The sequence below is a fragment of the Gopherus evgoodei genome, chromosome 17 (assembly GCF_007399415.2).
Source record: "Gopherus evgoodei ecotype Sinaloan lineage chromosome 17, rGopEvg1_v1.p, whole genome shotgun sequence".
Classification (NCBI taxonomy): domain Eukaryota; kingdom Metazoa; phylum Chordata; order Testudines; family Testudinidae; genus Gopherus; species Gopherus evgoodei.
In genome coordinates, this window is record NC_044338.1 from 19,011,340 (window position 1) to 19,289,548 (window position 278,209).

Sequence of the window (278,209 nt, forward strand, 5' to 3'; positions counted from 1 at the left end):
GATGCTTTTGCTAAGTCACAATCTGGCTCCCCCCCAGGCAGCCTGCAATCCCAATCCTCCAGTTTCACAGCATCGACTTCAGTGGAGTTGCTCCCCATTCACATGGGTGTACAGTGAAAGCAGGATGCAGCCCTAGGCGGAGAGTCCCCCTCTGGCACCTTCAAACATGGGGCAGAGACCTAAAGTAGCAGACACACCCACTGAATAATACATGGGAGGTTGCTCAGACAGTGATTTATTAACTACATTTTTAAACAGGCAAGTACCCAACGTTTCCAAGCCCTGCACTGAGTTAAATCCGGTGTTGCCTGCAAACTAGAATACAAATGAGTATGAAAACACAGGGAGAAGATGGGATAAATAGATTCAAGTGGGCTGAAAAGTTACTGAATGCGGAGAACCAGAGGCTAACATTAGAGAAACATACAGAGATCCCATCCCATTGTTATTTGTACTGCAGCAGTAGCAACTAGAAGCCCAGCCATAGACCAGCACCCCATTGTGCAAGGTGCTGTACAAATACAGAGCAAAAAGATGATCCCTGGCCCATGGAATTTACAATCTAAGCCTGTAATTTACAAAAGGTTTGCGCATCGCCTGATGAATCCCAATGCTGACCACAGGAGAAAATAAAAATACACCTAAGAAACTTTTAATACTGGCCAGCCAAGTTATCAATGCACCTCAACTCAAAGAAAAAACAATATCACTGGTTAAAACAAGATTATATTAAGGCTAAGAGCCTAATGCTCTTTTCACTTACAATGAAGGGACTCACACACTGTTCCAGGGAAGTCCAAGGAGTTACACTGGGGCAAGTCAGATCTGGATCTCCCTCAGTAAAAAGGGGAGTTGGGGTCTATATTTCAATAATCTGTCACAGTTGACATAGATGGCCAGGTCCTCAGCTGGTTTAAAGCCTCTTTTACATCTGCTGACATTCCAGCCACTAATTAACTAGAATAGAAAGTGTCATTTCTATCTTCCCATCCACATCCCAGAAAATAACCCTCCACCACAAGTCCCCTACTCATCCCCTCAGTCTCACACACAACTTAAGGGACCCTAAATAACTCTGGATACAATTGACCAGAAGCAACTGACCAAGATAAATATAAACACATCTTTCCATAGATGGAAATCTGCTGCACCTTGTCTCAGAGCCCAGAACACCTGGTGTGGGATCCTTCCTTTCAGTGCACCCCCACAGCCAGCCCTAATTTTGAGTGCTTGGAACAAACACCACTGTGCTCCAGGAACAAACAGAAAAACTCTATGTGCTTCTTGGTGCACTCATGGTCTCTGGGACTGCATCTCCTGTCACTCGCCCGTGAAAGTCAGCAGCAGCTGATATAAGAGAGAAAAGAATCAGGCATGAGATAAACCGGACACCTGAAAATAAACTTTACTTCCAGGAATAATCCTTACCTAGCTGAATAAAACTTTTGGGCCAAACCCTGAGCCATTCACACAATTCTCCAAGGAAAGTTTTGCCTGAGTAACGATTTAGCCCATTTACGTCAAAGGACATACTAGTGCTGACATGGGTTACTCATGCGAATAAAGGCTGTGGAATTGGGAAGCCGGTTTTCTTCTTGACCAATCTCCTACCCTACCTGTGCTCTGTTAATCAGTAAATGAGATGTCCCTCATTTTGGAACCCTCTCCCCCACACTGGTCGTTACCTCAAAATCAAAGTACGGTCAATGATTTACCTCAGAGACTGAATTACAGAACTAGTGTAAATGTCTGGGGATTCTCTGTAAGGTAAAGTCTTTAAACCATGATTTGAGGATTCAATACCTCAGACATAGGTTAGGAGTCTGTTAGAGGAGTGGCTGGGTGAAGTTCTGTGGCCTGCAACGTGCAGGAGGTCAGACTAGATGATCATGATGGTCCCTTCTGACCTTAAAGTCTATGAGTACAGGCCAAATTCTGCTCTTAGCTACACTGTTGTAAACATGGATTTACTTCACAGGAGTCACTTCAGATTTTCATCGAAGTAAAGGGAGAACAAACTGTAGCCTAATGCTGTATAGGCTCAGGAAACAAATTCCTCATGTGGCTTAATTCATTGCTGGATCCTGTTTTATACTGCTGATGGGCTAATAACCATCTATAGCATACGTTGCCCATGTCTGTAACATGTTCTAAGCATGTTACAGACATGGGCAACGTATGCTATAGATGGTTATTAGCCCATCAGCAGAAGGTTTTGTAAATGGTTTCATAGATGGTAAAAACCAATTAACCATTTATTAGATGATATATATATATATTATATATTAGATGGTTTTATAGATGGTATATATAACAACCAATTAACCATTTATTAAACCATCTAGCAATTTATTAATCCTTTATTATAAAAAAGTGGGACACATCAAGGTTTATCAAAAGCTTTCAAATTCGTGGACATTGTAGAAGCGCTGGGTATTAACACGTAATGCCCCTGCGCTATTATTTTCTGTCTCATTTCAGGCCTTTTTCCTACATTGCACCAGTCAGTGGAGCATCAGCTAACTGAAAGGCAGTGTGATTAGTGATCAGAATAGAGTATTGAGCATCAGGACTCCGCCATTCTATTCCTGGCTACTCAGCTGCAGGAACTTAGGTAACTCAATTTTTGTGTGTCTTGGGTTCCTCTTTAAAGAAAGGGAAAACTACCTTGAGATGTGTGGATGAGAGCAGCAACTGAAATGCAAAGTATTATCTCACTAACTCACTCTCTCTCTCTCGCTCTCTCTCACACAGACACACACAGAGCTCTATTCTATCTACCCACACTGTTGTCTCTCTCTCTTCCCATTGCTCCAGTTCCCTCCCATTGATCTTCATTCTTGGAACAAAGAAAAACAGGCAGGAATTCAGGAATTGAGTCCGATGTCACATACAGCCCATAAAAATTCCACTGAAGTCAACCGAGTTCTGCTGTTGCAAATCGGTGTGGGAGCACCCGTGTGGGTGGGTGAAGGGAGTTTGCTTTACCTTACATCCTCCTGCAGATTGAGTCTCCTGCCTGCCACAGTCCAGCCTGCCAAACTCAATTTGCACAAATCCACACCAGTTTGTTACTTTAGCACTGTCACTGGGTTATACTGGATATGTAACTTACTCTGCTGTTCATGGCATGGCTGATGCTGGCCTTACAAGCTTTATTTTTAGTTTTTTAATTCAGAAATCTAAGTTGCCCAGATGTAACAAACACAAGCTGGATCCAGGATTAGGACAGAGTTGACTTCCTCTCCAGACTAAGCCATGTGGCATTTTATTAACAGATCAGCCTTTGCAAAGGAAGCCTGAGCTGGGATCCAGTTTCAGGAGACCAGAATAGATGCCTTTACCAGATGAATTTGTAGGGGCCCTAAATTCTGACTTCTGATCACTATAACTATGGACTTCAGTGGAGTTCCTCCTGATTTACACCAGGGTGAGACAAACACATGGCCCCACTAATGGCTCCAAGAACCATCAGGTTTCCTTACTAAACCAGGGCCCCAGTTTAACTCTCAGCATGAGTCAATGGGACTATTCACATGCTTGATGTCAGGCATGTCATTAGGTGCCTTGCTTACCTGAGGGCCTAGGCTCTTCACTACAAATAAGCCCATAGCACTTGTCATGGACAGAGCAGGGGAAGTGCAGTCCTATGGTCAGAGCATTACCCAAGTATGTAGGAGATGTGGGGTCAGTTCTCTGCTACCGCTTCCTGCATGACCCATGGCAAGTCACCCAGTATCTCTGTGGCCAGCCTGTACAATGGGGATAATAGAGTTACCTTTGTCACAGGGGAGTTCTGGGATTGAAGACATTGATGTGCTTTTATATCTGCCAAGGAAGCACTATATACCATTTTACCGCTAGAAAACTAAGGCACAGAGAGACATGACTGACCCAAGGTCACACAGCTGAGCTGGGACTAGAATGGTCTCCTGCTCCTTAGTAGGGACTGATTATGCTGGGGCCAGCTCCCACACTGCCTCCCTTCATGCTAAGCCCTGAGGGACAGAGATGGGAGGGGGGAGAACATGAAACGGTGACCACATCCCTCCACTGACCAAAGAGCCCGGCTGGAGGAGAGCACCAAAGCAGTGCATTCACGTGCCTGAAGTTAGGCATGTCCCTAAGTGCCCTGCTTGAATGAGGGCCTAGGTCTAGTCTAGAGACAGCAAACCCTCGGCCCAGTGAGGGATTCCATCCCCTCCTCGCAGGGCCAGCTCCAGTAATGGCCGAGTAATGCCCCTGCTCAGAGCTGTGGGGGTAGGGGAAGAGACAGAGCAACCTAGGCTAGGCCAGGCTCAGTGCCAGGGCCGGCTCCAGGGTTTTTGCCGCCCCAAGCAGCAAAATAAAATAAAATAAAATAAAATAAAATAAAATAAAATAAAAATAAAAAACCGCGGTTGCAATCTGTTGCAGCCGTACCGCTGCCGCTTCAGTCTTTGGCGGCAATTCGGCGGCTGGTCCTGGGCCCCAAGAGGGAGTGAGGGACCTGCCGCCAAATTGCTGTCAAAGACCGGGACATGCGGCCCCTTCCCCTTGGCCACCCCAAGCACCTGCTTGCTGGGCTGGTGCCTGGAGCCGGCCCTGCTCAGCACCAGCTGCAGAATCGTGCTCCGGAATCTCAGTTTTCATTATAATACATCTCTAGCCTTTAGGGGCGGGAAGAAACCCTTGAAAAGGTTGGCCCTGAATGCAAGCAGTGCAGGGACGTCTCCCTGAGTCTGCAGAGCGCTTATGTGACGGCCACCAGCTTGGCCACACCAGCGACAGGGCTGGCTCCAGCATTTTTGCCGCCCCAAGCGGCGGCGGGAAAAAAAAAGTGTGATCGGCGGCAGCACTACCGCTGCCACTTCATTCTTCCCTCCGACAGGGACCGAGGGGCCAACCGCTGAATTGCCGCCGAAGAGCCAGAGGTGTCACCCCTTTCCGTTGGCCGCCCCAAGCACCTGCTTGCTGTGCTGGTGCCTGGAGCCAGCTCTGCCTGCAGATCTAGTGGGTTTAAAGAGTCCCACCTCTTCTAGGGAGAAGGTACAGAGGACACGCACCATATTGACCCGCAGGATTACTCCTAGATCAATAGCTCTGAGACGCATGAGCTGCACCCATTCATAGTGATGGGCCATTCACTCTGAAACCTAATAACACACTGAACGACCGAAACATCCAGCTGACAGGCATCTGGATACTGGATCTTGAAATACAGGGTTAGATTAGTATTTGCTGAGGTCAATGGGACTTACTAGCGATGTGAATGGAACCAGCAACAGATCTTGAGTAAGGAAGCACCCGTTCTGAAAGGGAAGGCTCGTTAGAAAGAGCAGCAGGAAGAGGAAAGAGGCTTGTAACCCAGGCCCTGACGTTCACAGGGGGCTGCAGAGATGAGTGTTGTTATTGCAGGGCCTGGGTGGGGGGGTGTGATGCTAGACAGAGCATCAGACATGTCAAAGCTCGTATAAACCAAACGAAAATGCCTCTGTCTAATGTTAAACTCCCACTTTATTAGCATAATCCTGTCCAAAGCTGACATTAACCAGGGCCACCATTAACCAGCTGATCGTTAGGAAAGGGATTTTATAGCAAGCCGAGAGGTGGTGAGAGAAACGCTCACCGAGCTCCACACCAGCAATATTCTCCCCAGCACTCCCAGCTCCCTTCAGCGGAGAAAGAGCAGCGGCTGCGTGGTCACATAATCGTTAACCTGGCCCTGGTACTCTGCCGCTGGAGGTCTCTGCCACTGGTTAAGCAATACGGACGCTAGGCCCAATTCTGAGCACCCTTGCACTGATGTCAATCGGGATTAGCTTCATGGCAGTCAATCGGGTGTAAGAGAGGAGAGTCAGGCCCACTGAGCCCAGAGGAGTTATCTTTAGTTTGCACCAGCACAAGCGAGGAGGTCCGTGCCCGCTGACCAGTGGAGTTACTCTTGCAAATCAGGAGTAGAGAGGGAGAGGAGGTTTTAAGCCGCTGCTCTGAGTAAATGTCGTCATTTTTCATAGCACAAAAATCTCCCAGTGAAGCCAGGTTCCCGTGCCCGGTGTGGGACGCCAGCCAGTCCCTGCAGAGAGCGAGTGGCCAAGATCCAAAAGAGAGGGAAAAAATAAAACAAACAGTCCCTGGTATGTACAGAGGGGGAGCCTTCTTTGCAGTCTGATCCTCAGACACTCCCACTGCAGTTTCTGGAATCTCAAAGAATGCAGGATCAGGCCCCTGGCAAGCAATTAGACAGTCTGTTTGGAGCACATGCAACTGGCAGTGCTCAGGGGGGTGAGGTAGCCATGCATTGCTTCCCATTCCCCCCACTGCAGCAGGGATGTCATTGCTGAAAGGATCAGCAGTGAAAGGGTTAAGGCAGTTCACACCTCTCCAAGCTAACCTTTCCGGTTGTCTGGCCCCACTGCATTAGAGGGGTTGTGAAGAGGTGTCTTTTGAAGTCCTTGGAGGATGCCACAGAGACAAAGGCTCCCTCTGCCTGAGCAGGGACTTGAACCCTGGACCCTCAAATTAAAAGGCTGATACTGAGTTAGCCGGGCTCACCCTGTGACTTGGTTGCTGTGGAGCAGCAAAGCCTTCATCAAGCCCCACCCCCATGGAATGCCCCTTTTGCAGGAGGCCTCCCCAACCAGCTTTCTGTGTCCCCCAAGTCTCTGGTACAGGGGGCACGTCTTTGGCAGAAGGGCACAGCCAGGGCTGCAGCCTGTACCTCGGAGGCAGCACGACCAGCTTTCTCGTACCAGCGGCTGCTGTGCCCGGCTCTGCCTGCGCTGACTTCCGCGCAGGAGAGTATAGAACAAGCACAGTGCCCTCGCTCAGAGCTGCAGCAGGGGCGTGGGAAGTGGCAGAGTGAGCTTGGTGAGGCTGCTCTCTCAGCACCTGTATCATTACTGGGAGGCGCGAGCTGGCCATCCAGTTACCGAGGAGGGGAGGAGATTCCAGTGGTGCCGGACAGCATCACATGACCTAAGACACTGGAGCCTTAAAAAAACAAATGCAGGCCAACACTAGGTCCCTGAAATCGTGCATTGAGGTCATTGCACGTGCTCAGCCACTTTTGCCTGGCGAGAAAGCAGATGCTGCACAGCCCCACTTCTCTTTTCAGCCCTAGAGAAGTGAGCTGCAAGAGGAAGACTGGTCTGACTGATAAGATGCTGGTCTGGGAACACTGGAGATCTGGGTTCAGTTCCCACTTCTGCCACACACTCACTGTGTGACCTTGTGCTGGGGGCTAGCTTGTGACAACCTCAGGCTCACTGATCTCATGATCCATCTGGCCAGTCTCTCCCTGCTTTATTTCCTCTCTGTAAAACAGGAGAATAGTCCCTTGCTCTGATTGATTGTAAGCCCTTCAGGGCAGGGACTGTCTCTTACTAGTTGTATGTACAGCACCTAACACACATGGGCCCCTTGCTCTGTGGGGGACCCCCAGGTGCTAATGTAATACAGAAATAAAACATAACTAAGATGTACTGATCATTTCACCTGAGGCAACAGCTGCGTAAAATACTGGTTTAGCACCAGAAAAGTCACCAGCCATGCAAAAGACTGTGCTGCGCATTCAGCCTCTTTCTTTGCAACTGCTTGCGTCCCTTGGGCAATATTTTAGGGTGCTTGCCCTCAAAACCTGGAAGGGAAACTATTGTAATGATCAGTGAAGCCAGCACAGAGCTATGTGACTTTTATAATTAGCATTACAGTCTTTCCTCTCGCCGAAGCTGTTAAGGGGCAATGACCCTCCTTCACTCAGCCACACTCCTTAACTTGACCCTTCATTTTACACCCAGGCAACAGCACTGAAGGGAGTGGCATGATTTGGCTCAATCAGTAGACAGATGAGGGGCCCTGATACTCACCAAGGGCAAGGGACAGAGAAGTGAAGGAAGGGAGAATCTGAGAACCAAAGTAAATAGAACTGGGCTGTAGCCCACGAAAGCTTATGCTCAAATAAATTGGTTAGTCTCTAAGGTGCCACAAGTACTCCTGTTCTTTTTACGGATACAGACTAACACGGCTGCTACTCTGAAACCTAGAAAGGGTGTGTGTGTGTGAGAGTGTGTGATGATCTATAACGGAGTTAATCTCCCAGAGAGACAGTGCCAGGAAATGAAAAGTGAGGTGCCATGCTCAAGAAGCCACGCACATGATAAATGTTGTAGCCTAAAATACACGATGAGTCAAAACAAGCCAGCGTGTTCTGCTTTTCCAACGCCGCTGCTTAAGCACACAGGGGATTAATGGGGAACCTGCTCTGAATTCCTGATGAGCTTGGTGGGTGGCAGGGAACGCCGCTCCGGACTCAGTTAAAAACGCAGTAGGGGAGCATACCAAAAGCCAGGAGTGTTGCTTCGCACTTCAGAAAGAACTGGTTTCCGGGCCTGGGAACAGCTGATCCATAGGCCAGTCGTTGGGCTAGAGAAGGGAGTAGCTTCCCTCGCTGCCCATGCAGTTCTGAGAAGAACGGTTCCAGGAGCAGAGACAGGCCAACAAACCCTGCCCATTGTATTGTGAGCGTAACTCAATGCTGCCAATCCCTAGCAACAGAGACCCTCATTCAGCAGGACAGATGTAGCAGGGAGAGCAGCAAAATAGGCCTCCACCACCCGTGCCCCTGGAACTGATCCCGTTCAGTCCCTGGGACCTTGCTGAATCTCCAGCCTGTCTGCTGACTTTTTCCACCCCAGCAGTGGCTCTGTGATCTGGAGACCTGTCAACAAAGGAAGGGACCACAACCCACCAGCCATTCCCAACCCGGCTGGTGTTCAGTGCATGAACCCAGATGTTGTGCCAGGTCCGATTGTAGCTGCCTGGAAGTCAATGGAGCAATGTCTGTTTACACCAGCTGAGCCTCTGGCCTTAAAGGCAGCCCTCCTATTACCGTGCTCTGAGCCAGCCAGTGCTCTGGCCTGACTATCCGAATCCAACCTCCCTGCTTTGTCAGCACAGAGCATCGGTGTATTTCCATTGCTAGCCTGCCCCATGTATAAATCTAGCTGACTCCTGTCCTCATACACACTGTTCAGCATTTCCCCTACAATCGGAAATCCTGTGACACATACCGGTCTGATATACGGTACCACTGGTTTCCATGGAGTGACTCCTGCTGGGAACAGCATGGCCTAGTGGGACTGGCATGCACGAAATCCCTGGGCTATTCCCAGCCTACAGGGTGACCTTCCCCCTCTTCATGCCTTGGTTTCCCTCCTCTGTAAAACAGGGCAGATGCTATCGCCCTTGTTTGTCAAGTGCTTTGAGCGCCAGCGGTGGAATACACTACGTGGGAGCTAGGCATTATGGGGTAAGTGATATAAAAATCGCAGGCCTTTGTACACGCAGCAAGCTGCCGTGGGCAGTGAGCAATCACAAAACAGGGTTATGTTTATGGACATAATACTTTAAACTAAGCCTTCACCATCTGTTCCCAGAGCCCCTAATTATGGCTGCAAAGAACACGCAGCAAAGCGCAAGCTATCAGCAATGAGACAAAAGGGATTGGAGCACTTGGGCCCAAATCCCTTCTCGCTTCCTGCAGTTTTACACCATGGTAATCCACTGACTTCAAAGGGGGTTACTCCCGATTTACACCAACGTGCGTGACAGCAGGATTAGGCACCTGCTGCCTTTTATTCTCGGTCTAATCCAGCCTCCTGAGAGGATGATAATATACTTCAGATGCATATTGGGAAGTCCAACCCACATGAGAATGAGACCTCTGCTTTTTTTCAGAGGGAAATGGTTTGACCTGAATCCTTCACTCTGCGGATTACACACACAATGGGCCAAATACTCCACTGGTGTAAATCAGCATAGCTCCATTGAGGCCAACGGAGCTATTTATGCCAGCAGGGGATCTGGCCCTGTAACCACACTCCCACCTTTGGTGTGACATCTCCAGCGGTTCTGGGTTAATCTGCCTAAGCAATTCATGAAAATGATTAACTTGCTTTTTATAGAGGGGTTTGGCGTGATGTTTGGAGCCACTATTTCTCAGAACGGGTGAGAGCTTGGGTGGTAAATATTTACCAAAGGAAACACCTCTTCACTTCCATCCTCTCCCTAGTGATATTGCATCACAAGGAATCCTGCGCTAGAAACTACCATCGTTAGCAGCTCTAATCTGAAATCTCCACTTTCACCAATTATGCTTTGCATTTCTGTATCATCCCCCCACCTCAAAGTGCTTCATAAACGCTCATAAATTAAGAACAGGAGTACTCCTTTCTGTGGATACAGACTAACGCAGCTGCTACTCTGAAACCTAATAAATTAAGCTTCACCATATCCCCCCCTTGGCCCAGTTTTCCCCAGCCTCATTTTACAGATGGGGAAATTGAGGCACAGAACGGCTAAGGCTCACATTTTCCTAAGTGGCTTCTAATTATGGATGTCCCGGACATTCAGGACCTGATTTTCAGAAGTATGGCGCACCCACAACAGATGTCAGGGGGAGCTGTAGGTGCTCAGCATCTCTTAATAGTTAGGGTATCTCAAACCGGGACACCCCAAATTAGGGGTGTCAATCTACCGCCTTTGACCAGAACTAAATTCACCTTAAAAAAAAGCACAGTAGAGCCACTGCTATCTGCCCTCGTCTTTGAATGCTAGCTGGTAATGCAAAACTCTGTACAGAGGCCAGAAGAAATGGCCAGGGTCTGTCTCAGAGCAATGGCTAGAAACAAATGCCCAAGTAAGAAAAACAAATGCCTCGGGAGAAGGATGGTTTGATCCAGGATTTGGCTCTGACCCAAGAGCTGGATTTAAGGAGAGACTAAAATACCCACTTGTAAAGCACCTGGGACCAGATCCTCAGCATCACTCTCCCGACACCACCTTTCCCCCCACAGAACCATGGGAGCCACGGGAACAATGCCGATTTACACCAGCGGAGGAACTAATGCAATACAGAAGGATAAAGACGTGGGAAGGCGTTGCAGGACCAGGCTGAACGTGCGCATTGCGACATGTGGTGGCTCTACACGAGGCTGTTCTCGGTGAGTGGAGCTGCCAAAAGAATCCAGCGCACTGTCTCTAGAAGCTCAGACAGAGCGACTCGCGAACGAAGAATGTGCTGGTTGTCCAGTCTGAGCGTGGTAAGGCGACAATATAATCCACAGGGTAAATTGGTGGCATAACAAGAGAGCTTTTGTGAAATAAAGAAGAGAGAAAGGTCAGGGGAAAAAGCCGCCCCGCAGAGGATGTTTCCACTGGTGAGAACAGCTCATCGCGGTATATTTTTCCTATGGCTCAGAGAGGCCATCACTGCCAAGACTGTCACCACCCTCCTTGTCTATATTTAGTTTGTTTTCATTTCTCCCTTTTCCATTTGGCAGCTGATATGGCAAAAGGGAATTTTAGGCAGCCCAGGCACAACTGGCAAAGCTCCTGCCCGCTGGCTGGGAGCAGGAGGGGGTCAGCAGGACTGGTTTAACTCCAAGCCCCATCCCAGAACTTGCTGTGGGATTCACCCCTGCCATAGGAAGTGTCCACTACCTTACGGCATGAGTTCTGCCCCTCAGTTACATGGGACCAGACCATTGTGAGGCTGGAGAGGAAAGATGCATTAGTGATTGGAGCACTTGCTGGAGACGAGGGTCCAATTCCCCACAACCACAGACTTCTTCTGTGGCCTTGGTCAAGTCACTTAGTCACTGTGAGGATTGGGGGCTAAGTCTCTCTGTACCTCAGCTCCCCAGCTGAGAAATGTCAATAGCAGCCCTTCCCTAGTTTAAAGGGTGGCTGTGAGGATAAATACAGTAAAGAATATGAGGAGCTCAGATACCACGGTACTGGGGGCCACGTAGGTACCTAAGACAGGATAGACGCAGTGGATCATCTAGACTAGTATCCTATCACTGACAATGACCAGTAGCAGCTACAAGAAACCCTGCAGCAGGCAGTTATTGGGTAACCTGCCCCTCCAGGGCAAGTTTCTTCCTGACCTCCATTAGTTAGTTCACTGAAGCATGAGGGTTTAGATCCCTTCCAAAACTCCAGGAATTTTTTCCAAATGTTACTAATCTTACTCTGGATATGTTGCTTTGGCAGCGGTATGTGCTGAAGTGGAAAAAGGAACTCCTATTCCGGAATAAAGGCACCCACACAGGGAGTTATACTGCTGTAGCTGCAGCAGGGCATGATTATACTAGTTAATTTCCCTATGTAGGCAAGACCTAAGAGGAAAAACAAATATAACTGGACTCCATTTCAGTGTCCCCTTCCCCTTGGGCACTGACTCTGTGCTCAGGGTCTCTGAAATGTGCCAATGCTGTATAATGCAACATGTTTTTCCTGCAGCCATAATGTCTTGAGATTTGACCTCACCACAGCCAAAGCAGGATCCAATCTGCTCAGGGTTGGGATGGGAGATTGTCAACAAACTCCCTTATTTGCCACAGCCCTGCACTGTGTGTGGTCATGCACACCCATGCAACATAGGTTTAAAACGCTACCAGATCAGATCAAGTCTGCAGTCATGCTGTGTTGGTGTAAATGATTGTACAAGGTACAGGAAAGTAAAAAATCTGACTGTCTGACATTGAGTCACTGCTGATTTACACCACTGAGGACAAGGCAGTGAACATGAGACACAGCCTTAGAAAACCTTGGTTCTGTTCTTCATACTGGCTTGCGGAGCGACCTCGGGTACACCATGGCTCCTGTTCTGTGCCTCAGTTTCCCCATCTTACAAGTGGGATGATAATACTTCCCCCCCGGTGACAAAGCATTTTGAGATTTATGGATGCAACGTGCTAGAGGAGAGCTGGAGGATAACATGAAATGAAGAGCCCTGAGTCTGCAGTGAAGAATGGAGCAAATCAAAGCCCTCCTTCTACCTGCCCCAGCTCTTTTATGAACGACCCCGTGTCCCAGCCAGCCAATCCCGGATCCTGTTGCAGGTACTTGGCTTATGCCCTCCAAGTGGAGCTGGTTCATTGGCTGGCTGATATGACCGGGCAGCTCAGAGGCTGGCTGAGAACCAGCATGCCCTCTGCCTGGGAACCCCAATGGATTCTTTGTGCCAGGAGTCCAACTGGGCTGGGAGAATGAAATCTGTCTCCATTTTTTCTAACTGATTTGGAGACTTGGTTGCTATGACATTTGGTGGAGATGGGGGTCCCATATCATTCTGGGGGCTTTGAAAATCTCAGCCGGAGGGAAGAAGCATTAGAAGCCTCTGGAAATTACCCCAGTAGGTTTTTCCATGCTTTTAACCCGACCTTCATACAGTTGTCAGAATCACGGCCGAAGGGCGCTGGGCTCCCCACCTGCTCAGGAACAGAAGGCTTCAGCCAGACCTGTTTACCAAACACCTCTCCCTAGTACAGCTGCAGGTCACAGAACACTCCTCGTTTCCGCCCAAGGTCAAACCCTTGGTCACGCTGCCTCCGAGTCCAAGGTTTATGCCACTTTCCAGTGCAGCCTCTCTCCCGTTACCACGGACTTCAGCCACACAGCCATTGATTTACAGAGCTGGCGGCTGGTAAAGCAACAAGAGGAAGAAAATGCAGAGAGAGGGAATGAACTCTGTGCGGTGAGGCTGGAAGATCACAACTAGCAAGGATCTGAAGGGAAAGCACTGTCCCTGGAAAGTCGCTCGGTCTCTCTGTGCCTCAGCACGCCCCGCCCCCCTCAGCTGTAAAACAGAGAAGTACCTCCTGCGCCTCTGGCCTGGGCAGTGTCTCTTAGTACATATTTGCACAGCACCTAGCACAAGAGGGGGCTTGATCTCGAAGGAGGCGTCTGGATGTCCCAGTCCTATAGGGAATATATGATGATAAATCAATGTGGCCTGGTCTGCCCTAGAACTACTACTAGTTCCTGCCAATGGGTGCAAGGGAAGACAAGGATAAGCTGCCTCCAGAACCATTTCACTAACCCCTGGTTACATACCAGCCAGATCCTGCCTGAGTGGCTGCGTTTATGGGGCTGAATTAATCTGTCACTTACATCCCTGCAACCTCACTGACGCATGGCTCCAATAACCCAGAGGATGGAGCCACATAGACAGACGATAGGATACACAGGCTTAGCCCAACATGCCAGACCGTATTTCTGTGTGTGAAAAAAAAAAAAAGAAGAGGCGTTTTAATTGAGATCATTATGTGAATTTGGGAGATTTCCCAGTAAATACAGAGCACAGGCGCGGGCCAGATTTTGTTGAGCTGACGAGGGCAGGCAAACATATGCATCGTGACTTAGTAGTCTGAAACACATCATGAAGAGAGAACGCTGCAAAGGCACACTCCAGCCTTCGCTAGAAGCGACTGTGCTGAAAAGGCACCAGCTGTTTACATATGTCACAGGCTTGCCTGAGAGATCGTCGCTAGACTGTTGTCAGCAGTCACCTGGGCTTGTAAAAGGTCTCTCTTCACTGCAGAGTGAACTCTATTGACTGACACTGGGTTTGCTTCGCCAGGGTGTGCAAAGCCCAACCTCAGCGACAGTGGTGGGAGAACTCATCGGTCCCTATGGGCACATGGGAGGGAGGAATTATGGGAAGGCCCTGGAGGACTCTTGGCACTGGTGTGGTTTAGCCAGCGTCCTCACTGCAAAGTGGGCGGGTTACCAGCCTGAGTGAGAGTGGAACCCAGGGTTTAAACCAGCCCCCCAGCCATACCAACTAGCCTGGGTTGGTAGAGCGGGCTGGTGGGGAGGTTAGCAGCATCCCCAGTGTCAGAGCTCAGATTCATTCTGCAATGAAGACAGACATTGGGGCCACGACCGGACAGGTGTGGGTGAGCAGTGCTTGCCCAAGCCAGCGACAGGTATGGGAGCTCCCCTCTGCTTGCAGAGGAGAGGGACCTGGGCTATCTCCTGCTCTTGCCTATTCTGTGGTCAGAGCAAGGAGACGGCGCCTTCTAGCATGGCCCGGGGAGAGTCAATGCCGAGATTCTAGGCCACTCCTGAACACGACAGCAAAGCGCAGCGGTGAGTGTGGTCCTGCAGAAAGGGCTGACTAGTAACCTCGGAGCTGATCCTCCTCCCTTTCCCCCTGTCCTACACCATTATAACTCCATGGGCTTCAGTGGCATTACTCTTGCTTTCCATCGTCAGAACCAAGCCCTTAAGGTTGGCCTCTGTGCCACCCTCTTCTGGCTGGTCCAGGCCCACCCCCACTGAATTCACTGGAGCATGAACAGGGCCTGGGCGCGCAGAGCTTCCAGACCCCAGAGACATGCGGACATCTCGAAGACACCTGCCTGGGGGGGCCCCAAGGGTAGGACAGGAAGGAGGAATCTTACCGTATGCATTGGGTCAGCCATGCAAGCCCCACATGGGGTGGGGTGGGGGGGACCGAGCCCCAAGACCTTGCCTACACTTGGCGAGCCATTGAACACAGCTCCCCAATGGGCGCCTGCCTCCCCCGCTCCATTCTCCTCACCCCCCAGGAGGGGCCTTCGCCCCCTGGAATTCATTACACATAATAGTCAGTGTTGTCAGCTGCCTGGTCTCTGTACAAACCGAGCTGGCAAAGTGCTCCCACGCCCCAGCCCTGCCTTGAGAGCCATTCAATTGATCGGCAGCAGCCTGACTCCCGCGGCAATTTCATGTGAAATTTCAAAAGAAAAAAAGTGAAGCTGTTCTCCGTGTAATTGCAGGTAATAGCAACCCTGAATTAACTGCCCGGCAGGAGCCCTCTATTGAGAGCAGCTTTCTGAGCTGTCATGCAGCCGAGCCCCCCTCCCCAGACTGCTGCTTCTAAAGGCAGGTTTGAATGGCAGCCTCCTCCTTCGTGCCTCCCCTCCAATGCAGGGAGCAGTGGCACAAGAGCAGCTGCCGGGGTGTTTCATGATGTCGGGAGGCCAAGGGCAAGCAGCCTCCCACCTCCTTCGCCCACTGTCACGCGGATCCCATTTGCTCTCTGATTCCGGCTGCTGGCGAGGTGCCAGTGAGTCCGGGAGGATGATGCCTCTTGCTGACGCATTTCTACCCCCACCAGGGACGGCCTGAAACTGCGCAGGTGAACTTGTGTCCGTGTCCAGTTTGGCTCCTGGGTCTTGGTTTGGGGACCTGGGATGGGTTTGTTCTACTCACCGTGTAGAATTAGCTCAGTCCAGGTCGATGCCCATTTCAGCAGTTACACCTCGGTTTCTCCTCTGCAGCCCCTCTCTTGCTCTCAGGAGCCATTGCTGTCTCCTTCATGACTCAGCCCTCCGGCCAGGTCACTATCGGGGTTCCACTCCTGCAGTGGCTGGCAGGGGAGCCCAGGCCCACCCACTACTCCAGGTGCTGGTTCAGGGACTCTCTACACAGGATCCTTGCACCTTGCTGCCTTTCCCTGAGCCGCTTCTATATCTCCCAGCCTGCCCGACTCCTCGCTCCCTCCTCCCAGGCAATACATTTAGGTAACTTGGCTCTCTGCTTGCCCCCTCTGCTTCCAATTTCCTGTCTTTTGTAGAAGCCCCACCTGTCCCTCAAAGGTGAGCTTCTCTCCAATTAGCTGTCTCCAGCCTAAAACTCCCCCTGTTTGCAGCCAAATGAGTTGATTGGGCCCACCAGGCCCAATCTGGCGCTTGCCGGGCCCGGGTGGGGAGCACTCCCCATCACAGGGTCATCCTTCTTCATGACACAGGATGATGCTGTGTTCTGGGGGCACCCTTTGGATCTGGGGGCCTGGATTGGTGGACCCACCTTCAATCGCCCTCTCTGTGCTACCTCACTTTAGCGGAACCCTTTAGAGAGACAGGATCAGATGGTCAGCTGGTGTCAATCCGCGGCAGTCCATTGACTTAACTGGCGCTTCGCCTCTTTACTCCAGCTGGGAGTCCGGCCTTTGTTTCTTTGTTCGTTTCTGCAGAGACCGATGACAGATTTCCATATGGGGAAAGTGGAGACTCTTAACATGAAGGGGGGATGCCTGAATGCAGGGTGGCATTTTGTCCCCCTCTAGTGGCTAGGCCGCCTACAAAAGTTTACGAGTCTGCTGCTGCCTCTGAGCTAATGGAGCTGGCATTTCAGCTGAAGCTACAGTCTCCTGTTTCTAGAGCCAGGGCTCCTGGGAAATGGCACCATTGTGTTTGCAGAACAGCTATTAGTTCCAGCGAGGAAATTTTAATTTTTTTAAATATGCATTTGTAGTCAGAAAGGGGCATAATGCCCCTCGCCTGCACCAACCACAAATGGGAGAAAATGCACTAAAATCTCACTGATTTGTTCAAAAAATCCATGAAGCAAAGATCAAGGGCTCAGTGCTTGCTGTGGCACTGGGCTCCCATTCTAGTGGTCTGGCTCTCTGAGACTGCCATTCACACTTGCCAGGGTTTCCCTGCTATCCCTGCGCATTTTCACTGGGTACAAAGCAAATCCATCGGTTTCTTTACACAGTTCCACCCGCAGTTCTGCTGTCCTCACTCAAACGTTTGCTTTGCCCACAAAAAGCTGGCTTGGCTAAAGCCTAGCTCATCCCATTCGTCAGCCAGGATATTTCGTAAGTCATTGTTGATTCGACACATCTAGGTATCTGTACTGCCCTCATCACTGTAAGAGCTCAGTGGCTATTCTTGGGAAAGTTTCTCAATCATAATTTGACCAGCACAGCTAGCCAATTGCCTGATCTGTCACCGGGGGATTCCAAAGGCAAAAAGAAGCCGATGGGACCCCTTTTTCCTTTGCTTTATCCCACACGCCATGGGGCAAACCTCCCTCTTGCTGGCCCAGACCTTGCAGAATAGCCTGGAGAAGATACTCAGCCTCATCACAATGCTTTGAGAGGCATCTCCACCTCACCTGGAGCCTCCTGAAGGCACCTCCAGCCCCCAGTCTCTGGGAAACAGAACGACCGCTTCTTAAAAGTACCATTGCATATAGATACCTGCCCCTGGAAATTTCCACTACATGCATCCGACCAAGTGGGTATTCACCCACGAAATCCAATATGTCTGTTAGTCTATAAGGTGCCACAGGACTCTTTGCTGCTTTTACAGATCCAGACTAACACGGCTACTCCTGTGATACTTAAAAGTAACACTGAAGGCAATGAGCCACACTCCTCTCTGGTATACAGGGTCTGAACCCAGGTGTGTGGCCCTATCTGTTTATTAGGTGTTGAAGGCTATTTTACCTGGATCTGTTGTAAATTTGGCTTTGCTCCCCAGTCTCAGAGTCATGATGTCTTGGCCATTCCTAGTTTGCTGACTCAGCTGGATGCATCCCTCCCGTATGCGATGCTCTCGGGTGAGGAAGCAGCTCAGAACCAGAAGGCTGATTCCTCCAGGCACACACAGCTTTCTGTTTTAAAAATGCCTGGCACTTTGCCTGTGACCGGGAGCCCTCCCGGCCCTTTGGGGGAAGGAACACCACCTGCCTTCCCAGCGGCCCAAGGGGCCCACACCAACCATGCAATTTCTATTTCAAGCCACGTGACTGGGTGCTGAACCCACTTGAGCTCCCCTAAGCTGCTTTCCAAGTGAAACATGTACTTCACTGAATGAATTGACAGAGGATGGCTTAGAAAGGAAGTGCTATTTCGAATGAGAAAAAGGCCATTTGTTGCCAGCGAGATTATCTTTGGTTCATTTATTTAATACTCTTCTTCCCCTGGGGAATGAGATCTAATTTCTGGCATGACCCCCACACCTTTTGGTGTGGGTGACCTCGCCTAAGGGATCCGTCACAAGCTGGTCTGTCTCTCAGAAAGTGCCCAGTAAGTGGCATGTGGCTGTGGGTGAATGAACAGCAATGCATTGGCAGTACCATTCGGGGACAGTGGTAAGGACCACAGCCGTTTAGTCCCTTCTCAGATTTTGCTATCGCTGATGGGATGGCTTGTTTTAACGTGACCTCCTCGTTACCTTGGAAGCCAAGGCCATAAGATTAGATGGCATTATTTCTTTCCCCCTGTCTTCGTCTACTGAAAAATTGCTTTATTCTCCAGTCACCCAGTGACACTCGCCAATTCTGCATTCTGTCTCAGGACTCCTGGGTTCTAATCCTCGATTGGCCACTGACTGCTCAGTGATCTTGGAGAAATCACTGAACCTCTATCGAAAGAGTCGAATACTAATCCCTTGCAAGAAAATGCTTTGCTTTTATAGCGTACCTATTGGACTATTCCCAAATAACTTGGTGCACTAGGGTAGATCAGCTTCCTAGGAAGCATCCAGTACCAGAGACATGCTATAGGGCTCGATGGAATCAGCATGTGCTCTGGAGAGGTAATGTCGGCCAGTGGCTAGGATACTAGCTAGAAGACTTCAGTTCTACTCCTGATTCTGTCATTGTTCCGCTGTGCGACTTTGGGAAGTCATTTCCCCTCAATGTGTCCATGCTTTCCCCTTCGGCTCTTTGTCTGTTTAGATTGTAAACTCTTCAAGACAGGGCCTCTCTCTCTGATGGATATTGCAGTTCTATGTGTACGTACAGCCCCTAGCGCAGCTGCGGCCTCTTAGTGCTACTGTAATTCACACGATAAATCTATTCCTCTCCGATTGCTAAACGCCGAGGCCAATGGTTTCTGCGAAACATATTCTAGTGAATCTATTCTGAATGCATCTTAGCTTCACTTTGTAAGTTACATAAGGGGGTGTTAGACAAATTACCCAGATAATAGAAACGATGATGATAGTCATTATACATAAACAATCACAAGGGAAAGTCAGCAAGAGCCCTGGGCAGAGAGTAGACAGCTCCTGCTAGATCCTTATAGCAGCCTGAGCTACTTGGGCATTCATATATTCAAGTACACCACAGCCCCAGGACTAATAACATGTCACAAACTTTCCGATCACAGCCTCGCTTTCATAGAGAGCTACAATCTGAACAGACAAAATGGCAGCAGCCAGAGAACAGGAGGCCTGGCTGTTTTCCTCTGCCAAAATTCACACCTCTCGCAGGGGTGACACCACCTGGTATTTAATGCGCTAGTGTTGCACGAAGATAGAGACACCCAGCAGCACAAGGACAGAGATGCCCACGAGCACTTGAAAGCATGGCCAAGACTCCAGTATAACTGGGTTTGACCACCTGGCTGTGTGATTGTAAAGGACATGCTATGATGCTGTCGTCTGTAAGGGGTTTCCTTGCCTGTCTGCTGCGGGGATGGAGCAGTGAGTTCACTCAAGATGGCTGTCAAGCAAAGAGTCTCACACACTGTGCTCTCACTATCTGATGGAGATGCAGATTTGGTTGGTTTTTGTTGTTGTTTTCCTCTTTTCTAAGATGGAAATTGCAGGCCTGGCTCCTTGTGCATGGTAAACAAAGTGAACCTTTCAATAAAGTCCCATCGCTGTTAATCTGGTCCTTTGCTCAGTCTCACTGTGAACGCACAGAGCCTGGACTCCCTGAGCTAAAACGGCCAACTCAGCGCCAACGTTAATCAACTTCTGGAGCTCAACCACCACTCAAGGGAGACAACGCACCCCAGCGAGTGGGTGTGGGTGACACACACTCATTGCGCCATGCCTCAGGACAGGGAGGTGGGTTACCTGCGCCGCATCCTGCCAGCAGAGAGAGAGGGGAAATGGCCAGGCCATGCCCCAACCACTCCCGGGCTCCTTCTCCCTGGGGGATGCTATGTGCCCCTACAAGAGCTAGGAGAAACTCCAGTTATGTCTGGGCATTGCGTGGAGCTTCTAAGACGAGGCTTCTTCCATGCCTGGGAAGGAAGCAGACAGCCTGGCCTTACGTTCAGCACAGAAAAGTTCAACTGTCTGAAATGGGCCATCTTGATGATCACTCCTGCTGATGATAGCTTATCTTAATTAATTAGCCTCTTAGAGTTGGTAGGGAAACTTCCATTTTTTCATGTTCTCTCTATGTATAAATATCTTCTTGCTGTATGTTCCATTCTATGCATCTGATGAACTGGGCTGTAGCCCACGAAAGCTTATGCTCAAATAAATCTGTTAGTCTCTAAGGTGCCACAAGTACTCCTGTTCCATCAAATTACAGGACATCAGTCTATTGGAGAATTAGTATTGCAGAGAAGCATGTTCCCCCATCAAATTACAGGACATCAGTCTATTGGAGAATTAGTATTGCAGAGAAGCATGTTCCCCAATCTGCTAGAATGTGCGTTCAACCCGAGGCACTTGTCTTTAATTCCCTTTTATAAGATCAGCCTCCCCCGCCCCCCTCACCCGTCATCCTAGGAATTACACATATGATGGTGAGAAAAAAATCGCCTGGTGGGCTCTGCCCTACTGTGCTAGCAGTGGAGTGAAAGGCCTTCTGCATTGGGAAGGATACCTGCTAACGAATAGCAAGTGCTCAAACAGCTGATCAGGTTTATTGTGGGGGGCTGGGGGTGTATTATTTTTAAATCACATTCTCTTGTTCACTGTTTTTATTCATTTGAGCAGCTTCTTTGAAGTGAACATTTGGGATCCAGAGTCAAAGTGACTAACGGCCTGCAGCAGGATCTACAGGTGTATGGGCACCGAAGGACCAGGCTAATCTGGCTAATTTCAACATGTGCAGTTCATTTTGTGCATGTATTTAGACACTTCTAAGCAGAGTAATGTGGGGGCGGGGGCGGTGAGAACAAAACTGGCAAGCAGGAAACTGGGGTTTTAAACCTGGTTCTGCAGCTGACTAACTCTCCCCCTTTGGGCAAGATGTGTCATTTCTCAGTGCCTCAGTTTCCCCTGGAAATAATTCTGACCTACACGTTGCAATTTATGGAGGGATGGGGCTAAGCGTTGGTATAGAAGGAGTCAGCAGATGGCCACATCAGCCTTTGACGATATGCTTGTATTGTTAGTTGTGTAATGTTGATCTTGGTGGGGGAAGCTGTTGCAAATAGCAGAAAACTTTGCTGCCTGTCTTCATTTTTCATAGGTTCCCAAGCCAGACAGGAACATCTGGTCTGAACTCCTGGCTAACACAGGCTGTCAGCCTTCCCCAAAATAATTCCTAGAGCAGATCTCTTAAAAAATCAGCCAGTCCTGATTTTAAAAGTTCCCTCCCCAGAGAGGGCAGGCCCGCTACCTGGGAACCAGCCAGGGATGGTTGAACTGAGAGCTATGAACGGGGATTGCCTGGGTGCCATTTGTGAGACTCTCTGGGCCAGGGCTGCTGTATATAAATGTAAATAAAGCAAATCGCTGATCTCGTCCGACTCTGCGTCTCAACTGGCTCAATCGAGTGTGTGTCATTGGAATTCTGAGCACCGAATTCCACCGTCAGTTGCGTGGAGGGGCCCAGCTGTAACGATGATGCAGTGTAATGACCTGGCTGCCCCTCTGCTAAGTGGTTACAGATCTGGGAGCTCTGCACGTTGAGGAGGTCAGTCAGCGATTTGCTTTATTTACATGTAGGAGAACGTGGCTTCAATGTTCCCAGGGGGAGCTCCTTACACAGCGAGCGTTTTCCAGAACCAGCGCTGCAGCCAGAACTCCCACCAGAACTCGAACGAGTTCAGGGCCTCCTCAGGGAAAAGGCTCATGGGAAAGAAAAAAATCCAGGGGAGCTTTCCCCAGCTTGCATCTCGTCTTCCATATACAACTTCCAGGCCACTTGCCTTCCTGGGCTAGGCAGGAAGTTTTCAGGTTAAGGCAACCAACCAACCAAGAAAGCACAAGTCTCTGTGACGCAGGGAGCTGAGTGCCCATAGCCCTGCAGCCAGACTTGTGATCTTTAAAAGGGAAATCAGAATCACATGCCCCATCCAGGAAGGACTTCAGAGGCACGCCCAGCACAGGGACCTCTGTTAGAGGAGACGAGGAGGCCAATAACTAATCCCACTGGCCTGTGATGGGATGTTAGATGGGATGGGATCTGAGTTACTACAGAGAATTCTTTCCTGGGTGTCTGGCTGGTGAGTCTCGCCCACCTGCTCAGGGTTTAACTGATCGCCATATTTGGGGTCAGGAAGGAATTTTCCTCCAGGGCAGATTGGCAGAAGCCCTGGGGGTTTTAGAGCTCAGACACAGGTCTTGGTTTGTTACAGGAATGGGGGGGGGGAGGGTGAGATTCTGTGGCCTGCATTGTGCAGGAGGTCAGACTAGAAGATCATAATGGTCCCTTCAGACCTTAAAGTCTACGAGTCTGTGATAAAACCCCCTTGCTTGGGGTGTAGGATGGTTTTCCCAGCCTGGGCAGCATGGCAAAGCTGGCTTAGCGCTGATATCTGCCAGCAGAATGGCACAGCTGCAGCTCACAGGGCCAGCCAGGAGGTAGTCATGGTGCAGGCATCAGGAGCTCGACTCTCTTAGCTCCAGGAGCTTTAGGAGTCAAAATGCCCTGGATCTCAATGCCTAGGCTCTGCCTGGGCGCGGTCTCCCCTCCTCCCCAGACTGGCTGCCGCAGGTGTGGTGAATGGCTCGTAGCCGTGCGTAACAATGGAGTCCTCCCCGCGTGAGGGACCGTGCTGACCTGCATCAGAGCCAGGCGGGGAGGCAGCAGCCCCAGGAGAGAGCTGCTCATTAAGGTTTATTTTGAACAGCTTTGCCGTCTATTTTTAGCCATGCTCTCAGCAAGTGAAAACGAGCGACTATAAACGGGAGAGCATTAGCCAGAAAGCAGCTCAGTCTCGGAGCCTGGTGATGAAGGCAGAAAGGATCCATCTCAGGGGGAGATCTGAAGAGGGTTTTATGAGGGCCGGGGGGGAAAGACACAGATGGGACATTTCAATCCTGTTCACCCTGCCGAACAACACTCAGGCCCCACATGTCAGACACTGCCCCTGGATCAAACAAGCACTGAAGGCGATTCGGGGCCTTATGGCTAAGATGGCACCTGGATGGCAGTCAGCGGTCGCCCTTCCCACGGGGACACTCCTTGCTGGGGGCGGGGAAGAGTGGCGTTGGGAGATCAGCGTTTCCTCGGGCTGGAGGAGGAAATGCAGCCAGTGTCCCAGGAAAGCTGAACACTGGGGAGGGAGGAAGGGAGCGGGGGCGGGAAATGCTGCTTTTGGGGATTGCATCCAAACGCATTGCACGTCGGAGCTGTACTGCATGGCAGTGCGGTCTAGTGGACGGAGCACTGGGCTGGGAGTTGGGAGACCCGCGCAGAGGAGGGGGAGAAAGCCAAAGGGGAGCTCCTCCCCTCCTCGGCCCCCACCCACCTCCCAGATCAGGTAGGATCCAAAGTTCCCCGCTGCTTTATTCCCAGCACTGTCACCGAAGAGATGGCTTCCCCTCAAACCCACGTCATAACAAACACCGAGCAGAGCGACAGCAGCCTGTGTGCGTGGGCGGCTGCTACTGAAACAAACAATGCAATTACCTCACGGTGCCGGAACGCTGCACACCAGCGGGGGATATGGCTGGAGGAGAGCGGAGTGGGGGCCCCGGTGCTCCCAGAAGCCAGCATACTCAGGAGGGTCCTTAACGATCGCTCTGGGTTGCCCTGGACTTGACACGGCCTTCATCACCGTTTGCACCATGTTCTCTGCTTCATAAACCTTCTGGCCATTCCGCGGCCCTAGGCGGGAGCCTGGATCCATTTCCTACCAGCGAACGACGGTCCACCGTGGGATAAAAGGCTATCACCATGAGCACACTCACTGGTCCCCTTTGCTGGCATGGGAAGGGTTGGCTGTGAGCAAGGCATTCCTCTCTTGCAGATCACAGGGCATGGCTGGTTCATGAAAGTTACTTGAGAATACAACAGGGTATGAATTTGAGGCCGATTGACTCTTCCTGAATCATTCCGTGTGTGGCTGTTCTGATTTGAATGAGATCTTTATTCCAAACTAACTCGGTCCAAAGGAATAAGCTAATTTGGAATAAGGCACTCGGATTCCAGAATCAGACGGTCCAGACTTGGCATCCGTCAGGATTAGCTATTCCAGAATAACTCCTCCCATGTAGACAAGCCTAAAGCATCAGCATTGAGATTTCAGCCCCAGGGGCACTTGCATTGATGCAAACTCCTAGTGTAGACAACTGTCACCTGTCCTGGCCTAGTTTTTCCAGCTGTGAACCCACATCTGCCTGACAGTGCTGTGGGGGGTTTCCCATGCTGAGCAGCACTGTCTGCATCGTTCCCTCAACGCATGGTCTGTTGTATCAACCTATTGTCTCTTTAGACTACAAGCTCTCCAGGGCAAGTACTGTCTCTGGGCTTGTCTGCATCAGAAAGTTGCAGCGCTGGTGAGGGAGTTACAGCGCTGCAACTTAGGAGGTGTACACATCTGCAGGGCATCACCAGCGCTGCAACTCCCTGTTTGCAGCGCTGGTCGTACTCCCGTTTTGTCTCGGGTGTAGAGGATCCAGCGCTGGTGATCCAGCGCTGGTAATCACGTGTAGACACTTACCAGCACTTTTCTTGACCTCCGTGGAATAAGCAGGTATCCCAGCATACCTGAGGAAGCCTCTCTGGTAATCAAGCAGGTCTCCTTCCCCGCGGTTTGCTCCGGTGTTCTCCGAATCCCCCCCCCCCAGCGGGTCTCCTTCCCCGCGGTTTGCAGGGGGGTTCGGGGAACGCGAGAGCAAACCGCAGGGAAGCAGGTCTCCTTCCCCGGTTTGCTCTCGCGTTCCCCGAACCCCCGTGCAAGCAGGTCTCCTTCCCTGGTTTGCTCTCGCGTTCCCCGAACCCCCGTGCAAGCAGGTCTCCTTCCCCGGTTTGCTCTCGCGTTCCCCGAACCCCCCTGCAAACCGCGGGGAAGGAGACCTGCTTGCTCAGGGGTTCGGGGAACGCGAGAGCAAACCGGGGAAGGAGACCTGCTTCCCCGCGGTTTGCTCTCGCGTTCCCCGAACCCCCATGCAAGCAGGTCTCCTTCCCCAGTTTGCTCTCGCATTCCCCGAACCCCCGTGCAAGCAGGTCTCCTTCCCCGGTTTGCTCTCGTGTTCCCCGAACCCCCGAGCAAGCAGGTCTCCTTCCCCGCGGTTTGCAGGGGGGTTCGGGGAATGCGAGAGCAAACCGCGGGGAAGGAGACCTGCTTGCTTGGGGGTTCGGGGAACGCGAGAGCAAACTGCGGGGAAGCAGGTCTCCTTCCCCGGTTTGCTCTTGCGTTCTCCGAACCCCCCTTGAAGCCGCCCAACAGCGCTGCAGTGTGGCCACATCTAACACCACTTGCAGCGCTGGTTGCTGTAAGTGTGGCCACTCTGCAGCGCTGGCCCTATACAGCTGTACTAATACAGCTGTAACAACCAGCGCTGCAAAATTGTAGATGTAGACATTAAGTCTCTTTTCTTGTACAGCTCCCAGCCCCAGGGAGCCCCGATGGCTACTGCCAAGAACCAGTGCTTGAAACTTCAGTGAAGACAAAGCCTAATTCACCTCCGCACCCATCTCCTCACCCCACCCTTTCCTTAGAGAGCTCACTGCAGTTTTCTCACTGCCGCTTCAAGTTAAAACCCAGCTCTCACCCCCGCCCCTGTGCTCCACAGCCATTAACACAGCCACCCCTCCTGCTTCCCAAACCAATACCAGCTCACAAGCATCGGCCTTTAAGTGGGAAGCTTCTTGGGACAGGGCCTGGTAATTGTGCCATTCCCAGGCTAGCACCTGCAAATTAAGGGTGCAACAACATATCCATGACCGGCTCTGCATGGGGTCAGAATTGGAGCCGCGGCACATCCAAACTACTAGCATAAGGCACTAACGCTCCAGCTATAAGGATTAAATCTTCAAATTAAATTGCCAACTCATATATTGCTTAGTTGATTCCACATGGTTTTGATGGAGAACCATAAATCAACTCAGGCTTGTGAGCCTTCCAGTGAACTTCGGCTGCCCTCGGAGTTCTGGACCGTACCTGAAAGGATGAGGGTCTGGGTTTGGTTTCACGGCAAATATTTTGCATGGCTCCCGCAGGGCCCCTAGCAGCTCGCCTGAGAAAACCTAGCATGTCTCTTGGGTCTTCGCTGTAAGCTCCAGGCATTTTCATTGATTGCTGAAACCTCCCCGTAGGAAACTACAGTTGAGTGACTTGACTTGCTCTGTGCTTGTGGGTAGGATTGGAAACTGCTGAATCCTGACACACAATGCTGGGGTCTAACCACTAGACAATGCTGCTTCTCTGCTCCTTAACGTCACCATCTTAACGTGCATAGGAGGGGAGAATATATTCTTGAATGCAGGATGTGGTTTAATAGTTGTTATTAGAACAGGGTTATTTTGTACTAGGGGGGAAAAATTGCTCTCTACTCTAGGTCTTTAAAAATGAAATGTCAGGCAGGCTCAGCCCTGTCCCTTTGTGCCCGTCTGTTCACTGGGACCAGGAGAACGTAACCCCTTTGTAGCTGGTCCCAAGCACAGCTTCGGTACAGGGGAGGCTTGCTAGTTTTCGTGGTCTGCCCCGTGGGACGACTCAACGCAGGGGAAAAATATTGCCCTTGGATTTCAACTCCACATGGTACAATGCCGCAACAGGAGGATATCAGGATACAGTTAGAGCTGGGAGAAAAATTTTGGCCTAATCAAAATTTTCCAACAAAAATTTTTGTCAGCATCAAAACAGTCTGCAAACACAAGCTGGGAATGGAGATTCCTAACTTTGCTAGACACTAAGAATCACAGTCTAAAGGCACTGGATTTATGGCTTATTACAACCCTCTGTAGCCCACTAACCCCTGTTTTTGTCCTAAGAGTGCAAGGGTGCTAACAAACCACTTCAGTTTGAATGGACTCTCACCTGTGTTAACTACTTATGCTAAACAATCTAGTCCACCTTGTATTCAGCTGTGACACGCTGAGGGCTGGTCTCCACTGAAAATCTGGGGAAGGTCGACGCTGTAAACACTGCATCAGCCCGGCAGCACTCACCGGGGCTGCTGCGCTGCTGTATGGCTTTAAGGAGGCCGCTCTAAGCTGACGGGAGAGAGCTTCTCCCGTTGGCTTAGTTAATGCGATGTAGTTATACCAAAGTCATTCTGTAGTGTAGACCATGGCGCACATTGGCTAAGCTATGTCTCTCAGGGGAGTGAAAAAGCCACTGCCTGAGAGACCTGAGCTATCCTGAACTAACCCTGAATTCTTCCTCTGACCTAGCTACCTGTTGGGCAGGGGGATTACCAGCTACACCAACGGGAGAACCCCTCCCGTCAGCATTGGTAGTGTCTACACAGCAGTGCAGCTGTAGCGGTTTAAGGGAGAGGCAGTGGATGCGGTATATCTAGACTTTAGTAAGGCATTTGATATGGTCTCGCATGATATTCTTATCAATAAACTAGGCAAATACAACTTAGATGGGGCTACTATAGGGTGGGTGCATAACTGGCTGGATAACCGTACTCAGAGAGTAGTTATTAATGGTTCCCAATCCTGCTGGAAAGGTATAATGAGTGGGGTTCTGCAAGGGTCTGTTTTGGAACCAGCTCTGTTCGATATCTTCATCAACGATTTAGATGTTGGCATAGAAAGTACGCTTATTAAGTTTGCAGATGATACCAAACTGGGAGGGACTGCAACTGCTTTGGAGGACAGGGTTATCATTCAAAATGATCTGGACAAATTGGAGAAATGGTCTGAGGTAAACAGGATGAAGTTTAATAAAGACAAATGCAAAGTGCTCCACTTAGGAAGGAACAATCAGTTTCACACATACAGAATGGGAAGAGACTGTCTAGGAAGGAGTATGGCAGAAAGGGATCTAGAGGTTATAGTGGACCACAAGCTAAACGTGGGTCAACAGTGTGAAGCTGTTGCAAAAAAAGCAAACGTGATTCTGGGATACATTAACAGGTGTGTTGTGAGCAAGACACGAGAAGTAATTCTTCCGCTCTACTCTGCACTGGTTAGGCCTCAACTGGAATATTGTGTCCAGTTCTGGGCACCGCATTTCAAGAAAGAAATTGGAGAGGGTCCAGAGAAGAGCAACAAGAATGATTAAAGGTCTAGAGAACATGACCTATGAAGGAAGGCTGAAAGAATTGAGTTTGTTTAGTTTGGAAAAGAGAAGACTGAGAGGGGACACGATCGCAGTTTTCAGGTATCTAAAAGGGTGTCATCAGGAGGAGGGAGAAAACTTGTTCACCTTAGCCTCGAAGGATAGAACAAGAAGCAATGGGCTTAAACTGCAGGAAGGGAGGTTTAGGTTGGACATTAGGAAAAAGTTCCTAACTGTCAGGGTAGTTAAACACTGGAATAAATTGCCTAGGAAGGTTGTGGAATCTCCATCTCTGGAGATATTTAAGAGTAGGTTACAGAAATGTCTATCAGAGATGGTCTAGACAGTATTTGGTCCTGCCATGAGGGCAGGGGACTGGACTCGATGACCTCTCGAGGTCCCTTCCAGTCCTATAGTCTATGAATCTATGCCCCAAGTACCTCTGTGGAGCTTGAAAGCTTCTCTTTGACCAGCAGAAGGTGGCCCAGTAAAAGAAGCTCCCCACCCTCCTTTAATAATAATGATAGCCTGATGGAATGTGGCAACATGAGGATGTTCTCCTGGCCAAAAAGGAACTGGAGAGGACTCAGGATGACAGGACACAGGGGGATCCTGGGTGTAATAGCGACAAACCCACCAGAGTTTGGGGGGAGGGGGCGGTTTGGCAGTGAAGTGGCAGCACGATGATATCTCATGGCACTGGCGAGGGAATGCGCCTGATGGCACGCTGGCAGCTCACTGTTAGACAGCCAGAAGTAGGTAGGAGCCAGATCTTTTGAGGCCAGAGTTTGGCACGAGGCAGAGCCGAAGTGCACAGTATCTATGAAACTTCAATTCCTAGGATGGGATATTAGCTGTGCGACATACTGTGGAATTAGCTATAAAAGCCACCCTGCCCCTAATGAGTCTAAAGATGCTATACAGCCCCTTTGTCGATCCTATTCATACACCTCAGCCGCTAAACAAACTGCTTGGGGGGTGGGAGAGAGGGAGATGGGCCTTCTGCAGCAAAATCCAGATTTTAGGTTGCAATAGGTGGCGTAGGCAGGTTAATAACCAGCCTCCAAGGAACAGTAATGATACCCCAGTGGGTGAGAACATAAGAACATCAGAATGGCTGTACTGGGTCAGAGCAAAGGTCCATCCAGCTCAGCATCCTGTCTGCCGACAGTGGCCAAGGCCAGGTGCCCCAGAGGGAGTGAACCTAACAGATAATGATCAAGTGATCTCTCTCCTGCTGTCCATCTCCACCCTCTGACAAGCAGAGGCTAGGGACACCATTCCTTACCCATCCTGGCTAATAGCCATTAATGGACTTAATGGAGAAGGGCGGTATGGCCAAACTACGTAGAAGCTGTGACTATGTATGGAGGCATAACTATAATGTGGAGATGCAGAGCAGCTTTCATCCCATGTGAGCCCGATGCATTTTACAAACGGTCTGTGTAAAACTCACTATACCCACAAGAGACATCTGACCATCTCTTCCAGGGGAGATGGGACACAGCAGGCGTTTAACAGCACCATAGTTAACCACAGGCAAGCAAGCGTGCAGCATGCAGGTGGAATGTAAGCTAGGGTGATCAGATAGTAAGTGTGAAAAAAAGGGATGGGGGTGGGGGGAAATAGGCCCCGTTATAAGACAAAACCCCAAATATCAGGACTGTCCCTTTAAAATCAGGACATCTGGTCACCCTAGTGGAGTGCAAGCCTCCAGATTAGATGCTATGTTCCCACGCTTGGAGAGAGTCCCAGGGATCACCACTTTGGTTTTATGCCTCGTCTGAAAGATGGAACATCAAAATGGAGCCGCCACATGATCCGGGTAGAGCACCCCTTGCTGGAGTGTTTGGGCACCATGTGCTTTAAGCTGCCCGAGTCTGAGCAGAGTTCAGGTGCTGCCTCTGTTTGAACGCAGAGGGTGTCTCTGTGCAAACTCTTGGGGTGCACATGCTCTGTCTAGCATCCCTTTCTGGGAGTGGACACCCCACAGTCCAAGTGCCTAGGCACTAGGACTAGTGCCAGCTCCCCGGCTGCGTAAGCACTCCCTTTCCAGAGCGCCAACCCTGGGGAGCCTCACCCCTGTACCTGAAGCACGTAAGACAGAGGCTTTACTTTAGCCAGCACACAAGATATACACCTCCAGACCAACAATCACCACTTCCACACAATTCCCTCCCCATTCTCAAGTGTTCTCAGGCCAGAGTCTTTTAAGGAGTTCAGGGTCCCTCCTCCCGCAGTTCATGGCTTCTCTGAATCATGGAATCTCACTCTTTTCTCCTACCAATTTCTTTGACCTTGGTCAGCCTCTGCAGTCCAAGATGTCCCCCCTCTCTCTCCAAAATCCTGGGAGCCCTCTCCTCACCCTGACTCTGGTGCCCTTGACCCCAGCCCCCTGCACAGAAGTTAGAGAAAACTGACCCTCCTTATTTCAGGGTGCTCCCATATGAATGGGAGCCATTCAGGTTAATGACTCTCCATTGTCTCCGCTCTGGGAGAGATGAGAGTGGAGCCCACATACCTCAGCGAATTCCCTTACATGGCAATTTCATAAAGATCAGCCAGAATTCTGAAGTTGCACATAGATTCCCCGAAGCGTCACATCGGCACTGGCTGAGCCCAGACCCGGAGGCCACCTACTGACTCACCACCACCGCTTCTGGCGGCACCCTGGGCTTTCCTTGGCGCTCTCCCACCCAATATTTGCTACGGTAGAACCTCAGAGTTACAAACACCAGAGTTATGAACTGACCTGTCAACCGCACACATCATTTGAAACCGAAAGCAATCTGACAGCAGCAGAGATTCACACACGCACAAAATCAACTCCAGAACAGTACAGCATTGTGTTAAACGTAGACTACTACAAATACATAAAGGGAAAGTAGCATTTTTCTTCTGCCTAGTAAAATTTCAAAGCTGTATGACATCAATGCTCCTTTTGAACTTTTGAAAGAACAGCCGTAATGTTTTGTTTGGAGTTACGACCATTTCAGAGTTCTGAACAACCTCCATTCCTGCACTCCCAAGCCTGCATCGCTTGAGACCAGGTCACAGGCAGGGCTGCCTGCTCGGAGCAAGAAGGATCTCTGAACCCAAAGCTTGGTAAGCAGCAGGGACACATGGGCACAGTTGTGGTACAGTAAAACTGGCCATTCCCAGCAGACTCATCCTGTCCCCAAGCTGCGCAGGACAGAAATACTCTCCTGACACCTCCTCTGGGCCTGAATTATATCCTAAACTGATTAGAATTGCACCTGGCTGCCAAACTCTCTAAACCAGTTTCAGGTAGGGCTGGGACAGCCTGTTATACAAGACATAGGCATTGTTCCCCCCCCCCCCTCGACAGGTTGGCATCACAAAGCAGGCGCCAGGCTGCAGAGCGGAGATAACAGAGACCATTAATTCCGTCAGGGCTGGGAGGACAGCTCATTAGTGGCCGGAGAGGAGACTAATGGTTTCCTTTGTTCCTGCCATTTCCTTCCCTGAGTGGTGATCTTTCTGGAAGAAAGCCCCTGGCTTGGGGAACGCCACCCCCTTTGAGGGAGCATCTAGGCTGCCACGTGTACCATTAAATTGCTGCCTTCCGCCAGGACACCTTCCCCCCCAGAGCTGTTCTCCCAGCCTGTGGGCTTCCTGTGAAGAGTCCAGGGCCCTGTCTGTGCAAAGCCCCATCTCCTCTAGCCAGAAGGAACATCTCAGTAACTCGGCTCAGGAAAGCTCCCTGCAGCGGGTTCCCAGCTTTGTGACTCATCCCACACAGGATTTCAGGACAGATTGAGCATTGCTTCCCCAGGCACTACACTGAAACCGTCTCTGATTTGCAGAGCACGCGGCTGCCTCTCCATGAGCTGCTGCTTCACTCGGATGCCAGCTCAGCTGGGGATAAGGCTGGCAGGCCAGCACAACGTGCATCATCACCTGGGGCTAAAACCCTGGGCCGGGACTGCACACAGCCAGCGGGAGGCAGCTGGCTCACGGAGGCCCCATGGACGCTGGGTTTTATCTAGAGGGAAGCTGGGGAGAACGCCAGGCAAAACGCTTACCTAGAGTTGGGAGTTGGAGTGTGGCATTTGTAAAGCCAATTAGGCGCCTGAGACGGTTCCCACATTGTCTGACAAAGTCCCTCAGTCCCCCATGTGAAGGAGCCCCCTGAAGGGGATGTGAGAATATCCTGACTGAAGGGCTGGTTGGGTGGTGAAGACAGTAACCTGTGGCTCAGGGGTCTGGCTTTGAGGCCTCAACATTCCTGGGCACGTTCCTCAGGGCCAGACTTTCAAACATACTTAGGTGCCGCCTGCTTTTGAAAAATCCTATCTGCATCTCTAGGCGAGCTGAAAATCTGACCCGTGATTGCTCTTGGCCTCAGGCCCCCTGTCTGCAAAATGGGCAGAATGAGCCTTCCTGTGTCTGGCTTATCTTTTTATGGGCACGGACGGTCCCTTCCTATGTTTGTGAAGCACTTCGCCCTGCGGGGCTCCTACCTGCCACGATCATCTCCGGCATTGACAGCAGCACGGGGAGCGATCTGTGTTGGTGCGGCAGAACCGCTATTGTGCACTGCGGCTGGGCCGTGACTGGAGAATGCCGTAGTGCTATTTATATGGGTTATTCGGGCTCCAAGGATCATTCGCTCCTGGGCCTTGCTACCTTCCCTGGCGAGTGGCTTGGCCAGTTGAATGGACATCTGCAGCTCACTGCACAGAGCATGTTTCCCACATGAGCCCAGTGCACAACCAGTCCCCGTGCAACACAGTTTGAGAAACACTTCGACTTATTGCTTACCTGTGGAGGGCTGATCCAGTTGCCGTCCCGTGGAGCTGGACTCCTCTCCTGCTGTGGTGGGCTGTGCATTTAAGAGCCCCAGCTGTGGCGTGCAGCAGGCCAGAGGTGGGGGAGGCGCTGTCAGAGTGAGCTCGGGTCAAGCTCTGGGAAAGGTCAGTTTGTTCGGACGTCAGCGCGTGCTGCTCCTTCTCCCATGTTATCTGGGCTCGCCACCGGGCGGGTTTGTCCAGAGCGTCCCCTGAAAGGCTGCAAAGGAGTCCGAGGCAGGCTAAGGGCAAGAAGGGAAAGCGCGGGGGAGCCGTGCCTGGAGGCTGTTAATCAGGCTGCAATGCAACCTGGGCTCGATCCTCAGCTGGTATAAAGCACCATCCACTGAGGCCAATGCAATCGCCCCAATTACCCTTCCAGCTGCAGCCGTGCCCTGGTGTGGGGGATGCCAGGCTGCAGGATGCTTTTATTAACTGCCCAGTGTGCCCAGGGTGGCCCCATTTTAACCCTTTCTGTGCGTCAGGGCAACACCCAGAGGCCCGTTATCCTACTCCTTGCCATGAGGACTTTCCAGACCAAGGGGAGGGGGAGGGGGAAGGGAAACAGAGGCCCACTGAGGGAAAGGCCCAGATCCACACAGGCAATTAGGCACCAAAGCCCCAGATTTAGCACCAAGGATTCAAGTTTAGGTGCCCAGGTTTGGCGCCGGTGTGATCTCCAGGCCCTCTGCCTCTCTCCGATGGCCCCGTGGCTAAATACTTGCAGTGGTTGGGCCAGAGAGAGGGTGAGACTGACGCTGCGGTCCAGGGGGAGACCCTGGCTAAAGTCCCTGGTTTGTTATTTCACAACAGTGGCACAGCTTCAACAGAGAGACTGGGGCAACCTCCCCTTGCCCCCCCGGATACCCCATAGGGCACTAGTTAGAGCACTCGCCAGAGGGGTGGCAGATCTGTCGTCCCTCCTCTGGCAGGCAGGGGGGAATCGCAGCTGAGTTTCCCATGTCCCCGGCGAGTATGTTTACCACTGGGCTAAAGCTTATAAGGCAGGTGCCTACTCCTGCCGCTTGATGTGGGGTGAGGCAGCTGCCTGGTTCGTTCCCACAGACATCTAAGCCACGGGGCTGGTTCCCATTTGTGGCTTGCTAGCAGAGACAGGAGCCTCCCTGCAGCCTGGACGCAGGCACCTGTCTGTGAGGCAGGGCTTGGCATGCACCGCTCCCGTTGGTGGGCTTTGGGGGCTCCTGCCTAGCACCGCTGTCTCCCCACTCAGGAGCGAGCCCGGGCACCTAACTCGGCTTTACAGATCGCAGCGTCACACAGCTGCGACTGGAAGCCACAGAGGCTGATTTCTAGGGGAGAGCGCGAGCCACTGCACCACGCTGATTCTCCCACTCTGAAAATCAAGCTGTGTCCCTGCTGCCTCATAACAGACAGCTTCTGCAGGCAACATTTAGCCCGTCCATTTTGCTGAGGCTGCAACAGGCACAGTGTTATTATTATTTCTTTGTATTGTGGTCGCACTTAGAAGTTCTGACCAAGATCAGGCTGGGCAAGGCCCAGGCACATAGCAAGAGACTTTCCCTGCCCTGAAGAGCTTCTAATCCAAATAGACAAGACAGCCAGCAGCTGGGAAGCGAAACAGGGCCATGGAGAGGGAGTGACTTGACCAAGGTCACTGAGCAGGTCAGTGGCAGAGCTGGGAATACAGGTCTCCCTACTTGCCACCTACTGCCCTAGCCCCGAGGGACTTTCAGCTCTCTGGGGCAGGGACTGTTACGCTGTGTCGGTGCAGAGCCTGGCCGGTGGGCTCCTGATGCTGGAGAGCTTGTTTCAGCGCCACCATCATACAAATCTATAGCAATCCAATGGGAGGGGCCGAGACCCCCAGCCAAGAGCGGGCGGCCTGTGTGGGGGGATGGGTTTGAGCATTGCATGTATCAGCCCAAGGGAGAAGGGCGGGAGCCGGACAGGCAGCTCTGCAGACCCAGATCTCGCTGCTGCCCCAGGGCTGGTGCCAGGCCTTGCAGGGGAGCGTGTGGCACAAGACTCGCTGGCAGGCTGGGGCTGACGCATCGTCGCCTTGGCCATGCCCGCCCTCCATTCGCTCACACCCCTTTGCAGCCAGGGCACCATGAGTAGGGGAGCAGCGCAGAGCGGGAGAGGTCTGTGGGCAGAGTTTATCTTCCCTCCATGCCCAGGGAGGGCTTCCATTCGCCCCTGAGCCCAACTTTACCGGCCCTGCTGAGCATTCCACGGGGGCTCAAGGCCTCGGGGGGTGTGGGGGGACTGTGGGGCCTGGAGCTTGTGTGTGATGGCCTCACTAGAGAGGCTGGCTGGGCGCAGAGAAAGTTGCCCCCACCTGGGGCGGTCCCAGGGCCTGCGTTTTCCAGGGCTGTCTCTGGCAAGGGCAGCAAACCGCAGGAGCAGCAGGCGTCATTCTCTTGTGACGGGGACATGATGAGAGCTGAGAATGGGTGCTGTCCCCTCCGTGGAAAGGGAGGAGGAAACGGCTGTAGAAAGGCAGCTAGAGAGAACAAGAGGGGGCGGCTTTCGAACTGAGGCGGTCTCAGAGCATTATCAGCACCACTCCCGTGGGCACGGCAGAAGCCAGCCTAACAACCCTCCATGTTCATAACGCGCTCGGAGCCGGCGCTGCAGTTAGCAAGGAGCCAGGGCTCGTCCCCACCCTGTAGGAACAGCTTTCAAAGGAGCATTTTCTTCCACCGCAAAGAGTCCTGCAGAAACAAGGAAGGGTCCCCACGAGTGGGAGTGAGGGGCTGACGCATGGCGAGGGATGGAGGAGAGAAGTGATCACCTTTGTCCGCCAGGCTGTCTCTCTCCCTCTCCGCACCCAGCCCTAGATCCCCGGAAATGCCAGCATTAGATGGAAGGCAGCGGCACCCACAGCCTGGACACAGCTTTGGCAAATACAAAACTTCCATGGTCAACATGATGATGATTATTATTAGCCTATTGCACACACAGACATTTCAGCCAACAGGGCCGGCTCCTGGGGTTTTGCCGCCTCAAGCAGCCAAAAAAAAAAGAAGCCACGATCATGATCTGTGGCAGTGAGGGACCCTCTGCCGAATTGCTGCCAAATACCTGAAAGTGCCGCCCCACCCCGCAGTTGCCACCCCAAGCACCTGCTTGATAAGCTGGTGGCTGGAGCCAGCCCTGCCAGCCAAGATCAGGGCCTTGCTGTGCATCCCACTGCTGAGGGGCCATTATACATCTTCCCTGTGGGCCCACTTCTCCCAGCAGAGGAGCACCCTCTCCGCACACGTGAGCAGCAGTAACTGAGTGTGTTACACAACACTGCCAGAGGGGGAATTGAACCTGGAGATCTTAAAGCATGAGCCTCTGCTACTGCCTGAGCTAACAGAGCCACCACCGTTCCTGTAGCAGGTTCATCAGCCTCTCTGCAGGTGGCCCCAGCCCCACAAAAGGGGACCAGAACACCACGCTGAGTAGGTGTGGATTACACATGCTTTTAAAATCCACGTGGCCGCTTGTGAGACAGCTTCAATCCTTCCCTGCATCATCACACGAGCTAGCTCTGCTCTAGCACTTTTCCTCAGTAGATCTCGAGGCACTTTGCACCGGCAACCAGCAGCCTTGTCCCCTTAGCACAGGTGGGGACACTGAGGCATAGAGCAGGGATGTGACTTGTCCAAGGTCACTGACAGAGCCAGGACGAGAACCCAGGTCTCCTGGGACCCAGGCTGGGCCTGCGGTGGTGTCTCCTCTCACAGCGGTGCCAGGTATTGTAATATCAAGCCAGCGCACAGAAGCCCCCCCAGCAAGAGCGTGTACATCACTAAGAAGTATGCCAGAGCTCTCTGAGCCTCCCGCAGGAGCCTGGCGACCAGCCCGGGGCCGCCTTTGTTTCGGATCATTGCCAAGCAGGGACACGAGGAAGCAGATGCCTGTGGGTGCCCCGGTCAGCGCTGGCCATATGACGGGAGGCGGCCTGGCTGACTCGGGGAGCTCTGGCTGTGGCAGGCAGGATGGAGGGAGAGTCGAGCGTTGCTCTGGCGCTGGTCCCCAGGCTCTTCTGTTAGCTCCCTGCTAATTTAGAAAGAAAGACGCATGAGTAGGGTTCCCGGGCTGCAGCTTTGCTGCACGGCTTCCCGCTCAGCCCTTGCAGGCAGGCGTAAGATTCGTGCAGGGTGCTAGCCTGCAACTGGAGAAACCGGGGGGGTAGGGAGGCTCTGCTCTGCCACAGACTTCCTGCATGACCTAGGGCAAGTCACTTAGCTGGACAGAGACCCTCAGCTGGGGAAAATGGCTATGGCTCCATTCAAGTCAACAGAGCCTTTTGATCGCCCCGCCCTCGCGTGGATAAGCCACCTCCCTCCTTAGGGCAGGGTCATAGGCACCCGCTAACAATCCAAGGTCCTGCAGCATGTCTGCTGAGCTAGAACCCAGATCTCCTGCAGCCCAGCCCTGGGCTTTAACCACTAGACAATACTTCCTCCGGCAGTCACTCCCCTCCTCCTCCCTTGCTGTTAGCCAGGTGAGGCCTCCAGCCCTTTTGTCTCTCTGCGGCCTTTGGTGGTTTCCTTTCATCCATCGTCCTCTCCTAACAGGCTGTGTACACACTGTGGTGCCCAGACAGGCAGGCACATCAAGCCGTGCAGCTTTTGTGCCATCCTTCCTCACTCCCTTTGTACAATGCGTCAGCTCCTGGGAGGGGCCCCATCACTCAGGCCCATTCTCTGCACCGCTCCCGGGCTAGGAGAGCTTATCTCTGCGGCCTGCACATGGACACGGGCATCTGTCTGTGCCTAGGACAGAAGAAATCTGCTGCACCACTACAAAGGGAGACCGTGGGCATCAATCTCGCCGCCCCTGTTCTACTAACAGCACCTGCCTGAAAGCCACCCTTGAATTTATAACAAGAAAGGTGGGGGCCAGGTCCCCGCACAGCTCTGCCGACTTCACTGGGATGGCGCCAGTTAACGCCCTGTGTTATTAGTGGGGATTGCGAGATCAGCTGTATCCCGAGTTCCTAGACTGAGGCTGTGTGAGCAACGTACATAGGGTGACCAGAGGTCCCGATTTGATAGGGACAGTCCCGATATTTGGGCTTTTTTTTTTTAAATATAGGCTCCTATTACCCTCCACGCCCGTCCCGATTTTTCACATTTGCTGTCTGGTCACTCTAAATGTACGTAGCTTGGGCTTCACTCCCTGGATTTGTATGTCAGGCCCCTGTCTTAGCAGGGCCGACTAGGGGCTGACCCAGGGACCTCCAAGGTGAAAAGCAGGTGCGGTTACAGCTTGAGTTAAAGCTCCGTGGCTGGGTGAGGCGTTAACAGCTCATGTGCTCCGTGGATCGGCACAGTGGGGCCCGATAGCACTTTCTCCGTGGGTTACGCAGGCACTGCACACAGACTGCGCAGCCCCGACTGTGCCCAAAGCCCTGTCACAGCATGACGGGCTCAGCTCCGCACCCTCAGCTGCACTTTTGCGGGACATCTTGTACTTTGATTGGCCCAAAGTCCTGGAACCAACTCAATGTGACCGGAGCCCCCCAGCAGAAGCGCTGAGGTTTGGGGGAGTACAGTTACATGTCTAGAGAGAGAATTAGTTTCCATTTTCAAGCAACTCAAGTTGCAGGTCAGAGTAGGAGAAAAACACCCGGGGACAGAGGGGCTGCGGTGTTATTGAACCACACATCCATGCGCTGGAGCGGTGGCCAGGAGCAGTGGAAGGTGCGTGGTTCCTGTGACATTCCCAGCTGCTTTTTGCCCCATCCAATGGAAGCGGAGATTTCACAGGGGCATTGTGGAAAGGCAGTAGTGCAGGGCGTAACAGCTTCCATTATAACACCCTGATTTACCCCACTTCTAGCTTTGGCTGGGAATGGCCCATTTACTTGATGGGCCAGATTCCCAAGAGAGCGTCAGGCACTGGGCTCTGGAGGGAAATCCAGTCCTGGCTGTGCGGCTGACCGAGTGCTTGACCCTACAGCAAAGGGGAATTAGGAAATCTGCCATGGGGCTAGTGCTTTGCTGTCCTCCTGCTGGCCAGCCTGGAAGGCTGGTCCTGCCAGGTGCTGAGGGGGTGTCCCCCACTGATCAGGGAGTGCCTGGCCCCTTCTCAGGTGGCCCACGGAAAGGACAGGTGAGGAAGCTTCCCCCCTCACTGGCCTCATTTGGCACATCCAGCCAAGCTCCTTACTGGCATGAAAGAACCCCCTTCCCCGCCCCCAATGAGCTAGGCATTATTGGCCCCATTGGAGAAACTGAGGAACAGAGAGGGTTAAATGACTTGTTCAAGACGACTGAGCGCCAGGGCTTCTAGGCCCTTGCTCGACCTGCAAGGCAATGCCCCTTTCTCAGCTCCAGCAACAGGTTCCACCGCTCCCCTCCGGAGACCAGAGCACAGGCTAATCTGTAGCCGTAATGCCCTGCTCCTGGCCATTGGCGCTGACATGTTCACTAGTGTCTCCTCACCCAGCTATCCACAACGGACCCAGACAGCACCATTAACACAGCAGTGAAATCCTGGCCCCTGGATTCCACCTGAGTTCCCTTACGGTGCAGCATCCATTGCGTTTGCTTACTCCTTCTTCCACAGGCCTCCAGGCGCCCTTCCTGGTGGGGGGAAAAGCTACCCAGGGGTCGGCATCAAGCCCACCGTTGTACATACCAGTTTCCCTGCGGGGTGCACAGAGAGCAGCTTCTGGTGCAGTGTGCCCACCTGGCACTGAGTGAGCGTCCCAATGACCCCAGTAAAGCGCTGACTTACCGTGGACTTGGCCAGAGCTCCGGCCAGCCACGTCCAAGAGGTGGGTGGCTTGAAGCGGGGTGATGAGCTGTCCTCAGCGGTCCCCCAGCCAGCTGGATTTCCCCACGGTTCCTTTCCTCTTAGCCAGGTTGTCACCGTCGCTCTGACAACGATTCCTCTCTACGCTGGAGGACAATGGTCGGTCCAAGGATTTGTCTGGTGGGCTGATCAACCACGGAGGTAACCAGGGCACTTTAAAGGCGGCGCACTCTGGCAGAGTGAAAAGAGGCTGTGATTTACTGGGGCCGTCTGAATGCCCCTTATCTGCTCTGACATTCCCCACTCCCCTTTTACGACCTCAGAGAGGCCGGAGCCTTTGCTGCTCGGATACTGCTCCTATTGCTTTGACATGGCTCCATCTCTTCCCCTCCCCAGCACCCCCCATGCTTCGGTGTGATCTATGGCTGGTGTGCTGGTAGATTGTACAGCCCACGCTCTGCTAAAATGAGTGATTTCCATCTAGCTGCCAAGCCGCCTTCTACCCCGCAGGCCACAGAGAAATTGCAAAGCTCCCACATCCAGGAACCCATCCACGGTGCCCTACGAGGTCCCAGGGCGTGTGTATTAGGGAGATGCAAGTCCAACGAGAGCAGCAGCTTGGAACGGTCTCTTTGCCACCTCAAAGGAGTCCGGCTGCGACTGGTGCCATTTCTAAACCTGGTCAGCCAAGAGTGAATGGCCAATCAGACATCCGATGGGGACAGCTGGGGAGGGATCCAGACTGGGGTTGGGGCAAAGTCTTTGCAAGTCACTTGTGTTTAGGATTTGAGGCTGCAGCTGGCTAGCATGTCCCACCCACACTCAGCAGGTGTAGCACTGTAGGGATGCGGGTTGCACGAGTTGCGGGGTAGCCCTATTCATCATTGTAGGATGCATCTACCCCTCTGCTGTGCTGGGAAGACCCTTGCAGATACAGTGGAGTTATACCCTATGCTGCCAGCAGGGTGCGATATGTCCCTAGCTTTTCAGTCCCATGGGACTGCTGGGCAAAGCCTTCTCCATGTGGCTGGACCATGACCATCCAGCACTCAGCAGCTCCTAGCCGCCAACGCCCAGGTTCTGAGTGCCACAAAATGCTCATCACTGGGATTTGGCTGGTTTCTATCTCTTTGTTTTCCCCTCTTCCCTGCATTATAGGCCCGGCGTCATTGCAGCTGTCAGCAGAGCGGTGTTATCGGATGGTCCTCTCTACAGCTGGCTGCACTCGGCAGCTCTGGGTTTCTGGCCCCTGTAGCCTTGATGTGTTCATTTCAAAGCCCCTAGTGAGTCATTGAGATGTATCGCCTCGCAGCTATTTCCAGGTCTGGACCGGCATACGGGCTCCTCCAGAGACCACCTTCCGCCCCACCCCGGCCAGCCCACACATGGGCCCCACCACTGAAAAGAGTTAACGGCAGCAATCTGAGGGCCTGCCGCCTGGGAGCGTGTGCTGATTACTGTGTGCCTGACTCACTCCTTGCACAGATACTGCCAGCGTCCGCGCTGAAGGAGGAGCCCGCTCTGCTAAGCTGCTTGCTCTCCCACCCGAGCAGGGAGCTTGTTACAGCGTGGCAGGGGATGGACCGGCCCCCGCAACAGAAAGGCAGAGTCGTCGCAGCAAAGCACGTTCCAGAACACGGGGTTAGTCAGAGCAGATCAGAACAGTGACCCACGTAGAGCCTGGGACCCCCCGCTGCGCCAGAACCCCCACCACACTGGGGTACCTGCTGCCCCAGACCCCCCCCGATGTGCTGTCTGCAGCCACTCTGGACCAAACCATGAATTCCCCGACCTGGTTCGCCTACCATGCCAGCTCAGGCTGCAGGCCTCTCATTTCTAGCATCCCATCTCCAGCAGCAGCTTCAGAGCAGGCCAGTGCCTCCTCCCACAACACACCTGCTGTTTCACAGCCGGGAACCCTCCTCGACCCACCCCTCGAACCTGGCTGATCAATTTCGCCTTGATGACAAGTCCTAGCTGGCTCTTATAGGCTTCCTGGCATGGCGTCCGTTACTGCACCTGCTGCCTGGTCTCCAGTGCTGTGCACAGCACATTGCACCTGGTGCCAATTACCGTACTGATCGGAAAAGAATAAACCCCCTTGCCTGAAAACAAGGGGCTTTGGCTAGTCTCTGCATGTGGGGGTAGGGCAGGAGCTAATCACCTCCCTTTTCAGTTGGGGGCGGAAATGTTGCTTGGCTCTTCCCAGCAGTCCCTGCCTCATTGGCCAGATCCCCTTCTCTTTCACAGATTATAAGGGTTGGAAGAGATGTCAGGAGATCATCTAGTCCAACCTCCTGCTCAAAGCAGGGCCAACCCCACTTCCCTAAATGGCCCCCTTAAAGATTGAACTCACAACCCTGGGTTGAGCTGGCCAGTGCTCAAACCATTGAGTTATCCCTCCCCATCTGCTGCCTGACACCTGGGCAATGTCCCGCCCTTTTCCACACCTGCTGCCACCAATTGGGTCAAATGATCAGCAAAGGACCCACCTCTCCACCTGCTGAAGCCCAATCACAGGCCGGCACACCCCAGATGACATGGGCATCAGTCCTCCAGTATAAATGATAGATGTAGGCCAAGGTGGATTGGAAGCTCTTTAGGGGCTGTCTCTTTGTGCTGCATTTGTACAGCACCTGGCACCAGGGGCCCCTCACCCGTGACCGGGATGCTAGGCACCACTGCAATACAAGTAATGATAATAAACGGTTGCGTACAGAGGCAGTGTGTTCTAATGGACCCCAGCGAGCTAAGCTCCCGTCTCAGCTCCGATCACTGGCAACACAGCTGGGCTTTATCTGACCCTCCCAGGCAGCATATGGCAGAGCCAGAGTACGCGTCTGGGTGGTTAACCCCACTCTCGCTTGCCAGGCTGTGGAGTCCTGCTGTTTCCCCGCCAGGGGGAACCAGACTGCAGTGAAACCTGAGGGCAAGGTGGGGCCGTGCTGTGGGAGTGCTGGCTACACTAGAGTGCAGACGGGAAACATCAGGGAAAGGATGGGAGAGCAGATCTGCCTGAAGCCCTTTGTGCCGTTCAGTGAATGGGTGACAGAGATGCCCCCTGGCGGGGAAGAGATGCTGGGATGCTGGTGGAGAATTGGCTTGGGATTTACAGCTGCCCATCACCATGGCATCTGGGCATCGGCAGCCTTTGATCTGTGTATCGTGCCCTAAGGCTCTTGGCTTTGGGTCTAAAAAACCCTCTTCATGCCCTTCTGTCCACACAGCCTTCCCTCTAATAGGACCAAGAAAACTCTGCAGGGCCAGGGCCCTCAGCTAGCCGAGGGCCTGGAACCACAGGGCCCTGTGGCTTTTAACCACTTGCTCTTCATGTTCCTGGGGGTCTGTTTGGTTTGTGCATTTACTGATCACGATAAATGGGGGGTGGGGGAGTTCTCTGCAGACTGACCCAGAGCTCTAGGGGTACAGCGAAGCCAACTGGTCGTTATCTGTTGTAGTGCACCAGAAACTGTACAACTTCACCATCTAGTGGCCAACTTCATCAGAAGCCTGGAAAGGATAAAGGATGTGTTTGTACCAGGGAATCTCTGCCTGCTGGGCCACGAGTCACCCCAAGAGGGAAAGCTCAGCACAGAGGTACAGCCACCCACCTTCCCTCAGCCTCAGGAAGCAGGTGAATGCCCCCGTGCACCCGAATAAAAACAATCGTCATTAGACAAACTAAGAAGTCTAGGCAGAGCTGGTAATGAAGCCTCTTGCTAAAGTCACCTGCCATGTCTAGTATAAAACTCTGTTTTTAGTGGCTTATAACTTTGACAAACTTTAACCATTTGGGCTGGGATTTTCCACGCCAGGCGTTGGAAAGATTCAGCAAAAACAGTTCAGCCCTTTCCAAGGATGTTGTTCTCCCTTGGTGAAAAAGTCTTGAAACTGTTTCAGTGAGAAGCTCTAAAATTTGGCGGAGGGGCGGGGGGGGGTAGGGGGAGGGTCAGCCTGGGGCCAGGAATGTGCCTTGTGGGGAAAAAAATAGCACATGACCATGCAATGAAAGGCTGTATCAGAATGAATCTGCACAAGGGGGCTGGATTAAGGTTCCGTGGGCACTTTCTATTTACTAGAAAAAGGAGAGGAAAAGGTGTGAGAAAATGGAATAAATCTACTGTCCACAACTTTATATTGTTTTCCAACGGGCAAAATTTGGGGAAGAGTAAGAATGCGTGAGAAAGTGTGGAAAAACCCCTCCTTTTCCCAATTTTATTTTCTGTTTACAAGAAAAGAGGTGACTGTAGGTTATCTCCCGCCATGTTAGTCTTCCACAAATTTTGCCAGCTGCAAAACTGCAGGAAAGTGGGAGAAAAAAGAAACAAGATTAGAAAAATATCAGGGTTGTAAAAAATATGCTTTTGGTTTTACATTTTGGAAAAAAAATATTAAAACATGATTCAGAAATGAAATTTTTCTACGAAAAATTCATTTTTTGATTAAACCCAGTTTTCTGATTAAGATTTTCCCCGTGAATCTCTTCAGCCAGCTCTGCTGTTTATAATTACCCCCTGAAATAACTTCCGGACGAGTCACATTAGGTGCAGCTTTTCTGCCTCAAAGGGACGGATTGTTTTCACCATGAGTCAGATGCCAAACTTGTAACCTCCCCCTGCAAGGCGAAACACCCACCATGATGCTAAAACCCTACATCAGAAATGCTGCTGCTCCTTGCACAGACCAGCATCATCCGGAACCCTACACCGGGACTCACGATACTTCTCCCTCGGAGCCAGGGGCACTTGTCTCAGGCTTCACAACAGTTCCCATCCTTGTATGAGTCAGCATGTGTAATGACACCCCTAGGCAGGGTATCAGTGGGGCTTGAACCCAGGAGATCTGGAATATGAGCCTCTACTGCCCTAAGGCAGGGACAGGCGCACAAACTGCTATGTACAGGCTAGCCACTGAAGGGGGACAAAGAGCTGGGCTGAATTTGCATGAGTTATGCATGTGCCGGCTGGCTCGACACCTGTAGAATCGGGGTAACGATACTGCCCCGTCACAGATCAGGTCGCGGGGGTTGAGTCAAACAAAATTGTTCAGCGCTGGTCCCGCACAGCTCTCCTCCCCTGGCTAGCCCTGTACCGTATTAGTCTGGGTTACAGCTCAAGGCAGATGTTCTCAGGCTCGCAGGACAGTTCAGCAGCCCCCATCCGTCCAGCTCTGTACCCACTCTTGCGACTGGTGGCGAATGCTCCCTGCTGAGCACACAGGGGTGGGAGCTGGCCTGGGCTCAGATGGCCCTGAGGCTGATTGCACTCAGCCATCAACGACTCACAGCGAAACTTGTCTTGGGGACAGTCGGTTTTAATTGTTCGTTTGAAGAAGCAGACGGCGAATGGCCCTGCCGCACGGGCCTGGCCTCTGCCTCCCTGGGAACGCTGGCTGGGATTTCCAAAAGCACAGAGGGGAATGAGGGGCTCGAGACCCAGTAAAATTCCAGGGTGCAGGGTGGCCAACTTCCTGAGGTTCTTTTGAACCACCTCCCCCACCCCCCAAACCCTTTTAAAGTGGGGGTTAAGGTACCTTGCTTAGGATCCTACAAACTGCAGGCAGAATCCATTCCCACAGCACGTGGAATTCCAGTCCGGCTTCTCTGTTATTCCCAGAGGCCTCCTCCTCCTCCTTTAAGGCTAACACTTGGGGGAGTTAATGTGCCTCACCTGGTGGGAGAGATGCTGGGATGCTGGTGGAGAATTGGCTTGGATTTACAGCTGCCTATCACCATGGCGTCTGGGCCCCCGTTATCTCCCGGTCTGGATTTCCATGCCTGGCTGGAGTGGACTCTACAAGGAGATCCTTATTGTCTGGGTTGAGCCTGTCTGATCACACCGGACCATACGCAATCCAGGCGGGCTAGCGCTCTCCCATGAGAAATGGTGCACCAAAATTGGTGGCACGGACATGGACCCCAGCGGACATCGGGGCAGCCAGGGAAGGTGGCCAGCTGGATTCAGACATGGGCAGCAAGCAAGGGATTAGGAGTGGCCTTCCAGTCCGGAGAATGAGCCCTCTGCAGCCAGAGACCCACAGGGGGCCACTGCCCCCTGGGTTCAAGTACCACAGACTTGGAAATAACACTGGCCCCAGGCTACTGGGTTCTTGACACAGCGCCCGAGCCCAAGAGACTGACACCAACGTCAAATCTCCCCCAGGAGGTCAGGGGTGATCGGTGGATCAGCAGTAGGAGGAGGACCTGGTTCTGAGTCTGCAGCTTGGGACTGGAGTATTTGGGTTTGGGGCTTGGGACTCAGCTCGGCTAACGAATGCCGCAGAGAGAGGAAGGGAGGGAGCAGAAACAGCCTGGCAGGAGCAGGGGGAAGGGCTCTCAGCGGATACTGGCACCATTACAGCAGAGAAGCAGGGGAGTTCCACCAGGATCACTGTCCCTGGGTCCCCGCCTCTCCCGGTGCCGTTCACGGCGCACACAGGCTGTGCCGGAGAGTCGGCCGAGGAGCTCCCGCATGATGGGATGGGGTTGTAGCAGGGGGTGGCTGTCTCGTGGGAGGGGCTCAGTTCTTGAAAGCAGGCTGGTCGTAGATATGGTGGGTGTTGTATCTCTTCACTGTCACTGGGTCCTGCTTGCCCATTATCTCCGCGCTCTCGGAAATGTCCAAACTGCCGAAGGAAGGGGGACAGCAGATCAGGGCTCCACCGGGGGGCTCCAAAGGGGTGCTCCAGAGAGTGGGGAGGGGGGCGAACCTAACCCACTGGGTCAGATACAGTCAGATCTCTGCCCACTGCTGCTGCGAGTGATTCCGTTACAAGTCAGTTTCTCTCCCCCCGACCCTTCCAATTATCCCCAGTTACCCCCTGGGCTGGGCTTCTTCGCTGAGCCCAAGAACTGGGACTCAGGGTATCTCCGCACAGGCCCAGAAGTGAGTAAACACAGCACATGGGACGACCTTCCCAGGCCGCATGGCAGGTTCTCCCCTTACAGTGAATTCAGTCCAGGTTTGAATCTCCATGAGAGCTTTAACATCCCAGCCAAGACCCGGCACCTCTCCCGGGCCCCTGCAGCCTGCACTATTCTGGGGCAGGAGAGGAATTAATAAGGTGTGGCTCCAGAGCCAGGTGTGCTGAAATCAGAGCCACGCTGGCTGCGCTAACCACGGCAGACACATCTCCCATGAGGGTGGGTCTAGCCTGCAGTCCCAGGGGGTGATTTACTCGAGCCAACTTTAATGGAGTTAGCTCTGGTCCTGGAGAAACAGTGCCCCAGCAGCACCAGGTTCAGCGCAGGGTGTGCGAACCGGATGGGAACCCTGGATAATTCCTGGCAGGACTAGCCTGCGTCGAGGCCCGTGCTGCCCTGGCCTCGCTGCTCCGATATCCAAGCAGGCTCAGGTAGGAGAGCTCAAACTGCAAACATACCCTGTGACGAGAGAACCTAAGAGCCCAAGACACAAGGCACTGCCCGGCAGATGCCTGATGAACCGAGGCCAGAGAAGTACCTCCTTTGAAAAGGCCTGGAAAGTGAAACCTGTCCCTGGCCAAGCTCATTCTGCAGAAGCTCACCTGTTCAGGTACCCTCCTCCTTTGGTTCAGCTGCCCAATGCCCAGCACAGGGACCAGTCATGCTGGGACAATGTTTGTAGTGGGGGCGCTGAAGGCGGAAACCAGGCACTTAGGTTATTGCTACTTCAAGCTCGTGACCTTCCCCTGCTACGGGAGTGTAGGGCTGGAGGGGGCTAGGAGAAGGATCTGAGAAATGGGAATGGAGGCCTCCCGCGGTTCTGATCAGCACCGAGGCCCTGCCCACCTGCCCCCTGGATGTGGCACTCACCATCCATAGACCAGCGTGGCAATGAAGCAGGCCAGCAAGATAGCCAGGAGGACGGAGAGGATGGTGGTGATGACGATCATACCCGCGCTACGCCTTCCGGGCCAAGTGTCAATGCTGGCGGGGTCCTTCACTGGAAAAGAGAGTGGGGAAAGGGGAAACAGTCACTGGCAGAGACCCCCCTGGGCAGGAGGGGAGAGAACTCAGAGCACATGAATAACTCTCCTAATGCCCTGGGTGTCATGGGACCAGTCATGTGCTTAAAGTTAAGAAGCAGACAGGGTGGCCTAGTGGATAAAGCACAGGACTGGGACTCAGGAGAGTTCTAGTCCCAGCTCCGTCCCTGACCTGCTGAGTGACCTTAGGCAAGTCATTTCACTGCCCTGGGCCTCAGTTTCCCCACCTGTAGAATAAGGAGAATGACACTAGCCTCCTTTGTGCAGGGCTTTGAGATCTGCTGGGGAAAAGCACTAGACATTATAAGTCACCGGACCAGGGCCATAGAGATGAACGCAGACATGTCCCTTTCTAGCCATTTAGACTCTTCTGCGGCTCTGCTCCCAGCGGCGTCTGAGCCCTGACACTCACAACAACCCTGTGTGGCAGGGCACGGTGATTATCCCCAGAGTTCAGGTGAGGATTGGGGCTCACAGAGACTGAGTGAGTTGCCCACACATGGAGCCTGCGGCAGAGCTAGGAACTGAGCCCAGCTGTTCCAAGTCACCATTCTTCCCCCCCTCCAGACCCTCCTCTTTTTATGTGGCCGTCCCCCTCCACCCGCTTCCCACAAAACCTCTCTGGCATGGCCGATTGCCCAGGCCAAACGCGCCTCCCACCGGAACCTGCTAATGCTTCACCCTCTCCTTTCACTGCCGGCCTGGGGCAGTCAGAACCCTGGTGCCACCTGCATCTCCTGGGGACCTGAGCTGTACGGGCAGTTACCTGTTTTCAGCGTGATGGGGGCTGACCACTTTGTCTCAGCCTTGGGGCCAGTTGCAGGACTCATCGCAAGGAACTTCACTCTGGGAAGAGAGAAAAGGGAAGAGGACATGGAAATGTACAGGATGGGGGCTCACGGTCACAAGGGGGCGCGGGAAGCAGCTGGGGAGAGGGAAGGGGTGAGCCTGTGACAGGCTCTGTTCCCAGCAACGCCAACTCCAAGCCTGCAGAAATATCAAGAGATGGGGAGGAGTGAGAAATGAGCTTAAGAGGCCTGATTCTTAGCTGGCACAAACTGGCATCGCTCTCTCGAGGTCACTGGGGTTACCCCAGTTTGCACCAGCTCCAGATCTGCCCTTGCACCCCAGGAGGATCACCCATCCCTGTGGGCAATGAGGAGAGGTAGACAGAGGAATGCCCTGGGAACACGACGGGCCTAAAAGGCACCACTGATGCCCTCCAAATAGCTCTGAAGTGACAGATCGGCTCTGGGCTGGTGCTGTGCAGAGGGGGATCCCCCTCTCCTTGCTGGAAGGGAGGTTCTATGGGATTTCACTCCAATACAGACAGCACAGACCCACAGAAATCACAGACCTTGGGAGTCATCTAGTCCAGTCCCCTGCACTCAAGGCAGGACTAAATATTATCTAGACCATCCCTTACAGGTGTTTGTCCAACCTGCTCTTAAAAATCTCCAATGATGGAAATTCCACAACCTTCCTGGGCAATTTATTCCAGTGTTTGACCACCCTGACAGGAAGTTTTTCCTAATGTCCAACCTAAACCACTCTGGCTGCAACTTAAGCCTATTGCTTCTTGTCCTGTCCTCAGAGGGTAAGACGAACAGTTTTTCTCCCTCCTCCTTGTAACAACCTTTTACGTACTTGAAAACTGTTATCATGTCCCCTCTCAGTCTTCTCTTCTCCAGACTAAACAAACCGAGTTTTTTAAATTTTCCCTCATAGCTCATGTTTGAATCATTTTTGTTGCTCTTCTCTGGACTCTCTCCAATTTGTCCACATCTTTCCTGAAATGTGGCACCCAGAACTGGACACAATACTCCAGTTGAGGCCGTATCAGCGCAGAGCAGAGCGGAAGAATTACTTCCGTGTCTTGCTTACAACACTCCTGCTAATACAGCCCAGTATGATGTTTGCTTTTTTTGCAACAGTGTTACACTGTTGACTCATATTTAGCTTGTGGTCCACTATGACCCCTAGATCCCCTTCTGCCATACTCCTTCCTAGGCAGCCGTTTCCCATTTTGTATGTGTGCAACTGATTGTTCCTGCCTAAAATGCAGTACTTTGCATTTGTCCTTATTGAATTTCATCCTATTTACTTCAGAGCATTTCTCCAGTTTGTCCAGAGCATTTTGAATTTTAATCCTATCCTCCAAAGCACTTGCAAATCCTCCCAGCTTGTTATCATCTGCAAACTTTATAAGTGTAGCTCTCTGCCATTATCTAAATCATTGATGAAGATATTGAAAGAACCGGACCCAGAACTGATCCCTGCGGGACCCCACTCGTTATGCCCTTCTGGCATGACTGTGAACCACTGATAACTACTCTCTGGGAGCAGTTTTCCAACCATTTCTGCACCCGTCTTATAGTAGCTCCATCTAGGTTGTATTTCCCTAGTTTGTTTATGAGACGATCATGCGAGATAGCATCAAAAGCTTTACTAAAGTCAAGATATACCACATCTACCGCTTCCCCCTCTTCCAGAAGGCTTGTTACCCTGTCAATGTGGAGTCATGTGTCAAATGTGGGGCTGGAAGGGGCTGCAAGGGGTCACATCCAGGCCACTCCCTGGCTCTGAGGCAGGACAAAGTGTACCTAGATCTCTTGTGCTGCCCCGGGATTAGCACATGAACACGACAGCCCAGCCACTGCAGCTCACCTGTAGGGCCCTGGGCCAGGCAGGGGGCCGTTGCAATCTGGTCTTGATCTGTCCAAAACGCACCCGGTTTCGTTCCCGACGCGCAGCACCGTGATCTGGCCCGAGCTCTTTTCACATGGGTAGTTTAAGGAGGAGGTGCCCATGGTCATGTAATTGGGGGTCTCTGGGAACTGCCAGAAGGGAGGGAGGCTTTGCAAGGAGGTGGGGTTGGTGAAATTGGATATCGCTGCAGGAACAATGGTGAAAAGCAAGTGAAACGCTTTACTCCTGATTTACAACAGTGCGAGAAAAGACTTCAATGGAGTCACTCCGGAGCGACACCCACATAAGCTAGGGGAGAATGAAGTCTTCGGACACCAATGGACCCTCTCCAGTTACGGAACAATACGGATCAAACTGGGCTCCAAAGTGTTGGAGGAGTGGCAGTAGAGAGGAGCCCCTGTTCCCTGCCTGGCCCAGATTCATGAGCACCCTGTAGACCACTCAACATCTAGCCAGGTGGCAAGGACTTTCAGCCACTTCTCACCGGGGCGGGACTTGTCCCAGTGGGTTTAAGGCAAAAGCCTTGGTCTTCTAACCCCCTGAGCCATCCAGCCCTGAGAACAGCACACTCATTGCATGGAAAGGACATTTCCTTTTTTACACAACATAATTTATCTGTGGAACTCATTGCCACAGGAAATTATTGAGGCAGAGAGCCCAGTAAGGCCGGGGCAAAAATTGGCACCTGTAGGGACTCTAATGAGGGTGACACATGGAGAGAAAGCACCTGCTCTCCTAGCTTGATGCCCTTGCACAATGAAGTGCCTGCTCTGAAGCTACTGGCTCTGGCAGGGAACGGCTCGAATGCACAGATCTGCCCCAGAACCCTGGTGTTGTTGCTAAGAGCAGTCAGAGGCCACAGGGAAGCTCTCCTTCCATCAGCCAGAGTCTTGTCTGCGCCTCCAGCCACCTCACCTCCTCACCTCACTATTTGCCCTTCGGGAGTGGCTGATTCTTCCATGCAGTGCTCACAGGGAACACGCCACAGGCAGCTCTACGGGCCTGTGCCCCACCCGTCTGGCTCTGTCTGGACCTGCTGCATCTCTGCAGGCCAGCACATGCCTTCCCCTGCAGCCCGCGCGGTCCTTTCTGCAGGGACATCCCCAGTCTCCAATCAGAGGGAGCTGGCAGCAGGAGTACGGGCAGGATCTCTAGCCAACGAGGGCTCTGCGGGGCAGGGTGGAGAGGCCCGTTTCACCTGTCTGCCCATCGCCAGCCAGTCAGGACTCCCTGGCAGGGCCAGGCTTCCCAGTGCCTGCGCTGAGCTGTGGAGTGAGGGCCTGATACCCAGCGTACACTCAGTACAAAGCCCCTGGGCTATGTCAGTAGCCCCTGCAATCGCAGATCCTTCTGCTGAGCAAAGCGCGTCCCATGCGCAGGAATGACACCTACCGCTACTGAGGGAAACCACCAACCAGATCTCATCGGTGTCGCTAACAGTGTTGTTGAAGACACAGTGGGGCTGCTCTAGGACAAAGGTGGAAGAAGTGATGTTCCCTTCCGGCGCCAGGGCAGTGATTTCAGGCTCATATGGAATGGTGGCGACTGCAGAAAGCCAAGGAGACAGACCATGAGTCGGAGCAGGCTCGTAGCCAGCCACTTACCTTCTACTCTCTGAGCTGGCAGGTCACCGTAGGGGCAGAAATGCAGCTGCAGAAACGCAGGAGCAAACCTCAAGATGTCTCTGAAACTCAGGCTGCTGCTGAACTGGGCTGGAGAGCTGATGACAGCAAGGGGGAGAGAGCATGGCCTAGTGAACAGAGCTCTGGAACTGAGGGGAGTTGGATTCTCTTCCCAGCTCTGACCTGCTGGGTGACCTTGGGCATGTCACTTCCCCTCTCTGTGCCTCACTTTCCCCATCTGCCAACTGGGGCTGAGGACACTGAACTCCTCTGTAAAGCGCTTTGAGGGCTAGGGATGCAAAGTGCTGGATGAGGGGAAGGTGTAATTATGACTTTCCCTCGGTGGCTGCAATATGTGCTCCAGGATCTAAAAATCTGGTTAAAAAAAAAAAAAAAGCAAACAAAGTCTCCAGGCCCTCCAGTTGCACAGAAAACTTTCCAGCTGTGACCTAGACATGCAGTGATGCATTGCTGTCTGCTCAAGGCCTGGGCTTAGGGCAGGGGTCCCCAACGCTGTGCCCTAAATGCCCCCACATCCTAGCTGGCGGTCGAGCATCTGCCGAAATGCTGCCGAATTTCGACGGCATTTCGGTGGTGTCGCCTTTTGATGACGTCACTTGTCAGCGGCAAGTGACGTCATTGAGAGGCGTCGCCACTGAAATGCTGCTGAAATTTGGCTGCATTTCGGCGGATGCTCCACCGCCGCCACGGTCCTTCATCTGGTGCACACCAGACGAAAAGGTTGGGGACCACTGGCTAAGGGTGACCAGATGTCCCGATTGTATAGGGACAGTCCTGATTTTGAGGTCTTTTTCTTATATAGGCTCCTATTACCCCCACCCCGTCCAATTTTTCACATTTGATGTCCGATCACCCTACCTGGGCCACACACGCACAAACTGCACCTAGAGTGGTTTCTAAATCAGTTGAATTACAACACTGACACGCTTCTTAACCTGGATGAAGAGTGACTATTATTGATATAGCTTCACGTGGAAACCAGACAGCTTAGAAACCAATTTAGTGGAATTGGTACAACTTGTGTTGCCCAGCCCTGAGTTTGCCATCAGCCTGAAACAGTGGCTTTGAGAGAGATGCAGACTGTCTCTATTAATTCCAATGGACTGTTCACTCTGAAGCCTAATGAAACTCAAGCATCCTACTGGGAGTGGGGGTCTCAGCTGGCACCATTAGTAGGTGGAACTTGGCTTGTGGTTGGAGCTTGGGACAGTACCACCCAATTTTACCGATATTTCCCCCCCTGCTAGTTTGACTGACTGCAGCAGCAGAACAAAATGGAGACGGGTTACGAAGGTAGAAATCCCGCTCTCCAGCTGGATGGAATCAGCAGTAACTGCAATGAAGCTGGTGGCATTCAGCTGATGCAAGGGAAAAGACTATCAAGCTCAATTAGATTGTAAACTCTGGTGCAGGGACCACCTTTTCGTTTGGTGTTTATACAGCACCTGGCACCTCGCTACTGATGCTGGGGGACTGGGAGGCATGATGCCAGAGCTCAGGAGGGGCACATATACTTCAGGGCTGGGACCATGCTAGGGAACCCAGACAGCAAGTGTGAAAAATCAGGACAAGGGGTGGGGGGTAATAGGAGCCTATATAAGACAAAGCCCCAAATATCAGGACTGTCCCTATAAAATTGGGACATCTGGTCACTCTAGGCCATGCACACACCCAGAGAGGCAGCTAGATCGAGCCACATGATCTCGGGCGAGTCCCTTTCCCTCTTGGCATCAGATTCCTCATCCGGAGCATGGGGATAGAACCAGCCACCTCCGGGCATATGAGGAGGGCTAATCACAGAGTTATGGCCATGACCAGTGCGTGAGTCAAGACCTTATCGTTAATGAACAGGAGGAACGTGCTGAAGGTGACCTGACAGCAAGTGTGAAAAATCGGGACAGGGTGGGGTTAATAGCTGCCTATCTAAGACAAAGCCCCGAATATCGGGACCATCCCTATAAAACTGGGATATCTGGTCACCCTAGACCTGCTCTCCCGGCAGAAACCCCCATCCCACCTCTCCAGCCAGGGGGCGATTTGCTTCCAATATGGCAGAACTTTGAGCCTTACATGGATCCCTATAGAAGCACCTGTGGGTGCCTGACGCACTCTGAACTTGACTGTGTTCATACTAGCACCATATTCTGCAAACAGCGCCCCCCCCCCCGGATTGCCCCATGCTGCAATTTCCCAGCGTGGGTCCAATGACAGATGCCTGCGTCTGCCTGAGCCTGGCTGGCCGGGGCTCGGCTCGGGCCTTGTTCTGCGGTTTCAGCTGCTAACAGCGTGGCTGTGTGGATTAAACCTGCGGCTGTGCGCCAGGCACGGCTCGGAGGATTTAGCTCAGTAAACAGGCCCCAAGCCGAGCCGTCGCCTTGCTGCTTCTGAGCGCCTGGCTCCCATCCCCGATTGGTTACTTGCCCGCCTGCAACAGTGCTGCCTCGAGGAGAGGGCTGGTCGCCAACAGGGGTGGCAGGCCGGTTCAGCGTGAATGGATCCCTGCCCGGCAGTTCCAAGGCATTCCCAGCTCCATCCTTCAGAATCGCCCCTGCGTCGCCCTCCCCACCAGACTGCAGCACCAGGCTGCATCCCCAAGACTCACCTTGGCCTCTCATGGGGCAGGTGGTGGTGGCCAGCAGGAGTAGTGCCAGCAGGACGGGCATTCCGGTGGCAGCTGGTGGAGCGGGGCTCTTGGCGACTCGGCAGCTGGTGCGGTAGTGCCGAGAGGATCGCTGGCTGCACGGTCTCTGTGTCCCGGCCCCTGTGGGCCCCGCCTGTACCCTCCCTTCTCCTGGACACATGCATTCCTTTCTTCTCCTCCAAGAGCTGACTGACAGCAAACAGGTCAGGCCAGTTTCTTAGGGAGCATTTGCTGTGCATGAGTGCGCACCAGGCTTGGCAGCGCCAGGGACAGGGGCATCGCTGGAGAGAGCTGTCCTGTATTGCCCTCCCTGGGCCAGCCCCCTGGGGGCACTGATCTAACATTGCATACAGAGATGGGAGCCTGGCTCGCCCTTTAACACCAGGCCAGTGTCATGGCCCCCTGCCCTGGCATCCCCAGGGAGTACTCAAGATGGCCCTGGTTTGCTCCAGCATATCTCTCTCCTCTCTCCCTTCCTACCAGTTATGTAGCACCAGACTTCTCTCTGCCCTTCCAAACAATCTCCCCCCACACCTCTCTGCAGCTCCTGCCTCTCCAGCTCATCAGCACTCCACCCGAATCAAGCCTCAGCTGCAAACACAGATGGCCAGATTCTGATCTCTGTGACACTGGCACATACATGAAGTAATTTCTTTCCCCTCAGTGCAGTTACTCCGGATTTAAACTGGTGTAACTCAGGGCTCGTCTACACTGCAGCTGCGCTGCTGTAGCACTTTCATGTAAACACTACCTTCCCTTGGTGTAGGTAATCCCCTTCCCCGAGAAGCGGTAGCTAGGTCGATGGAAGAATTCTTCCATCGACCTAGTGCTGTCTACACCAGGGGTTAGGTTGGCTTAACTCCAGCGCTGAGGGCTGTGGGTTTTTCACATTCCTGAGCGACATAGCTGGGTCAACCAGGCCTGCAAGCAGCAGCGCACAGAACCAGATTCTGATCTCCCTTACCCTGGGTAAATCCACTGCAGACGGCGCAGAACTGGGTAAGCGAGATCAGATTCCATCCTGATATGTCTGCCTTGTCTGTACCTCTTAATTTCTCTGCTCTTATTATATTGAATGCAGAGCAGAATTGAGGGGAGACCATTTGCATGATAGACGGGAAGTCAGATTGCATTGTATTCCCCACCAGGCATGGCGGACAGGGAATCAGCAGGAGCAGGAAGCAGGACTGGTGCGGAGGAAGGCAGCTCAGGAGGGTAACTCGGGATTGACCACAATCAAATCAAGAGGAGTGGCTGACAAAAGAAACAGTGATTGATTGGAAGAGAAAAGCTAGTGAGTGAGTTACAGCTACCTGATGTGGGATCAGTCACTCCATAAGAACGGCCCTACTGGGTCAGACCAAAGGTCCACCCCTCCCAGTATCCCGTCCTCCAACAGTGGCCCCTGCAGTCCAGTCCCTGGCCTCCACAGTCTTTCCCTGGTGGCAGGTTGCCCCGTAGTTGAAGGGTTTCTTGCACAACCCTCTGAAGCAGGTGCTGCTGGTGACTGTCTGAGGCAGGATGCGGGAAGAAGCTGGCTGTTAGCTTCAAACTGACCCCCTCCAGCAAGCTCCCCCCCAGCCACACCCCTTGGCTCCTCCTCCAGCCTTTGTCCCTTTCCTGGGCCAGGGGGGCACCTGATCTCTTTGTTCTCCAACGCCTTCAGCTCACACCTTGCAGGAGAGGGGCCCAGGCTATCAGTTGCCAGGAGACAGGGTGTCAGCCATTCTCTGTGCAGACAGCATCACACTGGCCCACTGCTCTGCAACAACCACACACCCTTATCCCAGCCCCTAGATACTTAAGAAAGGCACAGGGGAAACTGAGGCACCCGCAGTATTCAGAGAAAACATTAAGAACATTCCCACTTCGTCACAGGCTGCACCCAGTGCTTGCGTGACCCACGGCTGAGCGCTGGGGTCCCGCTCTGTGCCTGGGCTGCAGGGGATACGAGCAGCCCCTGCCTTTAGCTCTGGATGGCCCTGAAGAAGAGCTCTGGGTAAACTCCACAGCTTGTTTCTCTCACCAGCAGAAGCTGAGCCAGTAAAAGGCATTAGCACTGAATGCAATGAGACAAGGTGGGTGTGGTAGTTTCCCCCGTGCATTCCCCTGCTCGGGTCACTGAGCGTGTGAGCAAACCTGACAGGCGTCTCCCTTGCCAGCCCATGGGGAATATGCACAGTGCCGGAGAGGGGAGGGACACTGCACCTGTCTGCAGTGGGCTGGGCTGCTCCAACTGCACCTGACTCAGCTGCTGTCATACCATGGGGAGGTAGAGCTACCTAGGGATGGCATGTGGCAGCACTGGCACCCTGCTCCCCCGCCCCGGGAGCGGAGCCCTGTGGCTGCTCCGATCTCTGCTTTGCTCCGGGCTAGCTCCAGCTCTGGAGCGGGGGGGAGCGGTGCCTCCCCCTGGGCTTACAGGACTGGAGCAGGTCTCCAGCCCTGGGAAGGATCAGGTTTGTATCGGTCACCGTCGATTTTGCCGCAGGCGCACACACAAACCGAGGAGAAGAGATTTCTGGTGCTGCTAATCGGAACGTGCCCCCAGGCAGAGCGAGACACCTGCTCCTGGAGTCTTCTTGGGTTGACTTTGTAGCTTTCCACATGTGGTGCTGACCAATTGTGTTTTAAGGATTTTAAATGCTTTAGCATCTCAGCGGCTGCTGCTGTTAAATCATTATTGTCTGAAACACACCATCCCCCGCTCCCGCCTGATCCTTGTCCCCTAATTTCCTGCAACTGGGAAAATTTGAAATCGATCAAAGTTGAAAAAAATGCTTGAAGATAAACATTGAGCTTATCTGCCTACCCATGTGGCTAGTGGCACAGTGCCCCTGGTTGCTTAGAGTAACTGGTCACCGACTAACAGTCAAACGAGCAGAGAGCAGCTAGAGATATACTCATTGGGGGGGTGCGTAGGACAGCTGGATTTATTAGAGGATTGCTGGTTAGGGCTACAGGCCAGGTGTGTGTGTGTGTGTATGTGTGCGTGTGTAAGAAGCTGAATAATTTCTCCATGCCGGGATAAGCCCCACTCATGACATGATTGCACCCCAGGCCCATGGAGCCTCTGCTCACAGGACAGGCAGCTCCCGTCCCCCTCTCTGCAGCTCAGGAAGAAAACAGAAGCTACTGCTCGCACCAGGCCGGGGTCATTGACCTGGTTTTACTGATGGGAAAAGAGAGAGGCAGGAACTTGCCACTGTCCCAGAGGGAGCCATGACCCCATCTCCTGATCTCCAGTCCCCATGCTCTACCCACTGCACACCACTGCCACCCGTGCTACTTGCACCATGCCCTGACCGCCCCATGGGCTGCCCGAGGCGGCAGCCAGCAGGATTGTTCTGTTCTGAGATATCCTCTCCCACCCCAATGTTCTGTACTGAGTGTTGCACAGAACAATGCTGAGCTGTCGCTCCCCCCACCACCCGCTCCCCACTCTCCTGCTGCTCTCTGGGGCACACCTGGATTTTTACAATTCCTTCCCTTCTCTAGTCTGCAGCAGCCAACCCCACCTGTCCCTCAAAATGTCAGAGCTGGTCTCCTCCTCCATCCTCCTCTTTCACACACTCTTCCTTCCGCTCCACTCCCATCGCATCTCCCCTCTCCCCGCCCCAGGCCTTCCTGCCCCTCCCCAGCAGAAATGGCAGCAGGGAGAGGAGGGAGGTGTTTGTGCCAGGACCTGATCAGCAGAGTCAAGAGGCGCAGAATCTCAGGGACATTGTCCAAGAGGAAAGCAGAGGTGAAGGCTTTGCTAGAAAGGCCATGCAGCCATACCATGCCCTCTGCCCTGAGGGGAAAAGGCCATTGAATAACACTGAGTTCCTGTGGATGAGACACGATGTGTTATTGCTCTTGCCCAGAGGTAGATTGGCCCAGCCAGTTGGGGTACCCCCACGCCCCGAATCGCTCAGCACTCCTGCTGGGGAGTGAGGGCTTGTCTCACTCTCCCCACCCTCCCGGGAGTGAGGAAAGTCCCCATGCTCCAATCTCCAGCAGGAGCACTGGGTGGGGAGGTGGGGCAGGAGGGACTGCAGGCGGAAGGTTTTGGGGTAGCCCCACTCTGCCCCAGGGCCCCACAAACCCCTCATCCACCTCTGCTCTTGCCACACCACTAATACCACCCGGCTCTGTCCAGCAGCAGATCTGAAAGCGCTTACTGTTATCGTGGTTGTACAGAGGGGGAACCAAGATAAAGTGATTTGCCGAGGCCTATGCTCGAGCCACTAGGCCACACCGATGGTCCTTGAGCGTGTAAGATTTTGAGGAATCCACATGGGCACGGTTGGGTTCCAGATCAGCGTGTTACTAACTAGGTACTAGCTACAAATGTACAAAGCCTAGAGACACCTCCCTACTGTTGCTGTGTTAGGGCTGGTGGCTTCCCCGCAGCAGACACTAGAAAAGGCACACTGCCCCGTTCCTGTCCACGACAACACTCCCCTCCTTACAGAACGGGGCCAGGACTTCATGAGACATGCTGGCAGCAGGATGGCTGGCCTGGGCACCTCTGAGGCTGGGGGAGAACAGGCTCTGCCCTGGGCCGCACTAAACAGCACTGTGCAGGCTGATTCCAATGCACGCCGCACCGTCCCTTCGGATGAAAGGCACCGCATAAGTGCAAGAGCATGAAATGGCATCATTGGCTGCGCACATGGTAATGGTACGTTTACTTGCAGTTACGCTGCTCAGCCACAAGATGGCACGGTGTGCTGCCTGGCATTCCTGATGGGGTATGGCGGGGCTGGTAACGCCCAGCCAGGCTGGGACGCGAGCTGCGTGGACCCTCTGGGCCTGTGGTGTCTCATCGGCTGTTCTGTAGAACAGCTCCCTCCTATGGCCCAAGGGCTGAGAGTCCCTGGACTGGGACCGCTGCGGAGGGCGCAAAGGATGACAACGAGGCAGTGGGTCAAAAATGCAAACTACGGTTTACTTGGCTGGGCACTGATGAGTTGGAAAGAGAAACCCCCCTTCCCCCAGCAGGATATACAATAACCACAGGAGCTGAACCTCTCACGTCGGCCGGCCGGCCAGCCGGTCCCTGAGGCTGGCTTCCAATGGGGGAGGGGAGAGAGATTGGGCCCTGGTCCTTTATACAAGTTCTGAGGGTTGGAGGGGAAAGCATCTAAAGCTGCACCGCTGCCGGGCTGCTCCATCTCCTGGAGGGACCGCTCCCTCCTGCGGCCTGCTGAGCTGGGGGCCTGCTCCAGAGCCCAGTGACTTCCATGGGCGTTGGGGTGAGTCCCTGCTCCTCCCATGGGGCCTGGCTGGGGTCCTGCGGGGCTGAAATCTTAGACTCCTGGGATAGATCTGGGAAGAGCAGGGGCGAGAGGGGGTTGGCTTGACCTCTTTCCTCAGCACTTGCTGGTCCGAGGGGGCCAGGGGCTGGCTCTGTTGCAGGGCTGCAGACTTTGGAAAGGACTCCTGTCAGAGATCAGGCACCTCCCCGAAGCCACACTGACGTGAGCAGGGGTTGTGCACAGATCCCTGGGCTCTGGCCTCCCAGCGCATGAAAGCACAGGTGCGCCAGGGCTCATGGTGGCCCAGCAAGGGCAGGGCTGTCATTCTAGCCTGAAGGCTTCTGCGTCAATTGCAGGTGGTGGGGAGGGCGCGGTGCTGAGGGGTCATTGTGTGTTCAGGTGCCAATCAGCCGACTCCACCTCTGGCTGGAATTTGCGTCTGTGACAGGATCGCGATTCTAGATCCAGGCTCAAGCTTCCCCGGCGCTCAGGAGGAGCGTGGCACGGGGCCCGGCCCTGCCCCCATGTGAACCTGGAGTAGCAGCTGCAGGGCAGGCGGGCCGGGAACAACTCCATCATGTTCCCGCTGATAGGACAGAATGGGATCAGAGCAGGGGGGCTATTAGCCAGGGAGGGGATAGTCAAGGGCTTTTTAATCCCTCCAGCTCTGTAAATGGAGCTCGGCTCTCATCACAGGATTGCCCTACCACTAGCTCCTCCAGTTATTTTGGCTTCATAAATAGGTCCAGGAGGTGAATAAAACCTGCGAGAAACAAATGACTGAGGTGCCCTGAGCGTCACCCATGCCCAGCCCCATGCACCAGGCAGCTGCCTCTTGGAGTTAATAGAAATGACCCTTTGATTGGCAGATGCAGAGGGCGTAGCCTGTGCTCCCCTTCTTCCCCAGCTGTTGCTCTGTGTCCTGTAAAGTCAGCCACAGGGAAGTGGGAGGAAGAAGGGCAGGTCAGGCCAGGCTAGATACCCCACACGGGGAGCATGGAGCCTCCCCTTTCCCAGGGCTGGGGACAGGGCTGGCTTTAGGTCGATTCGCCCGGTTCTTGGGAATCGGGCCCCACGCCTAAGAGGGCCCCGCGCTTTAGGTGCCTTCTAAATTTTTTTACTTACCCCGGCTGCGGTCTGCTCCGGGGTCTTCCATGGCCCCGCTCCCCTGACCAAAGTGCCGGCGGGAGCGCGGCTGCCCCACAGCCTAGCACTCTCAGCTGGAGCTCTGGCCGGAGCGCGACAAGCCCCGTGACCCCGGCTGGAGCTCTGGGCCCTTTAAATAGCCCCCAGAGCCCTGAGATAGTGGGGGGCTTGGGGGCTATTTAAAGGGCCAGGGCTCCAGCTGCCTCTGCTGCACCCCCTGTCCTGCCCACATCAGCCCCGCCCCCCGCTGCCTGCAGCCAGCTCTGCACCCCCTGCCCACGGCCAGCCCCTACCAAACCCCCTGCCCTGTCTCCAGCCAACCCCTGCCACACACCCCTGCCTGCACCAGCTCTGCATTGCCCACCCTGCCCTGTCTCCAGCCAACCCCTGCTGCACCCCCCTGTGGCCCTGCCTGAAGCCAGCCCACCCCACACTCCCCTGTCTCCAGCCAGCCCCGCACCCCTTGCCTGCCTGCAGCCAGACCCTACCTCCAGTCAGCCCCTGTCCTGCCTTGAACCAGCCCCATGTCCACTGCTGCCCTGCTGTTCCCAGGCCAGTAACCTGCACACCTGCTTCAATGAGGGGGGCAGGAAGCAGCGGGGACCCACACATGTGCACACCCCCAGGGAGTGGCAGGGACCCACACCTGTGAAACGGCAGTCATTAATAACCAATCAACAGCATATATGATGCAATGTACATAATACACAATTTTATTATTTATATAGTTATGGGAAGTAAACAATACATGGAAGAAGAGGAAGGCTTTTTTTTTTACACTTTTTTCTTTTTAAGTCATCCCTGCCAGGGTCCCGCTGAAAGTGTTCAAATTGGGCCCCGCACTTCCTAAAGCCGGCCCTGGCTGGGGATCCTAGAGCACCAGGGTGAGTGTGGGAGGCTGGGGCCTGGGGTGTGTGACAAGGATGCTGGGGTTTGGAGCACGTAGGGTACATGGGGCAGCAGGGCATTCGATGGGGATGTTGGGGTTTGGGGAGCGTAGGGGACACTGGGGCTGGGGTATATAGGGGATGCTGGGCAGCAGGGCATGCAATGGGGATGCTGGGGGTTGGGGTGCTGGGCAGCAGGGCATGCAATGGGGACGCTGGGGGTTGGGGTGCATATGGGACACTGGGGCTGGCGTATATAGGGGACGCTGGGCAGCAAAGTGCGTGATGGGGAGGCATGAGGTGCGTAGGGGACACTGGGGCTGAGGTATATAGGGGACGCTGGGCAGCAGGGTGTGTGATGGGGGACGCTGGAGGTTGGGGAGCATAGGGGACACTAGGGCTGGGGTATATAGGGGCCCCCGGACCGCAGGGTGTGTGACGGAGATGCTGGAGGTTGGGGAGTGCAGGGGACACTGGGGCTGGGGTATATAGGGGATGCTGGGCAGCATGGTGAGTGATGGGGAGGCATGGGCCCCAGGGTGTATAGGGGACATTGGGGCTGGGGTTTAAAGGGATTGCCAGCAGCAGGGTGGGTGATGGGGAGGGCATGGGGTGCGTACGGGACACTGAGGCTGGGGCATCTAGGGGATGCTGGGCAGCAGGGTGCATGATGGCAGATGCTGGAGGTTGGGGAGTGTAGGGGACACTGGGGCTGGGGTATATAGGGGATGCTGGGCAGCGGGGTGAGTGATGGGGAGGCATGGGGCCCGGGGTGCATAGGGGACACTGGGGCTGAGGTTTAAAGGGATTGCCAGCAGCAGGGTGAGTGATGGGGAGGGCACAGGGTGCGTACGGGACACTGGGGCCGGGGTATATAGAGGATACCGGCAGCAGGGTGCATGATGGGGAGGGCACGGGGTGTGTAGGGGACACTGGGGCTGAGGTATAGGGGATGCCGGCAGCAGGGTGCGTGAAGGGGAGGCATGGGGTGCGTACATGGGATGCCAGGCTTCAAGGGGTGCCTGCATGCTTACTGCTGAGCCCAGGACGATGGCCTGCGGGAAGCTCTGGGCTCCTATGGGGAAGCGGCTGGTGAGTGAGGCCGGGGCACGTCGCTGGGGGGCTGGGGTGAAGCCTGCGATGGGGGGATGTGGTGGGTGTCGTACTCCCTCTCTCTGAAGGACCCGGCGCGTGGATCCTCCAGGACTGCAGGCTCCTCTCGCCGCCAAAGCTTAAAGCTGTAAACAACCCACAGACACGCAGCTGGTGAGCAGCATGGCCCACGTGGCGCCAAAGCCGGCAGCTCGGTGGGCACAGCACCCAACCCTTCTCCCGCAGCGCCAGGCCGCCTGGCTGCTTGGGGGCCGGGGGGTGGCTGTGTCTACTCTAGCCCAGTGCTGGGGAGGTGGGGGCATGGCCAGGGCACGCTAGCTTCACCCTGGCTGCTGTTCTCTGACCCCAGGGTGCTGAGCAGAGAGGGTCGGTGCTGCGTGAGTACCAGGTGGGAACGGCACATCCAGAGCCTTCCCACTGGCCTGGGCTCACAGCTTCCCATCCCCCCAGGTCTAGCCCATCTCTGCTTCAAGGCTCAGCCGAGCTGCGCCTCCCTCTGGGCATCGGCACTCACCACTCGTAGGCGACTGTGCAGAGGAACAAGATCACCAGGACACTGATGAAGCTGGAGAGGATGGAGGTGATGACGACCATTGTGCCGCTGCGCCTGCCGGGCCAGGTGTCGATGGAGCGCGCCTTGCGACCTGGGGCACACGGCAGGGAAGCTTTCACCGCAGGCATGGACGGGGTCAGGGACGGGATGGGAGGTGCTGGGAATGGTAGTGGGGACTGAAGGGATCCAGCAGGGAAGGGAGGAGAGGAAATAGGGGGAGGATGGCGGAAGCTGCGATCGTTTAGGGCCAGCTCCCTTAGTGCTGCTCAGACAGTCACTTCCCTCTCCTGGGTTTGTATGGGTGACCCGATGCCCCGGTAGCTTAGTGTCCGATCCCCAATGGAGAGCTGTAACGTAGCCTGGTCACTCAAGGCTTCTGACCGAGTGTCAGGCTGTAGGGCCTATAGGGAGATGCAAAACTGACTCACCCTGGCAGTTAGACCAGGTGAGCCCAATTAACAACTCAGGAAGTTAAAAGACTGAGTATTTCTGAGCAGGGAGGGACAGGGGGCCTGCAAGGAGACACCCTGAAAACTGCCAGCTCTGGCTAGTATGTACCATCCCGTCTAACAAACCCCAGAAAGCGTGCAGAGGCTGAGTCAGGAACCCAAGCCCTTATGTGCTGCCTTGAGAGTGGGGGTGGGATCAGCCCCCTTTACAAGGCTTAAAGGAGACAAGAATCCTCCCCCAAGACGCTTACAATGAAAGACGCCCCTTCCCTGTTCTTCCAGGGTTACCTTGCTTCAGCATAATTTGTTGGGACCATCTTGTCTCTGCCTTGGACCCATTGGTATCCAGGATGAGAAATTTCACTCTGAAAGAGTGGGCAACAAAAGGAGAGAGAAAGTCAATGAAATCTGGCAGGGCTCCAGCCGCAAATGACAAAGCCACTTAGACCTATGATGCTTGGAGAGCAAAACTGACCCAACTTATCACCAACAGATCGTGGGTCTGTCTGTCCATAGGTTGTCTCTAGACAGCTGGCCATCACCTTTACCCCGACTCCTAGTTTTTCAAGGCCGGAAGGGCCCATTCTGATCACGTAGCTGGACCTCCTGCAGAACCTTCCCCACTCATTCCTGGGTCGAGCCCCTAATTCCCACTTGTGCCATGGCGCACTTGTCAGAAAGCCATCCGCTCTGGCCTTAGAGACTTCAGAGATGGAGACTGCCCCGGGTCCCACGGTCGGTTGGTCCAGTGGTTAATTACCTTCACTATTAAATACTTATGCCTTATTCCTAGTCTGACTTCATTGAGTCTCAGCTCCCAGACAGTGGATCTTATTTGATCTTTCTCCGCTAGATTAAAGACCCCCCAAAGCAGATGTCTAGTATTATCAGCCTTTGGTATCTCAGGACCTAGGTACGACAGCGATCGGCAGGTGCACTGTATACTAAGAGGGACACTCAGACTGTTGTGGTTAAGGATACAATTTAGTCACGGAGGTCACAGATTCTGTGACTTTACCGGACCTTCCTGACTTTGACTTCAGCTGTCAGCAGTGGGGACGGAGGGCTGGAGCTGTATGCCCCTCCCCCCTGGGAGTGGGACTTGGGCTATCAGTCCCCCCACCACCCGCGATGGGGCTTGGGCTCTTAGCTCCCCCCTCCAGGGTCCAGCTGTCATTCCCTCTCCCCCCTAGCTCTCTCTTTCCCGTCTTATGGCCAGGGCCGGCTCCAGGCACCAGCCGACCAAGCACGTGCCTGGGGCGGCACCTTGGGGTGGGACAGCATGGCACTCAGCTTTCTTTTTTCTTTTTCTTTTTTTTTTGCTTCATCGGGGCAGTGCTGGAGGGATTTCTTTTTGTTTCGGTGGCGCGGTGCTCGGGGGGCAGGGCTTTGGGTGGTGCAGTGCTTGGGGGGCGCGGCTTGGCACGGCACTCAGAGAGGGATGGGGGTTTGGCGTGGTGCTTGGGGGAATGGGGACTTGGCGCAGTGCTGGGGGGGCGGGGGCTTCAAGTGGCACGGCCCTGGAGGGGGCGGGGGCATGCGCGGCGCTTGAGGGGCAGGGCTTCAGGCAGCATGGTGCTCGGGAGGGTGGGGGTTTTGGCGGTGCAGCACTGGGGGGGTTCAGCAGTGCGGCACTCATGGGGCGGGTACAGCAGGGCGGTGTTCTTCTTTTTTGCTTGGGGTGGCAAAATAGTTAGAGCCGGCCCTGCTTATGGCTCCAATTAATTTTTGTTTATTGCCCATGACATTCACGAAAAATAACAGTGACAAAATCTTAACCTTATAAACAGTGTATGGACTCAAAGTCCCCCTTAAGTGGGAGGGATTGGTTAAAGAATACAGCTCCTGACTAGAGACACAAACACGTTGCAACACAGCTCAAATTCCAGCATGGTTACCCTTGTTTACCAAGGACCACACCCTGCCTGCAAGTGCATGGAGCACAGGGAGACATCTAGTGGCTGAATGTTATTCTGCAAGTAACCTATCCTCACACAGCATGAGGAACTATTTCTGAAGTAGAAGAGAGGTTTGTTCTCTGTCTTTCTGTGTCTGTAGAAACCTCCAAAATGCAAAGCCCTCTGGTGCCAGCAAATTTCCTGGGTGAGATCCTGCCCTGAGATACACCTGCACAGCCCCACTGAAGTCAACAGGCTGGAAGGATGGCTACTAAAGGCAGAATCCAACCCAATTCTCCTTTCAGGTAGCCAGCACAGGGGTCTTCTCTGGTTGCTTTCCTGGTGATGCCCCTTTCCCCAGCACTATGTGGGATTAGATATCTGCAAACCACTCCGCCTGCCATGCTCAGGAGTTAGCTGGTGTCTAGCTGGAGAGTAACGCTTCAGAAATAAGGGGAGAAAGCGAGAACGGAAGACCAGTGAGAAGAGAGAAGGAATGCCTTTTTCCTGAGCGGCAGGTGAGGAAGAGCATCAGGACTGTGAGGATGGCAGAAATGAACATGCTGGGGCACGTCTCGTTAAAGAGCCCGGTAATTAAAAAAAGGCAACTGAGTGGCTGGAGTGGAAGGAGGTGGCAGAGCCAGGCCTGTGATCTAAGAACTAGGATTGAACTTCCTTGCACCCCAGCCAGCCCAGCTGCAGAGAGTGGGTTAAAAAGAACCAGGAGCCTCCTTAGCAAATGCATGTGCTGGAATCGGTGTGCAAGTGAATTTTAGACTGGGAAAGAGCAAGCTTTGATGGTGTGAAGCTTGCTGGGGTGCTGCACTGATTGGAGGAGACAGAAAGCCAGAGAGGGTGGGAATGGGACGGGGGAGTTAACATTAAAGAGACTGAATTTATCAGGAATCTCTTTGGGGCAGGGACCATCTGTCTATCCTGTATCTGTACAGCACCTTGCACAGTGGGGCCCTGGTTCAGGACAGTGGTTCCTAGGTGCTACTGCAAATACAGGTGATAATAAACCTCTAATCTCTAACTATATGGGACTGTCTCCTCCTGCTGCCATCAGCGTGAGCCTGCTGCCTGCCCAGGCGTTACTCCTGATTTCCGCTGTGTGAGGGAGAAGGCAGCCAGGCCCCTGTCTGCTGGGCTGCCTGGGCTCAGACCGTCATACCTGTAAGGACCAGGATGAGGCAGGGGTCCGTTGCAGTACTCCAGGCTGCCGTCATCTTTGCAGGCGGTGTCACTGCCAACCCGGAGCACGCTAGCGGCCCTGTTTTCAGCACATGGGTAGGAGGCTAGGGAAGTCTTCAGCGTCATGTAATGGAGAGCGGTCAACAGCTTCTGGTAGGGAGGGATTTGGATCTTTGAGGTTGGATTTTTGAAATGGGATGTGACTGTGGATGAAAGAGAAGAGAGTGTTACCAGATTAGGGCTGGGCTGGTGGTCAAGGTACTTGACTTGGGAGATGGTCGTTCCATTCCCAGCTCTGCCACTGACTCCCAGGCTGACCCTGGGCAAATCACTTAATCCCACAGTGCCTTAGTTTCCCCATATGTAAATCCTTCGTCATGTCACAGATGTGCTGGGAAGCTAAATCCATTGGTGCTGAGTGGCACAGATGCTGTGGAGATAGGGAGCCTAGAAAAGCCCCTAAATACACTGAAAAAACCTGCACCCCAAACCCCAGAAGTATAGAAAGGCAGAGGTTCGGAATGGGGGTTGTTTTGGGGCAGACCCCTGACAGCTAAGGTCATTGCTTGAGCAAACTCAGCATCCCCCTGTGGCTATGAATAAGGATGAAGCTTGGTTTATCTGCACTGAAAGCACAAGCTGCTGCTCCTTGGGCCAGCATAGGATCTACATTAGCGAGAGCAGCGTTAGGGCGTGTGACCTGAACAGGGGTCTGGCTTCACTGCAGAGTTAACTGCGAGGCTAACCTGGGTGCTCAGATCCAGGGGCTGATCACCGGAGTTAACTCTGCAGCGAAGACCTTCCCTAGATCTGACTGTCTGCTCGGTGGGTGGGGACCGTCTTCAGCCCAGCTGCTGCATTACTGGCTGTCTTGCCAATGACTCCAATGGCCAGCGCCTCAGGGCCTAAGTGTACGTGTCGCAGTGTGAATGGACGCACGAGGGATGGCCCACAGGCTGGTATTCTCCTGCTGCGAGCGCCTGCCCCGGCAATAGTTCCGCCCCGTGCACACCAGGAACCAAAATTGCGAGAGTGGCCTGGGGATGGCATATTGCCAGGTCATGTGCAGTGAAACCCTTGTGCCCAAAGCCTGCGGGTCCCAGCGAGAGTGCTGCCACGCCGGGACAGAGAGAGGTGCGTCACATCGGGCACGGAGAACAGGCTAACGCTGCAACCAGCGCTGATTTGCCGCAGAGACACATGCTGCTGGGCTGAAATGCACAGGACGTTTGCGATTTCCCAGTGCTGGGGAATGGGCAAGACACGGCATCTACACTGCAGAGCCGTCTTCTGTCAGCCTAGCTGCGTCTACACTGCATTGGCACAGGGACAGTGGTTTTTCCACAGAGCCAGCACAGCTAGGCCGGGATCCGTTTTAAGGGCAGACCAGGCTTTATTCTACAAACACAGAGCACCCTCGTGGAAATGGGGCAATGGGTGATGAACGTGAGATCACTGCCAGCCAGGCTGGCTGGGTTAGGCATCCAGAGGATTCTTGCTCCCCTAGGAATGCTGGTAGGTGGTTAGCTTCTCGATCTGCAGCAGGATTTTTTCAAAGGGCTGGGTAAAGCGATCTAGTCGTAAAGAGCTGTTGTCCCCATGCTCAGATATGAGCAATCCAAAGTCACGCTCCAGGGCATAAGGTGAGGGCTGCAGGAGCATTTCCCCTCCATTCCCAGCCTTGCGCAGTTGGCTAGGTGCATAATGGAGCAGGTGTTCTCCTGAAGCCGCAGCTAGAGGCAAGATACTAAACCTGAAGGACCGGCGGCCTGATCCGGTGTGACAAACCCCACGTTCCTAGGACTCTCTAGAGCCCAGCCTAAAATTTCATGCAAACACGGATTTCTCTGAACTTATTTAAATTAGGGGCCAGGGTGTCCTTTGGCTCCCTCTACCGCTTGGCTGGGCACAGTGCAGCTCATTTGGATGGCAGCTTTCCACCCTACCTGACTCTAGCCTGGACAGAGGATCTTATTAACTTCCTGCTAGCTCAGGCCTCAACGAATTGAGGCAGCCAAGTTCAGAGGTTGCTTCTGAAAATGCGAGCCTCCGGGACTAGCCCAAGGCCGCAGAGTAAGTCAGTTGCAGAGCCAGGACTAAAACACAGGCCTCCTAGTGCCGGGCTCTGACCCCGTTGCCTTTACTAGGGCAGGGAGTCACCCAGTGTAGCTGCACATTGGCGACGCTTAGAGAGGAGACACAGCCCTACAATCTCCCAAGTGAGCCGGAGGAAGGACAAGCCAGAAGGGGAATAGAGGTAGTTGTGAACTTCCTCCTCAGACAGTGCCATATCAGGGCTAGCAAAGGCTGTTGTAGGCAGAGAGAAAGGTGCCTGGCGGGGTCTGGAGCCACACCTACCGTTAGTGAAGGCGACGACCAGCCAGATGTCATCGGTGCTGTTCACGTACTGATCGAAGATGCAGATGGGCTGGTCCAGCGTGAAGGTGGTAGCGGTGAGCTTCCCTTCCAGCGACTTGGCAGTGATCTGGGGCGTGTAGGGGACCGTCTCTGGAGGAACAAACACACAGAGTGAGGCCACGAGGCGGATACGGGGCCCAGCAGAGAGAGGGGCGGGGAACCCACCGTTTCTCATTTCCCGCTGAACGCAGGTGTTCCCCAGCATTGTCACCAGGCTGACGGGCCCACGGCAGTGGTGACCATGGCGTGAGCATTGCTGGACTAGCCGTTGAGCCTCCACACCCTGGGGGCCAGATTCTGAGCTCAGCTGCATCAGTGTAAATCTGGAGTAACCCCCCTCAAATGAGTGTGAGGCAGCCGGTGAGCTGTGACAGCTGCTTACCCTGCTGCCCAGGATGGGCTCGGGGTTCTATTGGGCTCCCTTTGGTCCCTCCTCTCGCACGCCGTCTGCCCCGCTTTGGAGCGGTGTAACAGAGCCAAATCTGGCCCTCCGTCTCCCAGCAGAGACCACCCGCCAGGGCACTCGTTATAGTTCCAGTCGTCGTGCCCATTTCACACAGGCGACCAACGAGGCTGTTGGCTCTTATCAGCTCAGTTCACTGCTGACCTGGAGCGGACCTGAATCCGTGTCCGAGATGAGAAAGGCTCAGTCGCACCCACCAGTACCCTCACGTGTCCCTCAGCACGAGTCACAAAGGGACTGGACGTGGGTCTGGATCACAAGCAGATCCAGCGTTATCATACTTAGTGCTGAGGAATCTAAGACAAAGCTGTCACGGAGTGTGGGGGAGTCCGGCCCTGCACCCTTCTTCCTGGGACCCACAGTGACTCTCAGCCAGCCAGTAAAACAAAAGGTTTATTGGACAACAGGAACACCGGTTACAGCAGAGCTTGCAGGCACAGTCAGGACCCCTCCACCGAGTCCTTCTGGGCTTTCAGAGTGCTTGGATCCTAGCTAGGATACCCTGAATTCCGCCCACACAGCCCCAAGCCCAAACTCAAACTGCTTCCCTCCTGCCACTCCCTTCCTTTGTCCCCTTCCCGGGCAAAGGTGGTGACCTTTCCCCTCCCTTACCTAGCTCAGGTTACAGGCCCTGGCATCGTCCATCCCCTAAAGTCCTCCCCTGCTCTCCCACTCCCCACACAGCCAGTCCCTACTGCATCACATCTCTCCCCCCTTCGAGACTGAACTGAGCAGGGTCACTCTGCCCAGTGACCTGGGGAAGTTCAGGGTCCCCTCTCCGGGACAACGCATCCGCTGTCAGGTTGGCACTTCCCTTCACATGGACCACGTCCATGTCATAGTCCTGCAGGAGCAGGCTCCACCTCAGGAGCTTGGCGTTGGCTCCTTTCATCTGGTGCAGCCAGGTCAGGGGAGAGTGGTCGGTGTACACGGTGAAGTGTCGCCCAAAGAGATATGGCTCTAGCTTCTTAAGGGCCCACACCATGGCCAGGCATTCCTTCTCGATGGCCGCGTAGCTTTGTTCCCGGGGTAGCAGCTTCTTACTCAGGTACACGATGGGGTGTCTCTCCCCCTTTTCATCCTCCTGCATTAACACTGCCCCCAGTCCCGTGTCTGAGGCATCAGTGAACACCATAAAGGGTTTGTCAAAATCTGGGTTTGCCAGAACTGGGCCACTAACCAGAGCCTCCTTCAGCGCCCGGAAAGCCTCCTGGCACTGCTCAGTCCAAATCACCTTGTCTGGCTTCCCCTTTTTGCACAGTTCAGTGATGGGGCCGGCTATGGCACTAAAGTGGGGCACGAACCTTCGATAGTACCCCGCCATCCCAATAAAGGCCTGGACCTGCTTTTTGGTTTGGGGAGCAGGCCAGTCTCTGATCACCTCCACCTTGGCTGGTTCCGGCTTCAGGCAGCCGCTCCCCACCCGATGGCCCAGGTAAGATACTTCAGCCATCCCCACCTTGCACTTCTCAGCCTTTACTGTTAACCCAGCCTTTCGGAGTCGGTCTAGGACTTGTTTAACCTGGGATATGTGGTCCTCCCAGGTCTGGCTGAAGACGCAGATGTCGTCAATATACGCCACGGCAAAACTCTCCATCCCCCTCAGTAGCTGATCCACCAGGCGCTGGAAGGTGGCCGGCGCTCCCTTGAGGCCGAAGGGCAGGGTCAGAAACTCATAGAGCCCCAGAGGGGTGATAAAGGCCGATTTCAGCCTGGCATCTGCGTCCAGCGGCACTTGCCAGTAGCCTTTGGTAAGATCCATAGTGGTGAGGTACCGAGCACCTCCCAGCTTGTCTAGGAGCTCGTCAGGCCTGGGCATAGGGTAGGCATCAGATACGGTGATGGCATTGAGCTTTCGATAGTCCACACAGAACCGGATTGACCCGTCCTTTTTGGGGACTAGCACCACTGGCGAGGCCCAAGGGCTGGAAGACGGCTGGATCACCCCCAAAGCCAGCATGTCCCTGACCTCTCTTTCAAGATCCTGGGCAGTTTTCCCAGTGACCCGAAAAGGGGAGCATCTTATAGGGGGATGTGACCCGGTCTCCACCCGGTGGACAGTCAAATTAGTGCGTCCAGGCTGGTTGGAAAACAGCTGTCGGTACAGATGCAGCACCCCCCTGATCTCAGCGTGCTGGCCCGGGGTCAGTTGATCAGAGAGGGGAATTGCCTCCAGGGGGGAACCAGCCTTTGTCCCAGGGAATAGATCTACTAAGGGGTCATCTCCCTGCCCCTCCCAATGTCCACACACGGCCAACACCACATTCCCCCTGTCATAGTATGGTTTCATCATGTTCACATGGTACACCCGACGGTGATGTGCCCGGTTTGACAGCTCCACCACATAGTTTACCTCATTCAGTTGCTTGATAACCTTGAAGGGCCCTTCCCAGGCAGCCTGGAGTTTGTTTCTCCTCACGGGGATAAGAACCATCACCTGATCCCCGGTGGCGAAGGCACGGGCTCGTGCTGTGCGGTCATACCAGACCTTCTGCCTCCTCTGGGCTCGGGCCAGATTCTCCCTGGCCAGGCCCATGAGCTCGGCCAGTCTTTCCCGGAAGGTCAGGACATACTCCACCACTGACTCTCCCTCGGGAGCGGCCTTCCCCTCCCATTCGTCCCTCATCAGGTCTAGGGGCCCCCTCACCTGCCTTCCATACAACAGTTCGAAAGGTGAAAACCCGGTAGATTCCTGGGGCACCTCCCTGTACGCAAACAGCAGGTGAGGTAAGTACTTGTCCCAATCTTGCGGATGCTGGTTCATAAATGTTTTTAGCATCCTCTTCAGCGTCCCGTTGAACCTTTCTACCAGCCCGTTGGACTGAGGGTGATACGCTGAGGCCCAGTTGTGCTGGACCCCACATTTCTGCCATAAGGACCGGAGCAGGGCCGACATGAAGTTGGACCCCTGGTCCGTTAAGACCTCCTTGGGGAACCCCACCCGGCTGAAAATTGTCAGCAGCGCATCTGCCACTGTGTCTGCTTCGATAGAGGACAAGGCCACCGCCTCGGGGTAGCGAGTGGCAAAATCCACCACCACCAGGATGTATTTCTTCCCTGACCGGGTCGTCTTGCTGAGGGGTCCCACTATGTCCATGGCCACCTTCTGGAAAGGTTCTTCTATGATGGGTAAAGGCCTCAATGCCGCTTTCCCCTTGTCCCGGGCCTTCCCCACCCTCTGGCAGGGGTCACAGGATTGGCAGTACTGTCGGACATGGGTAAAGACCCCAGGCCAGTAAAAGTTCTGTAGCAGCCTCTGCCTGGTGCGCCGGATTCCCTGGTGCCCTGCGAGAGGGATGTCATGAGCCAGGTACAACAGCTTGTGACGAAACTTCTGGGGAACCACCAGCTGCCTCCTGATCCCCCATGACTCTACTTCCCCTGGGGGAGCCCATTCTCGGTACAGGAACCCCTTCTCCCACAGGAACCTCTCCTTGCAACCTCTCCTCATGGTCTGTACCGCACTAAGGTCAGCCCGGTCCCGGTGCTTCCGCAAGGAGGGATCTTTCTGTAACTCGGCCTGGAACTCAGCAGCTGGGACAGGAATGGGGACTGGCTCTCTCTTGCTGGCTGGGTCTGAGGCCGCAGCCTCTCTGCACCGTGCCCCTGGGCGTTCCCCGTTCCCTGAGTTAGGGTCCTGCACCTCAGGTCGAGTACCTTCCCCGTTGTCGGGGAGCAGTGCCATTTGCCGACTCTGACTACGAGTCACGACCAGGGCACTCTGGGTGTTACTAGGCCAGTCCTCAAGGTCCCCTCCCATTAACACGTCAGTGGGCAAATATTGGTGTACCCCCACATCCTTGGGGCCCTCCTTGGCCCCCCATTTCAGGTGTACCCTTGCCACGGGTACCTTGAATGGGGTCCCGCCCACGCCCATCAGGGTCAGGTAGGTGTCGGGCACCATCCGATCTGAGGCCACCACCTCGGGCCGGGCCAGCGTCACCTCTGCGCCTGTGTCCCAGTACCCAGTGACCTTCCTCCCATCCACTTCCAGGGAAACAATGCACTCTTTCCGGAGGGGCAGCCCTGCGCCCACCCGGTAAACCAAAAACCCGGAGCCTGGAGCATCCACAGGTGGTATGTTGCCAACCCCCCTTTCCTGGGAATGTAGCCCCTCCTCCAATTGGGTTTTTACCCAGTCCACCCTCTGTGGGTTGGGTCTGCTTGGTCTGTCCCTGAGCTTGGGGCACTGGGCCCGTATGTGACCTCGTTGGCCACAGCGATAGCAGCCCATATCTCGTGGGTCCCCTTGAGTGGGTCGGAGGGACCTGCCGCTGGATGTTCCCCTTTTGGGGGGGTTCTCCATAGGCCCCCTTTGGGAGGTCCCAGGATGACTCTCTCTCTGCGTTGAGGCAGGCCTGCTCCTTCGAGACTCCTCCCTGCCATCCCCTGCCCGACTGTCCACAAATTGGTCAGCCAGCTGGCCTGCGTGCTGTGGGTTCTCCGGCTTCTGGTCCATCAACCACAGCCTCAGGTCGGACGGGCACTGCTCGTACAGGTGCTCCAGTATGAATAGGTCAAGCAGGTCTTCTTTAGTTTGGGCCCCAGCTGTCCACTTGCGGGCATACCCCTGCGCCCGGTTGACCAGTTGTAGGTATGTGACCTCATGGGTTTTACGCTGGCTCCGGAACTTTTTCCGGTACATCTCAGGAGTCAGCCCAAACTCGCGGAGCAGGGCCTGTTTGAACAGTTCGTAGTCCCCTGCCTCCGCCCCTTTCAGTCGGCTGTACACCTCCACGGCTGTGGAGTCCAGTAAGGGGGTGAGAACTGCGATCCTGTCTGCAGGGTCAACCCTGTGCAGCTCGCAGGCATTCTCAAAGGCCGTCAGGAAGGTATCTATGTCCTCCCCCTCCTTACGCCGGGGCAGCAAGTGCTTATCAAAGCTCTTTGTAGGCTTGGGCCCCCCCTCACTCACCGCAGCCGGGGCCTCACTGCTCCTCAGCCGGGCCAGGTCCAGCTCATGTTTACGCTGTTTCTCCTTCTCCTCCCGCTCATGTTTACGCTGGTTCTCCTCATGTTTACGCTGGTTCTCCTCATGTTCACGCTGTTTCGCCTTCTCCTCCAGCTCTTTCCTCTTTAACTCGAGCTCCTCCCGTCTCAGCTCCCTTTCATATTCCAGCCGCCTCCACTCCACGGATGCCGAGCGTTGCCGGGAGGATCCCCTGCTGGGGGGTGAGCTTCGCCGGGCGGATCCTCTGCTGGCCGGGGGTATCACGGTGCCCTCAGTATACACTGGGCTCCTCCCCGCCCTTCCCCTACGCCTAGGAAGGGGGGGTCTCGGGAAGCCCTCGTCCGCCAGCTGACCGCTCCCAGCGGGGACAGACACTGGTGCCTGAGCTGCATCTGCTCGGCTGCTTCCCTCAGAGACAGGGCTCCGTTCATTCATGCGGTCTCCCTGCTCCAGCTGGGCAATCAGCTGGTCCTTGCTGAGCCTCCCCGGGTGCAACCCCCTCTGCTTGCACAGCTCCACCAGGTCACACTTGCGCCGCTTGGCATACATCTTCCTGCTGGCCACTCACAGGCCAGGGTGCTCGCCGCTCCCCACGGTTTCCAGGGGGACCCCTAGTGCACCAGCCCTTCGTGAGGTCACCACCTCTCTGCCAGGGTCGAGCTGCAGACTCCTCCGCCCCTGGGACCGCTCGCTGCAATCCCCCGGGGGACCCTGTTACTGCAAAGTCCTTCTCACTGGGCACACACTCCCAGGGGTTAATCACCCCTTCGTTTTACTGCTCCCCAGTCACTTACTGCAGGAAGCGCCGTCCACGGGGTGCAGTACGTCCCGCCGCTGCCACCAGTTGTCACGGAGTGTGGGGGAGTCCGGCCCTGCACCCTTCTTCCTGGGACCCACAGTGACTCTCAGCCAGCCAGTAAAACAAAAGGTTTATTGGACAACAGGAACACCGGTTACAGCAGAGCTTGCAGGCACAGTCAGGACCCCTCCACCGAGTCCTTCTGGGCTTTCAGAGTGCTTGGATCCTAGCTAGGATACCCTGAATTCCGCCCACACAGCCCCAAGCCCAAACTCAAACTGCTTCCCTCCTGCCACTCCCTTCCTTTGTCCCCTTCCCGGGCAAAGGTGGTGACCTTTCCCCTCCCTTACCTAGCTCAGGTTACAGGCCCTGGCATCGTCCATCCCCTAAAGTCCTCCCCTGCTCTCCCACTCCCCACACAGCCAGTCCCTACTGCATCACAAAAGCACAAAGCTTCTGGGCCCAAGCCCGGGCCTCTGATCGCGAGCTGGATTCCCTGAATGGACCCTACTGGCATTTGGGGCCTGCTCCTCAGCTGGCGTCATTTGGCTACCGGGGTAAATGGGCACTGCTCCTTTGACTTCCCTGGAGTGATCCAGATTTACACCAGCTGAGGATCTGGCCCAATGTGATCGATGCCCCCCTCAGCACTGGAAAGAGGTTCCCACAGACCAGCTAAACTCAGTCCCTTAGAGCAGTGGGAATCCGGAGTCAAGCCAGATTCACACTGGTTTAGCTGAACTAAGTCCCCCCCCCCATATGAAATTAGAGCAGCCTGTGTCGGGGAGAACTGGGGGGCCCGATGAGAGAAGGGAGCTGAAGGGACAGGGTGGGTCCCTGCGGCTGCCATCCTGCAAGGCACAGGGAAGTCCCCGTTCTCATGGGCACGGCAGCTGGTGATGTCGTGTGGCATCAGTACTGATGCAGCACCCTGCCTGCCCCTGGGGGGCAGTGTCGCCCCGACCTGGTGTGATGTTGTGACTCGAACCCAGCCACGTCGTGACGCAGCAACACAATAGCACCAGCGGGTCACTGTGCCCTGCTGGGCAAACACAAACCCGCGCCAGGAGTGCTGTCCCTGCTGATATGCTCAGCACATTGCGGTCTGCGGGCCCAGGACGTCTGTGCTGGCCTGGCCGCCTGGACCCAGCTCCCCTGGTGATTCTGTCAGTGTGGTAGCACCTGGGAGCCCCGCTGCCCCACGGAGCTCACCTGTTCTGGCACAACGTGGGCAGCTCCAGCTTCTGGGATCACGTGCCCCCCTCAGGCATGGAGAGGCCTGAGAGGGCAATTCAGCCTCCGCAGCCCAGCCAGCCCCGTGGCCTCTCTGCTGCAGCTGACCACAAAGGACTATTTGGTGACAGGGGCAGCGGGGAACTGGACTGAGTCCGCAGGCTGGCACCAAATCGCCGCTCGAGGCAGCAGCTGTCAGTCGTTCCCACAATGGGCTGGCTCAGAAGCCACGTGCCTGAGGCGCAAGGCTCTGTATCCCCTTCGCCATCCAAGCAAGAGACCCACCTCCTGCTCAGGCTACGCTGAGGGACCATGCCTGGGACAAGGCCCCTGTTCCCCCTCGCCAAGGGAAAGCCCTGGTGGGAGCCAGCCCAGCTCCATCCTGAAGCCGGGGCTGCCTTCCCCAGCAGGTAACTGCCCCAGACTGCAGATAATGAACTCGCCAAGTGTCTGATTGCTCCAAACGCCTTGGAGGTCAAGGGGCCCCCCCAGTGAGCTTTGGCTCAGGCCCCAAACTGCTTCCCAACAGCAGTCTGAGCTCCCAATACACGCAGGGGGGTTAGATTCCCCCCGGCAAAGACCTTCTGGGGAAGAGAAGTCCCCCAGATTCTCTCCCTCTGCTAAGTATTTAGGGGAAGAGACGCTTCGACTCCACAGCTTTCCCCTCCTCACCCATTCACCCCACGGCTTCTCCCTTCCTCTCCCCACCCCATAGCATCCCTCCCCATCCACCCACCCCATAGCGTCCCTCCCCACCCTTCCCCCCCATCAGATCCCCCTCTCAGCCTGTTCACCCCACAGCTTCTCCCTTCCTCTCCTGACCCCAGAGTGTCCTTCCTCACCCATCCATTCCCAAACCTCCCCGTCTCTGCCCATTCACTTCATAGTATCCCTCCCCAACCTCCCCATAGCTTCCCTCTCCCTCCACCCACCCCATCGCTCTCCCTTCCCTCCCCATCCACGTGCACCTCCCCAGAGGGCAGCACCACCAGCCCACTCTCCCCTGTTATAGTCAAAAGATTCACCTAGGACCCTGCCCGCGCAGAGCCCAGTCAGCACCACCAGCAGCAGCAGCGGTAGCTCCATCGCAGCCGAGGACAGCCTGGCTTCTCTGTCTGTGGGTTGGCCTGACTTGGAGCACGCAGCTGGGACAGCAAGGTCTCCTGTGCCTCGCTCTCTGTCCTGGGAACTAGTGTGAAGAGGATGGCAGAGGGGAAAGATCTCCCCCCCCCCACCTCGTTCAGATATGTCCCTCCCCCAGGGTCTCTGCTGTGCCCTCCAGTTCCCAGCCACCTGCATTCCTTGGAGGCCTAGATAGCAAACAAGCCGGGCTGGTTCTTCAGCAAAGCGCCAGGGCCCCAAAGGCTGGCAATGAAAATGCAGTCGCTGAGCTGGGAGCGAGGACAATTCCCTCTGGCTGGGGCAGAGAGAGCCGAAGGCTAGCGGCTGTTCCCCTCTGGAGGCTGAGCTGGGTTAGCCCAGGGCCTGCAACCTTCAGTTCAAGCCCAGTTCGGCTTGCAAGAGTGGAATGAACGTCCCCACGGCCGGAGTCCTTGCGTGTTGCCTTGCTCCACCCAGCCCCCAGTGGCTGAGCCTGACTCCTAGGCTCCTGTGTTGCTCCCCAGGGGCCTGGATCTGAACCCCACTCACCTGGGAAGGCAAGAGGCCGAGCTCCGGGCAAGGATCCCTAGGTGAGGTTCACTGGCCTTTGTTCTGCAGGAGCATCACAATGGCCCCTTCTGGTCTTAAAAGCCCTGAAGTTGAGGGAGGTTTGGCAGAGTTTTCATAGCCTCCCATCCGCTCACACCCATTAAATTACCCTTAGTGGTAGTAGGGTATTGCTGATGGAGACACAGGGAGGTGTAGGACCAGCATGGTCAGAAGGGTTCAGCACCAACCCCAGGCCAGATTTTCAGTCCATCAGCTGCTGAGATCTTTCCGACATCTGTCCCCTCGTTAGGTGCCTGCAGAGGAGCGGGGCTCTTTGAACCCCTAGCCCACTGCGGGGGCGTGAACATCAGCGCCCAGGTGCCTTTTCCTCCATCACCCAGCAGGGTGGTGGTGGAGCTAGACATTGAGTGTGCATCTCTCGAGTCCCAGTCCAAAGCCTGGGCTGCCAAGCCACCTGTCCTGAACCCACTCCAGCCTTATTCGATTTGGGTTAATCTCTAGAGTGGACTGACACAAACCCACACATCCTTCCATGTGGGGTCCAGTTCAACTACAGCTCTGAGCGTTACGCCTCAGGCCTCTGATTATAAACAGAATCAGGCTGATTAGTGGATGGAGAGCGCTCTTCATTCGTGCATTTCACAGATGGGTCAATAGCATTATGCCCATTTTATAGATGGGGAAACTGAGGTGCAGCGCCCTCCAGAGCTGATGTTCCCAAAGTGGGCTCTAATTCTGAGTGGCTCAGTATTTGAGCCTCGTGGCTTTGAATTGGCATCTCTGCAAGCCTGGCCTGCTATGTGTCCAACACTGGGACCTCAAATTGGAGGCACCTACATTTAAAGGCCACTTTTGAAAACTTTGGCCCCTGTGACTTACCCAAGGTCACATAGTGAGCAAGTAGCAGAGCTTCCTGATGCCTAGATGGTGCCTTTATCCACTGCACCGTGCTGCCTTATGGGCTTCAGAGCTGTACTGTGCACACGTCGGCGACAGGCTAATTCCTATCTCGTCCCACTCCCTTCTGGGCCTGCGGGGCTGGAAACACACCTGCCCCCTCAGCTTCCACACAGCATTCCTGCCATTCCAGAGAGCGCAGAAAAAACTCTTACAGAACGTGGTGTTCTTGCAAAGTGAGAGGGTCCTGCCCCCAGTTCCGGCACTGAGGTTATTACAGAGACAGGTGGATCTGTTTCAAGGGTAATTAGGAGAGAGGAGTGTACAAATCACCAGGAAAAGGAAGCTCTCTGGGCCGGACTGCATTTTCAGCGGCCAGAGAGTAAATCGGGGCTGGGGGCGGGGTTTCCAATGACAGCAAAATGTTACCTAAAGAGAATCCAGACAGGCTGAAATCCTGCCCCACAGAGATCTTTGGGACTTTTGCCCCTGTCTTCAATGGGGCCAGGATTTCACCCTAAAGGTATAAATTGGGGCCACTCATTTAATCCCAGATATTTGGAGTGGGTTTTTTGGGAAGCATTTTTGTCAGAGAGAGATTGATGGGGCCAAATGAACCAGTATCTGCTCCACTCTTTAGAAGGTCCCGTCCTTGCACTGTTCATTCGGTAACTACAGTGGCTAGAACCCAGGCCTTGCCCCTTGTGTGCAGAACCTGGTCAGATGCACGGAACAGATGCACACTGTCCATGCAATCAGACATGAATGCACTCAATATAGACAGCAGGTTTCCAGACAGCAAAGCCACATATCTTGACACGTCTCTATTTCCATTGAAGTGTCATTTCAACGAGCTAAACCACTTTGTCCTTAATTCCAATAAGCAACTTTAAGATCTCTGGCGGGTTTCCATTTTTTGCCCCCTAAATTCACCTTTCTTGCCATGAGATTTGCCTCCAGCTTACAAACTGTACCTCGTTCTTTGCTGTTCCTCGTTACAGGACTGCAAGGTCCACTTGGCAATGGGCTCTGCCCCCACTGACTTCCTCTGAAAAGTGCGGCTAATGCTACCCCCCACCGTGGGAAGGTACTTTGGGCTCTGCTGATGAAAAGTGCTAGCCGAGAGCTCGGTGCTATTATCACAACCAGGCTGTGGGATTCTGTGCAGGAGGAAGGTGAAAATCAGAACAGCTTCAATATGGCAATTTACACCAAGTGATCAGCTGGCCCCTTGCCTCTATTTGGGATCAGGGGGTAACTTGGATTCCTGTTACTTTAGAAACATTTGACAGCAGCCTGAAGGTGGGTTCCAAAGAGGATGAGCTCGGCTGTTCTCGTGGTGGCAGATGACAGAACAAGGAGTAATGGTCTCAAGTTGCAGTGGGGGAGGTCTAGGGTGGATATTAGGAAACACTACTTCACTCAGAGGGTGGTGAAGCACTGGAATGAGTTCCCTAGAGAGGTGGTGGAATCTCCTTCCTTAGAAGTTTGTAAGGCCTGGCTTGACAAAGCCCTGGCTGGGATGGTTTAGTTGGGAATTGGCCCTGCTTTGAGCAGGGGGTTGGACTAGATACCTCCTGAGGTCCCTTCCAACCCTGGTATTCCATGATTCTATGTACATGCTGGGCTCCCCCATTCACATTCACAGCCATAACCACCCACAGTCAACACGCCCCCACCCCAAACACTAACCGGGCGGGGCAGTCAGGGAGAACTAAGCAGCAGGTGATGGCAAGAGATGTAGGGAAGAATCAGCTCTGCCAGCGGCTCTAAAACCCATTACCCATAGGAAACAATAAAGAGCCGTGGGTTGCACACAGCCTGGTTGGGGGCATAGCTAGGGCACGCTGAACGGCTGCACAGGGCGACCATGTCATCCTCTGCGACTCAGCATTACAGGGCGGCAGAAGGACCCTCCGGTGTGGAGCCCCGTGGACGTGATGGGACTCAGCAGCACAGTGTCCTGCTGCCAAGGGCTGCTCCCAGGCAAGGCCGGGGGAGCTCTGCCAGTGAGCTGGCCGGCATTAGGCGGTGACCCGCCTTCACCACGTGAGACATTTGTGCGCCACTACGAGTCACGGGTTGATGGAGCCCCTGGGCACCGTTCAGCGGCTTGGCTGACATCTTTGCAGGGTCAGTCCCCAGCTAATAACAAACCAACCAGCGGCCCTGGCCTAGGCACTAGGAATAATTGGAGAGAACCTGGATTCTCTGCATTCCTTACCGCATGGCCCATCCAGCTAGTACCAGGCTCACCCGAAAAGCTTCACAGCGCCAGCCTAGTCCAGCTGCAAGCTGCACAGGCGTCCAACCCCCCTTTATCTGCCAGTGATGCTGCTCCAGTCCGGGGCCCCCATCCTGGCCTGCTAATGCAGCGTGCTAATGACTTGCCTCATTCCCTGCTAACATTGGTCTCCCCTGGCTTTGCAGGGAAGGTTTGGGGTCAGTTCTTATTGTATTCAAGCCGCCTCTTGTGCCCTCGGCTGGGCTCTGGGTTCAGGGTGCTCAGAAAGGCTGCCGCGGCTGTAGGAGGAGATCATGCTGTGTTTGCAAATACTGCCTGTGCGGTTATGAATTGGCCCTTCACTGCCCAAGGCTCCGATCTCCCAGCTTCAGAACACTGCGGCCAACAGGGGCCTGGCCGGTCTGTTAGATGATAAGTGCCTCAGGGCAGAGACTGTCCACTGTTCTGGGCACGTACAGCACGTGGCCCAATGGGGCTGGGGCCAGAGGTGCTGCCGATACACCAATAATGAATAAAACCGAGTCACCTCCAGCATTAAAGAAACACAATCCCCCCTCTGCCAGTTCCGCTCCCTTGTAAGCAGCATCATAAGGCATCTGGGTTCTAGCGCAGTGGGCCCCGATTCCCAGCGAGAGCCCCAGGGGCGATCTGCAGAACCCCACCATGTTCCGGTCAAAGACAACGCGAGTCATTTGCAAAGGAGGAAGCCCAGGGCGAATGGAAATGCAGCGGCTGGGTGTGAGAAAGAGGGACTCTGCTATGGCCAGACAAAAGACAATGGGAGGTTTCGATCAGGCCTGTCCTGCCACATTACAAGAGCTCCTCTGCTGTCCTCACCCCTCTCCCTCTGGCCATGCATCTGCTTTCAGCTCAGACAGGTACTGCAGCACTGGAGTTCCTCTGCTTTGCCCCCCCCACCAGCTCAGACCTACGCTGAGGGAGTTAATCTCTTATCTCCCCCGCGCTGGGTTCCCCAGCTCACACCCGCCCTGCAGCATTACACGAGTGCCTGGCCGTCCTCATCTCCCATTCGGAGGCAGGGCAGGATCCCCATTTTACAGACAGGGGAAACTGAAGCACCAAACTCCCTCCCGAGCAGCTCTGTTCGCGTTGGTTCTGCCCTGAGTGAAGGCTGCTGTAGCATCAGTGCTCAGCAGGGGTTAAACAGCACCTGAGCTTTTCATGTGGGCTCCCTCCACTAGCATCTGGCTGCACAATGTCCAGTGGAGGCTCGCCCCACACTGAGCAGGTTGGGGAGAGCCCCCAGGCTGATCCACACATGCTAAATACCGTCTCATTCATGCACAGTATCCCAGAGCACAGCTGGAAGCCCAAGATGCCGTCCCCACGCTAATTATTGACCCAGTTGGTCTCACAAGGAAAGGATCGTCTACGGGGTCGTCACCTTGCCCAGAGGTGCTGCGGCTGGATGAGCTCTCCCCGGGTTTCCGTTCTTTAGTGGGCTGGGTGCTATTCCCCTGCGGCCAAGGACCTGCTCTGCGAACGTGGCCAAGTTGCTGGCCCTGGTCTGTGCCTCAGTTTCCCCAGTTGTAAAGCAGGGAGGACACTGGTGCCCTCCTCTGTAAAGCGCTTTGACATCTATGAGTGAGAAATGCCACAGTGTCACTGTCCTCAGGGGATTGGACAGGCCCCTGCTGTGCTGTTCTGTTTCTCTTCCCTCTTCCAGCTGAGGACTTCTGCCCCTTGAGAAAGATTTTACTCTGGCCTTGGCCCACCTCAGCAGATTTGTGCAAGCTCTGTGGTGTGACAGGAGCAGAAGGGACTCCAGTTGCTCTCCTCTCTTGACTCGGTCCCTAGCAGCTGCCCCTCAACCCGTGACAACCTTCAGGAGCCCCACAGCCAAGTCACCCCCTGCCGCCCGGTCTCTGCTGCCAGCGATCTCTCCAGCGCAGAGGTGGAGTGTATGCCAGGGAATAACATTGGTTTCATCTCTGCTATGCTCGTCCCATGCTGATCCCAGAGCAAGGCAGGGAGCCAAGAAGGAGGAATATGGTAGGGGGAAGGAGGGACAGGGCTGGCTCCAGCTATCATTCCCTCTTCCCCCCACAAATCCCTTCCCTTCTCCATAACACCCCCCTAGCAGCACCCTCATACTCCAGTCGTGATGGTGCAAGGACTGGGCAGGGCTCTAAGGGTTAACATGGGTCCTCTCACTCAGTTAACCCAGTAAAGAGGCAGGATGTGAGCAAGACCCTTGGCGTCAGTAATGCCTGAAGCCCCGGTCCCGCAACCACTTACACACAGCTCAGCTGAGCTCAGGCGTTGTCCCGTAACAGGCTCAGACCAATGCTTCACCTTCCTCACTCTCCTGTCTGGGATCACTCACACGCTCCAGGGTAAGCACAGGCACGGCTGCAGGCGTGGGGTACTCGCCAAGCCAGGAGGAAACAGGCTAAGAGCTGGATCACCTCTGAGCTAAGCTGCCCTGGGCCTATCCCCAACTCTCACAGAATCCAGGAGCCATCATCTGGGAGGAGACGTCAGTTGCATTGCGGTAGCAGCGAGGAGGCCCAGTTGTGGACGGTGCTAGGCCCTGTACAAACACAGAGCAAATTGCTTATCGTCCCCTGCCTCCTCCACCCCCGCGTCATTTGTTCAAACAATTGCTGGGAGCCTGCTGCACTCAGAGGATGAACACCAGCCCTCGCTTGGCTGCATCCTGATGCCACTATGGGGACAAGAGGTTGGAACAACCCATGCAGCACCTGGTGAACTTGCTGCTTGGTTAGTTCCTTGTTCCCTCACACTGACCTTTTGGAACTCCCCCAGCGTGTTTGTACCAAAATGGGCCACCCTGGTGCCTGGCCCTGGTTTGCTGCTTCCCTCTCCCTGGCGTCCTTTCGCCACATTCCTGCAAACTGCTCTCCGCTGAAATTCAAACCGAGCTAAGACCAATGGCCCAGAGGTAGTTAGACACCTGGCCTCATTAATTGCAAAGGGAGTGAGGCACCTAAATATCTCTGAGTATCTGGGCCATCCACACTACTGGGTGGCCTGGGTTTAGTTACACTGGTTTCGAAACCAATGTAGTTAGATTGGTGCAACTTTTGGGTGTGGAGCCGTGCACAGGCTCCCGCCCGGACACAAAAGCCAGCACCAGTCAACGTAAGCAAGGCCATGTCTACCCAGCCACTGCCATCGACTTTGTCTCGCCGCCTCTTGGGAAGGTGGAGTTAAGAGGGCAAGTGACATTTTAGTGTAGACACAGTTAGGTTGATGTGAGCTGCCTTGTGTTGACCTATCTTGTGTAGACCAGAGCTTAGCCTCACTAACTTGACAAAGCCCTGGCTGGAATGATTTAGTTGGGGTTGATCTTGGTCCTGCTTTGAGCAGGGGGTTGGACTAGACCTCCTGAGGTCCCTTCCAACCCTGATATTCCATGGTTCTAAGCTACTCCTGCCTGGAAGGGAAGACACTTGCCCCTCCTCAATTAACACTTTAATGTCTGCCTGGCCCCCCTGCTGGAGTTGAAGGGAGGACTCAGGGAGGGCTAACGACAGCAGAGCATGCCTCAGTAATCCCCCTAGGTGCCAGCACGTCCCATCTTTTGATCACTGTTGAGTGTTTCACCTAGTCCAGAGTGCCAGGCCACTTCAAGCCAGTGTTCAGGGCACTGCATCACTCCTTGAGGGCTCAAGCTGTGCTTAGCTTCATACCTCCCTTCCTACCCAAGTTTAGAGCCTGCTAAGTTTTTTATGCAGGGGCAGGGCCCCTGGTTTTGTTCAGCCAGAAGCTGCAGTTGGGGAGGGGTTTTCTGGCTGTCACGTGCTAACCTGTCTCACCTGGGGACTGCTGCTGCTGGGTCTCAGCTCCTGTTGGACAGCTCTGTAATGCTGTAGGACGGCATCTGACGAGGGTGGGGAATTGACCACAGCCCCTAGACTCTGCTGCTGGGGAACGACACGCCCTGCTCTCTCCTCGAGACCTGCGGCGCTATTTGCAAAGCCTCAGCCAGGAAAGGCACAGCTTGCATTGTGCAGCAGACCACCTCACTACTCCTAATTCGACAACAGCACCCCAATGACTAGGGACACAGAGCCCATCCACGGATTCCAGGAACCATCCTTCCCCCTGGCAGTATTGCTTCTGCTGTATCCCTGCCACACTGGGTCACACCTGCTGGAGAAAGCCCTGCTGAGGCAGGACAGGTGGCCACCACCATCTTTAGCAGAAGAACAGTAGGTCTGTCTCTCTCCAGCGTTAGCCAAACTCCAGGGAAGGACCATGTATCAGAACAAAAAAAGACTAAAGTATCAGACATACGAGATTCCTTCAAGGCTAACGACAACTCTCCATAGCAATGCAGTGTTTATTAGGAGCACAGCACATGTATTAAATCAGCTACCCGGGGAGAAGAGGGAGAAAGGATGCACTCAGCAGTGTCTGAGCAGTGCTCCGGTGCATTAGCCAAATGAGTACGGACATTATTGGCCACTCGTTGCTAATCCAGAGCCAGCAAGAGGTCCCTCTACGCAGCGAGGGAGCAGGACTGGGACTTCCCAAGTGCTTCGAAAGTACACAGAAGCGAGTTGATCGGCCACCTAGGGAAGATATTCCAAGCATGCCCTGGCTGCAGCAGGAGCGCTCCGGTGTCACGCCCGAGACCCCAACATCAGGACCCTTTGCTTATACAAAAATAACCTGCTCTCCAGAAAACAGCCTGTACAGAGCACGCGACTCCCAAATACCGTGTTATTGCTCAGAACACAAGTGATAAGGGACAGGAACTTAAGGCATCAGGAATCAGTGCACTAGCCGCCCGCCAGAGGCTGGAGTAGGCATGCGCCGTGCGTGCACAGACGTGACGCGGAGCTGGGACAGAGGCCAGTTACTGTCTCAAGCAGGCCTCGGTGACGCCCTGAGCTGCCAGCTCCGCCAGCACATTGTCCAGGTAGTTGGGGTCGGGGTAACCGTGGCCGCTGAGATTGGTGTCCATCTCCGTCTTGTGGTGGATCTCGTTCCATACCACCGTGTTGCTCTCGCCGGTCGTGCTGGAAGTGCCCACGGTGAAAATCAGGCGCCTCTTCCAGGCCACCCTCAATAGATCCAGGACCTAGAGATGGCAAAGGGGAAAGATCGATTATCCACCCAAGTCCAGGGCCGATTTCCCCTCCCTGCAGTTCCCTCCTTTCCTAGGCTCAATGGCCACATGGTGGGAGCGCTGCCCAAGTGGTGAAGGCAGCATGGCCTAGTGGTTGGGGCAACAAGCTGCAAGTCAGGAGCTCTATTCCTGACCTAGCTGGCGCAGATCACTTCCCCTCTCTGGTCCTGAGTTTCCTGGCTGTACAGTGTGGGAGAAATAACACTTAACCCCTTTTGCCTAAGGATTTCAAAGCACTCTGCAAAGGTGGGTAAGTATCAGTATTAATGACCCGCAGCACCAGCAGGCCGACTTCCTTCCCTCCCAGAGAGGCAGGAGATGCAAGCCCTGCTCCCTCTGGATCTATGCAATATCCTCCTAGTCCATCCCTGGTATGGGTACAAGCTGGCGCCAATGGCTTCCAGTGCCTTTCCCCTCCTCCAAAAACATGGCATTAAACCACGGAGATGTGGAGATTCCACAGCCTCCCTTATCAAACTGCTCCATTTACCCAACTGTCCTTGCAGTTACCAAAGGGACCCACCTTGCCAGGCACTAAGTGCCAATATTCACTTAACTCAGTGGAAGTCCAAGGCACTCAGCTCCTTGCAGAAAACCCTGCCTGATTGTAGGAGGCATGAAGTACGTGCTCGTGCTCCAGGCAGAGGACGCACCAGCCACGGACTAAGACTGCAAGTCACTTGTGGTTTGCCAACTTAAGAGCCACCACGTGAATTCAGTTACTGCACAGACGGGGAGTGAGTGCGTGGTTCTTGTAAGACTTCAGGTAAGTCCATTCACCCCCACTGGAAAAAGACCAGACTCAGGTCAAGCGCCAGTTACTGGCGAAGTCATCACTTGGATCAGAACTTTCATTACCTTTCTGCCCTTCTCATTATCGGGAAGGTAACAGTACCGGGGAAAGCCTCTGGCTGTGTATGGCATCCCTGGATTGGGGTGCTCCGGCCCCTGCAACAGATAGAGGCAATTAATCAATCCTGTACCAATGCTGGCTCCTTTAGCTCACGGTCTGTGTACTAGGCACATGACGACAGACCGTGGGTGTCTCAGTCATGGAGCAGGGCCTGGGTGCTGTTCAGACAGAACCAGAGACAGTCGCTGCCCTGAGGGGCTTATGGCTGCCTGCATACCTGAATTCCCTTGCTAATGGAGTACACGATCTGTATCGTCCCGCAGTCCTGGTGGCCGGGAAGAGATTGAGTGAAAGTTGAAACCTCCATCTTCCCTTTTGGCTGGGTGCCTGTCTTTTCGCCATAGATGGTTTTACAGGAGGGGCACTGCAGGCTGCCATCCTGTGGGTGAAAAGGGTCACCGTCAGCAGGATTTCACGACACTAGTGAGGACACTGGCACGAGTATCTGTATTGCCGTCCTGGGCCCTACTCATGGGGCAGGACCCCGCCGTGCTAGGTCTCATAAGGAAGAGTGGGCCGGGCCGGTGCAGTACCTTGTTCCCATTGGTGTACATGGCCAGCACGCAGAGCAGGTGAAAAGCGTGCTGGCATTTGGTCAGTTGCCCCACCGCTTCCGGCTTGATTGTCTTGCACTCACAGGCATCACTGTAGCCAGAGGGCGATGCCAGCTTTTCCATACAGATGATACAGTCCTTGAAACAGAGCAAGGAGAGACGCCATTTACCGTCAGCATCGGGCTGCATTCAACATTAGCTCTGTTGATGCATCAGCTTGCCAGACAGACTATTTAAAATGAGTCTTCAGTGGCATTAAAACCCCCCTTTGAAGTCTGAGGAAGTCCCTGTCCCCCCACCCCCGAGCTTTTACCTGTTGGGAAAACATCGATTCTTCTAGTTTATTTGACTTGCCGATCAGTGTGATCTCTAGAGATCTGTCCCTATAATCTCATTAAAAAAAAAAAAAAAAAAGGGTATTTCTACACCACTTCCCATCCTGAAGGATCCCAAAGTCCTATACAGTAACTCCCCACTTAATGTCCTCTCACTTAATGTTGTATTGATCTTACGTCTCTGCTACATTACAGAACATGCTCGTGTAAAGTTGGGCAATGCTCTGCTAGGACGTCATTTGGCTGCCTGCTTTGTCCACAGCTGGCAGTCCCCACCCCAGCTCCCTACGCCCCCCCAGCACCTCCCATCCGCCAGCAGACCCTGCGGATCAGTGCCTTCCCCCTCCTCCCCCCACCTCCTGCCAGCAATCAGCTGGTTTGTGGAGTTCAGATGGCAGGTGAGGGAGGGAGGCAGGAGGCTGCGTGCTGCTTCCTTGCTCCTCCCCCAGCCTCCTGAATGCCACAAGACAACTGATTGCTGCATGCAGGAGGTGGGGTGAGGCGCTGATCTGCAGGGTCCGCTGGCAGGTGGGAGGCTCTGCGGGGTAGGGTGGGGGGATGTAGGGGAGCTGGTAGGGGGGCTGCCAGCCTGTTTAATACCAGTTTTAAATTGCTTGTTTAAAATGTACATAATGTCTTCTGTCTGGCAAAAAAAAAAAAAAATTTCCTGGAACCTAACCCCTCCACCTCCCCCATTTACATTAATTCTTATGGGGAAATTGGATTCACTTTACATCATTTTGCTTAAAGTGGCATTTTCAGGAACAGGACGACATGTTAAGTGAGGAGTTACTGTGCATACAGCCTGAAATCCTAACCTCTGGCTTAGAGGCCAGCAACTAACGAGTGAATGGCCCAAGCGGGGCTAGCATCGGAAGTTTACACCCTGGAGTTTTTGGTGAAAGGTGGAGGGACGAGACGGTTTTCGTAGATACGGGAGGAGAACGCCCTGGAAAGCTGGGCCCGCCCAATCTGGGAGCGGGGTTCACTAGTCTGGTCTCTGTCTGAGAGCAGCGTACTCACTTACAGATTAGAAGAAGCCAAACCTCTTTGCACTTGAGTAATAGGCTAAATAAGGAGGCAATCTTGTATAACTTCCTATCTCGAGCAGCAGTGTATATCCCTCCTCAGAGCTCCTGGAGCCAAAGCAGACTCAGGGGCACTGAAATGTATTTTGTTAGCTGCTGAGCAAGGCAGTTTCCCCCGCCCCCCGTGAGATCTCTGTAGGCAACACACATTTGAGCTGCAAATATTCTGCTGGGAGGTCCCATTGCAGCTGTCTCCTCCAAGCATTAGAGTCTGCACACAGGATCCTCTAAATAAATGTCCCAGCCTTTGGGGACACTTTTACCAGTCTAAGGTCCCAAGTCAGCATCCATCACAGCCTCCCATTTGTTTGGGGGCTTCCCAACAGACAGGGAAGTTTGGGTTGCTTCAAACTCTGGCTGTGCTGGAGTCTGGAGAAGCTCCAGTTCACACACCCACCAGAAAGGCAGAGAGCAGTGGTGTCCCAGGGCAGGAACAGGGACCCTGGAGCGTCACTGACATGCATTGTTAGGTATGGTCTGAGAGCTCAAGGCAGCGTACAGGCCTTGCAGATACAAGATATTCCAACCAACAGGCCTTTTCACCTAGTGCTGACAAGACCATTAACAGGGAGTCCATTGGGAAGTCATCTGTGGGCCAGATCCTCAGCTGGTGTGTGTGAGCGTAGCGTCCGTGAAGCGACCAGCTGAGGATCTGGCGAACAGGCTAAAGAACTGTGTAGGTTTCACACGAGCCTTTCCCGATATGCAGTAAGGCAGCCTCTTATCCAGCCCACAACTGCTTTCCTTTCTTCCGTTCCTCCCTCTTTGGGGGGTGTGGTCAGAGACTCCTGTGAGTCCTCACACTCACCTCATCAGCGGGGGCTCTCAGCTCTTCCAAGTATTTCCTCACCACCTGCTCGTGCTCATTTGGGCTCACTGAAGAAAGAGAGGGAAGAAGAGAAAAAAAAAAGCCCATCGGGAAATAAACATGAGCGAGAGGCGGCTAAGGAGGGAGGAGAGCAAAGCAGGGCAGGCCAGCCTGCCGAGGAAAACGGTTAAGGGTTAGAGTTGGAGCAAGTTAGTTCAGCAGGGGCCATTGTGACTGGTCAGCGCTACTCTGCTACAGCGCTCAGCTGCTACGGGTGCAGGAAATGTGTCGATTTTAAGGCCAAAAAAGGGACCAGTGCTCACACGTCCTGCAAAACACAGGCCAGAAAATGTCTCTCGGTAAATGCCAAAGAGAGAAAGAATCAGGCCGTAAAAGCTACCACTGCACGGGGTTAACAGCTGCTGCTCCATCTGAAGTCAATGGGAGCTGCAGTTGCTCAGTCAATCTGAAGCAGACCTCAGGACCCTCTTTAGTCTGCCGACACTTTGCTGTCCTATGCCCGCCCCTCATACTAGACACTGTCACCTTTCAAAGACCAGTATTTTGCTGCCCTGTGTCTCAGAACCAGGCTCAAGAACTATACACACTGCAACGATGGAAGAGTGCCATGGATCCTACATCACTGGGACACATACGGTCTGAAAACCATTATCTAGATGCACTAGTGCTCTCATCCCAAAGCGAGCCAGGCAAAAATCTTAAGTGAAGACACAACCAAGATCAGACCCAGCACGTGTCAAGGTGTTCTCCTTATGCCATGAAGCAGCACGAGAGTGCAATAAGCATCACTGCTGGATGCTGTATTCCTAGCAGGAAAGCAAACACTTCCTCGGAAAGAAAAGGGCCTTTTCTTGTGAACGCCTCACGGCTGATCTTGGCCGGCACCTCCCATGGAACACAAGTCATTGGGGTTTCTAAAATAAGCGGGTTTCTTAATACAATGAAAGCAAGTCTCCAGAATTACTAACTGGGCAGAGGCCCGGATCCACAAAGGTCTTGAGGCATCCCACTGATTTCATGTAAGTTGTGCCTAGGTACCTCTGAGGAGCAGGGCCTGAAATCCTTATATTCACCTGAGTTCTCCCCAAGCTGAGAGCCAGTGCAAGCATGTATGCCCCACTGTGGTCCCAGGGCTTGTCCTTCAGCACAGGAATGGATTTTCTCCCTGCTGGTACCTCAGGGTATCCTTCCCTCCCCTCCCCATCCACCATCCTACCCGGACTCTGGTCTAGGATCACCTCGGGGCTGGGGAGGTACAGCGCTTTTCACTGAGCTCAACTACATGGCAGAGAACCTGTAGTGCCACAATGGTGGACACTGGTCTATGAGGCTCTGAATGGAGACTTCTAGCCCCTCTCAGGTAGGACATCAAACAGCTGTCAAAGACCAACTTCCTGCCAGTCCTGGCATGGGCCGTGGGGCCAGCTGCTCCTGACCAGCATGGTTAGGGTGGCATTTCACCACACTTCTTCCCACAGGTGAAAAGCCCCCTGGAGGCTCCCCACTCCTGACCTGAAACATGGGGAGAAGGAGGAAGAATCCCGTCATGGCTCTGACCCAGCCCATGGGTAGGAAGAGAATGAACTCCTCCTCCCTTTGAGCCCAAGGAGATGGGATAAATCATTCCCTCCCCCAATGGCAATGCCCCCCCCAAACACGCACACAAAGCTCAGGTGGTATTTTGCAGACCACCCCGTGAGCTGCCTGCTGAATGGCAGCAGGGGCTGGGTTTGGCAGAGGGGCCTCAGGGCATCCATGCCCAGTGCCCACTGAAATGCAATGAGAGCTGGCCAGCTCAGGGGTCCCCCTGCTCTAGCAAACACCTTGACCCTGCGATTCAGCACTCAGGGGGTCATAAAGGACAAGGGGGCTCCATTAAGCAGCTCACTTGCCTTCCAAAAGGGTTAGACTGGGATTGGCTCCTTGTGGGACAGAGGCGCTCAGGAAGCCCCCATCACGCAGCTGGGAGCCAAGAACCTGTGATGGGTCAGACGAGCCAGGGCAAAGTGGGCTGGTGCCCCTTGCACTGTCACCAGGTGCCACGCGACCCGACGGCAGGGCAACAAAAGCTCCTTACCAGTAACCGTGTCCATCACAGACGCGATCAGGCTCTTCCACCAGCCTGTAAAGGGAAACATTTGCACAATCAACGTTATGACTCCACCTAGCAGAGGGCAAAAGAGAGGACTAGTCACTCCGCTGGTCTCAAGTGCTCGGCCACTCCCTCCCCACCCAGCCCTCCTGAAAAGCCAAACAGACCTACAGATGAGAGAGTGGCCGCAGGGGTGCAGGGTGGGGGAAGAGGAGTGCCACGACAAATGCTATTACCAGTCAGTAATTTTTCCTTGCCCCTTCTCCTCTTCCTCCATCCCAGCCAGCAAAGCTAGAGGGGCCCACAGGACCCAGCAAAGGCAGCTTGCAATGAGGAATTCAGGCCTACCACAAGGCAGAGGAGTTTCAGCGGCTGACGCTCCAGGCCCCTCCACCCAAGAGGACACCACGTTCTCAGTGTCCCTGGAAGGGCAGAACTGGCTCTCAGTGTCCCCTGGTCAGGTTTCCTCAGTTTACCACTCCAAAAGGCATTTCCCTAAGTGCCGCAAACACGCCCTGTGTGCCTCTTGTAGGGTCCCCAAGAGTGAAGGCTCATTAAGGCAGTTCCACCTGGGTGACCCTGTCTTCCAATTCTGTCACCCTGTTAACCCCACCGCTGTGGAGCAGGATGCAGGCTCCTGGGCTCAGGTGTGGCCAAGAGCAGTATTTCTAAAGGCAACTCAATAAACAACCCCATCACCGATGAACAGCCTAGGTTCCAGCACTCTCTCCAACAGCTCGGAAACGCTAACAGGAAAACACAGGAGTTACAACTTATTTTGGTCACTGAAGAGAGCAGTTGTGGTTACACAGGGATTGGGTCTGACAGGCACCATTCACGCAGTCACTTTTCAGAGTAGAAAGTAGTTTTACGAGGCAGACAGAGAGGACCATCCACTTTTATGCGAAGGTGACATTCCTTGATCAAGTGGGCAAAGGTTCTGCTGCCTCAGGTCCCTCCCTTCGCTCTGGATGTCGGACAAATTGGTCTCTTCAGTTCTCGAAGACCTGGTTTTGGGGCACAAAGAATTCCAGGGGCACTCGACAGCCAGCTTTTGCCCAGAAGACGTGGCCAGGTTCCTGGCTACATACTGATGAATAGGAACACAGAAACGAATAACCCTTCTGGACAGTGAGAGGGGAGATGAAAAGCTACCTTGTCCAGTAAGAAAGATCAACATGTAACGATTCCATTGCATCTGCCTTCCTAGATGAAGAAAGGGCTATTGAAAGGCTACTTTCTGAGGGCTAATTCTGACTTGCACTGGAGTCAACGGCTAAACTCCCACTAACATCAAAGGGACCAAGATCCAGCCCAAGGCCTGTAGCTCCAGGGAAACCCGCCCCATCAAGACAAGAGACCCCCCCCCCCGCCCCTAGCCCTGCAGCAGAGTTATGCTAGCAACAAAGAGTTTCTAGCTGATGGCCTGGAACAGAGATTCCTAGATTTTAAAGGCCAGTAGGGGCCATGACCCTCCAGTCTGACCTCCTGAAGAGCACAGCATGGAGAACCTCGCCCAGGGATAACTGCAGCAAGCCCATAACTTCAAATAAGCACAAGAAACTAAGGTCCAGGAGTCCCACTAGTACAAATGGCTGCTGTTTATACCCCCACAGTGCTAGTCCGCGAGAAGCCTGGTCTTAAGGAAACCCCACTGCACGTTGAGAGACGGGACTGGGGACCAAGAGCTCGGGCCTGTGCCAAGAAATCCCATCCTCATGCTGCCAGCCATCAGATTCCCTGCCGTGGAATGCTCAGGGCGGGGGAAGAAGTGGGGGAGATCTTCCTGACTGACAAGTAGGCTCAGGGCCAGAAACCCATGATGGCCAGGGCCAGCCTGGGACTGAGCAGATGGCAGGGGCCCTGCCTCAGTTTGCTTATTACTCTCTGAGCAGTAGGAGGCAGGAGGATGCTGTTCCCAAGGACCTCACTCAGATAATGGCTTAAAGGGTCTGGTGAAGATGCTTAGTGTCTCTGCTCGGCCAGTACAGATGCAAGCTAGCTGGGCAGTTTCTGGGCTCATCCAGACCTTGACAAACTTAGCGCCCCTCTCCAGGGGAGCACAGACAGTCTCACAGACAGGAAGCAGTGGCTTGGCACAGCCACAAGAACTGGGGAATCCCAGAGATTCCCCCCTTCAGCTGTGGGTATAACTGCCTGTCTCAACAAGCCAGGACACAATGACCACATAGGGAAGCCTAGGTGGCCAGGCTAAAGCTCATGCTCCTACAAGGCTGAGACACCCCACAGAACCCTCAAAGGTCCTAATTGACAAAAGCAGCTCTAGGAGCTAGCACTTATCAGCTGGGCCTAGAGGAACCAGACACCCACTGCAGCACAAACTGATACCAAGATCCCCACTGTAGGCAGGTCTGTACCTGAGATGGCATCAGGAGCCTGTGAAACAGACACTTCAGATGATTTCAATACAAATAGCTCAGGGGTTCCTCACCAGAAGCCTGCCTGCGTTAAGGAACCCTTTTGACAGAAGGCTCTGCCCCACCCCGTAGATCACAGCTAGACCCAATTTTAGAGAGGAAGCTGTTTGCCCTGGCCTTTGAGGGAGCTATTAAGAGGAAGAAGATTCACCTGTGGGAGAGGCCATCCCTGATTGGGGAGGAGCCATGGGAGATTATAAGGAGGAGTGTGTTTGGGGGAACAGACCAGGGATACTCAGAGAGGTGAGAGTGTGAGTGAATTTAAACATTGTCTTAGTCTTAAATGATAACACCACACCTGTATTCAGCCTTGCTGAGGGGAGCCAGGGGCGGGATTGGCTCGGGGCGGGTTGTGTGGTGGAGGAAAGATGTGTTCGTTCCTCATGGATTTGGTCAATCAGGATCTTCATGAAGCTCCTAAAGACACCAACCCGAAGGTGGGGGATACGAGTGACCAGCTGCCAATCACTGGGCTAGGTGGAGAGGGGTGAATACACATCCTTCGAATGAAGGAAACAAAAGTAATCCTTAGGGCACCAACTTGGGCTCAGGAGACCTGGAGTCTATTCCCAGCTCCACCACAGCCCCATCTGTGTGACCCTGGGCAGGTTCCTAGCTCATTCTCTGAGTCCCTAACTCTTCCCCTCTCCCACAGACCTTTGGGCTCTCCGGGCTGAAAGGCTCTCTCGGTATGAAGGATTACTGTTCGGGGTCCGGATATTCTTGTGCAGGACGGCCCTGACCCCAAGTGCTGGTGGACTGGGAGGTTTATCCTTCTGGCTGTGTCCAGGGACAGAGCATGAAAAGAGAGATGAGACAGAAGGACAAGGCCCTGACATTTCTCAGTCTTCTCCACTACAGCTCGGTTCTTTAGGGAAGGGCCGTGCCTTGGCTCTTTAACCGTAGGTGGGGTGGCATACACAGCAAGTGTAAGCCTTTGGGTTCAGAAGGAGACAGTGACAGCATCTATCCCAGACCCAAAGGACTGGTAAAGCATCGTGTGTATCTTCAGGTCTCTTTCCAGCCCGCTGACATTAGATCCAGCTGCTTGTGCTCCTTCCGTCCTAGAGAGGGCATAGTTGCCTCTATGGAAGCTGAGACTCTCCTTTACTTTCTAGTTACCACCAAATGTGAGAGCAAGACTGCACCATTCACGGGAACCTTCGCTGCGATTCTGTTGCCCTCTGAATGTTCGCAGCCTTGTGCTCATCCAGCGCAGCCAGAGGAGATAGAGGTCAGGGGTACTGGGCTCCTGCCACCAGGAGCACTGTGAAAATCTTACCAGCAGCTTATTTGATGGCTGTAGACTTGGGTTCTTCCCCCAACCAGTGGACATCTCACCAGGGCTAAGGCAAGCTCCCAGCAGGATTGATGGGATGGGGACAGGGAAGACACTCTGCCCAGCCATGCTGTCAAAACCATCCCCCTGGACATCTGGACTGGCCTAGCCCCAGGGACATGATGGAGTCTAGCCTCTCAGAGCCAAAGGGAGGCCCACGGGCCCGCAGGCAAATCTCAGCTTCAGCCATGGGGAGATGCTGGGGTTGGTTCCAGCTGCTTGGTACCAGCCAGCAGGAGCGGGAAGGTTGAGTTACCTTGCGCAGTCCAGGAGTGTTTCCAAGCAATCCCCCCCGGCCCCCTCCATTCACAGGGGCAGCGCCGGCACCTGGAACAGGCTGACTCCCTTTGGCGCCAGAAGGGGGAGATCTGGAGCTCAGCAGCGCTTGCTATGGCATGTGCTGTCAGTCCCCTCTGCCACGGTCCCAGGGTGGAGAGAGGGGGGTCCCAGCTCCCCCTGCCCAGCACTTACCCTGCCAGAAGATCCCTGGGGCGGGTGTGTGTGGGGGGGAATATTCCTAGAAGGCAACTGCCACCTTAGCCTAACAGTTGTGGAATGCAGGGAGCTGGAGGAGGAGGGGAGGGGATTGGGTTCTATGCATGGCTGGCAGGTGGGACCAACCAAGCAAGCCGTGCAGGGCTGGAAATCTCTCAGGTGGTTGTGGTCGCTGCGAAGACAGCAGCTCCAGCTTTCCTTGCAGGGAAGCAAGCCTGCTCTGCAGGTTCTGGGCCAGCCTGGAGGCAGACAACTGGCTCGCAGGCTTGTGAAGTGCTTTGAGATCTATGGCTGGAGAGCACGGGCTGAGCCCTAAGCAGATTAGCTACATGGATGGCTGCAGGCGATGCTCAGCACCGCCCACTTCTTCCAAGGAGGCCCAGTCTGATAGCACTTCAACGCCAGTCTCAGGCCCGTGGCTGGGATCTTGAGCTCTGACTGCAGGATCAGGCATCTGATACCTCACCCTGGGGCGTCTGCTTCTGAGCTGTTCCTTTCTAAGATTCTTCTTGTCTTCTGGGCTGGGAGCTGGAGAGGGAAAGGAGGCCGACAAGGAGGAGGCAGCAAAAGGACAGAGGGAAGCAGATGGCTGGAGTTACACCAGCAGCGAGGTCTGCTTAGGAGGCACCATAACACCATCGACCAGCGTGTCCCTTTCTACAGCACAAGACAAATGAAAGCTGTTAGCGAGATTCACCAACGTGCGGAAATACTGAGGACGCTCCTTGCTCAAACCTTCCGCGGCCCAGACGCATAAACCCTGGGTTCTCCCGAATGATTTATGGAGCACCACACAAGAGCGTGTGGTTTTACAGAGCAAAAAAGGAGAGATCCCCTGCCCAGAAGAATCCACAGTCTCTGTTAAAACGAGGACAGGAAGAGGAGGCAAACGCTACAGAGAGGGGCAAGGACAATGGGGTCAAGCAGAGACTTTGAAAGCTAGGGTGTGTCTTGCTGGTCACGGCAGTTGGGACATCCACTTCAAAATACTGAGGGTTCTGCCATCTCACAAGCTAGAGGCTAGTATGGGGACTCCTCTGGCCCTGGGGTTTAAAATGATCATACACTCCTGTGCTGCTGGCCCTCTGACACCTGTTGCTACACATGACACCAGCTGAATTCGTAGCCTCCCGCTGGCTTTTTTCGCTTTGCATCTCCGCTAAGCACTGCGCCGATGGAGGGGAGCAGGGTTTTTGCCGGCCTCAATGTTGCACAGGCCTGTATCCACAGCAGAGGGCCCCGTAGGAATGCGTATGGAAAATGCCATCACAGTTTGGCAGGATGTAACCTAGCCTCCATGGGGAGGAGCAGCTTGGGTCACCCTATGCAATCTCCTCTGGCACTGCATTAACCCACAGCACCAAGGGGAAGGTGCCAACAGGGGAGTGTTTGAGAGCAAGGGGCCCCCCCTAGGGTCTGTCTCCTGCCCTGAGCAGGATGGATTCATTCACTAGAGAACTGGCTAGTTTCTACCAAAGAGGCACCAGATTTTGGCACATTATCCCTATCCATTGGTATTATGCCAGTAATTCCCATGAGAAGCTACAAGAGCTCTTTCAAGCTCTAAGAAGCTCCCTGCAAAGCTGGAACCTTGGGTTCAGAGCAGCTGGAGACAGGTTTTCAAAGATCTCTGCACCACGGGAGGTGAACAGGTTCTCCAGGGGATACTAGCGTGCCTTATGCATGCTCAGCTCTTTTGAAAATTCAGCCCCAATAGTGGGTGCTGAGCATTTGGAAATTTAGAAAGAACTGAACGCAGAGACCTAAGCAGTTATACCTACCAAGAGGTTAAGACACAATCTGAGAGCAACCACATATGATTCACCAGATGTACCACCTTGTATTACCCCAATCTGTACCTTAAGGGTATTTGCTTCGAGGCCTTTGTCCGAATCTTTAATTGAACCCCGCCCTGGTTCATCTAACACTAAACACTCTTCCATGGCTCTTTGGCGTCAACACAGGGTTGAAAAAATACTACAGCATAATCTAATAATCTCATCCATCAACGACCGGTCCTTTGGCGCTTTATTGATCATTTGGGAAGGGAAGAAAGGTTCAGGGCATGAGGATAAACCATTTTCCTAACGCTGCCCATTTGCTGGAGAGAGTAGGAGGTTGATAAGATGAGGACTCTCCAGGGATAACATTTAGCAGCTGTGTTTTGGAGGCTTAAAGCAGTAACACACCTCCTTCTGGAGATGAAAAGGAGCCATATGGTTTGCAGCAGCTATTATTTCACACACAACACATGGAGACGTTATTTCTAATTAAAGTTGGGGAAAGTGAGTTCCCCCGTCCCCCAAATATTTTTGCACAGCTTTCTCCTGTTTTTGAAGCCAGGGGATTTAAGCTTCAGCTACACTGAGGGCTTGCACACACTGATGCCAGTATAATTTACGTCACTCAGGGGTGTGAATAAGCCTCCTCCCTGAGTGACGTCACTTACATCGATCTAAGCACAGGTGGGGATAGTGCTGTAGTGGCAGAAGAGCTTCTCCTGCTGCCACCTGCCCCTCGTGGAGGTGGATTTGTTGTGCTGATGGGACAGCTCTCTCCTGGCAGCACAGAGCATCTGCAATACCAGCACTACAGCTGCGCTGACGGAGCGTTTCTAGCGCAGATTCGCCCTCCACTGAATAACCCAGCTGTGCCTGACGTGCATTAGGGCAGTTGGTTTTTCCTGTTCTTTGGCATGGATGAGTCCTTGATTGGAGTTTTTATTTCATTTTCCTCTTGCTAATGCCATGTCTCTAGTGACCTCAGAGAAAGGATCTCCCTTGAGGCAATCGGGAGAGGCTAGAAGAACAACGCGGCATGGGACCCTTGGTGGAGGAATCCGTCCCCATTGGAACAGGATGCTCTGTCCCTTTAAGAAGGAGGTTTGAGACCCCCTTTCAGCTCTTTTCTGTGGCGTCAGTGTGAAATGAATCAGGTACAGGAGGTACTTTACTTTACTTCCCCACTGCCCCGGTCTGCAGCTTTCTGCCGGTCAAAGGACAATCGGCAAATGCTTACGCCGATCTGAGAGCTAGCGTGGGTGAGTTGCTGGACTACGATGGGCGATGGATTAGCCACGCCCCCATGGAAACACAGACTAGCAACTGGGAACACGAGGCAACCCCACCCTGCTCCTGCCCCCCAAAAACCAACCTCAGGAGAAGGGGGACAAGCAGGGAAGCTATGGCTGAGGCGCTACCTAGAGAACCTCATGCTAAGAGACGTTTTGGCTGTGCTATACTGTACTCTACCATAACCTTGGCTGCGTCCTCTGGTCTCTCCCCCTAGGGAAGGACTAGCATTCAATTCAATTTACCCTATTTGGGCTGCTGCACCAGTTTTCTCCATTGAGCCAACATAGGTGGTTGGTTCTGAGACAGCCAGGAAGAAGAAATGGTGGGGTGGCCCTAATCTCAAGGGATTCATTGTATTACTTTCCCCTTTGCATTCTTTTGCAGAATTAGTGCTGTAGCTTTATACCAAGGTAAAAATGTTGTGTTCTCTGTTTTACATAAGGTAGAAATGCTGAGGCAACTTGAAATGCACTAGCTGTATGAGTCATCTATACCAGAAAATCATCTGCAGAACTGAGAGAACAACAGGGTATCCATAATTATCTTCCTCAGTCAATACAGGCTGGGCATTTGCAGAAGAGCACCATAATCCACTTTGGGTTTCTTTAACTCTTTCTTTTAAAAAGCATGCAGCTTGGAAGTGCTGATGCACAGACCTGATCTCTTCATTAAAACGCTCTGTGTGATCAGCTGTGAAATCCCGCAGTGCTGCTATGGAAACAAACTGCAACAACACAGGCATTTGGGACGGCTGATGTAGGACTTAAAACCAGCCATCAGTGAAATTGACAAAGTTCAGCCTCCTGGGTTCTAGGATGCTAGAAGCGACTGATGTTTAGGTTCAGAAAGCATCCCAGTACCATGCCTCTGGGCACCTGAACAGAGAGATTTGAATTATTTACACAGTTTACTGATGCCTTCACGCAAGGATGCATCAGTTTACAAAGCTCTCTGGGACACGAGAATGTGTGTTTGTGATGCAACAACTTATGAAGCATAACAGGACCAAAGGGGTAAAACTTGTCATTTCTGATCTTTACAGCTACCAGGTCTACAAAGGATGACTGGGCAAAAGATTAATTAAAATGAAACACACCCTTGAAGTAGCCCTTGCTTATTTCCATGGCAGTAATGGCTAAGGATCTCCAGCAGGGACATAATAATTTAGAGGGCCTGATCCTGGGAGGTGCTGAGCACCCTTTTTTAGTCCCAGGAGCTGAATGCTCAGAACCTCACAGGGTTGGGCTCACACCACATAAAGCAAACGAACCTCAATGAGCAAACACAACGGTTAATGGAATAAGTCATTCTCCTCTTCCAGGGGGGAGACACCCAACCATTGTATAGTAATATGGGACATCTGTGCTGGAAAAGGCCTGGCTAGGGAAGTATGTCCATGCAGCACCCCTCAGACCATGCCCGAGTGCCATGAGCGATCATTCACCCACTGACGTGGTACCACCCCTCACTCATTGCTGGAAGAAAAGCTTGTATTTCCTCCAGAAGACAGAGGTGCTGGTACCCTGAGGAGGGTTGGTCCATGCAACTTACCTGGCGGGCAGTGAGATGAATTCCCACAGTCTGGCTGGCAGGCGATTGGCAAGTCCCAGCAGGCAGACTGGGGCAGGAGGATTCAGCTGAGCGCGTGCAGTCTAGGGCCAGCTCCATGCAATGTCAGAAAGCCCCCAGCGATTCCCCTTGCCAGGCTGGATCTGCTAAACTCATTCAGTGACTGACACAGATGGGCTCAAGGTACGGCTGCAGGAAGCACTGCTCCATATCTGGGCTCAGTGACACTAACAGCTCTAGGCTGCACATGAGGATCACTACAAAAGAGATCTCAGCCAAGGCGGCACTAAACGCCCTCAGCAAACAGGGGAGTGTGCCTGCTTTTTAGGGTGGCACTAGGGCAATACACATAATGCTCCAGCCTGATCAGATGGAAGGAGAAGGGCTAATGGATTAGGCAGGAGGGCAACGTGACATCCATCGTGGGAACACTGACCCCTCTGCCCTCCCAGGGACCGAGACCTCCTCTGCCTTCCTCTGTCGACTTCCTGACTCATTCCCCATCACCTTGAAACGCCCGGGCCCTTTTGAGTCTGGCCCAGCACTGTCCTAGCCCCATTACCACCCCTCCTGTCAGCAGCGTGACGTCCACCGGGCTCCTGCTTCATAGCCAATCACTCACTCATAGTGTGATGCTGCTTAGAGGCTCCCCTTGCGCTAGGCCCTGTAAAAACCTTCTGTCGCTGCCCCACAGAACTTACAATTGGACCGAGCTAGGAGGATCTGTTTAGGGCCAGATCCTCAGCTGGGGAAAAGGAGAACAGCTCCATTGAAGTCAATGGGGCTATGACCAGAGTCTAGACCTAACCTCCTACTACACCCACACCTGTTCATCGTGCTCGGCCTGTTTCAGCCCCGCCTGGTGCCCTTCCCCACCCTTTTCCTTCACGCTGCTCCCCGTCTGTGGGAAAGCTCCGTCAGGCCAAGCAACCTTCCTCCCGCTCCAATTCCTCCGGCTGCATTTGGTGGCAAGCACCCCCCCTGCTGTGACTTGCCCCTCCTAGGCCTTTAATGCAGCTCGAATTGCAGCAGAATAATTCAGAGCCCTAAACAAGCAAATCTGGGACCCATGGAGCCCAATTTAAGCTTGTGGGCCCAGATCCTCACAGGAATTTCGGCCCCCAACTCCCACTGAAATCAGTTCGGTGCAGGGCCGCCCGGGGGGGGGAGTCCAGTGGGGCAATTTGCCCCAGGCCCCACAGGGGCCCCCACAAGAATATAGTATTCTATAGTATTGCAACCTTTTTTTTTATGGAAGGGGCCCCCGAAATTGCTTTGCCCCAGGCCCCTTCAATCCTCTGGGCAGCCCTGGTTTGGTGCCTAAACACCTGAAGATCTGGTCCTCAGTCATTCTGAGGGCATCTTCCTGCTACCCAAGTAGATCAGAAGCACGTTGGCACAGGCACCCCTCTCTGTATATGGGTGAGAAGTGCCAGGCAGGGTGTTTCAATCATACACGTTCTGTAATAACGCCAGGAGCTCAATGCCTACACTGCCAGGGCAGAGCTCTTCACCCAGCTCGGCCCTTCGTCACTGCTCTCCACTTCCACGCTACGTCTCTTCTCCACCTCACCTTCTCTCTCGTTCCTCCTGCCCATTCCGAAGTCTGGTGTCCCTCACTCCTTGCCTACCCTCCTTTCCTTCCTCTCCTCTTCTGCTTCGCAGCCTGGTCTCTCTGTCCCCTTTCCTTTCTCTTCTGTTCCCCTCCTTTCATTACTCCCCCAGAATCACTCTCCTCCTGGGGTGGTGCATGCCCATTCCATCTCCCTCTCTAGGCTCCCCTAACTGTCACCTCCCTGCAACCCACTTCCCTCCCTCCATTGACTGCCAAGATCTCCAGTATCTTTCCCCCCTCCACGCATTCATAGAACCTTTTCCCTCTGCCCCTTTAGTGACCCCATTTGGGTTTCCTGATAGGAAGGGTCACCGGTGGCACATGGTTGGACAAACACCTGTCAGGGAAGGTCTAGGTGTACTTGGTCCTGCCTCGGCGAAGGGAGCAGGACTAGCTGATCTCTCCAGGTCCCCTCCAGTCCAACATTTCTTTCTGCTTAAACCTGCTGTGTTGCCTCTCCTAGCCCTCCTCCCCCATTTGCAAACAGCCCAAAGTGCAGAATGGGGGGGCACTCTGATGGGAGGCATGGCCAGGCAGAAGTGGCGCATCCCTATGACACTCCCTGCTAGCTTGAGACTTGGCAGCTCAGGCTGCAGCTCTGGGTACAAGACCCGTTCTTTTTGGTAGTGTAGTTCTGCACCAAGTGCCCTCTTCAGGCAGAAACCTGGGCCCAGCAGCTTCACCCAGGACGAGCGGCTTAGCTTGGGCCGGGAAGGGAAACTATCCCAGTGGCTCTGGGGCTGGGCTGGTAAACACAGTCAGCACACTAGTGCCAGGATGGAATAACCTAGCTTTCCACCTTAGCTCTGCCGTTGGCCTTTCCCCATGGTAGAGCACAGGGCTGGGCTGGCGCACACAGACACGCAGATCCGGCTCTCCCAACCCGGCTGGCAGTTTGTGAAACAATGACCTCCACAAAGCTGAGACTGCATGGCTTGGGAGACGGGGAACAGCAGGAAGTGGAGAAACCACTGGGGAGATGACTAAGCCTTGCAACAGGGCCCCAGTAGCTGCTATTGCTGTCATTCTGGGTAGAGATACTGAAAACCAACATGCAGCCGGCCCCATTCCACTGGTTCAACCCAATGCTGAGCTGTAGGAAGTGGGTTTAACCCATTTCATCCGGCAAAGCCCTAAACAGCCAGGGACTGAGTTGTCTGAAAAACACCTCTTTCCTTGTGCTCAGGGATGACCAGCAGGGCCACCCAAGCTGAAGACCCACTGGAGAGCAGCTGAAGGATGTATTCCACATGGACCCCACGACTCTGGGACTCACCAGCTCCCTGGTCAGCAAGGGACCCCCAGCCCACCGGGTCCTGGGCCATGACTCTCCTTGGTGGTACAGTAATACAAATAATAGATAGTAACAACTGACCTTCAGAGTGCTCAGCAAGCCATGGCTGTCAGTGATAGAGGATCCCAGTGGGACAGGTCTGAACTGAGTGTCTGGCTGCCGGGTTATTCGATGTTAATCACCGGTTGAAAGGGGTTGGGTTAGTTAGAGGCACAGTCTATTTTTACAAGCTTATTTTCCGATGCGCCAAGGAGCGTTTAGAGCAAGGGAGAAAAGCCCTGCTCCTCTTTATGAAAGGAGTGCACCAATCATGGCAATTTAGACAGGCAAGCCAAGGGAGGGGCGAATAGTGAGCACAGAGATAAAGAGAAGGAGATTGAAGCAAATACCAGAGAGTTTGAGCAGCAACTACCTGTCTTGGACACTTTCCTCCCTTCCTTAACTGAGCTGTGTTTTTTAGTGGGTCTACGGGTGCTGGCAGGTTGTGGCGCACAGGTCAGACGCACAGGAAGTCCAGTGGCTGACATCAGCATAGCCGTCATGCCTACAGGGGACACGAGGTAAACATGCAGGAAGGAAACAAGGCGGAAATAAATTTATTTAAAGGGGGAAAAAAAAAAGGAATAAATTTTCAAAGAAAATTAAAAAAAAAACCCTTGATTCAAAGAACACAAAGTATTTGTAAAGCAAATAAATGGGAAAGGTGATTCAGTTTGATTTCAGTGCAAGAACAGGAACTGGGGAATCCAGAGGAGGAACAGCTTGGATGGTAAATTAAAGTGGAGGAATATGTTCATGAATCTGATAAATGCTGCCTGAAGCTGCTGCTTTAACCATCCTGTCTCCCCCTTGGACTTGGAGCCTACGGATTAGCGTTGACGCAGGGCTCCACTAGTTACATGGTAAGTGCCTCTAAGGCTCAGCTTTGCGAGGTGGTGAGTACTTCTGACTCCACACGAAGAGGCTCAGCACTTTCCAAATCCGTTCCTTAGACTGTGAACTGAGACTGAGGGCCCTGCTTTCCTTTACACTGGTGTGAATCTGGAGTGGCTCAACTGTCTTCAGTGGAGTTACGCCAGATTCACACCAGTGCAACAGCAGAATTGGGCTCACTGTCACATTCTAGGCCTCGTACAGCCTGGAACATGTCTGCACATCGACCCCGACTCATTAAAACACGTAAGCACATGCTTAGCTTCAAGCATTACAGCACCTCATTGACTTCAGCCGGATCTCTTCAGTGCTTTGCTAATCAAAGCCACAGGAAACCACAGTCCTACTATGGATTTGTTGAATTCGGGTTCTTAATGTTAATTATGCCTCTTAAAAGGACACCTGCTCCCTAAAGGGAACTTGGCACAGACAGAACTTCAGGGTTGACTATTGATCTAATGCTGCAACATTCACCATTGAAATACAGGCCAGTTCCAATCCTGTAATGTAACGGAATGCAATCTAATGTACTAAAACTGCCCTAATGCTGACATCTTCAAGGAACCGCCTGCCTCACTCCCCAGCAGAAGAGCATTCGACCCTGACAGACACCAGGATATTTAGAAAATCCCTTTTAAATGCAGCTCTTGACGGTGGTCAACATTTAGCAAGAGTTACCCACCAGGGAGTACATGAGATGTAGTGATGTGTATTTCCCTGTTCTTAGGACACTGATTCTCAAACTTTTGTCCTGGTGACCCCTTTCACACAGCAAGCCTCTGAATGCGACCCCCACTCCCATAAATTAAAACACTTCTTAATATGCTGGAGGCAAAGCAGGGTTCGGGGTGAAGGCTGACAGCTTGCAACCCCCTACATAACTTCACAACCCCGACGAGTACCAATCCCTAGTTTGAGAATCCCTATCTTAGAGATCCCCCTACATGGGGCGTGTTGGTAACCAATAGCCTATAACTCTGTTAGCTGATATTTTTAAGTATTTTGTTTTTCAACCCCTTGTTCGCTTGGGGAGGGAAAGGCAGCATAAAAGATGCACAAAATGAAATTGTTCTTTAACTAGTAGAATAAAATCCCATATACATGCACACAAGCGAAAAGCAACTGAAAACAGGGTGTTATCATGAGATGTCTCAGGGGACACTATCAGCTCGGCCTAAAATATAAAACTCACTAAGAGCATCTATGGACTTCGCAGAGCCAAATGCCCCTGTGCAAGGTCAGGGCGAAATGCTGTCCAGTAAGAATTCTCCTCTCACAGCACTGATGGCGTTCTGACCCAATTTACAGTAACTCCTAGAGCTCCTTCCTATACAGCTACGGACAGCCCCTTACTCTAAGACCTGACAACCTCAGGGTCTGATCCAAAGCCCATGGAAGATGAGACACAGGAAAGATTATTAACCCCCTTTACAGATGGGAAAGTGGGGCAAAGCGATTAAGTGACTTGCCCAAGGTCACCTGCAACACCTATGGCAGAGCTGGGAATTAAACCGAGATCTCCCAAGCCACAGTCCATCATCTTAACAACAAGATCGTTCTTCCTCTCTAACAAGCGACTACCAGAGGTGCCAGGCAGTGAAGAACTGGGCCTGATATCTGTATCCTTTCTACAGCATTGCAAAAGCTATCACAAATCGTTCCTCTGACAGGCAAGGATTACGGTGATGGGCGTGTTAGAACTGCATGTCAGACTAAACCAGAGATGATGTAAGAAACAAGGCAACCCCTTTTAAATGGAAGATTGAAGGCGGGGAAATGAGAGAAAAATAAAGGGAAGAGGAAAAGGGGATAGAAGATAGAGGAGGGAGAGGCTTTTGGGAGATGAATGAAGTTCTATCCAAGATATAGACACAGTACATGGATAAACCACAAGCCACACTCCAACAGACATGAATTATCATTTTTTAACTAAATCTCTGAGGAATGTCAATCACTGGGTTTCCTTTCACATCACTCCTGCTTACCAAGAGACATGAGGAAACGGAAGCCCTCTGCCTCCTCACCAGCTAACGGCGTCTGCCACACACTGTGCTGGAGTCCAGCACTCCTGATCTCCAAACAGCTTCCACCATGGTGGACTGCGGCACCACAACACACACGCACTCCTTAAGCGGCAGCAATGGGACAGGAAATGCAGAGAGAGCCCCCAGCGGCTGCGGTAAAGAGAGACTCCTGATTTTTAGTGGGTGAAAACATTAAGCTATTGGCCTATTGTCCTGGTAACGATACCAGAGCTAGGTTCTCAGCTGTTAGAAATCAATGTACCTCTGTCAAAGTCAGAGCTATGCCAGTTTACACTGAGCTAAGAATCAGATCTGTAACCTCACCAATGAAAAATGCCAGTCAGAATCGTATTTCTTTTCAATCCTGGACTAAACACCTGGTTCTTGCAAGACTGCTGTGCACCCTTGATTTCCAGTGCAAGCCGAGGGTACTCCTCAATTTCCAGGAAGCATCGAGCATGCCTAGACCTTAAATCCTTTTGCAATATCCTAAGCATTTCCACAGCAATGGGATGCGGCCTTCTTTTCGTTAACAGAGAATATGTGGATTGGTCCTGCTTTGAGCAGGGGGTTGGACAAGATGACCTCCTGAGGTCCTGTCTAACCCCAACATTCTATGATTTTTATCCCAGCCTTCTTAACCTCAGCCATTGCAACCATGCTATTACCGACTGGCTGCACATACGTGCCACCGGCCACTTTTCTTTGGCCGAAGGACAAACAAATTCATCCTTAGCATTGGTGGGTACGGACCCACTGAGTTTGGAGTCAGAACACCATTCAATTTGCTTTACCACGTTTATTAAGGATTTTGGCTACAAAAACTAAAGTGTTTTGTGCCTCTCTAGACTGTCAAAATGGTACTAACGCAGGAAGATTCACAAATCCACACTGGAATATTAGCCCTAGGAATAACACACTTTCGTATTCAGAAGGAGACAAGATATATTGTTCTCTGTAGGTATCTACTGGTTACATTTTCGAACGAGCACCTTCACACTGTCTCCCATGCTGCCCCTGGCTCTTGGGAGGGGATCCCTGTAAATGTCTGCAAAGCTACCTCATTAGCCTCCTTCAAATCCCTCCTCAAAACTCCCCTTTGCCATGAAGCCTACACTTGACAACCGTTGGAGTGCTGGTGTGCTGAGTCCACTGCCTGTCACCAAGAGCGCCTCATTGCTTCCCTGTACATCCCTATTGGTCTGAATCCATTTGCCTCTTGTCATATTTAGATTGTAAGCTCTTTGGAGTAGGGGCTCTCTTTTTGTTCTGTGTTTGTACAACTCCTAACACAATGGGATCCTGATCCATAACTAGGGTCCCTAGGTGCTATGGTAATTATACTAGCTCTCAGTCCAGAGCTTTTCATTTGTAGATCTCAAAACACTTTATAAAGGAGATCAGTATCATTATCCCCATTTTACAGAGGGAGAAACAGAGGCAAGGTGTGGGGAAATGACTTGTCCATGGTTATTCTGCAGGCCAGTGGCAGAGCCAGGAATAGAACCCAGGTCTTTTGAGCCCCAGTCCAGTGTTCTAGCCACTAGGCAAAATTGCTTCTAATAAATAATAAATCAGCCTACAAGTTTCTGATCAGACAGGGATGTAAACACAATTCTTCAGCTTGCCACAGAAGGAGAAATGGTAAAGCTCCTTTTAACTGTCATCTTTATTGGACAATTTGATTATGTTAATCAATCAGCTAAAGTTTGTAAGGAACTTCGAATATGGTCAAAGTGCTACATAGGAGCATCTTCAAATGTACACAACTGATATGTAACTGAAAAGTTAATGATCTAAGCTTAACTGCTCTAGGGAATATCACTGATATATTGCGCGTATGCCAATGGAAAGCACAGCAGCTGCAGAACTGTGCACCTGAAAAAACTGAGTTAACAGATTTTTGTGGCCACAAGGGACCATTATGGTAATCTAGTCTGACCTCCTGTAGAACACAGACCATAGAATATATCAGTTTCATTAGTTCATCTTTACCAGAGAAATACTGATCCCAGTGTGCATCTGGGACAATATACTAACAACGCACATTCGAGGTGATGAATCATCATAAATAAAATAGAAATGTATTACATGAACTTTATACCCACACAGCACGTCAGGAGGTGAAACCATATCTACTATTCAACACAGACAGCAACGAGCGATTCCTCCTCGGAGCATCTAGCATGAAGGCAGGAAGATGGACGAGATGAACTACTGGGCTATCCTCCTCCTCTACTGCCTGTTGTCTTTGGGGAAGACACGTGGCAGAGGAATCAAACGCAGCACGAAACGAAGTGCGCAACAGTGACAAAGCACATCCTTCCTGAAACCACGGAATCACTGAGCAAGAGGCCAGTTACTTGGTGCATCACTCTTTGGGCTCACTCCCATTTGAATCATTTGCGTAGCCAGCGGCTGTTTTTCCCTTAAGCTTCTAACATAACACAGGAAATCTTAGCACTCAGCAATCAACCCTTGCGGACCCTGATGGTAAAAATTACTTGTGATGCTTCCTTAGGCAGATAAGCCGGTTTTGCTGTTGAAACAGTGGCTTATCATGCTTGACTCCTCTTCGGCACCCGGAAATCACTGGATACGTCCACACTGCAATCAGAGGCGTGACTGCAGGTTGGGTAGACAAACCCACGCTAGCTTAAATTTAGCTTGCACAGCTAAAAATAGCAGGCAAGCAGCAGCAGCCCAGACTGTACCAGCCCACCTGGAACCCAGGGCATGAAACCACGTTTCCAGCTCATGCTCAAGTCCATGCCATGGTGAGCTCCTGGCTATTTTTAGCTGTGTTGGGCGGATTAAAGCGAGCGCAAGTACGCCTACCTGAGCAGCCCTCCGATTGCAACCCAGGTGAACCCAGTGACACCGTTAACTCTGTCTCATCACTGGGCTCTTGGCGTCAATTTAACACGAGGAGGGAGCCAATTACTTTTTTATCCATTCATGACAAGTATTTATAGCCATGAGCTCAGCACCTTAGAACTAGGGCACATATTACAAGGCTCAAAGAAGGTATTTCTGACTGTTTCTTTTACCACACTGATCTACGTGGGGACGAAACAGAAGAAACAGCACATGAGGATGGGTCGTAATTTAAACTACGTTTTCCTTAAAGTTGGCTAGTGAGTGGCAAGAGCTTTTTAAGGAAGCAGATTTCCCACTGCAGGAGAGCGGCACATGCAAACTCAGCTTTTGTCTAGGAACAGGACGGGTTTGTTTTTTCAGAGCTACTCAGCAGGTTAGCCATGCGACACATACAGCACTGCAGCGGCACCAATGCATGTGCTCCAACACAGACTCTATAGCTTGGACCAAGCCTTATATCAGCAGAGAGTTTGGCTGTGACACTAACCCCACTGACTCCAGCAGAGAATTTGGCTGCTGTTATTGGATCTGTGTTGAAATTTGAAAATTTGCAGGGCAGTGCAGATCTTAACATGTTGTTTGTGCATACAAACTACATGTGTGTTGTAAGCCAGGTTAACCTTACCTCTGGCAATGGTCACAGCAAACAAGGATCTAACTGGTCTCCCATTCAAAGAAATTCTTACTGTGCTGTGCTGTGCAAGGACTGAGGATGGGGAGCAGCGGTCAATAAAACTGAGTGTGGCAGGGGCAGCAGGTTGTGGGCGTACAGGCTCTGGATATGTGAGCACGCTATAACTCATCACTCTGTCCGGCTGCCAGTTTTTGTTCAAACGTACTTTAGAGTCAAGACTTGCACAGGGACCAGAGCTTTCCTTTGGACAATGGAGATCCTACACAGTACTGCCAACTCTCACAAGGTTAGACTGATATTGATCTTGTGATATTGAGGAATTTTTTTTCGAAGCCCCAGCCCCTGGAATCATGTGCATATATGAGAATCTCAGCTTGCATTTTAAAAAAAGATCACTCCTGACCTCCATGGTTATGGAGATTTAACACTGGAAACCAGGGGCCATGTGCACCTGAACGTATCAAAAACCAGAAGGTAAATACAAAGAACCCCAAAATGTACTTTTAGTATGGTGCTACTTTTAGTTACAAGGCCCGCTTCAAACATCTTGAGGAGCATCTCTGACTGGTATCCAAAGCTCCGGAGACACCAGTCCATTCGTTCCAGAATATAACTAGTTTCCTAATGAATGGCCAAAATGAGAGATAATCCAGCATAGCTACAGATTTATTACTCTTCAGCAGCTGGCTAGCCTTAGTCTTGTGCCTGCTTTTTTCACCCCAGAAGGGCATCTCTCTGCACAGCCAACGATGAGCAGACTATTAAGATCGGTGGTACAGACCATCACTGAACTGCCTCTGTGAGGTTCTCACATGACTTTACGGATCTCCAGTGACCTGCACAGCCCTTCCTGCTGATCCACAGAACAAAATAGTTTGAAAACCACGCAGTGGAGCTCAGGTGTCCAAGGAGGGGATCTTTGCCTTATCAAGTCATCTGAAGCATGAAAAGTTGGGGAATCAAGATCAACAGAGGCTTTTCAAGTTTCCAAAGAGAGGTCCTAAAGTTACCAAAGACACGGTAGCCAAATAAGATGGGAAAGAGAGGTCACCAATTAAAGGCTGTGTCAAGTAAAGCCTTGATGAAATTCAGTATTCCTGTCCCCCAAACTCCACTGCCTGCTGTTCTTCATAGATGTTCCTAGGCATTTTCTTTCCTTACACAGACTAGTTAAGCTACCCACACTCTTCCTCTGTGACTTCTTTCACTGTCACGTTCTAATATAGATTTTCTGCTGAAAAAGAAAAATTTTGTCCTGCTGTAGCTCCCTCAGACCTTTTAAAGGCTGCTACACTGAACAAATGTCAACATGGTGCTTCCGTTAAAGATGACCACCCTCCGCCCCAGTCAAAGCCAGGCCCTGAAAAGATTCAGATCTAAACAAGAAGAGCATTTGCCTTTTAGAAGCTAGCATTTGCCCATTGATCGCGCCCTAGTCTGAGCATTTCTGGGCTCCAGTAGTGCAGCGTGCATCTTGTCAGTTGCTTTACATATGATCTCGCCGACCTTGGCCTCATTTTTAAACTAAAGAGATTTTAAAAGTTCTAAAATTCTCATTCCTGCACCCCCTGCCTCCAACAAGAATAGAAGAATTGATTGCAAACATGACTTTTTAAACAAAGGGGGTGGTGAAAGGCTGGTGCTATCAACCGGTTATCTCCTGGAGTTCCTATATTAAAGCAGGCCATCGAATGAACAATCTGTTCAAGTCCAACTGCCTCTTCCAAACTGAGAATGGATGACCCGTATATGGAACATACCAGGAGCCGGTTATTAATATAGCTTCGATTCAACAATACCTTTCAGCGCATGCTTTGTTGAATCTGGATCTATATGGTTAACCTAGACGTGCCTATAGAATGGGTCCACTTGACGTGTCGCTGCAGATAGTAACGAGCCAAATTCAGAGCACGTATAAAAGGTGAAACTCCACTGAGGTCAGCCACTTACACCAGGTCTGAGTCTGGCCCAATGTCTCATGTGCATTAAGCAGGTTTGAGAATTTTTAGCGGAGGGAGGGATCGGTTTGGCAAAACATTTCGATGATTTCCAATATGTCATTGCTACGACTAACTGGACAGCACCAATTGTACACTAGGCGCTTTCTAGATGTACAAGACAAGGACACGACTACAGACACGGCCCTAGTGCTGGAGGACGGACACACCCAGGTTGTGGAGTATTCGCCTCAGTAAGCTCCCCCACTCAAGAGCCTACAGTCCAAACAAAGGATGGGAGTTGGAGAGAGGAGTGGAGGATGTTCTGTTATGTACTGAAAGATGTCCTGCCATGCAAGGGCAACATTGCACAATACCATACAGGCCTTGTGGCCATTCTGTCCCAGGACAGCAACACTGTACTGTGCTATTATTAAAGTGCATGGCCTGCATTAGTATGCAGAAGACATCATGTGATCAGCAGAGCATCCAGTTTCAGAAGATGCCACCAAACTAGAATCCCAGTTGCTGTGCACTAGCTGAATTAAGAGACGGTAAACATACCGGCAAGCTTTCCACCCTCTGGGACACAGGCGAGCAGTGCTTACATTGCAAACCGCATGGGTGTGGGATCATTATCCAGACAATGCCGTTTAGAGTTGCAGGCTGCAATTCTACCCTGAAAAGCAACTATGTAAAAATGGATTCCTCCTTCCCTAACAGATCTGAAACCTGGGAGTATTCCGAGTCAGAGCTGCAGACTCCAAAGACAAACGTAAGCTCCTCATACTTACTCCTGCACGTACAGGAGAACTCATGCTTCATCTACAGCATGGCTAACCAAGTTCCAAATGCTTGACTTCACCGCCAACGCTACAGTGCCCGACTTCCCCTCTCTGTCAGCCTCTGCCCTTCTAGGTAACAAGTCTACACACTGTAGCATTGTGGAAAGACAAGGGTGGGACCGTTCCCACCCTATTACCAAAGCAAGGAGAGCAATACAAAGCCAAGTAGGTACTTACCGCATTGTGGTTGAAGAAAAGCCTACCAGCCTCTGGTGTGTGCATTTTCTATACATTTTCAAACACACTAGCTTTATTCTCTATCCTGTGCCAGGCTCTGTCTACATGACAGGACACTCTAGATTCTGATCAGAGGCTACGTGAGGAAGCAAATTACAAAGGAAAGGAAAAAACCTAGGGAGAAAACAAGTAATTGAGGAGGAGTCATTACCTGCCAAAGCTTGGTTCACTTTGCTGGGCTTGGGCATCTCGACCGGCAGATTTGGGACACTGGGGAGAAAAAAAAACAACAACAACAAAATAAAATGTTTAACATCGCCACACGGATGACAGACAAGATGGGGCAATTCAGCAGCATGTGGCATTCTGGCCAGTGGCCACTGAGAGAACTGCGCTTGTGTTAGTTGCATTTTCCCATAGTACCTAGCAAAGTCAATCGCTGCAGAATTAGGTCTCTGGTGCAGACCAAAGTACAGCGGGGGATACAGCAAAGGCAGAAAGGCATTAGACCTTCCCGGTGACTTGCTGCACTGGTGGTTGATGCTAGTGAAAATAAAAGCAACCTCACTGCAAAATACCACCAACTACTCTCATAGAGTGACTTGCAGCAGTAGATCTCCAAGCACTTGACAATGGAGATGAGTCCCATTTTACAGATGGGGAAAAATGAAACACAGGGAGGTGAAAGTCGCAGCAGAAGTCTGGTGTGAACCCCAGTCCGAGCACCCTATCCACTGGACTCAGGGGCAGCTCCACGCACCAGGGCACCAAGCGCGTGCCTGTGGCGGCAAGCCACGGGGGGCACCCTGCTGGTCGCTGTGAGGGCCGCAGCGAGGCTGCCTTTGGCGGCACGCCTGGGGGAGGTCCGCCGGTCCTGCAGTTTTGGTGGCAATTCAGCAGTGGGTACACCGAAGGCGCGGGACTGGGGACCTCCCGCCGGCGTACCGCCGAAAGCCGCTTGCCTGCCGTGCTTGGGGCGGCAAAATACATAGATCTGCCCCTGACTGGACCGCACTGGGATAGGGGAATGGGAATGCAATGGGAGGTCCAAGAGACCTAAAGGAGTGAGGTGTCCAATTTCCCTTGAGTCTGACCACCCCGCTTGGAAAGCCCAGCCTAGCTCCTTTGGGAATTTGTTGGGGGGGGGGGAGGTTCCAGCGGCCTGCAAGGGGACAGAATTTCAAACCAAGGTGAATTTGGGATACCTGAGCATGGGCTGCAGAAGCGTGTTCTGCCGCCGCCGCTTAGGAAGGAGAGCGAGGGCAGCAGATTGAAAACACACAGAGACAAGAGGTCACAGCAGGAGGAAGAGGGTTTGGGTTATGTGGAGCGGGGAAAGGAGACCAAGGGCTTGTCTACACGGACAGCAAGCCAGAGTGTGAATCTGCAGCACACTAGCTGGCCACCAAGTCATGTCCCGTGTGGACCCTGCTATAGCACAGTAGATTCACACCCTGGCTTGCCGCGCAGTAGCAGCCCATGTAGACAAGCCCATATAAATGGAGAAGGAACATCCAACTCTGATGTTTCAGGTACTGGGGTTGTAAGAACACTTCAGTCTAAGATGGAGTATTAACCAAGGAGGACTGGTAGCCATGCTCTGCAGCAGTGAGATAGTCAGTCAATCCCAATTCACTCAATGTAAGATAGGAATAATCATGTTTTACACTTGCACAGTGCCTGTCACCTCAAAGGAACCCCACAGGGCATCACAAACTATACACATACAAGACTACTGAAATGCAGCCGTCTCTGGGGTGCAGGGAAGAAAGCAACAGGACAAGCACACAGCACAATGGAGGGGAGGGGCAATTTTGCACAGGATATTAGAGCAAGAGAAGTGGCAGCACCACTTTTACAAAAAGCAAAGGCCCCGGGGTCTTTGGGCTCAGATTATTAAAGTGGTCTAAGGGCTCTGGGACGGATGGACCAATCCCCCCTCTCTCTCCACATGCCAAAAGTAGCTTCTGTTTCTAGGCCAAAAGAAATGAGATCGACCACCAATAAAAATCAGATTCCAAATATTGCACAAAGCAAGTTCTCTATTAAATAACTTTCAAAACCCACTTTCCTGTTTTCTCCCCCAATTTCTCCTCCTACCTGACATGCCTTGAGACGTACTGTAACTCAAACAGAGGTTATGGGCTCGAGGCAGGAATCCACTGGCTGAGGAGCTATAGTCTGCAGAGTGCGGGCAGTCAGAAGAGAGGATTATAATGGTTTCTTCTGGCCTTACGAATTTGCATCATGGTGTTTTCCCAGCTGACTATTTCAGTGGCTGGGTTTTCCCCCTCACACTAAGCTGTCCAGAATTTCGCAATCTTTTCAAGTGAGACATCACTTCACTGCTCTCTCTAAAGGCGTGATCCAAAGTCCACAGAAGACTCTGGAAGGGCCCCAAGGGATTGCCAAGGGCTTAGATTAGACCTTAAAAACCATTTCATTCTTCCCGACATTTCTCTTCTGATTTGGCCTCTTCCTAGCAGTTCTCTTCTTGGTGTGTTTTAATCTCTTTCCTCTCTATCCCGATCTCTTCCCACGCCCCGTTTCTACCCTCCACCACCACCACCCTCCTTGGTCACCTCTCAGGAGCAGAGCCACAGGGAGGATGCATCTCGCCCTCCAAACGCAATGAACGTTTTCGAGGCTCAGTGAGCGAAGGTGAATTTGAGGATCGCTCTACCAGCATCAATGAGCTGACCAGCCTGAACCAAAAGAGCTCGCCTCCTCCCTCCTGAACACCGCACAGGACAGAGCGATGTCCCACCCGGAAGATCTGTTCTCTCAAGTTCTAAGCTTTGGGTCCGTGATCCCAGCACATGACTGCTGGAAATCTCCCCAGCTTCAGTATTCTGGGTGGAGCTACCTCCATGTTATTACACACACACACACACACACACACACACACACACACACACACACACACACACACACACACACACACACACACACACACACACACACACACACACACACACACACACACACACACACACACACACACACACACACACACACACACACACCAGCTAGCCAGTTCATCCCCTGCCCTGAGTGGAGAGTTTCTGACTCTAGTGCTATCCTCCTTATGGACGGCAGAAAACACTAAAGAATGCAACCAAATCCTTGGCTCTGCAGGGAAGGCAGGTGGATAAGTGAGGCTCTCTTACAAGGTATGCCTTCAGAGAATGACACAAGAACGGCATAGCTGACCTCCCCATTTGCAAGAGTACTAAAAGCTTCAGAGAGGCCTCTACAGATGAGAGAGAGCAGCAGAGGTGCCTCATCTATAATTCCTCATAAGTGCAACTTCAATGGTGGTAACAACACTGGAAGCTCAAGAGTAGCAAGGCTCAGGTGTTTTTACCACCCTGTACTCGTGGGCACTGGTGGTGAACTGCACGTCCCATTTTTGCCAGCTAAGGAAAGAGCAAGTAAGGCAGATACCAGGCATACACTAAGTACTTGTACGGCCCACATCGCCAGAGTAGCTGAACTGGCGAAAGCACCACTGCCCCCTGCAAAGCAGAAGCAAAATCCCTCAACTGGAACAAATATATTGAGGTTTCCTGTCACTGCTACAGTATATAAAAGGGTGGAACATTGGGTAATCTGTGCTCAAAATGTGCACCGGACGCCCACAAGGACAAGCACACAATCTCCTGTGCCTAGTGTGTATTTTTTCGTTAGGGTCACAGACCCGAGCCTGGTGAAATGGAGAGAAGTGATGGGTCCTCTTACTGGGTAGACTCCTCACCATATGGTTTTGCGGGTATATTCAAAGCCACAGTACAGGGTATAAAGTTTTGTGCCAATGAGTCACTCACCAAAGACTGACCCTAGATCCGAGAACCACAGGGCAAGCCAGCTGACCAAGCTGCAGCGAAATGAATTGAGAGCATTTTGTCATTCGGCTACATGGGATGTTAAGGAGTTGGGCAAAGGGGCAGAGCCTGAGACTCCTGCTGTTGCTACCATAAACGCAGCTACAGCAGAAGTAATATTTTTGGGGGCAGGAAACGCCCCTCAAAGACTCCTCTCATCTGCTGATATAGTTAAGCTCACGGAGCAGTATTTCCCTTGGTCCATGTTTCCGACAGATGCCTGCACACCAATGTATCTCACCAGACTTCCCAGACACTTGTCTGAAGCTGCACGAGAAAGAGAGGCCTTGGCGTGAGATTACTCACTGTTATGTCAGTGGCATCTTTGTTTTAAGAGCCTTTATTTTAAAGCCGCTCTCTCTCCCTTGGCACAGGAAGAGCTGACTGGGTTTGACCCAAACTAAGTAGTTCTGAACAAGTAAAGCATCTGCCACACATACATGCTCAAAGAGAAAAAGGCAGACATGACAACATTACTGCATCACCTTCCCTGCAGGGGACAAAGGCGCCGGGGAAGAAATCAGACCGTCTTTGACATCCATTTTGAAATGGAAATGTCCGCAGTTGCCTGTTTAGGACAGAGTGGATTTTACTCCCATGACACCAGAGTGCAAACGACTCCGGGCAACTAAGGGCTTGTCTACATCAGAAAGTTGCAGCGCTGGTGAGGGAGTTACAGCGCTGCAACTTAGGAGGTGTACACATCTGCAGGGCACCACCAGCGCTGCAACTCCCTGTTTGCAGCGCTGGCCGTACTCCCGTTTTGTCTCGGGTGTAGAGGATCCAGCGCTGGTGATCCAGCGCTGGTAATCAAGTATAGACACTTACCAGCGCTTTTCTTGACCTCCGTGGAATAAGCAGGTATCCCAGCATACCTGAGGAAGCCTCTGGTAATCAAACTGGTCTCCTTCCCCGGCTTGCTCTCGCGTTCCCCGAACCCCGAGCAAGCAGGTCTCCTTCCCTGAGGTTTGCTGGGTGGTTCCGGGAACGCGAGAGCAAACTGCGGCGAAGCTGGTCTCCTTCCCCGGTTTGCTCTCGTGTTCCCCGAACAAGCAGGTCTCCTTCCCTACGGTTTGCAGGGTGGTTCGGGGAACGCGAGAGCAAACCGCGGCGAAGCTGGTCTCCTTCCCCAGCTTGCTCTATCGTTCCCCGAACCCCCGAGCAAGCAGGTCTCCTTCCCTGCGGTTTGCAGGGTGGTTCGGGGAATGCGAGAGCAAACCGCGGCGAAGCTGGTCTCCTTCCCCGGTTTGCTCTCGCGTTCCCGAACAAGCAGGTCTCCTTCCCTACGGTTTGCAGGGTGGTTCGGGGAACGCGAGAGCAAACCGCGGCGAAGCTGGTCTCCTTTCCCGGTTTGCTCTCTCGTTCCCCGAACCCCCGAGCAAGCAGGTCTCCTTCCCTGCGGTTTGCAGGGTGGTTCGGGGAACGCGAGAGCAAACCGCGGCGAAGCTGGTCTCCTTCCCCGGTTTGCTCTCGCGTTCCCGAACAAGCAGGTCTCCTTCCCTACGGTTTGCAGGGTGGTTCGGGGAACGCGAGAGCAAACCGCGGCGAAGCTGGTCTCCTTTCCCGGTTTGCTCTCTCGTTCCCCGAACCCCCGAGCAAGCAGGTCTCCTTCCCTGCGGTTTGCAGGGTGGTTCGGGGAACGCGAGAGCAAACCGCGGCGAAGCTGGTCTCCTTTCCCGGTTTGCTCTCTCGTTCCCCGAACCCCCGAGCAAGCAGGTCTCCTTCCCTGCGGTTTGCAGGGTGGTTCGGGGAACGCGAGAGCAAACCGCGGCGAAGCTGGTCTCCTTTCCCGGTTTGCTCTCGCGTTCCCCGAACCCCCCTTGAAGCCGCCCAACAGCGCTGCAGTGTGGCCACATCTAACACCACTTGCAGCGCTGGTTGCTGTAAGTGTGGCCACTCTGCAGCGCTGGCCCTATACAGCTGTACTAATACAGCTGTAACAACCAGCGCTGCAAAATTGTAGATGTAGACATGGCCTCACACTAACACACCTAAAGCTTGGGGTTTGTATCACCCTCTATCCAGCCAAAGTTCTGCAGCCTCCATCACCACAGCAGCTGAGCCCCTCCCTGTCTTTAATGCAGCAACCCTCACAGTACCTCTGTGAAACAGGACATGTTCCCAGGGAGGGGAAAAGGTGAGTCAACCCCCCTCACCGAGGCAGCCCTTGCTAAGGTTCAGGACACAGGCACATCCCTAAAGCAATACCCCTCTAAAGGATAATTAAGCCGAAGTAAATCCCCATATGGACAGCACTAGGTTGGTGACAGAATTCTTCCATCAACCCAGCTATCGCCTCTCAGGGAGGTGGATTACTGATGCGGATGGGAGAAGCCCTCCTGTTGGCGTAGGCAATGTCTATACTCCACTGGAATCTGACCCACATGTTTCTAACCGAAACAGTACCAAGCTGGGGAACAGTAAAGTTTAAAGCTTGGATTAAAACCCCCAAAGTCAAATAACTCCAAGGCCTTCAGAGTACAATAATTCTCTTATGTTTTGCAGATGCCTGATCATTTTGTACCACCTGCCTGAACAAACAGCTGCTCGTAGAGTGATGGTGGAGGCCTGTCAAGCAGAAGCCTGAACAGCTGCAGAACTGTTTTTACTGTGGCACAAACAGGAAGAATTCACTGCAATAATTTACCTTAAAGTGCCTTGACTATAATGGGGACATGACATGAAACATTGTTTTAATGGGAACCGTAACACCTAGCTCTTTTCAGCAGTACATCTCCAAGCACTACTCAAAGGAGGTCAGTAGAATTATCCCCATTTTACAGATGGGAAAACTGAGGCACGGAGCGACAAAGTGATTTGCCTGAGGTCACCCAGCAGGTCAGTAGCAGAGTCAGGAATAGAACCAAGGTCTCTTGAGTCCTAGTCCAGTGCCCCATCCACTAGGCCACATTGCTATGCTGTAAGTACACTGAAGTTGAGGGAGGTTTGACTCACTCAAACTAACCACCTGAGCTCAACCCCAGGGGGCTGGGCAAGCTTTGACTTGTGTGGCTAGCAAGGTGGTGCAGTGGCTATAATCAATGGGCTGTAATGAAAACTCTTCCCACCCACCCCTTAGTAGCCGGAGAAAACTCCTCATGTACCCACCCAGCTGGTCTTCTGTCCATGCTCTGAATAACTAGAGCTAAAGCTGCCGATGTGAATAAGGAAGCAACAGCACGACAGAATCACTGAGCTTGGGAAAACTGTTTCTACAGAAGATCTGTTCCTCTTTTCGCCAATGTTTTAAAGGTTGCCCAGGCTCTCTCTGCAGCACTCTGTATTGATCTATTAGGATGCAAATGGCCATGCCTGACCTGATTCTGAACAAAAGAAACCAGACTGAGCACAACAAACCCAGCTCCAAAAATACATTTCCTGCTTCAGACTGGCCCAAACTCGCCATTACTTGTGTTTTTACAGAGGACACAGAAGTTATCAGATCTCACTCAAGAGAGACATTTTGTGTTGTGATACCCGGCCACATGGGGATGTCTACACTCCAGCTGGGAGGTGTGTGCCCCAGCCCAGGTAGACAGATTCGCACTAGCTGCGCTCAAGCTAGAGCTCTGAAAACAGCAGCGTGGATCCCCGCCCAAGTCAAAGCCTGCCCAGCCCCCTGGGTCTGAGCACAGGCGCACAGCCCGGGACTGTGCATGCCGCAACAGCCACACTGCTGTTTTTGGCAGGCTGGCTTGAGCGAATCAAACCTCCCAGCTGCACCCATGGATTGTTAGCAGTTAATCCTGAGCGACCTCAGGAATAAAATCACCTGCTCACGTGAGGCCACATGGCTGGGTACATAGCACACAATGAAAATTCTGGACTCCCATTTCACAGAATTATCATCACACTCGCTAGATTTCTTCCGGGTTTTTTTTAACAAAATGGGAAACAACAGCAAGTGGTTTGCTATTCTTTGTATCTCAGCTGAGATCAGGGCTCCACTGTGCTATGCAAACACAGTGATAAAGTCCCTGCCCTAAAGCGTTTACCTCCTTGTCTACAGACAAGACAGGTGACTGGTGGGCAGGGCCGGTGCAACCATTTAGGCAAACTAGGTGGTAGCCTAGGGCGCCTAGTGGTTGGGGGCGCCTAAAAGTCCCCTCAGGTGAGGAGGTGGAGTGGAGGCGAGCTGAGTGGGGGGCCGCGCGGGGAGGGCTACCTGCAGTAATGGGGTGGGGCACACAGGGGAACAGCTCCCCTCCCCAGCTTACCTCCACTTTGCCTCCTTTGCTGAGCACACAGCCCAGCTCTAAGTCTCCTCCAATCAGCACCGCAAGCCTGGGTGGGGAGGAGAATTAGAGCGGTGCTGGCGTGCTCAGTGGAGGAGGCAGAGCCGAGGTGAGCTGGGCAGGCTCCCCAGGCAGGGTTAGCTTCTGTGGGGGGAGGCCTCCCCAGGCAGGGTTAGCTGCTGTGGGCGGACAGGGGGGAGAGGGGTTAGCTGTCGCGGTGGGGAGGGTATCTGCTGCGGGGGGGCTGAGTTAGCTGGGTGGGGGGTGCAAGGTGGACGTTTCGCCTAGGGTGCGGCCTAGGGCGCGAAACTTCCTTGCACCGGCCCTGCTGGTGGGAGGGGAAAAAGAGAAAGTTGCAGAGCAGGAAGAGAACCCAGCCCTGATTCCCTCCTCCTTGCCCTAGCCACTATGCCCTGCTGCTTCTCACATGGTGCTCCACCCTGACAAATGCGGAACATCTGCCCACCTCCAGTAAAGTCAATGCAAATTGTGGGTACTTGGCACCACACCCATAATCTGCAAATACTGTGTCTCAAAACACACGCAAACTAGCTGACAGCTACGAAAGCCTCCTGCCACCACATGCTGCTGAACTGAACACTTGGGGCCAGAGCTACCCTTGGTTTAATTTTAGTCACGTTAATGGAGTTACACCAGGGATTACGTTGGTCCGCTTTATAATTATTACATTGTTGACCAGCTTCCCGCAGCAGTGTTAGATCTTTCTTTATTACATCAAGGACGCTTCTTACCAAACTTCAGCGATTTATTCCTCTCTGTAATTAACCAGTGTGATGCAAAGAGCATTACTACGCTGTGGATCCCATTGCTTTGAAATCCACCCTTTCCCACTCCTGGGGTTATCTTCAGAAAGCAGCCAAGCTTCCAACAGGCCCAGGGCGCCAGCAATTGTAAGGTGCTGACTGTACTGTAGTTTCTTGCTGCTACACATCCGGCTGGCAGTGGGAATAATGAATACACCGTTCTTACGGAGAGGTGTTGCAGCTGCCAATTTCAAAGTGCTTTGCAAAAGAAGGGCGGCGTCCCCACCCCCATGTTACAGATGGAAAATAAGGCACCGAGAAATGAAATGACTCCCAAAGGCAACCGAGCGGGGTAGTGGCAGGGCCAAGAATGGACCTCCCCACCCCCGTCTCCTGAGTTCCAATCCAGTGCCCTACCCATTGGGCCACACTGTTTCCTGCTCCTCTCTGTAATTACCTTGATCTAGCAATGGATTCAAGGGACTCAGGAATTTAATCTCCACTCTGTTGAAAAACGTGTTGAACCTCTCTGCACTGCCCAGGATAAATGTAAAATTAATGCATTTTGTTCAGCTGCTCCCGCTGCTGCAAAAGAGCAGACTCCCTGTTCAAACCATATTCTAACCTGCCACGTTCTTGCCGGTGTAGAGAGAAATACACATTATAATTGTGTTTCAGACCTAGGTATCCTCCAGGGGTGATACACGGTTGCAGCTCTGCATATTTCTTAATTCAGTTACATTCCACTAAAGCTACACTCATCTATGGCCACTTTAATTCTGAATATGAGCATCCACACAGGGGTTTAATGTGATTTAACTAATCCACTTAAAATTCACTCGTATTAACTTTCCCGAGAGCCCCCCTCTCCTTGTGCACTCAAGTCTTTGGACAGGAAATACCCAGAGATTAAAGGAGGGCAAACCTGTTCATTGGGTGGTTGCTCTGGAGACCCAAATCTCTTCACTGCCCCTTGTACACACAGGTCAGCGTCACAAAACCCAGACTCAGAATTGTCATCAGACCAGTCGGGGCTCTGAGCACGGACTCCAAAACTGGCAAGAGTACATCACAACGGAGATGCATCAGCAGAGCTCTGCGCTGGAAGCTCACCCAGACACCCAGCTCTTGCCAGGGTAATTAGTCCCTTATGTTCCCTGACACTGAATCAGCCACAAACAGTAACATTTCCCTGAAATGTACAAGCGACAAAGGAGGAGACCCATATGGACTGTGAGGGAAGAAAAGAAGAAACATTTTGCGGAAACAAACCTTAGCTGAGGAGGAAAAGGGGAGGACGGGGAATCTAGAGTATAAAGTAACCCAGGAATGTCACAGCTAGAAGTAAAATGAAACACACTGTGAGAGTCGGCTGCTCAGGTTTCCTCTAATACAGGGGTATTAGAATATTTTCTGTTGGAAAATGGAATTTCACAAGCTGGAGAACAGAACCCCAGACAGGAATAATTAACTGGGCTTCCGACTCAAGTCCATCACGTGGAAAGAAAGGGAGAAGCCATCCAGGGCTGTCTGCTCGGGGTAAAATTGTCCCGTTCACAGCTTGCCTTTTACATTTGCTGCTATTTCAGGCCCAAATTACCCTCACTGTCCCCCTTCCAGTTGAATCCCTGTGTGTAGGGTCAGACGGGGGAGGGAGAACACAAGAAAACCCCCAGATATTCAAAATCCAGAGTGAGGAGGATGCCACAAGGCATCCAGAAACATCCTCTGACACAAAGAGCTGCAAGGCCATCCTTTCCTGAAACACAGGGTCTCAGCTTGCTCCTCCGATGCTACTGTCCTCCCCCCATCAGTGCAAGAGCATGGTCTCTGGAGCCGCCCCAGAGTCTCCCCCAGCTCTACTGATAGCCATCTGCCACCATCAAATAAAGCAACAGCTTTTCCAGTGAATTTCACATGGAGCGCACCCAAAACAAATGACAAGGGAATGGCTAGGATACAGGCTAATATTAGATATCGTCCCCACCCACCCCCCCACCCCAAAATCACCACAGCTAAGGCAGAAACCTCCACAGCCAGAAGCTCACAGAGTGAAGGAAGCCAGTAAAACTCTCACCTTCCAAACCAAGTTCCAGTCCCCCAAATTTGGCCTGACACTCTCCTCACAGCAATGTCAGGCTGTTCTCTCCTGCTCCATGCACTGACTAACAGCCAGACGATGATCTGGAATGGGCTAGGGTCAAGCCACAAAGGCAGATTTCACAGTCTGCAGGTAGGACCACTCCTGTCTCACCTTTTGCAGGTGTGTCTAGTTTCCCACACCCCTCCAATAACCTGGAGAGTATAAGCCATACTCCCCGTGGTGTTGCATTGTTCCCAGCAGATGCGTGATCAAGGAACCCCTCCACAGCCTCTAAAAGACTTAATGGGCCATTGATTACGGTGAATGTCGTGGGCAGCACACTGTCTGCAAGTAAAGCCAGCCAGTTTCATGACTTCACCAATGGGCACCCCCACCTGCCAAGCTACGGACCAGCTTCCTCCAAAGCCACCTTCAATATACTAACAGCTCACAGCCCTTGGGCCTCCAGGACTGTGCGACACTCAGTCCAAATCCTAACCAAGGCCCTAGTGAGCAGTTTTCGATGGGTCCCAAAAGCCTAGTGCACGTGGGGAAGAGAAGGAAATGCAATGGCTCTCCGGGCGCTCTGGTATTATGCTGCTCAGTGGGGATTAAGAATCAATCCAGTACAGAATCAGTGACAAAGCATATTAGTTAGGAGCAAGCTTATCTGAGCATCCCTTAATGCTCCTGAGATGACAGAACAGTTTGGTTCTGTTTGTGAACCAGTGTTTCCAAACCGGCTGTGTGTTTAGTACAGGAAACAGTAGCCCACGAGACACATGAGAGGGGCTGTATTCTTCCAGAGGAATGCCTGTCTCCTTGGCTGAATCCACAGAGGTAGCAGAAATGAGCATGAGCAGGAATCAGTTACTCCCCCTCCTTGATTTCACAGCAGTACTTATCCCACAAAGAGCTCACGCCTCCCTCCTGACTAACAGATTTACCTGGGCATAAGCTTTCGTGGGTGAAAAACCTCACTTCTTCAGATGCATGGAGCCCTATAACTTTCACTGCATGCATCTGAAGAAGTGAGGTTTTTTACCCACGAAAGCTTATGCCCAGGTAAATCTGTTAGTCTTTAAGGTGTCACCGGACTCCTTGTTGTTTTTATGGATACAGACTAACACGGCCACCCCCTGATGCTTGACCACCCTACTGCTAGTACCTACCCTAGTCTTAGGGAAGGTCTGTCTTTTGGTGATGTCTGCAGTACCTCTCTGTTCATTCCTAAAGCCTCCTTCCACAAGGATCAGTACGCACTTCGCAAACGATGTATAGAAATGCCCCACTGAAATGCAGCCACCTCTGGGGAGGAAAGTCAGCAGCCAGCTAGGCCAAAAGCCTAGCGCACTGTGTAGTAGTTTGGAAAGAGAAGTGGAATTTGGGACAGGAAGAATCTTTTCCTCGTATGCAAAATGCTAGAGATTTAATGTTCAGCCAGGGCTTCATCTGTAAACGTCTCGTCTGAATGTAGACTATAATACCGCAATATCAGAAATCAAAAGAAATGTTTCTTTTTAAAATCAGGACACTGACACTCAAAAATAATTAAAATAAACGAAAAGCATTCAAATCCCCCTTACTACCATCCTCTTGTATTAACAATACAAAGCACTTTAAAAGTCCTATAGACTATTCAACCTTCATGTTGTTTATATTTTTACACTGGATCAGCCTGGACAATTCAACTAGCCCAGTGAACTAGCAAGTTCGTGTTCAGATTCTCCTGCACACATACAATGTTATTATTATTACAGTGAAACACATACAGATCTGTAAACGGACACAGCACTTTACAAACACATGGGCTCAGGCAAACTTTCACTGGACATGAAGTTCTCCCACTTTCTTTCCAGGAGGCCACTCATACGAGTAACAGCTACATGTGTAATACTTTGCAGGATCGGGCCCACAGATAAATCATGTGTCGGGTCCACAAACAGCTTTGCAAACACTACTGGGGGGGTTTAAATCCACAACAGGGAATTGTTGTCACTGGAAATCAGACAAAAACAGTCACAAAAACGTTTCCATTAGCCCTAGTTTTGGTAATGTCCTTTTTAAACCACAAATCTAAGAGCCAATAATATTTAGTGCTTTTCATTTATATAGCTCCAAACGTTTTACAGAGGAAGGTCAATATTATCCCCACCTAGAAAATGGGGAAACTGAGGCACAGTGTGGTGAGGTGACTTCCCAAGGCCACACAGAAACTCAAAGGCAGAACTGGGGAAAGACCCAAAGTCTCTTGACTCCCGACCCAGTCCCAAAGGAGTTCTTTGAATTCTGCTGGGGGTAAGGGAGTTGTGGACAGAGGAAAGAAAGCCTCCAGAGAGCCAAGGAGATCCCTTTGGAGTCATTGCCTGGGTCCTGGCATTGTGATCTTCAAACCATGCAGACTGCAGGTTTCAAGCATCTGAAACTGACTTAACACACCAAGCAGGTTTCTTCTGTTTTACTGAACAGAAAGCAAGCAGTGCGGAGAGATGGAATGCAAAGGTAACAAACTAGCCCATGAATTGAGGTAGTCCTTGCAGCAAAGTGTACTACAAACCATTGTCTTTTGTATGGCCAACAATTCATTTTTTACATATAGATACATTACAACTTGTAAACGGCAAACCTGCAGAGGTCTCCGGGCAATGCACAAAATAGCAGGACAGATAAGAAGCAGCTTAATTTCTGAGGCCATGTCTACATCTAAAATTTTGCAGCGCTGGTTGTTACAGCTGTATTAGTACAGCTGTATAGGGCCAGCGCTGCAGAGTGGCCACACTTACAGCAACCAGCGCTGCAAGTGGTGTTAGATGTGGCCACACTGCAGCGCTGTTGGGCGGCTTCAAGGGGGGTTCGGGGAACGCGAGAGCAAACCGGGAAAGGAGACCAGCTTCGCCGCGGTTTGCTCTCGCGTTCCCCGAACCACCCTGCAAACCGCAGGGAAGGAGACCTGCTTGCTCGGGGGTTCGGGGAACGAGAGAGCAAACCGGGAAAGGAGACCAGCTTCGCCGCGGTTTGCTCTCGCGTTCCCCGAACCACCCTGCAAACCGCAGGGAAGGAGATCTGCTTGCTCGGGGTTCGGGGAACGCGAGAGCAAGCCGGGGAAGGAGACCAGCTTGATTACCAGAGGCTTCCTCAGGTATGCTGGGATACCTGCTTATTCCACGGAGGTCAAGAAAAGCGCTGGTAAGTGTCTATACTTGATTACCAGCGCTGGATCACCAGCGCTGGATCCTCTACACCCGAGACAAAACGGGAGTACGGCCAGCGCTGCAAACAGGGAGTTGCAGCGCTGGTGGTGCCCTGCAGATGTGTACACCTCCTAAGTTGCAGCGCTGTAACTCCCTCACCAGCGCTGCAACTTTCTGATGTAGACAAGCCCTGAAACAGTTTTCAGAAATCACTGCCTGCCTGCCGTTATTTTGGGATCTCTATTCAGCTGTCCTCTCCGCTACTGGGAGAAGTGCACTTCTCCGCATGAGGCCCGGCCAAATGATGCACAATAGGACTGAGAAAATTCAGCTCTTTAGAAAGTGCAGAGAAACCAGAACGATTCCAAGATCGTAACAGCTGGGAAATGAGCCCCCTGACTTCCAAATGCTTTCCAATGGGACAGGAATTCTCTCAATCTGACTTTGCACCACAACAAGGTTGAAGCTGAGACAGCAGCTTCCTCTAGGAATGTTAATTGCACCTCAGAGTCTAATAATGTTTAAAGAAACATTATTTAGTGATCAACAGAGCTCTGCAGTTTGGATGCAGTGACCACATTACATTGGAGTTTTCCTTTCAACTCAATTTGATCGTCCATCAGGAGTAGCTTTGTGTAGCGAATTAGGGAATCATTCCTGCTTTCAACGCTCCCTTATTTGTTCTGTAGTTTGAGGGGGACGGGAGATGTTATTTGTTGATGGGTGAAGGTTCTGAAGTATCATAAAACCGGCACATAAGCTACATACAAGAGCAACAGCAGTCAGGAGAACTGGAGTACCTCTGCACTGGAAAAATATGCCTCCAGCCAGCGAGTCTCAGGGTTTGTCCACACTGCACAAAAACCACGCCAGCCCCAAAATCACACACACAACTGGTGGTACAGTCTCAGAGCCTGGATCCACTGACTAGGGCTTGCGGGGCTAAAACTAGCATTGTACATATTCAGGTTTGGACTGGAGCCTGGGCTCGGAGACCCACCCTGCTCACTGGGTTTCAGAGCCCGGCGTCCAACGTCTACCCTGTTATTTTTAGCCCAATAGATAACTCGGGCTCTGAGTCGAGTCTCGCTACTGCAGGCTCCTCCCCGCCCTCGTTCAAGTATTGATAAACCCCTAGAAGAGTGTACTTCTGACTCTTGTGGCGGTGTGACCCTGGGGAAGGCCCATCTGTGCCTCAGTTTCCCCATCTGTAAAATGGAACATGTATCTACTTCCTGGGTGGGAGGGGTTTGCGGTCTCAGCTCTTCTCTGTTTGCAAAACACTTTGAACGGAAGGTGCTTTACAACTAACAATCCACCTCTTACTGCTGCTATTTGTGAAGGGAAAGAATCCTAAGCAGGTTGGAATGTTCTGAAGAAAGGAGGCCATCAGCTTGTTCCACTCGGGGAACTGAGTCAGGCTGACACTTCTGCTGCTGGGAGGGAGCAAAAATGGGACGTGTCACAAAAGATCCCACGTCACACTAAAACCCAGAGAGGGAAGCAACAGGAGAGGGCACGCTCAGCTTCACCTGCTTTCCTGGGAAAGGCGGCATGAACCACTCCAGAAATGTAACACCATGACACAGAAGTGGGGCAGCTCTAGGGTGACCAGACAGCAAGTGTGAAAAATCAGGAAGGGGGTGGGAGTAACAGGAGCCTATGTAAGAAAAGCCCCAAATATCAGGACCATCTCTATAAAATCGGGACATCTGGTCACCCTACGCAGCTGTTAAAGGCAGAACAATGAAATGATCGAGAAAAACTCCTGCACCCATCTCTGCACCCAGTTACCACACAGTCGCCTCCTCCCCAACCACGCCACAACGCTCATTGAAACACTTACCTTGTAGCGTAGGCAGTAACCAAACATGTCCCCCCCATGGTTCCCTTTGCCGCGCTATAGCCCAGGTCAGGAGACACAGCTAAGAGCCCACTTACACCACAAGATGAAAACCTGTCTCACCTGGGTCAGGGAACAGCCAATCGTGTAGTGGCTGTAGTGTGAACAGAATTTTACACCAGGGAGGACAGTAGTAAAGCAGAATCAAGTGAGACCAAATCCCTTGATAGAGCACAGGACCAAGTGCAGCACTTCTGCTCCACCTCGGCTACTCCCTTGAAAATATTCGGAAATTGTCCGTAAGCCCCCACCAGAAAGCGAGCTCAGTGGAAAGGGGAGAAAACAGAAGCCCCCAGCAGCCAGCCCTCACGAGGCAAGCCTCCGATTGTGTTTTCAAAAACTGACCTTTTTGCTGTGCTTTCAGTCCTGCCACGTCAGGCAGACGCTGCTCACGGCTAAGGCTAAGATTCTGTCACGATTATTTTTTAGTAGAAGCCACAGACAGGTCACGGGCAATGACCAAAAATCCACGTGACCTGGTCCTAACTTTATTAGAAATAACTATGACAAAATGGGAAGTGAGGAGGGTCCAGTACCCCCGGCCACTGGGGGCTTCTGGGTCCCCTGCTGCCACTGCAAGTTGGGAGCTGCGGGGGGAGGGGGCCCTCTGGTGCAAGCCCCCTCCCCCACCACTGGTGGTGGCTCGGAGCTGCAGAGAGGGCTCTGCGCTGCCTACATTGGTTCAGAGCTGCAGGAGCTCCCTGCTAGCTCACAGCGGCTGGGAGCTGTGCGATCCCTTGCTTCCCGGCAGCCGAGAGCTGCTGGGCCCCTGCCAGCTGACATCTCCAGCCACGCTGCCCCGGGGTTGAAGTGGAAAATGTCACAGAGGTCTCAAAGTTATGGATTCCACGACCTCCGTGACAAGATCTTAGCCTTACTCACGGCATCAGAGCACATGGAGAACAAACTGCGTCTCCGATTATCCAGTCAGACCTGAGCATTTAACCTTATAAAGCTGGAGGCTCTGTCAAATAAATGGGTCAAATTCATCAATGCATCACTCCACTGACTTCAGATACACCAGAGATGAACCTGGCTTAGTGCCTTCAAAGGTGAGCAACACAAGAAAAACAACATTGGATTTATGCTTTTTCCTTTTTTTTTTTTAAATTCTTTGTCCTGATAAAAGACCTTCCCAGATTTTTTAATTTCATAAAAACTAAACTTAGAGCTATCAGGAGGGACTTCCTGGATGACCTACTGGCGGTCTCAGACGCACGCCGTGAGCACTCTCGGTCCTTCGTTGACAGGACAGGGTTCTGAATGCGACTCTGTTACAGCTGGCTGTTTTTGGGGGCGCCTCTGTGTTAACTCAGTTTGAAATTGCCTGAATAAAACACTGTCCCTTCCATTGACCACCTCCCCCTTCCTGGAATGTGCCACATCAGAATCCTACCAAGTTCTCCAGGAGCCCATAGAGACTTGTAGCGAAGACCTGGCCTGGATTTCTAATGTGAAAAACAAGCGGGGAAGGAGAACGCACTAGCTTCCTTCCAGGCCACCTTTATCCATCACAAAGCAGCCAGAGAGGGCAAAACTACATTTTTTTCTTTCCTTTATCATATCCAACCACTGTTACGTGGGTCTGGATTCAAATGCCTGCTACATGGCAAATTCTAGTAGGTTAGACTATGATCTCTTGAAGGCCCTAAACGCACTCAGTTTCTTTACCTGACTCCGTTAGATGCCGACAGTCCTGGGCTTGGGCCTCCGGCTCCCCCGGGTTGAGGCAGCGCCCATGCACTCTGTGTATTGAGTCTCGGAGCTGACCTTGCTCCAGACAAGGTTGGTTTGTTATAGGGCACAAAGCCGAGACCAGAAGAGCTTAGCGCAGCTGTCCGACTGGAAACCTGCGGTACAGCCGATGAACTGGGGAGGTTTATCATGGAGTGCCGATAGCGCGTGGTGATGGGGCCAGTTCCACTATTCAACAGCACTGTTGACAAGAACAAGCCACTGCCGTGTGAAGGGGCCCCGTGGCCGTGGTCACTGGATACGGGGTGTCCATGCGCCTCTGAATACCTCGTCGGAACCTGGAGGTCTTGTTGATCTGGACCAGCAATACAAAATCAATGTCGTAGTTGTAGCCCAAGGAGCTCAGGTCTACTGCCGAAGGCCATGCGTAAAGGCTTGCTCCAGGAACACACAGACCTTCATCTCATATGGAGACCACCCGCCTTCATCATTCTGCCACTCCCACACGATGCCTTGCCCAGCCGCGGAGTCCTGAGCGAAGAGATGTCTGCGGACGGATCGCATGGTTCCTGGTTCAAGAGAAACCAGACACTGAACGTCAGTCAAAACCACGCAGAAACATGGAAATGCAATATTATGGAAGATAGCACCCTAGGGTGCTTTAAAAGGGTTTATGGGGTCAAGCACCCACTCCCTTTGACTTTCCATGGGAATTCGGCATCCACTTACTTAGGGCACTGTAGGAAATCACACACAAAAGGGACAGTGGAACTTTGCTGAAGTGACCACCAAAGGGCCAACCGCCCAGGTCTGGTTGCTTAGTAGATGTGGGCTTTTGGAGGTTTAACAATCCTGGGAGATGCTTTGAAATGGCCACTTTGCCAGGTACCGCACCCACACATACACACGTGTGTGCAACAGTCTGAGGCAAACATGGGAAAGCAGTTTGAAAAGTTTAGAGAGAGCAGCTGTTCATACAGAGGGAAGGGGAACAAAACCACAGCAGAGTTGCTGGTTCAAGGGTTATGCTAGACCAGCAGTGGGAGCTCAAGCCCGCTCACATATCGAAGGTTCTGCTTCCCAGAAGCAAAGTGATCTGAGAAGCACATTTCCCCTGGTTATTTTTGTTAAAACCAGCTCAAGGAGGACAGAAACCAACCAATAAAAGGGGAAATTAAAAGTCAGCAAAAATGTCTTCCCCCAGCAGGGATTGAACCAGCCCAGGCACTGGCAGCATCAGAGGGGCCCCCAGAACTCCACTCCTCCACGGTGCTAGTGTCTTTAGGGATGAACACAGAAGGGGTGGGGGGACCAGGGAGGCATGAGCAAACCTTCACATTCACAGAAGAAGGCTTTTCAGCAGCTACAGTGCTTGTACAGGAGAAGCACCCAGAGGAAAACGTTCAAACACACCCAAGTGGCTCACAAGCCTAAGTCAATCAGGCACATCGGAGCCTCAGTCCCAATGATTTCAATGCCTCCTAAGTGCCTATGTCACTTGAGAAAATGGGACTCAGGAGCCTAAGTCACTTAGATGCATTTGAACATTTTAGTCTCATGGGAACTCCCGTGGAGTCAGCCTCTTCCTACATTGCTCTGTGGGTTTGGTTTGGATTCTGGGATAATGTGTTTGGTTAATCATATTTTGCACTCTTTGGATACAGCATTGTGACCAGTGTTGGGCTGTTGTGATCTGACTTTCAGGTGTGTGACTTCAAGACCCTTTATAGAGGTGCAGAGCTGTTCTAGTGACTCACTATGGCAACCAGATCAGGAGGGTCTCATTAGCTCCAACTCCAATGCAACAGGCTGAGAATTCCGTCAAGGTAAAAGAGCCAGAAGGAAGGGACAAGTGGGTCAAGGAACATCCCTAGGAACAGACGGCTCAAGTGAAGGCTTATATCTGTAAGTGCAGTCCTGCCTCAGGGTTCTATTACATAAGTTAAAAATAAAGACAGACATTATGGAGCATAATCTACCACGAGCGCTGCAGGGAGAGCGGGGTGGGGACTTCCCTGATTTACAAGAACCTGTCATCCACGAATGCCCAGATGCTCTGCAAACATTAAGCCTCATGACCCGGTGAGGAACCCATTTTATGATGCGGAAACTAAGGCACGGTGTCAAAGTGATTTGCCCAAGGCCATCCAGTGAGTCAATGACAGGACTAGACAGGAAAGGAACCCAGGAGTCCTAACTTGACCATTGGACAACACTGCCCCTCACATACCCCATTACATGCGTCCACATGAAAAAAAGAGTTTCATGATTACTTTAAAGCACTATCACCAATTAATACGACCTCAAGCACTATCACCTCATTAATCCGATGGCTGTTTCGTGGTCCTCCAGCATATTACGGAAATTGGCTATGAAAGTTACAGATCATTGTTTTAGAGGTTAGCTCAGCAAATGACCTGCTCCATACAAAAGCACTGACTGTTCACAGTTTACTGTGCTGCAGCAACAGAATACTGACCCATGACAAAAGAAAACATGTGACCAACGCTACTTAAGAGCTACTGAAAGCAAAGGCCCTGGGAAAGTTACTAGAGCTCTACCCTTAGATCCAGCCCTTGCAGCTCAAACATCGGGCTTGGAAATTCTAGTGGGTCAGATTCTCAGTGTAACACTGACTTCAAGAGATAGGCTGACCAGCCGAGGAGCCGGCTCTGGGATGGAAAATCAGAGTACATGCCCCAAAGCAAGTTCCAGGAACTGCTCCCAGCTTGCTGCTCCCTGAAAACCAAGCAAAGGAGGGGGTGTGAACTTACAGCACACCTGGATCTGCAGCGGAACCCACAGGTGAAGGAATGCAGGGGCGGGGAGAGAAATGGGGCTGAGATCGCAGCCTCGAGGTGCAGCAAAGGCAAAGATTTAAGAGAGGCAGAGCAAACCTCACCCCTGGCAGCTAAAGTGGCCACCCAGAGAGTCTGTACCATGGACAGTGTGTGAAAACGATGGTGGGAGATAGATGCACAGCTGGGGGCTAGCGTTCAAAGGCAGCAGTGATATCCTCCTGTCCTAGCAGACCACAGGATAAAAGCAGCACCAGGGCTTTCAGAGCACAGAACCGCAGCACCCACCACCCCCAGCTGTGGGAAGAGGTGGCTTTTGGGACTCAACATACAGGGTGAGGTGGTACCACTCTGGGATACCCAGCAGGCAGGACATTGGCCGTTCTTATCTTGGCCACACAGACAGTGGTAGCTTTAGGACAGTTCCTGAACCCGCCTGATATTTACTTCTAGCTACACTGCACAGACCAGCAGCTGAGGCTGGCTTCTCATCCAGCGCCTGAGATCCGCCTCTGCAGCTGTCGCTCCCTTTCTATGGGGATGTTAGACCTGTTAACACTGGCTTCCTGTTATTCTTCCTCCCTTCCTTTGAAGAGCCTACTTGGCTGTCTAATAGAAGCAGGGAGAATGCAGTGGCCTCTTTTTCGCTCTGTTAAAAGTTTTTCATAGGAACGTTTCCTGCGGAGTTTATTTTATCTCCAGCGCATCACAAAGGTCAGCTGGCTGATCATTTACAAAACGTTCATGTCTAAAGGCAGGAAGCCTTGCTCAAATGGGGGAGCTTTGAATATAACTGCACCACCAGAAGGGGAGGGAGTGGGGACAAGAGAGTTTTAAAGGATCACACTGAAATGCAAACCGAACAGGTGGCAATGTGTCTACGGCCCCTGCAGCAAGGGATCCAAATCCCAGCCAGGCCATCTCGGTCCATCGTCCCTTCAAGATCAATTTACTGAGCCCCATGCACTCACAGGGAGAGGATTTTCAGATAAGATCCTCAAAACAGAGCCAGCAGCCTCGACATTAAAGGTTCCATTATAGTTTCATATGAGTAGAGGTTGACCCCAGGGTCTTTTGCCAAAACGTTCACTCCGCCACCCTAGCTGCTACCCTCTCTTCACCCCAGAGCTGGCTGCATTCAGCAGTCCCTGCATGAATATAATTTGTGAAGCGCTGTGGAATCTTTTCCAGTGAAAGGGACTAAAGAGAAGCATCAGTAGCTGGTTTCAGAGAGATTGCCCCTCTCCTGGGGGAGGATATTCTAGTCACAGTTTGGTCATTAGGACAGAATGGTGCTCCCTGGGTGGTCCTCCAGCCCAGCTGCTCACAGGATTTCCACCTACACCAAGAACCAGATCCAGTGCTGAGGCCATTTGAACTCATCACACAGCTGGGACAAAGCCTATCGCTTTTACTGATTCAATCACCTTGTCAGAAAAGGACCAATTTCCGAGAAGAAATGGGGGGCCCAGAGAGAGGGGATCATTGGCTACTGCGGAGAGCAAGGCCTGAGAGTTAGGACTCCTGGGTTCTGGTCACTGAGCAGGATGGAAAGAGGCAGTCCTGGTGCCTGCTTGGTGAGCTTCACAGCAGTTTTCAGAGAATTATGAGCCCCACCCAAACAAGGCTGCTGGGTGCCTAAAGAATATTCAAAGCTACTGGTGCTAAGCCAGGAACAGACACTCTCAAACACACTCATCTTGCTGATGACATCTCTCACCTGGGACACCTTCTAGCCAGGTGTCAAAGCCCAAGTACCTTCCAGAGCGGTGCCCAGCCCAGCTGTGTGCTACTCACCCTAATATTAGAGCAAGAAAGTAGGGAATATGTGCCAGGAAAAATGATCAAGAAGGCCATGGCTGTCCTTGCTTACAGGCCTGTCATTTAGGAATCATCCGATCACCCCTCACGCTCCGTGAACACAGCTGATTTACTGGATTCAAGACATCTGAACATTTCTGCCCTTCTCTAAGGCCCTCAGAGCAAACCAGCCTTGCCACATCACAGGAGGCAGGTGTTCATGCCATTTTACAGATGGGTAAACTGAGGCACAGATAGGCTTGTGCTCTCAGAAATGGCCACTAATGTTGGCTGGTTCACTTTGAGACACTCAGGTCTGATTTTCCCAGAGGAGATGAGCGCACAAAAACCCCATCGAATGCTGCAGGTGCTCACTACTTCTGGGGGCGGGGGAGGAGTCAGCCCGAGGTGCTAAGGTGATCATCCAGATGTAATGGCCACTAAACGTTGGCTTGAGTGACCTCCTTGAGTTGTGCAGTGAGTTAGGAGCAAAGGCGGGAACAGAACCTAGGTTTCCTGGAAACTATCCTGCACCTTGCCCTCAAAAGCCAACCTCCCTCCTCCCTGGAGTGGAAGGGAAAAAAAAATGTGGAAGAAGAAAATCCATGTGAAGGGGTAGTGTTCTAGCACTGCCCTATGTCATTCTGTGGGGATTGCAGGCATTAGCTCAGCAGCATTCACAGGGTGGTAGGCCAAGCCAGAGCGGCTGGTGCTGCAGCCGGGAGCGGGGGGACAAGGGAATCAAACACAAGTGTTTTAATCACAAAAAGGTCTTTTTATGCAACTCCTCTGAAGGGACATGCACTTCGGGGAAAGAGGGCATATGGTTCTCAGACCCCAACCTTGTGAAGCATTTAAGCACATGTGCAATTTTAAGCACGAGTGATCCCAGAGAAGCTTTAAGTGCACAGTGATCCGAATGCAGCCGGGAAAGAGGTTTCTTACCCGTGTCCTGTCGGAACTGCATCAGGCTTGTATGTCGATGACATAAGGGGCGAGCGTGGCATCTGCCTGCCCCAACGGGATACTGCTGCTGGCCAGCCCGGCTCCTGATCGCCTCCCCTTCTGCGCAGGGGCCTGGAGAGCCTGTTCGATAAAGCTGCACACGCTCCCTCTGTATGGCCTCCATCTGCCGAACTCGTCCTGCCATTCCCATACAGCCACTGCAGGCAGGGCGGTATGCGCTGGCACGGAATTGGGGAGACCAGGTGGCCCAGCAGAACCGCTTCCGGCACCCAGCGCTGCTGCCATTTTCCAAGGTCTGGAAGCAAGCCGAGTCACAGTGCGTTGTTCACCCACCTTCAAACCATCCTCTCTAAGGGCGTATGTCAGGCCTGCAAAGAGAGAGACAAGACATACAGTGCTAATAAATAAATTTGTTTGGCCTGTAAGGTGCCACCAGGACACCTCGTTGTTAGAGCTAATAATTACAGCCCTGAGTGAAGAGCAGGCAATCCTGCAGGTAGGTGGCAAAGTCTATGAACCCGGGGGGAGGAAATGCAGGTGTTCTCCATAAAAGTCACTGGCAGGTAAAATCGCTGAACAATCCAGGGGCAGTGGTAACTCAGAAGCGAATCAATTTCAAATCAGGGGATTAAATGTAGTTTGGGGTCCTACCAGGCCAGAATCTTGCTGCCAACGTTGACGGGTTTACAATCAAACCGACAGTGTAAGCTTTTGGGGGCAAAGACTCTCAGGGTTAGACCCAGGCACATTATGTCAGCACCGACAAGCAGGCCAACATGTGGTACAACAGGAACCCAGGATTTCCAGTGTTATTTGTTACGGGTATTGCAACAGATCTAGAGGCCCTGATCCAACGCACAACCAAAACCCAATCACTGCCGTCCTCCCCATGTCGCAGTCAAAGGGTCAATCTGTGTGTCACACTGTATGCTAACAGCCTTCTAAAATGACCTGGGTCCTGAAAAGCTCAAGAGCAGGGCACAATTTAACCAACAGAGCAGCCATCAGTCGGCTGGAAGGTTTCTTCCATCACAATCAGAGGCCTGCGTCCGGTGAGATGCAGGTAGCAACGGAGCCTCCACTGGGGTACGCAGGCTCTGCGGGGCCCTTCGAGAGGTGGGTGCTGTGGTTTGTTATTTCCAACTCATCCATATGGAATAAAGCAGAGCCACCCAGATGGCTGCGCTCACATGAGGAGAGCGATGCATTTTAAAGAAAACGACAGCTAATGAGTCATTCCCGTGTGGTTCTACTCAACGCCCCTGGGCTTACGAGCCGCCACCAGCAAATAAGACCCCCCCCCGATAATTTGATTTAAAAAAAAAAAAGAATCTTGAGACATTTACTGCTATCACTTAGCACCCCCCAATGCCCCAGGGGTGGTTATTTTACAGCTTGGAATTAAAAGTCACTTCAACAAACCCCAGGTGCAAAATCTCAACACCTGCCTCATATGTTATTTTTACACTGGATTTCACACACTGCTACTCAGCATTGCTGAGCCCTGCTTGGATCATCTCAGCTCAGAGCTCTGCTGCAGAGTCTTCCATCTCATCTGGTGCCCAATGCATGAAAGCAGGGGATACTCTGCGCCCCACTGGGAAAGGGACCTCCGTACATGAAGGGCTCCTGCCTTTCCAAATATACGGTGGCCTGAATACCCATCAGCAAAGCAGGCCATCGGGGGAGGCTCTGCTTTGGAGGGGGTCACACAATTGACTTGTGCTCTTTTTGAAATGTAGCAGCAGCAGAAGGGGGAAAAAAAAAAAGAGGTCACGGCAGATATAGATCTATTAACACTTTCACTTACGTGGTAGCTTTCCCCCAAAGCACTACAGCCACAAAACCGAGGTGGGGGTACACCTCCTTACCTACTGTACAATGAAATCCTGGGTCATGACTGGCTGAAAAGAGTCACATAACAAACTCTACTGTTGACCTCTGAGGAGGTCAACAATGCTAGGCTATCTGGAGGAGCAGCAGCTGCCAATCAGCACTAAATATGCAAATCAGAGCATCCTGATTGGCTGCAAGTGGAGGTTCAGTGTAAACAAAAAGTCACTTCCTAGTAGGTAAGCGATACTGGATCAGAAAACTGAATCTAAAGGGATGTGGGCTTCCTAGTTTATGCACCTAAATGGAATTCTAGCCTACACCTGTGTGCAAGGATTATGAAATAACAAACACAAGTTCCATGTCTTGGGCAAAGCACTTTGGCAACTTGACGTTAAGGCTGTATGTTTCTATTACTTACTGAAGGGTATCAGGGTAGGGGATTCCTAAGGGAAATCTGTAGTTTCCTTTTTGTTTTCAGTAAATAAAACACTCAACCCACCCCCCCACCCCAAACAGTGACACACACATTTTATAAAGCCTGGAGATCCAAAGTTAAGGTCACGCATACCCTGAACTCTGATCCTCATCCCTTGCATATCTACCGTTATTGCATGTAAGATGGAAACAGTCTGAGGTAAATTGTGATAAGGACTTTATGAACTTCTCAGTCTGGCTGCTGATCTCTCATATATCTAACATCCACTGCTTTTCTGTCACTGACCAGTAGAGTCATGGAACAGTGAAGAATACGGCTGTGGTTTTGTATGAACATATCTACCACACATCTCCCACGACACCACATGCCCATTGCATCAGCTACTAAATTTTAGTGGTCCAGCTCTTCAGAGATCTGCAGGCCCAGATGCAGTAGCTTCATGTCAGTGCTAAATCTCACAACAGAACAACTTTGGTTTTAGTTTTAAAAAATACATTCTCCCCTGTTATTAACAGCACTTTAGACTGTAAGCGTCTAGTTTATTTTTCACCATTCAGCTACTTGAGTATTAACTTGGGCTCTCACCCAGCAGTCAGACCAGCAGGGGTGGATCTCTGACCCTGGGGCAGAGCCTCAGGTAAGGATCCACCCACCTGGATTTGACTGCAGGACTGGGGACTCTGACAACAAAAAGTTTGGTAAGTTTCAGGTTTTTTTTCTCCTTCACAGTCACTTCCTGCTTCGCAAGTCCTAGCAGAGAGCAGCAGAGCTGGGTTCACAGCACGACCAGGCAACGTTCAAGCCAAAGTCTGTTTCCACTGAATTTAAAACACAAGCTGGAGAAAAACAAACAAACCCAACAACTATCCAGTTGTGTAAAAGCCTTTTAAAACACATAACAATCTGAACTTTGGCTCTACAATCCAGCTGACAATGTCCCTTTAAAATGTCTAGACTGAACCCATCAGTGATGATAAAAACTCAGTGACAATGTAGCCCGCCTCACAAGTGGAAAAGAAAAGGCCAGGGAGCCCTAGATCCATGCTGTGGATGCAGGCAGTTTTCAAGTGCTGACAGAGTGGGATTCTTTTAAAGCACAAGGCTTTTTGGCATGTTATTCAAACAGGACAATGCCCAGGAAAGATTTGCAAGGATCATTAACATCACACTTAGGAAACCCGAGGTCTGCAAACAAACAACTACATATCCTCAGGGTCAATAGATTGTATTTGAATTAAAAGATTCCTAGGTGTCTAGGCGAGGGGTCTCCAACGGGCTGACAACTCAGCATCAGGAGGGCGCGTTTGTTACAGGACTGCAGGAAGCCCATACCCCCCACAATTCGGAAACCCCAAAGGGAAGATCAAATTAACAGCCCTGCTGCTACACCTGATGCTTGCCAAGCCCCACAGCAAATCAACCAAAATTTTAGTTTCATTCTGCTGAAAATTTACAGGAGCAACAGAGGCACTACCATGATCATCAACCATTGTTCAGAGCTCTCTGTGGGTGCTGGGGGAGATACCTGGAAAGAAACAGGAGTCTCCACAGCTGTAGAGAAATCTCAGGTACTTGCGCTGTTCCTCGGCACTATAGGCTAAATCCGGCCCAGCCTGATCCCACCTGGAGCAGCCAGGTGAAATTTACTAGGATCATATCCATTTTATTCATAGAATTTAAGGCCAAAATTCTGATCACCTGGTCTGACCTCCGGCATAACACAGGCCAGGGACGCTCACCCAGTGATTTTTGCATCAAACCCTTAACTTCTATGTGGCCTACAGTAGATCTTGCAGAAAGATATCCAACTCAGACTTGGGGGTTCAGGGAATGATATGGTCCATACCCCCAACTTGACCTGGGATTCATAGAATCACAGATTATTAGGGTTGGAAGGGACCTCAGGAGATCATCTAGTCCAATCCCCTGCTCAAAGCAGGACCAATCCCCAAATGGTCCCCTCAAGGATTGAAATCATAACTCTGGGATTAGCAGGCCAATGCTCAAACCACTGAGCTATCCCTCCCTCCGGGCGAGAAATGACCATAGCTCTTGCCTAGGAATCAGGAGACTCCGGTTCTATTCCCAGTTCTGCCACTGACCTCTAGTGTGACCCTGATCAACTCATTACCACTCTGTGCCTCTGTTTCCCCTTAGACTATAAGCTCCTTATTGTTTCTGTCCAACACCTAGCACAACAGGCAAACAGAACGAGTAGAATGATTAGCCAGAATGAGGGGTGAGAGATCCTGAGCAAAGAGGATAGAAGTGTTTTGTCAATTCTACGGTAGCATGTGTGTCTGCATTTCTCTTGGCCATCAGCGACACTCACCATGAGAGGTAGCAGCCAAAAGAAACTAAACTAAAACCTACCCACTAAAAATTCTGAAATCCCTTCATTTGAAAAATCATATTAAAGAAGGAAAATCCCTCTGAGGGAGGAAAATGAAATGAGATATGGAGTGAAACAGGTACCCCCAGGGGTGGGTAAACCTATTTCAGGCACAACCCTGTGTAGGAAATCTGAGCTGTATGTGTGTGTTCATTTGCATGCTCTCCACAGTGGCTCTGGGATGATTTTTTTGCCCACTTGCCAGGTAAAATTGAGCCCAGAGAGCCACCTGGTTTCACTTACGTCTCCGCTGGTAACTCAGAGGTGACATTTCATTTCCCCCAAATATAGGGCATGTCTGTATTGCAACCACAGGGTGAGCTCGCATCCTGAAGCAGTGAAACCGCTTCAGCATGGGCAGTACAGGCCCACCTGGACCACTGAGTAATAACTTGCAGGGCTGGCCAAGCTGAATCACGCATTGTCGTGACTTCACTGCTCCATTACCAGAGCTGTCTAGATTAGAACTAGCTTGGGTATGTCCATTCAAGCTGCAGTCACACCTTGTGATTATAGTATTGACATACCCATTGAAAGAATACCTCCTCTCCAGACCCAGGAGTGGAACTATGTCAGGGACTGCAGGTAACAGGCTCCAGTACCCATTACAATGAAGGGATCAGAATAGGAGGCTGCCCTCTCTGCTCTGGCAGCTGGATTCCAACACGCTTTTAAGAGGAGTTTGAAGCTCAACTCCCATTGGCAAGTGAGCCACCGTGCCCTTTAAATCACATCGGATAACGCTGTCTTCCACCATGGCACATGCCAATCCGAAGCTCAGGGAGACACAAGGGGGCTTTAACGAGACATGGCATGCCATAAGTGTGGATGCATCGGAAGAGATGAACATCGCATTGTTCGTATCCACTTGCATAAATACCACTAGGCATTTACAATCATCAGCCGATAATTCGCTACCCACAAGGTTCCTTTCAGAGCTAATCTCAGGCTGTAATATCAAAAGGGGTTTTTGAGGTAGAAATGCAGACCCACCTGAATGCTAGAGAAAGTATTATTAGCGAACGTGGAGAAGGAAATCAGACAGCCTGATGTAAGCGAGAACTGAACTGTACACTAGTTCTTCACGCTATGCAATGATAGCGCTTTCACAACAATTAAAAAATTTAAGACTGCACCCTGGCTCAAGGTCATCGGAATGACTTTCCAGCTCCAGAGCCTTTTCACGATCATCACGAATCTTTAGTATTTACAGAAGAGGCCTCGACCAAGCTCAGGAGACACTAAGGCTACACGTACTGCGAGCTGGGGTCTGAGTCCCGCGCTCATGTGCCCACTGTGACATTGCACCCCATATTCTTCATAGTGATATTATTATATGATGACGGCATAATTATGATGCATTTTGTACAAGGAGGTGTCATTGGAAATGTTGTGATTTTGCCAAATACAATTATGGTATTTGTGTGCATGTATCATTTTTGTATCTGAAGTTATGAATATTGACTCTGTACCTATATTTCACATGTAGTCACACCTGGGAAGTAATGGCTGCTATAACTCAGCAAGGTATGCCAGGGCCTGTGACCAGACTCCAGCTCGGATACCAGTGGTTTTCCAAAAACCGAGTTTGGGACAAAGGGTTCCTGCCATATGCTAAAGCTATACAAGGCAGAGAGTGACTTCACTGGTTGTTCTTCACTCCCCCACAACTGAACACCTTGAGAAGCTCCTAAAGAAAAAAACTTGGAACCGGGGTGGGAATCCCAAGTGCAACTTGTCCCTTAAGAATCAGCAAGCCTGTTTGTATCAGCCCGGGTGAGAATTTTCTAGTATCTTAGGCTTAGTTTGCGTTTTTGTTTATTTACTAGGGGATCTGCTGGGATCTGTTTGCTAGCCCTTATAATCATGGGAAATCTATCTTTCTGTAATTAATAAACTTATTTTATGTTTTCATCTAAACCAGTGAGTGTGAAGGAAGTGCTTGGGAATCTTATCTCAAGGGGCAGGGGCCTTTCCTCTCCACATTGAAGTGGAGGTGAACTGGATAATAAATTCATACTGGTGGGGTTTTGACCAGGGCAGGACGGTACAGGTCTGGGGACCTTAGCTGAGAAGCTGGTGGTTATTTTGGCAGTAGCCTCTCTATGGTTGGTTCATGCAGTGGCTGGACAGTTTGTGTGTTACTGCAGCTGCACGTGTCCCTACTTGTGTGTACGCTGGTGGAAGTGTAAGACCGGGAGCAGGTCTGCAGCTTGCCACGGTAGTGTGGACAGCAGCAGCGGAGCCACAGCGGAGTACATACTCATGGGTTTCGGTGTGTATACATAAGCAGGGGAATCACACCCCTAGCTCAGTGTAGACGTACTTAATACAAAGCGCTCCCCTCAGATCATACCAGTCCAGAGACCAGCCTGCAAAAGACTAAATTCTCTCAACTACTACTGAAGCCAAGGGGAGCTGAAAGCACTCAGCACCTCCCAGGATCAGACCCTTCATCAGGAAGGTTTGCACTCAAGAAACAACGTCAACTCAAAGCTGGCCAACACTTCAGATTCTGTATAAACATGTTTACACCAAACCCAAGAGACATGCAGCCATTCATTTCTTTCATTCTAGTGGAAAAGGGTTTTATACAGATATTTTAGGATGCTGCTCAAATGCAAAACAAGAAACAGTTGCTTTTGGGGGTGGGGTTTTCCACTGAGAGCCTGAAAGCGAAACTGAAGTTTCCACTTTTTGGTTTATATTATCTCAACAAATATTTATTTGCCCAGACTGAGAGAATCACAATAAACAATCAAACCAGCAAAAAGAAAATTAGATTTTCAACACTAGTTCAATTTTAGTAAACCAAGTGCTCTTCTTAACACGGGCCAGGAATTCTGACTGAAAATATTATTAAGTGGTCAGTGTCCTTTTAAAGAATCAAACTCAGAAACGACTATTTATATGGTAGACCCATATATAAATAGCACAGTTAGTGAGGAAGAGTGGGCTAGTGGTTACGGTACTACCCTAGGAATCTGGAGACGTGAAGGAATCCTACCCTAGGAATCTGGAGATGAGAATTCTCTTCTCTGCCACAGACTTCATGTATGACTCTGGGAGAGACCCCTCTGGTTCTGGTTCTCAGCGGTAACAGGGAATAACACAGGCCGTTGTGAGGATACACACAGTGAGCACCTCACTGTCCTCAGTTACTACAGCAATGGGTGGCCATGTAATATCACAGATATTGCCAGGAACAAGCGACAGTCTAAAGTCCAGAACCTACAACTGGACCCTTGTGGGTCCAAATGCAGGAGCAGGACCCAAGGGCCTCATCCAGTAAACAGTACCAGGCACAGTGTCCTCAGGGGGCTACTGGTAGCATTTGCAGGATCAGACCCCGAGGAAGAAAAGTCCTACAGTTAAGACGAGGGTAACATTTTCAAAAGTACTCATGTGACGTACAAGCCTAAGTCCCATTTTCAAAAGTCACCTGGGCATTTGGGACATGTCTACACAGCAAGCAGGATCCCACAGCAGCGAGTCTCAGAGCCCGGGTCTAGTTGTGTAGATGTTTGATACCTTTGAAGCTTAGGGAGTGGGGTGTTCAGAGCTGCCATGGGATCCTGCTTGCTGCGTAGAAGAACTCTAAGTGCCCTATTTCTCACTGAAACTAAGTGAGGGCAGGGGACTGGACTCGATGACCTCTCAAGGTCCCTTCCAGTCCTGGAATCTATGAAAATGGGCCTTTGGCACTTGAAAAGTTAACCCCAAATCAAAATTAATCTAACCCCTCATTTCTATAAAAGGCAGCTCCCACAGAACTTCCCTCTAAGTATCTAAGCAAACTGCTTTAAAAGATGCAAGATTAAAAAAAATATATCTCTAGGACCCAGACATTTCATAACTTTTGAGAATGAAAATAAATTGCTATCTTAAAGGGTCACCATCAGTTGAAAACCCCGGCATCCGTCTGAAAGTGCTTTCCCAAGGAACAAGCAAAGGCTGGGCTACACACCCAAGCTGCTCCGATTGAACTAAATGGATTTCTAAACAGATTTAGTTAAGTCGGCACAAACCCCTTGCAAGTTAAATTCATATCCGCCTTGCAATGTGGACTTCCGCTTATGAGGAGCTGATTGTGAGTTAGCTTGCAATGGAGATAAACTGATTTAGTTCAGCCAGTGGAATTTCTGGGCCAAATGTTACAATAGTGGAAGGATGAGACAACAGCCTCGCGTCCATTCATCAGTGTAGTTTACCCCAGCTCCAAGCAATGATATTCTGCACCAGCTCACATTGGACAGCTTTGCCCATCCATGGGGTTTGCACAGGTACAACTACAGGGACGCGGTAATCAGGACAAAGCCTCTCTCTATTTATACAGCTTTCACATTGACAGCACCTTGAGCACAGTCAGTTTCACGGTTGCCAGTCTAGTCAGTTTCCCCTGTTGTCTGTGGGGGTTTTGCACACAGCAGTGGGCGAGGGAGGGAGAAACATTTTAAAAAATAGGAACATGTGATTTTAAACCCACACACATTGGCAGGAGGACTTGGGCAGGTGTGAGATCTGAAACTATTACTCATTCTTTTAAAAGTGACTAGCTTTAATTGGTGTCACTGTACACTCCCGGGTTATAGTTATCTGCTACGAGCACCTGCCAGAGACCAGGGTCCTATCTGAGTGGAGACAGTCGATATCGAAAATGAAAGCAGTGATGTTGAACTGGACATGCACACTCTGCAAGGGGGAATAACACTGACAGACTGTTTGCAAAGCTGGGTGTGCCATGCTGGAGGAGGCTGCGGGTGGAAGACACCCACAGCCCTCTAGGGAGGGGGATAGAGAGGGGTACACCAGGGCTCCATGCCCCTGGAACTGGACAAGCCCTCTCAGAGCCAAGCAGATGGTGTGACGGGAGCGGGGGAAGCGGGAAGAAGATCTCCAGAACACACAGAGGCTGTAAGTGAAGTGCCCACCCAGAGTAATGAGACGTGACCAGACCTGCGGAGTGGTTCAGGTGCTAGGCGCAGACAGATCTCCTGAGTCGCAGAGACGCACGTCTCACTAGAGAAGGGAAGAAAGGAAGGGATCAGTTACCTCCCTCCAAATCACCACGGGAACCCCAAGTTACTCCACTCATCATCTCCCTGCCCTCCCAGAGACACCCCCAAGGACCAGACCTCAGACCAGACCAGACCTGACCCCCACCCTCCTACTTACCCCCCACAGGTCAGACCCCCCCAGTCACCCCCTGCCCTCCTACCTACCCCCCCCAGGGGTCAGACTCCTCTGTCACCCCCCTGCCCTCCTACCTCCCCCCCCCCCGAGTCAGACTCCTCTGTCACTCCCCTGCCCTCCTACCTACCCCCCCCGGGGTCAGACCCCCCCTTGTCATTCCCCTGCCCTCCTATCTACGCCCCCAAGGGTCAGACCCCCCCAGTCACTCCCCTGCCCTCCTACCTACTCCCCCCAGGGGTCAGACCCCCCCAGTCACTCCCCTGCCCTCCTACCTACCCCCCCGGGTCAGACCCCCCTTGTCACTCCCCTGCCCTCCTACCTACATCCCAGGGGTCAGACCCCACTACATTAATCACCTCCCTGCCCTCCTACCTCCCTCCCCGCAGGGTCAGACCCCACTCCATCAATCACCCCCCTGCCCTCCTACCCCCCCCAGCGGGTGCCAGACCCCCAGGCACCCCGCTCCTGCCCCGCCCGTTCAGAGGCCCGGGGCGCCCCTCACCGTCACTCCGGCTCCGCTCCGGCCGGCGCTCGGCAGGAGCAGCGAGAGCTACCGGGGGCAGCGCCTTCCTTCCCAGCCGAGACAGCGGGCCCAGCGCGCATGCGCGCTCCACGCGGGGCACCCTGGGACTTGTAGTCCGGGGCGGCGATCGGCATTCCTGCACGTTCTGCCTTTGGTTCGCTCTGCCCCAGGAGCAGCGGGGCCACCTGCCCGGGGGTGGGATCCCCCAGTCCAGTCCCGCCGCAGCTTGGGGGGGTTTATTGGGGCTCCCCCAACTCCCCACTGCCACAGCTTTGGGGGGCTTTATGAGGGCTCCCCCACTCCATCCCACCCGCAGTCTGGGGGATTTTGTTGGGAGTCCCCCCACTTCCCTAGTTTTGGGGCCTTAAGGTGCAACACCCAACCTCCCCCTATAGTTTCTTTGGGGCCTTACTGGGGCTCCCGCAGCCCAATTGGCACCTTCTAGGCCTTTGAACCCCCCCCCATTCACACACATGCTGTCCCCCCCAGTTCATTGGCTGATCCTTCTTGGAATCCACATGTGCAGGGCGTTTGCTGACAAAACCATCCCTGCCCAAGTGGGAGGCGGTTCAAAGCCCCTCTCAGGCAAGCGCACAGCCAGGCCCCACACACTCTCTCCTGGTTGCTGCCTTACATAAGCGGGACCCAGTTCTCAGACACCCCTTCCTGTGCTTGGGACAGGCAGGTGCCCAGTATCGCTGACCCCAGCTGCTCCAAAGCCATAAACCACCACCCCCCTCCAAATCATAAGATTGGCTTAAAAATCATGAGACTTGGGTATATTTCTTTGCCTTCAGGTCACACACTGGTCCTGTTTTCAAGCTTTTCTCTGCACCCAGGAAGGCTAGCTGATTTAAATGTCAGCTGAGATTCTCACATAATCACATGACTCTGGCTGCTGGGGCTTTAAGAAACACCACAAATATTATGAGACTCATAGCCTTCCAGCCGCTCTAACTTACCTCTCTTCCCATGGCTCCTTATCTGGGAAGCAGAGATAGTTGCAGCGTAATGCTTTAAGGCTACATGTCTATACTGCACAGGGGCAACTTTTGTCTACTTCCAGGCACCCTTATGCCATTCCATTTCCCTTCTGCTCAATTATCACAGCTCTGCTCCTTCTCATATCCTTTTCTCTCTTAGTGCAACAGCTGCCTCCTCTGCATCTCCTGCCTCCTGGAATAGCCTCCCTGGATTCCCCCAGCTCGTAAACTCATCATCTGGTTTCAAATCTTCTTTGAGTCTCTTCTCTTTCCTTGTCTGCACCTCTTACTGGCACAAGGAGAGGGAAATGACATCTATCCTAAAGCTCTTTCAGAGAGAGGTGGGATAAAAGCTGCTACGCAAAATGTTATCAGATTCTATTGTCTTATCAAGGCCTATCGGAAACAACCTGTTACAGAGACAGCTAGTGAGTCTGGAAAATGGGATTAAAGATGGGTGTTTTATGATCTGGGGCTTCCCGCACAGAAAATCTAGTTTAAAAAAAAATTGTAATTGGTCGTCAGTCACTTGGTGTTTTACAGAAGATTTACTTATGCAGATTAACCCCCAATCCCTGTTAAATTGTCTGCACTGCTTAGCTCTTTAGCCCTCTGACATCAAACAGGCTTAACAGGACTGAATGAGAACCAGGGGCACCTCCAACGCCAATATCTGATGAACACTAATCGTTACATTTTTGCCTGCGGGTGATAAAGGCAGGATTATGGAAGCGGCACAAAGGAAGAGAATCACCTAGAGGATTAAAGAATCTTTCTGTTCCCTGCCTTGTAGACAACAGTGGCAGAGAGAGAAAAAGATTTGTGTCTGCAAAGGAAAAATTGGAAAAGCAGAGGGGTGGAGTGTGTCAGTTTTCTCCCCTGCAAAATTCAGGGTCAGCTATAAAAGACTAAATAAAGTATTTTGCAGAGAACAGTCCTGCAGGGGTAGCGGGGGGAGCAGTGGACAACATGACTTTGCTCGTTCCCCCTTCTGAGTCTTTGGTAGGTTTTTATTATGATGCCTTTTGTTGAAATCTGCTTCTTGCATGTGACTGGAGAGATACCAGTGCTGTTGCTTAGCAATTGATTTATAGCGCTGGTGCTCTTCTATGCTTTTGAACTGCTTTGGTTTTGCTTTTCTTTGGAATTAGTGAGGCTCGGATTCTGATCTCAGGAACAGGGGAGGAGGTTTTTTAAATGTTTTACAGATTCACCAAGTGTGCACATGTGTCTGCAAGTTTACAAAACATTTGGAAAAGTTTGCAAGATAAAGAACATAAAAATGGCAATACTGGGTCTGACCAATGGTCCATCTAGCCCAGTATCCTGTCTCTGAGGTTGGCCAGTGCCAGATGCAACGGAGGGAATGAACAGAACAGGGCAATTTTCAGGTGACCCATTCCTTGTCGTCCAGTCCCAGCTTCTGTCAGTCAGAGGTTTAGGGACACCTAGAGCATGGGGCAGCTGACCATCTTGGCCAAAAGCTACTGATGGATCTTTTTTTGAACCCAGTTTTACTTTTGGTCTTCACAGCATCCCCTGGCAGTGAGTTCCACAGGTTGACTGTGTGTTGTGTGAAGAAATACTTCCTTATGTTTGTTCTAAACCCCCGGCTTCTTAATTTGAGTGGGTGACCTTTGGTTCTTGTGTTATGTAAAGGAATAAATAACGCTTCCCTCTTAACTTTCTCCACGTCATTCATGATTGTGTAGACCATTATCATATCTTCCCCCTTAGCCGTCTCTTTTCTAAGCTAAGCAGTTCCCGTCTTATTAATCTCTCCTCATACAGAAGTTGTTCCATACCCCTAATCATTTTTGTTGCCCTTCTCTGTATCTTTTCCAATTCTAATATGTCTTTTTGGAGATAGGGCGATCAGAACTGCACACAGTATTCCAAGTGTGGGCAGTGAGGGGTCAGAGGAGGTGTATAAACACCGCACAGGGTACAGGTTCAGATTCATACCACGGCATTATTGTGCAGGCTTTAAGAGGCTGCATGGGGCAGAGCCAGAATAATAAGGAGGCTGTCGGTCAAAACTGAGGTGCATTGGTTGAGCTGTGTGTCTAGGACAGTTGGGTGTGACTGGAATAAAAGGCTCAGCATTGAGGTGCATTGGCAGAGCTAGGTAAGGGGGTTCTGGACTAAAAAGCCCCAGGTGATCAGGACCAGCTCCAGCGTTTTTGCCGCCCCAAGCAGTGGGAGGGGGAAAAAAAAAGCAGCTATCAGCAGCACTTCAGTGGCAGCTCCAACACCGCCTCTGAGAGGGACTGAGGGACCCGCCGCTGAATTGCCGCCAAAGAGCCGGAGGTGCTGACCCTTTCCGTTGGCCGCCCCAAGCACCTGCTTCCTTTGCTGGTGCCTGGAGCCGGCCCTATGGGTGATGTTACAGATGGAGATGGAGAGATCTGGTCTTAGCAGATCTGGGTGCAGGGCTATGAAAGATCAGACTAAAGGTGCATTGGCTGGGTTATTAGAAGACTTTGAGGGCTTGTCTACACTTAACATGCTACAGCGGTACCTCTGTAATGACACTACCATTGGTGTAGGCACTCCAGCTCCCCGAGAGGTGATACTGACCTAGCGCTGTCTACACCGGGGGTTAGGTTAGATTAACTGCGTCACTCAGGGATATGGATTTTTCATAACCCTGAGTGATGATGTTTACCAACCTAAATTCCTAGTGTAGACCAGGCCTGAGTCAGACCAACAGAGAAGTTCTGTGATGCAGTCAAAGCTGGTTGTGGTCCATCAAGGAGGACAGCTCCTCTTCATGTCAAAGTGGATTTTGTACAGACAACGTATCCATCCACCGTGTCCGTAGTATTAACATTTTGCTGGCTGCCGGTCCTAAATGTATTACTGTAGCCACTTGCTGATGTGAAACAACAGTCAATGCCCTCAACAGACCTTCTACTTTGTCAAGTTTTAGCAAAGCCACACCATTAACTACAATTTGAATACAGGGCCCAATGGAATGAATGTCTGTTCAGATCTAACTGACTAACTTCATATCCCTGCAATAGCTGGGACCAAGAAACAGGACCATTAGAAGTTGACACTGTTACAAGAGATGGGCTTAAGGAAAAGGGCTCAAAACATGACCGAAATTTAAGAGGTATCTTTTTAAACTGTTGGCAGCATGTCAAATATTGGCGAGAGTTTTCTATCTGATAGGAGACATTATTATCAACTACGAACTCCTAGGGTTAATGTGCCGCTAGCCCTGCCATCGTGACCGGTTGCACAGGGGCAAACGCAGTGGGGCCTGGGCACACCCCCTTGGCACCAGCTGGCATGGCAGTGGCTCCATCCCCCCCGGTGCCCCTCGGGAGTTAACTTGGATGCTAGGGCAGAGATGGGCAAGGGGCAGCAGCTTGGATCTTCACTAGCTCTCTGTGGAAATGGGGCTTTTAAAGGTCTGTGGGTGCTCAGCGATGGGTGGCCGTGGAGGTACCATGGAGATGCGGATGAATGCAGGCCTGTGCTGATGCATCCGAGATGGGAGGCTACACATCTCCCCTAGGCTGGCCGTGCCAGAGGCTGGCACAGGCTAGTGCAGTTTTAGGGGACGCTCTAACTTTCACTCCGCTGTGGCAGCACCTGTGGGGCTGTTCCAGCCCTGCCGAATAGAAGGGCTGCCGAAGGGTCCCCAGAATGCCCCCTATGTCGAGGGGCCTCCTTGGCGGGGCCCTGCTGTGCTGCATCTTTGAATGATCCCCAGCCTGCCAGGTGGGAAGGGACCCTCGCTGCTCCCTGCCCCCTTCCAACCCATGGTGTGCAGTTTCTACGCTCCCACCCGAGATCACAGTCTGGCGGCCATGTAGGTCGGTAGCACGGCTTGCTTGGCATTCCCCGGAGCCCCCTCCAGGCAGCCCCTTTTCAACAAGGCATCCTTGGGCTGCTCTTTCTCCCTGGGCCAAGGTGGCTTCTGCAGCAGGAAGCAGATTACCAGGGACAAACAAAGGTGATTTTGTTTAGGAAGGGGATGGGCTCCTTTGACTGAGATGCTTGTGAGTGCAGCTGTCTGCCAGCACCATTTCATGGGCACGTTACAGAGCTGGCAGCTGCTGCTCCAGCCTTCCTCTCCTCTGCCCTTGTCCTTCCGTCAGCATTTACTAGAACACAAAGTTTTCTGAAAACAGGTAAACAATGGAAATGAATCTATTCACAAATATCTAATAAAAGCCCCCTCAGCTGCACTGGGCAGTGCTTGGTAAACCAGAATGGGGGGTGGGAATTGATGGCTTCACACCGCCTTTCTGCTCCCTTCCCCTCCATCATGGAGCTGCTGGGAGATATATCAGTTCTTGGCATAAGTTAGAGCAGTCTCAGCGCTGCTCTAGCTTGCATCAGGAAATAATGGTTCCTAAGGAGCTATTCAGCTGGCCAGGATTGACAGAGTGCATCATGCTACACCCTTGTCCCTTCCACTCCTGGAACACGCCCTGTGCCAACTGAGGATTGTCCTGCACTTGGGAATCAGCAGCAGCTGCCAAAGGGGACTTAAGAAGGACAGAGTTTGGCTGTCTGGGTGGAGTGTCGTCGTGCAGAGGCAGAATAACTAGCCCTGGCCCTGATCCTGTTCTCGCATGAATGCAGTGAAAGGAGAACTGGGCCTCATCTTTCCAGGCAGGAAAAGCGAAAGGGACAGAAAGGAAAAGATGGGGTTAAAGGGACTGGAAAACTATCCCAAGTGAAAAAGGAGCTCAAAGAACATCAGTCCTTTACTCCATATGGCGCCGGGCCATTCACACTGCTAAGGAACCACAACTCAGATACAGACCCTAAGTCCTTACTCTGTGACACCCTCTGAGATCAGTGTTACCTGGGCATCAGAGCCAGCCTGCTGCAGTGGGAACCCCAGCAGGGAAGCTGGTGCCTGGTCCAGGTGTCCTCCTCCCCCAGTCTTAGTGGTTCTGGCTGGTTCCTGAGCTGGAGACTCTGGGGTAACTCCACTGTGCCTGTAGGCAGGACCGGCGCTAGGGTTTTGAGAGCCCTAGGCGGACGGCAATTTCACCACCCCGCGTGCTGGTCCCGCGGCTCCGGTGGAGCTGCCGCAGTGGTGCCTGCGGAGGGTCCGGTGCTCCGCGGCTCCGGTGGAGCTGCCGCAGTGGTGTCTGCGGGAGGTCCACTGGAGCCGCGCGAGCAGCCGACCTGCCGCAGGCATGACTGCGGCAGCTCCACGGGAGCTGCCTGCCGCCCCCTCTGGACACCCTGGACTGCCGGCTGCTGCAGCGGTGCCCTGACCCATGGTCAGTGCGCCTCCATAGCAGCCGGTAGCCCAGGGTTTCCCTGGACCAGGGAACCCCCACCCCTGGGCTGCCAGCTGCCGTGGCGGAGCCCTGACCCAGGGGACACCCTGGGCTGCCAGCTGCCGCGGAGGCGCCCTGACCCAGGGGACACCCTGGGCTATGGGCTGCCACGGAGGCGCCCTGACCCAGGGGACACCCTGGGCTATGGGCTGCCGCGGAGGCGCCCTGACCCAGGGGACACCCTGGGCTGCGGGCTGCCGCGGAGGCGCCCTGACCCAGGGGACACCCTGGGCTGCTGGCTGCCGCGTCAGCACCCTGACCCAGGGGACACACTGGGCTGCCGGCTGCCGCGGAGGCGCCCTGACCCAGGGGACACACTGGGCTGCCGGCTGCCGTGGAGGCGCCCTGACCTGGGGGACACCCTGGGCTGCCGACTGCCGCTCGCAGCTCAGACTCCCTCTCTTGTCCAAGCAGCAGCGGCTGCTCAACCATTAAAAAAAAAAATGGGGGGCGCTTTTTGGCACCCTCAAATCTCGGCGCCCTAGGCAACTGCCTAGTCCACCTAAATGGTTGCACCGGCCTTGCCTGTAGGTGTCTGGTCCCCATGGTTCTTGCCACCAGTGATGGCGACTTTGCTGTGGCCACCTGCCTTACTAGCTAAAGGCCTGAACCAAGCCTCTGCCCTGCTACAATGCCCCCAGGCTCTGGAGTGGGGTTGAAATCTGCATTCAAAGTATGTAGGTCAGGCCCCTCTCTGCTGTCCACTAACTAATTCATACAATGGCAGCTGTCAGAGGGGAGCTGGCTCAGCCTTGGTTGGAACCAGGGATGGCTCTGAGCCATTGACCAGAGCCAGACAATCCCCCCTTAACAGCAGCCCCCTTCCAGTCTGCTCTGCTGCAGGCCTCTCCAAACTGCATACAACAGCAAGAAATAAACTCTGAAACGCCTGATCACTGAGCTCAGCAAACAGAGCTCATTAGGATACTTCGGTAAGCGTCCTCCCCACTCAGCAAAAACCTGCCTGGTTCTTAATATTGCACTGTCCCTTCGCTATAAATCACCATGCTATTTCCCGGTAGCTTTGCAGCCAGAGCTCGCTCTCTCCTGCTCCTCGTTCCTCATTGTGGGGATTGCCCGTGTAGAAGACCCCTCAAGACAGCAGCCCTGGGTCCCATTCACACCACTAGGGGAGTGGTCTGCTGGGGCTGCCAGAGGAAACAGTGGGGTGCTCCGTTCCCTAGTCTGTTGTGCTGGACGTGAGAATGGCCTTGATTAGTCAGCAGAATCCTGGCCAGGCCAGAGACTTCTCTTGCTGTGTGAGCGCCCTGAATATTAGCAGAGTCCTTGCGATTCCCTAGCCAGCAGGTTCCAACAAGTGAGGGTCTTTCTCTAGTCCAGCGAACAGAACACATTTATCCCACCTGGAATCCACAGTGTTGCTGACGAAGCTGCTGATCGTGCTCTCCTGAGCGTGCAAGGATAGAGATGGGGCTGTTCACTGGTTCCCAGACCAGCTTTGGTGCATGGCCCAGTGTTGCCAAGCAAGGAGAAACCGATACTATGGAAGTAAAGAGATTAAAAATAGCACAGTCTTGATTCACTGTGAAATTCCCCCCAATAGTTTATATGATCAACAGTCTAGTGTCCAGGGCTTCTTCGGGTTGCTGGATTGACCCCTGAATTCTGGATTTAAGGTGAGTTGGTGTGGGGTGTTCAAACTTGGGATTTGGATCTCGATCCAGTTTTGATGTAGACTATTTATAGCCCTGACGCCTCCCAGCAAAGGACCAGGATGGCCAGGAGTGTAGCAAAGTTGAGGCAAACTAGACCTAAGAATGCAATGCTCTTGTGTGTGTGAGCTGCCTAATTAAAACTCCGATTTTACTGGGAAAGAACGGTTAAATGCCTAATTGCTAATTACTGAGTCCAGAGATGAAAGTCATAACAGATGGTTAACAGTGCAATTAGTGACACATATTCGGCTTGAAAACAAAACAAAGGAGTTTAAAGAGAGAACTCTAGGGGATGGCTTCTGTGTCACTGAAGACAGTGGCAAAATTCCCACGGACTGCAATGGGGCTAGGAGCAGACCCTGTGTTCACAGCCCGTACTCAGGATTTGCTAGTTAGATACTGGTCAGTTTGGGTTCATAACATCCCCCAGATCTTGGGCCTCTCCTGTCCTTTAAGGATCCGTATTTCAGAGTGTGCACAGAGCAGGTACTGCAGATATTCTGCCTCTTTCTCAGAACGTCCGATCCCACCTTCCTCACTGCTCAGGAATTGGCCCTTTGGCTTCTTGACAAGAATGGACCAAATTCAGCCCTGGTGTAAAGCTGCGCATCTCTCAGTGCAGCTAATGGGAATCGTTCCTCTGTAGCAGCTCATGCTGACAAAAGTGCAAGGCATGTAGGGACCAGTCATTGGAGCGTTGCTGGCAGGAGCATGCTTGGCTGAGGATACCTTCCATGCAGGACACACGTTTCGTGTGTTGGCATCATCCATGCGTGATCCTTGCACATTGCACAGATACATGGACAGGGCTGGACGTGACCCATTATCTGTAACACGATCACAACAGTGTTGTTTGTAAAGCTTTTTCTCTGGCCCCTGCCCCATCTCCCACCCCAGCAAAGTGCTCAGGAAGTGCTGTAGGAATTCAAAGATTATATATAAAATGAAAAATAAGCACACTGGGCTCATTAAAGAAGGGCCCCAAAAATGAATCCACCAGCAATGCTCTGGGAAATAAATGGGTTTTCAATAGAACTGGTTGGAAAATACCAGGGGTTCTCTAAACCCTACAGACTTTTTTTAAAAAAAAATTTGAATCCTGGCCAATTTCAGCTGAAAACTGAAATATTTTGATTTGGCAGTTCTGCCACGGTGCCTCATATTCCCATTTTCCTCTACAGCCTAGTTAGACTACATCACCCATGATGCACCATGGTGTTCCCTCTTGGACAGTGGGGGTGATGCATCATGGGAGTCACTGGGTGGGTGCATCATGGGAGATGTAGTCTTGCTGGTGTCCTTCTTTAATGGGGCCAGTGTGCCCCCATCCTCACCCCTGGCATGACCATTATGGCAGAGTTTACAAGGCCCTTGGAGGACAACCTGTCTTCCACAGTCCCTGCACCAGGGGAATCCTCCCCCAGCTGGAACGGAGACTTTTAGGGCTCCTTCATTCCCGCTTTGTCCCTTTTACCCGGCGTAAATGGGCTGGACTTCAAGTAGTGCAAGGCTCTTAGCCAGGAATCCTGCATATGTTGTGCCCACTAATCAAGGGGTCATCTGACTCTGGGACCCCTTCCCTGCTGGTGCATCACAGCCTCTGGCCATCCCAAGGGATGCAGCCAAGGTGTGTGAAGCAGAACGGTTAGTGCAGACTCCCAGCGGAGGCATTTTGTAGGAAAAGAAAACATACAAATAGAAATGCCTTCAGTACGTGGTCTCCCCTCCTCCAAGACGCCAAATCAGCCTCTGCTTTTCATCAGCAACCCAGAGCTAGACCCCAACGTAAGAGTGTATCTCTTGCCTGCCTACCTGAAACCTGAGTCATTCTCCACCCCACTATGTCTCTTTAAACGTGTCCCTTTTTCCTTCTTTCTCCCTTTCTTCTTCTTTTGAGAAAACTCACCCCAGGATGTGATGCTATCAATGCCGGGCTATTTCCATGCCATAGAGCTTTAAGTCAACTTCACGTCCAACAGCAGCAACATCCATTCCCGAAAGGTGAACGAGATGACAGGCTGGAGCTGGTTGGTTGCAGGGTGAAACATTTTTTTTCCTCTTCCTCCTTTTTTTTTTCATTTGCAAAAAATATTCTCCACAAAGTTTCCTGCTTTCCCTCCTGTTTTCCTGGTGCCGGAGAGTCGGGGGGAATAGTGACTTCTGAATTGTTATTTTTAATTGTGTTCCTTTCATTAACTAGCCAGCTCTTTTCTTTATTTCAAAAGAAGAGATTTATTTGTGGGATTTTATAAAACCATCGCTGCACTGGAAAGAAAATACCAAGCAGGTATGTGATTTTGATGGCACTCCTCTATTTTTTTAATCAGTGTAATCATTACCCACACATAGCGCTCAGGCAGGGAAACAGAGCTTGAAAGAGTTTAGTTTTTCATAAACGTGTTTAAATAGTTTCGAGAAGAGACATGGCTACAAAAAGAGATGGATCCAACCCTAGAACAATGGTGCAGAGGCTCATTTCTGTACCTGATGCATTTCCAATTCAAGCCAAAGGCAGGATTTTTAAATGAGCTATTTTAAAGCTCCGTTTGTTTGAGACTATAGTTATCAGTTTGTGGAATGACAGCGTAGGGACTTTCTATGCCCTGTGTAATATCAGTGTTGCTTTGCCTGTAGATTACTCCAGATGCACTGTCCAATATTTCGGTGAGTCTATAGGTTGTGAGCGATATATCTGAAGAATGCATGCTAGTCTTTTAAATAAGGTTCAGTAACACATTGGGCTCAAAATGCCTCCTGGACGGAAAGGGTGCTTGTTGCAGGGTTGGATTAAAGCTAATTTTCAATCAATGGGGATCCATGAAGGGGTTTCCCCTGGGGTTTAAAGACGAGTGGGTGTAATCCTGAATCGGGAGCTGGAAGCTGAGGAGGCTGATGCCGGTAGAGAGGGATTGGGAGCAGGGATCCATTAAGTGAATTGCAGCTGGGCACAAGCAACACAGTGCAGGCTGGGTGTTGCCACTGCAGTCTGGGAACCGGAGGGTGTCATTTTAATGGTTAAAGCCTGCTGGTCCCCTGCCAGGGGATGTCCATCGCTCTCCGGCTCTTTCACAGAAGTCACCGATGGTGATCATTTGTAGGGATGGCTATTAGGAAAGGCTGCTCCTCCTCCCCTTTCTGAGTGCGTTAGAGGAGGCAGGGAAGGTGGGTGGCACTGGGAGCTTTGCTTGTTGGGAGAAGGCTGGGATGGTTTCCTTTGAGCCGGGCTGCACGTCCTCTCTTGGTAGGGAACAGGTATGTGCCGCTGGCCCAGTAGAGCCTCATCTACCCTCTTTCAGCCAGTCTAGGTTTGAGGGTGGGGCAGGCCGTGCAGGACAAAAGGTGCCATTATTCAGAAGGGAGCCTTGGCACATTAGGGATGAATGGAGTATTGAAAAACACACCAGCGGGGACTAGATTATTTTTCATCCCTTCATAACGGAGCCGTTTGTCTGCTGGCGGGTCCCTGCTGCGAGCTCGGGGAACGGCATATGAGCAGGGAGAGCGCAGGAAGTCGGGAATTCTCCACAGTGGCACGTCCCGGACGTTACAGCTCTCGCTCCATTTTCTACAGATCTACATTACGGCCCTTGCTCCGTCGTATCGATAGGTCTAAAGCGCTCGCTCTATTGTCTGTAGGTCGCCAGCATCTTTAGCTCCTCAGTGCAAAGGCAGCACCTCGCTCTGAGGTCGCCCATGACACACGTACCCCAGGCTTTGGTTGTACCACATCGGGGCTTCTTTCCAAGGCAGCTAATGGAATTCCGGTTTGGGGGGGTGTTTTTGAGTCAATCTTTAACTAGCGAGGAGCAAAGCTGGTCTGGAAGCTCGGTTGCTCATCTGAAGCTTTTCTGAACGCCTCTTGGCTCCATAGGGCTTGTGATCTCACCCAGTTTGGTTTCTGGCTGAGATGTTTGGGGTTTGTCACTTCTGGCTGGGTCGCAAGCCCTCAGTCAACCAGCCTGTCTTGCAGTGTTTCTTACCGCTCTTCTGGCCCCGCCAAGCCGGGAAGCACAGTGGAGCGTGGAAGTGGGATGGAAGGTTTGCACATAAGTTGTGTGTGAAGCGTCAGGGTGATTGATACTGTATCCGGATGGGCTCCCTTTTCCCCCTTGTTACCTCCCACTCTTCACAGGGGAAGTGGTCTTTGATGGCCAGAACAGGAGGGTCTTTGACATCTAACAGTATGTGGCCCCAGCAGCCATGCTCTTTGCTGATGGCTTTGATGCAATAAAACTGGTGGGTAGGGGACTAGTCTGGGAGTTGGGAGACCCAGGTTCAAGTCCTTGCTATGATACAGACTACTGGTGTCACCTTCAGAAAGTCACTTAGCCTCTTTGAGCCTTGTCTCCCCGTGTGTACAATGGGGATAATAACAGGGCCCTGCCATGCGGGGATAGTGTGTGGAGAAATACTTTAAAGATGGTACTCAGGTATTACAGTGATGGGGAAACATAGGTGCCTTAGATGGATGGAAAGTCAGTGGCGCTCTGAGCAGGATAAAACAAGATAAGAGAAGAACACTGGAAGCATGGTGTAGAGTGGGGCCTGTCGTGGGGAGGGGGCCAGGCCTCAGGGAGTCCCTTCCCAATCTATGGGCCAGGAGAATGAAGCGGGAGCTGCAAGTCTGTCTCTGGGGGCAGCTTGGGTGAAGATGGTCACATGCTTCCCAGTCGTCTCTGGCTGGTCACGCAGTGGTTGCGTTTGACAAGAAGACAAGCCCAGGGGAGTTCAGATGTCTCCCAGCCAAGCGTGTCAGAGTTCAGGCTGCATCCGCATCTCTCCAGGTTATCTCCAGGGGCTGCCACAGACAGGGGGAAGCTGCCTATCATAGCCATGTGCTGAGGGGCAGCGGGTTACATGGCATGGGCTGTGAGCCCGTGTGAGAGGAGGTCATAGGGCCTAGATGGGGGGATGTGTTAATATCTGCTCTCAAGGGGAGCAGGTACCCAATCCAAGACTTTTCATTCAGGATTCAATTAATTAGTCCATTGATGCCTTCAGAAAATGTAGAGACGGGGCTTATATACCCACCAAACTCTGCCTGCTGGGTATAAAGCAGGCACTGTCGTGCAATACAGAGAAACTCAGGAGGTTCATACCTATGGGCATGCCTCGGCTCTTGTCATCGTTACTGAAAGCTCTTTAGATGTTGGTCCAGCTTGGGCATCTATATCTTTATGATTCTTTTCAGCTCAAGATCCTGGTGGTAAGGGGGAGTTTTTTACCAACAGACTATTCTCGGTCAGAGTTCCCTTTATCCAGCTGAATTTCATGTCCACGTTTCTGAGGGGGCAGCTGCAGATTTCCCCTCTTCTAGCTTCACTAAGTGGCAAATCTGACCCGACCTCTGCAGCTGTGAAAGGTCCTGGAGTGGATGTAATGGACCTGGCACGGGTTGGCTAAGCAGGGCAAGGCCATGATGTGTGGAACCTGTCATTGGAAACTACAGCCGCTGCACTCTCTGGGTGTGTCTACACTGCAGTAGAGGCCACAGATTGGTGTGGGAAGGGATAGCTCAACATCCCCACCCTTGCCATGCCTCCAGACCTCTGAATATCCGCGGATGACACTGAGCTGGGAGGGGTTGCAAGCACTTTGGAAGACAGTATTAAAATGGCCTTGACAAATTGGCAATTGGTGTGAAATCAACAGGGTGAAATTCAGCAAAGACAAGGGTAAAGTGCTGCATTGAGGAAGGAAAAATCAAACACAAAATGGAGACTAAGTGGCTAGGCAGTAATCCTGCTGAAAAGGGCCTGGGGGTGACAGTGAATCACAAACTGAAGATGCGCCAACAATGTGAAGCAGTGGTGAAAGAGGGAACTATTCTGGGGGGTATTAACAGGAGTTTTGTATGTAAGACACAATTGTCCCACTCTGTTTGGTGCTGGTTGAGACCTCAGCTAGAGAATTGTGTCCAGTTTTGAGTGCCGCACTTTAAGATAGATGTGGACAAATTGAAGAGAATTCAGAGGAGAGCAATAAAAATGAGGGAAGGGTTAAAAAAACCTGCTCTGTGAGGAAAGGTTGACAGAATTGGGCATTATTTTTAGTCTTGAGAAAAGAAGACTGAGGGGAATGCTTATGACAGTCTTCCCACATCTTAATTGCTGTTCTGAGGAGGACAGTGATCAATTGTTCTCCATGTCCACTGAAGGGAAGACAAGACGCAATGGGCTTAATCTGTACCAAGGGAGATTGAAGATAGATATTAGGAAAACTTCATCTAAGGGTAGTTAAGCTCCGGAAAAGGCTTCGAAGGGAGATGGAATCCCCATCACAGGAGGTTGCTAAGGACAGGTTGGACAAACACCTGTCAGGGATGGTGTCCTCAGCATTGGGAAGGAGCGGGGGTAGACTGGATTACACCTGAAGGTCCCTTCCAGTCCTATATTCCCATAATTCAATGACCTCCCTAGCACACAACCCACAGACCTGAGGAATTTGCCTCTACAAGCAGCTGCTGAGTAGCCTCCCAGAGGCTGAATGCTGTGGGCTTTGATTCTCTTGTGAAAACACAACTCTATTGACTTCAGTCACTTACTACTTTAAGGCCTGACCCATAGTCCACTGAAGTCAGTGGAAAGACTCCCATTGACTTCAATGAGGTCTGGGTCAGGCCCATATGCTGGTGAGAGTGAGAGCTAAGCTGGGCCTAGTAGGTAGAAGGGCCAAGGAGGTGGAACATCAGGGACTCATAGAAATGCGGGGCTGGAAGGGACCTCGAGAGGCCAGCTAGTCTGGCCCTGTGCTGAGGCAGGACACTGGAAACTTGCAATGATCTGAGGATTCCCCGGCTAGTTATTTTACTGAGTGGAGTGTGCACAAAGAAATGACCAATGCTGGCCCAGGTCAGCCTGCCATGTGGAAGAACCCATGGGAGAGGGCAGGGGTGCAGCGATCTCTGAAAGGACCCCCACAAACACATTGTCCTGATGAAAGCAGCAAAGAATCCTGTGGCACCTTATAGACTAACAGATGTTTTGGAGCATGAGCTTTCGTGGGTGAATACCCACTTCCTCAGATGCATGTAATGGAAATATCCAGGGGCAGGTATATATATGTGTGCTAGCAAGCAAGCTAGAGATAACGAGGTCAGTTCAATCAAGGAGGATGAGGCCCTGTTCTAGCAGTTGAGGTGTGAAAACCAAGAGAGGAGAAACTGGGTCTGTAATTGGCAAGCCATTCACAGTCTTTGTTCAATCCTGAGCTGATGGTGTCAAATTTGCAGATGAACTGAAGCTCAGCAGTTTCTCTTTGAAGTCTGGTCCTGAAGTTTTTTTGCTGCAGGATGGCCACCTTAAGGTCTGCTATAGTGTGGCCAGGGAGGTTGAAGTGCTCTCCTACAGGTTTTTGTATATTGCCATTCCTAATGTCTGATTTGTGTCCATTTATCCTTTTCCGTAGCGACTGTCCAGTTTGGCCGATGTACATAGCAGAGGGGCATTGCTGGCATATGATGGCGTATATTACATTGGTGGATGTGCAGGTGAATGAACCATTGATGGTGTGGCTGATCTGGTTAGGTCCTGTGATGGTGTCGCTGGTGTAGATATGTGGGCAGAGTTGGCATCGAGGTTTGTTGCATGGATTGGTTCCTGAGCTAGAGTTATTATGTTGTGGTGTGCAGTTACTGGTGAGAATATGTTTCAGGTTGGCAGGTTGTCTGTGGGCAAGGATTGGCCTGCCACCCAAGGCCTGTGAAAGTGTGGGATCATTGTCCAGGATGGGTTGTAGATCCTTGATGATGCGTTGGAGGGGTTTTAGCTGGGGGCTGTATGTGATGGCCAGTGGAGTTCTGTACTGCAAGACAAACCCAAGAGAGAAACCAACAGGAGATCCTCTGGAGCTGTGTTGCCGAGATAGCTGGCTCCAGGCTACGGATGCTTCACACGGGGTGGGGTGGGGAACCTGGGGCTGGATTATTTTTTCTGACTAATTTCCATGGGGCCAGGAGAGTCAAGGTGGATCCCCCAGATGTGGTTCACCCAGAACCTTCTGCAGCCACCTTGGGGCATATCCTACCTACTCCCCAGCCTGGTCACTGGATCACGCAGAGACCTGGGGAATGCACTGCCCAGATAGCTGAACCCACATTCAGCTAGAGTAGATCCCTCCGTGCACAGAGCACTGGGGGACAGTCTAGGCCATTCATGCTGAAGGATGCACTAGCTGACATTTGGCTATATCTCATGCAGTCTTCATTCTGCCTTGGGTGTGCTGGTCCTGTGCCAGGAGCAGAACAGGGTCCAGGCTGCTCAGCACTTGGATGGGAGATTCCCGAGAGAAATGCAGGGGGCTGCAGGAGAAATATTCGTGATAAGTCAGCACAGAGCCAATGTCCCGGCCCAGGGCTAGCTGCTGTCTCTCCGGTGAGATGTAAGGTCCCGCGCACATATGGTCATAAAAAATTGCATTGGCACATCTTGGTCGCAACGAGGGAGTGAGGGAAACTTCATTGGAGGTTGTTATGTTCTATCTGCTCAGATTCCTCCTGCAGTGTCACCTGGCTACAGTATTCCTCACTTCCTCTCCTAAGCTGGTCTTCTTTGCTGTTCAACAGCTACTGTGTTCCACCCCAGAGGTGACTGCATTTCAGAGCTAGGCAAAATGATTCCTGTGTGTAGGTTTTGTGTCCTGCAGGATATAAAGTGCTGTATAAATGTAAGATTTTCATTATTTTACTGGTCCGGTTCCTGGCCCAGCACAACAGGTCGTGGGCCATGACGGAGGCTCCCAGGCACTGCAGAAAGAACAACAATGAATAATCACTAATGCTTATCTCTGAACTTTCCAGGTGTGGCTTCTCATCTGCTTCCGTGAGAGACAACCGGACGACCATCCAGCTGACGAGTGTAAAGCAGCGATGAGAATTGGTCCCCGGCCAGCTACTGAGCACAGAGTGTGGAGGCCGGGCCTCTGCATATTCCCTGCCTTCCTGCTCCCAGCAGCACTGATCCTCTTTCTCGGCCCCAGCGGTGAGCTCTTTCTTTGCACGGGGTGCAACCAGGGTGGGAACTTGGCCCACAGCTAGGGAGCTGATCCTAGGACAGGGCACTTCCAGGATCAGCTGGATAGATGTAAATCTCTCCCTCCACATGCTGAACCTCCAGCCCGCAGCGCTGTGTCCAGTACAGGCGCGCCGGCTGATTGGTTGGTCCCCCAAGTCGGTGTGCAGAGCTCCTTGGAAGCAGCGAAAGAGCAGGCTGGTTCCAAAACATGCGTGTGAGGGTCACTCCAGCTTCTGAATGCAATTGCCACAGGCCAGAGTTGGCAAACAGCGCTGTCTAATGGGGAGAGTGCTGAACAGGGACTCTGGGTTCTAGTCCCAGCTTTGACACTGGCCTGCTGGGTGTCCTTGAGTAAGTTACTCACTTGCCCACTCTTTTTTCCCTTCCATAAAATGGGGATAATGATACTGCTCTCCCTTGTGAAAGGCTTTCAGATTTCCTGATGAAAAGTGCTCTGTAAAGGTCTGGAATTTATCCCTGGGCAGAGAGTCAGCTGAAGGTAGAGTTGCCAATTTTGGCTGGAGGTTTCATCATATGCCATCATCTTTAATTAAAGATTAATCTTTAATTCCTGGAGATTGCAGGACAATCCTGGAGGGTCGGCAACCCTAGCTGAAGGTCTGTGCATTGCGGAAGTCCCGCTGAAGCCAAGAGGTCTTTAAATAGCACTTTATGGCGTCAGCACAGGGGTGCATTTCACAGACGTAACATCGTCCTTTTGACACCCGCAAATTGTAGGCACAGATAGCGGATGCAGTTTTGTCCCTACCATTATTTCAAGGCATAATCGGTGTCACTCAGACAACAGGTTTCCTTGATCTCTTGGTACAGTCAGGCCTTTCCACGTGACATTAACTGGGTCTGCAGTAACTGCAGGCATGAGAAGGCCGCTGCCAGTCCAGGACACTTTCCAAATCAAGCCCCAGTCTCATGAATGATATTTGTGATGGCAAATGCAGTGGCCAGAGTCAGCTACTAATCAGAGCTGGGAGGGAACTGGATTTTTCTTGTCATGGGAAATTCTGTAATTTCTGTAATTTTTTTTCCATTCTGAAATGGAACAAACAGAAACCTTTTCCGAATTTCCTGCAAAATGAAATTTCAGAGAACTCTTCATTTGGGGACAGTCGAAACTGGTTTGGTTTGGGAAAATCAAGACGGCTTGTTCCGAGGTCATCCCTTTTGAACTTCTATAGGCAAAACCATTCGTTTTGTTTTTGAAAGGTCACTTGGAAATGAAAAGCTGAAATCGTCCATTCCAAAACTGGGACATTTCAACAGTTTTAAAAGATTTCATTTAGGCTTTTTCTAAATAAAAACACTTTGAAATTGACATATGTTTCTAACCCTTTTGATTTTACGCAAAAATGGCCTCTTCTATCGAAAACCCCTTTTGCTGAACATGTTCTGACAAAGCCGTGGTGGTAACCATAGGAAGCGTTATTGCTGATCGAACAGCTCCTAACCTTGTTATACACAGATGTGCCAGGGTTTTGTGCATGGGGATTTTCTACCACGCCCACCCCCATCTCCTGACAGGCTCTTTGCAATTCTTCTTTGGCCATGCCAAGCTGCTGTGCCAGCCTCCCCCTTCCTTTTTCCTGACACACCCGGTTATGGCATTGAGCTCTGACCAGGGGAGTGTTCCTTGCTTTAACACTGGACGTTGACACTAGACAAATTCAGACTGGAGATAAGGTGCGCATTTCTAACCGAGAGGGTGATTAACTACTGGAACAACTTACCAAGGCTTGTGTGGATTCCCATTTTAAAATCAGAACGGGATGTTTTTCAAAGGTCCAAACAGGACTTGTTCCAGGGAAGTTCTACACACGGGGGATCAGAGTAGGTGGCCACACTGGCCTCTTCTGGCCTCGGAATCTATGACTCTGTGAAACATGAGTGCTCTCCTAGCCTGTGCTTGGCTCTCCCGCCTCCCTCCCCCCCACCCTGCCGCCTGTGACTTCCATGCCCAGTGGGGAGCGATCGTGACTGGACTGGCTGAGGGAACCGAGGCTGCCCTCCTCCCAGCAGGGATGGAGGGAGGCGAGGAATAGGGGTGATTGGACAGGGGACAGCAAAAACAGAGAAGAAAAGGGACTTTCAAGATGACTGGGGGCGTGGATGCTCAATTGTCATTAATGTCAATGGGAACTGAGCCGCTAAATCCCTTAGGTAGCTTGGAAACCCCCAGCTGAATGTGGGTGGGGGGGAGCAATAGAGAGACAAAGTGCTGATTGCCCTGCAAACCTGTCTGTGCTGTGCTAAGCTCCTTCCAGCCCCTGGAGAGAAGGCGCAGCTCGGCTGGAGCCCCACGAGAGTCCAGTCTGACTCCTCTCCGGCTGGCTTGCACTCTCCTTGTCAAACCTTTAGTCCCAGATTTGGACCTTAGCGTCCAAAATATGGGGGTTAGCATGAAAACCTCCAAGCTTAGCTACCAGCTTGGACCTGGTACTTGCTGCCACCACCCAAAAAATTAGAGTGTTTTGGGGCACTCTGGTCCCCTTGGAAAACTTTCCCTGGGGACCCCAAGACCCAAATCCCTTGAGTCTCACAACAAAGGGAAATAATCCTTTTTCCCTTCCCCCCTCCAGGTGCTCCTGGAGAGATACACAGATACAAGATCTGGGAATACAAACAGAGAGACTCCCCCTCTCCGTTCCCAGTCCTGGAAACAAAAGCACTTTCCTCTTCACCCAGAGGGAATGCAAAATCAGGCTAGCAAATCCAACACACACAGATCTCCCCCTGATTTCTTCCTCCCACCAATTCCCTGGTGAGTACAGACTCAATTTCCCTGAAATTTCCCAGAAAAGAAAACTCCAACAGGTCTCAAAAAGAAAGCTTTATATAAAAAGAAAGAAAAAATACATACAAATGGTCTCTCTGTATTAAGGTGACAAAATACAGGGTCGATTGCTTAAAAGAATATTGAATAAACAGCCTTATTCAAAAAGAATACAAATCAAAGCACTCCAGCACTTATATTCATGCAAATACCAAAGAAAAGAAACCATAGAACTTACTATCTGATCTCTTTGTCCTTACACTTAGAAACAGAAGATTAGAAAGCAGAAACTACTTCTCCAAAGCTCAGAGACAGCAGGCAGACAGAAAACAAAGACCTCAGACACAAAATTCCCTCCACTCAAAGTTGAAAAAATCCGGTTTCCTGATTGGTCCTCTGGTCAGGTGCTTCAGGTGAAAGAGACATTAACCCTTAGCTATCTGTTTATGACACTCCTGAATACGAATGAAATTTCCTGGTGTCCTGGATTTGTTAATATCCACCAGCGTGGTTGGTATCATCCTTATCCATTTGACAGGGACCTTCTTCAGGATCAGGGCCCTGGGCAAACACACAGGCCTTGCCTTCACTAGGGAGAAAAGTGTTTGCTATCCTGTGGTAATTGACATGGTCTCAGTGCCACTACATGGGACAGAGCACCCCACTGTGTGGGTTACAAGTCCTCATCCTTCGGCTCTGCGGGTGTAGAGTAGGAGACGGTTTAGGCCCAGTACCTGTCTAGGGATGGGAGGAGACAAAGTCTCACCTCCCAGGCTGTGGTCAGGATGTAGCCGGAGCCCATGGAGGTGGTGATGTCACTGGAGTCTCTCTGGCCATGTCTGGTCAGGACATCTCTCAGGATCAGGGCGATGAAGGCACAGTGGCGTCATGCTGGATCTTGGGGTCCCAGGAGATGGTGGGGGTGGCAGCCAAGATGGTGAAACTCACTCCTTCCCCATCTCTCATCATTCGGTCAGCCAGCCTGGCGGCAGCCAGCCTATTGCCCCAAAGGCTCTTTCTGAGGACCCACACAGAGGATTGGTGGGTGGAATAGCCCATCATCTCCTAGTCTGGTTCACCGCTTACACCTGATTTCCAACACACCAATTTTGGTCCATTAACTTCCGGTCCCTCACTTACTTCACTTATCAGGCATGATATTAACACAGTCCTTGAGTTCTAGCAGGAGACTCTTTGGTTTGGACTAACTCGGTCTGTCTTGCTTTGGCACCCTCTCCCATCAGCACTTGTTGTTATAGGCTGTGGCGACAGGTTGTGATCTTTCACACACTCTCTCCAGCGGAGCTCACAATGAGGTTACATTTGTAGATCCAATTATCCCAACGGACACCAATCAGTCTTTGGCTTCTAATGCTAAGGGCTCTCTTTAAACAGGGCAGAAAGCCTTGAAAGATGTGCAGAGGGTGAAAGCTTGAGGCTGGCTGTTTATTGGAACTTGGCGCTCCTGGGGAGATGGGGAAGCAGGTTCTCTTCTGCATGAACTTGGTGCCAGCTGCTGTGGTCCCTGCTTGGCCAAATCCCCAAGGAATGCAGGACTGGGCCCGGAGATTTGAATTCCCTGGTGGAGTATCGGTTCAGGTAGAAAATAATGCCCTGAAGAATCCTAACAATGAAACCTGAGTTGTTTGAAGCCTGTTCGCTGAGGTTCACGGCAGCCTTCTTTGGCGCCTATCCAGAGACAGCCAGTCAATGGGTTTTGGTGAAAGCGGCACCTGAAGTCGTTCAGTTTCTTCGCTTGGCACTCAGTACCATGCTGACCGACACAGCAATCTCGCTGCAGCACTTGCTGGCATCTTAATGGAAATGACCAAAACTTGCCTTTGCTATCACCAAGATGTAGGGGGTGTACAAACCTGCAAGTCACAACAGCGATAGGAGGGGCAAAGCCCCAATGACTGGAACCTGCGGGGACACGCCACCGAAACCTCTGTGGAGGGAGATCGGCAGGGTGCGTGCCACGCTCGTAAAGAAATGGGGTTGAAGCTTGGGAAATGGCCAGATGGGAGAGGCCCCAAATCAGGACACTGGATCAAAGCCCTCAAGCTGGGAGAGATCATCGAATCATAGAGTCATAGAATATCAGGGTTGGAAGGGACCTCACGAGGTATCTAGTCCCACCCCCTGCTCAAAGCAGGACCAATTCCCAACTAAACCATCCCAGCCAGGGCTTTGTCGAGCCTCACCTTAAAAATCTCTAAGGAAGGAGATTCCACCACTTCCCTAGGTAACCCATTCCAGTGCTTCACCACCCTCCTAGTGAAACTTTTTTCCTAATATCCAACCTAGACCTCCCCAACTGCAACTTGAGACCATTACTCCTTGTTCTGTCATCAGGTACCACTGAGAACAGTCTAGATCCGTCCTCTTTGGAACCCCTTTTCAGGTAGTTGAAAGCAGCTATCAAATCCCCCCTCATTCTTCTCTTTTGCAGACTAAACAATCCCAGTTCCCTCAGGTTGATCTGCACTGTGCAGCCTTGCTCCAGGCAAGCCCTACATACACATTACAGGTAGGGTGACCAGATGTCCCAATTTGATAGAGACAGTCCCAATTTTTAGGTCTTTTTCTTGTACAGGCTCCTATTTACCTGCCCCCACCCCCGTCCTGATTTGTCCCATTTGCTGTCTGGTCACCCTAATTACAGGGAACAATCCTGGCTCAGCCCCCGAGGGAAAGTTACCTAGATTCTGTCCATCTCTGAGCGATATAGTTCTCTGCAGAGCCGGATGCTCGTTTGTTCCAGGGGCTATTGCTCTGCTGTAAACCCCAGTCGAAGAGCATGGAACAGGGAGCCAAGACACTTGGATTCTAGTCACGGCTTTGCCATTGACTCAGTACATGACCAGGCCTCAGTCTCTCCAATTGCAAAGGGAGGCTAATGAGATTTGCCCTCCTTTATAAAGCACCTCTTGTTCCCATCCAGCAGATAATGGGCTTCTCCTGAAGCTCATGTGGTGGAGGAGCTGATGGGCAGGGCGAGAAAAGCGCCGTCCCCTGGTTTACATTGTTGCTGGCACCAGGCGAGCTGCACTGGACTTTGCCTGGTGGCAGGAGAATGCCCGAAAATGCCCCGTGTAGATACAGCCTGAGAGGGTTTGAGCTCATGCCACTCAAGTCAGCTGGAGTTTCACCAACAACTCCAGCAGGGCTGAGACTGGGCCCCTGCTGCCCCCAGCGTTGCGGTGAATACAGTAGAAACCACGGGGCTCACTGCACTCATCTTCATTCCTCCTCTTTTTAGTGTTTGCTTGCCAGGCTCCCAGAGCTGCATGAAATGTGCCTGTTTCCATTCCCTGCGGCACATGGAGACTGTCTGTGGCCTGAGTTCACATGGGGGTCTCCCCCAGGGAGTTGGAGGGTTTGAATTCCACCTGCCCTAAAAACTCATTAAAAACTCACAGGGATTAACATAAAAATTCACCCCTGGGCAGAGGGCTATGCTAGCCGTCGGCGCCTTGTAAGGTTCAGGCGGGACTGAAGTGGTGCCTAGGCCTTCTCTCTGCTGGCCCCTCTGCAAAGGGGGTGAATTTTACCACTGATGAAGAGAGATTTTGGTTACACCTGGGCCAGAACTAAGAGCCAAACACTTCCTGTCACTTGGTGTCTGGGCCTGTAAGGAGGGTTGGGCCCAGCCTCACCTGTGACTGATCAGCTGCTTCCCAGCTGAGCTTCATGCAGGAATTATAAAAGACGCCCAGTGGCTCAGTTATAAAGAAGAGTTTGCAGGGAGGAGGATGGGACATGAGCACAGATACAAGCGGAAAGGCCTTCGCGGAAGACCTGAGTTGGGGGAATGACCAGGTTTATACATAGACTTAATGTTGAACTGTTGTGTTTGGAGAATAAACTGTGCTCTGAAGGGGAGGGATTGATAAGAGTGTCTGGGCTAGGGAGAGAGGCCAGCAGTCTACAGCCCAGCCTCTGCAGGGAGGAGATAAAATTCAGATCTAATATGTGCCACCTGAACCCAGCTCAGATGCCACAATGATGGGCACAGTCTAAACGCTAAGGTCTTGTCTACACAGGAAACTATACTAGTACAAGCTGCTACGATGTGAATTTATGTTGATTTAGCCGTGGTATTCCCTATGTGGATGTTGTTATTTTGATGTGAGTGCCTTATATACATCTTTTTTCTAGCTTATGCCAATGTGGAAGGGGTTTAAGCTAAACTGGGAAAAGCCATTCATTCTTCTTTGGGAACAGGAGTGTCCACACAGAGACCTGTACTAGTGCTGCTGTACCATTGTAACTTCCCAGGTAGCACTGGGATCATCAAAGCAGATGAGGAGTTTGGCACCAGAGCCAGCTGCAAAGTTTTGAGGGAACAGTCGTCTGTCTACAAATGCAATGTCACTGAAATGGAAACATTGCGTAGGAACACATCAGTTTCAGTGTAACATTTTGTTTTGACTTTTGTAGGATATTCAATATATTCTATGTTCTATTGTCTAGTTAATATTTTAATATCCTATAAAAGTCAAAACAAAGGGAGTTGACACTGGAAACAAAACATGTCAACATTCGTGTAACAAAGCTTTTCGATGGCTTTGGATTTCTTTTGGAATTTTTGTTTTGTGGGAAATGTTTGAAATTTCAGCTTTTTGTTCCAGTTCAGAACAACTTTTTTTGGAATTTCCCACCAACAGGGAATTTTGGTTACCAACCTGCTCTAATCATTGATTTCACAGCCAGAAGGGATTGTTGCGACCATCTCCTCTGACTTCCTGTGTAACACAGAACTTTCCCAACATAATTCCCAGAGCAGATCTTCGAGGTCCCCAGCTGTCACTGCATTTCCATTAGATTTTGGCACTTCACTCCCTTAGGGTCTTTGAAAACTCCCAGCTTCGATGGCTCTGCCTCGCTCAGAACTGGCTCAGGTCTAAAGCTTTTCAGTAACTGGGTTGGGGTCTGGAATGGAAGCCCGTGGCACTGGCAAGCTAGTGTTGTGCAGACCGAGCATCAGCGAGTGAGCATGTCATCCTTGCTGGCCTATGTGAAGACCTGTTGAAAATGAGTGCTTGGCTTTGATTCATGCTCGGTCTGGTCTGGGGTGAGGAGCTGCAGGCTGGCACCTCTCAGCCCTTCAGTGGGAAAAGCTTGGCTGACTGAGGGCAATCCACTTCTCACGGATGGACTTATACTACAACTGGCAACTAACTTTCCCGCAATCCTCCTCCCTCCCCAATAAATTGCATGGAATTTGGAATAAATCACAGATTTCCCCCAGGGAGAATTTGAGACAGGAACTTTGTAACCTTAAACCACTCAGATAGGAGCAGAGCATGCTGCCCTCTATTGTTTCATTCATTTCTTTTTGTGAATGAGACTTGGCTAAGTGGATAACAAAGGGCGATTTGTCCTCTGAGTTACACTATTGCAGAAGCAGCATCGGGAAATGAGTGTCTATGTAGACTGCACCAGGGCCTCGTTGCCTGCCCTGGTGCAACTGAGATGGGAATCTGGTGCTAGGTTATTTGGTGGATTTTATTTCCACTGGGTCTGTTCCCTTTTTTGCTGTGCAAAGATGGATAAAGGAAGCCTGGAAGTAGAGCTCATTGGAAAATGGAATTTCTATCCCACAGGAAATGAAAACATTTTAACATTTGCTTTCATCCCAAATTGGGACAAAAAGTCAAAATTTAGAAATATCATGGGAATAGAAATACTACAAAAATGTCAGTTTGGAAGCATCAAAAGGACCTTATTGAATCATTTTGTTTTGAGAATGTCAAAATAATTTGTTTTGAAACATAATGTCAAATATTTATTCTTCACATTAATATTTTGTATTCTAATGTAAACATCTAAATGAAGCAGCAAAGTTGAAATGAAACAAAATGAGAATGTCTAAACAAAACTCCATTCTGAGTCGTTTTGAAATATTTCTGGCAAAAATCCTGCCAGTTGGTACTTTTCTGTGAAACATTTTGATTTTTGACAAAAGGACATTTTCTGAGGGAAAATGTTCCACTGAAAATTTTTCAGCTGGCTCTATCTGGAAGATTTGCTTTTCAAAATATCACTTTTTCCCCTGTTAAACATAGAAATACCAGAAATGTCAAGTCTGGGGTCTGCTGGTTTTGCTGAAAGCAATCCTGGGCATCTCAGATGCATGTTGCAAGTTCTTAATGAAAGGAGCAGGGATATGAAACTTTACCAAAGATGTCCTTTCTATCAAGTGTGTTTTAGGCTTTGGAGTTAAATAGGTGTCAGCAAAAACAAATGCAAAACAGAGTTTTAAACAATCTGACTAACCAGTTTCTCCTCTCTTGGTTTTCACACCTCAACTGCTAGAACAGGGCCTCATCCTCCCTGATTGAACTGACCTCGTTATCTCTAGCTTGCTTGCTAGCATATATATACCTGCCCTGGAAATTTCCACCACATGCATCTGAAGAAGTGGGTATTCACCCACGAAAGCTCATGCTCCAAAACGTCTGTTAGTCTATAAGGTGCCACAGGATTCTTTGCTGTTTTTACAGATCCAGACTAACACGGCTACCCCTCTGATACTTGACTAACGATACTTTCCCTCACTGTGGGGTTTACTCAAGTGACCTAATTTGGAGTCGGTTCTCTTGAGTCAGCCCAGCATGGGTGAGATCAATGATGCTGAGAGATCAGGCTGGAGTTGCTGTATCATTACTGGTGTTGCACTAAGACTTCACGGGGCACGTCCCATGGTTCTCAGAACTGCAGTACGCTGAGTTGTTTTATGAACCCTTTCCCAGTGTATTGTGGGAGAACTCCTCTGTCCCTTCTGTGCACATGGGCAGAAGTGGTGTGAACCTGGCAACTCCTTCAAGTAAACCACTTCTAGCTTGATGTGCTCCCGATTTCTGTCCGTGGCTTTCATTCCAGCCGGTGGCAAGGCCTGGGTCCAGCTTCTTGACTCATAACGTTGTCTCTTAGGGTTTGCCTACATGCACAAGTTGCACTGGTTTCAGATTTGTTGTCTTAGCGCTGCTGGAAGAATGTTTTTGGTGGAGAGCGCCCACGCTTAGCTGCTTCTGTTCACACACGTGGCAATGCTTGCGTCCACACAGGGGCAGGTATCTGTGTCCTCGCTGCCTTTTGGGAGATATTTTCTGGGCATGATGGGATAGCCACGGTGATGACAAGGAAAAGGGCCTTGGGATTCAGTCGGTAGCCTAGGACTCAGGTGATCTCGGTTCAGTTCCCGGCTCTGCCCTGGACTCTCTGCGTGACCTGGAGCAAGTCACCTAGGAGCAGATTTTCAGAAGGGCTTCATGTCTTGGATGCTGAGGTCTTTGGACAACCCGGCCCTACATTTCCCACTGTAAGCTGCTCAAAGCTGAGCCCCTCTGAAAACCTGGCCTTCGGTTCAGTGCCCAAGTGGGGAGCGGAGCTCTTTTGAAACTGGCCATAGTTGTGGGTGCAGAGCCCTGGAAAACTAACCCCCTGCCCCCCTGAATCTCTCTAGACCTTTGGCTTGCCTTGTCTAGTTAGATTCTAAGCTCTGGGGCAGGGAGTCTTTCTTACTATGGGTATGTACAGCACCTAGCACAATAAGGCCTCTATCTCGTCTAGGCCTCTAGGTGCAGAGAAATAAATAATACTTACGATGATACTGTCTGGTCACAAGCTTTCCTGCGGCCCGTAGATTCCTCCAGAGTGGATAAAAGCTGGATTTTTTGTGGCTAACTTAGGACCCTCTGAAGCCATATTTGTTACCCTCAAGAGGCACAAAAGGCTAGTGGCCCAATTTGTCTCACGCCATGAGAGTCGTCTTTAAATTATTCTCTTCCTGGCTGCAGCATCCGGCACATGAGTTACAGGACAAGATGCTTACGCTGAACTGACAACTGTGGTGGTGCTCTGCTTATGGGAAAAGGGCCAGACTGGAAAGAGCAGGATCGGGCGGATTAGAGGCATGAGGGGGGATACGGTAAAGAAATAAAACCTGCCGTAGAGTGAAAGACTCAAAGCAAAGGTTGAGGTGGTGGTAGAGAAAAGGCGGCCAAGGGATGACGTAGAAGAGATCCCGTGATCACATCTTCATGTTCTGTGACTAAGACAGGGATTTTCATAGATTCTCAGGCCAGAAGGGACTTTTGGGATCATCTGCTGACCTCCTGCATAGGCCAGACCAGAAAATTGCCGTGAAATCACGTAAGGAAACAGCCAATTTAAAAATTGCCAGTGACAGAAACCGTTAGTAGATTGTTCCAGTGTTTAGTCACGCTCGCTGTTACAAATGTGAGCCTTCTTTTCAGCCTGAGTTTGTCCAGGTTCAACTTCCATTGTCTCCTAGACTGAAGAACCTGTTGCTAAATATTTGCTCCCCATCTAGGTACGTATAGATTGTGATTGTCACCCCCTTAACCTTCGCGTCAAGTCTTTGGAGTCTTTCACCATAAGGCAGGTTTTATTTGTTGGGAATTGTTTTCCTGAAAGGTGGAAAGGGTCTAACTTTCAGGTCTGAGCTTTCTATGGAGGTGGCCTCTTCATCAGAGCGGATCCATGGTGGGTTTTCTGCAGGAAATAAAGCTTTTTGGACCAATTCAAGAATGCCGGGGAATAGACCCAGTGATTGTAAATGGATTGCGGCCTGAGTGAAACAGTTCAGTGCTCAGACCTCGTGTGAGAAGCACACAGCACCACTCACCTTTAAGGCACTTGCCGTGTGCAGTGGTCTCTGGCAAGCGCTGAGGGGCCCAAGAACTCTGTGCTCCGTCATGCTGTCCCCTGAGTGCAGGGCGCGTAGGTTGGGGGTTCTGGGCCAGATGCTTTAGAGAGAGAGGGCTGAGCCGGGACACTGGAGTCCGGGTCTGGAGCTGAATGGCTCCTGAGGTCATGGGCGATCCGATCCCATGTCCCAGTTTGGGTCCCTCTCTTTGGTTTGCTACTCAAAAGCACTCAGCAGCCCGTGCTGGGGATGGCAGGCTAGCAGGGAGGCCAGCAGGAAGCCTTGTCCCATGGCGGACCTGCTCAGAGCTGGTTCTGGGGGCCCAGTGTCCATCCCAAGTAGCAGGCTGGGGTTTGAGTAACTCCATGGGGTGGGGAACCCCACAGCTGTGGAGCCACTGAGAGCAGATGCAGCCCAATGGGGAGACGCCAGCCTTCCCACAGCCAGAGCAGAGACCACTCCAGCCATGCCCTCTCCCCTGTGCAGGTGTCTGGGAGGTCAGGCCACCTCCTGGCACCTGGGGAACGCCTTAGGCTGGGGGAGTTCCCACCTGGGAGGAGCCTTGTGCATTCCAGCCCCTTCCCGCGGCCAGAGAGGCCCCGCCGTGGTTCAGAATTGGGCCCAGCCTGCTTTTTGGAGGTGCAGAGGGCTCCCCAAGGTGCAATGCAGAAGACAGACCCGGCCTGGCATCGCAGCCATTGACTATCGGAGCCACTGGGTGTCATCATTGCACTGTATATCCCGGGAATGTCGCCAGTTCTCTGTGCTCCCTGGGGGTAAGGTTTCCAATGGTGGGCATAGAGAGCTCCTATCCTCTGGCCTGCCCGACGGTCTGGCCTGCCCCACGATCTGGCCTCCTGTGCAGGCATTGTGCCGCCATTCTGAGTGGTAGCTTTCTCGCCCTCGTTCTGGGCATGTGCGTGAGGCCCCGGAGAATAAGGTGTCTGTCTGGCTAAGCACACGGAGATGTGACCGAGGAGAGACTGGTTGGGGGGTTAAACCCCCTGGCATCCTGGAGCGGGGTCCTCTGGGGAGCCCTTGGCAAAGTCCAGCTGGCTCAGGTCTGAGGGACTTTTCCTGCCTTTCTGTGTGGCCAGCTGTCCCTGGCTAGACTAGGGTGACCAGATGTCCCTGTTTTAAAGGGACAATTCTGATATTTGGGGCTTTGTCTTATAAGGGGGCCCATTGCCCCCCACCTAGTCCCGGTTTTTAACACTTACTGTCTGGTCACCCTATGCTAGAGCAGCCCAGTCAAAGATGGCTTCGAAGTGGGGCTCAGACACTTAGGCCAGGCCTACACTACAGACCTGCATCGTTATACCGACTGTAACCTCCCGAGTGGACAGCGCTATGTAGATGGGACAGCTTCTCCCGCGGGCATCGCTTCCGCCTCAGGGGAGGTGGGTTAACCATGCTGACAGCAGAGCTCTCTCCTGTTGGTGTAAGAGCTACACGGGTGCTGCCCTGAGCTAGTGTGACTCTTTGCCCTGGCAGTGCCGCAGCTTGTGGCCAGGGCAGGTGTTGAAGAGGAAATCCTTAGGGGAAGAATTGCCTAGATTTTCTTCCACCAAAGCCTTCCCCCGGATCGCCATTTCAAGTGGCACATGCAACAGGGCCCACCCCATGGCATCCCATGAGATCCTGCAATTGGCTTTAAAACAAGGAGATTTTTTTTTAAAACATTGGTTTCTTTTTACTTTCCCTCTGACTTTGGACCCATTGGTGCTTCACATGTTTTCAAGCTTTTCTCTGCAACTTACTTAAAAAAAAAATGCAAGCTGAGACTCTCACTTACTCACAAGACTCCAGGAGTTGGGGCTTTAAGGGAAGTGCTAGGTGCTCCACGACTCAGAATAGAATTGCAAGAACTGGTGACGCTGCGCAAGCCAAACACGGGGTGGCACGTGGTGAGCCTGCTTCTGAGCTCGTGTCGATTGTCACTGCTGCCTCACCTTCAAGAGAACAGTCCCGACTGGCACCAGCTGAGGATCTAGCCGTGCCTGTTGAGTTGGAAGGAGGGACAGGCGTTCCAACCAAAAGCACTTCCCATGCTTTGTTTGCCCGCTGGTGCAAGGTTCTATGAAAAGACTTTGGTTTTCCTAATTAAACAAATGAGCTGCCCATCCCTTCTGCAGCACCTGCTCCTCTCTGGTCTGCAGGGATCCAACTACACTGCATATGGGGATAAACACAGGCTGAGAAGGGGTATTTCTCAGGCAGCACTTCAGTTCCAGTTTCCCAGAGAGGATCAGTTACTGGAATGGGATTCTTGCCTGTGATTTCCCCACTTGCTTCTCCCCTCCGTCTCCAGCTACATCTAGTGTTTCTTTTTTTTTTAACGTGCATCTTCTCCTCTTCCAGGACTCAGCCAGACTGTCTCTGCTGAGGAGCTTTGACAGACAGGGGAGCAGATCTCCAGTGTGACCAGCCCCCCCACAGGTCTCTGGGCTCTCTGCCAGATGTTCTGTTTGATTCCTTGGCAGCAGAACCTGTAGCCCGAGTCCTTGTGCAGTCATTTACACCAGTGCAACATGGGTGTAACATGCAGCTAGATCAGTGGGAGCATTTTACACCACTTTACTGGTGTAAATGCCTGGACGCTGCAGAATCTGGCCATGCATTGGTGATCTGCGCCAGTCCAGTACTCCTGCCCTTGAACCTTCCTTCTTCAAGGGACCAGCCTCCCCTGGGATTGCTGCATTATGCTGTTGCCTGGTACTGATCATGGGCCCAATTCACTTTGTTCTGCACCTTTTGTTGTCATCGATGCCGTGGGGAATCAGGCCCCCTTGGGGAGGAGGGAAGTTCAGCATTCCCCCGGGCCAGAGGGCAGACGGAACAGCCTTCTGCATTCACAGCTCTGGCTGCTTCACATTCAAGTGGCAGCATTACCTACCTGTCAAGCAGGATGCCTGTGTGTGGCAAAGCCCACACTGGCCCAGCCATGACCCAGAACCTCAGCACCCCTGGGGCATCTGCTCTATTGTTGCTCACCACTTTCTCAACCACTCCTCTATAGCTGTGTCTAGAATGGCACCTGCTGTCACTGCAGCTGGACAGCTAGGTTAGCTCCGACTCCTCACCCATTCAGATGGGAATTTCTAGCACCGTCGGGCAAATTGGAGTCTGTAGACCCAGACTCTGAGTTTGCAATATTCGTGACCTGACTGTGGCTAGGTAGAGGGATGGATTGTGGCATACTAGGAGTGTGACCTAGTGGCAGCTGCTCTAAGCTAGGTATGCTCAGGTTCAGACCGTACCAGGAGAGGAGATAGCCCAAGGAAGCCAAGACGCTGTGGCGAAGTGATGCTGGAGAATTGGTAGGAGGTGCCCTTCCTATTGGATGAACGCCTGGCCCCACTAAAATCCTTCCTCGTTGACTTCATGTCCCCCTCTGCATCAGGGATGGACTAATACCCCACTGGTGGTGATAGAGGGTCTGTCTTTCAGATGAGATCAGAAGCTGGTGCTGACCCAGTGTGCTCACAAAGGAGCCGCTGGCACTTTCCACCTGAGTCAGCACATTAACCCAAGTGCCAAATTCCAGGGATTCCTCCCAACTCCTCAGTGGTTTCCAGGGGATAACTTCTCTCCTGTTCTGTTGTGGTTTAGAGGCTGCCACCTTCCACCCCACTAGTAGCTGCCTCTCAGCAGAGGGCGAAGTGATCTGTGCATATAAATAGACGGAGAGCTTGTTGGCTTTGTTGTGTTTTTTAAAGATAGTACTAAGTAAATAATAATACTTAGCTCTTTACATCAGTAGATCTTAAAGCTCTTTACCAAGGAGTTCAAGGTCATTATCTCCATTGTAAAAATGGGAAACGGAGGCATGGTGATTTGGCCAAGGTCACCCAGCAGACCAGAGGCAGGAATAGAACCCAGGTCTCCTGTGTCTCACGCCTTGGGCACTAGGCTACACACTTGTCTCCCTTCATTTTTATCAAACAGGCTGTTAACTGTGTAACCGGGGGGGGGGGGGGAAGAGTGACAACATTATACCCAGATATAAAAGGGTCTTTCTGTCTGAAAGCTGGTAACTCTCAAGTGGGAGCCAGAAGAACAACTTTGATTCATTTAACCTGCTAATGATACACCTTGGTGTTTCTCTATGGCCTTTTGTCTAAGGATCTCCCTACACCGACATTAGGGAATTGATGCCAAGCACTCGTTCTATCTCTGTGACCCTGACTCGCAGCATGACAGTAGGCAACTCACAGCCCTTGCTCCATGCCTCAGTTTCCCCATTGCTAAAATAGTGACAATAACAATGATCTCTTTTTGTGGGAGTTTTTCTTTTTAAATCAACTGCTGTATCTCTCCTGCTTGCCAATTCCCACGCCCCACCCAGACCTCAGATCTGTGTGGAAAAGGGAAGAAACAGGTAAGTTGAAACTTGAAGTGCTCAGATGTTGGGAGACTAACTCTTTTGAATTGTCTCAGGCAGAAGCAGCCAAAGCACAGATCACGGAGTTCTATATTGCAGCAATCTGTGACCGGCCTCGCTGGGGGGAGAAATTCACCCCTACACACAGAGGCCTGGCTCAATGCCTTTGCATCAGTCCTTTGACCCTGTATTTTTAGGATTTGAGTGATGCGCGAGTTTTGTGCTGGGTCTTTGCACAGGGGAGAATTTCATCCTGCTCTGACTAATCAAGCAAGCTCCAGTGGCTGGGCTAACACAGTTGCCCTAACAATTTCACCAACTGCTAGTTGCTTTCCCGGTTTCCCAACTGCTTCCTCATTCCACCGAGCTCCAGGGTCCAGATGCCACCACAGCAAAGACGGTTCTGCTAATACACTCAAACGTGCTAGTGCAAAGATAGCTGCATGGGACAACAAAACAACTCCCCTTAGGTAGAAGCCGCTGAGAAGCCATGTGGTCTGGAGTGTGATGAGTGAACTATGGCCAATGAGATAACAAGGACTCCAGAAATGTTTCCCCTTTAATCTGTGACAAACCACAGACCTCAGCAGTGGTAGCAAAGACCCTGTGGGGCAAATTCTGTCCTCTGCGACTTGTTTGCACCTGTTACTGTGCATGGAAGGGAACACTGTATAGTTAACTGAGAGGAGTGAAAGCCCTGCTGGGACTGGGATATGTGTCAGGGCCGCCCAGAGGGGAGGGCAAGTGGGGCAATTTGCCCCAGGCCCTGGGCCCTGCAGGGGCCCCCATGAGAGTTTTTTGGGGGCCCTAGGGCAGGGTCCTTCACTTGCTCCGGGGGCACCAGAAAACTCTCACAGGGCACGGGGCCCTGAAGCTTCTTCCACTCCAGGTCTTCGGGGGCAATTCGGCGGCGGAGGGTCCTTCCACTCTGGGACCCGCCACCGAAGTGCCCCGAAGACCCACGGCGGGGGGTCCTTCTGCCCCGGGACCTGCTGCCGAAGTGTCAGGTCTTTGATGGCAATTCGGCAGTGGGGGGACCCCAGGCCCCCTGAATCCTCTGGGCAGCCCTGATGTGTGTTATACCTGATGCTAATTTACTAAGTCATCCTCCTTAGCACTCATGCTGCTTGGTAAGATGGCACGAGTCAGTTCTGATATCCCTTATCCAATAACCCTTTCCTGGCTGTGGTCTCCTGGCACACCAACAATTATTGATCCTTTTCCTTCTCCTTTTCAGGCAATGCCTCCGCTTCTGCTCCATTGTCGTTCCCAGGTGAGATCTTCTCAGAACTGCTTCTGGACGAAGAGTTTTGTACCCGAAAAATGGGGTTTTGTCAAAAATGAATATATTGGGGAGTGGGGAAATGGGGATGAGATTTTGAGTTTTGCTTTGAAAAAACCAAATGGATTTAAAATGAAAATTTTGATGAAATCTTTTGTGGAGGCAAAAAACCCCCTGCTTCCTGACAGGAAATATGACTGGAAGCCATGGGGGAATTTTGCAGCTTCCTGGGCTTGTTCTGGGCCATATTGCTGAGCGTCCGCGGCTCTAGTGAATGACCGACTGATTCAGCAAGGCAAACAGTGTGTCATTTATACAGATGCATGTTCTGTTTCTAATTATTTGACAGATCATTTATGTGTGGCTGATTTCAGCCCAGGAATGATCCATGGATTGGTTTGCTGTGAGTATTAGCAATTTGCTACCTGCACCAGGTGACAGGTCACCCAAGTCACATGATAACATTTCTCCTCCCTCATCGGACGATTCTCTAACCCAACAAGAGCTTTCAAGATGGCCGAGTGAATGTGTCCGTTGCAGTAATGTAGTCCTGACCCTTTGCTTCCCTCAGACAAATAGAAACCCACTCACCAGAATCAAAGCAAATGCCAGCAAGACAGTAGCCTACTACTGGTATCAACTAACGGAGCTACTCCCTTTGCTTAAGTAGTAGCAGTCCAGGATTTGGTGCAGAAGGTCATAGGTTCAAACATCTGCTGATGACCCCTGGTGGGAGTCATGGTGCGTTTGTTACCTAATTAGGGCTAGCCTGTTGCCTGGTTACTTGTCTCATTGTGACCTTCCTCCTTGCAGAGGTGCGGTTGGTCAATGGGCGCAACCGGTGCCAGGGGCGCGTGGAGATCCTCTACAATGGCTCCTGGGGGACGGTGTGTGACGATGACTGGGACCTAGTGGACGCCAATGTGGTGTGCCGCCAGCTGGGCTGTGGCCATGCCCTCGCCATGCCAGCCACCCTGACCTTCGGCCACGGGCGGGGGCCCATCTTCCTGGACAACGTGGACTGCCGAGGGAGGGAGGTGGCCCTGAGTGAGTGCGGGAGCCGTGGCTGGGGCATCCACAACTGTTACCACTATGAGGATGTGGCCGTCACGTGTAACGGTAAAAAGGTTTGGTTCCATCCTATGGTTGGGGCAGGGCAGTGAGGGGGTGACATAACTGATGCCTCTTCAGACCCAGCAGCCCACTTGTCTCATGTCCCTCTTGTGACTGACTCATAGGACTTCCAGTCAACGGTCACCCTGGCTTCCTCACCAGGGCCCCTGTGCCCGGCACTGGGCTCTCGGAGGAGATGGTGCCACAGAGCTGGGCTGTTGGGGATCAGAGAATGGGCCAGAACTGAGCAGCCCCAGGGCCTGGCTTGGGTTGATTAAACTGACCCCCCCACCACATCTTTCTGGCCTGCCCTTTGCTCTCACTCCATCCTGGCCCATGGCTCCACATTCCCTGCTCTGTGACCTCCCTTAGGGTAGGTCTGTCCTGCAATAAGAGGCAACTGCAGAGCGTGTAGATGTACCTGGATCTAGCTAGCTTGAAGAACAAGAGCAGCAAAGCCGCAGCAGCGTCAGCTACCCCTTTGAGTACGCACCCTGGGTCTCCGGAGCTTTGTCCATCGGTGCAGGAGCAGCTTCACTGCTAGTGCTAGTGGCGCGAGCTAGCTAGTGCTTTCTACACTGCAGTCGGGACAGCGCGTGTAGACGTACCCAAGCTAGCTCTGATTGGAAGGATCACAGACCCAGTAAGGTCTAGTTTTTCTCTGCTGGGCCTGGTTTTTTTTATTCCCAATCACTCAGAGACCAGGGGCTCCCCTCTCAGACCTAGTCAGGGTGATGGAGGCAGATGCCTGGAGCTGAGCCAGATCTGCAGACAGATGCCAGCCCAGACCTAGCAGAGAGGCAGTGGATTTGTGATCCCTTAAGGGGCAGGGACTGATTGATTGAGGAAGGCGTCCAGCCTTGACTGGAGGAAGGGGGCTGACCTGGAGGGGAAGGGGTGGTGCGTCTCAGGCTGCAGCTGTGAAGGGGGGTGGGAGGAGCTGGTCGGGAGGCGAGCTCAGGCCGGCTATTGGGGAGGAGATCTCTGGAGGCTTGGTGGGTTGATCCTGCTGCTGAATGTCCGGGCTGAAGTACTCCGCTCAGGCCATTGGGGGTTTGTCCATCGCTGTTCATAGCTGGGATGCTGATGAGAGGGAGGCAGAGGCCAGGTGCTGTGTGAAAGAATTCCCAGTGTGTGGGGAGAGGGATCCCAGGGGCCAGGGCCAGCTTTTGACCCAGAGCAAAATGTACCCTGCTCACCGGTGAGCGCAGCCATGGGGGTGACGCTGCCCTGTCTGGGGCTCCTCCCTCCTGCCCAGACTGAGCTCAAAGAGACAGACGTGAGTGCTGCTCCGCTAATAATGAGTGACCAGCCGTCCAGCTAGCCTGCTCTGCAAGGGAAAAATGACCCTTCCCTCTAGCACTCAGCATTACACACGAGTCTGAATAGCACTTAGCCCATCTGCATCGCTTTGCAAACACGGACCAATCCCCAGCGGCAGGATTGAGTGTCATTGTTCTCAATTTCCCTCACAGAGAGGTGAGGTGACTCCTCCAAGGGTGGTCCAGGTCAGAGGAAGGATTCGAACTCGGGTTCTTTGCTCAGCATTGCCGGCTCTCGCAGGTTGATTGCGAGTCTCCTGATATTTGCCATTTTTCTAGCTGGCACAGCCACGTGTGTGAACATTGCTGCTCTCCCCTGGGCTCTGGAGGCTGGGGCAGCGTATCCAGCGGGTGTATTTATTACTGGGTGTGTGGGAAAGGAAAATGAGTAAAGCCACCCTGACACCCAGCCTGCCTCTGGTTCTCTTTGCAGAGCTCTCCCCAACCCGGGCAAGCAAAGGACCGACAAGCAGAACCGCCACAGCCTCCCTGCAGAACGGGAAGAGTAAGCATGTCAGAGATCGGCTTCTCACTCCTCAGATTCCTTCCCTGCCTCCTACTCATTGTCTGGCATCTTTCCGCCGAAGGCCAGGCCAGGGCACCCAAGCAGGACAGGTAGACTCTTCCCATACCTTACCCCCAGGTGTGGGCCAGCTCCTCCACTGAGAGCAGAAGAGGCAGGTGAAACCAAGGCTAAGGATGACCCCAATGAGTTATTGAGGCCCCTGCATTGCAATGGGGCTGCTGCGTAGAGCAGGGGCTGTCCAGAGCGGGTCTCCCACTTTGCAGGCAGGACGTCCCAACTCCATGGGCTACTTTTTGCTGTCACGTGCAAACTCACATCTCACTTGCTGCTCCCCATCCCCTCTAAGCCTCCTTCAGCACGGCCTGCTCCTGTCGCTCCCGTGGGATCCTGCTTGGTGCTCTGCCTGCCCCGGGGAGAGCCCTGACACTAACCCCAGCTGCCCTTGTGCAGGTGATGGCAACATTCGGCTGGTGAGCGGCGCCGACCCCTGCCGGGGCAGGGTGGAGATATTCTACCAAGGGACCTGGGGCACGGTGTGTGACGACGACTGGGGCATGAGCGACACCAGTGTGGTGTGCAGGCAGGTGGGCTGTGGCCGCGCCGTGGCACACAAGAGCAACGCCTACTTCGGCTACGGCACGGGGCGCATCCTGCTGGACAACGTGAACTGCGAGGGCAGTGAGCCCCGCCTCTCGGCCTGCTACAGCCTGGGCTGGGGGATCCACAACTGCGGACATCACGAGGACGCGGGGGTCATCTGCACAGGTAAGGGACCAAAGCCTCATGGGAACGGCCGCCATCTTGGCTGACCCGCCGGGGATGGGACCGAGGCGCAAGCGTGTGGATTGGGCGCGGAGAGGGCCATGCTGATTGGAGGATTACCACCCTCTCCCATCCAGAGGCAGCTCAGCACAAGCGTCTGAGCCATGACAGTGCCAGCCCTGGATAAGCCCTGACCGATGCGATAGTGCCTCCTTGGCCAGCATCGAGACCAGTCCTCCAGAGCAGAATGCCTGAGTCTCTACAAGTAGATCCAGACCTATGGGGGAAAGGGGCAGGGCTGTAGTGGAATTGGACCCTCTGTAAATTGGCTCTGGAGAGGAGTGAGTAGCACGCACCGAGCCATGGGTTTCGTCCCCGGTCACCACTACTGCTCAGGGCTGTGCAAAACAACCCTACTCTGATTCCTACGATCATGACGCTAAGTCACACAGGGAGACTGGCGGGGCAGGGACTTGAAAGTAGGGCTCACAAGGCCTAGGGGACTAGCCACTAGACCGTCCTTCCTCGTTACCTGCTAGGCTGGAACCCAGGAGATGGATAAAACACAATGGAGAGAGGCTGGGACTAGTCTGAGCAGCAATTGGCAAGGGAAATGACTCTGGCTGTCTGCAGCTTCGCGGCGCTGGTGGAAAACAAGCTGCCTTGGTCAGGAAGTGGAGTGATTGGCTGTCAGCTGCTGGGCACTCAGCCATCCCCGGCTTCCCTTTCTCTTCCCCTCTTTCAATTATCTATCTCTGTTGATTACCATTTATAATGTTAATAATCCCCTTGAATTCCCTTATTATCACAGCTAATGACTGGCACACTAAGTGCCGTCACTTTTGCTTCCCAGCGATTAACTAACAAACAGGCTGATGGGTGCAAAATGAGCAATTTCTCAGGCTGTTCCTTTCTTGCCTAACTAGCCATTGTTCTGCAAGCTGGGGAGATGGAAACGCTGACCCAGAGAGCCTCGGTGGGCCGGCGTGTATGGGGGTGGGAGCTGTTCTGAATGGGGGCACCAGGTCCACAGAGCTGGGAGAACGGAACCTCTAGGGGAGATCGGCAGCCAGGCGAGAGAGGGGGCCTTGGTCCTGGCCCGCTGGGTGGAGTGAGACATCTAGGCAGAATGGGCTGGAGTGCTGTGGTGCACTGTACCTGGGCCTAGCCGCCGTCACTGCCAAGCCCGGTCAGGTGCTACAATATTAGAGTTGCGAGGTGTCCTGTTTTCGACCGGAATATCCAGTCAAAAAGGGACCCTGGTGGCTCCGGTCAGCACTGCTGACCAGGCCGCTAAAAGACCGGTTGGCCACAGCACCAGTGGAGTGGGCAGGCTCCTTATCTGGCTCCGTGCAGCTCCCAGGAAGCTGCCAACCTGTCCCTCTGGCTCCTAAGCAGAGGGGCAGCCATGGGGACTCTGCGTGCTAATCCCACCCCGAGTGCTGGCTCCACAGCTTCCATTGGCCAGGAACCGTAGCCAATGGGAGCTGCAGGGGCAGCACCTGCGGTCTGGGGCAGTGCATGGGGCCACCTGGTGCCCTGAGCTAAGCACTGCCTGGAGCCTGCACCCCAAACCCCTGCCCCAGCTCTGAGTCCCCTCCCACACACCTATCCCCTTGGCCCAGCCTGGAGCCCCCTCCTACACCCCAAACCCCTCATCCCCAGCCCCACCCCAGAGCCCGCAATGCCAGCCGGAGCCCTCACCCCCCACACACACCTCAACCCCCTGCCCCAGCCTGGAGTCCCCTCCCGCACCCTGAACCCCTCACTTCTGAGGCCACCCTACAGCCTGCACCTCCAGCCCAGAGGCCTCACTCCCTCCCACTCTTGCCTCAGCCTGGAGCCCCCTCCCACACTCCCAACCCCTTGGCCCCATCCCGGATCCTGCACCCCAATCCCCTGCCCCTGCCTGGTGGAAAATGAGCGAGTGCGTGAGGGCGGGGCAGAGCAAGCGATGGGGGGTGGTGGAATGGAGTGGGGGCGGAGCCTCAGGGAAGGGGCGGGGCAGGGAGCAGGGCAAGGGTATTTGGTTTTGTGCGATTAGAAAGTTGGCAGCGCAATGCTACATGGAGCCCCGCGTGCTGGGATGGCTGCTCATGTCATCTGCACCTCAGTACTAATGGGGGGGAGTCGACTGCGAGTTGTGCCATTTCATGCCAGCTAGAAGGAGCTCTTGGGCATGTGGCAGGTGGCCCTGTGCTGAGCAGCACATGGCTACCTTGAGCCTCCAAGCAGCATGGTTTGGTAGCCAGCCCCCTTCTCACTTCGCTGTGGTCAATGCCTCTGGCTTCCCCTGGGAAAGAGGTGAGGAAGGTGGACCCCAGCATGCCGGCCACGCTCCGCCAGGGTGGCAGCAGGACAGGTTCACCCGCTTCCTTTCCAGCCGTGGGCCCAGCTCTCTGCAGCCCACCTCATTCTCACTGAAAGGGAAGGACGACTATGTATGTGGCTGAGATGGGAACTCGGTGGGTTGAGTGGGGGACCTCCAGAGCTGAAGGCATGAATCTCTCTAGCTTGAGCTAATGCACCAGACTAGCCTGCTGTAACACACCCGTAGCCTCCGGGAATCTGGATAACGGGGCCTGGCAGAATTCAACGTTGTTGTTTTTTTTTTTGACACTATTGACTCATAACATGGATATTTATTGTAAAATTTGTATGTATTGACATATGCCTAAAATGACGGCTTTTAAGCATTTTTTAAATTTTGACCAATTTGAATGTTCACAGTTGTGGGACATTACAGGGGTCAGTCAGTAGGAAGTGGCTGGGTAATTGTTTAATGACAGAAGAGGTTAAGATTCCAAAGGTTAAAAGCTTTGTAACCGTTCGCACACAAATTGTCAATATCACAGGTCAAAATATGCAAAGTAAATAACCTGAAATCAAACTCTAGTAAGTCACCAACTGGCATTTTTTGTACAAGTTGAACCTCTCTGATCTGGCTCCTCAGGACCCGACCGGAGCTGAACCAGAGGATTTGCTGAACCACAGGAAGTCAATGCAGAGTGCCAGCGGGTCTCCATAGGCACGGGAAATAGGGGTGCGGGGGGTGCTGCAGCACCCCCAGGCTTTGCACCCAATGTGGCCCCCCGCTGGGGGGCTCTGATGATGGCCCCAGGTCCCAGCTGCCAACCCCTTGTCCAAGGCCCCAACCACTGACCCCAGGTCCTCCCCCTCCCTCCTGGAGCTTGAATGCTGTGAATCAGCTGTTTGCGGCACTCTGGAAGCGCTGGGAGGGAGGAGGAGGAGTTGGTAAGCGCAGGGCCGCGCGGCGTGTGAGAGGCTCGGGGAGGTAGAGGGGGGAGCTTGGTGTTGGTGGATGTTCCGTACCCACTAATTTTCCCCCATGTGTGCTCTAGCCCCGGAGCACCCGTGGAGTTGGCGCCTATGCCGGCCCATGGATGTTGCCGGCCCATGGACCGCCGGATTAGAGAGGTCCAACTTGTACGCTCCAATTACTATTGACAGAAATATTTTTTCAGCGGTTTGGGCATGTATAGGGAAATGGATGTTTACTGACATTTACCAATAAAAATCAAATCCTTCCAATCCATCGTCTAACACACACTGATCCCAGCCCGTGGGTTACCTAAGTGCATTTAGCAGGACACTAAGGCCTGGTCTACACTACGCGTTTATACCGAATTTAGCAGCGTTACACCGATTTAACCCTGCACCCGTCCACACAACGAAGCCCTTTATATCGATATAAAGGGTTCTTAAAACCTATTTCGGCACTCCTCCCCGACGAGGGGAGGAGTGCTGAAATTGGTATTGCCATGTCGGATTAGGGTTAGCGTGGTCGCAATTCGTGGGTATTTGCCTCCGGGAGGTATCCCACAGTACACCATTGTGACGGCTCTGGAAAGCCATCAGAACTCGGCTGCACTGGCCAGGTAGACAGGAAAAGCCCCGTGAACTTTTGAATTTCATTTCCTGTTTGGCCAGCGTGGAGAGCTCACCAGCAGAGGTGACCACACAGAGCTCATCAGCACAGGTAACAATGCAATCTCCTGAGAATGGAAAAAGAGCTCCAGCATGGACTGCACGGGAGGTACTGGATCTGATCGCTATATGGGGAGAGGATTCCATGCTAACAGAACTCCGTTCCAAAAGATGAAATGAAAAAACATTTGAAAAAATTTCCAAGGCCATGATGCAGAGAGGCCACACCAGGGTCTCAGTATAGTGCCATGTGAAAGTTAAGGAGCTCAGACAAGCCTACCAGAAAACCAAGAAGCAAACAGAAGGTCCGGGGCAGGGCCAAAAACATCCGCTTCTACGCTGAGCTGCATGCAATTTTAGGGGGGTCCACCACCATTACCCCACCCCTGTCCGTGGATTCTGAGGTGGGGGTGGTAATCTCAGCCATGGCTGAGGATTCTGTGGATGGGGAAGATGAGGAGGAAGAAGAGGAGGACTATCTTGGAGAGAGCACACAGCACTCTGTTCTCCCCAACAGCCAGGAGCTTTTTCTCACCCTAACGGAATTACCGTCCCTGCCCTCCCAAGCCACTATCCCAAACAATGAAGCCATGGAAGGGACCTCTGGTGAGTGTACCTTTGTAAATATAAAACATGGTTTAAAAGCAAGCTTTATTTAATGATTAATTTGCCCTGAGGACTTAGGATGCATTTGCGGCCAGTACAATTACTGGAAAAGTCTGTTAACATGTCTGGGGATGGAGTGGAAATCCTCCAGGGACATCTCCATGAAGCTCTCCTGGAGGTACTTCAAAAGACTTTGCAGAAGGTTTCTGGGCAGGGCAGCCTTATTTCGTCCTCCATGGTAGGACATCTGACCACGCCATGCATGTAGCAAGTAATCTGGTATCATTGCATGACAAAGCCTAGCTGCGTATGGTCCCGGTATTTGCTGGCATTCAAGCAACATCCGTTCTTTATCTCACTGTGTTATCCTCAGGAGAGTGATATCGTTCATGGTAACCTGGTTGAAATTCAGGAATTTAATTAAGGGGACAGAGATGGTTGGGCTGTTTGCCTGTGGCTTAAAAGAAATCCTTCCCTGCATTTAGCCAAGCGGGGCGGGGGGTTTGTGTGATTGGCACTGAGCTTTTTCACATTTGGCTAGCTGGGATCTTCCCTGCTACCAGCCATGCGGTGCGGGGGAGGGTGGCTAGCAGCGATCTTCCATGATACCAGCCATGTGGTGAGGGAAGGGGTAAAGTGATCATCCCAGAGAATTGGATGGGGGCGGTTCTGGTGCTGCACGTTAACAGGAAAGAAGCAGCACTCAACGGGCTTTGCTTGCTATTTGGGAAAGGAGGGCACCGGATATATGAAGGCTGCAGAAGCCGAAAGACAATGGCTTACCATGGCCGCATGCAAGCCGAATTCTGATGCTCGGAGCTGCATCTGTGATCTCTATAACACCAAAGCCGCAGGCACTCAATATTGAGAAGCAAAATGTGTCCTTGTAGTGAGATCACATATGCTATGTAAGGTGAACAGTGGTGTTCACCATGAAAGAGTATAAGCATTGTTCTGTAAAATGTATCTTTTTAAATACTTCTCTCCCTTTTTTCCCTCCCTCCTGCAGCTGCAAATTTTTCAAGTCTCCCTCCTCCATCCTGAAGGCTATCTTAGATAAGGCGGCGGGGAAAAAAAAGATGTGAGACAATGTGTTCTTGGAAATCATGGAAGTGACCCGCAATGAAAGAGCTCATCTGAATGAGTGGAAGGACGTGGTATCAAAGTACAGGAAAGATGCCAGTGACCATGAGGACAGGAGGGACCAATGTGAGGATAGGAGGGACGAACATGAGGAGAGGAGAGACGCTCGAGATGAGAGGTGGCAGCAGAAAGATCTGAGATGTTGGGATGCATCTCTGGGGCTGCTGCGTGATCAAACAGACATGGTCCAGCGTCTGGTGCAGCTTCAGGAACGGCAGCAGGATCACAGAGTGCTGCTGCAGCTTCTGTATAACCGCTCTGCTCTCCCCCCTCACCATGTTCCTTAGCCTCCTCACCCACCAGATGACTAAGAACGTGTGGGGGAGGCTCCGTGCACCCGCCCATTCCACCCCAGTAGACAGCCCAACCAAAAGGCTGTCATTATTTTGAAATTTTTTTAGTGGCCTTTTCCTTCCCTCCTATCCTCCTCCCAAACCCCACCCAGGCTACCTTGTCAGTTCTTGCCCTCTTTTTATAATTAATTAATAAAGAATACATGATTTTTAAACGAGAGTGATTTTATTTCCTTAAGAAGGACGCGGTAATCAAAGGGGGAGGGTGGGTGGCTTACAGGGAATGAGTCAATCAAGGGGGAGGGGGGCTTCATCAAGGAGAAACAAACACAACAGTCACACTGTACCCTGGCCCGTGATGAAACTGGTTTTCAAAGCTTCTCTGATGCGCACCGCTTCCTGGTGTGCTCTTCTAATCGCCCTGGTGTCTGGTTGCGCGTAATCAGTGGCCAGGTGATTTGCCTCAGCCTTCCACTCTGCCATAAAGGTCTCTCCCTTACTCTCACAGAGATTGTGGAGCACACAGCAAGCAGCAATAACAATGGGGACATTGGTTTGGCTGAGGTCTGAGCGAGTCAGTAATGTGCGCCAGCGCGCCTTTAAATGGCCAAATGCACATTCTACCACCATTCTGCACTTGCTCAGCCTGTAGTTGAACAACTCCTGACTACCGTCCAGGCTGCCTGTGTATGGCTTCATGAGCCATGGCATCAAGGGGTAGGTTGGGTCCCCCAGGATAACTACAGGCGTTTCAACATCCCAACTGTTAATTTCTGGTCTGGGAAGTAATTCCCTTGCTGCAGCCGTTTAAACAGAGCAGTGCTTCTGAAGATGCGAGCGTCATGAACCCTTCCCGGCCATCCCACGTGTATGTTGGTGAAACCTCCCTTGTGATCCACCAGTGCTTGCAGCACCATGGAAAAGTACCCCTTGCAGGTTATGTACTGGGTGCCCTGGTGCTCCGGTGCCAAAATAGGGATATGGGTTCCATCTATCGCCCCCCCCACAGTTAGGGAATCCCATTGCAGCAAAGCCATCCACTATGACCTGCACGTTTCCCAGAGTCACAACCTTTCGTAGCAGCAGCTTAATGATTGCTTTGGCTACTTGCAGCACAGCAGCCCCCCTAGTAGATCTGGCCACTCCAAATTGATTCCCGACTGACTGGTGGCTGTCTGGCATTGCAAGCTTCCAGAGAGCTATCGCCACTCACTTCTCAACTGTGAGGGCTGCTCTCATCTTGGTATCTGGCATTTCAGGGCAGGGGAAAGCAAGTCACAAAGTTCCATGAAAGTGCCCTTACGCATGTGAAAATTTCGCAGCCACTAGGAATCGTCCCACACCTGCAACACTATGCGGTCTCACCTGTCTGTGCTTGTTTCCCGGGCCCAAAATCGGCGTTCAACCTGCCCCATTACCAGCATGATCTCCAAAGCGCAGGGGCCCCCGGTTTGAGGGAATTCTGTGTCCATGTCCTCATCACTCTTGTTGCCGCTCTGCCGTAGCTGCCGCCTCCTCGACTGGTTTTGCAGGTCCCGGCTCAGCATTGACTGCATGAGAATGCACGAGGTGTTTACAACGTCCATGATTGCTGTCTTGAGCTGAGCAGGGTCCATGCTTGCCATGCCATGGCGTCTGCACAGTTCACTCAGGGAAAAAGGCGCGAAACGGTTGTCTGCTACTTGCACGGAGGGAGGGGTGAGGCTGTACCCAGAACCATCCACGACAATGTTTTTTGCCCCATCAGGCACTGGGATCTCAACCCAGAATTCCAATGGGCGGGGGAGACTGCGGGAACTATGGGATAGCTATGGGATAGCTACCCACAGTGCAACGCTCCGGAAATTGACGCTAGCCTTGGTACATGGACGCACACTGCCAAATTAATGTGCCCAGTGTGGCTGCGTGCACTCGACTTTATACAATCTGTTTAAAAAAAATGTTTTGTGTAAAATCGGAATAATCCCATAGTGTAGACATACCCTAAGCTCTGAACACATGTTCCCAAGGCACCGGCCAGGGGCTGAAGTAGGAGCTGGAGGAGTGAAGAATGATTGACACATGTCTCTCTGTTCTCTGGACGGGCTCCTTTCTGGCTGCCCATCCTCTCAAAATGACTCAATGCAAACAAAGTTACGGCCGCTGGTCATATGGCCTCTGCCTCTACGTGTGTCTCCGCAGGGCTGCGGGTTTCAACGGGGGCACCATTCACCACCTTGGCTGGCCGGGACTACGGAGAGTCATTCACCGACACTGCCACAGGTAAGGCCAACGTGGCCCATTCCCCTATCCAGAGGGAAGATGCGTGCAGACACCTACAGCTCCAAGGCAAGTGCATTGATTATAGCAGCTACCCCATAACATTGTCCTGTGAAGGACACAGCTGTGATCCGAACCGGCTCATTGTCCTTCCTGGCCCAGCCCCCCGTACTGGGGAAGCAGGGCTCAGATCCCCTGTCCTGGGTTTTCTCCTCGCCTTCTCCTTTGGAGTCATCAGTAGAGACGCTGGGTGGCCTAGAGACACGGCTGCTGAGAATTCAGCACAGTCCAGAGTGCTGCTCAGGTCATGCCGGGCTTCACTCCATTCACAGCACTGGGTGGGTTCCACCCTGGGTCCCTTGTGCCAACTGCTCAGGAGCTCCGTTGGATCCTTTGGGCAGGAGGTTGCCTGGTGCGTGCTGCCATCGTGGGCGAGGGTGCCCCATCAACGGAGAACAGCCTGAGAGCAGGCTTTCCTCCGAACTCTCACCCTCCTAATGCCGCTGCTTGTCTTTGCAGTCACGGATGCCAGAGATCAGCCCTCGCCGGAGACTGAAGTGATCACCGTGGCCCTTCTGGCTGCAGGCAAGAGCAGTAAGTGTGTGCGCTCCCCGCAGGCGGGGCATTGGCTCCGGATGGCCCAGGGTGTGTTCAGAGATTCCCCGCAAAGCCCAAGCAGCCACACAGCATGCCTGCACTGGGCTGCCGAGGCTCGAATGAAAGCCTCGAGGGCCCCCCGTTCTCCGTCGCAGCCCTGCCGTATTCACTCAGCCCCTGCTCAACCACATGGAGCATGATGCGCCATTTATATGGCGGAGCAGAGGGTAGAAACTACGAGTCCCAGCAACGCCATGCTCTAGCTTGAGTCTAAAAGGGAGCACGGCATGCTGGGACCTATAGTCTCCCTGGGCCCTACCTCCTATCAAAGATGAGGGCTGGGGCTGCAGAGCACTGGGCTACACTGGGCACATGACTGTATCGCTCCCCACCACCTGCCTCAGCCAGAATCTCTCGACTTTCCGGCCTCCCACCTCACCTTTGTTCTCCGGGTCTGACCAACAGGTGGCAGCATCAGGCTGGTGAACGGGAACAACAGCTGCCAGGGCCGGGTGGAGGTTCTGTACCGCGGCACCTGGGGCACGGTGTGTGACGACGACTGGGGTTTCACCAACGCCCAGGTGGTCTGCCGGCAGATGGGCTGCGGGGTGGCTGTTGCGGCCACCATCCTGGGCTATTTTGGTTACGGCACTGGGCCCGTCCTTCTGGACAATGTGGATTGTGCCGGCCGGGAGGCTGACCTGGCGAATTGCTTTCATCTGGGCTGGGGGCAGCACAACTGTGGGCACCATGAGGATGCTGGCGTCATCTGCAGAGGTGAGATACATGTGGGTGCTCCATACAGCACATCCTACTCCGCCTCAATCAGTACGCAAGCTCCCTCCAAAGCTAGCCAGATCTGGGACCACCCCTGGGGAGGGAAGGTGAGCCTCGGCCGGGCGTGCCACCAGCAGCCGACCTCAACATGCCTCGGGCCCCAGGGAGTGCCATCCGAGTTCCTGCAGCCTCCCTGGGTATGCCGTGTGACCTGGGAACCCGGATTCCAGCCGCTCGAGTGGGAGATGGGCCACATGGGGTGTTTGGGGCACATCGTATGTAGTCCGGGGCTCAGGTTAGTTCAGGTTGGAATTGGAGGGGGCTGGGCTTTCGGTGAGACTCCAGCCCAGCTCGGTGGAATCCCACGAGACCCCGGGGGAATTTCAGACAAGCCCAGAAAGGCTCCTCCTGCTTCTGGATTCCCCCAGAACCGCAACCTTAGGGTCAGGTTCAGATGGGGGGATTCAAATCCAAGCTCCCAGAACTTCAGAGGGTTCAGGTCTCAGGTGCTAGTTTTGGCCCAATCCCTGGGTTTGAAGCTGGTCCTCATTTCCAGAGTGGCACCCACTACGGAACGGGATGCTGTCATTACATGTGACCGATAAGACCTTCTGCCTCCCCCGTGAATCCCAGTGCCTGCTGTCAGGCGATGTTTGCCCTTCCTCTGCTTCCCAACCACACCACTCCTCAGCAATCTGCAGTGCGTCTCCTCTCCCCGCTGCCTCGCTCCAGCCCAATCACTCATGCTCAGTGACATCCATTCCCAAGCTGGAAACCAGAGATGTCTGATCATTGTTCTTTTCATCCATCCTTTGCTGGAGCAGGTGTGGATGAGTCCGGAGACCCTTTCAGAGAAGATATTTCTGCGACCACCACCTCAGCCACAACTCGTCCCAAGGACGGTAGGTACCCCATGGGGCCATCTTCAGGCAGTCACAGGTCTCCTCCCAGAGAAACCCCCTGGGGCTAACGTTTGGCAGAGAAACCAGAGACAAAGGCAGCTGAGGGCTGGTCTAGATAATGCCTGGTCCTGCCTTGAGTGCAGGGGATTGGACTGGAAGACCTCTCGAGGTCCCTTCTAGTCCTATGAGTTTGATTCTATGATACCGCCCATGGCATTGGCTGAAACGTCGATCAGAAGTGATGCCTGCTATACCTGTGCTGTGGCATCATATGGTTGACTCCCTCCCACGGCATCTGTTATCAGTGGATCTCAAAGCACCTTTCCTGTAGCACAGGGGTGGGCAAACTTTTTGGCCCAAGGCCACATCTGGGTATGGAAATTGTATGGTGGGCCATGAATGCTCACAAAATTGGGAGTTGGGGTGCGGGAGGGAGTGAGAGCTCTGGCTGGGCGTACGGGCTCTGAGGAGGGGCCAGAAATGAGCAGTTCAGGGTGTGGGAGGGGCTCTGGGCTGGGACAGGGGGTTGGCATTGGGGTGCGGGTGGTGGGGGTGAGGGCTCCGGATGGAGATGTGGGCTCTAGGGTGCAGGAGGGTGGGACTGAGGGATTCAGAGAGCGGGAGGGGGATCAGGGCTGGGACAGGGTATTGGGGCACGGGACGGAGTCAGGGTTGCAGGCTCTGGGCGGCGCTTACCTCAAGCAGCTCCAGGAAGTAGCGACATGTCCCACCCTCTGGCTCCTACATGAGGCGTGGCCAGGTGGCTCTGCTGCACGCTGCCCCCTCCACAGGCTCTGCCCCTGCAGTTCCCATTGGCCCCATTTGCTGGACAGTGAGAGCTGCGGGGACGGCAATTGGGGCAGCGGCAGCGTGTGGAAACCCCCTGGCTGCCCCTACACATAGGAGCCGGAGAGCTGCTTTGGGGAGTCGTGTGGAGCAGGCCCCCAGTCTGGTAGTTTGCCCACCCCTGCTGTAGCCGCTGTCTATCCCAGTGAGGTAGATTAGCGGAGGAGGTTAAGCTGGGTGACATGGCATGGGTCACGCAGCCAGGCTGAGCCGGTAACAGAGTGCAGGCTTTCTTGCTTCCAGTCAGATGCTCTATCCACCAGATCGTACTGCTTCGAATGCCCAATGCTGCTATTGCTCCGACGGTGGCTCGGCTGAGTGGATTCACTCCCCATCTTACCGGGAGGAATCGAGGAAACAATTCCTTTGTATTAACCCCATTAAGGAGCAGTCTTGCATCCAGCTTGCTGGGATCGGGGGGCTGCTGCGAGTCCCTAGGAGGAAGGCAGAGGGCAGCTGGTTGATGGGTGGTGTTCAGATGCCAGGGTTCTGTTGGGCAGGGCCTCCGGCTGCCCCGGGTCCCCTCACCCCACGCTGTCCCACCCCTGCAGGATTCCTGCGCCTCGTGAACGGCAGCCATCGCTGCGAGGGCCGCGTGGAGATGTTCTACCTGTCCCAGTGGGGGACCGTGTGCGACGACGCCTGGGACCTCCGGGACGTCACGGTGGTGTGCCGGCAGCTGGGCTGCGAGGGCGCCCTGGCAGCCTGGGGGGAGGCGCGCTACGGCCCAGGCACCGGCTACATCTTCCTCGACAATCTCAAGTGCAAAGGCGACGAGCCCTCCCTGCTGCGCTGCTCCCACATCCGCTGGAACGTGCACAACTGCGACCACTCGGAAGATGCTGGTGCCCTCTGCGGGCTGCTATGACTGGCTGTGTGCCCATGGCCACCCAGAGACACACGGGTGAGTCCGGGGGATGAGTAAATCCTCTCTGTTTCCCCTACTGTGCCCCATCCAAGCCCAGGGCAGTAACGTGTCTGTGTGAGGGCAGACCAGGCCTTCAGGGTGAGTGTCCCCCTTTGCTGATTAAAGGACAGTGGCCAGTCCCAGGAGATGAGGGCAACCCCTGAGCTCAGACACCCGTCCCAGCCAGAATGAGTCCCGCTCTCCCGGTAGCGGAGCAGGAGTCGAACAGGAATGCCCCCCTGGGAGCCGTTTAAAGGCCAGCAGCTCTAAAGCAGGCCTAAAGCAAAAGGAGCCACCTGGCAGTGGTGCCCCTGGCCTGTCGCTCAAGATGGCTCAGCTTACTGGAGTGAGGAGCCAGGGGTAAGCGCTTTGGTTCAGAGGCCCCAGGATCTACCCTGAGTTGTCCTTTGGCCGATCAGCCGGATGGAAAGCCCTGGCTGTCAGGTGACATTGGCTGTTTCTCTTTCAGACCAACGCCGGCCCAAACCGTGGGGAATTCCAGATGCCAGTGACACCTGGCACAGGGCAGGTGGGCCAGCTGGTGCACCTATGGCACTGAAGTCTGTGGGAGAGGAACACCCGTGTGACCTGGCCATCGCTGTATATAGCATGTCTGTAACAGGCATGGAAACCCTATTCTCGCTGCCATGCCCAGCAGGTCCCACCCCACCCCAGGGGCACTGGCGAGTGCTACTTGGACAAGTGCCAGAGCCTCCTGCCTGGCCCATTACCCACGAGGCACAGAGCAGAACTCCAGCCGCTCATGGGCATCTCTGCAAACTCTCTGGCAAGGGAAGTTTTTGTCCCAAGAAAAACCCCAGAACGGAAGAAAAGCAAGAAGGAACATCGCTGCCCCGCAGCGTCTCTCTTGGAGAAATGGCAGAGACACACAGACCCAAGAAGCAGAGCCCATGGAGAAGGCAGAGAACTCTGGTGCCAACCTAGCATTGCTCGACTCTATGGAGAGTCACTGGCCTTGGGAGCTGGAACGGGCTATTCTTCAGGGTCGCTGGAGCTCAGATACTAGCTGTGGCCAGCTCTCATCCAGCCCACGGTGATAGTAACCAAGGGTCACATTTTCATATGTGCCCGTGTCCCATTTTCCAAAGTGACATAGAACCAGATCCTCAGACGTATTTAGGTGCCTAAGACCCATTGGTTTCAATAGACGTAGGAGTCTAAATACCATTGAGAATCTGGGCCCTAGGGTATTTAGGCACTTAAAGATGTAGATCTCAATGGTAATTATGCGGGCAGGTGCTTTAGAAAATCCCGCTAACTGCTTCTGCATCTTAAAATCTGGCCCAAAATCCCATGAAAAGCCAATGGAGCTAAGATCCTAAGTCATTTTTGAAAAGAGCCGGGCCTTGTAAGTCCCATAGGAGCCTCTGAAAATCTCGCCCCACATCCTGTTGCAATTGGATTTATAGGAGATGTTTGGCAGCAGGTCTCAGTCCAGGTCCCTGTGGCCAGGTGTTCCCATCAGAATGACCCACCACCCTGCCATGGCCCTCAGAACTGATCCACGGGCAAAGCTCCTGGTCTGCTCCTCGAAAGGGTGTTTGTGGAACTGCCTCTGGATGAGCCATTTGCAGGCCCCTTTGTGCATTAGAAATCTAGGCCCCGCTCCAGCAATCAGATCCATTCCAGTTTGCCACCTGGAAGTCAATGGGGCTCTGCGTGCCCAGCACAGACCTGATTCCTGGGGACTGATGCATAAAAACGTGGAGCTAAACTGGTGCGTGGACCCACTTGGATGGTGCCACCTGGCAGCCAAGACGCCCGTGGTAGCCCCACTCGCTCTTGCGTATTTCCCAAGGAAGCTCTGTTTGCATTCTCGGGTCCTGGCGAAGAAGTCTGGAAATCTGCTGGGCTCCTCAAGGTTTGTCATTAACCCTTTGTCATTTCCCCTGCTGGGAGACTGGAGAAAGGCTATTTTTTGGCAGAGGGAAAGGGAGGGACTTGTTTAATTACGACTGAGGCAATCCCTGGCCTCTCTGTATACTTCCTTTGTTAATAACGGAGCGTGCCTACTCCGGTTTTTCCACTTTTCTTATACATTTTTTGGTGTGAATAAATAAAAGCCCTGTTAAAGTGTGCTGAGAACCCGCGGACTCGTTGCTCTGTGAGTCACAGCTCTGCTGGCTGTGGTCAGTGGATTCTGAACAGTCACTGTTTACAGGCTACACCAGAGGGTGCAAATTCAAAGTAACTTCATTGACGTCAGTGAAGCTGCTCCTGATTTACACTGGTGTCGCAGATCAGAATTATGGGCTGAGGTTTTCTGTTCTCTGGTTGGCTGGAATACACGCTCAGACCACAGCCTTTGGATTTTTTAAATATTTTTAGTGCTAGATCCTCAGCTGATGTATATTAGTCTATTGGGGGGTTGCACTCGGAGGCTTGCTGTATGAAAGGGGTTGCCAGTAAAAAAGTTTGAGACCCATTGGCATAGGGACAACTATGACTATGGTGTTGCCTAGTGGTTAGAGCACTGGACTGAGACTCCGGAACCATGGGTTCTGTTTGTGGCTCTTCCAGTGACCCTGGGCAAGTCACTTCCCCTCACTGTGCCTCAGTTTCTCCAGTTGTACAATAGGATAAAGACAACGACCTCCTTGTAAAAAGCCCTAGGAGATGTCCTGATGAAAAGCGGTCCCTCCCAGTCCTACCATTCCAGGGTTATTCTAGCCCAGTGTCCTGCTGGAGAGAGGGCAGCAGAGCAAATGCCAGGGCCTGGTTCTCCACTGCCTTGCCCCCAGATCTCTAGGCACATAGAGCCAGAATTGTCAAAGGGATTTAGGAGCCTAAAGAGAGGTCTTGTAGGAGCTTTGAAGGCACCTGGCCCCCTGGTTTTCAATGGGACATTAGTGCCTCACCTGCTCAGGCAGTTTTAAAGTCCCTCTTGAGGGTCTCTCCCCATTTATGGTGCCTAAATCCCTGGGAGTATCTTACCCCACTGTGCACAGGTGCCATGTGTCGCACTGTATATGGCGTCCCGCTGTGCTGTAGTGAATCAGAGCACCCGTCCCCTCCCATCTCAGGCCTTGTGCCTTTCTGGGGTCGTATTCTGCGCCTGTCAGATACAACTCACTCAAGTTAGCTTCAAGATGGGGAGACCCAGGCCTCTACTTCTGTCTGACCTTGGCCTCCGGCTTCTGGGCCCAGTGCTTTCCTGCTGCCGTGCAAAGTGCAATGCATCCGTGTGGGACGGCAGGGAGGTGGGAATGGTTCTGAGTATCTAGGTCATGGCACGAGCCAGCCCCAGCCCATCTTCCCACCGCTGCACTGGCTTCCCTTTCCCTGAGGCCCAGAGCGTGGTTTGAAATCAGCTGAGCGCAGGACAGGCCTAGCTTCAGAAGATGAGGCAGGCAAGATCACTGTGATGCCCTCCTGCAGAACCTAGGCTGGAGAAAATCCTTTGGCTCCAGATTACCCTCCAGTGCCGGGGATGGCTTCCTAGCAAGACAATATGAGTTTCTAACGTTGCAATGTTAGAGAAGAACTCAGGCCAAAACGCTGAGTCCAAGCGTTTCCCACCTTTGGATCTGGGTCGCCCGTCCATGCTAACTAGATGCTGTCTAGTCACGGCTCCAGGCCAGGGCAAGGGTGGACCTGGCTCCGGAGTAGGGGAACAGCGCAGGGAGTCCAGAGGCAGATATAGGCGTTCACCACACTGCAGGGTTGAGGCAGGCAGCCTTGAGCTCCTGGCTGCTTATTTCCCATGTGACAAGCGCCAGGAAGAGCACAGCTGAGGCTCCCGAGCTCGTGACCTGTGCACGGGCGAAGGAAGTCGCCCCTTCTGTGGGCGATGGCTTCATCTAATCAAATGCCCAGGGAATAAATGCGCATCAGATGGGCTGTTTTGTATTGGCCACTGTAAGCTTTTTTTTTTCTTTGCTTTCCCCGGCTTTCGCTCGGAGCCACTGCAATTCTACACAAATCAATAGCATCGAGCAGTTCCCTTCGTCCTCTTTGGATGGGAGACGGTGGCACAGGATGGAGAGAATAAATATTTCACGAGGCCCGGGCAAGCTTGGGTTTGGATTTATGGCCTCTGAGGAATAAGGGATGAGGTGAGAGGTGATTGAAGGGGAAGGAGATTATTAAGCCAGGCTTGTGAGTCAGCTGGGGAAAGAGGACAGGCTTGAATATGATTTCACTGAATTCTGGAATAATACAATTTGGAGCCGGATTAGACACCTTTAAAAAATCTGGCCAGTGGCCCTTAGAGAACACACTGCCTGGCACAGCGGCAGCATCAGCCTCCCCTCCGAGGGGGCAAGTCGCTTGCCCTAGTTCACACCGTGTGGCGGTGGCGAAGCTGGGATGAGCCCACCAGGCCCCTGAGTGCCAGGGTAGCGCCCGGCCATGGGTCCACTCTGGCAAGTATTGCTTAAAGGGGACAGAGAGCATTTTCCAGGAGAGATGCGGGAAAATCAAGGTGATTTTTGATCCTGGCCAAACGTGGGTAAATCTGGGCTGTGTCCAGCCCCTTCCTCACTCATCCCTCTCCTCTTGGGTCAGACAAGCCTGACCTGCAACATTCAGCTCTGGAAGCAAATCTTCCCATGGCAGGGGCTGGGCGGGGCCAGTTTGGTTCAAGCCCAGTGCCAGCTTGAAGGGCTCCCAGATCTGTGGCATCCACGGGGCATGTTTGGGACACTCTGTGGGTGGGTTTCCCAACCCGGAGACACCCAGGGGCTGGTTTCCGTATTGCTGTGTGATAGAGATGGGCCCAGGATTTGGATTAGATTTAGATCAGCGGCGGCTTGAGGCTCAGGCAGGATTCACCTGGACAAGGAGTATCCTGAGTGATTGTCATTAACGAGAACAGGAATTCTGGAAGGGGTCTGAAACCTGCTGCTCCCAAGGGGTGGGCCAATCTCTGGCTATTAGACTCATAGACTCTAGGACTGGAAGGGACCTCGAGAGGTCATCGAGTCCAGTCCCCTGCCCTCATGGCAGGACCAAATACCGTCTAGACCATCCCTGATAGACATTTATCTAACCTACTCTTAAATATCTCCAGCGATGGAGATTCCACAACTTCCCTAGGCAATCTATTCCAGTGTTTAACTACCCTGACAGTTAGGAACTTTTTCCTAACGTCCAACCTAAATCTCCCTTGCTGCAGTTTAAGCCCATTGCTTCTTGTTCTACCATTGGAGGCCAAGGTGAACAAGTTTTCTCCCTCCTCCTGATGACACCCTTTTAGATACCTGAAAACTGCTATCAGGTCCCCTCTCAGTCGTCTCTTTTCCAAACTAAACAAACCCAATTCCTTCAGCCTTCCTTCATAGGTCATGTTCTCAAGACCTTTAATCATTCTTGTTGCTCTTCTCTGGACCCTCTCCAATTTCTCCACATCTTTCTTGAAATGCGGTGCCCAGAACTGGACACAATACTCCAGTTGAGGCCTAACCAGCGCAGAGTAAAGCGGAAGAATGACTTCTCGTGTCTTGTTTACAACACACCTGTTAATGCATCCCAGAATCATGTTTGCTTTTTTTGCAACAGTATCACACTGTTCACTCATATTAAGCTTGTGGTCCACTATGACCCCTAGATCTCTTTCTGCCTTACTCCTTCCTAGACAGTCTCTTCCCATTCTGTATGTGTGAAACTGATTGTTTCTTCCTAAGTGGAGCACTTTGCATTTATCTTTATTGAACTTCATCCTGTTTACCTCAGACCATTTCTCCAATTTGTCCAGATCATTTTGAATTTTGACCCTGTCCTCCAGAGCAGTTGCAATACCTCCCAGTTTGGTATCGTCCGCAAACTTAATAAGCGTACTTTCTATGCCAACATCTAAATCGTTGATGAAGATATTGAACAGAACCGGTCCCAAAACAGACCCCTGCGGAACCCCACTTGTTATACCTTTCCAGCAGGATTGGGAGCCATTAACAACTACTCTCTGAGTACGGTTATCCAGCCAGTTATGCACCCACCTTATAGTAGCCCCATCTAAATTGTACTTTCCTAGCTTATCTATAAGAATATCATGCGAAACTGTATCAAATGCCTTACTAAAGTCTAGGTATATCACATCCACCGCTTCTCCCTTATCCACAAGGCTCGTTATCCTATCAAAGAATGCTATCAGATTAGTTTGACACGATTTGTTCTTTACAAATCCATGCTGGCTATTCCCTATCACCTTACCACCTTCCAAGTGTTTGCAGATGATTTCTTTGATTACCTGCTCCATTATCTTCCCTGGCACAGAAGTTAAACTAACTGGTCTGTAGTTTCCCGGGTTGTTTTTATTTCCCTTTTTATAGATGGGCACTATATTTGCCCCCTTCCAGTCTTCTGGAATCTCCCCCGTCTCCCATGATTTCCCAAAGATAATAGCTAGAGGCTCAGATACCTCCTCTATTAACTCCTTGAGTATTCTAGGATGCATTTCATCAGGCCCTGGTGACTTGCAGGCATCTAACTTTTCTAAGTGATTTTTTACTTGCTCTTTCCTTATTTTCTCTTCTAAACCTACCCTCTTCCCGTAAGCATTCACTATACTAGACATTCCTTCAGACTTCTCAGTGAAGACCGAAACAAAGAAGTCATTAAGCATCTCTGCCATTTCCAAGTCTCCCGTTACTGTTACCCCCTCCTCATTGAGCAGTGGGCCTACCCTGTCCTTAGTCTTCCTCTTGCTTCTAATGTATTGATAAAAAGTCTTCTTGTTTCCCTTTATTCCCATAGCTAGTTTGAGTTCATTTTGTGCCTTTGCTTTTCTAATCTTGCCTCTGCATTCCTGTGTTATTTGCCTATATTCATCCTTCGTGATCTGACCTAGTTTCCATTTTTTATATGCCGCCTTTTTATTTTGTAGGTCACGCAAGATCTCAAGGGTAAGCCAAGGTGGTCTTTTGCCACATTTTCTATCTTTCCTAACCATCGGAATAACTTGCTTTTGGGCCCTTAATAGCGTCCCTTTGAAAAACTGCCAACTTTCCTCAGTTGTTTTTCCCCTCAGTCTTAATTCCCATGGGACCTTGCCTATCAGCTCTCTGAGCTTACCAAAATCTGCCTTCCTGAAATCCATTGTCTCTATTCTGCTGTACTCCTTTCTACCCTTCCTTAGAATTGCAAATTCTATGATTTCATGATCACTTTCGCCCAAGCTTCCTTCTACTTTTAAATTCTCAACAAGTTCCTCCCTATTGGTTAAAATCAAGTCAAGAACAGCTTCCCCCCTAGTAGCTTTTTCAACTTTCTGAAATAAAAAGTTGTCTGCAATGCAGTCCAGGAACTTATTGGATAGTCTGTGCCCCGCGGTGTTATTTTCCCAACATATATCTGGATAGTTGAAGTCCCCCATCACCACCAAATCTTGGGCTTTGGATGATTTTGTTAGTTGTTTGAAAAAAGCCTCATCCACCTCTTCCACCTGATTAGGTGGCCTGTAGTAGACTCCCAGCACGACATCACCTGTGTTTTTTACCCCTTTTAGCCTAACCCAGAGACTCTCCACCCTTCCGTCTCCTATGTCCATCTCCACCTCAGTCCAAGTGTGTACATTTTTAATATATAAGGCAACACCTCCTCCCTTTTTCCCCTGTCTATCCTTCCTGAGCAAACTATACCTATCCACAGCAACATTCCAGTCATGTGTATTATCCCACCAAGTTTCAGTAATGCCAATAATGTCATAGTTGTATTTATTTATTAGCACTTCCAGTTCTTCCTGCTTATTACCCATACTTCTTGCATTTGTATAAAGGCATCTAAGATACTGGTTTGATCTGACTGGGGCTGAGACCTAATGTGGGGCCAGATTGTCCTGCATCTGCTACTGCAGGGTTCTTACACCTTCCTCAGGGCATCTGGTGCTGCCACTGTCAGAAACAGGACTCTGGCCCGTGGTCTGACCCAGTTTGCTGGCTCCTATGTACCCAGCTGTTCTCAGGTAATTTCAGACTTGTGGGGCGAGAGCTTTGTGCGATCCATTGCTCTCAAGAGAGTCCCACCTTGTCAGGCTGCTTCCGACCGGGGTCCAGAAAACCTGGCCACTTCTGGCCTTGGCTCTGACCTAGACTCAAGCCCATAAGGCCAGGTTCTGATCAGAGGGTTTGGATCCCTGCAGCTGGGGGCGGGAGTTGGGGTTCTGGGTCCATCCCACCGTTTGTTCTGGAGGTCAGGAACAGATGAGCCGTCAGAGCTCTGGTGCCATGGCTTGGCTCCCCCCAGCTGGGGAAGGCCGGAGCTCTGGATCCAGCTAGCCCCTAGTGCAGGCTCGGTACTGTGTCCGCAGCAGAAAGGCAGGGTCCTGGTTTCATTACACGAGCTTACAGCGGGTGCTTGGGAGTCCTGGATTCACGGCTCCCTGCCTCAGACCTGCAGGCCTTGCCCTCAATGCAGCCTGCAGCTATGGGCTCTGCCGCTGTCAGCATGCGCCCGGGGAGCGGTGCCTCGGCGTGGGGAATCTTGACTGGAAGAGAAGAGACCAAGGGATTGGGAAATCCCCCCCTCCGGTTCCTAACCCCGGCCCTGAGTGGCCCAGAGCAGGAATCACATGTGCCTCCTGGTAACCCAGCAGCAAGCCTGCAAGCCTGCGTGCACGTGTGTGTGTGTGCGCGCACCCCATTGAGACCAGTGCAGCATAATGCGGGGTGGGGGTCCCTCTGCGGAGTGACTCATGCCCCTCCGGTCTAGCAGGGAACGATCCCTGTGCTCAGGATGGGCCTGTGTGGGGAGTGGCTAAGGCTCTTTGCTCCCCCAACCTGAATCTGGCTTCGGTACAAGAGAAAATTGGCCCCAGCTTTATGCCTAGCGCAGAGGCCGTTGGCGAGCACTGCAGCTCCATTGCCTCTCTTTGCAGGGACTACGGAGCTGCGGAGCCATATGTCAGACGTGCCCCCAGCCGGCTCGGGCGCCTAGCCAGCACCCTGAGAGAGCCCTTTTGGCAGGAGCTGGCCTCGGCCAAGAATTGCCTTTGCGTAGAGCTCAGCCCGGCGCGCTACGTCGGCCCTTTGACACCAACCCAAAGCAGGGGAGGAAAGATAGGCCCAGGCCTTGGGTGCCTGGCTGGGTGGGGGCTGGTTTGGCTGTAGCTGCCTGGGGTATCAAGGTGCAGAGTTCTGCTCCAAGTGGGGTCTGCCTATTTGGGGGGAGGGATAGCTCAGTGGTTTGAGCATTGGCCTGCTAAATCCAGGGTTGTCAGCTCAGTTCTTGAGGGGGCCATTTAGGGAACTGGGGTAAAAAATCTGTCTGGGGATTGGTCCTGCTTTGAGCAGGCAGTTGGACTAGATGACTTTCTGAGGTCCCTTCCAACCCTAATATTCTATGCCTCAAAGCCCCCTGCAATCCATGGGGATGGTTCTACTGACTTCAGACAGGCTAGGGGTCAGGCCCAAGTCAGGCATCCTCCCAAGTGGAGGCTGCTATCTTGTAAGGGGGTTCCTTCCCCCAGTTCAGGGGGAGTGCAGGTGTATTTTGGGGATGGGGGCAGCCTGCCCCATTGCGGACATTACCCAGAGTGGCCCAGCTCTGATCCACATCTTATTACATTTTGATTGATCAGGCTCCCAAGCGCAGGGGCTGGCTCTGGTGTTTTGGTTCTGACCCATCTCTGAGCAGGTCTGAGGCTGGGGGGAAGGGAGCCACCTAGTCGGGAGAGCATCGTGATGATGTGCCCCTGCCAGGCCCTCAGAGCTGCTGCCTGTAACCTGAGCAGCCCAGCGCTGGAGCAGCGATGAGTCACTCATGCACAAGTGGTTGTAGAGCTGGAAGCAACTGGCCCTGCCTCTGCCAGTGAAAGTGACGTCACCCTGTTCCTGTGCATTTGCCTGTTCCTGGGCATCAAACCCCTCTGTGCCTCAGTTTCCCTATTTGGATATGGACCTGCCCGCTCTTCTGCCTGGGGACGATGAGGTCACATGTTGCACTGTTTGGACCCTTTCACTCCAGATGTGATAGAGGGTGCACCGAGCTCTTCTTACACGTCTTGATGTTCCCTGCAAGTCCAGTTGCTCACAAGATGCAGTGTTGTTCTGGGAGTAGAACAGCCAACCTGGGTTCCCATCCTAGCATGGCCACTGGCTCCCTTCCTCTTTCTCTGCCTCAGTTTCCCCATCTCATAACAATTCTTACCCACCTTGGGTGAGCAGTGCTGGGGGCCACCAGCTAAAGCTTCCCCCTCCTGCCCACTTGGCAGTCGAAAGTTGGGCACCTAACCACAAGGGCTGATTTTTTCAGAGGTGCTGGGCACCCACTGATGTTAGTGGGAGCTGCTGGTGCCTGATGGTGCTCAGGATCGGGCCCATGGTGGCCATCTACATAGATACTGTGATAAAGACTTTCCTCCTGGTCGCCCTAGAGAGTGCAACCCCAGCGAACTCCATCCATCTTCATTATAGGCAGCACCAGCAGCCTGGCTTTCTCCCACTGCTCTGCCAATGCCATTTCTCCCCATGCCTGAGCCAGAGAGACCGTCTCTAGGGGCCTGAGGAGAGTTTAGTCCCCTGGGCTTGTCTGTTGAGAATGCCAGCAAGAGTGCAGCTGGGTCTGGGCGATAATCTTATATCGTGTGATGTGGGCACAGGACATGCGGGCACTTGGCTGTGATGGTGTTCCTGGGTGACATGGGTATTGGGAACAGGGCTGGGGGACAGCTCCTCCCCGTCTCACTCCACAGCGGGCACTGAACAGCATGGCACATATTTTCTATCCTCCAGAGGTTGATAGAGATCGCCCAGATCCAGCAGGCCTTCTCATTAGAATAATGAGCTTACAACAGTATAACTGGGCCCTGGCAGAGACGAACAGAAGGGTTATGATCCCCCTTTGCCAGACAGGGAACTATGGCCCAGAGAGATCAGGGCTGGAATTTTCAATCCCAACGGGCTGAACTCTTTTGAAAATCAGCCCACAAGTGACATAGCCAAGGTCACAGCGGGAGTCTGTGGTGGAGCTAGGACCTGCACTCCTGGCCCCAGGTTTTTAAACATAAAACCATCCTTCCTCTCTGGCTCTCCATTCCATAACCCTAGTTAAGTGACGAGGAGCTATTTCAGGAACTGCACAGTCAGTAATGCAATTACTGAATTGGCAAGTCAGTGAACAAAGCAGGGAGCGAAGCCTGGACTGGCTTGACACCTCGCTGTAGTTTCACTCCATCACTTCGGCAGGGTGTTGACGGAACCAATAACCCTTGCAGCCCGAAGATTTGTGCCTTCCCTTGTCCTTGAGGTTCCGAGGACTCCAGCTGAGACTGGTAAATAGCCACGTTGGCAACATTTCCCATCTATCAATCTTTCCCCCGCCCGACTGGGGCGATTCCCCTGTGGGGCTCAGAGCAATAGTGTAATCATATTGCAGCCAGCTCGTCAGCCTGCACTGCCATCATTTTAATTTACAGAGGGCATGAACGCAATTAACTCACAGCAACGCAGGTGATGCGTGGTTCATCTCAATCCACCTTCCTCACAGGGTCCTGAACCTGTGTCTACGGGAGTTCCGGAAGGGCAGGGGGAGGGGTTCTCCAGCTGGCAAGATGCTTTCAGGTAGAAATGATTTTGTTTCACCTCCGTGGTGCGCTCTGATGGCATCCTCTCATGGCTGTTTTTCTTGGTTAATATCTTCTAGGACCAGGGCTGATGAAAGGTGGGGAAGCCGGTACAAATTACTGGGGTCTGGCGGTCTGGAAGGGGGCCCGGCTTCCCCAGCTTCGTCAGCCCTGTTTAGCTGGTCAGCACTTGCTAAGGGGCCCAAACCCACTCTCGGTGGCCCTGTCTAGGACAAAAGCAGTCCACTGCCCCCCCCCCCAGATAAATGTTAGGGGTTCAGATTAGAGCAGGCTGGGAAATTTTTTGGCAAAATGTTTGTTTCGCTGGAAAATGCTGATTTGTCCTTACAGAAATTGTTAGTGGGACGGGATCAGTCTGGATGAATTTTGCATTTCAAAAAAAAAGTGGAACAAGAGTTTCAGCATTGCCAAGATGCCCCAGTTTGCCAGTTTTGAAACAAATCATTCCATGTTTCATTTTGCAATTCAAGTTAACTTATAATAAAAAAAATACACATAAAAAAATTATAAAGGGCAACATCGAAAGAGAACGTTTCAAAAAGACTGACACGCAAATGTTTCAACTGACCCACGCTGAATTTGGGTCTGATTTTCGGTGCAAGAAAAATGTTTGCGAGTTTGACTTTTCGCCCTGGTTTGGGAGAGGAACAATTTCAAAAATTGCAAAACATCTTGCGGGATGGGAAAATAATTTCCTATTCAGATCGAGTTCTGTTAAAATGGGACCTGGGCATTTGAACTGTCCTTAGTCCTGGCTAAGTCCCACGCTGAAGGGTTTGTAAAGGCAAAGCCAGCCCCTGGTTGTGTTTCGCCCAGCTTTAAACAGAATCCACGGTGTGACTTTAGCCTGGTCCTCTCTGCAGAGTTAACGCGAGTGTCGGCCCTAACTCGAGTCCCGCCCATACACAAAGCCCCTTAATTCAAGCGTGGGGGGTGCTTTTAACGTGCATTGGCTGGTCCACGCCGGGTTTCAGGCTACAGCGGCTAACATCATCGCTCGGTGCTGCTCCAGGATTATTCTGCACCTCACGCGAGTGAGGCTGGCTCAAGAGGGATTCACTCCGCTTACAGAACTCGAGGTAATGCTGCATTGATGGCAGCTATTGTGGGCCCATCATTAGAGATCAGCTCAAGCAGCAAAAATGTGGCTTTACTCCTGGATCCGGACTGCACAGGTTCCAGAAGCCAGGGGTGTTTGGATCTGGGCTTGGCTGTGAGCTAAATAGAGATGAGGGCGGCACCCGGCTAGGGGAAATGAGTGTGAAAGTGCTGCGGGGACTACCCTGAGTGGAGGCAGATGGAGGCCAGCTGCCAGGCTGGAGCTTCAGCTTCTCTCCCTGGAGGAGGATGGGGGCATCTGTGCGAGACAGACACCCCCTGTGCAAGGCACCTGCTCCTATGCCGGATGAATCCGGAGCAGCACATGGCAGCTTGGGAAGGCAGTCCACCCTCACACCTGCCCTGCTGGCTGGAAGATGTTATTCTGCGTACAGAGGGAGCTGAGAGCTCATGGGGTCGTTCTGGGAAGGCAGAAGCTGGGGGACCACCTCCTGTACTTGGATCTGGCTGGGTTTCCTTGCCACACTCAGCCCCAGGGCACTGAGCACCTGCAAGGCAAACACCAAAATGCTGCAGAGTGGGGCAGGGGATGAGGAGCTGCAACGTGGGCCCTGGGATCTCACCAGCCTTTAGATCAGCACACCAGGCAGGAAGAGGGCCGGGTGTCATGCATTTCCTCTTCTCCTGACTTGGCAGCAGTGGCATGGGATCCTGGCTGCTGCCCCGGGGGAAGGTAGAGAGACTCCCCCCACCTGCTGGGTGTTTGCATTGAGTAATGATGCCACCCCTCCCTGGGGGCAAGGCACCAGTGCTTCCTGGCTCCTTGCTGGGGCAGGGGAGGCATCCTTTCCTTTCCCCTCACCCTCATGGGGAAGGGTCCCTCCCCCCCCCAGGGCCAGGGCCTCCTGGCCCCAGTTTGGTTTCATCTTTTGTTGCTTCTGACGGGGAGGTGCAGTGGGGTGGGGTTGCTAGGGAGCGGAGTCTCCTGCTTAGGGGATTTGTCATGCTTTCCTTCGGCCCCACACCAGGGCTCGGAGCAGCCCCTGGAGAGAGCTGGTGTGTGTGTGTGTGTGTGCACTGCATGCCGCTTTTGTTCCTGGGGGCCGGGCGAGTGGAGCAGCACCTCCCTGCTTCTGCCTCGGATCTCCCTTGGTGAGCCTCCGGCCTGCCTCCCTGCTCTCCAGGGGTCGGAGGTCCTTAAAACTGCCTCTGGGTCGGAGCCCAAGGAGCAGAGCAAGGAGCTGTCCCTTTAATGGCTGCGACCAGCTCCTCTCACACCCTGCTGGAACCACAGGAGGGACGCTGGGGGGAGCCTCGCTTTCCAGAAGAGAGGGGGACAGGGGAGATAGGCCATGGTCCCACACAAAGCATCTGCCCCTCCTTCCTTGTGCTGGCTGCCGATCAGGGCTGCCCATGGTCAAAGCCAGAGAAGCCTGGTCGAAAGTGCCCAAGTACCAATGGGACCTCCTCCCCTAGCAGATCCACCCCCTGGGCCTCAGGACACTCTGGTGGCAAAAGGGGCCTTGCAAGTCCCAGTTATCCCCCAGACTGCTCCCAGCCCGGAGTGTCAGGACCACGTCAGGAGCGGGCTGAGGGCAGGGATGGGGCAGAGTGCACTGCTTGTCAGGGCCCGTATAGGGCATAGGAATTGGCTGCTCCAGAATATGGGAAGCGCAAAAACGTGTGAAAGCTGCCTTTGTTTCCCTCTTTCCCTGTAGCCCTGTTCTGCTCTAGCTCACAGGTTATCCCCAGAATTGTTATGTGCGTTCCAGTTGCAGGGCCAAATCCTGCCCCTGCTTAAACCCATGTCTGCCCTCTGCTACCTCAGTGAAAGACCCTGGGAGACAGCAGGGAATCAGTGGTGTAAGGGAGGGCAGAGTTTTCCCTTCTCCCCCCAAGGGAATTGGACATGCAATTGTTTGTTTCCTCCTCTGACCCCTCCAGAGCCGTGTGTGGGACCCCCTCAGCAGATCCTAACAATCTCCTTCTGGAGCAGGGATTTCCCCCACACCTGCAAATTGAGGACATCTTGTGTGCAGGTAGAAGCGTTTGCTGGGATCTGGGGCTAGTGTTTGCTTATTCTGAGCTTCAGTGATGAGCAACAGGACTTGATTCCATCTTGCTTCAGGGCAGGCATATGGCATGCGTTAGAGGTGCTCACACCAACCGCGGGACATGACACCCGTATGGCTTAGTGGCTATATACAGGTGCTTGCCTCAGGCTCTGCACGCTCACCTTGTGAACCTGGTCATCAACTGCTTGAATCGACTCCAATGGAGCCAGGTCTCTGCAGCACCACTCAAATTACACAGACTGGTTCATCCACATCGCGCAGGGAAAAAAAAGACCCACCTGCTGCTGCCAGTCCATCAGGGAAATCCATGAGCAGCAGCAGTGAGTGATAAAGGGACATAGGACAAAACGGAAAGTGTGCGTCTCCTGCCTCCCTGCACTGGGCTGGCCTGGATAAAATTGAGATTTGCAAAACCCAGACTCCGGTGGTATCCCTCATTAGCAGTGTTACGCTCCTCCCTGCACGCAGATTGGCTGTGTTCAGATGAAAATGACTTTGTGAGAGTGATAAGGAAGAACGAACGTAAAGTCCCCATAAAAGGGACACTCGGGACCTGGCTGTTACCTGCAAGGCCAAGTTTAGACTGGCAGAACCTGGAGGCGTTTGCTGGTGAGGCGGACAGACCGATGTGACAGGGAGCTCTCATGCAGCAAAGCTCTCCCTTGCTATGGCAGAGATAACACAGTGGCTTACGGTTCTGGTCTCTCTGAGGAGTGTGTTACTCAGAATTATTTGCACTGCAGGAGCACTTAGAAGCAGCAGCTGAGGTCAGGGCCCCGTGTGGCACGAACTCATAGTAAAAGACAGCCCCTGATCCAACGAGCTTACCATCTAAATAGAGAGCATCTTCCTTAGCGCTGAAGGAAGCTTCTGCAAGAGACAGTTTTGCACTGAGGGAGACTCCAGATGCCCTTACCCCCAATCCACTGCTCTAACCACTAGGCCAACATTTTAATCTGACCGCTTGGCAAGCAGTGCCTATGTGTGCACACATGCTCATTGGCTGATGTCTGTATTTTTGCTGAGATCCCTGTAGATTCTGCACTGGGATTCCTTCTGACCATCAGCCGAGCTAGAATGCAGATCCCTTCTGGAAGGAGACTTTCCGGTGTGCCTGGGGGTAGGTCTAGTCTCCCATGACACACAGAGGGAACAGGCCATGCCTTGCCCTTGGAGAAGGCAGGGAGGTTCTCCCAACCCTCCAGGAATGGCTCAGTGGCTCCAGGCTGTGTCTGCTGCTGCTAAGTCACTCTGCAGAGCCATATTCCAGCAAGACTGCAGCAGCCGGACTGGCTGAGCCGCACCATGCTGACTGCCCCCAATGAAAATAAATGAGAGAGCTGATTATCCCTCGCAGCCTCACTGGCTCGTTCCCGCTGAGTCCATCTGCAGAGCTGGCTGATTGGAAGGGGGAAGGTGTTGCTGTCTGCAGAGGGGGTTCTCCGCCTCCCCTGCAGCAGCTGAAGGGGTGGGGGAACCCTGGGGGGGCTCTCCGGCCAGCGCCAGCTGGGCAGAGTAATGCAGGGCTGTCACGACAAGGAATAACTCGGAGCCAAGGTGAAATGGAGCCATTAGAAATCAATCCACTCACAGGGCAGCTTTAATTGAGCCGGTGGCTTCTGCCAGGCAGCGTTCACTAAGGAGCTAGTGGTGTGCCCAGCCGGGACGGGGGGATGGAAAGGAATGGGGCAGCGGACGGGGCTGGTGTGCGCCCATCTCCCCTGCTGCCCCACCCCCACCCCATTGCAATGTAGTCATCGCACAGCATCCTATGAACAGCAGTTTTTTATAATTTGAGGTCACCTCTGGTTTCTCCATGAGCCCCAAAACTACACTCGGGGTGCAAGAGCCCCTTAACCTTGGAGGAGGGGGTTGCACTCTGAACCTAGCTTTGGAGTTTATAGCTGACCCGACTCCCTCGCTGGGCCTGGAGCCAAAATCTGCAGCCAACACCCCCCCCCCCGCCTTTTATGTGGTCGAGCAATTGAAAAGCCAGCTCTGAGCCCATCCCTGTTGTCCTGGGTTGGAGAGGCTGCAGCCTACAGGGAGCCCTGCTGACCTTTCCCTATCGCCAGGCGCCAGCTCCAGTGTCTTTGCCTTGCTGCTAGAATCTGAAGCCCTGCTCCTCGGGGGGTGTGGGGCCAGATGCCTGCAGGTCTGGGACGTTATCTGGAAGATTCCCATTGGCTTCAGTGGGCTGCGAATCAGGCCCCATGTTTCCCATGGTTTTCTTCTATTATGTGGGGTGGAGGATTCAAGCGCTCCTGAGGAACATCACCCTGCAAGCTATTCCCAGGCCTTAGCACACGAGGTGGCGGGTGGGTGGGGCTGGGGGATTGTGGATTGACTCCAGTACGGCGTGGTTTATCAGCTCACGCGCCGGAGGCCAACAGCAGCTAACCACGGCCTACTGAGAGCCTAGGGTTGCCAACTTTGTAATATTTAAAAACTGGACATTCCAACAGGAGTGCCAAAACCTCCCCTGCCCCATTCCCTCCTCTGAGTCCCCACCCCTACCCTGCCTTGCCCCTTCCCCCGAGGCCCCGCCCCCCTTTGTTCCTCTGCCCCCCTCCCCCTGTTGCTCACTGCTTTTGTCCCACTCCCATCTGCCTGGGTCATGAGGGACTTGCCTGCAGAGCTGGGGCTGGGAGCTGCAGCCACCCAACGCAGGTAGGAGGCAGCCCTGGTTGAATAGGGACTGACAGGGTGATGACCCAGCGCTTCCCCTCCTGCAGAAACTAGACTTCGGGTGTCCGGTCAGTAGATCTGACTGGACCCTGCCAGGTACCCTTTTTGACTGGACTTTCTGGTCAAAAACTGGCCACCCAGCCACCCTGTGGGTGCCATGTCCAGCGAGATGTTTGTAGAAGATCCGCCAAATATGTCAACCAGCAGGACAACTCTCTCCCTTGGTCGGCAGCCTCAGCAGAGACATCAAGGCATGAAGCCTGGAGAACTGCCATCTCCAGACGTAAAGTCGGTTGCGGTAAGGATAAAGGGACACATTAGTCTCCTGTGGGACGGGATAGTGGCCTAGGCTAGACAGTGCTGGATGGATGGAGAAGAGGACTTCACACTCCAGGGCTGCAAGATGGCTGTCTGTCAGTGAAGGAGGAGGAAGTTCTCTGTGACTGTGGGGCCTTGTTCATGTACACACATACTACGAGACTGCATGGATTTAACTAAATCTGTTCCTAAACTGGTGCAACTTTTGTGTGCAAACAAAGCCGTGGAGCTGCCAACAGGGCCGGCTTTAGGAAGTGCGGGGCCCAATTCTAACAGTTTCAACGGGGCCCCAACGGGGATGATTAAAAAACAAACAAACACACACATGTAAAAAAACACATGGGGCTTGTACTCATTGGGCGGTGCTCCGAGTCTTCGGCAGCACTTTGGTGGTGGGTCCTTCACTTGCTCCAGGTCTTCGGCAGCACTGAAGGACCTGCCACCGAAGTGCCACCGAAGACCCAGAGCAAGGGAAGGACCCGCCGCCGAAGTGCCACCGAAAACCCGAAGCGCCACCAGGTGAGTAAAAAAAAGGTGCCTCTAGCCAGGGAAGGGATTCTCACTGGGCACGGGGCCCTCTTTGGTGCGGGACCCGATTCGGAGGAATTGGTGGAATAGGCCTAAAGCCGGCCCTGGCTGCCAATCCTGTACCTTTCATCTTCAAGACAGTCTGTTTCATGAAAAATGTACCGTTCACATCTCCTTTTCCAATGCAAAATGAATCTCAGAAGAGCCCTTTCCCTGTCCACACCTGGGTTTAACCAAGATGGCAAAGATCCCAGTTGAGGGTGGCTGTGGGGTTCAGTTATAGGCTGGAGTGGCCAAGGTATCCTCCCAGCTCCTGCTCCGAGGCCCTGTGGGGTAACATCTTAGAGGAAGAATGCAGGAGGCTCTGTCTCCAGCTCTCCTAATGGTCTGTGTCGCTCACACTCCTCCGGCATTGTGTCAGTTGTGCATGAATGATCACGTCTGCAGAGACCCAAGGCAAAGGTTGGGAGAAAGCAGCAAGGGCCATGAATTATGTCAACCAGGACGGGGCAGGGAGAGGTGTGCAATGAATCAAAGGCTGGACAGGGCTCAGAGGCTCTTCAGACAAGACCCTTACTAATGGGTTTCAGCAACTCATATAGGAGTGGGAAAGAGAGACTAAGAGATTTATTTGTAACACATAATGAGAAGCAGTGTCTTTCTATCTATCTGCCCCCTGCCTATCTACCTACCTACCCCCCAGCCCGTCATTATATTTGGGCACCAAGTGTATATAGGGCACCTCACCTGAAGGTTTAAATTAAAGATGGACCTGAGCTGGGCCCCAAACACCCCTGAACATTGGAATATGTGGATCTGGATGTAGGATTTGAGGTGTGGAGCCCACCCCATGCTCAATGATGGGCCAGAGGCAGTCTCTATTGCATCTGCTAATAGGGGACTTGATAGTCACCGAGGAACAATAGTTGACCAAGGTTCTTTCTCTGGTCCAAAATGTTATTGCTCGAGGACATATTAGTCAGCTGTAAAAGTGCAACACCTCCCAAAAAGTGTAACACCTATGCCAAAATATTGCAAATTTCTTTCTTTCTTTTCTTTCCAGAAGCAGCAGCAAACAACACAGGAACTAAAGTCCATTTTCAGTTCATTTGTACCAACTTTTTGGTACAATGTGGAACACGCTTTGGTCTAACCCCATAATCCCTATTGCCAAAAGACTCCGGGGCCAGAGTGAAAGGAGAACCTAGCTCCCAGGAAGAGTTGACAGAGGACTAGGAAGCTGCCACCCTTGCCTATTGGAGTATCTCATTACAGAACTTCTGGTCAGTTTCACAAAGGCACCAGTGGAATCCAGTGGCTAAATGTGACCTGGATTGACAGAAAATGTAGCATCCCCGTTGTGGGGAAGTGGGCACTGCCAGGAATCTACACTGAGAAACACGCCTCTTTTCCTAGATACCTGGCTGCCTGTTTCCTCCATACCCAGGTAACCGGAAATCCCTCTGTGACATGGGGTTAAGACTCTTGTTGATTCGCTTAATTTGGTTCTAATCCACCACTGCAGGCAAGTGGCTCAGAGCCTGAGAGTGGGGAGAAACTCCTGCCTGAACCTCTGTTTTGACACTGATCTTATTTCCGGCATCAGCATCAGGAACAAAGGCAGCTGCTTTCAAGGAGCCATAGTGAAGGGTTCTCAGCTACGGTCTGCAGTGCAGTTACCTAGGCCTGCACCTTAGGGCCCCAATCCTGCAAAGTGCTGTGCTCCCCCTGCTGGGGTCCGTGCTCTCTTGATTCTCACTGAGCTGAGAGCCCTGGCAGGAGATTATCTGAAGGGACTGGTCCTTTAGGAACAGGACCACTAGAACTGCAGTCTTGGCAACTGCTTGTGGCAACTAGCGGGGCAAATTCAGCTCTGCAGCCAGTGACGTCAGGCGAGGAAGAATCTGGGCAGTTATGTGCAGTGAATACCATATTTGGAAGAGCAATTACTTTCCCCCTGGGTTGTGCTCAAGCTGCAGAGCAGAGGATACTCTAAGGGGAGACAGCTCTTCTTCTGTTCCTTTATAGTTCAGCCATTTCCCTGCAGTTCCCATATGGCAGGTTTGCTTCGACGGGCTCAGGTTTGTATGATTTACAGGGGCAGCCCTGGAACGGCTCTGCGGTCTTGGTTTGCACTGCAGTGCCGGGGTTGCATTGCAGTCCTAACATAGTATGACTTGCAAAACAGCCCTGGCATTTCACTGCAGCCCGTGGGTTTGCATTGCAGACCTGGGCGAGTCTCGCTTAACCCCTTACACGGCAGGCTAGAAACCTCACTGCAGCCTGGGAGGTTTTGTGTTGCACTGGATGACTAGGACTTGCAAAACACTCCGGAGATTTCACTGCAGTGGCAGGTTTGATGCCCTACTGCTTTGTACCACATTCCTTCTAGGATGGTGGTGCCACATCAGCGTGCCCTGCAGACTGGCTTTCTGGGGGATGGAAGAATCTCCATGATGGAAGTAATTTGTTAGGGGTGCAGGCAGCTAGCACAAGGCATTGGCACAACTTAAATTCCCCTTGAGGTCCCACTAGGGTGACCAGATGTCCCAATTTTATAGGGACAGTCCCGATTTTTGGGTCTTTTTCTTATATAGGCTCCTATTACCCCCCACCCCAATCCTGATTTTTCACACTTGCTATCTGATCACCCTAGGTCCCACTGGGCCATGCTCCGCCTGGAGCCAAGCTGGCAAGGATTTCAAAGTCAGTCTCGCAGCACTGGGGGCAGTTTTACAGGCTAGTGCTGGTGTCCGTAGCTGCCAGCTGGCCACTGTGACATCACTGATCATTCCTCTGGGCATGCTCATGAGCTCACTGTCCCAGGGAAACTAAGCCACTGTGCTGTGGGGCTGCTCAAGGTTATGTGCACGGAGACCCTCCAGCAAGGCTGGACTTCTCAGTGGGTCCATGAGAACCTAGCCCAGCTCCAGGGAATATGGATGCGCTCTCCATCAGCTGCTGGAGATCTACTGCAACCCCATCAGCCACAAGGAGTTTGCTGCGTCCCACTCTCAGCACAGTGACCAGAGAGCTTGGCCATTTCATATGGCGGGGTTCTAATGGACCTTCATGTTCTCTTTAGTCCAGCCAGCCAGCGGGGCTGTGATCTCCTGGTCCGACCAGGTGTGAAGTTATTGATATAAACTGGGACCATATAGAACATGGTTTGCAACCATGGTCCTGTAGTGGCACCAAATCCTATATAAAGGGGGTCATATAAGGTGTCTAAGACCAAGTTATGGGTTACTGGTTATGATTATGCTGTCTGTATGTCTGTATCATTAAGGACAATCAGCTGCACAACTGACCCATTGAAAGGAGGCAGATACGCCTTGTAACTCAGCAGGGTGTGCAGGGACTTGCCCATGTGACTCCAAACTCCATTTTGCTGTGATTTTCCACAGTAAGAACAAAGTGTTCTTACACCTGGAAGTGCCTATATAAGGCGGATGCCTCATCTCCATCTTCTCTTCAATCCTGCTTCCTACCTCTGGAGGGACTTTGCTACAAACAGAAGCTCTGCACAAAGGACTGAATGACCCATCCCAGCTGGGGATGTTCTCCAGGGACTTGATTTGAACCTGCAGTTTACTCCATCACTGCTACAAGCCTGAACTAAGAACTTTGCCATTACTGTATGTAATTGATTCCATTTAACCAATTCTAGCTCTCATTTCTACCTTTTTTCTTTTAGGAATAAACCTTTAGATTTTAGATTCTAAAGAATTGGCAACAGTGTGATTTGTGGGTAAGATCTGATGTGTATATTGACCTGGGTCTGGGGCTTGGTCCTTTGGGATCGAGAAAACCTTTTTCATTTACTGGGGTGTTGGTTTTCATAACCATTCATCCCCAGGATGGTTGGCACTGGTGGTGATACTGGGAGACTGGAGTGTCTAAGGAAATTGCTTGTGTGACTTGTGGTTAGCCAGTGGGGTGAAACCGAAGTCATTTTTGTCTGGCTGGTTTGGTTTGCCTTAGAGGTGGAAAAACCCCAGCCTAGGGCTGTAACTGCCCTGTTTGAGCAATTGGTCCTAAATTGGCACTTTCAGTTGGGTCTTGCCAGAACCACATCGTCACACCAGGTTTCTCTGGAGAAGGAGCACTGGGGAGGTCATGGCTGTCCAGATAGTGGTGTGAATGTTATGCCCAGCAAAGAAGGATCCCAGCATTTTAAACCTGCTTGCAGTTCCTGGGTCCCATAGCCAGGTAAGCCCCCTGGTATTCATTACACACAGCAAATAAAGCTCCCTTGGGGTGAGGCATTGCCTGAGCGAGTGCACTCTGGGATAGCTAACCAGTGAGTGTTATGGCAGGAGGCAGGATTTGATCTCTGATTACAGTGGCGTAGGGAGGGGCACCATGCCATGTAATGAAACATCCAGAGGCCATAGCTCTGTTGTCTTTACTGGAGTAACACTGATGTCTGACCACTTCCAGGGCCCAGAGCATGTGCCAGACGGTGCAGGAGGAAGATTCACCAGTTATTCAGCATGTTCGATGTGGACAAGAGTGTTGATTTAGCCAGTGGTTATATGTATATATAGCTATCTCATAGGACTAGAAAGGACCCTGAAAGGTCATGGAGTCCAGCCTCCTGCCTTCACTAGCAGGACCAAGCACTGATTTTTGCTCCAGCTCCCTAAGGGACTGAACTCACAACCCAGGGTTTAGCAGGCCAATGCTCAAACCATTGAGCTATCCCTACCCCCCTTATGTTGTGGATAGGACCATAAGTAACAACTTACCAAGTGCTTTTGCTTGAATGCAGCGACTAGCTGTGCAGAACTCTACACTGAGTCTGGCTGAAAATTCCCCCCCCACCCTTTTTGTGCAAATGAACTTGGTTAGGGCACAAGCAGCCAAGTGCTGTTGTGCCCCGGGGTTGGATCCAAGGAAGTTACATGCGACGCTCGTGTTTCTGATAAGGCTGGAAGGCTGCAGGCTGTTCCAGAGACAAGATCCATCATCACAGTGCTGAGACCAAACCTGACTGTATAGACACCCCATGGCTTTGAGGTTGTAATGCCAGCTGGCTGCAGGGGCCTTGAGTCCCCCGCAGAAGGGAGTGAGTGGGGCCTCACCGAGGCCAGCAGAACATGGGTCCTGTTAGGGAAATGGTTATATGAATTTTAAAAATTGATTTAGTTAAAATGACTTCTGGCTGATAGGGAAATATTAGCAAAGGGAGGTAACAGAGCTTACCCTGTGGCCGAGCCTGGGGCCTTGTGGGACTGTAGGGTGACCAGACAGCAAGTGTGAAAAATCAGGACACGGAATGAGGGGTAATAGGCACCTATATAAAACAAAGACCCAAATATCGGCACTGTCCAGGCATCTGGTCATCCTAAGTGACTGAGGCTTTTGGGAGGTTGGCCTGGAGATATGGGGAGAGCAGAGAACCCATCAGAATAAGCAGCATAGTGACTTTAGTGGTGTATTGTGGCATCCACTGGTGATCTGAGGAGAAAGATATTAATGGGGGTTTCTGGCAGGGTGACCAGACAAGTGTGAAAAATCGGGACAGAGGGTGGGAGGTAATAGGAGCCTATATAAGAAAAAGACCCCAAAATCGGGACTGTCCCTATAAAATCGGGACATCTGGTCACTCTAGTGTCTGTGGGCTACGGAGAACAGGCCAGATTCTTCCCATATAGCCCCCGGAGGGTGATTTATTTACATGTAAGCAACTGCGCTGGGGTGGGAGGTGGAGGTGGTATTTCAGTGGCCGGAGGGATTGGATGGGCTGGTAGCATTCTGCACCCTGGTAACACGACTACAAGCGGCATCTGGGAAAGAGGAGCTGCCTCCCCTTTGTAAACTCATGGTGCTGCTGGGTTTACTCTGCCTCAGGCTGAAACTGAGCCTACTCAGAATGTCTGCCCTGCCCTGTTCCCTGGCATTGCTTTAAAGCAGAGGCTCTGCAGGCTCAGGGCTCCCAGCGTGTGTATGGTAGACCCCTCTCCACCCAGCGGAGGGTGGACTTTCTAGCTTCTGCCACATGCCGGCTTGCACTGGTAAGCCGTGGCACCATGTCTTTGGGGAGAATGGCTGGAGGGAGCTTTTCCAGCAGAGGGCATCGGTCCCTTTCACATCCTGGCCTGGCCTGGGCATCAGGGTGAGGGTGGCTTGCAGGTCGGACCCCCACAGATGAAGGGAAGGAAGCGAGAGTGCAGGTGAAGCAGAGGAGAGGTAATGCCTTCGTGTACCCCCTGGGGCTTTCCCCTCCAAACGCCACTGTCCCACCCCTCACCCTCCCTGAGCCACGGTGGATGAGAGGATGGGGACTGGATTGGCTGGGGTGGGGCAGGGAGAAGAGAGGCTACAGTGCAGCATCCTCTGTACTCCTCAGTACCACCCATGGGAACATCCTCTCCAGCCAGCCCACACCCAGCCCTGATCCCACCCCAGCCCGCCGGCTGATGCCAATTGCCTTGTCATGGCCCTGACTGGTGCTGCGCTGCCTGCCAGCCTCGCAGAGCACAGGAGGCTGCTTCTGGAGCGAGCAAGGCATCCGGAGTCTTTTTTTAGACATGCTTGAAGTGCTGCCTCTGCGGTATTTAGATCAGCTCCTTAAATAAGAGCTGACATCTGGGCTCTGACTCTCCTGCTTAATTATTAAAGCTCCCTCGGCTTGGGGGGCCACTGGGAGCGTGCTTTCCAGAGCCCTCGTGAAGTCACATGCTGCAGGGGGGACATGCAGGGCTAGGGTTTGTGCTGGGGACGGCTTGCCTGGGATTGTTAAAGGAGCGGCAGCTCCATTGCTTTGCACTGCCCCAACTATAACAGTGATCTATCTATCTATCAATCTCCATACACACCTAGCATCTATCTATCTATCTAATTGCTTTTTTAATACCCCCATCTCCTTAGTATCGAGGCACAAGGGAAGGCCTGTGTTTGGAGGAGATGCCCCCCAGCCAGCAGCCCAGCCCAGCACCTGAGACAGAAGGTGTTTGCCATGTCCTAGGGTCTGGCCGCCCGAGGAGATCAGCCTGTGCCCTGTATGGAGGATGCTAAGCGTGTGGTGCTGGGGACATGGCTCGGAGGGAGCTGGCTTTCCAGTCCAAGGGGCTCCGTGTGAGGGATGCAGACTCAGGGGAAGCCAAAGAGGGCATTTCACTTCAACGTGGATCAGGGCCTCAGCCATCCCACTCTGTCTAGTCACAGCAGCGGCTGTCTCATCTCTCTTGGCTTCGGCTCCCGGAGGGGCGTGGCGTAGGCTGCAGGGAGCTGATTGTGACGGGACCAGCCCCAGCAGTTAAGGGGTCGGTGTTTCTTCACTGTCTCGTCCCTTAAAGTGGAAGCCAGCCAGCAGCCTGTTCTGACTGCATGGCTGGGCTGAGGCCAGAGTCCTGCCAGGAGGAACACAGGGGCCTTCCGATGACCTAACTACCCTTCTCCGAGCTCCATCTCTAAAGTCCTCTGCCTCTTCTAAGACAGACTGGGCCAGACTCCCCTGGGCAGACTGAGGATAGCCTATACTGTTGGAAGATGCACTCCATGTGGTCATAGCACCGATGCCCAGAACCCATGGCTTCTCCCTGTGGCATTTCCCAGAGCGGTCTGTATTGCCTCAGCACATGGGGGCGGGGGTGGGGGGCACAAGACTGCCTCCCGGGACACCTGGCCCCATTCAGGGTGTGAGTGAGGGGCAGTGAGTTGTTCCTTGTTGCTGAATCACATTGCCCTCGGCTTCTTGTTAAACAGCCGATCCCCAGCCCTTGCGGTAACCTAGCAGCTGATGTGCACAATTGCAGAATGGAGTTATCGCCCGGGCAATTGCTGTGTCGTTATGCACTGGCTAGTTATCATCTGAGTGCTGCTTGGGGATCAGAGGGGAGGGGAAGTCTGGCTCCAAGGAACTAGCAGGCAGGACTCCTGGGTTCTACTCCAGCTGTCCCCTGAAATCTAGTCTCTTTTCTGTAACTCCGCACTGTAAGAGTGACATGACTCTGCTGACTCACTGCATGGCCTGGGACAGTCTCTGTTCCTTTGGAGGGGGAGTTGAGTTAATTATTCACAAGATGCTTTGAGGGGACCAGAGGAAAGGAGCTATGGTAAATACCAAATGGGTTTGTGTCTGTCTTCCAAGCTATGTAATTAGGCATGGAATAACATCGATTTCAAGGCTCTCTCTCTCTGTCTTTCTCTGTTATCTACCTCTTCTCATATGTAGCCATCTCTATCTCGGTATACCACTCCCTTCCCTGTCCCAGCTGAGCAGTCAGCCATTCAGATGCCCCTGTAATGGGCATGGTATAATTATCGAGAAGAACAGATGGCAGAACGTTTCCCAGAATGATCATCTCCATGGTATAAAGGGGTCTAGATCCCTCCCCGCCTTCCCCAGAGGTCGCTGCGGGGGAACATTAAAAAATGTATTTCTCTCCCTCCCTTTCTCCCCCTTTGTTACTGCCAAGTCATCTGCCAACGCATGTTGCTATGTAATTTACAAGGTGTTTAACATTTTAATTAGAGATTGGACTACAGGGTTGGCTGGAAAGCCAGCCGCAGAGGGCAGGCTGAGCTCTGACTCACACAGCACAGTGCTTCTGGGGCTGCCCGGGGAGGCGGGGGGGGGGGAACTTGACCTACATGTGCCCAGCTCCAATATACTGGAGCCCCATGGGTTGAGGAAGGGGGGAGGAGGAAGCAGGTGTATGGATGCAGTCAGGTATCTGGGGTGTAATGAAGTCTCAGAGGTCTCAGCTTGGGTCTTCCACTGTCCGTCCTCAAAGGATCAGAGCACTCCCAGGCTGCAGCAGCTCGAGGCTGCAAAAGAGAGGGGTGAAGGAAAGAGAGTGAGAACCACAGTGACCTCACCACTGCCCTGCCGAGCTGCCTTCAGTCGGGGCTAGACTGACTGGGATTGCTGCTCACGATGCAGGGTGACTGGGCAACCTGCTGGAGTACCTCCTCCCCCCGCCTGCTAACAGAACAAGAGCAAGAACTCAAAGGGATCCTGGGCGCCTCCCTCCTCAGCCAAGGAAGCTGATTTCCTGTTCCAGTCCACTGGAGGCAGAAGGGACCTTACCGGGGCTGAGAATGGCCCTTAGCCAGCTCCAGACCCCAGCACAGACTGTGTGTTGGGGTCAGGGGGTGGGAAGCTGAGGCACAATTTAGGGGCATGAGTGCGCTCCAGTGGGGCCCATAAGAACGTGGGAATCACTGAGGAGTGTGTAACTCAGCGACATCTGGGCTGATTGGTTGACAGTAGAACCGAGAGGCCCAGCCAAGATCAGGACCCTCTGGCGATTTTTGTTTTGTCGACTTTTGGGTGTCGACATAAGTTTTGTCAACAAAACTTGGCAGTGTAGACAAGCCCACAGTAGTGCAGGTATAACTCATTGTGATGACACTCTTACACCACAGTAAGAGGGAATGAGGGAAAATAGCGGTATAATTACTTTAGGGTATATCAACAAAATGTTCCTGTGTACACAAGACTTTACCTCCCCAAGTTGAGTTCAGAGGAGAAGAGCTGGGCAAAGGTTTCAGTGAGCGGCTGTTGAAATGTCTCCGTGGGACTTAGAAATGAGTTCCACGGACCTGCTGCATGATCCCTCCAACAACCCTTTTCTCCTTGTTAACTTGTTAATTACCGTGATTCAAAAATACTTTCCATTTAGGCATCGCTCTCCATCCCAAAAGAATCTGAAGATGTTCTGCAGATCGTTCGCAGTGGTCACTTCCCACGCCACTGTAATGCAGCCACCTCTGGGGTGGGACGTGGCAGCTGTTTAGCAGTGCTCCGTTCCTAACACGAAGGAGCAGGCCGAAACCAATTCAAAGGAAGACAGGATGCTGTTGGCCACAGCTGAAAGCCTGGTAGCTGGCAGGGGCAGAATTTTCTTGGCACAGACGTAATGTAACACAGGCAGCCCTCAGGAGGCTGCTGTGAAAGGGACCAGTTCCTATCTGCCCTATTTTTTGCCAGGCCGCAGCCCAGAATAGGGAGGGCAGGCAAAGGTGGCTGCGTCGTAGCAGGGCTACAGCCCTCTGAAGTCTAGTGAAGTCATGGGGTGGCTCTGCAGGGCTTTCAATGCATTTTGAATCAGCCACTGTGGCTCCACGCTCTGTACAGATATTAGCTCTCTTTCCCTCAGTGCCCCCCCAGAGGCAGGAACAGCGACATTATCCCCATCACACCACCAGGAGGGAAGAGTGGCTGGGCCTAGCTCTGGTGAATGATGTAATTCCTCAGCCCTGTGCCTAGTGGAGCCAGGGCTGGCTCGTACCAGGAGCCAGGCCTCCCTGACAGCCAGCTGGCCCTCTGCCTCTAGGGATTCATGCCTTAGCAGCACAAAGCTCTCCTGCATGGTTTCATTTATTTAGCCACCTGGTTGATGGAGGCCTTTTAAACGCCTGGGCCTGAATTGTCCATTAGAGGAAGGGCCCTTTACGCCACTGTGGCAGTGTCAAGTGGGCAGAGAGGGGCCTGGGTTTATCTGAGGACTCAGTTTAAAGCTTTAATTCTGGGGAGTTTATGCTGACCAGGCTCCTGGTCTATACCAGCTGGACATCTGGGGTGTTGGTCCCATACTTGGCCAGGAGATGGGAATGGCCAGAGCATTTTCATCTCAGACCTCTCTGCACTAGACAACCATCCACTTCCCGATGGCCGCAGCACTGTCGTGTGTGGTGAAGTGTCTCTGTAACATGCCACCAGAGGAGGGTCTATATTTAGTCTCTTGAGGTGACATACAGAGCAAATATGCCCTGTTTACAGCCGAAAGATGATTATTTCCCCCTAACTGCAGCAGCTGCAAACTCTCACTGGGGATGGCACATGCCTGTCTGTTGATTTGCACAGAAAGATCTGCCTGGGGAAGTTCAGAACCAAGAGAGGCTGATCCTCACTTACAGACAGTCCCTGAACACCACACGTCTGGCCTACAGGGATTTTCGAGGAGGTGAAAACAGCTCCCTGAGGATACTCCCTGCACCAGGGGCAAACCCACCCCAGGTGGATCTTGCAGAAGCCCGTAGTGTGGTGGACAGAGAGGAGGAGTGGGGGGCGAATACACTACAGCTGCTTTCTGCTTCCCAGGGTCTAGGACAGCCGTCCGAATAGTGCCAGCATGCAGTGAGCACAAAGCTGGCTTAAAGTCTATTCCTGCCTCATGAGTGCAACAGATGGGGTGAATTTCACCCGAGATGCCTAAAGTTTCAATACAGAGCTGTAGCAAAGCACCCCAGAATGGGATGAGTCAGTGCTTCCGAGCTGCAGTTAGTAAGATTGATGGGTATTTCTGACACCTCCTTTCCCACCATGTAATATCCCTTGGGCAGGGCTTCCTCGGAGATAGCTGCATTCCTTTTTCAGGCCCTGATCCTGCAGTCACATCTCCACTGGCAGACCCTGATCAGAATCCCAACAGGGCTCTGGAGGGGCACAGGGGTCTGCTCACGTGGATCTGATTGCAGCAGCGGGGTCTTTGTTAGTAAATAGTGTTAGGCCTTCTGAGCCATGACAGCTAATTACCCCATTTCACCTTTCAGTGGCAATGTCTCTTGCTTTAGTGGGTTGCTCTCAGATGCTTAGGGGGCCCACTCCCCCTGTGAGAGTTTTGCATAATTCCTTTTGATTCCAAGCACACATGAAGAAAGGGGACTACACCTCTCACATCTCCTTCAATGCAGGCTCCCCCCCACCAGGAATGGAAGAGCTGGCGAGTCACGGTGATAGATTCAGCGCAAAAGAATCCGCCCCCCCAGCTCCTGCCGGCAGAGACCCAAATCAAAGGCTGCAAAGTAGTCCTGACAGCGTTAGTGTCTTTGAGCTCTGCCTCACCTCATCCCCCTCCTCTGCCTGTGTGTCAGCTGCTGAACTCTGCTGTCCCTATCTCTGCACTGTACAACCCCCCCCCCAACTCACTTCAAAGTGCTCCCCTCTAATGAGCAATCTGAACCAGAAACTGCTGCAGGAAGGGGATGGGACTGAAAAAATCCCATTTTCTTTCTTTCTTTCTTTCTTTCTTTCTTTCTTTCTTTCTTTCTTTCTTTCTTTCTTTCGAGTTGGTTTCTCTAACAGTAAAAGGGGACAGGAGCTATTTTTCTGCCACGCAAGGCCCGTATACCCCAGCAGAGTGACTCTAACGTTAGCATTCGGCAGAAAACCACAGTCATTAACTAGCTCCAGCTGCAGATTAGAACACTAGAGCCAATAATCTGTCCTATCTGACCGGGTCAAACTGGGGGAATGAGGCAGATTCCTGGTGGGAGGCAAGAGTCTAGTGGTCAGAAGATGGGCCTGGGAATGAGGACTGCAGGGTTCTGTCTCCTGCTGGGTGACTTTGGAGAAAGCACTTCCCCCTCTGTAAACTGGCGCTAATGATAAATACCTCAGGGGGCAGGCAGGGAGCCTGCATTCATTTATGCTTGCAAAGGGCTCTGAAATCCGCAGATGAAAGGCCCCATACCGGTGCAAAGCCCAATGAATCTACAGACAAGCAGGCTGTTCCGACGCAGTCCCTGACAACTGTTGTCTGGTGTTTCATCTTTCCCTGCCCTCTCAGTCATCTCCTGTCTCTGGTGAGGACTTCAGCCCCTAATTTGAGGGATGCTTTCTGGAGCCCTTTCCCTTTCTGCACTGAATGCACCTACCACACACAGCAGCGGCCCTAGGGGCCTGTCACTCCTGTTTCAGGCCTGATTTCAGTGAAGTTACACCAGTGTCGACCTGGACTAACAGGGTGAAGCATCAAGCCTGGACTCTTTACTTACATGGACCCAAACCAAACTGGGGGAGGAGGGGATTGAATCTTGGCAGCAGCCGAAACGGAAGGGGTCAGTTTATCCAGGGCTGCCCAGAGGATTCAGGGAGCCTGCCCCGCCGCTGAAGACCCAGCACTTCGGTGGCGGGTCCCGGGGTGGAAGGACCCCCCACCATGGGTCTTCGGTGCACTTTGGTGCCAGGTCCCGGAGTGGAAGGACCCCCCCAGTCACTGAATTGCCGCAGAAGACCTGAAGCGGAAGAAGCTCCGGGGGTCTGGGCACTGTGAGAGTTTTGCAGGGCCCCCGGAGTGAGTAAAGGACCCTGCTCCAGGGGCCCCGAAAAACTCTTGTGGGGGCCCCTGCGGGGCCTGGGGTCTGGGGCAAATTGCCCCACTTGTCCCCCCCTCTGGGCGGCCCTGAGTTTCTCCACAGGCTGGGCCGGGGCACACATCCCCACCCCTCACCTTTCACAGCCCCAGGCTTTCCCCTTCTCCAAAGTGCCTCAGCCAAAGAAAGAGGCCAAAGCTAGACCTGCTCCCATGCAAATTCAGTCCTCTCTGTTGAGTCAGGGCTAGTCCATCATAAAGGCCCACGGTTGTGATGCAAACCGCTGAGCGCAAGGAGGTGAACCCAGAGCCCACCTGACTCATTTCTTAAAGGCCATCAAGCAGCCTTTGGGTGTAATGATTTTCACTCATCGTTGACCTGCACCCTCGAGTGGCGAGTCTCTGCGTTTCATCAGGAATCGTCTGAAAGAGGCAGTTCACTTTGCGGGGGGCGGATCACCAGAAGAGCCTGAAATCAAGGGGCCTCTTTCTTTTCTTCAGTGAGCTTTGGGGCAGGCCCAGAGCGGGATGGGAAGAGAGCAAGTTGCACATTTTCTGCATCCTCTGTGGCTCCTTGGAGGAAGCTCTGAAATGGAGCCAGCTCAATGCTATTGCCCCGTGCTCTGGTACTCCGGTGCAATGCAAGCCGGGCAGATGATGCCTCTTCTCACTTGCCCTCAGTTCTCCCACCTCAGTGCAATTCTGTGCTGTGGTAACAGCAATTGTATTACTATTGAGATTGGGGGCTTGCAGAGCATTAGTTCTACTAACTCAATTAGCAGGGTATCACTCTAGCCTGGCGCGGGCCATGTGTATAGATGGAGGCAACAACAGGAATAAGGGTGGGAGATAATGTTGGCTATCAGCAACAGCTGGGGACTGTGAATCAGGAATCCAAGCTGTGCCACTGACTCCTTGGAAAAGTCTCTTCATGGCTCTGTGCCTCAGTTTCCCTCACTTGTAACGTAGGGATCAAACCCACCCAGCTTTGGAAGGCCTTGGAGGAACGGCGCTGTGTACATGCAGAGTATCATTTCTGTTCTGGCTCCCTTTGCCAGCTGTGTGAAGCTTGGATCAGAGGAAAATGTTTCAGCATCCCATGTCACACACGGTCAGTTAACAGCTCGCGGTGAGGGTGTCTGTCATCCGAAGCCAAGAGGCCTGCTGCTTTTGTGGATCAATCACGATATAAGGGCGTGGTCTCATTAAGAAGCCTAATGTCCATACCAATTCAAGTTTTGCTAGACCGGCTCGAACCACCTGTCTATCAAATGGTATCCTGCCTGCCGCAATGATCAATGTGCATCAGAAGCAGACTGGTACCCTCATATAATGTGCCAGTTTGCATGCTGTCCACATGATGAGAAGGAAAGCTTCTCCTCATGCCGGTGATCCGTTTACGCCCTGCAGCACAAGCCTGGGATATTTCCAGGATTGTCCTGTCTGGTGGGGGTCGTGCCCACTTCCCTCAAGCAACAATCACAAAATCACTTTGGGGGAAGCTGCTAAAAATGCCATTGTGTTTGCGATGTCTCCTCACAACGCTGTGGTGCCTGGATGCAATGTTCCCTGGTCACACCAAAGCACTGTCACATGGCTTTGGAATGGACCAGGAGAATTAAAGAGGTTGCAACACACAGCTTGTCCTGATGGGCAGACTCACAACGGTCATAACCCCAGTATTGTACCATTCATATTACTCTGTTCTGTGGCATTCTGGGTTTTTCAGATTTATCATTCCTGGGGACATTTTTGTAAATGTGTCCATAAAATGTATTTTAAGGATGCACTGCCTGGGACAGTTGTGAAAAGTTCCCCTATGAGGAGATCAAAACCCACAATAATGAGCAGGGTATAAATACCTAGAAAGTTGGAAGCGCATGCAACTGGATTAGATACAGTAAATAGATTCTGGATATAGCTAAGCAGATAGCTCAGATGCTGGCAGATAGATTAGATAGGAAAGCTGTCCTCAACATAGGACTTCTTAATGTTCCAAAATCTGCTAATGAGATGATGCTCCAAGCAAATTAATTAGTCTTTCAGCCTCTTGGGAAAAACCGTAATGCCGACCCGCTGGAGCTGGTGTGAGATGATAATTTTTGATGACTAAATAACATCAGCTTGCTAAAGTAGCTGGGTGTTTGCAGAGATGGTTGTGCTAAAGGCCTGTTCCTGGAGTTCCCAGCACGGTTGCACAAGGATCCCAATTGTCAAACTCTCTTGTAATGTCTGCCACCCATAGGCATGTAGTGCTAGTGAGTGCAGTGGTGACCTCCTATAGCCCCACATCATGGGATGCCTGGTAAATTCTGCGACATGCCTGAGAATGGAAGGCTGCTGACATTTAAGATGGACATAGGAAAAGTCCTTTGAAGTTGGAATGGGGACAGGTAGGGAGCCAGATGGGTCACCGGATGGATTGGCAAGAAGACAGGAGAAGTGGAACAGGAACACCTTGGAACAACCCTGAAAACACAATTCATATAGTTTTCTTGCTCTCTCCAGGGTAACCATCCCTCGTGTCAGATACCAAAGAGGAGGCTGCAAAGACAGCCCTGTTGACCTTGACCTTGGAAGGTTTATGCTTGTGTTAAATTATATTTTAGAGGGAAGCTAGGATGCTTAAAGATGTTGATATTAAAGCTGTAATACAAGTAGGGAAGAATTAGATGTAATAGTAGACTTTGCAATATGCTTGAGGCCTAACAGAGCCCAGCAGGTAGCAGCGAGCATAAGTGTTAGCATGAGTGCTAAGGTCAAAGGATTTAGCAATAAATATCTCATGATGAACAAGTCAACTGCAAAAGAACAAAACCAACATATTTCTAATGGAGTTCTGGTATACGTAACCACCTGGTTAACTGTTTTAGCGTGTTGGAAATGCATTGATGCAAATCGCTTGCGTAAGCACACGGAACCCTAATCATGGGCCCCTGGAATACCATCCATGGGCAGGGGATTGAGACTTAATCTACATATGGCCACCGGACATGTGTGGGTGTATATGAAAGGGGTATAAAATAACATGCAAGTCCAACCTCTGGTGGGCCCATTGGGGTGACAGAATGGCGGAAGCCTGGCCTGTCACATCTCCACTTCCTGTTCTTCTAGCTCAGGGGTCGGCAGCCTTTCAGAAGTGGTGTGCCAAATTCACTGTAATTTAAGATTTACCATGCCTTAACATTTGTAGAAGGTCTCTCTCTCTCTCTGTCTATATTATATAAATAAACTATTGTTGTGTTTAAAGTAAATAAGGTTTTAAAAAGATTTAACAAACTTAATTTAAAATAAAATTAAAAAGCAGATCTTATCAATTTAGTGTGATCCTTCCCTGGGATCATTGTCTGGGGTTCCTGCCACAAACCCCACTCAGCCCGCTGCCCATCTGGGGTCCAGTCACTGGTCCTGCTCAGGCCGCTGCCAGTCTGGGGTGCCAGTAGCATGCAGCCTGCTGCTGGTCTGGGGTTCCGGCTGCCGGCCCGGGGTTCCAGCTGCCGGCCTTTTGCCAGTTGGGGTCCCAGCTGCCAGCCTCGCTCAGCCTCCTGCCGTCCTCGGTGAGCAGAACCCCAGGCCGGTAGCGGGCTGAGGGGGGGACAGTTGCTCTGGACCCCGGCTGGCAACAGGGCGGCAGCCGGAACCCCAGAGCAGTGCGTGCCATCAAAAATCGGCTTGCGTGCCACCTTTGGCACATGTGCCGTAGGTTGCAGACCCCTGTTCTAGCTTATCTTCACTTCTAATGGTCTCCACAAGGTTAGGAGAATGCACAATGCAGGGGATCATTCTGTTGCATTTATCTTATTCACTTACACTTGTTTGTAGTAAACAAAGTCTCTGTCTCGCTGGGTGTCTCACCAGTCTCAATTCCTATTATCCTTCTTATGGAGCTGCCTGAGTAAAGAATCTGTTATTAGTAACGTGTGCATTTTGCAACCTACATTAATCCAAGGGCTATGGGGATGCAAGGGGCCTCCTTCCCAGAAGTGAATTTTACTCTCTGCATGTGTCTGACCATATGAAGTTGTCTGGATCCTCTCTGATTCTGCCACTGACTTTGTATTACAGGGTGGTGCTCCCGTCGCAGCTGTTCCTGGTCATTACCGTGTAAACCACAGGATTCTTTGCCCGTCCATGGGGCTGCCCATCTGAGATTAGACTCAGCTTGCCATTTTTCACTCACCTTCCCCCAACTCACATCGCACGGTGCTGCATTGTCGCTGGCTTTACCATCTTCAGTAAGTGGGCAATGGGGGGCCAGCAAGGGGGAAGCTATAGCCAGCTCTCCCTCAACACCCAGTCTGAAGATCTGGGGATGGCACAGTCCCTTCTAATTCCTGGGGGAATTGGGCACACAGAGGCCAGATGTGCTAACCCGCCTTGAGAGAGGAGTAGCTTGCACATGGAACAACTCATCAGTGGGTACAAGTTTTCCTAAAGGAGCTGCTCTAGGAATTTTTGGGGCAGTTCTCTGGGCTGTGTTATCAGGAGGCCAGACTAGATGGTCACAGTGGTCCCTTCTGGCTTTGGAACCTATGACTAGGGAGAAGTTACTGCCGGAGTCTCCAGAATCCATCCGGGATACTCAGCCCCCTAGTAAAAGGGAGAGCGACACCGCCACAAACCAGTTGGGTCTCTGGAGTCCTTCCCTCGCTCCCCATCTTTTATGTTAATGGACCATTTCTCAGGTGTCCAACTTTCCTCCTGTTGGGATGCAGAATGCTGAATCCACCGTTGAACTCTAGCTGCAAAAGTCTGGGTACACGGCCAGTAAACAGTGATCCCCTTATGCTCCTGCTTTCCTGAATGTTCCTCTTTCTCAGGCCTGAGAACTGTCACCAAGATGCTTAAATGAGAGGCTGTGTTGCAGCAGTGGGCCAAACACAATGCATTGGCTCTGCTCAAGGCATTAGACTGTAAACTGTTTAGGGCAGGATGCTTCTGCTTGTTCGATGTTTTTGCCACGCTCTAGCAGTGTGGGGTCCTGGTCAATGAATGGGGTGACCAGGCATTGTCGCAACAGAAATAACATTGAGGTATCAGCAAATTTAGAGGTAGAGACACATATGCACCTCTTGCAGGGCTTCCTATGAGGCTGTCGCCACAGAAGATCTGAATATCCTCTACTGGTTGTGCAGGAGATAATCAAAGCATCAGCATGAATCTCTCATCGCTGCTGAAGTTAAGGAGTGATTATCTCCGGATAACCTATCAGAATATGAAGCAGCCAATCAAAAGAAGCCTCCAAGTCAAAGCAGATTTAGAATATTCCCTTAATGTGTCACAAGCCATTTACCACAAGAAACATGAGAGGGGAGAAAATGTGAAGAGACGACCTCGTCTCCCAGGCCACAGGACCGGGGGCGGCTCTAGAAATTTCGCCGCCCCAAGCAGGGCAGCATGCCGCGGGGGGCGCTCTGCCGGTCGCCGGGAGGGCGCCAGGCGGCTCCGGTGGACCTCCCTCCTGGCGACCGGCAGAGCGCCCCTGCGGCATGCCACCCCAAGCACGCGCTTGGCATGCTGGGGTCTGGAACCGCCCCTGCGCAGGACTTAATGAAGCTATGCATTTGAATGCTTTTGAGTTATTTTAATAGTGTAGGCAGAATCAGGGTTATTAGGCCCTTCTGGGGGATTTACTGAATATACATTGGAATCTTGCAAGTCTTCTGGTTATTTGTAACTTTCTGACCCAGGCATTCATTCAGAACAACCAGCAACCTCGACTTCACAGGGTATTCTCTGTTCTCAGCTATTCCTCATACAGCCTTAAGTCATTGGGGTTACATGTGTGTCACGGGGTAGACTCTGGAGATGAATGTTCATTGACCAGCCTCTAGAGCTTCCTCCAAGTTAAAACCTTTATGAACAAATTGCTTTAGGAGGTTGTCTGGTCTTGTGAACTGGTTACCAGGCAGTCCTGAGTTCTAAATCCCACCTCTGGCCATTTTCAATGTAGCCTTCACAGAACCACTTAACTTCCCTGGCTCAATTTCCCTATCTGTAAAATAAGATGAAGGCTATTTCTGTGTCCACCTACCAATGGTGTTATAAGGAGTGATTTGTTGAGGATTAATTATAGATCAGTAAAAGTGTGCTAACTGCATTACAGAGAAATACTCAAACAGGTTCCCTGCCCTGAAGAGTTTACAATATACAATACATAGTACAATCTGAGCTGAAATATTTTCTATGAGGAATTAATTTCTCTGCAACGTGATGTTTGTTTATCACTTTCATGCTATGATCTGAATAAGTCGATGTTTGTACAGGATGGAACAGATCCACAGGTAGCGTAAATTGGTAGCGCTAGAGCAGTTTATACCAGCTGAGAATTTGTCCCATGTATGTAAATGACTATGTAAGTGTTAAATTATATGTATCTATCTGTTTATCTATGCCAATTCCAGTGGTATCTAGAAGCTAGTAGTATTTTTGCAAATTAAAACAGCAATTCACTCAGCCCAAATCTAGCAGCATCATTTAGAGCAGCCTTCAAGCCCAGGCATTCAGAAACAGGTTGCAGTCCTGCCTCAGCGAGGGGGAGGATAGAATTTGACAGTATGAAAGAGTAAATCCATATCCCTTAAAGACAAATCAGTCCACAATGCCGCCATCATCTGTTTGTTTATTTGTCCCATCAGCACCTTTGTGATTTCTTCCATCCTGCCCCTTGGATAAAGAACTGCCTGCATGTACCAGTTCATGAAGCCGCTGTCCTGTCCTCTGTCAGATTCCTCCTCCAGCCCCATTTCTACCACAGTGTCGCTGTGAAACTGACTGCAGAGATAGGTGGCTGCGATTTATCTTTGTTAATATATGTAGACATCTTTGCTTAACAATAAAGAATAAAACTCAACTCTACCTATGGCCTCAATCCTCCAACACTCACGCACGACTTTACTGCTGCATGTAGTCCCATCCACTTGGGTAGTAAAGTTATGCACGTATTTGCAGGTCTCAGGCCTTGTCTTCACTACAGGGGGAGATTGATCTAAGTTATGCAACTTCAGCTACGTGAATAATGTAGCTGCAGTCGACGTACTAAGATCTACTTACCGTGGGGTCCACACTACACTATGTCGACGGGAGACGCTCTCCCATTGACTCCCCTTGTGCTTCTCATTCAGGTGGAGTACAGGAGTCGACGGAAGAGCAATCTTCACTAGACCTGCTACATTGACCACTGATGCATCGATCGCCACATGTCGATCCCCTGGTAAGTGTAAACAAGCCCTTAGCCTTCTCTTCTCTTCCCTGTATCTTCAGTTTGCTTATCACATCTAGTGTTGTATCACGTCTTAAATTAGACTGTAAGCCCTATGGGTAGGGCCCTACCAAATTCATGAAAAATGTATCACGGACCATGTAATCTGGTCTTTTGTTGGCTTTTACCCTGTACTATGCCAATTTCAAGGGGGAGACCAGAGTTTCTCAAATTGGGGGTCCTGACCCAAAAGGGAGTTGCAGGGGATCACAAGGTTATTTTAGGTGGGGATCATGGTATTGCCACCCTTACTTCTGCGCTGCCGTCAGAGCTGGGCAGTTGGAGAGTGGTGGCTGTTAGCTAGGCGCCCTGCTCTGAAGGCCGCATCCCACCAGCTGCAGCACAGACGTAAGGGTGGCAATACCATACCATGCCACCCTGACCATTGCACTGCTGCCTGCACAGCTGGGTGGCTAGAGAGAGGCGGCTGCTGACTGAGGGCCCAGCTGTGCAGGCAGCAGTGCAGAAGTAAGGGTGGAATACCATACCATGCCATCCTTACTGCTGTGCCACTGCTTTAGAGCTGGGCTCCCATCCAGCAGCTGCCAATCTCTGGTCACCCAGCTCTGAAGGCAGCGCTGCTGCCTGCAGCCATGCAGAAGGAAGGGAAGCAGTACTGCAAACGCTCCCCCCCCATAACCCCCTCCCACAACTCCTTTTTGTGTCAGGACCCCTACAATTACAACACTCTGAAATTTCAGATTTAAATAACTGAAATCATGAAATGTACACTTTTTAAAATCCCATGACTGTGAAACTGACAGAAGTAGACCATGAATTTGGTAGGGCCCTACCTCTGGGGCAGGGAGTGTCTCGTATTCTGGTTTTCCAGACCCTAGCACAAGACAGCCCTGATGTGATTGGACCCTCTAGGCACTGGCATCATATAAATAAAGATGACAACAGCAGGTCTTTATCTGAAACGCTCCCACGAATATGGAACCCACATAATATCTTTAATGTTCTCTTTAGTCCTGTATCATTATCTGTTTGCGCATCATACATAAAACCAGACACAGAGCATGGCATACCACCAAACACGCTGTTGGCCTCTCTAGAGCAGCGGTTTTCAACCTGAGGGTCTGCAGACTATGTCTAAGATTTCCAAAGGGATCCGTACCACTAATTGAAACAAAAGGTTAGGAGGTCCTCAAATGTACAAGGTTGAAGACCACTGCTCTAGAAACTGCAAAACCGTATTAGAGGAATGAATATACCAGGTTTTGTAATAGACTAATCAATTGCTATTCTGCAGCTAAAGGATATTGTAAATGTAACCAATAGCACAGGACTGTGGCTATCAGCAGCCTACAGGTCAGGGTGGGCTTGGTTACACCCCCGAGCCTTCTGACTGTGTCCCCCGGGGGGGGGGGGGGGGGCTGCAGTGTCAGTAGGTACATTAGCTAGACTGGCCTCTTCTAGGGCCTAATCCAAAGCCCACTGAAGCTTATGGGAGTCTCCCCATGGACTTCAGTGGGCTTTGAATGCATCCCTCAGTGCTTAAGGCTGCCATTTCCATTGACACTCAAACTCAGTAGCCATTTGTGAACATGCTGGTGTAAGTGCTCAAGAGATCAGTAAGAAAATTCCCGGCCCAGATGTGTAGCAATGGAAGAGGAAGCCTGCCCCATCTTCCTTCACATCTAGGGCCCTTCGTTTTTGTTTTTTTTTATTTTATTTTTCCTGAGAATGTATTTGTGTTTATTACCACAACAACAAAAACAGGTGAAAATCAGAGCAAAAAACTCTTAATAATTTGTCTAGGTAAATATTGGGGTTTATTTTGGTGGACGGAAGGACCAAGGAAAATGTATTGAGTAGATTAATGCTTTGATGAACGGAATTCAGTGTGGTTTGCTGCAGAATTAACACAGAACTCAAAACACAATGCTACCTTGGAATTTAAGAAAACAATATATCGCTAATCCCCAAATAAAACTTTTCATTTGAATAAACAGTTTACTGTTGTAGACTTAGAACTATTATCCTATAAAAACATTTACGAATTATGCCACACCATTTGCAGCGCATACACTCAGCTTCATTCTTTTCTCCTGTTTTTGTTTTTTCAAAACTTTCCAATACTTCCTTGTGTCCTGAAATGTATTCTGATACAGATTTTCGTTTTCTTACCATTTTAGTGTGTCAGATCTTTAAACTGTTATCTGCTAATAGCTTGAAATGTGTATGAGGTAGGCATGAGAGTCATCAGTATGTTCAGATGCGCACACACTTCAGAGCTTTGGTGCGCGCCTGTTTGTTTATTGTGTGTATCTTTTAGACTAATACATAAGCATACACACACTGGCTAATGTATTATCGTACTACATATATCTCATGCAATGTATTGTATTTTCTGAATAAAACAAGTTATTTTTTAGATATTTGAATGATACAAAAGTAGGGTGAAAATTGGAAAAAAGAAAATAATTTTTGGACAACCCAGGATATTTTTGGTAAAAATGGGTTTAAACTGAAAATGAAGGGGCTTAATTAGAGTGCATCTCTGTTTTAACAGCATCTACGGGTTATGTCTACGACTAGCACTCCTGAGTCTTATGGTAACACAAATAAATACTACGACTAATAATTATCATCAATATGCAACCCAAGGCAGGAATTTCCTGCCTTGTCCATTTATGAATACCTAGCAGTATATGTTTATAGAGAGCTATAAATGTGTTCCGTGCTTTACAGGGATTAAGAAAAAAGACATGGCGTGAAATCCTGGCTCTGGTTTAGGGCCTACGAGCAGACCTGGCCAACGGACAAGCTCTTCCTGGCAGGGATATAGAGTAAGACATGATTACTCAAATACTGAGAGGGCGTAGTTTATGAAGGGCATTATATGCAAGTATGAAGACTTTGACTCGTGGCTTTTGGAATAACAGTAATCATGCAGTTCATAGCAGGCAGGTGCAAATGACTCCCTCCGTCCCTGAGGAGCAAACAAGGTGCTGTATTCTGCAGCCGTTGTAGCTTGCGGATCAGTCTGAGGGAAGCCCAATTAGGATTGCCAGCAACAAGATGAGTCAGCAACATCATGTCAGAAATGTCGTCATATGGTAATACAAACATCATGATGTATCTTTTTTGCGTTATGGGACAAATTGCCAAATTACAACGATACTTTGCACGTCTGTAACAGTGTACTTTTCATCCAAGGATCTCAAAGCACCTTACAGTCCTCCTTTAATATAGCAAATCAAGTATTGCCAGGCCCAGAGGTTCAAAAATCATGAGTCTGGCCCCCAGAATCATGAGATCACCTTAAAAATTGTGAGATTGGGGTTTCTTTATTTGCATTCTGTTTTGGAGCCTTTAGGGGATACTCTGATCATTTTTTCAAGCTTTTCTCTGCAACCAGGAGTTCTAGAAACTCCTTTTTTTTTTAATGCCGGCTGAAATTCCCACTTTTTTGTAGGATTTGGGGCATAAAGAAGAACATCACATATTGCGAGACTCATGACAAAATCATGAGAGATGGCAACTCTGCAGGGTGGGTGGAAAGATGTTTCGTGCCCTAAGCGAAACTTCCACCTTGTGCTTCCCCCCACACCTGAGCCCTGTGGCAGCTCTCTGCCCCTCCCACCCTGAGCCCCCCCCCCCCCCCGCAGCAGCTCCCCCCCTCCACGCTGAGACGCACCCCTCCCTTGGCAGCTCACTCCAGCCTGGGGAACCAGAGTGGGGTGGCGTGCTCAGGGGAGGAGGCGGAGCACGGAGTGGAGCGGGGAGTGGTTCCCCTGTGTGCCACACCCCCACTTACTTGCTGCAAGTGGCCCTCCTCGTGCCTCCTTGCCCCAGGTCCCGCAGCCTAAATGCCAATGACGACCAGGGCGGCCAAAGATCCGGCCACCGCGGTAGCCGCCAAAGGACCCAAAATGCCGCCCCCCAAATGCTAGTGCCCCAGGCGACCGCCTAGGTTGCCTAATGGATTGCACCGGCCCTGCAACTCTGGATTGCACAGCAATGTTAAGTGACTTGCTCAAGGTCACCCAGGAAAACAGTGGTAGAGCCAGGTATAGCATCCAACCCTCCTGGCAGAATCACTAGTCAGCATTTCTTCCCCATAATGGCGACGTTGGATGGTCCTTAGCCATAGCTATAATATCCCAGTATGGCATGGCATGGAAGTGAGGAGACTTGGGTTTGATACTTGCCTTTATCAACTGAGTGACAGTGGACAAGTCACATAGGCCTGAACTTTTAAAGCTATTCAGGCGCTCAACTCCCATTGCCTGCGAGTGAGTGACGGTGGGAGTGAGCAAGCGATGGAAGGAGGGGGGGGTGGAGTGAATGGAGCGGGACCTCAGAGAAGGGACGGGGCAAGGGTGTTCGGTTTTGTTCAGTTGGAAAGTTGGCAACCCTAAGCTGGGCCTATGTCCATGGAGGTGGTGGCTGGTCCCAGGTTACACTGCGTGGCAGGGCCGCCCAGAGGATTCAGGGGGCCTGGGGTCTTCGGCAGCGGGGGCCCCACCGCTGAATTGCTGCCAAAGACCTGGCACTTCGGCGGCAGGTCCAGGGCAGAAGGACCCTGTCGTGGGTCTTTGGGGCACTTGGGCGGCGGGTCCCCAAGTGGAAGGACCCCTGCAGCCGAATTGCCGCCGAAGACCCAGAGCGGAAGAAGCTCTGGGGGCCCGAGCCCCGTGAGAGTTTTCCGGGGCCTCCGGAGCAAGTGAAGGACCCTGCTCCAGGGGCCCCACAAAACTCTCGTGGGGCCCCTGCGGGGTTAGGGGCCTGGGGAAAATTGCCCCACTTGGCCCCCCCCCGGGGGGCCCTGCTGCGTGGGGGGTTTGTGGGGGTGCTGGGGCGGGGGTCCCTGAGCCCTGGGCTGTGGGGGGAGCTGCTGCAGCTCTGCCAGGAGGCTGTGCACTTGGGCCCAGCTGCTGTGCCCAGAGGCCTGCTGGGGGGAGCAGGGGTGAACCAGCCTGGGGGTGACACTGAAAGGAGAGAGGCTGGGAGTATTGGGGGGGGCCACTCCTCCACTGAGCCGCTGAGCGGGGTGCGCTGGGAAATGGAGTCTTCCTCTCCAGGCTCAGGCTGAGGCCCGCTAGGGTGGAGAACTACCACTCCCACAGTGCCCCGCGCGGGAGAGGCCGGGCGTGGGGGCGGGGCCGGAGTGAGGCGCGCGGGCAGGGGGCGTGGCCGCAGGGGGGTTGTCCTGGTCGCGGGCGGCGCGCGCACAGCAGCCGGGTGTGCAGCCGCCGCAGGAATCGCCTCAGCCGGAGCTGCCCCGCCGCCGCCGCGCGCTCAGGGAGCCGCCCGCCCGCTCGCTCGCCGCCTCTCCCTCCGCTTCGCCCGCGAGCCCAGCCCCGCCCGCCCGCCCGCCCCGGCCGGGAAGATGGTGGACCGCGAGCAGCTGGTGCAGAAAGCCCGGCTGGCCGAGCAAGCCGAGCGCTACGATGACATGGCGGCCGCCATGAAGAACGTGAGTCCTGCCTCCCCTCCCCCGCTGGGCGCTCACCCCAGGGCGTGGGGCCCCGCCTTTCCCGGGGGGCTGCGCCCCCCGGCGGGCACCGTTGCGGGGGGGGGCTGCCGCCGCCGGTACCCCCCCAGCCCCGGAGACCGGCCCCCCGAGCTGGCGCTGAGCGAGCCTCAGGCTCCCCTTGGAGCTGAGCGTGGTTTGGGGGGTCACCCCAGCTAACGGGGTTACCCCCCGCAAATGGCCTGTCAGGCTTGTGCCCCCCCTTTCCTCTGCCCTTCGATCACCCCACCCCACTTTCGGGCGGGGCGGGGCTGCCCCGGCCATTGTCCTTCTGCCCCTTCCCGGGGGTGTGGGGGGGCTCTAGGGTCGCTTTCCCTCCCGCTCTGTTTCCGGGGATGGTCTCCTATCGTCTGATTCATTGGGCGGGGGGCGCATTGTCCCCCTCTGGGGTGGGGGTGTCATGGGGAAGCGGTGGAGGGGACACGCGTAGGAGGGGAAGACCTCCACGTATTGCTTCTCTGTGGGTTACTTATGGCGAAGCTATTCCCTCCCATGCGTTTGGAGGGGGGCATGGGGGTGAGTTAGTCCTGGCTTCCCCAAAGGGGTCTAAAGAGCACTGGAGCTGTAGAGATGCAGTTCCTTTTTTCCCTTCCTCGCCCTCCCTTGTATCTGGGCGGTGCCGCTCCCTGCCATCTTTTCCCATTAACTCAGCTAGTCTGCGGCCCCCCCCTACACACATCCTCCATCATCCTCTGCCTCCTCCCTTAAACTGCTTCTCCTGACAGGTCTCAGTGAGCCTTCTTCTGGAACCTGAGATCTTGGGATTGTACCTATAAAACCTCATCTTAGAGATTTACATGTGTGTTGTCTCTAGCTGTATCATTTAAATTGCTTTCTCAGAGATCGCAGTGCTGCTCAGGGGAATTCATAATAGTGTGTGTAATTTATATAAAATCACACTGAGGGATTTTTATGCATGTCTTTTACTATAGCTGTTAAACACCTCCCATTTTCACTAATGCATCCCTTTTTCATGTCTTCTGTCCTGTATTGTCCTGTATTTGGGAAGAGCATATACATATCTTTTCAGTTATCTAAGTTTATTTTTTTATTATGTTTGCTTCAAGATTTATGGTTTTAGCCTTATTTTCATTTTGCACTCTTAAAATAAAGACTCTGCATTTATCAGACTGATCTGATTTGTGATACTTAATGTTCCTTATTAATAAATGCAGACATCATTTGGAAATCAATAAGTAAGAAATCACTCTGTTCTGATCTTGCAAACAAAGCAATCGTGGGAGGCAGTATCAAGTCATTCCAGAAGATTCTGCATTTGTCATATTGCAGAGAGCCTAGACTGGGTGGAGGGAGGGAGGGGTTGCTTTAAAGGGGAAAACTCTTCTTTATATTTGCCTTGTTAGTCAGGTCTGAGCCTTTAAGAGAAGCTGGAGTGTCCTCCCTTGCTGAAGCAAAGTGAATGCTGATCTTGGAATGTCGCAGTCTGTCTGGGATGCAGCTCTCAGTACCTATATTGCACCATTTTGTCACTAATCTTGCATTTTTTAAACAGACAGAACTGCCAAAACCTGACTGAGAGTGGGGGAAGGAGGAGGTATATCAAATGAAATACGGAAAAATCAGAATAAGATATTAGCTTGAGAGTACTCAGTGATTCTATTATCTGATCTTCTCTCCTGCAATATGAATTTTATACATGTCTGTGTCTATACTGATCGCTTCAGTTATCAGTTTAAGGCAGTGGCTTGCTAAGAGTGCAAGTATTAAACCTTATTTTATATGGGTAATGTATCTATTACTATGGCAAGGCAGAATGTAGTATGGCTGAGTACATTACAGGCAGTAGCCTTATTGCAGTATTTCCATTCCTGCAAAAACTTGACTAGCACTCTTACACTAGTTTTAGATTTAAAAGAAAAATTCTCATGTACTCAAGGAGAGGGTTAATCTTTTATTGGCCATCACTGAAACAGCAATCTGGGATAATGCTGCATCGCCAGTTGATGCAGTTCACCCATTAGAAACTGATTCACACTGGGACTGTTTGTGCTAAAGCCTCTTACTTCAGCAAACGGAAAGAAGAGCTTTGTTCTTACAATACTTGTAAAATACTGCTTAAATTTGAGCTCAGTTCCATCAGTGGACTTGTCACATTTAGTTTTGCCGGATATTTATCCCATCCCCCAACTCCAGTTGTGCAGGAGGCTTGTGACCTCACACTCATTTCCGTAGCAACACATATTGATGTCTCTCTCAATGGAAGAAGCTGCAATGCACCCAGGTGGTAGCAAAGAGGATGCAAATTGCATATATTCAAGGTAATGCTGAAATGTAATAGTACAGTGATCCAACTGGATTGATATCCCCCTCAGAAAACTATTAGGTATTTTTCAGTTGTCCTTTCACAGTTGGTGCCTACCACTTCCTGACAGGCAAATAATGAGCTTTATTACCTCAAAATTTCACATTTGCTTCCTGTTGTACAAAGCAGTTTTTATGATAAGACGTTAAATATTTGTGGTGGCTCTTCTGTTAATAGAAACTCTTAAGTAGAGAGCAATAGCTAATAGTGAACAATAGATACTTGAAGTATAATTGCCTTTTTAAATGACAATTCAAAAATTGAACTGTCATCAGTAACGACTGATTGTATGTGATGCAACTTCCAATTAGCTAATTAAATGAGCCCAAACATCCTTTTGGGAGCTCTTATATGCAGCCTTTCTATTAAGGGGTTCAGAATCAGTTTGGCACAGTAGACTCCTTCTGATTAAATCACTCACTGGGTAACCCCATCATTGCAAGGAGAATGTACTCTTGAAGCCTTCTGAAAAAGCTTAAAAAGAAAAATGTACTGAATGAAAATGCAGCCATCTGATTATTCAGTGTTTTAACACTCGACTTTCTAGTAGGAACCATTTTTATTAAAAGCAGGATTTTTAACTTGCTAAAACCACTTAACCCGTTGATGCACTGAGGCAAGGCATGTGCAAACAGAGCTTGTTAGTGGTTCTGTTTAAGCAGGTTAGTATTACTGTTTAGTCTTTGAACTCATTAGGCTTATTGAGATGTCCTAGTAAAGTGGAATATACTGTGTTGCATTTGCCATGGAAGATCAGGATAAAATTATATTCTTATAAGGCTCTTGATTGGTCTCTCTCTGGATAGTCTCTGTATTCTTCTAACTGTTCAGTCAGTCATAGTGTCAGCTCGTAGCTTGATTTCTAAAAAGCCAGCAGAAGGTTGGAGGTTCTCCCTGAGTAGGCTACTAAGACTCTGAACAGAACATCAGTATGGGCACTTAGGAACCCTGTCCATGCCTTAAGTGGAAGTGAGCTTTTTTTCCTCTGAATTGGGTCTCTAGGAGGCAAGCCTAACTTAGCTTAAAGCTTGCTGTTATACAGCTGCTTATGCCATGATGGATAAATCAATATCTATTAGCTGTAATGGAATGGTGATGCCTTTGCAGGCTTTTCAGAGGTGGAGTTCTTCCAACCATCTAAATCATGTGATGCTTGGGGAATTCTTTCTGCCTTTGGGTGGGCACTTCTATACTACAGTTTCCAGCCTTATTGTTCCACCTGTCCTGCCAGACGGGAGTGACTTTCAGTGAATACTGACTATCTGTAAGAAACTCACTTTTGAAGGGCAGTTTTTGGAAGCATTTTAAGGCTTCAGAACTGTGGTCTTTGCGTTCTTCAGTGTTCTGTGATCAGTATTTTTATAGGGACTGCATTCATGCACCATGTAACAAGAGCAGTCCAAACTATCTCCCTGGGTTAGTCTGTCTTCAGTCACATCTTGTCTCCTATAAAAATTTGTCATCTCCAAGGAAATTCAATTATGCTATTTTAATACTGAATCACCTTCATATTTGCTACATTAAGAGAAATTTACCAGTCTTCACTTAACTAAATTAACAAATCCAGCAATAGACTTTTTGGGGATGGAAACTTCAGGGAAACTAATAAATCCTATATGATTTCTCTCTAAGCAGCTGTCCAAAATATTATTGTTACAGAAAATCATTAAGCTGTGTCTAAAACCACACACGCAAGTTGATAGAAAGAATGGATTTAGGTGTGGCTTTAAAAGTTTTCAACAAATATCTCTTGTCTGACTCCCTGGTTACTTGATTTTGGGCATCTAAATGTCTGTAATACATAATAGTGTTAGGCTATAGTGTGATAACTGTACATAGTGTTATACAAATAGATAAATATCAGAGATTACTGCTACTTGAAGTTTACAGTCTCTTCTGGATCAGGAACATAATACTAGTAGGCCATAGTGAGTGGGGAGGAAATCAGTAAACACAAAGTACAAATTGTACTTGGGGGAGGGGTTTGTACCTAATTCAGCTGTACTCAGTTTGAGTGAATAATTTGCAAGTTTCTCGTTGGTCCTGAAAAGCTCAGATTTTAATTATGTAACAAATGTTTGGCTTATTGGAAGGCCTCAGGGGAGAGCAAAAATACTAGAAAGGGATATGGAAGAGTGGTTGGCTAGTATCATAGAGGCTGTTCCAGTAGTGGTATGTTTTTTTTCCATGTTGACGGTTAAGTGTGGAATGACTAGGCAGGAATGAATCGGTAGGCATGGGGAAGGAGAAAACTAGAGCAAATATGTGATCTGGAATGGAGCTGTGCAGAACCTGGACTGTGAAGATGACTAATTTTTAAATCTTTTTGGCTTCCCCAAACTCAGGGGAAGCGAGAGAGTGCGGGAGAGGATTTTAACCCCATCTTAAAGGGGCACACAATGAGAAGTAGGGAATTCACCGGGGAAGTGGCTGCAGAGAATAAAACAGGAGGTGAAATTGGAAATGTTCTTGGTATCAGGACAGAGTAGCATCTACTGATGTATACTGAAGTAGTAAGATTATAATGCCTAGGCACTAGGGGAAAAATCAAAGTTAGCATATAGCAGACAGCAAGTTGTGTTAATATTTCTTCTAGAGAAATCTAGACCATTATGGCTAAAGTCTTAAATGTGAAAGAGCCAAAGCTATTTGCATAGGTACAAGGAGCATAGTTAAAGTTCTATGTATTACAACTCTTCCCTGTAACCTTAGCACCTGTTAACATGTGCTAGTCTGTTAGGATTTTGTGAATATCATTGATCTTTTTTTTTATACACATGGTATCCACAGCATTCCTTGTGGATAGCTCACCAGTGAGTGAACTAATGTTACTAAGGATCCTCATTGAAGTTCTCTGAATTCTGCAGCTGCAAAAATCCTCTTGTGGCTTTTTCTGAGGTGATACAGATGTTGGCCATCTTGGTTCCTGTCTGCCACAAGAAGGGGTCTTTCAGTGGGCATGAGTCATAACTGAGTGAGGTTGCCATGAGCCCTAAGAAGGGGCTTCCAAATAGTTAGGCTTCTGACAAGATACTGAGCTTCTGAGCCTGATATGCTAGAACTCCGCTCCCTGCAAATTGTAAGCTTCTCTTAAGGTTTAACTTTTATGCAGCTGTCTCTTTTTCTCTGAACTCCTTTGAATTTCTGGTCTCATCTTTTCCTGCTGTTGCCTTGCATGATTTCAGTGCAGCCACAAAAGGGGTCATGGTACATTGACCCTAGATGCTATGGCAAAGCTACCAAATTCTTTATGGAACACCATAAACACTTTATTGGATGCTGTGGCAAATTAGGCAGCAGCCTGAACTGTGTGGGGCATAATTTTACTGGCTAAACTAGCTAAAGTGAAGAAAAAATCAGTTTCTGAATGTTTGGCTACCTATTTTATGCAGTGTCAGGAATTGAGAGAGACAGTGGTGGAATCTGCCTGTGGAAAGCTGTGCTGTAATTGTAGCCTCTTTCACTTCCTGATTTTTGTGCACTTACATTTGTAATACTAATGGTAGACTGACATTAAAAAAAAAAATCTGTATCTAGAAGGGATCTGCTAATTTGTTGTCATGTAATTCCCTCAAGCTGTAGGCTATAACACCTGTGTAGGTGCCTGTTGTTGCTCAGACAGTTGGAATAAGCTGTAATATGGAAAAAACTGGTGGTGCAACGCTCAAACTCTATAACCCAACTAATGAAGTGTTTGTTTGCTTTAATGTAGACTAAGACCTACAGAAAGAAACAAGGTAGCCCAATAGAGCCACAGATCATCCTACTGTCATCGAGGGTTAGTCTGTATTTCTGAAACATTAAAATAGGTAAATACAACCCACAGGTTAGTGATGTTCTTCTCTGTGCCAAATCCACAGATGATGTGGTTGGGTTACAACTCTCTGCTTGAAAGCCTGGCTCATAGCTCGGATAGAGACAGACCGTTAGCTTTGGAGCCCTGGGGGCTACCAAGATGTTTGCCTTGGCAAACCTAGCTACTCTACTGCATATCTGCCTTAAGTACTTTGTTCAAAGCTGTGTACCAAGTGGCTAGTTGACACTTTGATTTTTTCCCATGTTCAGATCCTTTTCCAGGAGTACTAAAGGTTGGTGATGCCACACACACAACTCATTTCACAGAATAGGTGCCCACACACCACTGTGTAAATAAAATGAGAGCAGGAAATCTCTCTACATAAAAATACAAGATGTAAAACTGACCATCTTCAGCAGCCAAAGCCTGGCGGCTTCTCCACTTGCTTCCTCCCAGCAGAACTCCCCTGGCTTTAGTTCTTTAACATGTGCATCTTGGGGGAAAACCTACAGATTTATTTGCAAGACAGAAGAAATGCAGTGGATTTGCTTTTGAAGTATATACCTGGCTGCCATACTCAGCAGCACTTCAGTACAAGTAGCTCAGCTAACAGTAATACAAAACAATGAGTGGTTATGATAAGGTGCATAGATTTTTGAATCTGAATAACACTGCAACATAGGAAGGCAGGGCTAGATGTAGAGGCGGCTCTGTCAAGGTGAGTGTAGCATTACTCTTGGGACTTGCTGGAGCAAATTGAAGTCATAGATTATTAGGATTGAAAGGGACCTCAGGAGATCATCTAGTCCAACCCCCTGCTCAAAGCAGGACTAATCCCCAAATGGCCCCCTCAAGGATTGAACTCACAACCCTGGGTTTAGCAAGCCAATGCTCAAACCACTGAGCTATCCCACCCTGCCAGTTAAGGATGGCTGGTTTACAAGAGCTGGTGACTCTTGCAGATCACTGCAAAAAGCTTCACTGTGACCTGTATATAAAATCCATACTTGGTGTATGGACCCTGTAAAGGTGTGGCATTCATCCAATGTGCCCCCTGCAGTCAGGTGCAGGCCGCAGGTGAACCCTGCCTGTGTGTTTTCTTTCACTTGGGTAGAAACCAGTCAAAACAGGCTTTCCAGTATTAAAGTGCCCTCCTTAGAATGATAACACAACAACCAAAAACGTTACTCAGTTACTCCAATGACAACGCACCACCCTTGAGTACTCCTAGGCTGGATTCCCTTCCTGGAGCCTGCGTTTCTGCTAGACATTCAACCACAAGTCAGTCTTCCCCTGCAGTGGTGTTTGTGTTTTTTTGCTGAGCAACTCCCTAGTAGCTCATCAGGGGTCCCACAGCCACTTCATTCTCCTGGACTGCTTTGGTCCCTTGTCTTGGGAGCACCTTCTCTCTGGACCTGTTGCTCTGTTCTCCAAGGAGACACCATGAGAAATAGCTTCCTAACCGGCTGCCCTGAGGAAGAACCTTTCTGCTCTGGGGCTGGACTGACTCTGGGTCTAGCCTTCATTAGGTAAGGAGCACCTAGATCTAATAAACTGCTGCCCAACTGGTTAGGCAATTAACTATCCATAGGTGGATCTGAGCTGGCTCATTCCCCTTAGAACCTGTCACAGGTCAGCTGGATGCTGCCCTCCTCTCTACCCATCAGACCATTTGTCCTTGTAGTCTTGACTGGCATGCTGGTGATAATTGGTCATTATTCCAAAATAGCAAAGTTACAAGAGAGATTGCTAAATGCAATTCAAGGAAAAATGTTCTGTCAAACCCTCAGTCCTACAAATAGCTATATAAACAGCAATCTAAATTGATCACAGAATTCCTTATGCAACTTCAACACCCTACTTCCACACAGACCATTAAACAGAAAACTCCCTGCCACTGGACCACTAAAGCACATCCTATTGAGTCTTCATGCTATCTTGAAACATGCATTATTTGACACCTTTATTCCTGTTGGTTTGTCCTATCTGGCTTAAAATGAGGATTCCATTTTGCCCCTTGGCTTTTGGCCAAACTGGTTTCACTAGCCACAAAACAGGTACTGTGGATGATGCCTACAAGAGAAGTTATCAAAATTGAAGGGGGGAGGCATTGAGATTAAAGTCCAGTATCCTGCTGATAGACCTAATGTACACTACTGTAAGGGTACGTGCACACTACCAGCTGGATCGGCGGGTAGTGATCGATCTGTCAGGGATTGATTTATCACGTGTAGTGTAGACTTGATAAATCAGTTCCCGATTGCACTCCTATCGACTGCTGAACTCCAGCAGTGTGAGAGGCGGAAGCCACGGCCGTTGATCCAGCGCTGCAAGGACACGAAGTAATTTTAATTTGATCTAAGATACGTCAGCTTAAGCTATACTATTCTCGTAGCTGAAGTTGCGTATCTTAGATTGATGATTCCCCCCCCCCCCCCCCGTGTAGACCAGGCCTAAGTGCAGGAAGATTGTGCCTCATGTTTCTAGCATGTTGTTGTCTGTGGACCCTGCTTGTGGTAGGGCTTAGGTGGTGTCAGGCGCGGTAAGGGAAAGCGTCAAGTTTATCTTGGGCTCAGCTGCTGGGACTAAGAATTTTTCCTCTTAGGCTTCTAGTTCCCCAGTTGTTGCCTCTCTTTGGTGAAGACGTGTCTCTCCTGCTGCTGGCTGGAGGTTTTCCATGCTACAAAGTTGCCCTCCTGTGCTGTGAGTATCCCAGCAAGTCAAGCTGTAAGCAGACCTGCTTTGGTTTCATGTCAGAGGCTGTACACAGCATAATTGCCCATAGCTATAAGGTACCACACAGCTCTTTCTATGCAAACATATTTATTCTTCAGGTGAAAGCATTACAGAGAAAACATAGTAAAACAATAAGGAACCTATATGTGTGCTAATAGGCTTGCCAGAGATCATCCCCTAAGTCCCACAAGGGCTCTGGTAGGAGTCAGTCCTTTGACCCCACATAGGGGATTTTCCTCTTGTTAGAAGTTCATAACACCTTTTGCTCAGAACAGAAACCCAGTGTGAATCAGAGTCCCTCCTTTATACAGTTTGGGCCTTCAATCTTGGATCCCTGGGAACATGTAATCAGCACACAATGGATTTCTCCTCAAGCATAGCTTCAAAAGGTTGGCTCTCGGGGTGGGAATTTTCATTCACCTCCTCCAAGTATATCCTAGGAAACCCACTCAAATGTTCATTCTTGTTGGGCATGTTGGGTCCCTGAATTTAACATTTAATCAATTCTCCCCCTAGAGATGTTGCATACAATGACAATAATGCATGAACATTTGTGTTTTTCATACTAGGTCACACTAGGGGGAATCTCACAGCTTCCCCTGTCTGTCTGCTTGGCTCCTCTTCAGAGTACTCCTTTACCTGGACTTTCATGTCTCTTCCTCACACCCATGCATATTTTGGAGGTCTTCAGATCCCTACTCTTTTGCATTTAGGGAAGCTTTGAGTGGCAGTAGAGTGAAAATGGTTCAGTTCTGGTCAGTGTCACCACTGCTGTTAATGCAGTCTAACAGCATTTTTTAACCAAAAAAAATAGCAATATGGCAGGGGTCTTCTGTTTAGTCATTTGTAATTCTCACAGTGTATCCCCTCAGCATCTGTAAAAAACACAATCTGCTGCTATTTGGTGCGTTGGATAGAGGAGTGGAGAGACTCCTTACTCTGTCACTTCAAGAAAAAAAAATCTAGGAGCAGTAGAGTGAAATGAATTAGATGGATCAATTTTAGGGTTGTTTTGTTGGGAAGCAGTGAAACTGACCAAGATCATGCTTGTTTCAAGCTGCTGCTGCTCTCTAACTCATGGGCCAGAGGTCTGTTACTTGCTATGGACAAAAGGTTTTCAAGATCTGATATTTTGTTGTGCCACTTTATCCAGGGACTTGATGTGCTTCATAAAGCACAAACAGATTTTCTCAAGGCAATAAAACCACTTCAGAGAGTGAACAGCCAGAGGAAGGAGTTTGGCAGCAATCAATGTAAACCAGTATCTGAGAAAATGCAGTGCAAAACTTCAGACAAACTAAACTTTCTCCAGCTTGATCATAAACCCAGTCGGCTATTGGTAGCCAGAAGCTAGCATTCTGATTTTAATTTGTGGGTCTTAAATCAAGGCCTGATATAAATAGTGAGACACCTCATCACTGCCGTCTCCCCTTTTCATAAGTGCTGATGTTGGCTCCAAACAAGGAATATATTTCTGTAAAGATTATGGGGAAATGCCTAAAACTATCAGCTTGGTTTTTAAACTTGGTATCTTAATGATTCTCTGCTTACCTAAATCAGGCAGGATTCCTTGTTGAGTTTACTTGGGGTTTGGATAGAACAGGTAGTATTCTCAAGTGTAAAGTACTCAGATTTTCACACTGAGGACCTACAAAAGATTAAGAGGAAGTATCTGTTAGCTTCCTGTTTTGGTCATTGCATCATATGGTTATGCTCTCGATTTTCTAGTCTTTAGCTTTGTCTCAGGGATTAACATTTAAAGGCACATGTACAACTGTTGGTCTTCAGCAGGTGGAATGAGGCTCCATGGGCTGTCATTTCATCTGAAGTAAGGCTATTGGTCGTAGTCATGAGTTCATAACAAAGAAAGCTACCCTCTTCTATATGCAGATCTCTTCAGAAGAAGGCCAGCTGAGCAAGCCTCTGTGAATATTGACAAATTAGGCTCTCTGTAGCCAGTGGAGTTGTAAGGGTTTTTAATTTATACTACTTTAAGCATGTTTAGTTCCTTTTACAAGCAGCATTGTACTAATTAAAATGTGCCGTGATTCTTCCTGTCACTAAAACTGATCAGTATGGTAATACTAGTCAGACTTTTTTCCCATGTGCCATAATAACCAGCCTTATATGGTTCACCTCTGAATGGGTCATTGAAGAGCAGCTGACATACTAAATTTCCATGGTTATTCTGCCTCAAACTAACACTATTATTAAAAAGTATTGTGCTGTTAGCATGAGTGTGCTTGAATTTCTTGGTTTGACATTTTGATTAGTAGTGTACCCTTAGTGCTTTCAGAAAGTATCAAGGGTTCAGCAATTATACCATACTTTGCTGGCTCACATGAACTTGAGATGGGCTGTTCTTTGAATCTTAATGTGATTCCAAGTATTTCATTCCAGACAATATGAAGTGGTATTTCCTTTGCCACTTAGATTTTCTCCCTGACTCCCCTCTACCCTCCCACCCCCTGAGAAGGTTGTGAAAGCTTTCATATCAGTGTATTGGAAATCTAACATAAAATATTTTGTTTGAGAGATTCCAAACAAAACCACTTTAAACCCATGTGAAGTTGTTGACTAAGTGTTTAATCTCTTGCTTGATTCTGGTGAGCCAAAGTTTCTTGCTTCTCTTGTGGCAGCCAGGGTCTCTAACTGAGCTACATTGTTTTCAGGTGATGGCCATCTTGCCAAAAAGGGAAGGAATCCACTGTAAGACTTTAGAGGGGACAAACTTGTGTGTAATGCATAACTTGATGTGATGCTTAAAATTAAGAATGGCGTTTCTGCTTTACCTCTGCTTTTTTTATGGTTTCAGGGTGTTTTAAACATGATTGTCACATCTTTCCAGAGTCCGTCTTAACATAGTGATTGGTGTGGACCTTGAGGTAATCTGTTCTGTTGTCACCAGGCTTTGGCCATTCTCCTTCGCCAGAATCTTAGCATTCAGTTTTGTAATTTTCTTTTAATGGACACCCTTCCTCTCTTGTCTTGGAAGAGACGGAAGCTGGTCACCTTTGTCTCCAAGAACCGTCCTCTGCGGCTACTCACATATCCAAAAGGAACACTATCCATTTACTTTTTTAAAACATTGGCTTGTTTGGATAAGCCAGGGTCCTGAGAGGACTCTTTAATGGGATTTTTATGTTTTGCTTAAATAAAATTTTTGGTCCTTGTTCAAGGGAGAGTTGGGTGGCCTGAACGCTACTACAGAATCTCTGGTCCACCTCATACCCCTTCCTGTCTGCACACGTGTGCCTCTGCCACCTTTTCAGCTTCCACTTTGCTGCTGTTAATATTGACTGCTATGTTATAAAGCCTGGGGAAGAGCATGTGCATGATGGTCTCTCCATGCTCTGAACAGTGAATGAATGCCCAGAGCATGGGCAGGATGAATTTCATAAATCTGCATTTACAAACCAGCTCAAAAGTGAATATGCAACTAACTGTTTATCGAGAGTGCCTTCCCCACAACAGACTGGCTTATTCTTGGTGAAGAAATTGTCTCAACTTCTTTCCAGTCCAAAACTAACTTTATTACCCTAATTAGCATTCACCTCCCTCACTGTTTCTGTATTCCTTTCCTGGATGGTGAGTGCACTCAGTGGTATGCAGAATTGTTAATTGTATCAAATGACTTCCTAAACAATAACTGAATGTAGATGTGTAGGAGCAGTGAGAGTGGTCTTAACATGGTAGTCTCAACTGCTGCTTGACATTAGTAAAAAGTCTTAAAGGTAAAAAGGTTTCTTTTGGGGGAAACTGAGGAACTATCCACAAGTAGGAATTTCACTGAATGTCTCCAGGTTTACTACCCCACAACTGCATACCGAGTCATTGCTTGTACTTGTACTAAGCCGATGTCATCACTGAAGTGCTGGAATGGGAAGTCTGTGTTGGGGTGGAGTTGAGACAGAAAGTAAGTTGGTTTGTCAATGTTCTGTGGCTCTTTAAGGCTTTAACAAATGTAGACTGCAGTTCTTATGGTGATTCACTTGTCTTTGCAACCTCCCATGACACTTAAGTACCACTGTCGTCTTTTTTTTACTGGATGATGTGGTGGAGTTGCCCTAATGTATGTGGAAGCATTGCCTTTTAGTAGCTGTATTAGGGCCTATGCCCCAATGGCTACAAGTATGGAAGCTTAATGGGGTACCACTTCTAAGATTCCTTGTGCTCTTTGCTTGAGACGGGATCACTAGATATTTTTGATACTGTTGCCAGTACATGCGAGGATGTTTCATGTGAATAGCAAAGAATCCAATCCTGAGACTAATCTGAAGGATTCAGAAAAAGTGAAATAAAATATGACTGTTACTTAAAAAAAAAAAAAAAAAAAAAAATTAAAAATCCCTGCCAACTTTTAGCTATTCAGCTGTTAATCTTTCTGAGGCTTTCAGTTCATTACATATTAAAACTCTCATATGAATTGCAACTCACAATGTCTCATTAACCAGAGAACCCAACTCTTCACTTCTGAACAGTGAGAACATACAGCTTGTATATTCAATTAGCATATACTGGCTCTCTAAACTCTCTGCTGGGTAAGCTACAACCTGCTGTCACAAGTGGTGCAAGACTGCTTCAAGGCTGGAAATATGACTGACCTTATGCAGCTGAAGGCATGGTATTGACAACATGGCTAAAGAAAAACTCCTCTGTTGAACAGCTGACTGCAGAGGCAGCTGCAGAGATACAGAAGAAAATTGCCAGAGTGAGGAGGCAGAAACAGCACAGCAGGGATGTGCTTAAACTTCCAGGTGTTATGTCACACTTGCATATAGATCCATAAATGCGCGCAGCCAGTTGTTTGGCAAAAACAAGGTTGTTTTAAATATTATCTCTATGTAGTGAGACCCCTAGGAAAGTAGTAAACCAAAGTATTTATGAATAGTGTAGTGGTTGTACAATTTCTCACTGTGGGTCACTAAAGAATAGCAGCTACAGTGCCTGGCTATAAGAGCTTTGATGTGACTGCCTCGTGGGTTATGTTTAGGACTTATGATTTTAGTTTTAATCAATAGAACGCCAGTGAATGAAATTGGTATTTATCCAATAAACACCAGTAGTGTTTACTTGTATTTAAGGGGCTTGTCTACATGGAGCAGTAATGTGGACTGGGATGTGATATCTAAAGCACGCTAGCACGTGTATTAATTGGCCTGTGTAGACCTGCTCCTGCATGCTAATAGTTCCCTAGTATGCTTTAATGCAGTGCTGTTTGAACTGAGATTTTTTTACCTCTACATAAAACTCAAAATTACTAAAAAATAAACCAGTTAAGAAACCCCAAATGTTTATCTATTTATTTTGAATGCAGGACTTTAGTAGTACAAATTCTCTACTTGCCTGTAACCCCACACTAATTTCTTTTGCCTTCCTGGTTGTGTATCATGACTGAATTTCACCAGAGCACCTGACACACAGCCATTTGTCATGGAGGTATTTCTTTGATTTGGCTTTTAGTAGGTCATAGCAAGTCTCTAGAAATCCAAACTACTAGGTTAGTTGCCAGTGGTTAATGTCACTGGTAGATGCTTCTCCATTTGGACGGTAGTGGTTCTGGAGTACTTGGAAGTGCTCTTATGAACTATCAGTAGTTGAGTAATTTTGGAACAGCTACAATAGTGCTGTATGTTTGAACATGGGCATGGAAACTTTCAGTAGACTACACCACTAGACTGGGCTAACACTTAGCTGTCAGTAGTGGCTGAAAATTCAGGGCTAGATTCTCAATTGGAGTAAAGTAGTATAAGCTGCTGAAGTCATTGTCGCTTTGTCCCTTTGTCAGCTAGAATCTGATCCATAAGGTGAAACTCTGGCTCCATTAAAGTCAGTGGCAAAACTTCTATTGACTTCAGTGGAGCCAGGATTTCACCCCGTGGAAGTCAGTGAGTTTTGCAATTGACTTTAGTGGAGTCAGGTTTTCATCTAATATTTAAAGGGCTCTGTCACGTTGGTGATAAGCAGAGAGTATCAAATCTTTGAGAAATGGTCTCTTTGGAGTAAAAAAAATCTTTAGGATACAATTAAAGTGGCTACATCAATGAAGGTTTAGCTAACTTAGCTTTTTGTTTAAGCCAGAAGGATCAACTCCAGAACTAATAGTTAGAACAAAAAATGCAGACAAAGTAACTTCTGGCAACATCTGTTCACAGCATTTTGCCATTGTTCTATTAGAGTTTGAAAGCATCTCTGCATCTGCAGCACAAGTCTCCAAGTTAAAACTCAATTATTTGCTTACTACAATAAAATGTCAATCTAAATTACTGTAATGCTCTTTTTTGTTCTCTCTAAATGAAGTTCCTTTTTATGTCCAATTTAAACAGGCACACTTAGTGTAAACTCCAAAAATGTTGGATGTTATGCAGGTTGTTAATTACCTCGCTAAACTAAGTGCACAGGATGAAAGGTCTCAAAGTTTCACGCTACATCGTTCCTCCCCTTCCCCCCCAATGCACACAAGCAACCCATGATACCAGTGGTGACAAAATATGTGGCAAGCATGGCCCTATTGATGTGGATATGGATTCTGAACCGCATGCTAGCTCAGTGTTTAACCAAAATCTGTTGCCTTAGATGTATTATATTACAGACACACAAGGTGGGTGAAGTAATATCTTATGTTGGACCAACTTCTGTTGGTGGAAGACAAGCTTTTGAGCTGCACAGAGCTCTTCATGTGTGTAACTTAAGGAGGACTGTGGCATTGTATACTGAGAGCTAGTGTCATTGGTGCTGAATTGATGAACTTGGTCACAGGTAACTTGATTTGAACAAGGGACTCAAGGACTCTCAGTTGTCCAGGCAGTACAGAAACATGAGAGAAGGATCCTACTTAGAAGCAAAAGTTCATCTATTCCTCTCTTTTGTGTAAAATAAGGCTAACCTGAAGGAAAACAATGCCCATGTAAATGAACACAGGCATGATATCTGGAAGAATGGTTATGCAAGACACTGCACATATAGGTGCTGATAAAATGACCGTTGGGAGAATGTACAATCCTGTGCCAAGTAGTAGGCATAGATCAGACATCAGAGGATTGACTTCAAGAGTAAATGAATTCCACTTAAGCATTACTAAGACATTGAGCATAATGTGTAATCTGTTTGAACCTGTGCTAAGCAGGTTTGTGCCATTCTGTTTTGATAGCTGGCTCCCCTAGGACCCAATCAGTTGAGGTCACTCAGTTAGGGTGAACTGCAAAGAATGGGGCAGACAAGCTCCAAAGTTGGTGGATATTCCAATACTTAGATTTACCAAGCCACCACAAAACAGCTTCTTTATTATCTCACTGGTTGCCCAGAAGCCAACACCACAATTTCCTTAAAGTAACCCAGCCTCAGGCCTAGATACCCAAGTCAAGAACAACGAAGATTACTGAAAATCCTTTTCGTCATATAAAAGATAATGTTCTGCCAATCCACATTACCTCCTAGGTTAATGAATATTCTAGATCTTACCCAAATACAAGCTTACAGCCAATTATTATTAACTAAACATTCATTAGAAGAGAGGATGTTTAAAAAGATCAGTATACATACAGACATGAGTGATTCAATTCTTGAAGTTCAGGTTCATAGCCTAGATGGATGAGCTTTGTAGTTGCAAAGAGTTTTTAGAATTTAGTCCATATGTTATAGTGCAGTCACCAAATCTTATTCAAGATGTTCCAGTTTAACTGGGATCTCAATCTTGCCACTCAAACTTCCCCTGATGAAGCTTAAGCAGATTTGAGATAAAAAGAGTTGGGGCCCAAACATCTTTTATACAATTCAGGCTGCCTTTGGTAGGTTGGAGTCCCTCGGTGAACAAAAGCCCCTCACTTCTTAAGCATCACCTGGTAATTATTCACACACATTATTAACATAAGGCAATTGCCTTTTTTTCACCATTTGTAGGTGATTTGCTGTACTCTTCAGAGAGATGAATGCAGTGATTTCCTATGTTTACAGTTCATTTAAATGCTAAGATTTTTTTCTCTCTGAATTAACAGGATACAACATACAGGGACTATTTTTGATTATTGTTGAGCTTTACCAGTATATTTGTAAAAACAAAAACATTATCTCCTCATATATTTTTAAGGGTTGAATTTGAGTCATTCATCCTGCAGAACACTTAACCCTTTCTGGTCTGGTCATGCATTTTACAACCACTCTGCACAGATGTAAATGAGTACACTAGGTGTAAGGCAGTGAAGAATTGGGAGTGGGCGTTCTGAGGACTACTGCAGCAGGGTTTAAGTAAAATCCTCATTGAGTCCTATCTGATTGCATGCTGCTGCTGTCACAACCACCAGAACAATACCGTGCAGGAGCACAGTATGAAGTAGGTGGTAGGTGAAGCATACATTGTTTCTGTGGTGCTCAAAGTGCAAATTAGAAAACAGCTCATAGTTACAATTTGTGCCTACTTGAGTATGGAGTGGATTTTTGCAACTACTTTATGCCAGACGAGTGAGAGTGTGTGTGTGTGTGTGTGTGAGTAAGAATCATGATGATGAAACACTGGGATCAGTAAAGGCTGAGTTTAAAAGGGGGCCTGTCCTAATCTGAGCCAAAAACTAATCTACCTCTAACCCTTTTAATCTGAATGCCTTAAACCATAAATCCTCTTTCTTGGAAGGTGGGAGGAACCAGACTAGCACTCACTTTCAGGTAACACCGGATACAATTGGTGCCTTTAAAAATGTTGCTAGTCTCTGCTGTCTGGCATCCTTGCAAGTTGTGATGACAGTGCACGGGCTTGTCATGTTCAGTAGTGCAGAGGACAAGAATCTAGTTGCTAATGAGTAGGAATTGTGTTAAATATATGGAGATATACATATCTCATAGAGCTGGAAGGGACCCCGAAAGGTCATTGAGTCCAGCCCCCTGTATTCACTAGCAGGACCAAGTATGGACTTTTGCCCCAGACCCCTAGGTGGTCCCCCTCAAGGATTGAACTCAGAACCCTGGGTTTAGCAGGCTAATGCTCAAACCACTGAGCTATCCCTGCTGTGTTTAAAGTGCTGAACAAATACTCATGTTCTGCTGTGAAGGAGAACACCTCAGATGTTCAGCGAAGATTAAAAGCTGAGAGACTTGCCCAAGGCAGGCAGTAAATCAGTGACAGGTCTGTACGGGAGCAAAAATTGCTCTAGTACAGTGGTTTTCAAATTGGAATACCGGAGCTCTCAGCAGGGAGTATGCAAGAAAAATTCTGTAATAGTGGACAATGCATTTTATTTAGTAAGACTTGGCAATCTAATCATAGGTATATTATGACCCTATCTCAGATGGGGGTACGTGGTAGAAAAAATTGAAAACAACTGCTCTAGTACCATATTCAGTCTACTAAAATTTCTCAGTTTTTTTATATCTATAGAGCACAACTGCACTTAAGCACAATTATTTCACCTTGATTTCCTCTGTACTACTGTCTTGAAGTGTTAAGAATTAGATTTAGTGCTTGGTCTAAAGCATTAAAACCATGGCAACAGAAGACTTTTTTTTTTTTCAGGATCCAGTTTAAACTTAAATACAGATATGATTGGAAGTTTATTAAGTCAGATGATCGCAAACATGTTTCAGACTTGAAATTGTAGTCTGTGTAGTCTTGATAATGTCCAGTGCTTGCAGAACAGAAATCCAAGGGCTGCAGTACATTTTTCTTTTCAGCATGTATTTTGCACATTTTGCTGTAGTCATAGTAGAATAAAGTACATCTAGTACTCAGAACCATAGAGAGAAACTCCTGTTTCATAGGAGCTGACAACTTGCTCTTCTAACCCCCCCACCCAAGAAACTAGCTTCTTAAAGAACCTATTAGTTAACCTAGTAAAATATTTTCACTTTTGTTGTTCATGTTTGTAAAGCTACTTGTAGTTCATATGTTGAACAAAGATCTATTTTTATTTAAGCAATTAATAGTTTAACTTACATTTTAAACTACCCTTCAAAGCCCTGCTTTGATCTGCCAGTGGGGAAGTTGCCCGAATGAAACATAGTTAAGAGATTGTGTTGCTGCCGGGAACTGCTGTGTGCATGGGGGAGATTTTTCCCATTTCATTCTGCAGCAGACGCATGTCACTTGCAGGAACAGCTTTGAGTTTTCCCAAGCAGGAACAACCGAGTCAGACTTACAGGAGTTGCCTGTGTTCAAGTCTGCTGTGTCAAGCTGGGGATGTTGTAGATGGCACAATAACAAAGCAGAAAGTGTCAAATGCTGGGAATGGAGGAAAGATGAGCAGAGTGGGCAGGAGGGAAATGAAGATGGAAATAACTCCAGTAAACCAAAGCAGCTACAAATTTACCTGACGCCTGTGAGCCAGAAGTAAAGTTCTGAAATGGGAAGAGGAAGATGGATGATCAGGATTCACATATTGGGTTTATCAGGTGGCTGTCCTTGCACTCTACTGGGGTAAACTCTCATGCTTGCCTCCAGTTTAGGCCTGGTCTATACTGAAAATGTATGTCAGCATAGCTATGGTGTAAAAAATCCACATCTCTGAGCACCATAGCTATGCTGACCTAACCCCTGATGCAAACATAGCTAGGTCAATGCGAGAATCTGAGTCTATAATGCATAAGAACAGTCAGATGGGCCAGATCAGTGGTCTGTCTAGATCAGCATCCTGTCTTCAGTCTGTGGCTGGTGCCAGATGCTCCAGAGTGACCTAGACAAATTGGACGATTGGGCCAAAAGAAACCTGAGGTTCAACAATGACAAGTGCAGAGTCTTACACTTAAGATGGAAGAATCCCATGTACCACTACAGGCTGGGGACTGACTAGCTAAGCGGCAGCTCTGCAGAAAAGGACCTGGGGATGACAGTGGACCAGAAGCTGCATATGAGTCAACAGTTTTCTCTTGTTGCCAAGAAGGCTAATGGCATTTTGGGCTTCATTAGTAGGAGCATTGCCAGCAGATTGAGGGAAGTGATTATTCCCCTCTATTCAGCACTGGTGAGGCCACATCCGGAGTACTGCGTCCAATTTTGGGCCTCCCATTACAGAAAGGATGTGGACAAATTGGAGAGAGTCCAGCAGAGAGCAATGAAAATAATCGGGGCTGGGGCACATGACTTATGAGGAGAGGCGGAGGGAACTGGGATTGTTTAGTCTGCAGAAGAGAAGAGTGAGGGGGGATTTGATAGCAGCCTTCAACTACCTTAAAGGATGGTTTCAAATAGGATGGAGCTGGGCTATTCTCAGTGATGGCAGATGACAGAACAAGGTACAATGATCTCAAGTTGCAGTGGGGGAAGTCCAGGTTGGATATCAGGAAATGCTATTTCACTAGGAGGGTGGTGAAGCACTGGAATGGGTTCCCTAGGGAGGTAGTGGAATCTCCTTCCTTAGGCCTGGCTTGACAAAGTCTTGGCTGGAATGATTTAGTTGGTGTTGGTCTTGCTTTGAGCAGGGGGTTGGACTAGATGACTTCCTGAAGGCTCTTCCAACCCTAATGTTCTATGAAGCAAACATCAAGATCATGTGAAAAATTCAGCAGGTTTAAGTACTTTGGCAAGTTCTTATGCAAGGAAGGTTTTTAGACTCCATGGTACAAGATTGTGAAAGGGATGGAGGGTAAAATACAAATCTGCCCAGTGTATATATATTTAAAATATATATGTGCAAAGACCACCTATTCTTCCAGTTTGTTGGTATTGTGATGTCCAGCTTGTCATGTTTCAAGTCAAATAGCTCTCCACATCTGATTGCATGAGCTAACAAAAGTTTTTTGCTAACAGGATAGTTGCCTGGAGCAAAAGTGCTAAAAATGCATAAAGTATAAACATACTGAGATTAGATTCTGTTCTTTCGGCGCTTTGTTTTTTATTTTGGGCCATTTGCTAGTGCTCTCTATGGTCAGTTTCCCTTGGTTATGTAGAGGTCCCATACAGCAACAGGGAAGAAACATTTTTAAAGAGAACTTGGCATGGAGCTTGAGCAGATGCAGCACCTGAAACGCCTAACAAGTGTCTTGAAACTGGCTAAACGTGAAGTCAGTATATGTCTTTAAAAACTCATCAGACCAGAGTTCTGAAATTAAGAGGTAAAATACCAGGTTATAAGAACTGATCTAACTTCACATCAAGTGCTAAAGATGGGAACTCTGAACTTGGCATTAAGGGGTTAATACAGTGGTTCTCAGCCTTTCTGGACTACCATACCTCTTTCAGAAATCTGCTTTGTCTTGCATACCCCAAGTTCCACCTCACTTAAAAACTACTTGCTTATAAAATCAGACATAAGTACAAAAGTGTCACAGCACATTGTTACAGAGAAATTGCTTCCTTTCTCGTTTTTACCATATAATTATAAGATAGATTGGAATATAAATATTGTACTTACATTTCAGTGTGATACTTGAATCTGTTTTTCAATTGTGAGCCTTGTCTGAAGCCTGAGCAGTGGGGCTTGGGGCTGAAGCATATAACTTAGCATTGCGGGGCCCTCTGATATGGGCCCCATAGTAATTGCCATGCTTGCTACCCCCTAATGCTAGTCCTCATTTGTGACCCCCCCCAAGCCTGTCCTGTGGCCCTCCTGGGGATTGCCATCTCCAGGTTGAGAAACACTGATTTAGATGCATTGAGTACCTCGTGGATGACCTTTGCGTATCCCGAGGAGTATGTGTACCCCTGATTGAGAACAGCTGGGTTAATAAGAGATCCAGGTTTTTATCAGCATAATTTGTGAGTGCTTTGTCTGGCAACTGTATAGATCTTTCTTAGTTACTGGGAGACCTAGAAGAACAGGCCAGTAGAATACTGTGAACTTGCTGCTTGACCTAGGGATATTAAAAATAAGTTTTAATTACCGATGACCACAGTGAAGAATGTATTAAGCTGCTTCATAAGAATAAGAAAAACCCTAAAAGGTCTATTTAGGTTTTCCACATCACTGGCTCCCACTAGCATCTTGCCTGTATTCTTGATACCTTATTGCTCAGAAGAAATGAATTTAAGTATAGTGCAAAGCCATTTACTGGTCCACGTGGAAAGCTGGCTCTGGCTTTTTCACCCAAAACACTTTACACTGGAAATAGATGAACTTCTTGTTCGCTGACAAGAAGTTTAGAAGCAAAAAACAAAAACAAAACTGGAATGCTATGGAAGAGAACCTTGACATAAGCAATACTGAAACATGGTGGAATGACAAATCAGCGAGGGACTGTAATTCTTGGCTGTGAACTATAGGAAGAGTATTTTAGGTTGCAGAGGAGTAGGAATAGCATTAAACCTAGAATTCCATAGAACAGGCAGGTAAAACTGAGTGGAGGACCACACAGTGGACTCTGTAAGGAGATCAGTCTCAAGTCCTAAGACTACAAACACTTCAGAAGGTTTGTATCGGCAGCCCTCTGATCAGGGGAAGAATATTCAGTGAATGTTACGGGAGAGCAGAGCCAACAAAGTCTAATAAAATTACGTATGACTTCATGTTTCAGTCTGGCCCTGTGTCAAAATGGCACAAGGTTTAGGAGTAGTTTACTTGATACTTTAAGTCCTCCAAGAAGCCATCATATAATCTTTTGGAAAGCTGACCTCATAGGTCTGCTTCTCTGTTAGGAGCTTCACCTCACATCTGAGCTGGTAACTGTGATGTGACACTTGAGGCCCCTCAAGCCTGCCAGAGGCCTCCCAGTGCTATGGCTTGTGTAGTCATGGCATAGCTCTAGCGGAGAGCTCTAAAAAGCCCATCTCCACAGGGGAAGTAGCTACCAGTGCTGAGAGAGCGGTGCCCAGGCCTGGTGCACTGTCTACACTGGCCCCTGATAGCGCTGAAACTTGCAGAGCTCAGGGAGGAGTTTTTTCGTACCTCCGTGGGAGCAGGTTGCAGCGCTGGAAGTGCCAGTGTAGGTAAGCCCTTAGTGTAGGGGTGGCCAGCCTGTGGCTCTGGAGCCACATACGTCTCTTCAGAAGTTAATTTGCAGCTCTTTGTATAGGCACCGACTTCGGGGCTGGAGCTACAGGCGCCAACTTTCCAATGTGCTGGGGGGTGCTCATTGTTCAACCCCTGGCTCTGCCATAGGGCCTGCCCCCTCTCCTGAGCCTGCTGTGCCATCGCTCCTCCCCATCCCCCTTAGAGTCTCCTGCACACCACAGAACAGCTGATCGGGAGATGTGGGGAGGGATGGGGCGGTGCTGATAGGTGGGGCTGCCAGTGGGTGGGCGGTGGGGGGGGGGGGCTGCTGACGTATTACTGTGGCTCTTTGGCAATGTACATTGGTAAATTCTGGCTCCTTCTCAGGCTCAGATTGGCCAACCCTGCCTTAGTGTTCAGACTTGTGCTTGTCAAGAGTTGCGTATCCAATAAAAGAGATTACCTCACCCACCTTGTCTCTCTAGTATCCTGTCACCAACACAGGTACAACAACAACACTGCATACAAGAGTTGCGTGCACACTTAACGATTCAGATTCTTTTATCAAACAAATTTTAGCCCTCCAAATCTAAAAGTACCCTGGTCTAGAATGCTTCCATCTTGTACAAACAAACTGTGCTTTGGTGAAAAATGTTTCTAGAAGTTAGCTCTTTGCATCTTGGGAGCAGAAATTATTTCAGTGCTACTAGCAAGCATCACTTATAAATTACTGTGCCTGATGCTGGTATCATGGGATATAAAGAGAGCTCAAAAGGTCAATATAATATATTCGGTCTTGGCTTTTCTTGAGCTCGTCTTGGAGCATTTGTTAAAGATTTTAATTTCTTTCCCACAATAGACTGCATTTATCTACAATATTGGTGACTTAAGTTAAATAGGTGTTAACAAAACCAAACTCTTTAGCAGCCTGACTACAGATTGCCTCTTGATTTCTCAGCTCTTGCTTGTGTGACTCGTATGCTGTTTCACTGGCTCCCCAGTCACTGGACTGGCCTGTACAGAGTTGAAATTGTTATTTTGGTGCTGTTTGCACCTTTTGCTTCGGTGTAGATCTGTGTGGACATTTATATTTTCTTTTGATGTAGCTGAAGTTGGTAAAGACTCGGGTTTCACTGATATGACATTCTTAAACAAAAATTAGTGTCTACACCTATGCTTACACAACCCTTTTGTTATGGTATTACAGTTCAACTAGTTACTGTGGTGAAAATCTGTGTAGACAGTCCTGTAAAAATTTAGGACTTGGTTTTCAGGGTAGAATGACTTCAAGGAGAAACTGAAGCCATATCTACATGACTACTTATGTCAGCAAAACTTGCATTGCTCGTGTGAAAAAACACCCGCCTGAGCAATAGAAGTGGTAGCATGCACAGTGATATGTTTTTGTGGGAGAGCTCTCTCCCGTCAGTATAGCACAGCTACACGAGAGATCTTACAGCGGCGCAGCTCTCAGTACAGCTGTGAAGCTGTAAGGTCTCTAGTGTAGTCGTAGTCTACATCAGACCTTTGTGTCAAAGAATGCAGCTGATTGTGAGAAAACTTGATCAATAGAAACATTTTCACAATCTCCGTATTCTCATCAGCTCTAATGCAGAGGCAAAAGAGCACAACCCCACTTTTTTCTTGCAGATGACCTCTTACCCCATAGGAAAGGTGTTCAATTTCTAGGAACGAATAAGGAGAAAAATCCTTTTTATATATATAGAATGAGTGATCTCAGTAACTCCCACTGGGCAAAGGGGTACATTTCCCCTTCCAGATCAGAAGTTGGCATCTCTGCTGTCTGACCTGACATGTGTAGGGTTTGATATTTGCTGTTTACTGCAGACTTATACCTCTAACACGTCAAGTACATACAGAGCTAGAAATTAAACAAAGCAAAATATTGCATCTTCCATGGAGGGGATGTTGTGAATAAGCTTAGGTACCAGTGGCATTTGTTACCTGACCCCAAAGTCCTGATCTCTGATTTCATTCCTTAATTACTCTGAAAATGCCATACAGGAGCAGCAAAAGGGGCCGGTCTTGTTGCATAACAGTAAAAATGCAAAAGACAAAGAAATTTAGTCCTGTGCTTGAAACCTCTTTCTAAAACTATCAGGGAAGCTAAAATCGTAACAAGATTCTTTCTTGAACTTCAGTGGAAGCTCTGTTAAGCTTATAGTGATTAACTTCTGTTGGAGCCCAAAATAATTTTTAACTGTGCAAAACTTGGACACACATTTATCAGATCCCCACATACCATGAAAGTGTTGATTTGTCAGGAACCTCGACAGTGAGATGTGAATACTGACCAAATGCCTATAAGCCAGTGCTAGTACAGTCCTGGTAACACTGTATTTTTAAAACGGACCAACTCAAATTCACGTCCTTTGGATCATAAGGCTATAGCACAAACTTTCAGCTGAAGGCCCTTTCATTAGAAAATGGGGTGGGGGGGCGGAGATGATATCCTGCTATTTTAAACTTCCCCAGATTAGTCATTGCCGCCTCTTCTCTGACCTGGTCTACACCTAAAACATAGGTTGACCAAACTATGTTGCTAAAGACCATGACAAATTTTACACCCTGAGCACTGTAGTCTGGTCAACCTAACCTCTGGTGTAGATGTGGCCAGGTCAACAGAAGGATTCTTCTATTGAGTTACTCACTGCCTGTTGGAAAGTGGATTACCTACATTAATGGAAAATCCCCTTCCGTTGGTGTAGGAAACATCTGCACTACAGTGGCGTAGTCCCAGCTATGCAGCACTGTCATGTAGATGTACCCTTGGGGATTATTCCAGTTGTTTGAGTGAGGGAGTTAAGACTGCCTGAGCTCTGATTCATGAAACAAAAGAAAAATCTCTTTGGAAAAGGATTTGGAACATGATCTGTGCGATTTGTTAGCCAGCTCTCACCCTGCTCTAGTGAGACACATTAAATTACAAGGAGTACAAAACCACACAGGTTTCTTCTGTCCAGCACTAAAGTAAGTGTCTTGAATCTTATTCATAGATTCCAAGGCCAGAAGAGACCATGGTGATGAGGTAGTCTGACCCTCCTCTCTAACCCAGGCCAAGAACTTCCCCAAAATAATTCCTACAGCAGATCTTATAGGAAAAAAATCAATCTGGATTTAAAAATTGTCAGTGATGAAGAATCCAGCCCACCCCAACCCTTGGTAAATTGTTCCACTCGTTAATTACCCTCACTGGAGGGAAAAAGCTTCTTTCTGGTCTGACTTTATCTAGCTTCAGCCATTGCCTCATGTTAGACCTTTCTCTGCTAGATTGAAGAGCCCGTTATTAAATATTTGTTCTCCAGTAAGATGATGTAATCAAGTAAATCCGTAGCCTTTTTTGTTAAACTAAGTATGTTGAATGCTTTGAGTCTGTCCCTATAGGGCATGTTTTCTAATCCTTCAATCATTTGTGTGGCTCTTCTCTGAACCCTTCTTGAACATACTCCTTGAATTGTGGGTCCTGGGAGTACTTTCCGTTCTTATTAATTATTGTAACACACCAGCAATGTGACCCTTAAAGCAATATGCAGTGGTAAGGCTGAGAGTACATCTGTCATTTAAAGGTGTATAAACCACCTAACAGCACATTGGTTATAAAATACAAACTAGAAAATCAGAGAAGTTACAAAATAATGAAGAAACAAGCACCTGTGAGTAGGGAAGTGCATCCAAACAACCTTAACTCTGCTCTACAAAGATGCCATTCTTGTTCCTTTCTAACCTACTCTATGGCATTTTATTTGGGTTGTGGACTGGGCTTTAGAAAACCTGCAGCTGTCTCTATTTGGAGAAGTTAGTATATGTGATCAGAGATGCGTGAAGGCCAGTTACATACATTACAGGAGAGTATGTGTCAAATACAAGCAAAAGGCAAAAGTGAGTGTGGGAATATTAAGTGCTATAACTACACTACCTGGTTGAAAAAAGGCTTGAAGATAGGGACGTATACAGCTGCAGAGCTCTGAGCTTATAGTGGAAGTGCCCTTAATTGCCCTTAATGTACTAATTTTGTCTAATTGGGAATCACTTAGATTGAACGGTGTTTGGGGCAGGGATTGTCTCTTGTGTTTGTACAGTGCCTCGCACAATGGGGTCCTAGTCTGTGGTTGGGGCTGCTAGTGCTACAGTAATAATAATTTGAAAGTTGTTTGTGGCCTATGTGGCTAGAAAGGCTGGAGTTAGTACAATTGCTATATAACTTGTGGTGTTTGTGGTCTGAAACGAAACTTTGCGTGTTAAGGTGGCCTCAGTCTGACTTTTTGAAGTGGTGTTGAAGGCAGACAATATTTGGATGCTTAGAATTTCTGTATGAAATGCTTGGTTTGGGGGGCAGCAGGAGGAAGGTGGTTTGGATTTACTAATAGGATTTTTGATAATTACAGTAAGAATTAACACTGTTCTGTTTGCTGAAATAGATCACATCTTCCTTGATCAAGTGGAGTTGACTAGGCACACGTAACCTTGACTTAATGGTGTAAATCATGTTCATTCTCCACATCTGCCAGCAACTGCTTCAAGTAGCTACGTAGATTGAAATATGGGTGCTTATTGACTAGCTGTGCTGAGAACTGCTACAGGGATCAGCCTAACTGCCACAACCACCCAAAGCAGTTACATTCACAAGTACTAACATTTACTAAGCTAGTAAAAGGTGCCATACCTGCAGCCATGGAGACTGTTCAGCAGAACAGACAGCACAGGCAACTGCAGCATGAACATCCTTGTGTTAACCTAGATGTGTTGCCTGTAAATAGGAGGTAGTTTCTGTAACCATTCAAGCACTTTCCTCACTGCTGAAACTCTTAAGGATGGTAGGTAGCTAGTGACAGTGCAATAGATTTGATGATGTGGGCACTGTTCCATTGACACTGGAATAAGGTGTCAGGCTCAGATATGACACTTACCAGCCATAAGATTGATTTGCTAATGATTGAAGAGTATAATCTTGGCTGGATGTAAACTGGCAGTCTTGTAGCAAAATAGTTCCACATTTCTTTACTATTCCCCATAGCCATCCCATTGCTATGGCAATTAATCTCTTAGTGGTATATGTATCCTGGTGTTGAGAGGGTTGTACACCTACACTCTCCTTACAAAAAGATAGCATAGTGCTACCATGTGAGTTTTTAACTGGTCACAGAGATCAAAGATGTAATGGATGTCTTGAAGAAATCTGTCTAAACTCAGTTTGCCAAAGTCTCTGAACATCTCAAAAGAAGACAACCAGCCTCTCAAAAAACTGAAACTAAACATTCATTAAGCTAGTTTTATCGCTTTAATTCATCTCATTCAGCTAGTTTACTCACTGTCTTAGGAGTACAAGTATCTCTTCACATTTTGCTATAGCTCTTACTTTCACCTCTTCTGTGTCTTATTGAGGCCTGACATCCACCCAGTTGGTGCTTAAGTTATGCCTTGATAGACACCATCTTTTCATAACTGGAAAAATGATGCTAGAAAAGTGATGAAATTTTGACATAACTTTTGGGTAAAGCAGCACAGCCTCTAGTATCCAGGTTGATGGTACATAAGTTGTTTTCCAGCTGTGTGTGAAAGCTTGCAGAATTTGCAATGCCTTTCCCTTTACATCCCACAGACGGAGCAGGGTTTTTACTTCTGATATCAGAAATAAAATGAACTGGAATCTTATCAACTAGCACCTTGTTCAGGTCACTCTCTCCTAGAGGTAGCAGGTGAGAACAGCAGAATGTATGAGGTAGAGATGGGAAATGGGAAATGAGTGTAATTTAATCCAACCCTCTTTCCTCTCTCTCCCTACTCGATGCAGGTCACAGAACTGAATGAGCCACTGTCCAATGAAGAAAGGAACCTGTTGTCTGTAGCCTATAAGAATGTAGTGGGGGCACGGCGCTCTTCCTGGCGCGTAATTAGTAGCATTGAGCAGAAGACATCTGCTGATGGTAACGAAAAGAAGATAGAAATGGTACGGGCCTACCGTGAGAAAATAGAGAAGGAGTTGGAAGCTGTATGCCAAGATGTGCTGAGCCTGCTAGACAACTATCTGATCAAGAACTGCAGCGAGACACAGTATGAGAGTAAGGTCTTTTACCTGAAGATGAAAGGGGACTATTATCGTTACCTAGCTGAGGTGGCCACAGGAGAGAAGAGGGCAACCGTGGTGGAGTCTTCGGAGAAAGCCTATAGCGAAGCCCATGAGATCAGCAAGGAGCACATGCAACCAACTCATCCCATTAGGCTTGGTCTGGCACTTAACTACTCCGTTTTCTACTATGAGATCCAGAATGCGCCTGAGCAGGCATGCCACCTGGCCAAGACGGCTTTTGATGATGCCATTGCTGAGCTGGACACCCTCAACGAGGACTCCTACAAAGACTCAACGCTCATCATGCAGCTCCTTCGTGACAACCTAACGCTCTGGACAAGCGATCAGCAAGATGACGACGGTGGAGAAGGCAACAATTAGACCCCCAAATGGACTGGCAGCCGCACGCTGATGCTACTACTGCAGTCTTTATTTTTTTCCCACAAGTGGGGGGGTCGGGTGGGGGAGGGGAAGGGAAGGGTAACCTTCCCAGGGAGGCCCCCATGACCTGTCTTGATTGCCTCTTTGACATTTTTGCCAAAACACCACTAGTGGAAAGTCAGGCTGGCTGTGCTGGGTATGGAATGGCAGCCTCACACTGGCATATGGACTGTTCTGTAGATTAATAATACAAGTGGAGCTGTCTTTAATTTAACTTTATTGCTAGAAATAAAAGGGTTTAAAGATGAAATAACTTGAATGAAATGGCCCTCACTTTAAAAAATGAAGTTCTGTGGTTCCAGTAAGGTTTATGTGCATGTGTCTCCTCAGTTCAAGTGCCGTATGTTTACCATGTAGCAGTGCATCCCCAGGGTGCTCTGTGCCTGTCATGGCGTAGCTTACAATCCCAAACTGAAACGACTTACATTTCAGGGCTTCTAAAGCCCCAGGATTTAGGCCATTTATCTTTTTGTTAAGATGTTTATTAGGGTAGCTTACAGTATTAACACTAAATTACAGTTTACAGTATTTCTACATTACAGCCATATGTGACATCAAGCCATTGATTGTACACTTTCTTTTGCTAACTCTCTTGGCTTGCCATCCTTATCCAGTCCCCTGTGGACTGGCTTGGCTGTCCTTTGTCTCCCAAGGCCAGAAGACTGCCTGAGGAACATCAAAGCTGCTCTAGTTTTTGATCAGCAAATTAACAGATGCTTGACAAGTGGCTGTTTAAACTGAGTCCACAGCAAAAGGATTAAGAACTTAATTAGAAAGGGGGGGAAACATTAAACTAAAACATAGTTAGATAAAAAGAATTCAGGTCTGTATGTCATGTACTGTTTGGTATTTCAAAGACCATCCTGATTTAAGGTGCCACAGCTCCTTCCTCAGGGATTACACTGCCATTTCACTTTCCCCTGACTTTCTCCCACTGTACCATGAGGTTTGTCAGCAGATCTCTGTAGCGCCCAGACTCCTTGTTTTGTCTTCATGGCAGCTCGGTGTTCATTCTCTTGGGGAAACTTGTGGTATAATGTGTGAAACCTCAGGAGTTTAGAAGCTCATTTGGTAGAGAAATCCACAAAGGAAGAGCTACCATCATAAACATTTCTATCAACTCTCGGCAGCCCTGTAAATTAGTTCTCTTTGAAAATATCCGTTTTCCAGATCTGTTTGATTTGGCTGGGAGAAAATAAAGCTTACCAGGTAATATTTACCCCCATCCAAGTAAAGATTTTTTTTACACGATTGTTGGAAGTTCACTGCCATTTCCTTCTGATTTCGCAGATTGCTGAACTGCGTAGATTTTTAACTAAAACTACGCAGTAGAAGGAAACTGCACTCGTTAATGTCATATTCAAACAGGCTTTCATTATCCCATTCGGTAATCAGTCTGTAAACAGAGCATCTTGGTGTTGCATATACAGTACAATCAGTTTTATTGTATGGTTGGATACAGAGTCTGGCTCTGTTGGAATTAAGGAGCTTTTTTCCTTGATGTGACAGCAAAGATAATCCGTCATCTTTAAGAAAGTGAGTTAAGAGGAATGACCGAAATACAGCTAAAATTCATAACAAAGAGTGAATTTGCAATTATCGTCAAAGCTTTTAAATGGAATTTACAATGGAAATCATGCAAAGATATGCTTAGTAGAAATGACCATGTGCACATATATTTTAAATGAATGTACTATATGCAACATCACAAAGTTTACACAGTGACTTCAAATGAAGCCCAACTCTGTAAACTTAAAATAGCCTGATTAATGATCCCTACTGGAAAGATCAATAGGAAGAGGCTTGCAGCTTAGGTAACTGACAGAAACCTACAGTAAATGCCATGGACTGGAAGATTTATTTAGGCTTCTTAACTTAAGTTAACTTCATGTCCAGTGAGCAGTGTTGTCCCTACTTGTATAATTTGGAAGTGATTTACTGGAATTACAAAACCTATTTTTTATTTCAGCTTTTGCTCTTGCTGCTTTAGAAAATTATGCAGGAAAGATCGCACAAGAGGGCTAAAAAGTAGAGTTGGGATAGGGACGGGGACTTGATTTTTAAGCAGCTTGAATGGTTTCTTTCATTTTTTTAAGAAATGCACTTGCCTATGATACTGTCTCTCCAGTGAAATGATTACTGCTCCATTACTCTATTGATACAATATTGTGCATGCTAGTGTTGTATTTCTATACAGTAGCTTGAAATTTATTAACTTATACTGTAGATGTTATGTATTCCTATGACAAACTAGTCTTCAAAAATTTTTTAAAGTTTTTTAATTTATTTTTTTTTCTTTTGGGGGTAAAGTTTGCTCTACCAAATAGTGATCGTAACAAACTGATCTGTTATGGATGTTGCTATAGTGACATGCAATTATATATGATTTTTTTTTAAAAAGAAAAGCAAAAGAAACACCAGTGTTAGCTTAATCTTAATGTCTGGTGTATGTCATGGTGAAATTATAACTATTACAGTGTAGGAGAACAATTACTATGTTCTTTGAATGAGCCTTTGTTTGTGCTTTTTGTCATGTTATGCAGTGAACTATTTTTAAGGTCTAATCAGTGATTATTTTTCCAACTCCGTGTTTCTGTAAGGAATTATTTCACTCATGGACCATTCTTAGCAGTTTTTCCTCAGTGATGGAATATCATGAATGTGAGTCATTATGTAGCCGTCGTACATTGAGCAAATAAACTTACAGATCTGATGTCAGTGCTACTTAATTGTATTGCATTATGTGTTTGAATTTATTTTGTTCTTTGACTCTGCTGGGATGGGAACTTCACTGCCCAGTTGATCTTTTTAAACTGTGGACTAGGGAATTTGTTTGCAGTGTTGTAGCTGTCTTGGTCCCAGGATACTAGAGGGAAAAGTCGGTGAAAGAATCTTTTATTGAACCAATTTCTGTTGAAAGAGAAGCTTGCAAGCTTACACAGCTCTGTATAACAAAGTTGATCCAATTAAAATATTTCCTCACTCACCTTGTGTCTACTGGGGAAACTTGGTATTTACTGTCACCTTGGCCATTTAATCTTCTGAGAATGTCCTGACAGGTTCCAGTTTCTAATGCACCAGTTCTGGGGTTCAGCAAGGTGTTAGTTGAGTACTTCAGACACTTCACTTAAAGCAGATCACTAGAGATGTGAAGTAGCCTGAGATACTCTGATCTTTAGTATCAGCAAAGCAAATGGTTTAGAAGCTGCTGTGCAGTGATGGGCTCTTAAAGCTAAACACTGCATCTGACAGTCTGAGAGCCTTACACAGACTTTCAAGTACAGAAAGTGCCTATAGCCATCTTGCAATTTCTGGGCAGGTATGAGCAGTTCATATAAATAGAACAGGGAACATCTGATTCTTGGTGTGAAGGTGGGCTGAAACCTCACAAAGAGAAGCGGTCTGGCAAAACGATACTTTCTATCAAACATCACCTAGGGACCAGCAGTGTCTTTGTTTAGACGATATCTAACTAGATCATCTTTGAGAATACAGCAGCATGACTGAAGACTTCTAAGCCCTGAGGCACATGCAAATCTTTTTGTTCACTGAAATTCAGAGCCAAGTACACCAGTCCCCATGAAACCCTGGTTTCAGGAAGATATCGGGTCTCTGAGAACAGGGACAGTTTTTGGTACAAGATCTGACGGCCTGAGATCACGTTGAGTGTTTAGTTTGATTTTTGCTTTTCTATGGATGGTAAAGACATGTTCAGGAATCAGACAATTCAAACTACTATGAGACCAAACACATCTGTATACTTAAGATTATAGTGTCTTGGATACAACTGTGGTAAATAATAGTGACCAATGTGCTCTGTGGAAGTAGCAGGATATTAAGATGTAGATGTCCACAAATAATAAAACATTTGCTGACTTCTTTCTATCAAAACAGTAGTTTCTCAGGACACCTTTTGGACTAACAATTTGTACTTTCTGCCTATCTGAACGTCACAAATTAGTCCTCAGTAAAATGAACATTAAAATAGTAAGGCCAAGGTCTGTAAGTAAAGAGTAGCCTCAAACGGCAAGCAAGGGAATAATTTTTTTAAAAAGGCAGCTCCAGCTCAATGTACTAGCTGAGCTTGGCAGGATACATTTGGAAGAGTCTGCACCTTGGAATTTGGGTTTCTAAACAGGCTTCCTCTGTCCTATGAACGTTCATTTCATTTGACAGCTTCAGTGTAGAAAAGTGCCATGTTGCTTAGCTGTAGGCTAGAGCCGAAGTGCTGGGAGCTAACCTGTTTTCAGAGTCTGAGCTGACTGCCAAAGTACTGGTCAACTGCTTTTGTATAGAGCCATCTGTTTCCATGGGGACTTAAGCACCAACCCCCGGCTTCACATAGTTTGACCATACAGAAGACCAGGATTGAGATTGTAGGGTTATTCATGGGGGAAGGAATTGGTTTCAAACCCAATTCTTGAAACTACTACTAGTGTGCAAGGAGTCTAGCCACACTGTCCAAAGCCAACCACCAGCTTTGTGCCTTGTACTGCATCCTTTGTGCTGTGTAGGCACCTTGATCAGTGTCAACAGGGATTTGCTCTTGCAGTTCACCTTTCAATATGTTAATTTAATGCCAGGGGAGTTGCTCTCATAAGGTGGATTCTGTGTGTAAGCAGGATTCTGCCCTCTGATGGAACAGTGCTTTGCTTAAAGCCTCTGTGCAGATGGCTTTTACGATTGTGGCTGCTATTCTTGAAATCGCCCTCTGTGAAAGGGTGCATGCGTGTGCATGAGCCGTTCCAATCTTGGTCTCTCTGGTGGGAGGGGGTGATATAGTGCAGCTCGTAAGACTCAGGCCATGTCTACATCTAAAATTTTGCAGCGCTGGTTGTTACAGCTGTATTAGTACAGCTGTATAGGGCCAGCGCTGCAGAGTGGCCACACTTACAGCAACCAGCGCTGCAAGTGGTGTTAGATGTGGCCACACTGCAGCGCTGTTGGGCGGCTTCAAGGGGGGTTCCGGGACCGAGAGAGCAAACCGGGAAAGGAAACCAGCTTCGCCGCGGTTTGCTCTCTCGGTCCCGGAGCCAGCCAGCAAACCGCAGGGAAGGAGACCTGCTTGCTCGGGGTTCCGGGACCGAGAGAGCAAACCGGGAACGCCGCGGTTTGCTCTCTCGGTCCCGGAGCCAGCCAGCAAACCGCGGGGAAGGAGACCTGCTTGCTCGGGGTTCCGGGACCGAGAGAGCAAACCGGGAATGCCGCGGTTTGCTCTCTCGGTCCCGGAGCCAGCCAGCAAACCGCGGGGAAGGAGACCTGCTTGCTCGGGGTTCCGGGACCGAGAGAGCAAACCGGGAACGCCGCGGTTTGCTCTCTCGGTCCCGGAGCCAGCCAGCAAACCGCGGGGAAGGAGACCTGCTTGCTCGGGGTTCCGGGACCGAGAGAGCAAACCGCGGCGTTCCCGGTTTGCTCTCTCGGTCCCGGAACCCCGAGCAAGCAGGTCTCCTTCCCTGCAGTTTGCTGGCTGGCTCCGGGACCGAGAGAGCAAACCGCGGCGAAGCTGGTTTCCTTTCCCGGTTTGCTCTCTCGGTCCCGGAACCCCGAGCAAGCAGGTCTCCTTCCCTGCGGTTTGCTGGGTGGCTCCGGGACCGAGAGAGCAAACCGGGAAAGGAAACCAGCTTGATTACCAGAGGCTTCCTCCTTCCACGGAGGTCAAGAAAAGCGCTGGTAACTGTCTACATTGGATTACCAGCGCTGGATCACCAGCGCTGGATCCTCTACACCCGAGACAAAACGGGAGTACGGCCAGCGCTGCAAACAGGGAGTTGCAGCGCTGGTGGTGCCCTGCAGATGTGTACACCTTCAAAGGTGCAGCGCTGTAACTCCCTCACCAGCGCTGCAACTTTCTGATGTAGACAAGCCCTCACTCTAGACTCCTTTTTCCAGGAAGAAAGTGGGAGGCTCTAAACTGTTCCATCAGCAGCTCATAATCTGTAGTGGCGGGGGAGGGGGAGAGAGTGGATGGTAGGAGAAGCACCAGCACTGCCATGCACATCTGGCAGCCATCCCTCCAATCCTCACTCGGATACAGGGTTGGTAGCAGAAAGCAACAGACTTGTGGGTGCCTGGAATGTGTTTTGGCCCTTGTCTCTGGGATGCTGTCCTGATGGGGGGGGATAGGGGGCTGCCCTCCCTCGGTAATAAGGACAGAGCCTTCCTGCTCTTGTCAAAAGGAATGAGGAAGTAGGAGTGTGGAGGAGGGGCCCTATCTAGCACTCAGTAAGGCCAGCTGACAGGGTTAGCTTGCTTTCTGTTCACTCCCCCCCCCTGCAGTGTCATGAGTGCACAGATGTTCTTTCTACCCTAACTTCCCACACCCACAACCTGCTTCACAGGTAGCAGCTGCTGCTTCCTCCAGACAGTGCTGCCTGCTTTATCTCCAGGCAAACAACGCCTCCCATGCCTGTCACAGCACAAGCAGCTGGGAAGCCCCTCCCGCTTCTAAGAAAAGGAAGCATGAGTCCTGAGCTGAGATCAGAGAAGATGGATGACTCACCCTTGTCTAAGGGAGGTGGGGGAATCTTAGCCCTGCTGTATAGATCTCCTGCTCTTTGACTTGCTCTGTTTTAATAACTACCCACCTTGTACGTGAAAC

General features: G+C 51.0%; 5 protein-coding genes across 6 annotated transcripts; 2 read left to right on the forward strand and 3 right to left on the reverse strand.

Annotated features, from left to right (window-relative positions):
* Positions 1-46,271: 46,271 nt before the first annotated feature.
* Positions 46,272-55,267, reverse strand: LOC115636576 (uroplakin-3b-like). Its single transcript, XM_030536870.1, has 6 exons — positions 55,174-55,267; positions 52,321-52,473; positions 50,887-51,112; positions 48,986-49,065; positions 48,047-48,176; positions 46,272-46,878 (listed from the first exon to the last, which is right to left on the reverse strand). The coding sequence occupies exons 1-6, from the start codon at positions 55,232-55,234 to the stop codon at positions 46,773-46,775; spliced, it is 756 nt and encodes a 251-aa protein (XP_030392730.1). The 5' UTR covers positions 55,235-55,267; the 3' UTR covers positions 46,272-46,772.
* An 8,279-nt stretch (positions 55,268-63,546) lies between these two features.
* On the reverse strand, positions 63,547-81,485 carry UPK3B (uroplakin 3B). 2 transcript variants are annotated; one of them, XM_030536844.1, is made up of 7 exons: positions 81,402-81,464; positions 78,585-81,287; positions 70,054-70,203; positions 67,676-67,898; positions 64,892-64,968; positions 64,116-64,245; positions 63,547-63,726 (listed from the first exon to the last, which is right to left on the reverse strand). In XM_030536844.1, exons 2-7 carry the CDS (start codon positions 78,856-78,858, stop codon positions 63,564-63,566), a joined length of 1,017 nt encoding a protein of 338 aa, XP_030392704.1. In that variant the 5' UTR covers positions 78,859-81,287; positions 81,402-81,464; the 3' UTR covers positions 63,547-63,563. The 2 variants fall into 2 exon arrangements, with proteins under 2 accessions (XP_030392704.1, XP_030392703.1); XM_030536843.1 differs by having other exon boundaries at positions 78,585-81,485.
* A 5,197-nt stretch (positions 81,486-86,682) lies between these two features.
* DTX2 (deltex E3 ubiquitin ligase 2) lies at positions 86,683-148,326 on the reverse strand. Its single transcript, XM_030536842.1, is given in 15 exon segments — positions 86,683-87,446; positions 88,353-88,442; positions 88,625-88,786; positions 88,941-89,099; positions 91,193-91,260; positions 93,291-93,335; positions 105,542-105,673; positions 114,771-114,829; positions 132,291-132,549; positions 132,552-132,734; positions 132,737-132,883; positions 137,858-137,887; positions 137,890-138,246; positions 147,499-147,561; positions 148,238-148,326. Coding segments are annotated over 13 exon segments (1,833 nt in total). The 5' UTR covers positions 138,164-138,246; positions 147,499-147,561; positions 148,238-148,326; the 3' UTR covers positions 86,683-87,221.
* SSC4D (scavenger receptor cysteine rich family member with 4 domains) lies at positions 146,892-199,515 on the forward strand. The gene is made up of 12 exons (XM_030537025.1): positions 146,892-147,456; positions 165,030-165,210; positions 182,330-182,365; positions 183,188-183,493; positions 185,243-185,314; positions 185,786-186,100; positions 194,269-194,349; positions 194,866-194,940; positions 195,409-195,720; positions 196,545-196,622; positions 198,020-198,372; positions 198,845-199,515. Exons 1-11 carry the CDS (start codon positions 147,361-147,363, stop codon positions 198,334-198,336), a joined length of 1,869 nt encoding a protein of 622 aa, XP_030392885.1. The 5' UTR covers positions 146,892-147,360; the 3' UTR covers positions 198,337-198,372; positions 198,845-199,515.
* Positions 199,516-242,164: 42,649 nt separating this feature from the next.
* YWHAG (tyrosine 3-monooxygenase/tryptophan 5-monooxygenase activation protein gamma) lies at positions 242,165-274,340 on the forward strand. The gene is made up of 2 exons (XM_030536516.1): positions 242,165-242,320; positions 270,895-274,340. The coding sequence occupies exons 1-2, from the start codon at positions 242,234-242,236 to the stop codon at positions 271,549-271,551; spliced, it is 744 nt and encodes a 247-aa protein (XP_030392376.1). The 5' UTR covers positions 242,165-242,233; the 3' UTR covers positions 271,552-274,340.
* The last annotated feature ends 3,869 nt before the right edge of the window (positions 274,341-278,209 follow it).

Bases quoted from the DNA above. Each gene is read 5' to 3' on its own strand.
- SSC4D (XM_030537025.1), top strand. From the start codon at position 147,361: ATGCCCCTGGAACTGGACAAGCCCTCTCAGAGCCAAGCAGATGGTGTG. The intron at 147,457-165,029 runs GTAAGTGAAGTG...TGAACTTTCCAG, and splicing joins CTCCAGAACACACAGAGGCT to GTGTGGCTTCTCATCTGCTT. The intron at 186,101-194,268 runs GTAAGGGACCAA...GTGTCTCCGCAG, and splicing joins CGCGGGGGTCATCTGCACAG to GGCTGCGGGTTTCAACGGGG.
- LOC115636576 (XM_030536870.1), bottom strand. From the start codon at position 55,234: ATGCCCGTCCTGCTGGCACTACTCCTGCTGGCCACCACCACCTGCCCC. The intron at 48,177-48,985 runs GTAACTGCCCGT...TCTCTTTTCCAG, and splicing joins CCCCATCACGCTGAAAACAG to TGAAGGACCCCGCCAGCATT. The intron at 46,879-48,046 runs GTGAGTGCCACA...TTCCTTCGGCAG, and splicing joins GCCACGCTGGTCTATGGATG to TTTGGACATTTCCGAGAGCG.
- YWHAG (XM_030536516.1), top strand. From the start codon at position 242,234: ATGGTGGACCGCGAGCAGCTGGTGCAGAAAGCCCGGCTGGCCGAGCAA. The intron at 242,321-270,894 runs GTGAGTCCTGCC...TACTCGATGCAG, and splicing joins TGGCGGCCGCCATGAAGAAC to GTCACAGAACTGAATGAGCC.
- UPK3B (XM_030536843.1), bottom strand. From the start codon at position 78,858: ATGCAGGTGGCTGGGAACTGGAGGGCACAGCAGAGACCCTGGGGGAGG. The intron at 70,204-78,584 runs GTGAATCTTTTG...TTGTTCCTCCAG, and splicing joins CTGCGCGGGCAGGGTCCTAG to AGACGGTCCCCTACACGCCC. The intron at 64,969-67,675 runs GTATGACGGTCT...CCACTCTTTCAG, and splicing joins CCTCATCCTGGTCCTTACAG to AGTGAAATTTCTCATCCTGG.